Source organism: Prinia subflava, chromosome 13 (assembly GCF_021018805.1).
Source record: "Prinia subflava isolate CZ2003 ecotype Zambia chromosome 13, Cam_Psub_1.2, whole genome shotgun sequence".
In the NCBI taxonomy this organism is placed as follows: domain Eukaryota; kingdom Metazoa; phylum Chordata; class Aves; order Passeriformes; family Cisticolidae; genus Prinia; species Prinia subflava.
In genome coordinates, this window is record NC_086259.1 from 14927919 (window position 1) to 15199715 (window position 271797).

At 52.3% G+C, this 271797-nt stretch overlaps 19 protein-coding genes and 1 long non-coding RNA gene across 57 annotated transcripts; 9 read left to right on the forward strand and 11 right to left on the reverse strand.

Moving 5' to 3' along the window:
• Positions 1-4838: 4838 nt before the first annotated feature.
• Positions 4839-17118, reverse strand: GFOD2 (Gfo/Idh/MocA-like oxidoreductase domain containing 2). Of its 2 annotated transcripts, XM_063410776.1 has the most exons (4): positions 16962-17067; positions 16395-16545; positions 11756-12103; positions 4839-7131 (listed from the first exon to the last, which is right to left on the reverse strand). In XM_063410776.1, exons 3-4 carry the CDS (start codon positions 12006-12008, stop codon positions 6233-6235), a joined length of 1152 nt encoding a protein of 383 aa, XP_063266846.1. In that variant the 5' UTR covers positions 12009-12103; positions 16395-16545; positions 16962-17067; the 3' UTR covers positions 4839-6232. The 2 variants fall into 2 exon arrangements, with proteins under 2 accessions (XP_063266846.1, XP_063266845.1); XM_063410775.1 differs by lacking the exon at positions 16395-16545 and having other exon boundaries at positions 16962-17118.
• Positions 17119-17210: 92 nt separating this feature from the next.
• LOC134557388 (uncharacterized) lies at positions 17211-26162 on the forward strand. 2 transcript variants are annotated; one of them, XM_063410330.1, is made up of 7 exons: positions 17211-19377; positions 20608-20871; positions 21224-21274; positions 21656-21760; positions 22222-22259; positions 22559-22752; positions 22953-26162. In XM_063410330.1, exons 1-6 carry the CDS (start codon positions 19302-19304, stop codon positions 22745-22747), a joined length of 723 nt encoding a protein of 240 aa, XP_063266400.1. In that variant the 5' UTR covers positions 17211-19301; the 3' UTR covers positions 22748-22752; positions 22953-26162. The 2 variants fall into 2 exon arrangements, with proteins under 2 accessions (XP_063266400.1, XP_063266399.1); XM_063410329.1 differs by having other exon boundaries at positions 17214-19377; positions 22559-26162.
• A 136-nt stretch (positions 26163-26298) lies between these two features.
• CIAPIN1 (cytokine induced apoptosis inhibitor 1) lies at positions 26299-33549 on the reverse strand. 2 transcript variants are annotated; one of them, XM_063410326.1, is made up of 9 exons: positions 33412-33549; positions 31107-31292; positions 30671-30823; positions 29730-29806; positions 29312-29480; positions 29031-29104; positions 28589-28704; positions 28017-28086; positions 26299-27528 (listed from the first exon to the last, which is right to left on the reverse strand). In XM_063410326.1, exons 2-9 carry the CDS (start codon positions 31261-31263, stop codon positions 27418-27420), a joined length of 927 nt encoding a protein of 308 aa, XP_063266396.1. In that variant the 5' UTR covers positions 31264-31292; positions 33412-33549; the 3' UTR covers positions 26299-27417. The 2 variants fall into 2 exon arrangements, with proteins under 2 accessions (XP_063266396.1, XP_063266397.1); XM_063410327.1 differs by lacking the exon at positions 33412-33549 and adding an exon at positions 31602-31743.
• COQ9 (coenzyme Q9) lies at positions 33414-40509 on the forward strand. The gene is made up of 9 exons (XM_063410325.1): positions 33414-33552; positions 34288-34459; positions 35037-35172; positions 35533-35675; positions 35926-36010; positions 37183-37287; positions 38459-38614; positions 38991-39044; positions 40399-40509. Exons 1-9 carry the CDS (start codon positions 33495-33497, stop codon positions 40432-40434), a joined length of 945 nt encoding a protein of 314 aa, XP_063266395.1. The 5' UTR covers positions 33414-33494; the 3' UTR covers positions 40435-40509.
• A 32-nt stretch (positions 40510-40541) lies between these two features.
• Positions 40542-45909, forward strand: POLR2C (RNA polymerase II subunit C). Its single transcript, XM_063410328.1, has 9 exons — positions 40542-40697; positions 40897-40946; positions 41143-41211; positions 41378-41430; positions 41537-41665; positions 42287-42338; positions 42809-42977; positions 44675-44749; positions 45398-45909. Exons 1-9 carry the CDS (start codon positions 40612-40614, stop codon positions 45540-45542), a joined length of 828 nt encoding a protein of 275 aa, XP_063266398.1. The 5' UTR covers positions 40542-40611; the 3' UTR covers positions 45543-45909.
• Positions 45910-47186: 1277 nt separating this feature from the next.
• On the reverse strand, positions 47187-52724 carry DOK4 (docking protein 4). Of its 2 annotated transcripts, none has more exons than XM_063410840.1 (9): positions 52630-52724; positions 51421-51628; positions 50440-50547; positions 49902-50016; positions 49687-49806; positions 49405-49594; positions 48975-49113; positions 48764-48887; positions 47187-48620 (listed from the first exon to the last, which is right to left on the reverse strand). In XM_063410840.1, exons 2-9 carry the CDS (start codon positions 51484-51486, stop codon positions 48607-48609), a joined length of 876 nt encoding a protein of 291 aa, XP_063266910.1. In that variant the 5' UTR covers positions 51487-51628; positions 52630-52724; the 3' UTR covers positions 47187-48606. The 2 variants fall into 2 exon arrangements, with proteins under 2 accessions (XP_063266910.1, XP_063266909.1); XM_063410839.1 differs by having other exon boundaries at positions 47187-48672.
• Positions 52725-53436: 712 nt separating this feature from the next.
• On the reverse strand, positions 53437-59611 carry CCDC102A (coiled-coil domain containing 102A). 2 transcript variants are annotated; one of them, XM_063410685.1, is made up of 9 exons: positions 59480-59611; positions 57337-57897; positions 56531-56733; positions 56307-56415; positions 55974-56090; positions 55681-55890; positions 55271-55441; positions 54983-55086; positions 53437-53971 (listed from the first exon to the last, which is right to left on the reverse strand). In XM_063410685.1, the coding sequence occupies exons 2-9, from the start codon at positions 57847-57849 to the stop codon at positions 53845-53847; spliced, it is 1554 nt and encodes a 517-aa protein (XP_063266755.1). In that variant the 5' UTR covers positions 57850-57897; positions 59480-59611; the 3' UTR covers positions 53437-53844. The 2 variants fall into 2 exon arrangements, with proteins under 2 accessions (XP_063266755.1, XP_063266756.1); XM_063410686.1 differs by lacking the exon at positions 59480-59611 and adding an exon at positions 59218-59386.
• Positions 59612-65714: 6103 nt separating this feature from the next.
• On the forward strand, positions 65715-79014 carry LOC134557397 (adhesion G-protein coupled receptor G1-like). Of its 5 annotated transcripts, none has more exons than XM_063410353.1 (14): positions 65715-65739; positions 72118-72205; positions 72701-73126; positions 73588-73711; positions 73791-73938; positions 74022-74150; positions 74371-74487; positions 75050-75095; positions 75413-75513; positions 75597-75712; positions 76697-76971; positions 77587-77698; positions 77918-78186; positions 78351-79014. In XM_063410353.1, the coding sequence occupies exons 2-14, from the start codon at positions 72166-72168 to the stop codon at positions 78455-78457; spliced, it is 2010 nt and encodes a 669-aa protein (XP_063266423.1). In that variant the 5' UTR covers positions 65715-65739; positions 72118-72165; the 3' UTR covers positions 78458-79014. The 5 variants fall into 5 exon arrangements, with proteins under 5 accessions (XP_063266423.1, XP_063266425.1, XP_063266420.1 ...); XM_063410355.1 differs by lacking the exon at positions 65715-65739 and adding an exon at positions 66259-66396; XM_063410350.1 differs by lacking the exon at positions 65715-65739 and adding an exon at positions 66420-66713.
• Positions 79015-79157: 143 nt separating this feature from the next.
• ADGRG3 (adhesion G protein-coupled receptor G3) lies at positions 79158-85301 on the forward strand. 2 transcript variants are annotated; one of them, XM_063410356.1, is made up of 13 exons: positions 79158-79903; positions 80366-80395; positions 80485-80644; positions 80724-80832; positions 81399-81539; positions 81628-81750; positions 81833-81872; positions 81955-82055; positions 82501-82613; positions 82763-83046; positions 83323-83416; positions 83811-84097; positions 84526-85301. In XM_063410356.1, the coding sequence occupies exons 1-13, from the start codon at positions 79726-79728 to the stop codon at positions 84639-84641; spliced, it is 1776 nt and encodes a 591-aa protein (XP_063266426.1). In that variant the 5' UTR covers positions 79158-79725; the 3' UTR covers positions 84642-85301. The 2 variants fall into 2 exon arrangements, with proteins under 2 accessions (XP_063266426.1, XP_063266427.1); XM_063410357.1 differs by having other exon boundaries at positions 82769-83046.
• A 501-nt stretch (positions 85302-85802) lies between these two features.
• LOC134557691 (uromodulin-like) lies at positions 85803-91540 on the reverse strand. The gene is made up of 9 exons (XM_063410889.1): positions 90527-91540; positions 89627-89693; positions 88933-89100; positions 88149-88354; positions 87473-87633; positions 87025-87270; positions 86692-86851; positions 86260-86404; positions 85803-85936 (listed from the first exon to the last, which is right to left on the reverse strand). The coding sequence occupies exons 1-9, from the start codon at positions 90527-90529 to the stop codon at positions 85836-85838; spliced, it is 1257 nt and encodes a 418-aa protein (XP_063266959.1). The 5' UTR covers positions 90530-91540; the 3' UTR covers positions 85803-85835.
• Positions 91541-92023: 483 nt separating this feature from the next.
• On the forward strand, positions 92024-104886 carry DRC7 (dynein regulatory complex subunit 7). Of its 15 annotated transcripts, none has more exons than XM_063410456.1 (16): positions 92024-92102; positions 93005-93143; positions 93555-93729; positions 94571-94696; positions 95178-95372; positions 95698-95838; positions 96149-96367; positions 97075-97185; positions 97972-98047; positions 98540-98668; positions 99516-99644; positions 100094-100320; positions 101194-101409; positions 102477-102587; positions 103693-103794; positions 104494-104886. In XM_063410456.1, exons 2-16 carry the CDS (start codon positions 93016-93018, stop codon positions 104596-104598), a joined length of 2190 nt encoding a protein of 729 aa, XP_063266526.1. In that variant the 5' UTR covers positions 92024-92102; positions 93005-93015; the 3' UTR covers positions 104599-104886. The 15 variants fall into 15 exon arrangements, with proteins under 15 accessions (XP_063266526.1, XP_063266527.1, XP_063266532.1 ...); XM_063410457.1 differs by having other exon boundaries at positions 92050-92102; positions 92960-93143; XM_063410462.1 differs by lacking the exon at positions 92024-92102 and adding an exon at positions 92224-92258.
• A 1335-nt stretch (positions 104887-106221) lies between these two features.
• Positions 106222-124071, forward strand: KATNB1 (katanin regulatory subunit B1). Of its 2 annotated transcripts, none has more exons than XM_063410474.1 (19): positions 106222-106613; positions 109818-109948; positions 111971-112088; positions 113759-113859; positions 114374-114415; positions 115045-115128; positions 116043-116158; positions 116663-116734; positions 116996-117146; positions 117514-117701; positions 117826-117956; positions 118765-118812; positions 118985-119061; positions 119705-119824; positions 120549-120698; positions 120994-121070; positions 121457-121531; positions 122212-122328; positions 122916-124071. In XM_063410474.1, exons 1-19 carry the CDS (start codon positions 106574-106576, stop codon positions 123046-123048), a joined length of 1971 nt encoding a protein of 656 aa, XP_063266544.1. In that variant the 5' UTR covers positions 106222-106573; the 3' UTR covers positions 123049-124071. The 2 variants fall into 2 exon arrangements, with proteins under 2 accessions (XP_063266544.1, XP_063266542.1); XM_063410472.1 differs by having other exon boundaries at positions 106223-106613; positions 117823-117956.
• A 959-nt stretch (positions 124072-125030) lies between these two features.
• Positions 125031-147659, reverse strand: KIFC3 (kinesin family member C3). 9 transcript variants are annotated; one of them, XM_063410578.1, is made up of 21 exons: positions 147408-147659; positions 139906-140020; positions 138117-138262; positions 136836-136965; positions 134482-134678; positions 132289-132354; positions 131697-131840; positions 131372-131611; positions 130988-131161; positions 130715-130862; positions 130498-130628; positions 130296-130407; positions 129990-130171; positions 129809-129913; positions 129460-129590; positions 128758-128881; positions 128177-128306; positions 127844-128073; positions 127073-127207; positions 126618-126726; positions 125031-126139 (listed from the first exon to the last, which is right to left on the reverse strand). In XM_063410578.1, the coding sequence occupies exons 1-21, from the start codon at positions 147642-147644 to the stop codon at positions 126114-126116; spliced, it is 3012 nt and encodes a 1003-aa protein (XP_063266648.1). In that variant the 5' UTR covers positions 147645-147659; the 3' UTR covers positions 125031-126113. The 9 variants fall into 9 exon arrangements, with proteins under 9 accessions (XP_063266648.1, XP_063266647.1, XP_063266646.1 ...); XM_063410577.1 differs by having other exon boundaries at positions 138117-138295; XM_063410576.1 differs by lacking the exon at positions 147408-147659 and adding an exon at positions 140791-141213.
• Positions 147660-151255: 3596 nt separating this feature from the next.
• On the reverse strand, positions 151256-178714 carry CNGB1 (cyclic nucleotide gated channel subunit beta 1). The gene is made up of 31 exons (XM_063411083.1): positions 178625-178714; positions 178118-178209; positions 177873-178005; positions 177599-177641; positions 177372-177438; positions 177214-177295; positions 176793-176829; positions 176312-176447; positions 176123-176208; positions 172009-172174; positions 171164-171248; positions 170029-170180; positions 168687-168810; positions 167066-167297; positions 165709-165820; positions 163219-163314; positions 162671-162828; positions 162333-162512; positions 161505-161713; positions 160669-160719; positions 160469-160555; positions 160064-160128; positions 159526-159648; positions 158314-158455; positions 157926-158085; positions 157262-157359; positions 157089-157172; positions 156636-156754; positions 155891-156037; positions 155277-155472; positions 151256-154021 (listed from the first exon to the last, which is right to left on the reverse strand). Exons 1-31 carry the CDS (start codon positions 178712-178714, stop codon positions 153809-153811), a joined length of 3765 nt encoding a protein of 1254 aa, XP_063267153.1. The 3' UTR covers positions 151256-153808.
• LOC134557524 (uncharacterized) lies at positions 167075-168729 on the reverse strand. Its single transcript, XR_010082058.1, has 3 exons — positions 168687-168729; positions 168306-168348; positions 167075-167335 (listed from the first exon to the last, which is right to left on the reverse strand). It is a non-coding gene; the product is annotated as an uncharacterized LOC134557524 (long non-coding RNA).
• Positions 178715-180809: 2095 nt separating the features above from the next.
• On the reverse strand, positions 180810-189898 carry ZNF319 (zinc finger protein 319). 4 transcript variants are annotated; one of them, XM_063410343.1, is made up of 3 exons: positions 189750-189872; positions 188779-188913; positions 180810-188296 (listed from the first exon to the last, which is right to left on the reverse strand). In XM_063410343.1, the coding sequence occupies exon 3, from the start codon at positions 187923-187925 to the stop codon at positions 186264-186266; it is 1662 nt and encodes a 553-aa protein (XP_063266413.1). In that variant the 5' UTR covers positions 187926-188296; positions 188779-188913; positions 189750-189872; the 3' UTR covers positions 180810-186263. The 4 variants fall into 4 exon arrangements, with proteins under 4 accessions (XP_063266413.1, XP_063266414.1, XP_063266411.1 ...); XM_063410344.1 differs by lacking the exon at positions 188779-188913 and having other exon boundaries at positions 189760-189898; XM_063410341.1 differs by lacking the exon at positions 188779-188913 and having other exon boundaries at positions 189750-189888.
• A 466-nt stretch (positions 189899-190364) lies between these two features.
• On the forward strand, positions 190365-194909 carry USB1 (U6 snRNA biogenesis phosphodiesterase 1). The gene is made up of 7 exons (XM_063410347.1): positions 190365-190601; positions 190705-190856; positions 191004-191187; positions 191675-191728; positions 192763-192868; positions 193513-193596; positions 193881-194909. Exons 1-7 carry the CDS (start codon positions 190498-190500, stop codon positions 193983-193985), a joined length of 789 nt encoding a protein of 262 aa, XP_063266417.1. The 5' UTR covers positions 190365-190497; the 3' UTR covers positions 193986-194909.
• Positions 194910-195537: 628 nt separating this feature from the next.
• On the forward strand, positions 195538-200930 carry MMP15 (matrix metallopeptidase 15). Its single transcript, XM_063410340.1, has 10 exons — positions 195538-196008; positions 197057-197205; positions 197453-197575; positions 197685-197992; positions 198215-198376; positions 198494-198717; positions 198837-198975; positions 199211-199361; positions 199479-199594; positions 199864-200930. Exons 1-10 carry the CDS (start codon positions 195898-195900, stop codon positions 200304-200306), a joined length of 1926 nt encoding a protein of 641 aa, XP_063266410.1. The 5' UTR covers positions 195538-195897; the 3' UTR covers positions 200307-200930.
• A 6293-nt stretch (positions 200931-207223) lies between these two features.
• CFAP20 (cilia and flagella associated protein 20) lies at positions 207224-213721 on the reverse strand. Of its 2 annotated transcripts, XM_063410349.1 has the most exons (6): positions 213510-213718; positions 211312-211391; positions 210129-210240; positions 209603-209791; positions 208422-208532; positions 207224-207524 (listed from the first exon to the last, which is right to left on the reverse strand). In XM_063410349.1, the coding sequence occupies exons 1-6, from the start codon at positions 213591-213593 to the stop codon at positions 207519-207521; spliced, it is 582 nt and encodes a 193-aa protein (XP_063266419.1). In that variant the 5' UTR covers positions 213594-213718; the 3' UTR covers positions 207224-207518. The 2 variants fall into 2 exon arrangements, with proteins under 2 accessions (XP_063266419.1, XP_063266418.1); XM_063410348.1 differs by lacking the exon at positions 207224-207524 and having other exon boundaries at positions 208413-208532; positions 213510-213721.
• Positions 213722-217299: 3578 nt separating this feature from the next.
• CSNK2A2 (casein kinase 2 alpha 2) lies at positions 217300-244096 on the reverse strand. Its single transcript, XM_063410346.1, has 12 exons — positions 243849-244096; positions 243536-243647; positions 232671-232772; positions 231911-231961; positions 225765-225824; positions 223680-223763; positions 222770-222880; positions 222458-222559; positions 222055-222155; positions 221246-221394; positions 220965-221058; positions 217300-217742 (listed from the first exon to the last, which is right to left on the reverse strand). The coding sequence occupies exons 1-11, from the start codon at positions 243950-243952 to the stop codon at positions 220982-220984; spliced, it is 1053 nt and encodes a 350-aa protein (XP_063266416.1). The 5' UTR covers positions 243953-244096; the 3' UTR covers positions 217300-217742; positions 220965-220981.
• Positions 244097-271797: the final 27701 nt, after the last annotated feature.

Sequence of the window (271797 nt, forward strand, 5' to 3'; positions counted from 1 at the left end):
GGGACAAACACTCTACAAAAAGATAAAACATTTCACTCCAGGACCGTGTGGGGCAGATTTCTGGGGAAGAGCCCAGAAGGTTTCTCAGGTCTTAGGGATAACAGAGTTACTTGCTTAGAAGAATGTGTTTTTCATTTCTGAAGTACTTTTCAAAGGAGCATGGATCCACAAGTCCCTGCCCTGTGACCCACACAGGTCCCTGTTGCTTCTTTTCTCTCCATGACAGAAGCACAGACCCTTCCACCAGGAAGGGACAGGAGCAGGCAGCATCAATTCCCCTGTACTGCTCACCAAGGTCTCCTGGCAGCATTTTTACACCTACAACAAGCCCGCTCAGAACACAAGCATGCAGGCTGCCACAGCAGCAGCACAGACTGCTGGTGAGCTCCCAGCAGATGCCACAGGAGCCTCCTCAGAGTCACACCACAATTCTGACAGGCGCCAGGGCAGCTTGGCTGGAGTCACTGCTGTAAGAGCTGGGGCTACAACCTGCACTCCCTGACCCCTGAGGCAGTAATTTAAACATTTCTGAGACAACTCCATGGGAAGAACCCCTTCCAGGATCCTCAGCATGCCAGCACTGACAGGACGCAGCATCTGCAGTTTAATTTATAAACCAATAAACGATCAGTGCAGGGCTGAGTGAGTCTGAGTCATGGCAAATAATGCACTGCAGTCTTCCATGTTAAATCACCCCTGTTGACATGAGAGCCATTAGCAAAACGCTGTTATTCATCTCCTGGACACAACAGCAGAGGCAATGCAGGCAGTGCTGACTGCTGCACACCAGCATGCATGTGCAGCCTGCACCCAGCTGCTCTGGAAAAGCTATTTCTGAAAAGCAGGCACAGACTCTCAGCCAGAGATAAAAGGATGCTGGCTTGGTATTATTTAATCTCCTTGATAATGGATCCAACTAAGCCAGAACAGCCTCTCTTATTCTAGAGGGAAGGGGGAAAAAAAAAAAAAAAAAGCATTCACCATGAGATCACTCCAGAACAGCTACTGGCTTTGAAATGCACAGCTGATCTTGATCTGAACTCAAGTCCCAACCCAGTGATTTACAGGCAAAATGACAGGCTGAAATCAAGACCTGTAACAGAGCAGACAATTATTGCGGGGGATTGAAGGAGGAAAGGCAAGTTGATGGGAGGTGGGGGATGGAAGGCTCGTTTTATACCTTCACATCCCAACTGCACCCTGCCCTGCTGCATGGAATTTGCAAATGACACCCACTCCCTGATTTGCAAGTCACATCACCTCTGGCTTGGGATCTTGCAAGATCAGACAACCTCATTACAACAGGGAGCATCTTGCCTATGTAAGGGACTACGAGGGACACGAGTCCCCAGCAGCAGTGTCCCAGCCCTGGGAAGCAGCTGCCCAGCCTCAGTCACCAGCCACTGGCACAGAGTCCCCAAGCTGCTGCTCTGCTCCTGCTGACCACGGGCCTCTTTGGGGGACAGGAGTGAGAGACCACCATGGCTCACTCTGCAGTCATTCCCACTTGCTTCACTGCTCAGGACAGCTCTGCAGCACCAACACTCCTGTGCTGAGCCAGTTCCACTCGCTGCTGCTGCATCAAACAATGCACTGGGTTTGTCTTCTGCCCATGTAAGCTTTTGTCCAAAAGGAATATGCCTTTTACATCCACAGGGGGATCAGAGCAAGCGCCAGGGAAACACAGCAGGAGCACATACTTATGAACACAGAGGAGAGGGATGAGGGAACAGGGTCGGGCCTCTTGGGCAGCGACCTGACCACTGCCTGCACCCAGGAATGCATCTGCTTTACCACCACATCAGAAACCTAAACATCAACAATGCAGTATCCAACCTGCTGCCACCAGACACACACCATTTATGCTCACTCAAAGGCTGTGAAATGCAGGCACACTCTGCAGAACCAGGCTGAATAAGTCCAGGCAAACAGATATATGTGTGCCACTCCTCTCTGTTTGTCCTCCCTGCCAGCCTGAGGACTCCCGGGGAAGAGTCACAGCTCCCAGCCACCCTGCACAGCTACAGGAGGCACAGAGCAGTTGCTGGAGTAACCCAACAACTTCAACACTGCTCATTCAGCCCAGTGTGCTGCTCCCTTCTCCACCAGAAACATGAATTTATGCTGGCCTAGGAGCCAAGAAATGCAGGCTCCAGTTCTCTCTCCCCCAAAGTGTCTGCAGGTTTAATAACCATTAACTCGACTCTGTGCCCTTTGCTGCAGCTGAGCAAGTGGTAAAAATGCTACTAATCCCCCTGGTAAACTGAGCCCTTGCAGAGCCTGTGAGAACCACAGCTTCCTTTTGTGGCTTGTTTTTCACATCGTAGTTAAGGTAACTGCAAAACATGGGAGCAGGTAAGCCTCAGGCAGGTGAATTCCACAGCCTTGAACCCTGGGCATCTGCCTCTGAAGCATTCCCTCTTCTTCACAGATGACATTTTCACTGTGCCTGGGTCCCTGGCCAGGAAGCTGCTACCACACACAGAGCTGATGCCAGCCCAGCTTCTTGCCTTCATGAGCCAATCTCTGCAAAAAGCATGGGAAAAAACATCCCACGGTTGTGATAAGCTGTGATAAGCAGAGCAAGTCATCTGCAGCAAATCAAAGGGCTAATCTCCGTGCAGCTGGTCTTGCATGTTTGATTCCTTCCTCAACAGTTTTAGCTGAATTGGAAAGTCACATCAGGACAACTTCCATGCCCGAGGGCTGCACCAAAACAGCACCAATGGATCTGTGACCGTTCCTCCTGATGAACTGGAGGTTGGGACCAGAGGTCAATGTGCTGTGAACCTACCCAGTGGTTTTTGTCCCTGCCTAAACCTTCTCCTTGCTGACTACTATGGGAGAAACTATTATTCTCCTTTTAATACTATTCTCCACACGGGTTCCCCCAGGTCTCACCGACCCATTTTTTCCTTTTGTCTCTCTGAAAACAGAGGGACAGGTACAGCCAGGTGCAAGACTGGCATTTGCATTTCTGGGAGCTGCTGTCTACCACCAGATCTAGGAATGAAGCCAGCCTGGACAGCCTGCCCAGGGAGTCAGACGCATTCCCTGCAGCAGCTGGGGCAGGAGCTGAGCGAGGGCCGTGCTCGGCACTGGAGGGTGGGCAGAGGCTGATGTGGCTCCTGCAGAGCTGCAGCCCGGCTCTCCCTCTCCAAGGACAGATGACGACACGGAGGCCCCACCTCGACGCGTGGGATTCCTCTCGCACGCAAGGACGAGCCCCGTGCTGAGGCTGGAGCTCGTGTGGCAGCCCCCGGCGGGGCTGGCACGGGAGATCAACACCAGCCCTGCCTGGGGACACCGGCTGAGACCCGGCACGGCTGAGCGGCAGCGGGCACGGCCGGGGGAGCGGGCACGGCCGGGGGAGCGGGCACGGCCGGGGGAGCGGAGAACCCTGCGGGACCTTCCTGGCCCCCTTAGCCCGGGTTTCGGGAGGCGCTGCCAGCAGCGCAGAGCCGGGGGCCCGCAGCCTCCCCCCGCGGGCTGGGCCCTGCGCGGCCCTTCCCGGCCCGGCTCCCCGCCGTCCCCGGCCTGCGCCGCTCCCCAGCCCCGGCGGGCGGCCCCGGGCCGGGCAGGGCTCTGTGCCCCGAGAGAACTCACCGAGGGAGGCCGCGGAGAAGCGCTCCCGGCCGGGCCGGGCTGCGCCCGCCCGCCCGCCGGAGCCGAGGGCCCGGCCCGGCCCCGCCGCTCCCCGGCAACCGCCGCTTCCGCCGGGATGGGCGGGCCCGGCCCCAGCGCTCCCGGCGCTGCTCCCTCGGCCCGCTGGTTGTGCCCGGGCAGCGCAGGGCACGGGGGACACTGACCCCCGGCCGGCCCCGGTCCCTGATGCGCAACATCTGCGTTAAACACACGGGGATTGCACGGGGGGATCCAGGCTTCGGGGCTGGAACCCGCCTCCTCCAAAGGGGCGCTCCTGCGGTCACCATCCCGCGCTGCCTGTGCAGGGCAGCTTCAGGCCCCTTTCACCTCTCCGCACAGTTCTGCGGTCATGTCTCTCACCCGGAGTCTCGGCACTGTCCTTCCATCACTGGGATCACATGGAGATGTTTTGTGCTTCCTTCTCCTCCTAGAGAAGGAGCTGCACTTTAGATTTTTTTCTGCCCAATATAAACTTAGTGACAAAGGCACAAAGGTAGGTTCTCAGCTCCAGAAGGACAGCTTTGAAACAGACCCCAAACTGGCATGAGAATAGTCAGGGCTCTTCTATCTGAATGCAGGTGGTGACTACCAGATGAGCTCGGGACACATTATCTCATCCATTTCACCTAGCACACAGACTCCACAGACATTATTTGCTCACACCTACGGCAGGATCATTGAGTACAACTCCTCACCCTGCACAGGACAAGAATCCCACCCTGTGCCTCCCAAAGCATTGTCCAAATTCTTGAATTCTGACAAGCTTGGGGTCATGACCATTTCCCTGGGGAGACTATTTCAGTGCCCAGCCACCTTCTGGGTGAAGAACCTTTTCCTAATACCCCATCTAAGCATGCACTTCCTTCACACATCTCACAGCAGAGACAAGATTGTGCAGAGCACAAGAGCAGCCATGTTCCTACCCTTTAAAACAGCACAGCAGACTTGTTTCTGTCAGAGTCTGGAAAGTAAATATCCAAAGGTAAATACCTAATTTACACACCAAGCAAAGAAAGCGGTCCCATCGATACTGCAGGGATTTTGCTTCTTACTTGATGTCTTCTGGCAACATCTACAATAAGTAGGGAAGGACTCACCAGATACTGAGTCCCAGCTCTGAGTCTCCTATTTAGTTTTATTAGGATGGTTTTAGGTTGACCATATCAAACACAAGCACACAGCTGCATAGAGAATTCCCTCAACAAACACAACTTTTTATTTTTGTAGAAAACATGATACTTTTCAGGAAGGTCCAGCTTATGAAACAGCAGCGTGCATGTTAATATACATAAATACACAGGGTTACAATTTAGTGGGAAATACATTTTTAAAAAAAGCTTTCAAGTACACAAAACAAATGTAGTAAAATTAGACTAACCTTTCCACATACCTGCCTCAGAGAGAAACATTTCTCAAAAGGAATGAACTTCCACCCCATTGCCTGCCAACAAATCTCTCCTCTGGACACCAGCTGCAGGAGAGCGTGAAGATGGGCTGGACCAGAGGGTTAATGGCCAGTGTTTGAGATCAAGAGCACATTTACCATGGCAGTTCAGTCCCTGTTCTCTCGACTATCAGGATGTGTGTAGTGTGACAGTTACCCAGCCAGCACGTTAAGAGAGCTGCAAGAGGTAGGAAATACCCCCTTCCTTCCACTTTCAGGTCCCTGAAGGGTTCAGGCTGTACAACTTTGTTACCCATGACACTGTGGCAATCCCGTGAGCCTGGGAGGCATTTATTTATTAACAGTCACAGAAAGGAGAAGGTGGCCCCACAGGCACGGCACCGGTGCTGCCAGGCAGTAAACACAACTGACATAAGCACAGAGCTTATGGAAAAACAGCTGCTGGATGCAGGCAGCCTCTTGAGTAGAAGGAATAATGTCTACAGAAATGGAAGAATAGCTCAATGCATCACAGACTTCCTGAAGATTTTCCTGCCAAGACACCAACAACAGAGAATTATAGTATCATTTAAATAAAACATCAGTCTGAATGAATTTGAAAGACATTCCGCATACAGGAAGCCAAAAGACATTCCGCATACAGGCTGATCCTTATATTACTAACTTTAATTCATTCCTTCTACTTTTTGTCCTATAGGAGTTTAGAGACGTGTTACATCACTAAACTCTTTTCTAAAATTTTACAAACTGAGGATTAAAACATAAATCAGTCTCCAAGAGAGAAGAAAAAGGCATCTGAACAACAGATACTCCCTGATCTTGCTCTACATGCTCTCATGATTAAATCAGCAACCTGTGCAACAGGGGTTGTGTCCCATTTCCAAGCCACACAACGGCAGAGAGCCCACAATTCACTTCAGCTACTGCAAGTGCAAAGGGCAATTCAAGTTTTCCTACCAGTTTCCAAGACAAAAATTAAATGTTTGCAAAAAACAGAAACATTTAAAACTCTTTAAACAATTTAAACCAGAACTGTTCCTCTATCAGAACATATTTTACATGTTTTAAAAAAACGAAGAAACTCAGGCTATTAAATAAGAATCTACATTTCTTAAAAACTGGGGTTTTTTTTTACATTACAGCCAGAAGTGTTAATTGTCCCGTTTTCCAAGGAAGGAATGTTCATAAGTTATTTCTTTGAAGTGCCTCACAGAGGTTTTGGTTGGCATCTGGTTCCTCGGTCATCACCTCCACAGTCTCCCACTCACCCGACCTACTCGATTTCTTGATGGCCTCTACCACACTCTGCATGTACAGACCATCTTCAAAAGAGGCTGCCATGGACACAGGTTTATGATCCCACGTCCGACGGTCGTCCTGGTCTTGGAAAGACTGCCGCAGGGCTTGCACCATGTACACCATTCCCTTCAGGTAAAGCAGCGGGATGTCCTTAAACCCCGTGTCCAGCAGGCCCTTGTTGACAGGCAGAGAGTCTGTGAACAGCAGCTCTTCCTGGAGCGCCGTGTTCTTCTGCCCGTACAGGTCTGTCCCGCGAGCCACGAGGCGCCCGGCAGAGCCCACGATCATGACCTCGTGCGTGAACGACCCGGGCATGTTGAAGTTGAGAGTCACAGTGCAGCAGACACCGTCGCTCATGAGCATCTGGAAGACGCAGAAGTCGTCGCTGGTGACGTGGCGGATGCCGCTGATGGCCGTGTTCTGCTTCACGAAGGTCTTGAGCAAGCCGTGGACCTTCTCTGCCCTCCTGCTGGTGAGGTGAGTGAGGAGGTCGATGATGTAGGTGCCCATGGTGTGCAGCCCGCCCCCTCCCATGAGCTCGTCGCAGATCCAGTTGTACTTGTGGCTCAGCAGGCTGCCCCCGTAGACTCGCACGTCGCAGATGATGACGTTGCCCACGTAGTGCTCCTCGATCAGCTGCTTCATCTTCACGAAGGCGGGCAGGAAACGCAGCACGTTGCCAACGATGCTCATCAGCTTGGGGTAATACCTGGCGGCCGTGACCATCCTGAAGGCATCCACAGAGGTAGCAGCTTTCTCACACAGCACGTTCTTCCCTATGCCTGCAGCACAAATGAAAAAAAAATATACAGGATTTAGCACAAGTGAGCAAAATGTGCTCTGATGCCCCAAAGGTTGTCAGGAAGGGGTGTTTTTAAGAGGTGGGCTTTCCTGCTGCAATTTCTAAGGTAAAGGTCTGGGAACTAAAGCAGGAATGCCAAGTGCAGCAAGAGTCAATGTTGTTTCCAAGATGCTGGTGGCAGAGCTGACAAACTCTCACAGAGGGAGACTCCAAATAAAGAGAGGATTTTTACATGACGAGAGATAAATGTCCAAATGGCATCAAAACAAGACACATAAATATGAGTGCTATAGTTAAAAAATTATTTGAATACCTGTATAGCCAGAGGAGAAAAAAAAAAGCCATATACACTGCAGGGAAGAGGTGGGGGAAGGGGAGATTTGATTTTCACTTTGTGTTTCACCATCACTATATAATTTTATTTTTTTAAATTAATTAATATAAATGGGACATACAATTTACTTTTATGTGTATATATATATATTAAAAGACATACATACAGATTCTGTGTACAGAACACAAGAATTAGAAATATTTTTTTGTTAAGTGGACTGTTTTAAAACAACCCTTTCTAATTAGAAAGCAAATCATTTTGGTCTGCACATACAGCCTGTTTGTACCATCAGACAAAAGGTGACCGAGTTGACAGTCACTCTTGACACAGACAAGAGCTGCACCCCCAAGCTGACCCACTGCACTGTTATTGCTGCTGATGCACTTCACATCATGCTCAGCCTAAATCAATGGGGGCAGTCAATAATCCTCCTTTTTTCCCTAACTTTAAAGCAGAAATAAAATAATTCTAAAGAGCATGACAGTACAAATTTTAACCAATTCCTAAATTTGGAGCTTTTCTGGTATTCTCCTTCTCAAGGCAGGGCTTTACTTGTACTGTTTTTTCCTGGTTTACACCTGTTCTGATCAAATACTTATCTAAACATTTTTCAGAGTAATAACCCTATTATTCCTGGCATGGTTGTTACAGACACTAACTAGGGATGCCAGACCTGAGGGTCAGTCACGGCACACCACAGTTTCTGCCCAGGAGTTGCAGGAATTACTGCACACGGTGGCAGGCACCGCTTGAAAGCTCCTCCTTAGCCAGGAGCAGACTGTGCTCCCTGCTCAGAACAGCTTTTAATCGACTCCCCGTGAGAAGGGACCAGCACAGGCACCTCAGTCCGTCTGTGGCAGGCGAGGGGAAGGCAGAGCCCCCTCTGCGGCTGCCGCTGTCCGTGCTCCCCCTCCCGGCTGCACCCAGCCAGTGCTCAGGAACCCTCCGAGGGGACAGGGGCCAGCGCGCTCCCTGACACAGCTCAGACAGGGGACAGCTACCGGAGACTCAGAACCCCTGCTGCTAACAGACACAAGGGAAATCCAGTCAGAAAATGAGAAGACTACAAGTGAGAAATCCCCTATATTGATACGAGTCTACAGCAGCTTTAATGAACAAAGGGTCAGGTCAAACTCCCAGTGGACACCCTGGCTGTCCATTGGTAACCCGCTTTTTCAGGGACCATTTCTGACTCTCCTGTCCCCAGTCTGCTGCCAAGGCAAAGCACAACACTCAGTTCAATATTCTTCATGGCTACTGAAGCACATGGACAAGCATCTGGAGTAGCTCCAGTACAGATTAATCTGCCTTGTTGAGAAATGGCACTTGTCTCCAGGCAGGTTACAGTGAAGCACCACCAGAGAAAACAACAGGATGCTCACAGGATCCTGAGCAGATCTGCATCCTCAAAGCTTGCAGAAAACCAAAGTGACTCTCCTCCATGTACACGCTGGGTACAGCTCTGCAGCAGTGCTGTGCTGGTGCTGCTCCCCTGCCTGCCCAGCCCCGGGTGCCTGCAGCAGGGACTGGGAGCAGAGAGAGCCTGGGGACAGCCCTGTCACGCTGGGCAGCTCCTGTCACACCGGGCTGTCCCTGCCCTGCTGCCCAGCCTGGCCCTCGCTCAGTGCTGTGCCTGTTGTGGCAGCCAGGCTGAGCCACTGGAGCAGCTAAAAGTGGCTGATGCCTTTTTTTGGGATGGCAGCCGGTGCAGCGCACTGATAGCGCGGCACAGCCCGCTGTGCACTGCCACGATGGAGACCCGGGAACAATCACAGCTCTGGGATAATCCCGCTGCTGCCTCCAGTGGAACATCCCTCCAGCTGTCCCCAGGCTCACAGGGACGGCCATGAAACAAGGACAAGGCCAAGTCAGAGATGGCTACAAGGTCCCTTACCAAGGCAATGGCCATGCCTTTTGTTTTTCAAGGCAGTGCCGCTTACATCCCTGGGATTGTTGCTATTGTTTTGGTAATGAATAAACTAAACTTTGTACCATATTGTTTTCCTAAACCACAGCTGCAAAATTTTCAGTTGAGGCCCTTACCAGCCAGGAGACATGAGAGCATGGATGAGTGCATTTAACTGTGGGACATGAACCACAACACAGACATTTGGTGAAATTTATTTAGTTCCTCTGAGATCAAAAGAAGCACAGATTTAAAGAGAGCTTCTTGCTTTGCCTGTTGTGGAGATAAACCATAAGATTACACTGATTTTAATATGAACTACCCCCTGGGCTTTGATCTGCTCTGTCTGGTTCATGAACTCAAACCAGTGTCACTGCTTTGTCCCCAGGCTTGTTCATGGATGCCTGTCAGCAAGAAACTTAGGCAAGGAAACTGCACCACCTAGAAAAACTGGGCTTTTTCCTCCTCTTTACCAGGAACAAAAATGGAAGCATAATTTTTTATAAAAGTAGAAAAATGTACAAAAATAAGTGATAAAATTGTCACCACTTTAAAACAAACAAATCAAGCCCACACAAGACCATTATTACTGCACCATGCCAGACATTTCCTAAGCCCAGTCTTGGTGACTAAACACCAATCTGTTATAAACAATTCACAGCCAATAATTCTCTGACTATAACCATCACTGTATCACTCTCAACTTCCAAAGAAAATGTTGCCATCTTTGTTGCCTGGTTCTGTGTTCCTTCAGAACATTCAGGCACAGGAAATCACCCAACACTGGCTTTAAATAAGTCACAGTATACTGGGCAGCAGACCTGCAAATACCCCTGCAATGAACGTGGAAAGCTGAAAGGCAAGGTCAGCATCCAGTGCTCTGAAATGTCAGCATCAGTCTGCAGATGGAACATCTCAGGACAGAGGGAGTGATTGTTACCCTTTCCTGTTACATCCACCCATTTCCCCGGCTTTTTCAGCCTTCCACTTCCTAAACTTGCATTCAAGCATACATACAACCTGTATTTCTGCACCAGCTTTACCTCCCTTTCCTCCTCTGGATAATGCCATCTTACGGGTTCGCAGCCTTCAATGAAGCAATCCAAATCCATTTTAGTTAATAATTCACCAGAGAAGCTTCAATCCTCTCCTTTTTAGCCCATTTGATCATCAAGAGCCACAAGACCTAGTGAAATGCACATTACCTAAGAAGTTCTTTAAAGAGCTTTTAGCATATTTGAAGAGGTAAATTCTAACTTACAGTTCAAATATATAAAATCAGGATACCTTAAAATTCAAAGGACAGTTCTCTAAAAAGGTAAACAAACAAATCTAACAATGTAAAAAAGAAAAGGAAAAAAAAACCCTGAAATCTCTTTCTGCATATCTAAGTCTAAATGTTTGTGCAGGGACTTGTTTACTTCCAAAAGAAATTACTGGAGAGAAAAGAGGCACAAGGAACCACCCTGGCTCACATGGTCTGAGATTACCTGTCCTAAAATTAACTCGTGTATCTCCTGTAAACACAGTGAAAATATCACCCTTGTTATTTACAGAATTACACACAAACTGACACCCACGCTGCACTACAGGAGAGGACATTAACACTACAAAGTCACACACTGAGGAATTAAGAAATGTCAGGATGCCTGGGCAGTTGGCTCCCATCTCCCTGCCCAACCAGTCTGGGGTGTCATTGTTCCTCCTCATCTAGCTGGATTCCTCCTGCTGTCCCCAACATCTGCCCTCCTGTGTCAGGCAGAAGGATTCCTCCACCTATGGACATGGATGCCCCAAGAGTGGTCTAAGCAGTGGGCAGGGTCACAGCTAAAACAGCATTTCTTAACTCCTAATTCACAAGATTCTACAAATATTTTTTCAAAGGCTTTCAACTTCCAAGTTTGATTTGCCTGTGGGGAAAGCATAAAGCAGAGCTGAACAACCTTCCCCGCCCAGGCAAATCTCAGTTTCCTAGTACAGAACATGGGAAAACCTAAAATGAATTAAACAATTTGTTTTGTTTGTTTGTTTTCTGTTGCCCTGGGTTTTTTAATGGGCATGAAGCCATTTACCCTCTCATTATTATCTCTAATACAGTTCATTTTTATTACAAACTCCCTACATAACTTCATTCTGAACTGAACAAGATATTTTAGCCCAACCGGTTCAAGAAGAGCTATAAGCAATTATTAACAGTATTTTTACAAAAAAACCCAAGGTAATCTTTCTCCCAACGCCACACAAAACTTTCAGCACTGCATTTGCCCATTGGTGCAACCAGAACTGTGCTGGGCTAACAGCTCCAAATTTCAATCTGCCAACAAGCTATGGGGTTTTGGTCCAACTGCAAGGATAAAAAGGTACCTAGAGCCTTCACAGCAATTTGCCGAGTTAGTGGTGGAGGGATGTTGATGCAAACCAAATCCACGTCCTGATGCAGCAAGACATCGTCAGTCCGACTCGTGTAGAAGGAGATGTTCATCTCCTCTGCCAGCTGCTTGGCTTCCTCTTCAGTCTTCCCCCAAAGGGCTTCAATGGAGAAGCCTTCTGCCCTCAGCAAGGGTACCAGGACCCGGGCAGCACTACCAGTTCCAAACACGCCCACTCCAGGGAGCATTTTTATTCTTCATTCATTCATTCAAGCATCAGGGTCTACACACAGGCCTTCAATAAAATGTTCGGCTCCTCAGCTTGGTGTTCCAGCCACAGTTCCTAAAATGTGAAAAGTTACAAGTCATTATCAGGAAAAGGCAAAGTGTGATATCAAACACACCTATCCTGAATGCCACCTTCTGCCCTTTGTATGGCTTTCGACATTCCAAACATCCTAATGACAAAAAACAAAACCCGCAAAAAGGTGCAATCTATAGAGATACAGAATTAAGGGACAAGTCTAACAAACCTATTGCAGAAGAATGGTAGGAAAGCAGCTTGACAGATCCATCTCCTCAGCTTCAAAACTCAGCACATGGGGACAGAAACACACACAAGAATGCAGGATAAACCAGACACAGAGAGGCACAAACTGGGAGTGACAGGAAGCACCAAGAGGACAGGACATGGAGTCTGTCACATTGGCAGTAAAAGCAGGGCTGCTTTATTTGTGATGATGTAAGTCCCTAAATGAGATAAAGGTTTGTGAGATGAGGGAATATCTTTTATTAGACCAATTGAAATAGCTGGAAATAATAGACATGCTTTGGGACACATAAATCTTTTTTACAAATTAAATACACAAACTGAAAACAACTACTTGGACCTCAACAATTTTATGGGAAATAGATAAGTCAGTCTAGAGAAGATTTAAAAAATATGTCCTGTGGGGAAAGCCTGAATTCAGTGAACTTGTTTTGCCTGGGGAGGAGAAGCCTACAAGGATAGAGAATGCCAGTGTTTAAATACACAGAAATCTGCTTTCTGAAAGGGAAAGGGCGCTCCTCTGTGTCCACTGTGGGTAGTTAAAAGCTTCAATTAGGACAGTTAAAAATATCTCCTTCTGCCAGTGCCACTTAATCTCCAGGAATGCAGGGTTTGCACAGAATTATTTTAGTCCCTACATGCAAACATTTGGTCAAGTCACACTCCTTTTATTCTTCCAAATATTTCCTGGTAAATCAATTCCTTCGATCCCTACCTGCCAGTCTGTCTTAGCACAGCTGCTGTCCGCAACTGGCCAAACTGCCTGTAGCACTTGCTTTAGCACCAACTTCAAGGAGAGATGTCAGAAGTCTCCTCAACCTCTGACACCACAGAGACCTACAATCCAGCTTTTGTTCTGTGCCTTTCTGAATTCTCATCTACTACACCCACTTGAACTTTTTTGAATTTTTTTTTTGAGAGAAAAACATGACGAATTCAGTTTTCAGCTGAATTTCAGTTTTCAAGCTTACAGCTACCAGCACCAGATCAACACCTTTGGAAAAGACACCTACAAGCAGCAGGAATCATGGCTGGTTTCAGAAACAGTGTTACTCATCTCCCCATCCCAAGATATTCACACAGAGCACATGAAAGCAAACCCTGACAGAGCACTGGGCAGTACTAGCACAGAAGTGAAAGTGCTGCCAGTGCAAGTGCTTTGTTTGCAATCAGCATATCATTAATTTGGGGGTGCCTACACTGCCCAGTATTTGTTAGAAAACTGAGCCCTGACTGAATTCCTAGGTATTTTTGTAGTATATACACTAAAGTGGAAAGCAGAAATGCTTGAGAATATTTATCTTGCAAAATGCACAAATATTTACAGATGCTGTGAAACAGCTTATTAAATATTTACTTAATTAATTCAGTATGTTTTTCCTTGTTCTGTGTGATGCAGCATTTGCAGTGATACTGTCACTGTCATTCTTTATAAGGATGAACAAAATTCATTGGCATAAACTCCTTTTTATCCAACATTTAGCAGAACATTCAAATAAGGCTGTGACAAAGATCAAAAGGATCTTGAAAATATTTACCAGTCTACAGAAAAGGGTGGGATCCTGGGATACTGGCAAGGAGGATGGTAGAAGCCAAAGGCTTGCTTTATATAAATCACACAAATAAAAAACCAAACCCTTGCAACTGGATGGACAACAGGCATAAATATTGAAGTCCCCACAAATCTGTTTAGCAGTTTATGGTCTGGAAGAATTAAAAATTCTTACAGCAGAAAGAACATCATGTTTGTTTGAAGGGACACAAAGCGAGGTGGAACAGGGACCAGGTGAGTGTGTGCCTGCTTGCATCAGATTACACAGATGTGTCTAACTTACACAACACCACGACAGTTTAGAAAAGGCTGAATTCATTGAAAATGCTCTAGAACACAACAGTATGTGCAACAGGAGACTCCTGATAGTCAGATAAGCTGACTTCTGTAACAATCGCTCCGTTTAAGTGTTACTCTTTCCTGTTTTCCACCCAACTGCCTCTTAAAAATAATCTGTCAGGTGGAATTAATCTTAAACTCACTTATCCCAAAACACAGCATGCTTCACAGCATGCTTTGATATCACTATTGGCACACACCTACAAAACCTAGTGATTAGCGACCATGCACCAGCTCCTGATGCTACGAGAGCTTCAGGTCACCAGCTCGCCACTGGTTCCACCACAAAGCAACAAGTGGCCAGCCCAGCCTCAGCAACGCCTTCCAGCAGGGCAGCCCTGGCTCTCTGGGTATGGAGACACAGCCTGCACGCTCAAAGGGCCCCACAGAGCTGGAGAGCCCCAAACATTGCAGCCCCCAGGCTCTGCAGAGTGGCCCTGAGCAGAGGACAAGCTTCCCTTCCCTCCCCTGAGGGCCACCTGCAGCCTCCCCTTCCCACACCAGATTTTCACCCACTGGGAGGTCCTGGTTTGGCAGGGAAGGCACAGCAGGATGGATGTGGGTGCTGGAGGGCAGCAAAGAGGCAACGTTAACCCAGGGCAAATCCCAGAGGACATGGAGCACGAGCACAACTGAGCAGATGCTGAAAGACCTGAAACGGGAGCTGTTAAACAGGGGTGCACATGGGTGCTGCAGCCTTCACACACACTGCAGACACAGTCCAGTGCTGCTAGGAGAGGGATTCCAGCCCAGACCACCCTGAGGAACAGCCTGAACCCTCCATGGCAGAAAAAGGCCACTGCTGAGGAGAGGCAGCTGTAATTAACAGTTTAGGAAGAAGGAAAAGAGCTCTCAGCACTGTGCTGCCACAGAAGTCCCCAGAGCACCATCGTCTGGAGCTCTGTGTGCACATCTGGCACTTTTCCTCTAAGCAGGGAGGGAGCAGAACTGGAATTGCTGCAGAGGTGATCAAAAGCACCAAAATCTGCTGAAAAGGAAGACCTAGGCAAGGAAGGACTCCTCCATTGGGAAGTGACATCACAGGTAATAATGTCAAGAGTGGCTTAGGGTGGAAAAACCTGAAATTTTCACTGTCCTTCACCATGTAAGAGCACATCAAATGGAGCTCAGAGAAGGCAGGACCAAAACCATCTGAAGGAGATTGTTCCTTGCAGCAGACTTTTTTAAGTTGACATGCCCTTGCCATGAGACAGTGCAGACATTTGTCATTTACAGGGAGTGAAAAGAGAGACTCTCATCACTGAGCCACTGCGGCTCACTGAACGCATGGAAGTCACATCCAGCACTGAACAAGTCTCAGCAAATTAGTTTCAAAAACTAAAATCCTCGTGCATCAGCCTCTCCAGCAGTCAAACATTGGAATGAACACTTTAATGAGAACCCTCCCCCAGAAAACCCAAAAGGCAGAGCTTATATGGGCAGCTGAAACCAGACTGCAAGAGATATGTTGGATGTCAGGAGACAAGAATCAATCTCCTTTTAACAGAGATGAAATAATAAATCCTGCAATATCATTCTGACTTATATTTTCCAACAGAAGCACTTAAAAGCTCTGCCATTCCTTTTTTTTTTGGTGGCTACAAAACATCTTCATTTTTGCTGAATTTCACAGTGACTTTGAAGTCCCATCTTGGTGACAGAAAGGAGCTTTTTGACTCTCTTTTGTATATATAGCAACAAGAATTGTGACCCAGTGCAATGAAAAACCTGGTGGTTCCTACAGGATCCCATTCAATTCCACACTGAAGCAGTCTGGGAGCTCCAAAGGCAGAAGTCTCAAAGACTAAATAGTACATTCAAGGATCACAGGGCCCAGAAACTGTTGTGGACCATGACAGATGGCCACAGGTAGTGAAAGAATAACAGCCCATGTTCAGAAAGGTTCTGGCCAGGGTAGCACCAGCTCTGCATAAAGACAAGGCTTTTCACACATCTCCAGCTTATCCTAAAAACTTCCATTTGGGTTCCAAGAAAGATGAGGCGCGTGGTGGAGGAACACACCAGCAAGCACTTCTGCCCTCTGGCACGAATATGCTTGGGGCCCTGTATGAAATGGTTCACGTGTTGATGTCAAAGTTGGCATGCTTTCTTTACTAAATGTGCTTTTGATTCAATGCCAGCGGGTTGTGCGATAACCCACGAGTCCACAGCCTCCAGGAACTCCCACCACACCTCGAGACAAGCCCAGCACAGCACTCCGTCCTTCCTGGTCTGGATGTACAGCAGCAAAGGCCCCGTACCAGGCACAACACTTCCCACGGAGCCGCCCGAGGTCGAAGGTGGCAATGAGGACCCTGCCTGAGACAGCGGCAGCTGGAAAATCCTGGAAACCAAACCGGCCTTCATGCAAAGCTCATGGTACGGCCATGGCAGCCTCGGGGATGCCTCTGGCACGGCCCACGATGCTCTGTGCTGCCCGGGGATGCCGGGCTTGGGCAGCTGCTCTTCGTGTGTGGGTTCCTCAAAGGGCTGGACGGGACAGAGCTCACCTGACCTCGCCTCACCTCTGGAACAGGGCAGGCTCACCTCGACTCACCTCACCAGACCTCCCCTCTTCAGGGCTCTGGACGGGACAGGCCCCACCTCACCGCACCGGCCCACTCGGAGTTGGTACCCCCGGCCCCTTCCCAGCCGCTCCCAGCCCCGCGCCCTCTGGCAGGACCGCGCCCCCCTCGCCGCCCAGCGGCCCCGGGACAGCGGAGGAGCCCGAGGGGCTGGAGGGGTCCGAGCCGCCCTCACCTGTGCCCGGCCGGGCCACCGGCGTTCTCCCGCCTGGCGCATCCTCGGGCCGGGCGCGCTCCCGAGGCGGCCGCGCGCTCCCGGGGCGGCGGCCCTGCCCGGCCCGCGCATGCGCCACAGCCCAGCGCCTCACCGCCCCTCCGCCGGGCAGGGCGCCGAACATGGCAGCACCCAGGGAGGCTTCACGAGCCGCGTAAAGTACGGCCAATCCTAGGGCTGGAGATAGGCGGGGAGGCGGGACTTATGGTGATAGACAGAAACAGCACCCAATGGAGAAATCAGTACGGGGCGCGTCATCCCCGCGATGGGCGCTAAGTGAGGCGCTCCGGGCTCCAGGGGTGTGCCCGGATCGGGGTCCAGGGGCGGCCGCCTCTTGACGGCGCTTCGCCTCAGGAGCCCGGGACACTGCCGGTGTCTGCAGCGCCTCTTGCTGCTGTCACCAGGTGCTCGGACCCTGGCTTCTCCGTGCCCAGCTCCGTAAGGGCTCAGGGGGCTCAGATCAATGGCCCGAGCCCCGTCAGCCCCGCAGTGCTGTGAGGTTCGGGCCGAGGGCAGGATCGCTTTTGGCAGAGCACCACGCCGCCCAAGGAAAAGCCTCTGTAAAGCCACCACGGGCCGGCTGAAAACAGCACTTCTCACATCTCATCCTCCCCAGCATCGCACGGGAGGCTTCTCGCCGGCTCCCAGCAGTTGGGAGAGGAAGACCTTGGTGGCACGTTCTGTATTTCCCTCCTCAGTTCAAGGGAGTGGAGACCTCCTGAGGGACTCTGCAGCCTCCCTGTTGCTGTGGACATTGTGTGGTGCCTGGTGTAGCTGCTGCTTACACGGGGCACCCTGTTAGTAGCAGCATTGTCATTTCCTGCTCTCTTTTCTCCTTGGCAGAGAGCACCATGGAATGTGGCTGGGGAGCTGGAAGGGGCTCTGATAGCAGAGCAGTTCTGTGGAGTCAGCAGAAGGCAAGACATTAACCTTTAGTTCCACCAGCACCATAGCTGGGAACACAGGGAAGGCACTTCCTGCTGGAGAGGGTCTTGGTTTCATCAGTGCCAGGAAACGTGAGAACCAGAATAGAAATGAAAAGGAAGGAAGCAAACAAGTACACATCATTATGCAGTTGTGAAATGAGAGAAGATGAAGATTCGAATGCAGAGAGGAACTGAACATCAGAAGGAACATGAGAAGAGATGAAGAGGTCCAGAGGGGAGATCAAGAGGGATACAGAACCTCTCACTTGTCATTCTTGTGGATCTTGTACCCTCTTACCAGCAAATATCATGCTGGTGTTGCTGTTTCCTCATGTGGTTGGTTTGCAGATGAGACCTCAGCTTCAGCCAGGAAGTTCCACTGGCAGGTGGAGCAGAGCTCCAGTGAGCACCCTTTTCTTCTGGAGACACGTCTGGCTGGGCTGTGTGTGCCCAGCGTGGTGTGGAGGGTGGTTACTATGGGTGCTGATAGAAACTAAAGGGGAGGAAATGGCGGATGGGAGGAGGCTTTGCTCTGAGCATGAAGAGGAAGAGGGGAAGCAGTTGGGAGCAGCAGAGATTGCACCCACAGAGGCTGGGGAGACAGAGGGGCCTTCGCCTGCTGATTGCTGGGCACGTTCCTTTGGTGGCAGGGGTGACACAAGCTGTATCTGGCCTGGTGGATGTTCATGTCCTAGTGTCCCTCATGCCAGAGGTGGCAGGGGAATACAGGGGCTGGGCAGGAGCTGGGATCTGGGTACTCATGGCCAGAGTGGGGCAAGGCTCTGCAGGGCAGTGTACGTCCCACAACCAGAACACTCTGATCGAGCCCATCCCCATGTCAAACCACAAGTCCCCGGGGGCTGGCAGGGTGTGTGTGTCCCCACCTGGGCTCAGCAAGCACACCCCGTCACCAGATGGGTGTGGACATCACCCCATCCCCCCACCATGACGGCAGCACCGCTTCCTCCAAGCGGTCCATTCCCTGGTAAAACAAAACAGACTTGAGTGGTGTGGGGAGGTGGTGGTGCTGTAGGAAACTAGGAAAGTGGCAGGGACCTGCTGGGCCAGGCCCTAGAGTGGTGGGAAATGGCCATGAGCAGCTCCTGGGGGCATTACTCGGGTCTCAGGGCTGAGAGTATGTGGTCAGGATGAAACCGGAGGAGGAATCAGAGAAGAGAGGAGATAAGAATTGGGCTGAGGCAAGAGAAGGGGAAGAGAGGGGAAACCTGTGAGCACAGAAGGAACTGCCTGGCCCAGTGGCAAAGGGGTGAGGTCTCAGCAAGGCTTCAGCTCCTCTCGGCTGAGCAGTGACCCTGCACTGCAGGGAGACAGGAAGACTCCTGGCTGATCCCACCAGGCACCCAGCGTGGTCACCATGAGGCTGTTGGGAAGCATGGAGCTCTGGCTGGTCAACACCTTTCTGCTCCTGCTGCTCCTCACCTGGCCAGTTGGTGAGTCCCCCACTGCCCTTGCCTCTGCTCTGAACTCTTCCCTCTTTGCTTATGCCTGCAGAAAGTGTGTAAAGTGCCTGCTGCTGCCTTTATCTCTCCTCTTACATCATTTAGCCCCTCTTCTGCAGCACTACCTTGCCATGTGCCTTGCAGAGGGGCCCCCCTTGCAACTGTGCATGCACAGGCTGTGAGCTCCAGGGGCTTTGAACCAGCTTTGCCTTCAGCAGCAGGGAGAGAAAACAGTTGGGGGGGAAGGAAACAGAAATGCTTATAAGTCTGATTGCTGTGGAGGGGGGTCAGCTTCACATGGCAGATGTGGATATTCCTTAAGACAAAACCAAGTCCTATAGGGTTTTTTTTCCAGCAGGACTTGCTCACCAGATTTCAGCCTTAGTTGATGTGTTGGTAGGGTTAGATCTGATCTTGCAGTGTCTGCCCTAGGCAGGCTTAAGCAGAACTGCGAGGGAGGTGAAGTGGTTTAATATCACCTGAAACAATGGAAAACAGCAAAATGGAGGTGGTGTGGAGAAAAATGATCTGGCCCAAGTCATCTTTGCCAATGTACGCAAAGCAAATGCAGGAACGTACACGTGCAGGGTGGAGAACACAAAGAACACGTCCAAGAGCAGATGTTCTGAACTGAGCAAGGGTGGTAAGGGGCAGAAGTCCACTAACACCCCTCAGAGTGGAAAGAAAGGACTGAAGAGAGGTGAGAGAGGGAGGACTCAGCTGAGAATATATGACGTGACTTCAGCTCAGAGAGTGATTCTGAAGTACCCCAGAGTGAGCATTATGGGGTGGGATGAAGCCAGAGAGGCTGCAGGGAATCTGTTTACTGTGTTTTCTTTGCTTCTGTAGGGCTGACCATTCTCCACTGGGCTGACCAGTCCCTCCTCATGCTCCACGAAATGGTGGAGCCTGAGGACCTTCCTGCTTGGGTGCCTGTGTCACAGGTGTAGGAGGTGCCTTTCCCCTGATCCTCACATTTGCAATCCTTCCTGAGGCACAGAAAAGTTTGTGCACTGCACAGCATCCAGTGGCATGAGTCAACAGGCAACATTTCAGTGTTGAGTGCTGAGCAGTGGTTAGCACCCAGATTTGGAAAAGATCATCAGCTGGTGCAGAAAAGGATGGTCACTTCACCATGCCTTTCATGAGTGACATGTGGGACATGATCCTGCAAGATCATATCTATATTTCAGCTGTCACTTCTGGTTTTGTGTCCTCCAGGAACAGACAGTCACCAGGCAAAGGAAATCACCTCTGTGCAGTTCAATATTAGTTTGGAGAACCTCACGGTGCAACTGAAGTGGTCCAAGCCTGAATGTGTGTCGGGGAAGAATCGAACCAACACTGTGGTTCTGGGAGAAAACCCTATGAATTTCACCAGCTCAAGCCTGTGTGCATTCCGCAAAGGAAACTGTGAGTGTACGGTCGTCATCACAAGACCCAACTCGACGGACACTGGAAACAGCACACAAGCAGCAGATCCCAGTGAGTGACAGTGGGCCTGTTTCCATGGGGGAGATGAGTGGGCAGAGCAGGATGCTACATCCAGCACTCCTCTGGTTCTTCCTTGCATTGTTTCCCCTGAAAGCATCCTGAGAACTGGAGAAGCCAACCCAGCACAGCAGATTCATCCTGCCATGGAGCTGCTGGGCCACTGGTTCCTTCCAGGACCTGCCATATCCTCCAGCTGCAGCACATCAGCCAAATACTGACATGGCTGGGGCTGTGGTGGTAGGAGAGGGACAGCCAGGACTGTGGGGTCAAGGCTCCTGCTCCAAAGCAGAGCAGGATGTTCTCTGCCTCTGGACAGTCTCTCACTCATGTTTCTGCCTTTCAGGTTGTGGCTCTGCAGGACCTCAGACTGATGTCACAGGAAAGATGTGGACAGGTATGTCCCCACAGTCCCCTGGCTGCAAGAGTGGAGGGCAGGAGGAGTCCTCAGGGAAAAAGAGGGAGTAGCAGTAGGCAAGAAAACAGCCAGATATTTTCCCGTGCGTGGGTGGGTTCCAATGCCAAACTGGGATAGGCACCAGTGGATCAGAGGCTGCGATGCTGGGAAGGGGTTCTGATGCTCCAAACTAACCCCTGGATGAGTTTGGAGACCATTCCCCGCAGGATTTTGTCAGCACCCTGAAGCTGTAGATGTTCAGGGTCTGGAAGCCCAGGTCTGTGAGGAAACAGACCCTGCCATGAAGGAAGCAATGGCAGCAAGTGTCCCTGCACAGGGGGATGGTGGCTCATGAGTGCCTCTGTGATGTTGTGTGTGCAGGACTCAACCTCCTCCTGTGCATCTTCCTTGGCTTAGCGGTTGGGACGCTCCTTTACATGCCTGTAATTGGATTCCTGCTGTGGTGGTGTAGAAGAAACAAAACAGGTTGGCATTTCTTCCTCAAGTGCTGGTCTGGACAAAGCCAGTCTTGGGAGATGTCCATCTTTGACATCCTACTGCTCTTGCTCATTCCCTGTTCCTGTCACGAGTCTGTCCTCCTGAACAAGCTGTCCCAGTGTGGTGAGAAGGTTCACCACCCTCCTTTCCTTCTGGCTAGTTGCTGGTGGGAGTCTGGTTATGGCACAACCTGTTGTGTGATTGAAACAGGTCTTGCATATCCAGAAGTGTCCGCCTCAGAGCTCTTCTCCAGCCCCTCCAAGGCCTTTTAAGCTGTTGCCAACCCGTCCAGCCCCTTGGCTGTCTTCAGAATCACAGTCTTATCCTCTACCATGACAAAAGCAGGAGCAATGCAGATGTTTCTTTCATTCTTTCATTATTTTCTTAATTTAAAATAATGATCAATGTCACTATTTTAACTACTATTTAAACTAGGTTTCCTTTTTCAGGAGAGCTCATGAACGGGGAAGTGGCAGAGGGGAATCAGGTCAGTACAATAAGCCAGGGAGGGCTTTGCATGTATCCCTTCCTCCTCCTCCCTGCCAAAAAAAGCATTGTCTGTTGAATACCCACTTAAAGGATTTCATAGTAAAATCAGCTTTGCTTTCTGAAAACATGGTCCTAAACACTTATTAATTCCTGTTAAATAAGGGCTTATGAGTGTTTGTGTAGGTGGCACTTCTGAGCAATCTTGGGCAGCACAAAGAGTTGTGCCAGTGAAGATACATTAGCAGGGGAGACACAGAAAGAAAAGCCAAGGCTCTACTCATTGCTGTCTCCCTGCAGGCAGCCCTGGTGACAGACACTGAGGACCTGACCTATGCCAACCTGAATTTTGAGAAGAAGGAGACAGGATCTGCCTCTTCCAATGTCATTTACACCGAGATCAAGCCATCGCAACAGAAGCAGAGTGGTGGGGATGGCAGTGCTGCCAGCACAGAGGTGGATGTCTCCCCCAAGGAAGAGGGCAAGTGAGGGAGGTGAGCAGCTTGTTGTCCCCCTGTTGGGGTCATCCTCCTCAAAAACTAGGAGTTAGCTCATACAGCAGTGCAGTCTCAGTGACCAAAGACACCTACTACCCCGAGTGGCTGCAGAACCCTGCTTTACGTTCCTCTGGAAGAGGCCGTGTCTCGTGGTGAGGACAGGACTCTTGAGGCTGTTTTCCTCTTGCCTTCTGCAGCTCCAAGCACTGCCAAGCCTCAGCAACTCTTTTCCCTGTCTCCAGTCACTGATAGGCTGCTCTAGCTACTTGCTCGATGTTCAGGAATGACAGTGTACACTGTGTGGCCAGCATGGTGTTCAGGAAGAGGCTGGTCCTGGATGGGCTGGGTGGCACGGCCATGAGGTGCCCTGGAGTGATTTTCTGGATTTTCTCTGGAGCAGACACCTGCTGTGGTGTGGGTTGCCCTTGCTCTTGTTCACTCACTTGAAGCACAAGGGGCAAGGATGGAAAAGCATTGCTTGCTTCACAGAGGTGCTGCTGCAGTGATGCACATGGATCTGCTTTGTAATGGGAGTGGCTAGCTGTTTTTGCTGGTTTGGAGGTGAATACCCTTCTTGTGGGTACAGCACTGTCTTTTGTGCCCTCTTTTATTGATAATGCTGTGTTTATTGTGAGTTTTTCAGTAAAATTGTGATTCCCACTTGTGGTCTTGCCTGGTGTTTCCTCTGCTGGTTGAAGAGGATGGGGGAAGAGAAGCAGCTTTAGTTTTCCCACAGTGTTTGAAACCAGCACATAACTCTAATGATTTAGTGTTACAGCCACAACAGATACTGAGGTTCAAAGATGACCCCAAAAAGATAGTCCAGATCTTCTGGGTTATTCTCAGAGCCTATGATCCAACTTGGACAGATGTCCAATCATTAAACAAACACCAACCAACCAAGTGGTGTTTGCCTGACACAAGTGTATAAAATCCAGGAGTACAACCAAAGAAGGGGAAGAAGCTGCTGGGGGAGGACCGTGGCCAATGGCTGACCCAGAGTGGGATCATAGAACAGAAGCAGAGAGGAACACCTTGAGATGGTGTCAAGATGGACTTTGAGAATCCTGGGAGCGAGTAGAATGAAAAACAAATTGGAGTAAAGTGAGAGAATGTCAGTAAGGGCTGACAGGGCACCCACTGGATTTTTGAGTTAACTTAGCTAAACAAATGAGAGTGTATGGAGGGGACAACCTTGAAAGTTGATCATTAAAATTGATTTAGAATGATTGTAGACAGAAAGGATAAGGAGGACCCTCCCACTTGTAAGTCTGAGTGGACCTTCCTGCTTTTCAAACTTTTCTGGCACCACAGTGCAGCCCAGTCCAATCTTAATCTCAGTCTTGGACAATGCTTTATGCCTAATGAATTATTAATACAAAGTTTATTATTATTTGGAGTAACTACATGGATTAGTAATGTTTCATAGTATATACTCAGGAAGCTCTCAGTGACTTACTTGAGGATCTGTCATAGGTGGATTCTGGGGATATCTATCATATCTACCTTGGATAAGGAAGAGTTCTTTTCATCTCAGGTCGAGAAGCCTCCCAGCTCAAGAGGGAGTCACTGGCATGCAGTCCAGCTGTAATTCAGGGGCAGCTCTAATTGGGCTTTTCCTGGTAATGACAGTGATAGAGTGAAGTAGTGGCCTGCTGGTCAGTAGGACAGACAAGACAGATTTCAGTTTAGTACTGATATCCTGTCTGGTGAGAAGTGTATCTGTCATGGGCCAGGTTCTCACACCCACCCTCTCAGCTTCTCTGCCAGGCATGACATCAGCAGCACCTGCACGACCAAGTTCCATTCAATACCCCATCAACATTCCCACAACCAGTGACATAAACACCTGCACAAGCCTGGCAGTGATGGGGTAACTGCTGGACTCAAACATCATTTTTCTGACCTAAAAGGATCCCATCATTCTCAACAGCCAGGCTGGGTGGCCCTTGGGCTGGACTAGCACAGCCCTTCTCTTGTGTCTGTAAGATGAAATGACTTAGGTTGTTATTTTAAGGAGAAAAGGATTTTAAAAAACCTTCAGCTAAGAGGGATAGACTGCTCATAAATTCAAGAAGAGCTGAGCCAGACACCTGAGACTTGTACTAACAGCCTTGGCAGCTGCTTATTATTTGAGGGAAGGGGAGGAGTTTCAGAGGAGCCAAGTGTAGCTGCAGAATTCTTCAGAATCCCACTAGTCAAAATAGAAACCCATGAGGAAAGCCACAAAGGACATGAGCAGAATGACATGCTCACTAAATTGCAAAGAGGCAAAATTGGAAAGCTGTGGTACAAGTCAAATTAAGACTACCAAGGGCTGCCAGAGGCTCTGCATTTACTTAACTGCCTTAAAAAGAAGTGGAGGGAAAACCATGGCTCATTGTTTCACCAGGGAAGAGTTATTGATCAGTGGAATGGAGAAAGCTGGGACATTCTTGGTGCTGCATTTGCATCCTCCTTTATCCTCAAGGTCAGTGGGGAATCAGATCTGGAATAGCATTTTTAACAGAGAACCAGGCAAGAAATCATGAAGCAGCCTTGGAGCAGTAACACCAGTGAGCAAGAGGCAGGGAAAGGCAGCAGGGCTGCTGGAGGAACTAGCTGAGGCAACTTCTCCAGTGCAGGCAAGAAGGGTGGGGGCAATCTTTGCTCATTGGCTATTTTTAAAAAGGTGAAGCAGCTGCTATGGCCAGAGCTGAGCCTCCAAACTTCACTTCTCAGAAAGATGCTATCACAAGCAGTTAAGCAAGTGTGTGAAGATGAAGCAATAATAAACACAGTGCCTTCCTTGCCCCAAACTCCTCCACATGTAGAGGGCCCCTTGTCCCTGTGTGCACCCAAGGCAGGTGGGTGAAACACCCACAAAGGGTTTTCCTGCCAGGAGCAGAGTGTGTCCTTGCTGCACACCAAGCTCTGCTGGCCATAGGAAAGAAGGCTGACTCATGCAGAGAAACAAAAGTAAAAGTGCTGCTTCTCCCAGTTTGGGCAAGAGGAAAGCGGAGTTCAGGGAAAAGGCTGCCTCTATCAGGGATTTCATGAAGAGATCTGATTTTCTGCTACCAGTGAGGCTGATAAAAGGCAATAAAACCCCCAAAGGTCAGAATTGTGCAGAGGCTTTTGCCCATTTCCTTACACCACGAGCTAGGAGCAACAAGTTGGTTGAACAGGTGGTTTATCACACAAATCCTGTCCCCTTGACAGCTGTTCTTGCTGGTGACAGAGGCAGGGACTGGGGAGGTGTGGAAGAAGGGTCTGGGAAAGCCGTGCTCTGGAAGGAAGGGGCTTCAATCCCACAGTGACAGCTTGGGGCAGTGTAACTGTGATTCCCAGAGCAGTACCTGAGCAGAAAGGAGTTTTCTCAAGTTTTCCTTAACATCTGTTGTTTCCAGATGTTAAGAAAACCCCATATTCAAAACAAATTTTCAGAGGAACAATTTATGGAGAACTCTAAGATGCAACTTAACATTTGAACAGTTTAAGAAATCACTGAGAGGATGAGTAGAAGGAGACTTAGAATACCATTAATGCCAACCTTAAATCAAAGGCTTTCCAATTGGTCACTTTTATTTCAAGAACAGACCAGCCTTTCATCCCAGCCCCCTCCATGAGTTTAGTGACTCAGGTAGCACACAAGAAGAAGTCACATCCTATAGAGCAAGAGCTCCAAACAAAGCAGTCCCCACTGAGACACTGGATGTGGGCTTTCCTCCTCCCCCTCCCTGGGTGAGAAGCAAGCCTGGCACAAAATGTGAACAGCACCCTCATCCCACACCTGCAGGATGCTTCACTAGCAGTAACTACACAAATAAATAGTATCTCATATAGAGGGAGCAAAGGGCCACCCCAGATCATCTAGAAATTAAGTTATTGCTATGTTCTTATGTATTTGACACTGCAGGCAACTCACTTGGGTAACCAGAGGAGAGGTGACACTCTCAGATTGTCCTTGTGTTATCAGTTCATGTTGGACTGAAAGCTGTGGGAAGACAAGGCAGATCTTGTTTCATTGGCTCCCTGCCTTAAAGTCAGGAGTTCTTGGTGGGACTGGATTTTCGTCATTTTGCCGAAATCAGCTGGGGATGGGGGCTCCCAATACACTTGGAAATACATCGTGCCTGCCAGCCTTTCCCATGCACACTGCTAAGAGTACATTCTGCTAAGTGTGCTCCCTGCTCCTGACCTGCCACAGGAGCTGCTGAACCACCTGCACATGATAAGGGGTGGGAGGTTCAAATTTCAAAGACAGCAGAAGCCCAGTCACCCCGGGGGCTGAGCCAGAGCTGCTGATTCACCAAGGAAAATCAGGACTAATTAGAGCTGTAGGACATGAGAATGGGAAATGCCACAGGCACACAAGGACAACCTGACACGTGACTGTACTTCCCTCTGCTGGTGGGACACGCTGTGACAGCCAGCGTCCAGGATCAAGTCAGGTCAGCCAAAACAAGGTGGACCATGAAGTCTAATACGTGACTTGTCACCAGAGGATCAGGTAGCCCAAGGCTGATGACAAGCAGTGAGCTCACAGCAGTGCCAGTGCCCGCAGTGTCCCTCCCCACACGGAGTATTGGCTGGAGAGCATGAGTTTGAGAGGATGAGGACTGCAGGAAGAACCTCAGAGTGATGGAAATGCAGCAGAGTCCTTGGCAGGACATGTCTTTGTTAGGCATCATGCAGCTGGTTCTCTTGCAGGACAATCTTCTCCCCAGGCTTGAAGGCAGGCATCCCCAGGTAAGGGCAGCTGGCACAGCGGAATGCATCCCCCAAGTAGCACTGGCAAAGGAAAGAAAAGCACTGTCTGTGATCAGGTGCCACTACCAGGTCACTTCTCCTGTTGTATGGTTTCTCCAGGTCAAGAGATGTCATGCTCCTCAGCCTCTATGAGCACAGAAACTGTTTCCCTTCTACCCCCTTCTCAACACCTCTGGTTAGAGTGGATGGCAGAGATGTGCAGGCGTTGGGCTCACACAGGAATGAGTCTCCACCCCACCTGGTGTGCCCAGGCTGGGGCAGCTCCCTGAGATCCCAATCCTCCCTGGGCAGATCTCTGGTTAGGCCATGAGCAGAGAGGGAAAGGATCACTGCTCACTCTGATTCCCTCAGGGAGTCAGACAGACAGCATATGCTGGTACAGAGCACACAGGCACAGGGCAAAGGCTGAAGCAGTGATCCAGCTCAGGCAGCAGTGACTAGGGAACACAATTATTACACAGAGATCATATACTGCAAACCATAGTATAAAGACAAAAATCACTAATTACATTTCCACAGGCAGATTTGGGCTGTGAACTCCTCTTCTCCTGTTCCAGTTCTTCAGCCAGGCCACATGTGCTGTGTAAAAACAAATAAGTCACCTGCATCTTTCTGCTTAAAGGTCATGAGTCATCCACACTTGTGCTAGCCCTCCGTCACAAGACACAGCTGAGTCTAGGACTCCTCACTTTGCTCTTCAACACCACGGTTTGTATAACAAGTGTTGAAACACTCCTCAAGTTTAAACTGAGTGGGAAATGACACTACAGCACTTGCTGCATGTGCTGTTTCTCCATGGAATGTGAGAAACCAGGGTTTTAGACAAGCTGCACAAGCTGTGCAGCCACCTCCAAGATAGCTGTTGATAATGTAAACTATCGTGATAATTTGTAACAGTCACAGGTCAATTCTCACTGTATTTGGATTTACATTCCAATAATTAAGATAAGAAAGGACATGAACCAAGAGTTAGGCTCTGAAGAACAGCAAATTGCCTACAATCTTTTTTAAATCCCTCCAACTCTTAAGAGTTTAATGCTGCAATTGAAAGGTTCACTGATCCATGAATTTCAGCACTGACCAGTTCTTGCAGGCTTTCTTTTTGCCCATTTCTTTGCAGGATGGAGCCCTGAGGGATGATGGATCTGGCTTTTTCAAATCCTCTGAATCCAACAGCTCATCAGAATCCAAGAGATCCTGAAACACACCATGGGAGACAAAATTCAGGAAATTGACTTTTGAGTAGGGAATGACACTGCTGAGTTATATTCAAAGAAATGATGCCACCTGTACTGGTATTAAAATGCTGCAGCTCTGCCCTCTTATCCCTGTCTCCTCTTTGCCCTTGCCACCATCACTGAGCTCTCCAGACCCCACAAAGGAGATGAGCTATTTTGCCTTAGGGAGGTTTTTCTACTGCTGAAGTTGTAAAGCTTCCCAAGAGACATGACTGAAAGTATTTAGAAGAGGAAAGAACAAGGAGAGAGAAGGAACAGCAAAGCCTCACAAAGAAAACCACTTACCATGTCTTCATCATTCATATCATTAGCAGACAGAGTCCACAGCTTGGCAGCAGCTGGGTCCACAGAAGGTTTTCCTGGAGCCAAAACAAAGGAAGAACCAGCAGTTAGTCCAGCCTTTGCCCCATCTACTTGAAACAAATAGAGTTCAAGCAACTTTGGAAAGCCCTACTTCATAGGTTTTTACTGTAACACTCCCTACTTGGCAACTGTTTCCCTATTGCAAATGATGCCTGTCACTGAGAGCCACAAAATCCAGATATTCAGCATGCACCACTCCTTACCTGAAGGACCAGGTGTCTTGGCAAAGGAAAGTTTGAGCTGACTTGAGGATCCCACTTCGAAATTGGGCTTCCTGCCTTCTATCTGAATAATGAGAAGGTCATTGCCTTGGTAACCCAGATGTTCTCCAACAGACTGGGCCTCCTCTGGGGTCAGTGCTTCCTTTTGCAGCTGCCAAGTAAGATCTTAGATTAACTCCATGCAGAACACCTTCTTTTAACACCAAGCCCAGCATCCCAGTGAACAGACAGTCAGTATTTTCAATCCCAAAGAAAAACACTATGCTGACAATAACTAAAGTTTGTGCCAGGCAATGGCCATGCACATTTACAGCAAACCAGGGTAGCTAAAACCTCATCACCCTACAAATCCCCAGGAACTGCCTGAGAGCATTTCTGGGAATGGTAGACACATCCCTACCTCCTTCACTTCCACCAAGCCAGACAGAGTCAGAGTTGTGAGGAGCTTGGCTGCTGTCTTGATTTTGCCATTGTTTCCTGCAAGACACAAAAGCAGAGAGTAGGAGGAGGCAAGAAAAAGAATACAGATCACTGAGAAAGCTGAAAGAGCAAGAACTTTAGAGGGAAGTACGTGAGGCAAACTTCTGCATCAAAACTGGGCCCTTTCTAGCTGACAGCAGAACAAACCAGAAAAAGCATCAGCAGGTTGTTCATTAGAATAACAGTGTGGGGGTCACAAAGCCATTCTACTTCCAAATATGTTCTATATATGCCAAAACATCTCTCAATCCAATCAATACACATCAAAAAAAGATTAATAAAATCCCCAAACCCCAAACAAACTCCTTCTCAAACATTTTTACCTACTAAAGTAAACTACTCATGAAGTTTTCAAAACATGGACTCCCAAGTGAACACACTACATTAAGAAATCATCTTGTGTTCACCTTCTCATGGCTCCTCCAGCTGTCCCATAGAAGGTACTCTGGCTTTTCTCCTAAAACTCAGTCCAAACCCTTTTAACCTTTTCTGGATAACTATTTCTCAACTGACTTCTGGGGCAATCTCTTCAGCATCTGTCACCTGTTTTAAAACCACTTTAGAAGCTCCTCAGAAACACATCTGCAAACTACTTAACACTGCACCCTGAGGAGAAAACAGCAGTCACTGAAGCTTTTCAATGCACTTTAGGAACAAGCCTATCCAGCATTTTTGATAGGAAAGTGACTGCAAACATCTCTGATGGACACCAGCTTTAGCACAGGAAAAAAACCTTGTGGTTTGGGTTAGTGTGTCAGGAGAATGAAAATCTCTCAGTGTTGATTTGGGTTCCTGTCCTTTCTATTTCAGCCTAATCTTCATGAGAAATGCTGTGTCGCCACGGAAGCAAGATTCTCTCACCTGATTCTGCAACCACTGGTTCTTTCAGGAGGACACGGCCCCCTGGTTTAAGTATCCGAGCTACTTCTGCCAGGAGCTCCACGCTGTGCTGTGCTGTACTGCCTGGCACCATGCCAGAGAGGATTACATCGAAACTGGACTCCTTGTGGGCCGCTGAGAAGAAGGAGGAAGATGGTAAAATTTTACACATGTAACACACAGCTTAATACACCCATTCCACTTCCCTGATCCCTCCCTCATGCTGGAGTAAACAGCAGTAACTGATTAAAGACACCAATCATAGAAGCACAGGTGCATCACTCCCTGTGCTGCACTGCCCAGGGTAAGAGCAGCAGGTCGATGTCCTGAGTGCTGACTCCCAAAGCAGGAAGGTGTTGGTTCACACAGCAGCAGAACCCTCTCCCTTTTAAAACTGAAAAATTAAGCTCATTCTTACACTGAGGCAGCTGGTTAACATTTTCCACAGAGACATGATTATCAGCTCCCACCAGTGCCTGGACTTTATTCACCAGATCCTTCAGGGCTTCGACCGGCGAGGAGCTGTCCCACACGATGGCCACGCGCTGGCCCGGAGCCACTCCGTACTCGCCCATTTCAGCAGCAGCAGCAAAGCTGGCAGTGGCTGGGGCAGGAACAGGGCAGGGGAGAGAGAGAGAGAGAGAGAGAGAGGAAGGGTCAGTGCCGAGCACAGCACGAACCTCTGTGGACTGGGACTTCATCAGCTGAATTGTTTCATTAAATGGGGATAATTTTCTGGAAATGGGCAACACAAAGTTCCCACAAACTGAGCGTTAGCAGGACATGAAGAAAGAGCTGCACTTCAGGGCATAATTCAGTTTCTCTCCACGCACTAGTTTTGCTGGGAGACTGCAAGCCAGGCTTTAAAGAAACCAAAAAAAAAAAAACAAAACAAAAAACCAAAAAAACTTACCTGCTTTCCTTAAAAATCTGAATAAGACAAACACAGGATTTCTGGATTTCCTAAACGGTGACAGCTATTTGACATTAAACACTGCCTTGTTTCTTCTACTCCAAACACAACCTAGCAGAGTTTCCTTACATGAGAAGAAAAAAGTAACTTTCAGCATTCCCAGCATTCCAGATTGAGGCTCTTCCCACCGTTATGATTGGTGGCATGGTAAGCAAATTACAGGGAGGGAGGAGCAGAACAGAACGTGCAGTGACAGTTTTGAGAAAGCTGTCTCCACGGATATTTTATATGCGATTGTATCCCTTGTATGGCAATAGTATCCCATCATCATCTGTTCTCATAGCACCAGCTACTGAACCTGATGACCTCCCCTCTTTCGTCTATCCAACACAAACTTATTTTTTTCCTAATTTAACACAACCACAGAGAACAGAGAGCACTGTTGACCAGAACAGTTGCCCAGTGTATCTTCAATTAGCTGCAAACGACACACCTATTTCTGGGGAGACAGTTGTAAGCAAGGTCTTTACCAGGAATCACTACATCACATGTCCTGGGTAATGCCTTACTGCCACCACGTTGTCACCACAGCACAGCTCATGGGAATGCTGTACCCAATTTAACTGCAGTGAGGTGGGGAGTGGATTTTGACCCACAGTTCCTCTGGCTCTGTGTGCAGTGGGCTCTCCTTCTCTCCTGGAAACTGCAAACAAGTTCAGACTGGGACAATCTGTGCCTTTTCTGAGCTACTGCAGTAGGAATTCAAACTAAAACAACCACAATGCCACCCCAGTAGGGAATGTACACCTTGGATGTACACTGCAGGTTGTGACATCTCACAGCTGGTTTTGTATGTGTGATACAAGCTAAGCAGCTACAACAGTGACATTTGTAATCACACATATATTATTAAAAAGTCATCTTTCCCAAGAAGGCCGAAAATCTCTAAAGATACCTAAACTGCTAGGCTAAGGTGGGAAAGGTAAGCCCGAAGTCACACCTTCCTCTCTGAACAGCAGATTATGACCTTGCAAGATCAGTCAGAGCCCAAATTGCATCAACAGCAGCACCTCCTCCCTCAGATGCGGGGAGGAGGCCGAGGATGCCCCGTGGGTGGTGTGAGAAGGGGCCCTTATCTCCATGTCACACACATTTAACAGTCCCCGAGGAACAGGGCAAGGAAAGGAGTTAAACAATAGCGCAGGTTCCGCTTCAGTAGATTAGAAAGCTGCTGTGCTGGAATGGTACGATCATGACGGTCCCTTCCAACCCAAACCATCCCAGGGTTCTGTAGCAGATCAGCGCTGTAAACTGCAGCTTCCTGACGCAGCACAGGCAGCTCCCGGCGGCCGGGAACGCCTCAGCTCCCGGGAACGCTCCGGTTCCCACCGGCCGGGAACGCCTCAGCTCCCGGGAACGCTCCGGTTCCCACCGGCCGGGAACGCCTCAGCTCCCGGGAACGCTCCGGTTCCCACCGGCCGGAAACGCCTCAGCTCCCGGGAACGCTCCGGATCCCTAGAAAGCTCCGGATCCCTAGAACGCTCCGGATCCCGGCGGCCGGGACGCGGCACAGGCCTGCGGGCCCTACAGCAGGTGCGCATTTTAAGCACATGGAGAACGGGCCGGGCGGTTCAGATCTAGCAAGGACAGGATAGGTGAGGAAATTTCGTGGAGGAATTACTTAAGTACACACACACAGAGAGTCTGTGTCGTCCCCGTCCCTCCCCCAGCGCTTCAGACGAGGTCTCAGAAGAGATTTTTAGGGGGGGAAAAAAGAGAGAACGCCAGCCCCGCGCCCCTCCCCGCTCACCTCCCGCGGCTCGGCCCGCTCCGCTCGCTTGTCCCGGTCTGACGCCGTCACCGTGACGTCATCGCGCTCTGCCCGCTTCCAAGATGGCGGCGGCGGGCGGGCTGCGGCGCGCGGGCTGGCGGCTGTGGCGGGGCCGCGCGGGTGAGGGGCGGGGGCGCGCGCCCGGGACGCGGGGCGGGCGGGGAAAGCTGGGGGAGCGCGTGCTCGTGCGCGCCCCCGTGCGCGGCCCCGTGCGCGCGCCCCGGCGATCGGGGCAGGGCGGGGCAAGGTGAGGTGAAGGGCGTGAGGGGTGTGAGGGAACCGGGCGGGCGCCGAGTGGTTGGGTTTGAAGGAGGGGTTGTTGGGTGTCTTTAGAAGCGTGGGCCGTGAAACCAAATTTATTACCAAAAAAAAAAAAAAAAACCACCCAAAAAAAACAACCACCAAAACCAAAAAACCCCAAAACCCAAAAAGCAGCAGCTAAATTAAAAGTTCCCCCCGAGTGTCGTTGAGTAATCAGTGATTAGCATGTGGTGTCTGTCAGGGCTCTTCAGCTCCCGAGTCGGACTTGGCTTATATCCGCTGCTCGGAGACCAGCATCTTCCTCCCAACTCCTTAATCAGGGACCAAAATGGGGAGAGGGCATGTTTGGATGCCTGGTTCCCAGTCCAAGATCGGGAAACTACTTGCAATACGTGCCATTTGCACTGTTCTTTCCCTCACAAAACATTTCTGCTTTATTTACATAGACATGAGTTCAGCTGAGAGCGGCACTAATCAGGAGCATAAAAAAAGACACTGTGAATTTTTTTCAGCTGCATTCACAACTCTCTTCACCTTAATTTTCCACGCTTCCTGGTGTTGGAAGGGGATGCTGACTCTTGGTTTCCCTTGCAGTGGTGAGGTGCCAGCACTGCCCACCGCTCCGTGCCCTCCAGGCCTCGGCCGCCCTGAGGAGAGTCTCCGATGAGCACAAGAAGGAGCCACTGGCATCCTCCTCTCAGCAGCACTTTGATTCACCTCCAGCTGGTCCCCAGCCTGAACAGGAACCTCAGGGCCCTCGCCCCAGGTAACTCCTTCTAGCAGCTCCTTCCAGCACTGTCCCGCCGACAGAGGGATCGGAGGGCTTTTGCTTTCCTGAACCTCACATCTGAAACTCGAAGATAACAAGATCCAGAGTTAAGGAGCCCCAGACTGCAGCAGCTGGTTTGCTGTGACAGTGCAAATTCCACCGTGGAAACAGTATGGGACTTGCTTTCAAGAGGGAAACTCTCTTGTCTGCAAAGCGCGAATCTTTGCTTCTGGATTTTTGTGTAAATCTAAAAAAACAGGGACCATGTGTGGTCCATAGTATAAAGCCCATGTTGGAAAAGGTTATAGTTTAGTTTTCTGTAAAGGAGAGGGAATATGGGCTGATTGGTCTCCATGTAGGCACCTCCATTGAGCCCTCCTTCCCTTATTTTTCTCTCACAGCAAAAGTTTGTTAAGAATAATTTTTTTGGACAGGGAAGGATTTTACCAGAGGAGGCCAGATTTATCCTAGGCAGGTCTCAAAATGTGCCTGGTGCCAGCGAGTGAGTGGCAGATCCCAGGGTTCTGATGTTTGGTGCTGACATTCCCCTCACTGTAACAATACCTTCTCATAGTTACACTGGCCAGGGCGGCCAGGAGTCTGAGGACTATGAGAGCGAGGAGCAGCTGCAGCATCGAATCCTCACAGCGGCGCTGGAGTTTGTGCCTGAACTTGGCTGGACTGCAGAGGCCATTGCAGAGGGAGCCAAGGTATGTGGGGAGAGAAGCAACAAACCAGTTGAAAACTGGATGGAGCTGAAGTGCAGAGACAGCCAGGCCTGCATGCTTCCCCCACATACTCTTGGGCGATGCACCCTAGTCAGCAAATGCTACTGGGCAGGAATAAAACTCAGCTGCTACAGGATAACCCCTTCAGAGTTAGACTAAGGCACAGTGTACAGTAGTGAATCCTAAAGAAAGAAAAGCATATTTAGGGAGTGTTTTTTAATGCAGCATTGCTTTGTTTAAATTCACATAATGTCTTTCACAAAATAAATACAACTTTTTTTCTAGCTGGATCCTGCCTAGCAGTGTCTGACCTGGTCTGTGCTTCTCTCTTCTTCCCCACAGACCCTGGGCCTCTCTGTTGCTGCAGCAGGGATGTTTCACAGTGATGGCAGTGAATTGATCTTGCACTTTGTGTCTGAGTGCAACACCAAATTGTCCAAGCTGCTGGAGAAGGAGCAGAAACTAGTGCAGCTGGGGGAAGCAGAGTGAGTACTGGGTGTGAACAAATGTCTTCCGTTGCAGATTTTGGGAGCTGGGTAGACAGAGAGGCCATCTGGAATACAGATACTTCAAGTCTAAAGTATAATTTAACCAAATAAAACTGTCTTCCCAGATACAGACTAGGCATGAAGGATGTATAATACTTTGCTTATCTATTGCTCAGCTGGGTGGAGATTGAGCTTTCAAGATCAGAATTAACTTGGATGTTCTTCCTAATTTTTTTTCCTTACTCAGGAAGAAGCCTCTAGATGAATTCCTGAGAGATGCTGTGGAAGCCAGACTGAGGATGCTGATTCCATATATTGAGAAATGGCCCCAGGTATAAAAGTTATATCAACATTGTCTCTTTTGCGTGTGTGTATTTTAAACACCTTGTGACTTTCAACATAGTCTCTCCACCAGATTAGTTCAAGGTTGTAAATGAAACCCTGGCTGGTTTCAGATGATTAGTAGCCTTCAAGAGGAGTGCAGCCTTGGAAGGAGGCAGTTAAAGGTGACCTTAGAGCAACTATTTCTCGCAGTTCTGGAAAGGCAAAGCTCTCTGTTGTTCCCTCCACCCATCTGGCATCCCCAGGGGATTACCTGTGTCTGCTCAGTCCTGTTTGCAGTGTCACTGCAAGTCAGGCTCTGTGCAGCGCTGTTGTGGCTGCACTGGGATCACCTCAGTTCTGCTTTGCTGCAGGAAACTGTGTGACTTTGCTGCAGGAAACTTCGAGTGTGTGACCAACCTGGCAGCCTGAGGGTAGAGCTGTGAACTGACAGGGCTCCATGCTTCTAAATTCAGATTTGACTCTCAAGCCATTCTTCCCACAATGGGAAGGGAATTGAATTGTGGCTACAGTGACAAGCAAAGAGTTCCTAATCTTGGGCTGCAAAGGTTTCTGTGAGGTCAGCCTCTGTCCAGAACCACTGCTGGCCTCTGGGCAGCTGAATCCTGCACCTCATGCACAGAGAGAGAGTACAGGCTTCATGTTCTTCTTTCAGATTAGCGTAATTTGCCTTGTGAAGGATGTGGGTGGTTTGTGTCTCTCCTGGCAGTGTGTGATTACGTTCAAAGGCTGCAGGATCCCAGCAGGGCCATTATGGCTGGCGCTGTTCTGCCCTTGGTTGCCGCTCTGAGTTCAAAGTCAAATTCAGAGAAATGAGAGATGTGACTCCCTGCCCACAGGGGCACAGTGTGAGTCAGCTCAGCCTCTGATGTTTCCCTGCCAGAGAGGCAGCTCAGGAGAGACAACACGGGGATGTTTGAACTGAGCAGGGATCTTTCGGCTCCAGTACAGGCTGAGGCCTGAACTTAGAAGCTACACGGTGAGTTCCCTGCACATCCTGCTGCTTGTAAAGACTGCAAAGAGCTGGGAGGACTTGTCACTGGCAGCTGGAGGCAAGTCATCAGCAAGAGAGAAAAGATAACAGGGCAGAGCACTGTTGGTCTCCTTTGGTGTTATATCCTTCTCTCTTCGGCTCCCATCTCTGTGTGTGTTTCCTTTGCAGGCCCTGAGTGTCCTGTTGCTCCCACGTAACATCCCTTCCAGCCTCAGCCTCCTCACCAGCATGATCGATGATATCTGGCACTATGCTGGGGACCAGTCCACAGATGTGAGTCCTCATGCTTTGGGGACAAGCTGGGGACCCCTCAGCACTTTGGCAAAATCATGGTTCAAGCAGGAGTGGGGCCGAGTCCCTCTGCAAATGGCCCATTTGTTGAGTGAAGGAGGCATTTTAGAGGCACCCAAGGGTCTTTATAAACTACAGTCTCATTTCTAAAGAGACTTAAGAGCCACTGAGACTAAATGCAAATTACTGCCAATGGGATTAGTGCAAATTAAAAGGACCTACTTTCCTAGGTTCTTAAGTGCTGTTCTTTTTTCTTTTTTGAAGACACAGACAAAGTTGTTGAGATTTTGAGACTGAGAAGTTGGTCCAGTTTTCAGTGAGTGAGCAGTGGGTCTGTCAGACAGCTCTCTTCTGCCAGCAATAGCATTTACAGGCTTGACTTGACAACCTTTAAAGAACCTACCTAAAAATACCAGTAGCTTATTAAAGCTTTCATCTTTCTGGCAGGAAATAAAAGAAAATTATAACTTTAATTACAGCAATTAATAAATTACTTTAATTCTTATAGATGCAGGGAGAGATGGAAAAAGCTAAATGAACCATTTTAACAAACTACTTTAATAAGCTTCTTTTATCTGTGTATAAAAGAGAAGCTACTGCAGTGAAAAATAAATGACGGCAGAAAAATTAAAGGAATAAACTAGAAGACAACTGAAAGAGCACAATTGCTTCAGGAACTGAAAGTCCCTTACACGTTATGCAAGTCAAATCAACGTGTTGGAGCCAGTGTCTGCACTGAGTTGTTCCTAAAGTCTCACTGATGCAGGGATTAGGAGAGGCTCTAAAGTTGGTTTTTTGTTTGCACCTCCTGAGTGGTTACATGAGTTTTCCAGGCAAGCTGTGATGCTGAGCCTGCTCCCTCTTTCCCAGTAATGGGGTTTAAAGTCGCTTGCAGCAGATCCCTCTTCCCAGCACCAGGAGCCAGGCAAAGTATTCTCATGCCTCAGAGATCCCTTCAGGTAGGTTTTTAGGAGCAGGAAGAGAACAGAAAGAGTTTTGTCTCAGGCCCTGATAGATCCAGCTGCAAAGGGCAAATTCCTCTATCTGGGAAGGAGCACGCTGTGGGTGTGGGATTTTCCCTTGCTGTTCTCTGCCAGCTGCACTCTTGCTGTACATTCAGATCACAGCTGTCCCTCTCCCCTGTGCCCTGCAGTTTAACTGGTACACTCGCCGGGCTGTGCTCACTGGCATCTACAACACCACGGAGCTGGTGATGATGCAGGACTCGTCCCCTGGCTTTGAGGACACCTGGCGCTTCCTGGAGAACAGAGTGGCTGATGCCATGGCCATGAGCAACACAGCCAGTCAGGTAACCTTGGGGACAGGTGTGCATGCAGCAAAGCCCTTCTCCCCAGGGATATATGCAGCACACCTGGCTTTTGCACCATGCACATCCCACATCTGCTGAGAGAGCCCCTCGTTGCTGTCAGTTCAAAATCAATAAATGATGATGTGGTTTTTAGTAAACTGACATTTAGGTGCCCTCTTTGGCAGACTGTCCCAGTGATTAGGAGATATCCCAGGAAATCCCTTCCATGTGCCTGTCTGTGGCTGTCACTTGTCTGCAGTGCTGTCAGCACCTTTCTGTAGCAAATACCTGTTTGTTGTGCATTCCCTCTCTGTGTTTGGGGGCCACGAGTGCCACTGCAGGCAGCAAAAGGTCGTGTTCTCCCTGTGTCCCCCAGGTCCAATCCACTGGAGAAGCCGTTGTCCAGGGCCTGATGGGAGCTGCAGTTACTGTAAGTAATGCTGGAAACAGCAGGGCTGTGAGAGCAGGGTCGCTTCTGAATGTCACCATGTGTTTTCCTCCCAAATCTAGAGGACAACATGGAAAAACTATTGTCTTTCATAACTTAGATTTATTTAAGGGTGATTTCCTGGTAGTTTGAGTTAGTTCACTGTTTTGTGGTGAAAGAACTTGAATAGAGCATAAGGAAATTAAGTCTGAAGCTGGAGGGTGAACTTTAGGGTTGAGAGAGAGGTGATCAGAATAAATACAATTGTTCTCCATTCCTTATCACAAGATCTCTCCCTGTGCCAGGCCCTGTGCTGGAAATCTTGACTGAGGGTTCGTGGCCCCATGGATACTTGGGAGGTGGCACCTGTCCCTGAGCCACACAGGGTGACTTCCTCAAGCTTTTCATTTGACCAGAGTGTCCTTCCAAGAATTCACTTCTTGGTAGTGTCCTAGACTGCTTTCTGTCCATGCAGAGGGAACTGCATTTCCTCTGGGGTACAGAATAACCCTTTGTGTACCCAGGAGTGACTTTTGAAGGGCATCAGAGCCTCACTGTGATTCTATTTTTGAACAACCCCCATTGCTTTTAGCAACAAAGTGAATTAATTGTTATCAGAAATTCATTTTCCTTCTGTCAGGATAAGACAAACAGACTGGAACATAAGGTAGACATTATTTTTACTGATGAAGCACTTCTCAAGAATTTCTCCCAGCTCCTTTCCCTTGCAGTTGTGGTGGAATTTAGTGTTTCCCAGCCTCTCTCCTCTCTCATACCTGCATATGCCAAAAGGATCCTCCACTAGAGAAATCCCGGGCTCTGCTTTACATCCACACGACGCTCTGGGGTCCGGGAATCTCCCATTGCCAATGTTTGGTCTGTCCCTGCAGCAGATCCACTGCACAGATAAACGGGAGGAGCTGGATGGTTTCTGAGGAGGGGGGGTTGTAGTCAGGTGTCTTTAGGGCAGAATCATCCCAATACAAAACTGTTAGGGGAGCACATTCCGAACCTCCCACGTCCAGGGTGTCCCGAGCTGTACTCCTTTACAGGAGTGCTGAGTTCCGCAGGTCTCCAGGATGGATGAGCAAGCATAAAGCCCCAAAAGCATAAATTCACAGCCGAGGGCTGTGTGGCTGCAGAAATAAACCCAAGCTGAAGCCTTGGACCGGGAGAGCAGGTTCCTGTCAGAGGGGTGGCCGGAGGTGGCTCCAGTTTGAGTCCTGCCCGGCCCCAGACCACAGCGATGCCTCTCGACCCCGCATCTCTGCTCGTAGCACACGGCCCTCCCCTCGGCACCTGCTCCGGCGGCCGCCCGGGACAGGGGCACTAAACCCCGTTCTCCCTGTGCCCACAGATCAAGAACCTGGCGGGGCTGAACCAGCGCCGGTGAGGCGGCAGCGGCGGCGAGCAGCGGAGCGACCGCGCCCGGCCCTTCCCCGGCACCAATAAAGTCGTACTCAGCCTGGCACGGACTCTTTTTGCGGGCGCACCGGGGCTGAGGGGAGCGGGGCGGGGCCGGAGCGGGCGGCGGGAGCGGGGCCGGGAGCGGGGCCGGGGCGGGGCAGCCATGCCGTACGCCAACCAGCCCACCGTGCGCATCACCGAGCTGACGGACGAGAACGTCAAGTTCATCATAGAGAACACGGACCTGGCGTGAGCACCGCGGCGGGGCGGGGCGGGCGGGCCCGGGAGTGAAGCGGCCCCGGCGGCGGCCCCGTGGGCCTGGCTTCCCCGCCGGTGCGGCCGGGCAGGGTCTCAGGCAAAGCCCCGCAGCAGCAGCCTCGGCCAGGTCTGTGCGGGCCCGCAGCCTCACGCTCCCTCATGCCTAAATACGGGTGTTTCCCTCCCTCAGGGTGGCAAATTCCATTCGAAGAGTGTTCATCGCAGAAGTCCCTATCATAGGTGAGGCCTTACGCTTGCCTGTGGTCGCACACCTCCCCTCTGCTTTTGGCTCTCCTTACCCGTGTTCAGCCAGTTCTGTGCCCTGCAGATGCTGCCTCAGTGTGTCTCTGCAGTCTCTGGAATGTTCTCTGTGCCCTCACAACTGGCTTTTCCCCAGATGAGTGTTTCTCAGTTTGTGACATTCTTTTCTCTGCAGCCATTGACTGGGTCCAGATAGATGCCAACTCCTCCGTGCTCCACGATGAGTTCATTGCACACAGGCTGGGTGAGTGCTGCAGTGGGGAGGAAGACAAGGGTGTGTTGTGGGTGAAATCAGTCCAGAGATGCTGAAGTACCTTTGTCAGGTGCTGTTCCTCCTCCTGTCTTGGCAGGAGGGTTAGGGGTTCTTGCGGTCTCCCTCAGACATTGCTCTGATTTCCTGCTTCTCACAGGTCTCATCCCGCTCACCAGTGATGACATTGTGGATAAGATGCAGTATTCCAGAGTGAGTCAAGCGAAACGCTGTGGGGAGTCATTCTGGGGGTGCTGGGTGTTTGATCTGCTGGGAAGCTCTGGCAGTTTCCTGCATAAGGAACCCATCTGTGTGCCAGGACTGCACGTGTGATGAGTTCTGCCCCGAGTGCTCCGTGGAGTTCACGCTGGACGTTCGCTGCAACGAGGACCAGACTCGGCACGTGACATCCCGCGACCTCATCTCCAACAACCCCCGCGTCATCCCGGTCAGTGCCACCCCCTCTGCATTCCTGCCGAGGCAAACACGTGCAATGCAGACACTCTGAGCGTGTTTCACATCGCCTAAAGCTCCACTTAACCATAATGGAGAGCAAAGCAGGAATATCTGCAGAAGCAGCAGTGCCCCCTCACCTCTGCTGTGTTGGCCTTCCCTTGCTGTGTGATGGGGTGCAAAGCAGTGCGGCCTCATCCTGCACCCCGAGTCCCAAACTCCTTGGCTGCCTGAGGCCTCTGGCTTGCTGGTTCTTGGCTGTCAGCATGGCAGAGTGTGAGGAGCCTGGGCCAGGGCAGTGCTGCCAAACAGCTGCTGTGCAGTCATCTTGGGGAGGGATGGTGGTGCCAAAGTGGGACAGAGGCAAAGGGACTTACAGAGAATGATCTAGTACAGATCCAGATGTCACCACAGCCTGGGCTGCTCCTGTGCCTGGGTAAAGCCCAGCTGGAGCCTGCAGTCTGTTGCTTGCATTTGGCTGAGTGCTCTGAGTGCTGTGTGTCATCTGTGGCAGCTGTGGGAGTGACTTAGGGAACCAAGCAGATGTGCTGTGCTGGAGCACTCATCCAAAGCTGATCTTGTCCCTGATTTTCTTGGTTTTGTTTGGCTGCTGCAGGTGACATCTCGGAGCAGGGACAACGACCCCAATGACTACGTGGAGCAGGATGGTGAGTGGTGGGTCACTGGGAATAAGAGCTGTAGGAGGAAATTAACTGTTCTCTCAGGTTCCTTGAACTCATTCTTCCCTTATTAGCTGGGCAGCTGTAAGACAGTTGTAAATATGACGCTTCTGAGCTGTGGGTGTCACTGCATGAATGGGGGAGCAACTTGTCTTAATGCCATTCAGATTGTCCCAGAATTGAAGTCCTGTATCAGAGGATGCTTCTGTCTCTCCTTGTGAGAGCTCAGAGACAGCAAGGAGGTGAAATGTTGTGTTGTTGGCTGTTCCTTGGTGGCCTGTGCAGCTCCTTCTTACTCAGCTGTTTTGGGGACACAGCTGAGCCCCTCCAAAAATCCAAGCAAACCCTGAATGCTGGTGACACCTTCCCGAGCCCCAAAAATCTGCCTTCACTGCGGTGTGGTCCTGCACACTCATTTCTCCTCTGCAGCCTTCTCAGACAGGCGTGTGCTTTTCCAGACATCCTGATTGTGAAGCTGCGGAAGGGGCAGGAGCTGCGCCTGCGGGCCTATGCCAAGAAGGGCTTTGGCAAGGAGCACGCCAAGTGGAACCCCACGGCCGGCGTGGCCTTCGAGTACGACCCCGACAACGCGCTCAGGCACACGGTGTACCCCAAACCAGAGGAGTGGTATGTGCTGCTGTCTGTCTGCAGGGACTGGGAAGGGTTTTCCAGCAGGCAACAACTTACAATGCAGCCCTGGGGATAATTTGGGTCAGTAGGCGATGGGGAGCATGCCTGCCACATCCCCTTGTGCACACTCTGCTCCTGGGGTTGGCTAGCAAGGCCAGTCACTGGTTTGCAGCTGCACACAAGGTGGACTGGTTTGTGGTCATCTGTTGTCCTCCCTCATGTACCATGACTGCTGGTTTGCCTCACTTTCATGCTGGTTTTCACCACTTATTGCCGATTTTTTTTCCATTCTGTGCAAGTGTTTTGCAGGTCGGAGTGAGGTCTGAGGAAGGAACAGATCCATGTGAGATAGAAGAAGTTGCTAGGAGAGCAAAGGGAGGAAGGTTGGGTTGCAAGTCCCTGAGAGCAGAGACTGGGCAGGGTAGTGAATGTGCTGCTGTAAACACTGATCAGTGGCAGGCTCAGAAACCTGGTGTGGCATACAACAAACAGGGCACCAGGAAATGGTTTTTGAGAAGTGCTAGGCAGAATATATGTCAAAGTTGGAAAAATCCCAAAAGAGAATTAAGATTGGAGCTGCCAGTTCTTGACAATATGTCTGTCTTTTCAAGTTCATCTGACTCCCTGTGAAGACAATACAGAGCCAAAGGCTTTTGCTGTCCAAGGCTAGCTATGATTTTTGGTTTAGTTTTTCATGTTTGTTGCTTTTTGCAGAGCACTGGCATGCAGCTGGACTCTCCAAACAGCTGTCAGGGTCATGGAAACCTCTGCTATGTTTTGGTCATGGGTGGTTCTGCTAGTAACAAGAAATCTCACCTCCATTAACACTTCACCTTTCTCAGTGGTTTGTACAGGCAGAGGGTTTGTTTGAGAAATGCAGTTTTATTTCAGGCAGCTGATTACAGGGTGCTGGTATCAGTGTTTCTGGGCATTGCTGGGGCAGAGGAAGGCCAGCAGGAGACCTTGGTGGGTAGAGGATTTTCTGTGCTGGCTTCTCAGACAGCTCAAGGCTTTGGGTTTTCTTGCATGGCTTAAGTGGTTCCACACAGTCTCTCCAGTGTGGTGCTGTATAACCCAAGGGATGCAGCAGGTAGAAAGATGTGTTTGCCTAAGTGATGCACAAATATTGCAGTGATTTTGGGAGAGGAGTGGAGGTGCAGAACGTTAGGATGGAGCTCCCTGATGCAGCTGATGTCTGTTGTACAGGAAATTTTTTTCCTTCTGGGTCCAAGCCAACTGTGCCTCACAGACTTGAGTGCTGGAGTACTCCAGTGCTTTCCTGGCCCAGTGGGAAGTAAAAAAAAAAAGATAACCCAAGGTCCATTACTCCATGAAAGCATCCAGGTTCCATAAATACAGTCCCTTCAGGAATCAACATCCCTTCACTGTAAGCACCTGCCAGATTGTACCAGTGCAGGTGGATGGAGCCACAGTACAGGGCTTGCTGAGCTTGGGCAGAGCAGGGCTGATCCCCTTCCTGCAGTGCTGCTGGATGACTCTGTGGTGTTACTGAAGAGCCAGAAAGCACAAAGGGGGACTGATCTTATTTCTGTGACTTGATGTTTGATAATCACCCTGGCGTGTGCTGGACGTGAGCCCCAGTGCCCGCTCTCTGGGGCCAAACAGTGCCTGGGCTCTGTGGGGCCAGGCTGGAGCAGGGGCTCTGTGTAACCTCTCCTGCTCTCTGACTGCAGGCCCAAGAGTGAGTACTCAGAGATCGACGACGAGGATGCCCAGGCTCCCTACGACCCCAACGGGAAGCCAGAGAGGTGGGGAGCTGAATGCAGTGCTGCAGCTGGGAGATGGGGTGACTGGCTGGGTGCATCTCATGGGCTGTCATTAGGAGAAGAGTGTCTACACTGTGCTGAAATTGCCAGCCCAATGAGCTGACATTCCCTGAAAAGCAGGGCAGGAGTTGGCATTAAGTAGTGATATACTCAGATGTGGCAGCTTTTCCCCTCTGGGAGATACTAGACAGTTCTCCTGAGCTCATGTTGCCAGGTAGGGTGGTGTACACTCAGTGAGGTGTGAGGCCTGCGAGGGAAATACCCTGGCTTAAGGTGTTTATTCACCTGTGTGTGTCTCATGCTCTGATTGCTGGTGTTATTTGCACTGCAAAAGTGCCTCAGCCAGCCTTAGCCCCTGGCTTGGGGCTGCTGGCTCACAGATCCCAGTGCTGAGCAGAAATCAGTCTCAGAAGTGCTCTTGCAGCCCATGAAGTTGTGAGTGTTGGTGTGGCGGTTGTAGAGGGGCAGCACTGGCTGTTGCCATTTTGGGTGGTAATGATGATGGTGATGGTTTGGATTCCAGGCAGATCTCCCTGCTGTGGGTGTGGATGGGCTGGAATGATGTGCAGTCTGGGTTTGCAGCTCCTTGCAGAGGTGATGGTGACTTAACCCCCTGCCTCGTAACCTCAGGTTTTATTACAACGTGGAGTCCTGCGGTTCTCTGCGCCCTGAGACCATCGTTCTGTCCGCACTGTCCGGCCTCAAGAAGAAACTGAGCGATCTCCAGACACAGCTGAGCCACGAGATCCAGAGCGATGTCCTCACTATCAACTGAGGTGGCCCTTGCCAGAGAGTACTGTGAGCTGTGAGGGATGCCTGGCTGAGACCTGGGGAGAGCCTTTTACCTCCTCATCATCTCCCTCTGCCTTTCCCGGCCCAGCACTTGGTTGGTGACACCTCTTCCCTGATTCTCCTCCCCAGAGAGAGCCATTGTGATGTGTAGGGTAAAGCAGGAGGGGAATCAGTCAGTGAGCATCTTAGCTGAGACAGGCTTTGTCTCCAAGTGATCCTGGAGTTTTGGTTCTGGTGCTGGATTTTGGCCAGGTGGTGTTTGGGATTGGGAAGTGTGTACCTTTGTTACACAACCCTACCTTATTTACATGTCCATTCTTTACTGTGCTGAATAAAGCCTTACTCCCAAATTTTTCTGTCATCCCTGAAAGCTCATCCGAGACTGCTGGAGGAGATGTCACATCATTTACTTCTCTCCAATAGACATTAAGTTAATGAGATCTGCTTTGGAGGGAGCATTGCTGGCTGATGCTGATTGCTGCTTGTGACATTATCTCCTGAGGAGAGCAGCACCCCTCCTGCAGGCAGCCCGTCGTTCATTGATCCAGTGCAGTGTTCAAAGCAGATGTTTTGAGGCTGGGGTGGGCGACGTGCTGCAGAAGGCAGCGCTGCAGGGGAGCCCAGCTGGGGCAGGCAGGCAAAGCTGTACTTACAGAATCCTCTGGAACAGACTGCACCCCTGTGCTGTATAACCCTTTTCTGAGGAGCTGGGGGGCACATGGTCTGTCAGTAATGGCCCTGGCTGATACCTTTCTTTGTGCCCACAGCCTCAGTGTCTGCTGGGCTGGAGTTTGGTACAGGTCCCATGCCCTGACCCCTGTTGCAGTGCTGAAAGCAATGGCCTTTGTCACCCCTCCTCTTCCCCTCCATCACTGCCCAACATGACTTGGGATGAGCTTCTTGGTGACACTTCTCTGGAAAGACCTGCAGCTCTTGTACTGTGGGGGCTGGGAGGGAGGGAGGGGAAGGCCTGTGTGTCCCTGTGCTCATCCTGATGGATGGGGATGGTTCAGGGGGTGGTACTATGGTCACGCTGAGCTGGGGAGAGCAGCCCATGTCAGCATTGTCTTCCCCTCCAGGCAAAAGCTGCTGCAGCCAGGCTGCTGCTTCCATTTCCTCGCCATGGCAGAGCTGGCTGCAGCATGGCTCCCCATGTCTCCATCCCTGGAAGGATCCCTGTGCTGGCTGGCACGGCTTGAGGCTCTTACCTTGAGACCAGTGCTGCCAGGCAGTCATGGCATGGGCAGCTTACCTGGCACAGCTCTGGGAGAGCTGGGAGATTGTGTGCCTTGAAACTCCTTCACCTGGGGCCTTGGAGCCACCACTGGCCTGTCCCATACCTGGAGCAGCTGGAGGTGTGGGTGACAGTGGGGTGCTGGCAATCCTGTTCCACTCAGGGTTGTTTGACAGAGAGTGGCAACTCGCTCCACCCTTCTTTCTCTCCCAGTGGTTTTAGGGCTTCACTTGAAATGTCCTGGCCATAGCTGGAGGCAGAACAAAGCCCTGAGCCAAGCATGCTGCCAGGAACCTCAGGAAATATCCCCCATCAGCATTTTTCTCTCTGGCAGGCACTACTCCCACTTGCGCTTCCCGAGCGCGCTTGGATGGAACAAACAGGAAGGGTGGATGTGGATAAGGGTTGTTTATTCATTGAGCAACTCCTTAAAAAACAGAAAACCCAAACATTTTTGGTAACAAATGTTAAATCTTTTCCAGATGAGGTGTGTAGCCAGGAAAAGAGAGCAAGTTCCACCTCTCACCCCAGGGAGGACACACTGCTGGGCAGTGCTAGGGTCCAGAGCCCCTCCGTGCCCAGCCATGCTGCAAGGAGCAGCCTCTGTCCCCGTGTCCCCTCAGCCACAAGCTACACCACCCTGAAACACAGTATTTACAGACCACAGATTCCCACATCACTACAGTCCCTGTGCCCAACACATGGACCTGGAGCTTTAAAGGGCAGAAATAAAACCACCAAGCATCCAACCCAGACAGAAAGAAGACTCCAAAGAAACACCAAGGTTTGCACGGCAATAAAAAGATAGCCCTTCTAAAGGAGGTCAATAAATAGGAGAACTAGAAAAAATCAATTGCTTTTAAGTTCAGCACATAAAGCCCAGTTCCACCCCCAGTGGGTAAGAAGGGAGTGAGGGCTATGGGAATGCACAGAGGAATGTGGCTCTCTCCCCATCAGCATGGGTTTCTCTGCCCTGGGGCTTCTCATATCCACAAAGCTGCCGCTTGAGAGACAGATGCTACTGGCCAAATCCAGTCCCACGGTTGCCCACTAGCATATAAACCAGGGGCATGGCAGGGGGACACAGCTGTGGGAGGAGTGAGGGGTGTTGGGGTGGGAAAAGCTGGGGAGCTCAGCTCTGTCCAGCTGCTCACCCCAGCCAACCCCCCTGGAAGGAAAACCAGTTTCTCCTGAGACATCTCAATTCTACAGCGAGTGTTCAAATAGATTGAAGAAGTGCAAAAAATCAGCTCAGGGATGGCAGGGTGTCCTCAGGAGCACCCGACTCTTCATGGAGGGGTGGGACCCTGCATCATCAGCCTGGCACAGCTGCATCCTCCAATGCTGCTCCACGGCCGAGTGATGCTCCAGCTTTCCTGCCATGCAGAAAACTCCAAATTTCTTGACCCCCCCATCCTCAAACCTCTCTTCACCTCCCAGATGGATTCCCAAGAGTCAAAAACCTCTGGGCATCTGCCCAAGGGCTCTTCAGCAGCCACAACATTTGCATTCATGTGAGAAGGAAATATCTCTTACAATACGGATATTCAATATATATTTGAAGTCAGTTGAGGCTGAGCCAGCCATCACCTCCACTAACGCCAGACCAGGGCGTGAGCCAGTGCCTGCTTCTGAACGTCCTGGCACCGAGGTGCCCCAGCTCGGTCTGGAGATTCTGAGGGGTGACTGCCTGTGTCCTTGGCACCCCTTGGAGAAGAAAAAGGGGACCCCTGCCACGGTCCCCCCACACCAGCTCACGGGGACGATGTGGGCTCCCTGCTTTCAGGCTTGTCGCTTTTGGAGGACTTTGGCTTCAGCAAGATGAACCTGTTGAGGAGGTCGGTGTCCGAGCTGGCCTGGGCGCCTGCATATGCCTCCCCTGGGGACAAAACAGGGTGGGCTCACCTGGTGGGGAAAGCTCTGGGGGCTGCAGGAGCAGCATCTCCTCGGGGTGGGGTGAGGACACTCACCAGCATAGCTGGAGGATTCAGCCATGTTCTGGGAGCCAGTGATGTGGTGCCAGTAGGCGCTGCGGGGCAGCATGGTCGTGGGCGTGCAGGGGTAGGAGAAGTGCTCAGTGCCCTTGTTCAGCAGCTGCAGTGGATGGGGGGGAGGAGGGTGACACAGGGCCCCCAGAGTCTCCCCCAGCTGTGTCCCCCCTCAGCATGGGCTGGAGCTCACCCTGACGTTCTTCTCCATCTCCAGCAGGACCCTCTTGTGCTGCTCAGCAATGGCCAATGTGGCGCTGTGCACACGCTGGTAGATCTGTTCACCCTCCTGCGTCTGGAAGGTGTAGAGACCTTCTCCTGCATCACACATCCTGTGGGGACAGGCACAGGATGTCACCAAGGTCTTCAAGCCACAGGATGATAAACAAAACCCATCCCAGATGGCAGCTGCCACAGCTTGCCATACTGTTAGAGCTGTGCCTACGTCCCCTTCATTGTGTCGATCTGGGACCAGAACCAGCTTCAAGCCCTGCCTGCCGTGGGCACACTGTACATGCCATGGCCATCACCCCAGCTTCAGGCCTGCCCCGTGGTGATGCCAGCAGTGCCACTGCCTGCAGCACACAGCTGTGACCCCTGTCCTGGCAAGGGTGACATCTCACCGGCCGGCCTCGAAGGTGAAGCGGGTGGCATCACGGCCGTAGCGCCGCAGGGAGCAGAGGGGCCAGGAGACCAGCTTCACCCGCGGGTTGTGCGTGTCCCAGAGGTAGATGTTTTCGTGGGTGATCTGCAGCTTGCACTCGCCATAAACGTCCAGGTTGGGGCAGGGGAGGAGGAACACGTTGAACCGGTCTGGAGAGGGGGAAAAAAAAATAGAAAATAAAATAATCTGCGGGGGGTGCAGCGAGGCGGAGCCCCGGGCGAGCTCCCGCCGCCGCACTCACCCGTCTGCTCGCACTGCACGCCGGGCGCCAGCAGGTCGGGCTCCCCCAGGCTGATGTCGTTCAGGCGGGCGCCCAGGCACTCCACCGACAGCGTCTTGTACCACTCCTCCGCCTCCAGCTCTGCAAGGCACCACGGCAGCCCCTGGGCGACCCTGGCCACGCCGGGGGCCCCACCCAGCACCCCCAGCCCGGCTCCCCTGCGCGCTGCCCCGTACCTGAGTCGCAGGTGAAGGTCCGGGCGGAGTCGTCGGTAAAAACGATGGCCACCGCCTGTCTCTTGGTCTCCTTGGGCAGCCGCGTGATGCATTTGACATTGCTGATCTCGGTGACCTGCAGAGGAGCTGGGGGCTCAACGAGGGCTGCACCCAGACCCCAGCTGCTGCTCCCAGACCCTGTCACCTGCTGCACCGAGACCCTGTTCCCTGCACCCAGACCCTGTTCCCTGCTGCACCCAGACCCTGACACCCCCTGCACCCAGACCCTGACACCCCCTGCACCCAGACCCTGTTCCCTGCTGCTTCCTATCAGTCCCTGTTCCCTGCTGCATCCAGACCCTGACACCCCCTGCATCCAGACCCTGTTCCCTTCTTCCTATCAGTCCCTGACACCTGCAGCACCCAGACCCAGCTGCATCCCCGTCCAGAGCGCATGGGGTGACAGCCACCCAGCGAGTTTAGGCAAGGAAGGACCTGCTGTGGCACGGGTCTGTGGGAGCGGGCAGCACCCCAGCACCCCTCCAGTGCACCCCCTCACCTTGGGGCACCCCCGCAGGCACGCCGACTTCTCATCCGGGTACTTCTCCAGGCGCTGGGGCCCTTTGCTGGAGGATTTGCGGAAGACCAGCCAGCACCGCCGGTAGATCTGCCGGACAGAGAGCGCGGCCGCTGCTCGGTGCAGGTGGCGGTCCCTGTCCCCACCACATCCCCACGTCCCCCCGTCCCCAGCCCCAGGACCCGTGCCTGGTTCTGCTGACCCTGCCGGCCTGGGGACAGGAGATGCTGGGGATAGGGATATGCCGGGGCTGCCATCATCTGCCCCCACCACTCGCCAGTGCTAATTACAGAGCTTAATTAATGAACACAGACAAAGCTCCCAAGGGGACCGCTGTTCTGGCATTTCCCCGTCCCCTCTCCTCCATCCCCTGCCTCTGAGGGTGGTGGGGCCACGGTCCCCAGGCATGTCCCCCCCTCCCCTCGAGCCCGCTCCCTCTTTGTTCTCCCTAATTAGCATGAAATTACCCAGCATGCTCGCTGCTGCCGGCTCCAAGCCATGGAGGTGGGCGACCAAACCCCCTGACCCCCCACCTAGGGATGCTGCACTCCCACACCATCCCAGTTTGCACCCAGCAGCTCCATCCCCTCCCGGTGTGGGGCATGCCCGACGCCAAACTGTGTGCAGGGAAACTGAGGCACGGGGGAAGGGAAGGCTCACAGACATCCCCCAACCCCTGGGTGACCTGGCACAGGTAAAAGGGTGTGACTCGGTGCAGGATTCGGCCGGTGCAGGAGCTGGACCCTTGGGGCCGCTGGCTGATTTGGGCACCAACAAGTGGCATGTCCCTGCCATCCCCCTCTCCTCTGCCACCACAGCCCCCAAAAGCTGCTTATTCCACCCCAAAACAGGGGCACAGATGCCACAAGAGGGATCTGTCCACGTCACCTCACTGGGAAACCAGCACCCCAAACCCATGGATGTCCCCCCCACATCTCCTCATTCCTCAAGATCCCCACTCACCCCCAGCTTCTTGCTCTTCATCCTCACATAGCCCTGCTTGATGATGTCGTTAAAATTCGTCGCCATGGCGATGGCTCGATAGGGTAGGGGAAATTTTGGGAGGGGGGGGGCTGCCTTCACCTTCGCCCCCCCCTCTCCATCCTCTTCCTCGTACCCCTCCTGTCTCACCACCGGCCCAGCTTGGTGCTAGCGGTGTCCCCCATGCTGGCTGGAAAAGAGAAATGACAGATCGACGGGTGACATCTTCCTCGTCCTCCTCCCCCTCCTCCTTGTCGTCCTCCTCCTCCTTCCCCTCCTCCTCCTCCTCCTCCTCTTCCTCCTCCCTTCGTTGCCTGAACCATCCGAGTGGAACAGTCCGGTGTTAACCCCTGCCGGCACGGTAGAGCCAGGGTGGCACAGACAAGTGGCCAGTCCCCTGCCGCCAGCTCCAACATGTGTCCGAGGGGACATCCACACCAGACCTCGCCCACAGGTCTCCACCACCTCTGGCACTCCCCCTCCTTCCTCCCTGGCTGCTCGCTTGGGCAGCAACACGGCCCCGGTGGCACCGGATGGGTTCAGTGGCAGTGGCCAGGCCAGCTGTGGTGCGGGGTGTTTCGGCTGGCACCAGGTGCCAGAGGGACCCCGGCTTCCAACCTGGCACCCCGCGGTGTAACCCAGCCTCCTCCAGCCCACCACGAGCCTGGTCCCTGCTGGTTCCCGCAGCCCCGACCGATGGCACCAGGTTCCTTTCCCAGGTGGAGAAGTCCCAGGTAGAAGGCAGTAACCCAGGAAACAGAATAGGGACATCCCCGGGGATGTTTCCCATGCCAGCGACACCCCGGTCCCCAGCACCCAGGGGAACCCAACTGGGACAGCACCTTGGGGACCGCCCGCTGTCTCCAGAGGGGCCGGGGGCAGCGCTGCCTCTGAGGGGAATATCCCCCCCATTCCCCCACCCTCATCCCCCCACCCCAAGCACATGAACACCCCCAGGGAACTCAGAGATGCTGGGGGGCACCTCCTGCCCTCTACCCCCGACCTGTCACCTGGCGCCCCCCGACCCCTCACCACCCATCACTTCCAGGTCTCCCACCGGGACGTCTCTCCGGGCGTTGTCACCTCCCGGCCCTTTGGCCCCCGACACTTGTCAGCCCAACCTTCGGTCAGGCCCCGTCCTATGTCGCCCCCTCCGCCGGTGCCCGGTCCCCGCCGGTCCCCCCGCCTTACCCGGCCTCCCGGAGCGAGCGGACCCGCCACAGCCTCCGCGTCCTGCGAGCCCCGGAGCCGCTCGGCCCCGCCCCGCCCGGCCCCGCCCCGGTGCCCCCCCGCCACCCCCGGGCTGCCCAACCAGAGCCGCGACCGGCCGCGCTGGAGAGAGGTTTCCACCGTGAGGCTTCCGAGTGAACACCCCGCAGCCACCGACGGGCGGCGGCGGCGGCCTCTTGTCCGTCCCTCGGCTCAGGTGTCACCTCATCCCCGCCCTGCGCCCCACCAAACTGGTTTCCAGGCCTCTCACTAAAACTGCCCCCGGGCAACCCCACCCCCTGGCCTCATTTGTTGGGCCATAAAAATATGAATAATCGCTGGAAATAAAAGGGCATTAAAAAAACCCCATGAGCAGCAAAGAGCTGTGCTTTTAGCCAATCAATTAAAAGGTAGAGCGAGGGGATTAGCTCACCGAAATATTAATTTTTAATAAGGTTGTGTCTGAGCGCTTCCAAAGCCCCCAAGGCCCTGCTCTGGGGGGGCTGGGCTGAAGGGGCTGTGCTGGGGGATCAGCACCCACAGGTGAGCACCTCTGCACCCCTGGGTCAGCACCTCTGCTCCTCCCCAGGGTGAGCACCTCTGGGTGAACAGCTTTCACTGCACAGGCCCAGGGACAGGCTTCACCCCCACACTGGGCTGGTCTCCAGGCATGGGGACAGGGATGCCACAGGGTGACATCCAGGCCCACGCATGGCTGGTGAAGAAATGCCAATTCTTCCCCTCCCACCCTTGCTCCTGTGTGGGGACAGACCAGCAGCTCACACCACCACCAGAGCCTAGGCCCACCTGGGCTCTGTATTTATAATAGAAAATCATATACAAATACATACATATATATAATATATATAAAAAGAAGGTGGGCAGTTTGTGGCTGCCAAGCTTGGTGCCTCTCTCTGCCTGCATCGCCTCCTCCTGGGCTGCTCAGTGATGCTTTGGTGGCCACATCAGTGTTCCAGGAGATGCCAGTGGCAGAAGGGGCACTGTCCAGTACTGTCCAAGAAGCAGTGGGTTTCCAAGTCCAAGGAGCACTCCTGGGCAAATTTCTCCCCACTGCTCCGTGCCTCAGTTTCCGCATCTACACAAGGATCACCACACAGCTGGTTGTCGTGGCGACATGCACGTGAATGCAGAGGACTGATGTGGGACGTCCTGCGGTGGTGGCCCTGCCCCTGGGCTCTAGGGCACCTGTATCTGCAGGTCCTCGTCCTCGTCGGGGTCGCTGGTGCCGTCGCCGGCGTCGTCGGGGCCGAAGCGGGCGCTGCGCATCTTGCCGAAAAGCGGGGCGCTCTGCTGCCGCCGCAGCCTGCAAGGGACGGCTGCTGGGCTGGGGGGGCCAGCACGGCCCTGGGGGGCCCTGAAGCCCAGCCCATTCCCCTGCACCCCTAAAATGACTGCACCCCAGATTCCTTCCTGCAGCCCTCACTACGCGCTGAGCCCCCGCAGCCTGGGGCCAAGACTCCAGCATGGAAGTGGGGAGCTGTGGATGGTGCTCGGCACAAGTGGGGCACCGGCTAAACTCCATGGCTGGACATCACTGTGCTGAGAGCCAGACAGGACTGCAGAGAAGGGAGGTGTCATCCCCTAAATTGAGGAACCCCCAAAAAGCCCAGGAGTACCCATTCCCAGGAACCTGTGGTGGTTTTAGCTTTTTATTTCCCCTTGCGTGAAAATTCATCAAGGAAAATTTATGAATCAGATTTGAAATCCAAAGGCCCAGGATCCAGTGAGATCCAACCAGTCCACTATACTTTACTGGAAAGCATGAATTATTTAGGGTTGAGCGCACAGGGAGTCTGGGGGGGCCATGAATCCTCCATTATGCTTCCATGATTTAATGCAGATGTCCCAATAAAGTAAAGGATGATTATAAACACCCCCCCCCCCAGCGCCTCCTGGAGCCGTGGCATCGATCCCACGGCCATTTCAGCTCTTTACTGCTGGAGAGGCAAAGCAGGGCCGGGGAAGTTTTGAGGGCAAGAAAACTCAGCTCTCACCTCCCCAAACTGGTGTGGGATGCTAGGAGCCTGCCCTGGCCATGGGTACCAGTGGGTGCAACCCTAAGCAGCATAAACCTGGGCTGTGCTGGTCTCTGGGCAGCCCTGTGCTGGTTTAACTGGGAGCTGAATGCCACCCAGCTCAAAGTGGGATGAAGACTGCTCAGAGGATGGCTGTGCCCCTTCTGAGTATGTCGGAGGCACTTTGGCCATGCTTAGCCCGGGGTCCAACCAGGCAGATGCTGGTTGAGGAATGGTGACAAGGAGAACATCATCCCATCCTTGCTGGTCCCTGTGTGGCTCACCCAGCCCCTGCTCACCGTGACTGCAGGTGCTCCAGCTGCACCTGGAAGCTCTCGCTCTGCTCCGTCTGCTCGTCCAGCGACCGCTGCAGCTTCCGCGTCTGGTTGTGGGCCTCATCCAGCTGTGGGGTGGGATGGGATGGGATGGGATGGGATGGGATGGGATGGGATGGGATGGGATGGGATGGGATGGGATGGGATGGGATGGGTTGGGATGGGGTGGGATGGGGTGGGATGGTGCTGTTGGCAGCTGTATAGGGAGCAGAACAGCTCCCTGACCCTCTCTACCAGCAAGAGTTTTCCCACCTCATCCTCAGCTTGGGCCAGCTCCTTCTTCAGCTCCTCCACCCTCAGGCGCAGCTTCTTCACCTCTCCCTCGTGCTGCTCCACGCGGCGATTGGCGTGGGCCAGCTCGGCCATCTTCTCCTGGTACTGCTTCTTCAGCTTGCTGTGGATGTGCTTCAGGTCGGCCAGCTCCTGTGGTGAGCATGGGGAGGGGGCTGAGCATGGGACAGCCACCCCCACCAGGGGTGCCCCTTCCTTCCTCCTCAGGGACCTCTCCCATTGCCCCAGCCCATGACCCAGGAGCTGATGGAGCAAGGATGGGGTCACCACCATCCCTTGAAGGGTGATGGCAAAATTTGGGCTTGAGGGAGTCCTTAGGGAGGCTGAGCCCCACAACAGTCACCCAGGGATGCGGTGGTGGGGGACAGCACCTTGTTCTTCTCGAAGAGCTCAGCCTGGATGGTTTTGAGGTCAGTGTCCAGGGCACTGGCTGTCTGGCGCCGCTTGCGAGCCAGCACCTCCTCCAGGTCCTCGATCTGTGCCCGCAGCTTCTTGTTCTCCCTCTCCAGGTTGAGCTTCTCCGTCTCCAGGCGCTCCCGCCGGCCCCACTCAGCCGCGTTCTCTGCCTGCAGCCGCTCCATCTGGGACAGGGCCGTGAGGTAGCTGGGGGGCAGCAGGAGCCCCTCAACGCTCCCTTTGTCCCCACCCTGGGGTTTGGCCTCACCTCTGCCCGCAGTTCAGCCAGCTTCTTGTCCATGCTGGAGCGAGCACCCAGCTCATCCTCCAGGTCCTCAGAGATGCGCCCCAGCTCATCCTGATGAATCTCCTTCAGGATGTTGAGCTGTGGGGGCACATGGCACCAAAGGGGGCTGTGAACACCCACCTTCCACCTGAACCCTGCCCACAACCATCCACCCAGCCTCTATGCATCAACAGCACTAATGAGGACCCTTAACAAGCAACCTGGAGTAAGGGAAGTGGTTGTAGGCCACCATGTCCATCAGAATGTGCCACCCTCCGAGGGACAGGCAGCTCTGCCCCCAGGCACCTCACTCACCTGCTTCATCACCTCCTGCTTGTTCTTGTTGAGCTCCTCGTACTTGATCTTCCACTGGCTGAGCTCGCCCTCCAGCTTCTCGATGTTCTTGCTGAGTGCCAGCTTGTCCCTGGGGAGAGGCAATGATAGTGACAGACTGCAGGACCCAATGGGACATGCCACCGAAGTGGGGACCAGGCCGGTATCAGCTGGCACCCTGCAAGGATGACGCCCCAAGCACTCACTCCCGCTCCTTGAGCAGCACTTTCTGGGACTCATCCAGCCTCAGCTTCAGGGCGGTGACTTTGGTGGCATCCTCCTCCACGACGCTGACGTCCTCCCAGAGCAGGCGGCTTCGTTCCTGGCGGCTGAAGGAGGCCCGGGGGCCCCGCTGCTCCCAGCCCTCGTCCTGCTTGCTCGTCAAGATGTTTTCCATCAGCTCCAGCTCCTGTGGCACCGTGGGTGGCCCAGCACAGGGTGAGAGGGCTTCCCAGCCCCTACAGCACCCAGCCCTCACCCCATAACCAAGAGCACCTCTCCCTACATTCCCCAGGGGTCCCCTAAGGCTGGTGAAGAAGGACTTGCCCTCCCAGGGGAGCTCCCATACATCACCACACTCTGCTGCTGGCTCCCTGCCATGCTGGAAATTTGGTATCAAAAAATTTAAAACCAATTTATGACACCAATCTCACCCAGGACTGCCACATGGATGACATTCTACCAGGCGCTCTGAGCACACAGTAAATGAGCTGCAGGGGTTTCCAGGGGACAGGGGACCAAGCGTGGAGCCCGTGGGGGATGCTCACATTAGTCTCAGATTTGTCACTTGGCAGCTGTGCTGTCAGGTGAACTGTCACAGCAAGGCACCCTGAGCAGTGACTTCTGTACTGCTCTGAGAGAGGTCTGGCCCTCCCAGTCCTGCCCCATGAGCAATCTCTCCACACTGCTCATCTTTACAGAACAGGAGGTGCACACGGGTAGCAGACAAGAATGAGGATCTCCCCTGTTCCCTCGCCAGCCCTGCTCGCCCGGGGCAGCCCCGCACCCCCACCTTGGCCTTTTGGGGCACCTCAGCCCCCACATCCCGCACAGGCTCCTGCTCGGGGCCGGCGTCCCCCTCTGCTCCGTCCGCGGGCGGGCTGCCGGCGCTGCCTTGCGGCGGCCGCGGGCGCTCGTCCGGCCGGTCGCGGTCGCGGTCGCGGCGCAGGCTGGCCAGCTCCTTGGTGAGGGCCTCCAGGCGGTGCCGCAGCTGCCGCACCTCCTCCCGCGCCCGGTTGCGCTCGGCTCGCACCTTGCTCCACTTCTCCCTCCAGTTGGCCGTGCAGTCCGACCACCACCGCATCGTCTTCTCCATCTGCGCCGCCCGCGCCCGCGCCTCCTCCAGCTCCCGCAGCCGCAGCTCCTCCCGCCCTTCCCAGTCCCCTTCCAGCAGCGCCGGCGGGGGCCCGGGCGAGGGTGTCCCGCTGGGGGGGGACGGGGAGGGCTCGGGGGCCAGCAGGGCCAGGAGAGAGCCCCCCGGCAGCGGCGGGGAGCCGGCCAGGCGCGAGGCCCCGCTTTGGCTCATGGCGGGGCTCCCCTAGGGCATGGCCGTCACCCTCCTGCACCCAGGGACCTGCAGGAGACAGGAGGGGTCAGTGGGGACTGTGGCTGGAGGGAAGGGGTGGCAGGGGCACGGTCCCTGGTTTTGGGGAGCGGCACACTGAGTGACAAGATCCCTGGGATGGACCCTAGGCAGGTCCTCGGTGAGGACTGTGGCAATGTCCCCATCCAGGTCCCCAATACGCAGCCAAGAGATGGCCCGAGCCAAATCCCCAAAGAAGACACCAGCAAGGTCCTCCATGAGGACCACAGCCCACAGCCCAGCCACCGGCATCTGGTCTCGGCTTGGCTCTGCAGGCACCTCTGCCAGCGCGCCACAATGAAGGGAAAATATCTACATGTTACTGGCATGACGTCATCTGCATGAGGTCATCTGATGACATCATCTGTGAGCCGCCAAGCCCATCCCCTGTGCTGGAGCTGGGGTACTCAGCTGCACCCCAGCAGCTCCAGCGAGGTTACAGCCCGGACCCGGCGCCAGCAAAGCAGGAACAGCTCCGGAAGGAGCGCCGGGGCTGCTGGATCGGCGTGGCGTGGCAGCTGGACGTGCTCTCCGATGATGCCACAACAAAGGGCCGGTGCTGAGTGTCCCCATCCCAGCACGGACCTCACATCCAGGCACAGACCTCACATCCCGTCCTGGATCTCACATGCCGGTGCGGCCAGGCAGGCAAACCGCCCCAGGAAACCTCAATGGGAGGCTGCTGTGCGTCCTAATGGGATAAGTACAGGCTCCAGCCGCGGCTGGCCGCAGCCCCGGCAGGTTTTTGGGACGGTGCAGCCCAGACCTGCTACCAAATCCGGCTGGGCTGGGAGAGCCAGTGCTGGAGCAGCGGGAGCAGAAGCCGATGGCAGTTCTGAGATTTGCATGGGGGAAAGAACTAACATTTTCTGGTGATACTTGCTGAAATTGTGAAGTTTTGCTAAAACTCAGCAGCAAGCCCAGGCCCGTGCTCTCTGGGCTGCTCCTGGAGGAATCCCAGGCATCGCAGGACACGGCACAGGCAGCGCCCACGGGAGCACAGATGGTGTACAGGCACCCACGCAAACCCCACGGGAGTACAGAGAACCGGCAACCACACAGCGCCCACGGGGAGCCCGCGTGGATCCAGGGCACCCCTGGAACACCCACGGGGAGCACGTGTGGAGCACGAACATCCACGGGACACCCGCGGGAAGCGCGCGTGGCTCACGGACACCCCCGGAACACGCTCGGGAAGCACGCGTGGGTCACCGGCAAGCGCGGATCGCGCCCCCCACCCGCGGGCTCCCGGCGGGGGCGGCCCCGTCCGCCCCCCGCGCCTCCGCATTGGCGCCGGGCTCTGCCACTCACCCGCCGCGGCCCGGGCGGCGGGAGCCCCGCATTCCTCCGCTCCCGCGGAATTCCTCCCGGTCCGGCCGAGAGGCTCCGCTCGGCCCGGCCCCGCCCGGTTCGCCACGGCCCCGCCCGCCCCGCCGCGGCCCGGCCCGGCCCGGCGCGGCCCCTCCCTCGCCAAAGTTTCTCGCAAGTTTCCCGGTGCCGCCGCCCGCCCGCCCGCCCAGCCCAGCCCAGCCCAGCCCGGCCCGGCCCGGCCCGGCTCGGCCCGGTCCCTCACCCGGCGCTGTCGGCGCGGCGGTGCGGGCGGCCCTCGCGGGCCGGGGCGCTGCGGCCGAGTCTCCTCCTCCTCCTCCTCGCCCTCCTCCTCCTCCCCCCGCGCCGCTCCCGCCCCCCGCCCGCGCCCGGGGGCCGGTCCCGGGCCGCGCTGCGTGTCCTGCCCGGGCGGGGGCCGCCCCGGGGGGCTCCGGTGCCGGGGGCTGCGGCAGCGCTGCCCACGCGTGCCGGGCTGGGGACTCGCGTGTGCCCGGGAGGGGACCGTGCCCGGGCGGGGACCGTGCCCGTGGCTGCTGCCGGGCTGCACACACGTGTCTGCCCCGGGCTGGGTGCCCGGGTGGGACGCGGCGGGGGACACGGCGCCCCGCGGGTGCATCTGCATCCCCACACACACTCGTACTGGCTCCCTCCTGGCCAAGCGGCAAAACCCCAACCACCATTTTGCCCCTCTCTTTCTCTTAGATGGATGCTGTTCAGATTAAAAAAAAAAAAAAAAAATTGGGAAATACTAGCGGCCAAGAGGATTTGTGTTCTGCGGGACGTGGAATCGATGCCATGGGACACCAACACCTTTTTCACCTCCAGGATGGAGCGAAGCAGGGAAAACCAAATGAAATCAAAGCAAAACTGCAAAGCTCTTGCGGGTTCTTTCCAAGATCAGATTTTTTTTTTTTCCTGCTGGAAACAACCCCAAAAAGCTGGAGGCGAGGGATGCTTTGCTCTCCTACGCCCCTATCCCAGTGTCTTGTGCCAGGGGAATCGGCGCCGTCTCCTGCAGCCGGTGAAGCGATTTTGCAGGCGGTTTGGCCAGAGCTGCGGGTGCGTGGTTGTGGCTTTAACCCGCTCCCGGCACTAAAACCGGCTAAGTTTTTTTCCAAGCGTGTCTTTACTGTTTGCTTGGACATACGTGTCTTGGTGACACCAGCAGGCTCGAGGATGCATTGCAGCAGCCTGGGATTTATGGGGTTTACCCTTGCAAAAGTCAAATCTCCTTGGTCTGGGCCACATCACCTAAAGATGTGGCCAGTGACCCATTTCTGTGGTCCAGGCATCACTGTCCTGGTGCCCTTCTCCTCTAGTTCTGGTTTCCAGCCTGGCCATGGCCAGCAGGCCCCCTTAATTCTGTTCCCACTGAACCCTCATTTGGGATAGTTCAGACTGAAGCAGATGGTTGCCCTTCATCATGAGACCTAGAAATAAATGTTGCACAAGTGGCTGCAGGTGCTGGGCAAGCACAGCGTGGCACTGCTGCCCCACAGTGAGCACTGGTGTGGCTGAGCCATCCCTGCTCCCCACACCTCTGCACATGGCCACATCCCTGCAACTGGACCAAGATAAAGCACAAGAAAAAGCCTTTTGGGGCAAACCTAACCATTTTGGGTAAAAAAAAAGACCTTTGTTCCCTCAGCTGGGCCAGCTGGCATTGCTGGGGAGCTGTGCTGTGGTGACTGGGGATGTCATGCTGGCTTCATCCTGGCAATACCACCAAACTGTGGTATCAGAATCAGAATCAGAATCAGACTATCTTGAGTTTGAAGGGACACATAAGAAACATCAAGTCCAACTCCCTGCTCCTTGCAGGACAACCTGAAAGTAAGCCATATGACTAAGAAAATCATCCAGACGCTCCTTAATTCTGGCAGGCTTGATGCCATGACCTCTTCTCTGGGGAACCTGTCCCAGTATCTGACCACCTTCTCAGTGAAAAGCCTTTTCCTAATGTCCAAACTAAACTTCCTGTGAAGCAACCTCACCCCATCTCCTGTGTCCTTTCGCTGGTCACCAGAGAGTGGAGATCAGCAGCCCGTGCACGCCAGGAATCCCTGGCACACCGTGAATCCCAGGCACACAGCCTGCAGACACAGCAAGGATGGCAGGCACAGCGTGCATCCCGGACACCCTGAGCACGCTGGCACTCTGGGCATAGCACTGGGGCTAAAGCTCAATCTCTGGGCAGTGGGAGCTGCTAGGGAGCTGCAGCTCAGGGCTCCTGGGTGCTGAGTCTCCCGGGGTCCGCGGCTGCCCCGCTGCCCGTGGTGTCTCTGTCAGCGACCGGCACTGGCCGCTGCTTGTCTTTAGAAGCGATTTTTGGTTTGCCCCTGTGCGTGTCCTCCACCCCCGGGGGGCTCTGGCCGGGCCCGCCGCTGCTCGGACACCCCGGCGTGCGGCTGGTGCAGTCCCACTAGATGGCACAAGGATCGCAGGAATGGTCCCAGACCGGGGATATGCACGCGCAGGGGCGGCCGGTGGCGATGCGGGACCGCGGCGGTGCCGAATTGTCCCCTGACAAATGGGAGGGGACCTCTGAGCCCCCTTGAGGAGCTACCACTGCGCATCTCACAAGGCGCGGTCAAAAGCGGGAGGGATCCCCCCAATCCACTGGGTGCCGGCACGGCTGCAGGCTGGCAGGAATGGCTCTAAGGCTGTGGCATCCCCAAGCCACCCCGACCCTACGTTTTCATCCACAACCGCACCACACCAGAAGCTTTCCCTCTCGCCCCAAATCCAGTGTAGGAATGGAGGCCACCTGCAGCCCTGGGGCAGTGGGAAAATGGGTGAACAGGGCTTTATCTTGGCATCGGGCAGACGAGTTGGGTGGAGGAGAGGATGGGAAGTGAGTAAGTGAAGTGATACTCGGCTTTCCTCTCGCTCTCACTGAGGAAGGCAGACGCCAAGCAGAGCTCCTCAAGGTGACCAGACATTTTCGGAGTTGAAGCAATCCAGCCTGTGGAAATAAATAGCCAGGACAAATTGCAGGGACTAAATCCATCAGTTGGGGGCAGCGAGTCGGTCCTGAGCCTGTGGAGCATCCGCATAAACCGGACTTCACCCGGAAATGTTCCCCGGGTTTTGCCTCTCCTGATGCCTGAGGTTTTGGAGCTGGACATCCCACTCTGCCTGCTGGAATGCAGACCAGCATCGCAGCATGGCAAATCTGCCTGTGTTGACATCAGGATCTCCACCGCCCCCACGCTTGTACCTGCAGGGTGAGCCAGGGAGGCGCCGTTCGCTGCTGCTGCCCGTCCCTGGCCCGGTGGCACCACCGGACACGCTGCCCATCTCTGCCGAGTGACGTTTCCTTTTCTGGCTCCTTCCCGCTGCTGGACAGCGAAGGGAGCCTCTGGCTGTTGTTCTTTGTTCCGTGCACAAAGGGCAGCGAGCGCCGCCCGTTCCCGTCAGCATCCCGGACAAAGGCGCATCCCGCCGGGGCTCCGTGCCCTCCCCGCAGCCCGCCGGGCCCCGCCGGGCCCCCGGCTCACATCTCGCCGCGCGGGGATGAGCTGTGCATGGCTCACCGCTCCGGCCGTGACTCCAGCTATTCACGGAGAGGCCTGCGGGTTTGGTGACGTGCCAAGTGCCCGACTTTCCCCCATGAGCCCCGTGGGAGAGTCACATCCCAGCACTTTCCGTGCCGCTTCTCCCCATCTCCAGACTTCGGGCTCTGCGGTGTGAGTCACTCCGGCTGCCGATGCCTGCATGCATCCACCTTGTTCCGGTATCCGGTGGCGCTTGGAAAACAATCACTGGGTGGCAGCGGCAACACAGCATCCCTGGGTGGTCCCCAGGGAGCTGAGCCTTTTGGGGACTGGTGGGACATGCTGGTTCCTGGGTAGCTGAGCCCACTGCTGGTGCCCAGGGGTCACCCTTTTCCCACCCTGCCACACCAGGAGCAGGGTGGAAGCACTCCCTGTGGGCCCAGGGGTTGGGATCGAGCCTCCCACCTCCCCAGTGCCACGGCGCCAGGGCCTGCCTCATCCAGTGCCTGGCAGCATGGGCAGGAGGGGGACCAGCCCCTGTAATCTTCTCAAGGAGAAATGGTGTCATTTGCCTTTCTGGGCACCTTACCCTGGCAGGAGGCCAGGGCCAGGCTGCTGGGGGGGTTGTGGCATCCTTTTCTCCCCAGGAGAGGAAGGGTGGTGGCACCACGGTGCCTTCAGGCTTCAGAGCCACCCTTGGCTCCAGGGGCAAAGCTGTGGAATCAATAGCGAATGCTCCAGATTTTGGGGAAACAAGCAGCCAGGAAAGACACTAAATCCACGTGGGAAATGGAAGGTTTGGAGAAGACCTTGGCTCCATTTTGGGATCTGCCTTTGGGATTTGTCTGCTGGTGAGCTGATGAGCCTGGTTAACTGCATCCCGTGGCAGCATCCTCACCTGGTGCTCGTGCAAATACCCGTAGGGACCAATTTTCCTCCAGACTTCCCTGATATCAGGGTTTATTTGCAAAGCCGAGCCTAAACAAATAATCCTGGTTTGTTGCTGAGTCTCCAACAGAGCAGGTTTGGGTTTTACTGCCCTGGCACCTGTTGAATTGCTGTTATTGTTGAGGGAGAAATCCCGACGAGGGGTGGGGTGAAGCCACGTCCCCACCGGATGTTTTTCCAGGAGGAAGGCTGAGGGAGGTGGAGCAGCAGCAATGGGGCAGCACAAGCACCCACAGCCACTCAAAGGCAGCTGAGGCACTCCCCTACGATCACCACCCTCCGGGATTCCCAAGGCTGTCCTGTCATTGCTCACCAGATTTGGATGCGAGATCTAGGGGCATCCCCTCCCACCAGCACCCATCCTCTTCCTCATCTTCATGCTCCTCCATCCACGGGATCTTGGCTGAGCCCTGTTCATGGTGGCATTTTGCTGGGAGCACCCGAGGGGCTTTGAGGGAGTCTGGGCACGCTGGCACCGCTGGGCAGTGGGGCTGGCACAGCCCTCGGCTGCAGACGGTGCCAGGGCTCCCCTGCCCACACTCGTCTCCCTTGTTTGGCAGGAGCCTGGTGGGACGTGCCCTCTCCTGCCAGAGTCTGCCCATCCCATCGCCGCGCCGCCGTGATCTGCTGGCACTCTCCCTCCCTCCCTCCCTCTGCCGGCGCCTTGAGGAGCTTTTAGGAACATGTAGGGCTTTAGAGGATTTTGGAAGTCTTAGGGTTCTTTTGGAGCTCGTAGGGCTTTTAGGAAAATGAAGGGATTTTAAGAACTTTAGGGCTTTTTGGGGTTTTGAGGAACTTTTAAGGGGTTTAGAAACTCTTAGGGCTTTTAGTAATCTTTGGGGCTTTTAGGAACTTCAAGGATATTCAGGAACTTTTAGGACTTTAGGGGTTTTAGGGCATTTAGGATGTTGTAGGGTTTTCTAGATATTCGTGGGCTTTAGGAGGTTTCAGGGCTTTCAGGATCTTTTAGGACTTTCAGCAACTTTAAGCATATTTAGGAGCATTAATGGATTTGGCAGCTCTTAGGACTCTTAAGAAGTTGTAAGGCCTTCTTAGGAATTCCTCACTATGAGCAATAAACCCTTATCAGGCTGAGCCCAAGGGCAAATGTCCCTTGCAAGAGACAACACAAGGATTTCCTCCCTCTTCGTGCTCAGGCAGTGTCTTTGAAGGTCTGTCGACTTACTGATAATCCCGGCAACACCAGCAAGTGCAGGCGTTCACCTAAAAATAACTCCTGATAACGTCAAATGCGGACAAAAGACTCTTTGTTCCACGGACAGCAGCAAAAAGTCCTTCCCTCGCTGGTCCGAGGGGTCTGCACCTAACCCCCTCTCCAGGAGAGCCTAACCCCGGGTTTAGCAGCGTTATTCCCGGGAGGTGGATTTATGGCGTTTCCCGAAGGAGCCGGTCGGGATGACCCGCGGTGGGAGGCTTGGCTCACCGCGATGCTCCCGCGCCTCTGGCTGCTGTGAGCGTGCGTTCAGGGCTGGCCCCGCTCCCCCGGGGCGTGGGGACGGCCGGACTTCAAAGGCGGCTCTGTTAGCCACGGTCCGGCCGCTTTAGCCACGGTCCGGCCGTGTGAGCTGCTTCCCACGGGAGCCTTGTCCCGTGGCAGCCAGGGAAACTGAGGGCTCGGAGCTGGGAATTAAACCAAGCAGTGGGATGATGCAAACGTGCAGGCTGTCCTCTGCTTCAGGGATCCCAAAGCAGCCTTGGCACCTGCGGTGGCACAATCCGTGCGGATCAAGGTCCATCACCTTTCCTGCTGGAGAGGGAAATTGTTTCCACCCTTCCCCCTGCAGAAAGAAAGTCTCATTCAAGCCATTGAAAATATCTGCAAGAGCAACTATTTACCCAGGGCACTTCCCGGAGCCGTCTCCCCCGCCCTGCTCCCTCCGCTCCCTGCGGCTCGGCTTTCTGCAGCCCGGCTGTTTCCCGGGGCACACACAAAGGGCTGGAAGCAGGCGCTGCTTGGCAGCAGCTTTACCCACTCCAACAGCGCTGCCTCAGCTCCCACTGAGGGCCAGTGTGCCCGTCTCCAGCCTTGGGGTGGATGGTAAGAACCCTGTGATCGCATCCAGGTTCTGCAGCCCACATCCCAGCCCACCTGCTCCAGGGGAGCGCTGTGTATCCCCCTCCTGGGATCTGGGCTCCTTGCCCTGCTCCTTTCCTCCCTCCCACCCTGCGGGGAGCGGGACAGGGGTCACCGGGACACTCCGTGCCGGCTGCTTTCCCATTAATTGTTATTTTTTAATCCCGTTGGCAGTCAGGCGTGCAGCCTCCTGGCTCCGGCTCCTCCGGCCCCGGCCCGCCGCTGGATGCCCGCCAGCCCGCAGCTGAAGGGCGACGGGACACGGCACGCCCGGCTGTCCCCAGCCGAGGTCCCCCAGCCCCTCGTGGTGCCGGTGCCGGCCGGGCGGGGACGCAGCCCGGTGCTCCCAGCCCGGTGCTCTCAGCCCGGTGCTCCCAGCCCGGCGCTCCCAGCCCGGCACTCGCATGCTGAGCCGGGCCGAGCCGAACCGGGCAGGTGCCGTGACCGAGGGCAGTGGCCCCGCAGCCCCCGCAGCGCTCTCGGAGGGTCTCGCTGGGGGCCGGAGTGGGGCCGCTGGTCCCGGGATACCGCTCTGAGCCGGGCCTGGCTGCGAGGTGCTAAACCGTGCCGTGCAGTGCCGTGCCGAGCTCAACTGGACCGGGCCGGGCCAAGCCGAATCAGGCAGGTGCCGTGACCGAGCGCGGTGACCCCGCGGCTCCCGCAGAGATCGCGGGGGTCTCGGAGGGGTCGGTGCGGGGCCAACAATGCCGGTCCCGCCCCGCTGAGTCACCGCCCGCCGGGGGGACGGGGCGGGGCACCGCGCTGAGCCAGCCGCGCCGCGAGGTGTGCGAGGTGCTGAGCCGAACCGTGCCGAGCCGTGCCAGCCCAGCCGTGCCGTGCCAGCCCAGCCGTGCCGTGCGGAGCCGGGCCGTGCCGGGAGGAGCCGGGCGGTGCCGGGGGCTGCCGGGCCGTGCCGAGCAGAGCCCGCCCCGAGCCAGGTATGGGAGCAACGAGGAGCGGTCGAGCCGCGGACCAGGGAGGATCGGGGAGCCCGGTGTCCGCCGTGGGGGTCCCAGAGACCGCGCTGAGGGGCGTTTGCCCCGCACCGGGAGCCGAGGAGAGGCTGCGGGCGCGGGCAGAGCGACGGGAGGGCGGTGAACAGGGTGGGCGTCAGCCGGGGCTGGGGCAGCCCAGCGGGGCTGGGGGGCACTGGAGGTCCGCGCGGATGGTGGCACCGGGCAGTGCCCCAGCACTCTCGGGCAGGGGGCAGCCAGGATGGATGGAGCGGAGGGGTCTCTATGGGGAGCACCCCGCTCCGGTGGGTGCGGGTGCTCAGCGGTCGGTCGGGCAGGGCGCGGAGACTCTGTTCGTGGCCATGATGCCGGTTATCTGTGAAACCAACCTTCATCCCTGCTCCATGGCACTCGCACTCTCCTGCCCCGGAGCCAGGCTGGATTCCTGGGCCATGGAGACACAAAACTCCCTGAGCTGGCCAGGATCGACTGTTCCAGCCCGGGCTGCTGCCCGCGGCAGAGCTGAGCTCCACGAAGCCCCGGCCGTCGGCAGGGTTGCGCGGCCGTCGTTTCTTATTTTGTGGGAGCCACCAGCACTCCCCATTCCTTCCTCTCCTCTCCTCTCCTCTCCTCTCCTCTCCTCTCCTCTCCTCTCCTCTCCTCTCCTCTCCTCTCCTCTCCTCTCCTCTCCTCTCCTCTCCTCTCCTCTCCTCTCCTCTCCTCTCCTCTCCTCTCCTCTCCTCTCCTCTCCTCTCCTCTCCTCTCCTCTCCTCTCCTCTCCTCTCCTCTCCTCTCCTCTCCTCTCCTCTCCTCTCCTCTCCTCTCCTCTCCTCTCCTCTCCTCTCCTCTCCTCTCCTCTCCTCTCCTCTCTCCCGGGCAGAGGGTGCAGCATCCCGTGGGAATGCCGGCATGTCTCGACAGGGTGATCTCCCTTCCCTAAAATGCCTTTTGGGGGGTTCCTCCTCAACCTCCCAGTTTGCTGCTGCCGGTCCTGGCAAGTCACTGCGGGATAGGGGATGTAGGATGCTTGGGGTGATCTCTACCCACTGTCTGTGCTGCGTCTCCAGAGAGATCAGCAAAACTCGGTGAGACCAGCTGGAGAATCGAAATGAAGTCTCCTGGAATAACCTCCTGGCAGCAAGTCTGAATGGCTGTTGTGGAGGGAAGGCAGCCAAAGCTCATTTCATGGTCTGAGAGCTGCAATAACCCCCCTCCACCCCACCCTCCCACCCCCCCCCACCCCCCCACCCCCCCCACCAGCAGGGAGCCAGGAGTGTTTCAGAGACGGGGGTGGGGGCAAATCCTTTAAGCCTGGGACTGCAGCCACCGTGGGGTTTGCCATGTCCCTTGCTGGGTTCGCAGCTCCCAAGTGAATTAAGCCAAGGACTGAAAATGCTGCATACTTGGTTGCAGTCCAGCTCTTAATCCTGCGGCCTGGGGGCTGCTATTCACAGAGTAACAGGTTTGCAAGCAACTGTGTGTTGCCTGAACGGGGATCCCTGGGATTGGCCATCCCTGCACCTTGCGGTGGCACCCGTGGGTGCAGGGTCAGAGCTGTGTGGTTTACAGACAGCAGGCTGGGTCCCTCCCAGCGTGCCAATGTCTGCACGGGACCAGCTGGGCACAGCCTGCTGGCGCCTGTTTTTCACCAGCTCCTGGACTCACCAACTCCTTTCCCATCAGTTCCTCTGACAGCTGGGGTTTGGCAGGAATCCAGGAGGCCCACAGTCTCTTACCTGGCTCCTCGGGTGCTGCACTCTTTGCCCTCACTAGGCTCCAGCACCTTGCTTTCTGTGCCAAAGAGCCGGGAGCCTGATTTGGGGTGGTCCTGAGCTCCTTTGCACTGCATCTCCCTTCCCTGGCACAGGCAGGCAATGAGGACCTTGCTCATGTGAAGGGGGATAAGACCTGGGAGTGGACAGGGTGTTTTGGGAGCCATTTGAAACCAAGGGAGTGGTTTGGAAGGGGGATGTGCAGGAGGAGAAATGGGGTTGCTTTCAAAGAAGACTGTGGTGGGGGTGCGTGGCAGGGACAAATATCTGTATCCCCTGTGGCCAGAGGTGTCCTTGCACTATTTTGTCACTGTCACGTCAGCCTCAGTCTAGTGTAGCTGTACCTGGTCCTTTGCAGAGTGCGTGTGGCTGCTGCTGAAGCCACAAGTCTTCGTGTGCCACCAAGCCAGGTGTTGTGTTACCCTGGCACTGGAGGAAGTGCTGGGTTAGTTCACTGTGATATTTCGGTTTGTGGTGTTTTTTAGGAAATGGAAATTTTAAAAGAAGTTTTGAATGTCAAGACCCAGCTCTAAGCAAACGCTCTGTCTCAGGAGCCCCAGGCTCCTGTGCCAGCCTCCCCTTGGTTCTCCCCACGCCTTTGTGGGAAGGAAAGGCTGCCAGTGGCTGGCAAAGAACAGATCTGGCAGGGAGTTGTGCCGCTCCCGTGGGAATCACTGTCAGATCTGGTTTCATCCTCTTGGCAAGACTCATCTTAAAGGTGCTGGGTGTTCTGTGCAGTGCCATAGCCCGGGAAAAGCTGGAGCACCCCGTGGCACAGCTTGGCACCGCCGGGCTGCCAGCACAGTGCAGCTGCCCCTGACTCCTTGGGCATTAGCAATGCACCCATTCAGTCCTGGCCACCCACCGGTGCCGGGAATCACATGCCAATGCCATGAATAACGTGTGGCTGGCCCCTGCAGACACGCTCCACTGGCCAAGGACAAGGGCACTTTGTGAAGCGCTCAGATACTGACGCTGGGGCATCCCTTTGCTGGGGGACCCTGATGGGCTCCTCACATCCTTGGACAGCTCCAGATCCAGGGCACATTGTCTTTGGTTCCTACAATGAGAGGCTGGTTGTGAAAGCTGCTTTGCATCTCCAGGAGCCCGTCCTGGCCTGTGTCTCTATGCCACAGTTTCCTCATCATGTTGCTGAGTCCCTGCCTGAGTAACCCTCTGCGGTGACGAGCTTCAGAGCCATAACACCTCGAAGAACAGTGAGTCACTTTCCTAACCGACCTGGAAGGAAAACTGATAAAAGCCCCTGGATCTCCCTGTTTCCGCTGTTTGTTTGAGTCATCAGAGCATCTTCTCCTTGGGAAAAACGTCATATCCAAAAGCCACGTGCCACCTCCAAATGCTTAAATACCTGCTGCCAAGTCACCCAGAAAGCAGCAAGGTGGTGGTAAACACCAGGCTTTTTGTTTGTGGGGTTTTAAGTAGTTTTTTCCCCACCGTTCACCTAAAGTTTAGAGACCTCAATATAACGCTTTGGCTTTTCTTTCCAAGACCAGTATGTTAATGGTGATGGGAGGATAAGAACTGGTGCCCGGGAATAGGCCTCCTTCTCTGCAGCTAAGGGAGCCTGCTCCAAGCTGTGCAGCCCTGGCAGAGTGTCTGCCACCTCTCTGTACATAACCTGGGTGTTTTTGAGGCTAAACCAGGGATTTTTCCCCACTTCCATCCACATATGGGAAGATGACAAGGCAGGAGTCAGCCCTGACAAGAACTCAGCACATCCGGCTACCTTTGCTGTGCTTGCTGCCAGCGTGGATGGGAGCCGTGGTTTCTCACTGCAAAGCCATTTTCAGGGCATTTTCTCTCGCTATTGTTCGGTTCAGGAAACGGCAATCGGAGTCAGGGCGAGCGGGACCATGCAGGGCTCGGAGGGGAAGTCCCGGCTCCCCCGCCCTCTCTCCCACAGGGATTTCTGGTCCCAGTTGAGTAACGGCTGAAAGGGGCTGATCCTCTCCTCCAACCATCCCAATAAAACCTTAAAGATGTCAGATAGTGGGATGGGCTGAAGCCTCATTAGGGTTCAGCATTTCCCATCCAGAGGCGATGCTTTATTGGCGTGCCAGCTCTGTGCTGCCTCAGCGTGGTTGGCATTCCTGTGAAGCTCCGCTGCTTTTAAGAGATCCAGGTGTTTCCCATCACCACCAGCATTTTGCCACCCCAGGTCCATGGTTTTTGGATATATATGCGTGATTCCTGAGTGTGTGGCAAAGCACTGGGATGCCAGCCCCATCCAAATCCATTTACTCCTGCCAAGCCATGCCTGTGCCACACCCCCCCAGCTCACACTGGGAGACCTCGTTAGTGTCACTTAGTTACAGCCACTGCAGCAGGTTAATTAACAACCCGGAGCCCCCGTCTTCTGATGATAAATTGCCACAAGAAACGGATGGGGAGGGATGGGGAGTGGGCTGTACACCCGTGCAGGATCTGTGCTGGCTAGAGAAACTTCCAGCCAAAGCCTGTGCTGTGGAAGAAACCTGCTAATGAGTTTTTAAGCATCTGATGACCCTTGAGCATCTGGGAGAGCTCGTAAGCCTTTGCAGGGGATGCTGGTTGGTGCCCTGCCACCACTCACAGCAAACAGCACAGGGCTAGACAGCTCGGTGGGTTTTGAGGGGGTGTTTGAGAGCAGTGCAGGGGTGGGGTGCAGCAGTGGCAAACGCTGCTGGCTTCCCTTTGGCCACTGACAAGTGCTGGGCTGGGCCAGCTGCTCTGGCAGCCCCCACCAACGCTATCCCACCCTTGGGGGGCTTCTGCTGGTTGCCAGGCCCTGGTAGGGTGTGTCCCATGTTGAAGTGACAGCAGAGCGAGGAGGAGGTGACACTTGATGCATCCCAGCAGAGCTGGAGATGCAGTCTGTGGCCTGGGGCAGGCAGAGAGCACGATGAGAAAGGCTGTACGTGTGAAGGCTGTGGCTGGGTGAGCAGGGGTGTGGCAGCACTCCAGGGTGCTCAATGTTGGCCTGGGTGTAGGTCACGGAAGCCCTGTCCTCGTGCAAAGATAAAGAAAAGGGTGGTGGAGCAGAGTGCCAGATGAAGGGATGGACAAAGGGGCTCTGCAGGATGGTGCCCAGCTGGCTGTGAGCAGCAGATTTGGGCAGCCATGGGTGCTGTGCTGGCATTGCCAGGTGTGCCTGGGAGAGCCTGTTTCTGCAGGCTGAAAGGACGGAGGGGTATGCAATGTGCCCAGCTCCTCAGCTAATCTGCAGGAGCTGAAATCCTTCAAGAAAATAATTTTAGGGGTGGTGAATTAGGAAACCACAGTTTCCTTCTGTTCCTATCATTTATGATAAGAAGCCAGGGTGTTAGCTGAGATGTGGAGCTGAAAGCGGAAGAGGGGACCCCTCCTATGTGGATTCTTTGCTGATTGGAGCCTGTGCTGGAGTGGTGGGGCACCCTCTCCATGATAAGAGCTATGGGGCTTCCAGTCTCTGCCATCCTTCCAGCCCACAGCCAGCTTGGGTGCCCAGTGGTCCTGGGGCCTCCTGGAGGCAGAGGCAACAGGGAGCTGGCTGTGACACTGGCTGGTGTCTGTCCTGCACAGCCTTTGCTCTCCATACTCAAATACTCATGTGGCCCCTTTCCTTTGTACCCTTTCAGGCTCTGCTGTCTCCTTGAAGGCCAAGCCAAAGTAGAGAGCTGCCTGGGATGAAGGTCCTCTTCCTGCTCCTTCTCTCTCCCCTCCAAGGTAGGCTGTCCTGCCTTGGCATGGTGAGCTGGGTTTGGGCTGCTGGGAGTAACTGGCAGCCCCAAAACATTGGCTGAGGGGCACCGTGAGATGTAAGCAACCAAGGCTTCCACAGAAGTTAAACATCTCACAGGATGATGGGGCTCTGGTGGGTCTCTTGGGCAGAATGTGTCCTTTCCAGAGAAAGGAGATTGTCTCCATCCATCTCTTCTGGGAATGGAAAGGTCCTTTCAGTGTCTGCTGGTGTGGGTGGTGGCACATGGGAGAGGGTGTCCCTGAGAGACAGGAGGTCCCGTTGCCCGAGGGGCCCTGGCAGATCCTTGCGGCGTGGCTGTGACACCGGGGACGTGGCTGGTGTCACACAGCCTGTAGGACAGCGTTGGGATAATGGGGGTGGAGAGCCTGGCATGCCACGTGTGACAGCTGCTGCAGGGCTGCAATGTTTGCACGGCTGGCTGTCCCTCCAGCTGATCCCTGTGTGCTTGTACAACGCAGGGGTGGGAGCCAGGGGCCACAGGGAAGAGGATTTCCGCTTCTGTGGGGACCGAAACCAGACCCAGGAGAGCTCTGTCATCTACGAGCATGGCCCCGCCACCATCTCCATCGAGAACACGGCCCAGGCGCTGATCATAAGAAGGCCCTTCTTGCCAAACTGGAGAAACTCTTACTACAAGTACAGCTTGCCCCCCACCTTGGGCAGGTACCGCTTCTGCGTCTACTGGTTTGAGTCCAACAGGACCCTGCTGCTGGTGTATGGGAAGCAGAGCATCCCCCTGGGGGGGGACACATCCAGCAGCATCCCCTGGGGACAGGAGAGTCAGAAGACTGAAAGAACCAGAGCCTACATCTTCAATGTGTCCTATATCACAAAGGGCGGGAAGAACACCTCCCTGGATGCTAAAGATGAATACTTCTTCCCTGGTAAATGCAATTTAGTGTTATTTTAAGGAAATTTAAAAAAAAAAAAGTTTTATCCTCAGGCTGTTCCCTTGTCATCATCAGAGCACTGGTTGTTTCCCAGTGTATGGTTTAGCCTGGTGATATGAAGATAGCTGAAGGGTGATTGAAGGGGATGTAAGGTTTTCTTGAAGCAGCCCAAAGACAGCCCTGGTACCCAGCATCCCTAAAGGTGGAGATTTTCAAAATGCTTCCTAAAATCCCAGAAAACTGAGGTTATTGCAATGATTTCTCAGTGTCCAGTCTCCACCATGAGGTCCCCATGGCCTCATTGGGAGCTGAGCTCTGGGTGGCAGGAAAGCTCTGTGGGTTGGGGTCACCTTGAAGCCCTCTGCTTTCTGCTCCCACCAGGGCTCTGCCAGTTAGTTTGGGGCATGAGGAAGCCAATTCTGCCCATGCATTTCATGGCATTTCCTTTCCCCCAGCCTCTCCAGAGAGCATGCCTGTCTGGGAGCAGGATGTGGAGGCGCAGCTCTCTGCCTTGGACAGCCTCATTGCCCAGCCCCCGGCGCCCGCCACGGGAGCCTCGGAGCAGCAGAGGCTCCGGCGGTGAGTCCAGCCCGCCCCACTCCTGCTGCTGCCAGTGCCTGCCCACTGCTCCCAGCTCACTGTGCCCCTTCGCCAACAGCAAACTCGGGGAGCTGGAGAAGATGCTGGCCAAGGTGGAGCTCGAAGGACAGAACCAGACCTTTGGGGAGGCCACTGTGCATGCGACTGTCCTGAGGGTCCAGCCCAGTCGGGCTCCTCAGCAGCTGACCTTTGTTTCCCAGAGAGAGGTGGGTCCTGGAAAGCCTGCCCTAGTGCTCTCGGCCCATCATGCTTGCTCTCAACCTCTTTGCTGATGAGTCTTTCTTTGTAGGAGAGTGGAGAGGTCCAGGGATTCACAGTGGACCTGCCAAGCAGCCTGTTCATGATGGTGAAGGAGAACGAGGAGGTGGTGGAGCACAGGGTGCTCCTCATGGACATCAACAGGCAGACCATGTTCCAGGTACTGCCCATGTCGATGGCATGGTGGGGTGTCCCGTGGTACTGGGCTGCAGGGATGCCACCAGACCAGGGTGCTGGTGCTCAGTGGGAGAAGATGCTTCAAAGATGAGCCAAAAGCTTGATGGGTAAAGTCATGGGACCTTCTTCTTGGGCACTCTCCTCTGCTTTACACCTGGCAGCTCTCTCTTCCCACACTGCCACTGCCTTCTCTTCTTTAACAGGATGAAAACAGCAGCCACGTCCTGGGTGACAAGGTAGTCAGCATCTCCCTGGTGGACACAGTGGTGGCCAACCTCTCCGACCCAGTGGTCCTCACTTTCTTCCATGAGCAGCTGCCGGTAGGTGGGGAAGCAGCCTCACAGAACCTGATCCCACCAGGAATGGAGGGGGAAGGAGGGCTCAGGTCTTGCCAGCTTTGGGTGTGGTCACAATCCTGCAGGTCTGTGCCCATGGCCTGCCTGTGCAGGGTCTGCTGTCCCTTCTGGGGCTGTATCACTATAATGGCTTTACTGTGTGCACTGGTGGTGGCACTACCTTCCCCTCTCCAGGACACACCTCATGGCAGATGTGTCACATCTAGCACTGTCACCAGGGCTGGGGTACACTCTGTGTTAGCAGACCCTTGGCTCATTCATGGCTCTGTCGGGTGCCTGCTCAAAGCTGAACCCTTTGTTTGGAAAAGAGGATCTGGAAGGAGGTATCTGCTCCAACAGTTGTTAACAGAGCGGTCTCTGCCTGGGGCCCACTCCTATGAGAGGGGGAATCTGCTTTATCCAAGTCATCATTTGTCTCCTGAGACCATCTTGTCTCGTGCCCCATGTTGTCCCCTATCAGAACTGCTGGGCAGGCAACAATCCCACAGCTGCATCCTGACCAGGGCCTGTGGTTTTGTCATTGCAGAGGAACGTAACCCCACGGTGCGTCTTCTGGCAGGAGGACACCTCTGGTGAGTGCCCTGCCCTTGGGTGTGAAGTCAGGCCCTTCTTCCAAGGTACCACAGCCCCACCAGCAGGGTGAAGGTTGCTCTGCACCTCTCTTCATTGTCATTCCCACAGGGCTGATGTCAGTTTTTTCCCTCAAGAGTTTTCCCCTTCCCTAGGGATGGATTCTTATGCTGAGGGGGATATTTGAGTATGTGTGCTTGGCCTGGGACAAGCTGTGACATCCCACTCTTGTTCTCCCTCTTTCCATGGACACCTTGCCCTGAAGATCCTTTAGCCCATGGCAGATGCTCACCAGATGCTCTCCCTTTCTCTTGCACAGCCAGTTCTGGGAGCTGGGACAGCTATGGGTGTACAACAGTGACAGGGAGCAGCCAGACAGAGTGCAGGTGCAACCACCTCACCTACTTTGCTGTGCTCATGGTGGGTACCACCTTCTCTCAGATCCCTCACATAATCCCCAGTAGTGCTCTTCCTCACCATCTCTCATTCCTCCTCTTCCTCAGGTATCCTCTCCAGAGATCACCTCTGTGCACAGGAATTACCTGAGTGTCATAACCTATGCTGGCTGCCTGATCTCAGCTTTGGCATCCATTTGCACCATTTTCTTCCTCTACTTCAGGTACAGTCTGATGGTTCACCCCATGCTCCCTGTGTGTGTCCTGTCCCTGGCCATGAACATCTGGGTGGGCACAAGCTCTCCAAGCACTTGGTGGCCTGGATACAAGCATCATGAAGGAGCCTTGTTTGAAGAAAGCAGAGTTTGTCTGTCCAGGATCCACCCACTTGGTCAGGTCTCCTGCAGGGTGCTCAGAAACACCAGCTCTTTAAAATGATTTTGGAAAAAATCTTCTTGGTTTTTATGGATGCAGCAAGCAGAAGTCTGAAAAAGATCTTTTCAAAGACCTGGAGGAGAACATGAGTGTCTTCTCCTGAGTCATGTCACTGATCCTAAGTGGAGGATTCAGTCCTGAAATCATAGAATCATAAAAATATAGAATGGTTTAGGTTGGAAGAGACTGAAAAATCATTCATTTCCAACCCCTCTGCCATTGGCAGGGACACCTTCCACTACACCAGATTGCTCAGAGCTCCATCCAACCTGGCCTTGAACAATTCCAGGGATGGGGCATCCACAACTTCTCTTGGTAACCTGTGCCAGGGCCTCATCACCCTCACAGGGAAGAGTTTCTTCTGAATATGTAATCTAAACCTGCCCTCAGATTGAAGCCATTCCCCCTTGTCCTGTCACTCCATGCCCTTGTTCAAAGTCTCTTTCCAGCTCTCTTTAGGCACTGGAAGGTGCTTTAAGGTCTCCCTGGAGCCTTCTCCAGGTGGCACAAATCCAGCTCACTCAGCCTGTCTCCACAGGAGAAGTGCTTCAGCCCCCTGAGCATCTTCAATGCAGGTTCAGCTGCAGTGGGCTGGATTTGCATGTGGGATGGATGGTCCCACCTGTGGGACAGGTCTCTCAGTCCCTGGCTGAGAGTGTCCAAAGAGTGTCCTTGATCTTCTGCTGGGGCAAGCTGCAGGGCTGTGGGGTTTTGTGGGCACCATTGGTACTGGCCGGACATGGTGGTGAGTTCTGCTCCCTTTGATCCTCCAGAAGCAAACAGCGAGACCAGATCACGAGCATGCACATCCACATGAACCTGCTGGTGGCCATCTTCCTCCTGGACGTCACCTTCCTCATCTCCGAGCACTTGGCTGCCAGCAGCAGCGAGGCCCTCTGCAGAGCCGGGGGGTTGTTCCTGCACTTTTCCCTCCTGAGCTGCCTCACCTGGATGGGCATTGAGGGCTACAACCTCTACCGGCTTGTGATCGAAGTCTTCAACGCCTACCACGACCACTTCCTCCTCAAGCTCTGCCTGGTTGGCTGGGGTGAGCATGGGGCAGGCAGAGGCACCCTGAGGGCACGGGGTGCAGGGACTACTCGGGTAGGTCTTTCACTCGGATTTCCCTGGATTCGAGGCCCGGATGGGGATGGAGACAGAGCTGTGGGGGAGCAGCTGTCTGTCAGGAGCCTCCGTGGAGAAGGAGACTTGAAGGCTGAGAGCAGAAACTGGTGCTAAAGCAAGAGTGGGTCATCCTGGGGGATCACTCAGCAATGGAGACTGTGAGAGCCACCACTTGGGATTTTTAAATAGTAATAGGATCCTTTCTTTCTGAAAGAAACATCCAGGACAGCCCAGAGAGATGGGGCTTCTCTGCCATGCTCTGGGCTGGAGGTCATGGCAGGAAGATCTTATGATCTTTTATGGCCTAAAGCTCCACATCTCTGGGAAGATGTCCCCAGCTGGGGTCAGCACAGCACTGCTCCCTCCCAGGCTGGGGATTATGCCAGGTGCCCCTGTGGTGTGTTCCATCCTTGGTTTCCCTGTGGGAGGGAAGATGTTGGCTTGTGCTCTATGCAGGGAGAAAGGGGCAACAAGTCCTTCCAGAAGGTTCAGAGGCCAGGCAGTAGGGCAGCCACTTCACTCTGTTCCTTCCACCCAGGACTGCCCTTCTTGTGTGTGATGATGATCTTCCTGGCCAGCTGGACGTACTACGGCCCCTTCTCTGTTCCCATCTATGAATCCATTGATGGCAGATCCACCAATGCAACCATGTAAGTCATGGAGATGGGTTTCCTGCTCTCTGGCTGTGGGTAAGCTCAGCTGGCTAAACCTTCACCATGGCCTGGGGCTTTTTCTTGTGGGTTTTGTGCCAGGGGGATTGCCCCTCCCTGGGCGCTGGGCTGGCACCACACTTGTGTGCTTCCCCCAGCCCCTCCTCCTGAGCCTGTGGGAGGACACAGTGTAGCCTCTGCCCTTTCTCCTCCCTCCAGATGCTGGATCACGGACCCCCTGATCCATAACAGCGTTAACCTGGCATTCTTCAGCGTGGTGTTCCTCTTTAATTCGGTCATGCTGGGGGCCATGGTACGGGAGATCCTCCGGCAGAACAAAAAAGGGCACAAGCTCAAGCACGTCCTGGCCCTCTTTGGGCTGAGCATCCTGCTGGGCATCCCCTGGGCACTGATCTTCTTCTCCTTCACCTCTGGCATGTTCTGCCTTGTCTCCCTCTACATCTTCACCATCATCAACTCCCTCCAAGGTGAGTCTGTGACTCTGGGCTCCTCTAAAGGGCACCAGGATTTTCACGGGGTGTTGGGGGTGGTGATGGTGTGCAGGAGGAGCTCTGGCGGGCTGGGTGGCTCGCTCTCAACTCCTGTTTGTCCCTCAAGGGGGCTCACTCACTCTTCCTCTCCCCTCTGCCAGGTTTCCTCATCTTCCTCTGGTACTGGACCATGGTGCTGCAGGCGAGGAAGTCCCCAGACTCCCAGAGCAGCTCTGACAGTGCCAAGCTGCAGCCCAGCAGCAGCTGAGCCCCGTGGTGGCTGTGCTGTGCCAGAGCTCCCCACGCCAAGGATGGCCACAAGAAGGACCACACCATCTGCTTTGCTACTGCACTTGCCCCATAGCACCATGAGGAGCCCAGGGATCCACCGTGGGGCTGGCTACCCCCCACCTCTGCTGACCCCCTTCCCAATTTTCCCACCCACTCCATCCTGACTGGCTTGGCACCCTTGGGGCAGGAGGGAAGGAGGGAGGGAGGGATGGAGGGAGGGATGCTTACTTGGGTAGTGGGGGCTGTAAAAAGTGGAAGGGGCAGGGACAGGGTCCCCAGAACCTGTGGATATCCCCTACCACATCCTGAGGCCAGGGATGATGGCTGGAAAAGGCCCTGTTTTCAGCCCTTACTGATGGTCACCATGAGGGCCCTTCCCCAGGGAAGACAGAATGACCCTGCCCCCACCACCTTCAGGCAGCTGAAATAATCTATTTTTGTTATTTTGTTGAATGTCTATTTTTGGGTGATGTAGGATTTCAGTGAGCATACCTGCACACCAGACTCATTCCCATTAAAGTTGTTCCTCTTGGAGTGGCTCGCTGGGGTCTCTGCTTGGTGCATTGATGGGCTCTCTGATGGGATCCATCTCTCATTTGGGTTATCCCAAATTTCTGGGGCAGGACCCAGCATTCCACCCCACAGGATCCTGCTGAGCTGGGACCAATAATGCTGCTCCTGGCAGAGCAGTGGCTGCCTGGTGCCATTGGGGTCATGGAGGGAGACACTATGGCTTGGGAAGTCTCTGGGGACTGTCACTACCCAGCAGAAAGAGAAGCTGGTGCACGACAGGGATCTGAAGAGGGAGACATCAAAGGATGGGAAGCCCCTCAGTGGCTGCGGGGCCAGGCAGAATCTGGCTGTCCTGGCTGTGGCTCTTGCAAACACAGCACCACATTTCCCATCTCACCACTGCCCTTCCAGCTGGCTGTGGATCATCCCCCTCCACCCAGCTTCCAGCACCCAGCTGGGGCAGGGGCACCTTGCCAGGAAGGGGATGTTTCATCCTGGCAGCTTATGGTGATGCCCAGTTTAGGGTGAGAATGCTTTTTTTGTGCTGCTTAGGGCCATCAGCCCCTTGGCAGGAGTGTGGGCAGAAAGGGAAAGCAGAAAGCCCTGAGTCTGTGGTGGGAAGGAGCCACGGGGGAAACGCCGCAGCTCTGGCGGTTGTTGCCGTTGCTGTGATCTGGGAGAGGAGGTCACTTGCCAGCCCACAGGAAGGCATGAGGGGTGCCTAGAAGGGAAATGAGGAACAGCTCTTGCCTCAGAAGCAGCCTCAAGCCCTGGGGGAGCCCAAGGAGGATCAGAGTGGCCGGCACAAAGGGAGCAGAGTGCGGTGGGATGGCCAGGGGCAGCCAGGAGATCCCACAAAGGGGCATGAATTTGTTCCTGAGCACTGTCCTGCTGCTCCTGCTGCTGCCTGGTGAGTGACAGGTGAAGGGGGGACAGGCATCCTTGGCACAGGGGGTGCATGGGCTTTGTGGGAAGGTTTTCCCGTGGGAAGGTTTTCCCATGGGAAGGTGTTCACCAAAAGACCATGTGGGGATTTCATCCTGAAGCGTGGACAGGCCAGAGGGGAGCATCCCCACTGGGATGTGCAGAGGTGAGCAGAGCTGGGGGCTTTGCTGCTGAGGGCTTCTATAAAACCTGGAAGAGCAATCCAGGGTCTCCTTTGTGAGCCCCTCTGGCAGGGTGCACACAGTGGTTTTGCCCTCACCAGCTCCGATTGCTGTCCAGGTGTTTTTGAAGCCCACGTAACTGCAGGACCGTTCCTTTAAAACCTGGCAGCTGCCAGACTCTCCTGCCTTCTCTTCCTCTTTCCCTCTGGACAGAGGGAGGGCTGACCCTAGATTTTGGTGTTTTCTCCCATATCCTCCTCTTCCAGATGTTGCCAAAGGACAGGACAGCTGTTCCAGTGAGTGGTCCCCGCCCATCCCTGCCCTGGCTCCCTGTGCCCACCCAGCGCTGCTGTGCCTGGTGGTCACCTGCTGCCACCCTCCCCAGGCCTGGGCCGGCTTGATGAGCACCGTGAGTGCTGCAATATCACAGTGGAGCAGAAGAACCCAGGCAACAGCACCCGCATCCTGCACTGGTCCCGGCACTGCCCGCAGCTGTGGCGCTCCCAGAGCCGCGCTTGTGCCTGCCTGAGGGAGCACTGGTTCAGGTAGTGGCAGGGGTGGCCATGGCAGGGTTTGTGGGCTCAGTCCCATGTCCACCTGTCCCACAGCCCCCTTGTCCCACAGGCTGCTGCAGCTGGGGCAGCACCAATGGCTGGCTGGGCTCAAGACGCTGCTCCTGAATGTCAGCAGGGCTGTCACCCGTGATGTCCTCATCACCTTCTCCCCCACAGAGGTGAGATGTGCTCCTCCCTCTCCCTTGTTTGGAAGGTCTCACACCTTCCAAGCACCCCTCAGCCCCTGCCCCAGGGCTTGGTGTGCCCTGCTGTGCTCTTCCTCCTCCTTGTGGGGTTGCATCATGGGCCCACATCAACTTCAACGTCCCTTGGCAAGAGGTCACATGGAGTGATGCTTGGGAGGGAAGAGCCCTCCCCAAGGAGCCATCCCAGCAGACCAGGAGGCCAGGGGGAATGTGAGGTAGGAAAGGAGGAGAGATGTGTGTGACCTTGTGCCTCCTGCCCACCTGGAGGCTCTCCCAGGCTCTGGATGTCCCAGGGGACCATGTGTGAGTCATGGTGGGTAGAGAATCTGCTGGGTCCCACTCCCAGCTCTGTCCTAGGTGCTGGATGCTGGGGATGAGGTTCTTCCCTTCTCTCAGTCCCCCCCCTCAGGACTCCTGCTGATGTTGCTGAGCAAACCCACCTGGGCAGGGCTGAATTTGTGCCTGGAGCAAGATTGGTGGGTTCTGAACAGAGATGTGACCCAGCAGCAACAACCTCTCACTGTTCTTTCCTGCTGCAGGGCCCCAGCAGGCTGAACACCACACAGAAAGGGAAGGCAGGTAAAATCCACCTCCCCAGGGAGATATTCCGGTCCCTGAGTAGCCAAACAGTGCGTGTGGTTGTGACAGTCCTCAATATCCAGCAGCTTGGCATGTTCAAGGTACAGGCTGGCATTGCCAGCATCTTTCCTGCTGCCACCAGCACTTGCTACCCACCAGCTCAGCTCTTGCAGTGTTTCCTCTCCTCAGGAAGTCAACCAGACAGCGCAGGTCTTGGACAACACCGTGGTGGGCATCACAGTGGGAGAGAGCAGCATCTCGGGGCTGCACAAGCCTGTGCATCTCACGTTCGCCCACAGAGAGCTGCCCCAGGTGAGGCAGCCCTGCCTGCCCTCCCTGTCCCCCCCAGTCCTCTCCCTGTAGCACCGGCTGATGCTGCTCTCCCCCACTGCAGAATGTCACCCCGCAATGTGTCTTCTGGGATCCCAGCAAAGGTACACCCTGGCCGGGGCAGGTGTGGGGCTGGGCACAGGTGCTGTACCAGCACTCACAGCCCGTTCCCTGTCCCTGTTGCAGGGCTGGCAGGAGGCTGGCGCAGCAGTGGATGTGTCACACAGCCTGGGGACAAGGGGACAGTCTGCTCCTGTGACCATCTCACCTTCTTCACCCTCCTCCTGGTGACAATCCCACTCCCTGCAGCTCCTGCTTGTGTCCTGACAGTGCTGCCTGCCCACTTTTGTGGCCTCTTGGGTGTCATGAGTAGCCACACAGGGACAATTATAGCTGTTCTCAGGCAAGCCAGGGTCTCAAAACCAAGCCTAGCCCCTGTTCAGGAGGGCAGCAGCAGCTGAGCAGGATAGGCTGGAAAAGGCCCCAGCCTTGTGCAGGTTCTGGCACAGCAAGGCTCGAGGTCCCATATTGTGGTAGAGACTCCCAGGAGGGTGCTCATGGTGGCCCACTTCACTCACACCTCACCCCACCTCAGAGCATCTCCTCTGAGCCACCACTCACCTACTTCCCCTCAAGGTCTTCTGGGGGTTGGTATGGGGTCTCTGCAGCAGCCCACTGAGTTTTCTAGGTTGGTCCAGGGCCTATCTAACCAAATACCTGCATGTTTGGCAGACCCAAGCTCTGGATGGCTCCACAGCAAAAGCTTTGATGGCTGTTGCCACCGCTGGCTGTGGGGTAGCCATGGCTTTCTCCATCTTCACCATGGCCTTCTGCATCTTCATAAGGTGGGATGTGCCAGCAGCTCCATGGGGGCTTGTCAGGCTGGGAGAGACGTGAGGAACGCCAGTGCCTCTGCCTAGACCTGCTGTGGTACAGCGGGAGGCCCTGCTCACCTGTGACCCCTGCCTTTCCTGGTCCCTGTGGGGACACCCAGGTGCAGGTTCAGGTTGGAGGAGACCGTTGGCATCAACTTGTGCCTGCACCTGAACCTCGTGGGCAGCCTGTTCCTGCTCAACCTGGCCTTCCTGCTCAACACTGGGCTCTCTGGCAGGACCCACCCACGGACCTGTAGTGTCCTGGGTGGGCTCACCCACTACTGCCTGCTCTGCTGCTTCACCTGGACGGCGCTGGAGGGCTGTCAGCTCTACCTCCTCTTCGTCAAGGTCCTCGGGATCTACATCCCCCACTACTTGGGAAAGCTGTGCCTGGTTGGCTGGGGTGAGCACCAGCAGCCTGGATGAGAGATGGGGGGTGAGAGGGGCAGTGGGAGGTTTGGATTGGATATTGGGGAACAGTTCTTCAATGAAAGGGTGGTTAAGTACTGGAATAGGGTGCCTTGTGCAGGGTGGAGTTACCATCCCTGGAAGTGTTCAAAAGATGTGTAAATGTGGCACCTGGGGACATGTGGCAGTGTTGAGTTAATGGCTGGACTTGACGATCTTAGAGGACTTTTCCAACCTAAATAATTCTGTGATTGTGTCTCCCTTCTTCCAGGCTTCCCTGTTCTCGTGGTGGGAGTGGCAGGAGGTATTGGCAGCTATGGGGAATACAACATCCACACCACGGACCAGCAGATCATAGCCCAGCTGTGCGTGTGCCACTGCCCAAGGGCTCAGGTGGCCCCTTGGCACAGGGAGGGGTAGCTCAGTCCTGCCAAGAGTGCAGTGGTCAGCGATTGCACCCATCTGGTTTGGCTTTGCACCATGCCTCTGCTTCTGCTTTCTTCATTGTGATTGCAACACATCAGCCACCCCCACCTCTCATGCTGAGCTCCTCAGTCACGCCTGCAGCCCTCCAGGTCATGGAGGGATGTCCAAGGTCCACCTGGAGCTTGTCCATGCTCTCTCCCAGCTGAGCAACACAAGGGCACCACTGTCCCCCTGCCTCACCCTGGCCTTGGAAAATCCCCCCAGGGGAAGGCTCCCATGGGTGCTGCTGAGGATTGCAGGGCTGCTGGAGGCACCACAGTTGTCTCTTTTCAGGTGCTGGATCACTTCCAAACATCTTCTGGTCCACTACATCACCAACTGTGGCTACTTTGGCCTCATCTTCCTCTTCAACATGGCTGTCTTTGGGGTGGTGACCCAGAAGAGCTGCAGCTTGCAGGGCACTGGGGCAGTGCAGGGATACCGTAAGCCCTGGAAGGTGGCTCTGGGGGCAGCAGGGCTCTTCTGCCTGCTGGGAGCCACTTGGGCCCTGGCATTCCTCACCTATGGCATCTCCTCTGCACCCGTGCTCTACCTCTTCACCATCCTCAACTCTCTCCAAGGTCAGCACTCACTCTGAGCTGGGTTCCCTGGGCTTGGGTGGGGAAGATGGAGGAGGCAGGAGCTAGCCAGGGTGTGGGTTGACCAGGGATCCCAAGGCACCAGAGTCTTCCCAGCACTGTCATGCCCTTTCTTTTGGCAGGGCACATCAAGCAGCAGGTCCCAACCACCAGCATGGAGCTGCTCATGGCTCCCAATTACAGCCACTCCACCTGTGGTGGTTTTCCTCCAAGAAAGACATTCCTTAGCAGAGGAGGACTGGGGACATTATCCACTCAGGGCATGTCCCAGCCAATGTGAAGGAGGGGGAGAGGCAGGAGTGAGCTGAGGGAATCCCCTGGAAGCAGAAGGAATGTGCCATTAGCATCCTGGCAAGAAGCTTCCCACTGTCTCCTGCTGCTGCTGAGTGCTTGTCTTCCTTTCCCTGCAGGAATCTTCATATTCATCTGGTTGGTCATCCTCTACTACCCAAAGACAAAGGAACCCACTGGTTCCCTCTCCTACATCATCAGACATGACAAAACCACCACAGCCTCCCAGGACTAGCTCCTGGCTGGGCCAGCTCCAGGCTGAACCTCTCTTCCTGCCTGCACCTGCATCCACTGAGAGCAATCTTGGATCCTGGCAGATGCAGCTTCCTCATGGAGGGAGAGATCAGTTAACCACACCTCAGTTTACCCTTCAGTGGGCATGATTTCATTCCTGGTGGGCTGCCCTGGGCAAAGAGCTCCAGAGATGATGCTTCTGCAGAGTCCCTCCAGGCTGCAGTTCCATGGTCTTGAGGTGCCCTGATCTCATTCCCCAAGGAAAAAGGAGGAATCCCACAAAGCACCTGCCTTCAGCCATGATGGAGCCATTCCTCTTTGCTAGAGGTGGCCTTTGGGCTGAACCAACCCAGCAGTGAGTTTCCTGCCACTGGAGGGAGGGGATTGACTTGCTCCAGCCCAGATGTGGGATGTTTGCATCTGGGAATCAGCAAAAAGAAGAGGAAACCCATGAGCTTCTTTGCAAAACATCTCCTTGCTCTCTGGCAGAGATCTGCTGCATGTCCTTCCTGCAAAACAGCCTCTGGGGCCAGCAGCAATTTCCCCATGGACATTATGCTCCAGCCAAAATACACATACAGCTGCCTTGCAGGGCAACTGCTGTCTTCTCCTGATCTGTGTTTTGGTATTAAATCCCTACCAGCTGTGTGAGCACTGTGAATTTAGTCTTTAATACCTACAATATTGTTTGTTATTTGCTTTATATTAGGGATGCATCAATGGGAAAAGCCTTGCTGGCAATTTGCCATGAATGAAAAGTGAAATGTCCTGAATGAAGGGAGAAATCACATCCATCACTATGGATGGGTGCACACACACGTGTGCATGCACAAAGCAGCCCTTCCTCTGCTCACGCTACATTTGTGTGGCACAGAGCTATGCAAAGACCAGCTTTGGTGGGGCAGGTACCTAGAGTGGGGGACTTCCATCTCCCCACATGCCAGGGTGACTCTGTGGGGAAGAGGGAGGCAGGAGGAAGGACTGTCCCACCCCTGGGTACATACTCTGGGTTTAGAGAGTACGGGCCCACAGGGGAGAAAGTCCAAGAGATGCTACTGGGAACATAAACACTGTGATGCACCTCACCCTTCAAGCACTGTTTGCATCCAACCACTACCCCCTTCCCCAAAACACCCATAAGGACACAGCAAGAGCTTCTCTGCTCCTGTCACGTTTATTTGGAAACAGCTGTTTCCTAAGCCATTCGCCGCCCCATGCCGACGGCCGCAGCAGCCACAGTGAGCACAGCGAGCACACACAGAGGAACGAGGGCCCTGGAGAGCCACAGGCTGGGTCCTGCCACAGAGGAGAGACATGGATTGTGTGTCTGGGTCCCCTGAGCCAGCTTTGAGCCCTGGTGAGGCATCTCCTGACTGGGGACAGATACAGGGAGGTCATCTCCTGTCATGGCAGGAGGCTCAGGAGCTGGGGGTACTTTGGGATCCTGAGGGCACTGACAGGACTTGGTCACCTCAAATGGCCTCCACCCACCCCTGCTGCTCACAGCTCAGCATGCATTCCTGATCTGAGCCATGCTGTAGGTGGGCTTGCTCCCAGCCCTGCTCCTGGGATGCTGCTTGGATCGCCTGGGCTGAGCTCAGTGCTCAGGACACACGTACCTGCCGGGGCCTGCTGGTCAGTGCTGGAATGATGGGTCTCTGCTCCTGAGGAAGGAGCAGCCAGCAGGAGGATGGGCCCATAGGAGACAATCCTATTGTAGTCATCTGCCAGAGCCCGCCTGCTCCTCCAGTGCCTGGGGCATTGCTGCAACAGAGCCAAAGGAAGGGTGAGGAGAGGGCAGGGGAGAAGCACCTGGCACCTGGGCCATCCTGTAGATCTCCCCTCCTTTCCCAGGGAAGAGGGAAAGGAGGTCTCTGGTGGGTTCAGGCCCTTGTGCCTTTAGTTCAGGGCACTGGGCTGAGCTCCTGATTCTGGAGGTTTTTATCTTGTGAGGCACTCAAAACCAGAGCAGAGTCCCTTCTCCAGGCAGAGCTAGTGAAGGGAGGTCCCACACCCACCCAGGGCACAGTGCAGACCACAAGGGAGCTCACCTTGGCACAGGGCTCTGGGCCGTCAGGAAGACAGAGCTGGACACGGCAGTGCAGGAACACCTCAGGGTAACCAACAAACCGAAACATCTGGAAGCTGAACTTGGCAGCAGTGCTCTCTCCAATGGCATTCAGATAGGTCACGGTCTCATCATGGGGACACCTGGGACACCAGGGCTGGATCAGTGGGTGGCAAACGAGGTGGAGCATCCCAGCCTGAGATACCACACCCCACAGGGACTGGGTGTGGTATTTGGTATCCAGGCCTATTTCTATCTCAGTCCCTGACACTCCATGGTGCAGGGAGACTGGATGTGCTGGGGACACTCCCCTCACCCCTGCTCAATGAGCTTGTGCTGCGTGTCCTGGTGCGGATCTGTGCTCGGTGTGGCCCAGCAGTCCAGAACACTCAGCAGGAAGTACTTGAGCTGGTGCTGCCCTTCTATCTTCAGCAGGACATAGAGGGTGTCCATGAGGGGGACAGCCATGCCTGGCAGGTGATAAGGCTCCAGGTAGGAGGGGGACTTGTAGAGTCTCATGCTGACATTGAAGTGTCCTTCTCTGACCACAAACTGAACCAGCCTGAGAGGAGAGGAGAGGATGAGAGCTCACAAGCAGAACGAGGAGGTGGGAAGGACACAGCACAGGTGAAGCCACCAGTGTCTGGCATTGTTCTCAGAGCTCTCTAGGGCTCCCCAGGGCCTTTGCAAATTGCCTCACTGAATGTACTTTCCTCCAAGCTCAAAGACACCACATCAGCAGCAAGGTGAGATGGGACACTCACTTGTCAACAGCAGTGAGAGCGAGGGGCAGCCTCACAATCTGCTCATAGGCGTAGATGCAGGAGAAGTGCACCTCCAGCTGAAAACTCCGGGAGATCAGGGCCCTGCGCGCCTCCTGCTCTGACTCGATGACGTTGGAGTACGAGACATGGGAGCTGTTTTGCTGGAAGGACACAGAAACCAAGCCTCCAGACCATGACTAAAGCCATACACAGAGCTGCAAGTTCAGCTACAGCTGCTCCAGGCCTGGATGTCTGCTGGGGTTCCAGCTTGTGTCTGTGGGCTGCTGGCACAGGAGTCAGTATAGTGAGCACAGCTGAGCACAGGGCTCTTCTGTGCAGTGCAGACCTGGAGCACCATTTCATCTGCACCCTTCCTGCTCCATGAAGCAAGTCAGGGACCAAGGGGACAAGGCTGCAGAGTTCAGAGGATGTCTCCAGAAAGGCTGTTACCTGTGCACGATAAGACTTCCAAGCTCTCCTAAATAAAACAAAATGTGCTGCCAGCAGGGGTTTAGTGGAGACAGAAGCACTTTCTGACATCCTCAGGGAAGACTTTCAAGAAGAATGAGAACTATTCAGCACTCAGATATAAAAACAAAAGCCTTTGGGGTTGCCCTTTGCTGCCCCACCTCACTATGTCTGCTCCTCTCCTGGCTTCAGAGCTATGGACCCTCACCTGGATTATTGATCCACAGGCAGTGTGGTTTTCACCTGTGAGAGTGGCTGCAAAAAACAGCTCACCCTCTTCTTCCTTCTCTGAGACCTTGCATGCCTGGTTCCTCAAGTGGACAAGCTCCAGTGGGATTTTCAAGAGTTCAAACACCTCCTTCCTCACCATCATCTTCATGTGCTCTTCCTCGCAGGCCAACTTCAGTACCACATCTGGGGGAAAAAGCCATCTGCAATAGCAATAAGGGAGAGGCCTGAAGGAGCCCCAGGCCAGCTGGAGGGTGGCACAGTTCCACTGAGCTCAGCAGCTTCTCGTCCCAGCCCTGGTGCAGGCTGCTCTAGGGCTCTTCAGACACTGGGCAAAAGACAGCCTGGTCCCTTTTGAGGGCTGTCCACACAACCTCCACAGTCTGTCTAGGGCACCAGAGGGACAGGGACCCTCTCCTTCAGAGGAAGAAGACAGTTTTTGGCCAGTGTCTGGAAGGGACTTCATTGTATCAGTGCCAGGGTGATTGTGCTTGTTCTGAAACATGAGGCAGCTGTGCCCTGCTACACCATGGCACAGCCAAGGAATTAAGGCTTTTGGGGATGATGAAAATGGCTTGTGGCTGGGTCTTGTACCAGCATGTAGCCAGAATATGGTTGTAGTGGTGTGGAATGCACCTGAGGCAGGAGCTGGGATGTGCTGCAGGATGGAGAGCAATGGTAACACCAGTGCACTGTGCCCACCACCCTTCCTGCTGGTGCCCGTGGACTGCGTGGGGAGGGCTCACCAGCATCCCCAGCCCTACCTTGGCAGAATTCCCCCGTGAAGCCTGGCTTGCAGCTGCAAACTGGTCTGTCCACAGTCACCTGGCACTGCCCCTGGTGCTGGCACGGGTTTGGCAGGCAGGCATCTGAGCTCCTCCTGACACGGAGGGCAACCCCTGGCCTCAGGCCATGGGTGCTCACCAGTTCACCTGCAGCAAAGGCAAGAAAAATGAAATGCAGCACAAATACCTCCCTGAGGAGAGTTTTGAGAGCTCACCCTACTGCAGGAAGCTCTGCACAGCTCTCAAGGGCTGAGATCCTTGCCTGGAGCCAGAGCAGACACATCTGAGGAAGAACCTGCTGCCTCAGCTTGTGGGGAGGCTGTGAGACCTCCTCAGCCTGGCTGTAGTCCGGACCAGAGCCATGGGGCCTGTCACTGCCACCAAGGAGCAGGGTGGCACATTGCAGCACCAGTGCTCCTTTCCATGAGGAAAGGAATCCTCCTTTCCACACCCCTCATGGCTGCGGTGAACAGCCTGCAGCAGCTTCTGCCTATTTTGCTGGCTCCTGGACCCCAGTTCCTGCTTCAGTGAGCCCTATGGTATTGTTCCTCCTTAGCAGCCTTCAGCAGCGCCCTGAATGAGGAACTTGAACATGGATCAGGTGAAGGTTTGACCTTTTCTTTCCCTATTACCCATCCATGACCCAGCAGGAACAGAGCACAGGGAGACTCACTCTTGTTGCCTTCACAGCCAGCCAGGCAGAGCACAGAGAGCAGCAGCAAACATCTCACAATCCTTTCCTGGAAAAACAAGCAGGCTCTGGATAACTTTGATTTGTTATCATGCCCACTGGAGGTGTTTGCAGCCATTCAGAATCCTCAGGCACGGGTGCAGTAATTTCTGTACTGTATTTCCTAGGTTCCACAGCCCAATCTCATTTTCCACTCCAAAGGGCCAGATCAGCCTTCCCCCATCAGGTTAATGCAAGGGTCAAACATTATCCTGAATTTAGGTAGCTATTCCAGAAAGGAGGCGGGAGAAACCAGTGCTGGGACCCACAGGGATGTGCTGACAGTGATAAAGCCACATTTCAGTGGCAATTTGAGTAAAACTGCACAGCTGAGACATCAATCTGGGCTCTCCAAAGAGTAAAGGAGTTTCCCTCTTCCCACTACAGTTCTTTTGAAGAGTTAGGATTTGCAAAAGGATCCTCACTGTTCCAGTACCATATCTCTAACAAGGAGACAACAGGATAATAAAACAAACCCAAAGCCTTGAACACAACTAAAATTAGTGTCAAAAAAGACACAGATTAAGTCAATCTCTTCTGTTGGTACAGATAATGCATTGCTTTAGGGAAATCATTGCCACAGTGCTGGATTAGTCCTGGACACCAGACACTCCTTATCAGAGATGTGGATGCAAGTCAGCCAGGACTGGTGGCTGGGCAGTGCTCGGAGAGCAGGGCAAAGCCAGTGCCAAAAGCCCCCTCACACAGCTCACCCATACCCCCTCCACTGACCACCAGCTGTGACCACCAGACTGCTGGACAAGCAGAGTTAATTCCCCGACTGCTCCTTGCTCACTGCAGCAATCCTGGCAGACCCCACCACCTTGTTCTGCTCCCTCTTACCATTGCCAGGCAGCTCTGTGCTCCTCCACCCACCGCTGCCCCGCTTCCTTCCCCTCCAGGGTGGGTCTGCACCGCCGGGGCTGCTCCTGCCTCCTGCCTGTGCTTTATATCGCCTCCGGCAGCGCATCCCTCTCCCCCACGCAAACTCGCTGCCTTTGGGATTGCACAAGAGCCTGCCTAGCATCACTCGGGAGGAAAGGGACTCTCCAAGTCCATCCTCAGGCACGGCCTGTTCCAGTGAGCCGACAGCTCGTGGATGCTGACCCAATTCACAGCCCTGATTGGGTCCCGAACAGGGAGTATCAGCAAACCCCTCCAGAACCCGGGCTCTGCGTGTCCAGCTGGTTTTTGGTACCTGTTTTTGATGCAGCAATAACAACAGATACCACAGCAGCACATGTGAAGGCCATATAACTTTGGGTGCTGAGTACACACAGTTTTGGAAACACAACTTATATTTGCCTTATCTGGTTTTTTATTGACTTCTGGCATTTAGGAACTGCTGAGAAGTACTGGTGAGAGACCCCATTTTTTTTTTCATAGAATATCCAGATATGAAATGCACCCACAAGGACTGAGTCCAATTTCTGGCCCTTGCACAGGAGCACCCCAGCAGACCCACCCTGTGCCCCTCAGAGCATTGTCCAAATGTTCTTTGAGTTCTGGCAAGCTCGGCCCTCCCATGACCATTTCCCTAGGGAGCCTGTTCCAGTGCTCAACCACCCTTTGGGAAGAACCTTTTCCTAATATCCAACCTAAACCCCTGCCCCCTGGCCTCAATACAGGTTCATGCCATTTGGGCAACAGTAACCATCTGCAAACTACATTAATCACTAAAAATGATGCTTCTTGATATATTTTGACTGCAGTCTGTGCATCCTCAGAGCTTTAATTGCTATGATTCCCTTAACAGAGTGCTTAATGTGAACATCTGTCCATCAATTCATATTTTTCTTACCCACAACAACAAACCAGAAAAAACGTGTTTAGCATTTGACCCTGCTTACAGTCTAATGAACTGCCAATGAGAAATAAAAAGGAAAAAAAAAAAGGAAAAAAGGAAAATGAAAATATAAAAAGGAAAAGCAAAAAGGGAAAGAAAAGGAAAAAGGGAAAGGAAAAAGAGAAAGAAAAGGAAAAAGGAAAAAAGAAAAAGGAAAAAGGAAAAAGGAAAAGGAAAAGGAAAAGGAAAAGGAAAAGGAAAAGGAAAAGGAAAAGGAAAAGGAAAAGGAAAAGGAAAAGGAAAAGGAAAAGGAAAAAGGGAAAGAAAAAGGGAAAGAAAAAGAAAAAGAAAAAAAAGAAAAAAAAAGAAAAAGAAAAAGAAAAAGAAAAAGAAAAAGAAAAAGAAAAAGAAAAAGAAAAAGAAAAAGAAAAAGAAAAAGAAAAAGAAAAAGAAAAAGAAAAAGAAAAAGAAAAAGAAAAAGAAAAAGAAAAAGAAAAAGAAAAAGGAAAAAGAAAAAGAAAAAAGAGAAGAAAAGACCAAAGTGTTTTGCCATCCCTCGGTGCCAACTTTCGGGTAAGTGCCTCTGCAACAAAGGATGACTGGGGGTGGCTTTATTTTGAGAGAGCCGGACTCGTGAGTTTCGGGGCAGGTCTCGGAGGGGCTCCCCGCTGTCCCTCCCCGGCTCCCCGCTGTCCCTCCCCGGCTCCCCGCTGTCCCTCCTCGGCTCCCCGCTGTCCCCGTGTCCCCGCGGTCCCGGGTCACGGTGCCGGGTCCGGGGCAGCGCAGGGGGTGCGCGGGGGTCCCGAGGCGCCTCCGGGGCCGGGGGCTGTGGCGGGAGGTGTGGGGGCCCCGGGGGTGTCCCGGCCGGGCTGCGGGCGCGGGGGAGCCGCAGGGCGGTCCCGGGAGCCGCGGCGGCGGCGTTGCCACGGTGAGCGCCGCGGGGCCGCGCTGGGCCCGGAGCGGCCGCGCTGCCCTCGGAGCCGCGGTGAGGGGGCGGCCGGGCGGGGCAGGGCCGGGAGCGGTGCGGGGGCCCCGGGCAAGGTCTGGGCCTCGCTGTGTGCCCCGCTCGGGGTCAGCCCGACCGCAGGGACGGCACGCAAACACAAACACACGATAGGCGGCAGGCGCTGCCCTTGGGGGCTGCCGGCTCCGCAGCGCTCCCGCTCCCTCCAAGGCCCCTGGGCGGCCGCGGGCCGGGGCACGGCCGGTGCCCGGCGGATCGATGGAGCTGCTGCCCCGCCAGCAGCACCGCAGGCAGGAGGGAGGGCACGGGGCACGCAGTCTGAATGTGGGGATGTGCTCTGCCCTATGAGCCAGGCTCTGCCTGCTCTGCCTCGCTTAGGGTGTCCAGGAACATGGAGCCACTTATTTACCAAACCCAGCCCAAACTCGGTGCTCTCCCTTCACTCTCATGGTTCTGGCTGCTTCAGCCATGCTCATGTACCAAAACACTGCGGCCACAGTGTGGGTGTTTCTCTGTTGCTGTGTAGGTGGGTCACAGCCCTGAATTCACCCTGGTGTGTGCATTCCTGTAGTGCCAGGCAGCATGGAGGCCCTGGAGGAGGAGGAAGTGCAAACACCAGAAGATGCAATCTCTTTGACTATCAGTGATTCCCTGGACAACCTGGATATAAGTGAAGCTGAGAAGCAAGCCTTTTTCGAAAGTGATGAATCGTAAGTCTCTGCCCATGGCTGGGATGAGCAGAGATGTTCCCTTTGGGCCACACAGGGTGATTTAACACGTGTGGATGTCACATGTGGTCCCCTTGCACTGTGTTGGGAGTGAGCAAGTTTCCTTTGCCTAGTGAGTGTGTCCAAGAGTGTGCATGTGCAAGTAAAGCCAGGTAACTCATTTGGTTGTGCATCCATTCACCACTGTATAAAGAGCCCCCAAGGCTCAGGGTATATGTCAGTTTGCCAGTGCTCCAGAGGTGTTTGGCTATGTCAAAATCATATCCTTGGATATGGCCCCCATTTTTTACCTGTGAAACAGAGAAGTCCTGCCATGTTTTGGTATCAAGTCATCCTGCTTGTATTGCTCCTGGCTTATTGCTTGTGTCTCTCTGCCTCCTCCTGCCATGTAAGTGATTTTGACTGGAGCTCCATTGACACGTCCCACTTACCATCTTCGTACAAGACAAATTCCTGGCAGGAAGAGAAACTGCTGCAGCTCGCTGACCATTTCTTTCGGCAGTACACTCACCTGTGCCCTGACCGCAAGCCGCTCTTCCTCCACCCGGTCAACGAGTGTGGTGTGCAGGTATGGGCTGGTGTGGGGCTGGGCCACAGCACAGGGAGCACCTGGCTTCCACTGTGCCAAATGCTGTGAAAGAACAGCAGCCCCTGCTGCCCTCCCCCCTGGCTAAAGGGAATGGGAACCTGCTGGCTGAACCCACAGCCCCTCAGCAGGCACAGCGAGCCCTGGGAACACCCTTGCTGTCCAGATCCATGAGCCGTGTAAGTGTTGGTGTTGCCATCTGGGCTGCAGCGTGATGTTTAGGAAATGGGAGAGACCACAGGAACATAATGGGAAGGAAAAGAAACACATGAAATAGATAAGACTCAGGCTCAGCCACAGATAGGAAGTATGGATCTGGGGTTAGGTCTTACTCTGAACTTCACAGAAGTTACAGAGAAGGAGTAAATGTGGAAGTTTGTGGTCTGGTTTTGTTTTCTCTGGGCCAAAGCTGCACAACTGTTGTCTAGTTCTGGACCTGATGCCAGGGCACCTGGAATTGCTACTTTGTACCAGCTTTCCCCCAAATTTATTGTATCAGTGACATGCAAGGCAAAAGTAATGCTGGAGGATGTAGAAAAGGCAGTAGCTATTTGACCTGCTTGAAAATGAAGAGAAGAACTGGCTCACATCTGGAATGTGTCTGAAATGAGCTTGAAGTTTCAGCCACAGGCAAGCAGACAGCCTCCCAACCCCATGAAATTTCCATCCTGGAACTGGAGAGAAGGGATATTGATGCTGTTGATATGCTGTAGAAAGGTCCTGAATTTGGTCTACAACATCCAGGGGTGGTCTGAGGATGGCTTTGGAGAGGAGACTCTGCCAAGGGCCTGTTGCTAACCAAACTCCTCTTGCTGCCCTACAGAAGTTTGTGAGCACGACGGTGAGGCCAACCCTGCTGCCTTACCCAGACATGTACTACTGGTCAGGCTGTGCCAGCTTTGTCTGTGATTACCTCATCATGGAGCCCCTCAAGTGCCCAATCACACCGGTAAGAAAGGGGCTGCAGCCCCCACAGAGACATAACAGAGATGACAGAAGGGCCTTTCAACAGGATACAGTGGGGAAGTCCCAGGGATCACAAAGGTCTTTGACACTTCCAGCTTCCCCTCACTATTTAGGCAAGCCCCTGATTCTCCCAGACCCTGTTCATTCTGTTGGACCCACAGTCCCAATGCATGTTCAGTGTGGTACCTTTTAAGTAATTAAGCACCATTTATTCAAGACCAGATCCGGCTTTCAGCCAGCCCAGATGAACAGCTGGAGCACTGTGAGAGGCAATAGCTGACAAGCTTCCCCTCCAAAAACCAAGATACCTTGGAACAGGGGATCACATAAACCCTAGGGGATGATACCTGACCTCAGTGACCCAATGGGCAACATGGGCAATGCCTCTCTCCCCTGCTCCCTGCCTGGAGCATGTTTCAGGTCCACAGGACAAGCACTGTGAACGTGCATCTCTCTCTTTCAAGCCCAGTTCACTCTATTCCCCAACCACCATCCTGAAATACCAGCGAGGGAACTGCTTTGACTTCGCTGTGCTGCTGTGCTCCCTGCTGATTGGGGCTGGCTACGATGCCTACTGTGTACATGGATATGCCACCCTGGAGATGTGCTCCCTGGACCAGACTCAGGAGCTGTGCCCACGGCTCAGGAAGCCCCCAGAGGTGAGACCTGCAGTGAGTGGGCAGGGAGGAGCCCAGCACACAGGCTTAGCCTGTTCATTTCCAGTGAGCTCCAGAGCTGAGCTAGGGTGACCAACTTTACATCCACACTAGGTTTCAGTCCATACGAGGGATCTCACCAAAGGAATCTTTTAGTGATTTTCTACAGTTCCTTACAAGGCCTTTATGGCATCACTGAATTTCTGCTCACTAGGTGCAATATTGCAAACTGCCAAGTGTTGGGAACTGGGAGGTATCTGCAAGCCATACGTTTACTTTACTTCTCTTGATCTCTGCTGGGTTTCATAGTAATACCCTGCTTTTGCAGGTACCAGAAGAGGAGGATCCCAACAAATATAGAATTAAGTACCCTTTAGAGCCACAGAGTAAGTTTGAGCTTCAACAGAAGGCCAAGGAGAAAGGAACTGAATCTGCTCAAGAGGAGGAAACAGAAGAGGAAGTGGTCATGGTGAGTTAGCAAGGTCCACCTTCCTGTGAGCTCCAGGAAGAAGAGCTGAGGCACAGGTAATGACTGGCCAAAGAGAGGAGCTCACACCCTCCTCTGTGAAGTATGACACGGTCTTGATCATGGCCACAAGCACTTGGCCACCAAGAGCACAGTGTGTGCTGGCACAGGAACATGTGCTGGGTATGTACTGCCTCTTAAAGGGCATTAGGAGCCTGGAGTTCTTTAGAAGTGGGCAGAGGAAAGGATAATATTGCCCTTGGGTTGGGATAAAGTGTCAGTAAAATGGCAAACAGTATCCTCTGTTCTACAGGAGGTGGAAAAGCCCAAGCGAGACCCTTTGCACGGCTTACGGGTGCACGCGTGGGTTCTGGTTCTGTCTGGGAAGAGGAAGGTTCCTGAGACCTTCTTCATCAACCCATTCACGGGGAATCCCCACAGCACCACAGATGAGTGCTTCCTTGGCATTGAGAGCATCTGGAACCACAGGAACTACTGGGTGAACATGCAGGACTGCCGGAGAGGCTGCAAGGTAGGGAGCCCTCAGCAGCCTGGGCACGTGAGGGACAGCTGGGCTAACCTGAGTCCTGGGGAATCCAAGAGCAGAAGTGGTCCAGTTTCCACTTACCCATTCCTTGTGTTGGTTTTGGTCATGTTGCTCTGATTACTGTGGAACTACTCCTGGGCATCCCAGCCTCTGAGCTAGCAAATACAGATCACATCTATTAAATCCCTACAGTGCAAGCATTTCAGCTTTTAAGGCTGGATAGGCACTCCTCTCAAACAACAGCTTTTGAAGCTGAAGGTGTTTTGGGGCTGTCAGGCATTGCTCAAGGCAAGTAAGATCTTGATTAGGCTCTTCCCACACCTCAGCTCCTCCCCAGTGGACACAAAGTCTGAGAGGTGAGGATCTGAGTTAGATCAGCTTTCTCTTGGCGTTATACTTGCCCCAAGGAAGGAGGCAGAGGCATTTCCAGCCCCTTCCTCTCATCTGAGAAAGAGGCACCACAATGAAGGGGTTCTGCAACCTGTACGCACAGGGGCAGTCTTTGGGGTCCCACCAACCAGCCAAGGGTTTGAGGAGCTCAGCTCACTGAAGTCCAGAGCTACAGAGTTCCTAAAGTCTGTGACACCCAGGCAGGTCCAGAGCACCACAGACATATTGATGGAGTGGTCAAGATTAATGTCAGGCCCTTGACAATGCCTTGTAGTTAAAAGAGCTTTTCCTGTATGCCCTAGGATCTCAGCTTTGACTTGAGTGATTCTTTCTGCTGGGAAATTATGTTTTCAGAGAGCAACGAGGCCTCTCAGTTGCCCCCAGAGTCACCAAACAAAGACACAGATCACATGGTGAGTGACCCAAGCAATGCTCTGTATGGAACCAGTGTGTCCATAGGCCTGTGAATATCTGCCTGCTGCAGGGCCTGCTGCCCTCTCCAGGTCAGATCCCTTCTACTCTGGCCAGGTTTAGATTCCTTCTCAATCTGGAAGAGTTCTAGTGCTTTCTGAAGCAGGAATCCAAGTGTCAGGTGTCATAAGTGACTAGGGATCTCTGAAAGCCTCCAGTGCATTGGCCTTTGGGGTGAAATAATTTTAAAACATAAAATCCAGAATGAGATTTTTGTGGACATTGTTTCTGTGCTGGTCACCTTCCCCTCCTGGCTGCAAGGTGGACCTGCCAACCAAATGCAGAAATAACGTGTGTCCTCTAATATACAAAAAATTCTGTGTACTAGAAGCAAAAAATGTTGTCCTATTGGGAGAAGGCAGCATGATAACACAGGCATTGCACCTGCACAGAGCAGGACGGAGGAATGCAAATAACAATTCCCTCCTGCTATCTATTCTTTTCAGCCAGTGCCCATACCTGGGGAGCAAAGGGTCCTCCAGGGTGTACATAGAATAATCTGATCATTTTGGTGATTGCCACATTCATTCCCTGCCAGCATGAGCAGTAGCCAGGAGCACATGATTTCATCAGGCTCGAGCAGGGATGTGCTGTTTTGTGCCGTGGTGCTCCCCAGACCACAGCCTTGCATGAGCTGAGCTCTGATCACTGCGGTTCACCAGGACCAAAACGCCTCCTGGCACAGTAAGAGATGCTGCCAAAACCACAAATCTCTGCTTCTGTTTCAGCAGGAAAAGGAGGAAATAGACATGAGCTTTGAGATGCCCCTATCATGGGTAGCCCGAATTAAGGTATCTTGCAGAGGTAAGTATTCTTCCTTTGCCTTTTGCTTGCCCGTAGCTGACCTTTCAGTGAATTTGGGACATTTGTGTGTCTCACTGAGTTCTCCCTTCAGGGGGGTCAAACAGTAACAGTGAAGCACCAGAGGAAGGCCACAACAGCTATTGGGTCAAGTGGCTGCCCTCAGTGCTGCACTAACATTCTCCACAGACACACACCCCATGTGGTGTTTTCCTGCTAGCTAAGAATTTTGCCTGGGATGGTCTTTCTGTTACTGCTATGCACAAGGAATTGCCCCTGCATTATCAAAAACCTGTTCGGTGAGAGAAAAAAGTTATTATACCATTATAACATTAAAGGACAACAGGCAGGGTGTGAACAACTTTATTGCCAGCAGAACATAATAAATAAATGCATAATGTCCCTAAGACCGTGGTTTTTTTCCTCTTAAATTCTTTTTTTTTGGGCTGAGTAGAGGAGAGACAAATTGTCTGACATCTCTCTTGCCCACTGCAGAATATGAGAATCCCTTTTCCCAGGGGAAGAAGGTGATCCTGTACGATAAAGCCAAACTGGAGAAATGGGCGGCGTATGCGAATGCAGACGGGCTGGTGGAACGCCTCACTGTCTATGCAGACTCAGACTGTAAGAGGGAGGAATGAACACACTCCACACACTGAGCAAACAGCCTGGGGCATGCTGATGGAAATGGGGAGGTGGTCCCCTTTCTGCCAGAGCCTCTCTTGTGCTTTCTTATTCTCCTTTCACCTTTGTGGGGGAATTATTTACCATATCCTCAAACTCTTCATCACACTTAGTCTGTTGAACTCCTGAACTTTCCAGCATTCCTAGGTGTTTTCACAAGAGTTTGAATCTGTTTTATACATCAGTGAAACTGTTCAGTGTCACAGGTTAGCTGCTTGGATTTTCAGTCTTCAGAGAAATGGAAGGCTGGTTCAATTTGATCCAATAGTGGCACTATCCTCATTTCCTCATTGTTGTCAAGAGGGGCCATAGAAAGGAGCAGCTACAGCCTGAGGATATCTCAGGCTGAAAACATTATTTTTTAAAAGCTGGTCCAAGAAACCATGCAGATTCCTAAGTGGACATACAGTGTCCTGCCCTCAGCCTTCTTGGCTAGTGTGATGCTCCAATCTCCTGACACCATCATTAAGTATTTGGGATGGAATTTCCCTTGCCTTTCCATAGCCCTTTCCCATGCCATGTTCTACTCCTGAGCTCATTACTCTAGTTCTGGTTGGTGGAGAGGAATAGACCCTCTTAGGGTATAACTCATCTACTCAAATGTAGATTAGGACTCACATACAAAATTTCCCTGTACACAGGGGCAGTTCCAGTGGCTGTACTATGTCCACTGGTGTTGTATCAGGAGCACAGGGTGCTGGCACAGACACTGAGCTCATCAGAATTTTGCCATCTCCAACCCATCTTAGGGTCACCTAAGGTTGCAAAATGACTTGTCTCTTGCCAGGTACTGAAGAACTGGAGGTGAAGGAATGGTTCAAACACCGAGAAGACCTGTTGTATATGAGAGAAGTGAATAAACAAACACAGCTGATCACAGACCATTTCAGGCCAGGACACCCCCTCCTTCTTAAAGGTATTCCAGCTCATCTGGGCAGCCACTGCAGCTGATGGGATTTCACATGACTCCCTTCTAGCAGTGGCAAAAGCCCAAAGCTGAAAGGCAGGAGGGACAGGATACCTGTGGGATAAATTGCCTAGAAAAAGAAAATGGTCTCCAGTGAAGAGCAGAGAATTGGGTTGGTGGCTTGAAGTCTTGGGCAGTGCTCCCTCTGCTATGTAGTTTTCTATGTATTAGAAAAATGCATAGTTATCATGTATATCAGGGTGATACATTTCTACTTTTACCAGAATTGATAGAAGCTGAAAATTTCTCTTTAGGATGATGTTTTTTCTTTCAGTGTTGTGCAGCTGGGGATAAGTCCTGCATCAGACCAGCTGAAGAAAATGAGACCTCCCCTGTGCATGCTTATGTTCAGTGCATTACAGCTGCTAACTCTGAAAATGTGTGTGATTTGTCCTTAGCTCACTCCTACACGTCACTGGAGCCAGAGACTGGGCACACAGTGGAGTTTTACCACACGGCACGAGTTGATGGCCTCTGGAAACGTTTTGAAAATGCTACTGAGATGACAGAGTACTTTGTGGGGAGGGAAGACTTCCTCCACATGCGGCACACAGAGTTTGGTGAAAGAGAGAAGAAAATGGAAAAGGCTGGCGGCACAGCTGAGGCTAACTCCCGGCCTATAGTGGTATGGCCAAGGCAGGAACAGAAAAATATGTGTCACTGTGATATTTAAACTATGCAAAACACTGCCTGGGGCTTCAGTTCATTTTCAGTGGGTATGGCTGAGGCAAAAGTCCAGATGAGACATCCAAGCACTGTTCAGCTGCTGTGTCTCACAGTTGCTCGCCTGACAGAGAGCTACAGTGTGACCAGTTGTCAAGAAATGCACTGAGCAGCTAGAATTAAACTAGGAAACTAGGGCTTGGAAATTGTGTGTCAGAGGAGAGAAAAAAAAATCTACTGTGATTTTGGAACAAAATTTTCACAAGATTCCAAACTAGGAAAATGATTTTGTGTGCTGAGCCGAAACTAATGTGATTTTAAGTTCCTGATGAATTGTCCCATCGCCCTGATTTGTTACAGGCAGGTAATCTACCTCTTCCTCTTGTCAGGTCTGGTTTGCAGAACAGAAGGAGGAGGAAGTTTGACATCTGGCAGTATGTATGGCTCAGACACTTCACCTGCCAAGACTGAGCCATGCAGTGGCACCAAACATGCTACCTTTTCCTCCCCTGTGTTGGGAAATGTGGGAAACTTCACTTTTCTTCAAAATACCTTGCTTTCTGCAGTTCCCTCAGGCAGGGATGCATCCCAAGCTAACTTGGAGCTTGGAAAGTATACTCTGCTCCACAAATAGAAAACTTCTGTATTGCTCTAAGCAGCTTTGTGATTGGGGTTTTTTTAAGACATAGGCAAGAACACTAGAACCATTGGCCAAGAGATGCAAATGCAGGCAGAAAAGCACATTTTTTACCTTGGGGTTTAACCCAAATCTCTAAATTTGCCAGTTTTGTGTTGTCTCAGTTGCTTCTGTATGTTTTTTTTTCATTTCCATTAGCAAATCAAGGAGTATTTCCACAGAAATCCAGAAAAGCCTGCTGATGAAGATATAGAGGAACGTATCTTTATGGTCATAGATGATATCATCCAGCTGACATATCACCTCGAGCTTGATGACACCATTGCCTCACAGGTGGTTTTCTGCAGAGTAATAGGGAGGGAGAAGAAAGAAGATGAAATCTTCCTGAGCAGAGAAAACACTGTCAAATACCAGGTATGAAGATCACAAGACACAAAGGTGAAATGTCAGTGAAAGAACTAGAAACACAACATTCCATGCTGCCCCTCTGCTCCACCTGCACACCTCCAGGCTGACAACACCAGATGTGCTGCCATGCTGGGAGCGACTGGGAGTGCAGGACATAATGTGAAATGACAGGGCTGCTCTAGCCATGCCTGAGGTCATCTTCTCAGATTTGGTCATCAGGCAGACTCCACATCCCCTGGGATCATACAGAATGCAGGTTCAGCAGCTGTTGGGTTCAGTTCTGTGGATTCATGGCAGGCAAGCTGAAATTTCCTCTGTTTTCCCTCCAAGAAGAGGGAACAAGGGCAGACACTTGGGTTCTGGTTCTGTCATGGACTTCTTGGGTCCTGTCATTCCTTAAATCTCCCTGTGTTTACCCTGCAGATGCAGAGCAAGATGCTAAGGCAGATAGATAGATAGATAGATAGATAGATAGATAGATAGATAGATAGATAGATAGATAGATAGATAGATAGATAACCTTGAATAAAAGATACTTCAAAAGAAGTGGAGTGCTGCCATTAAGCCAAATGATCTCATAAGGGGTGAAGGGTTACCCCACTAACAGCATCAGTACGAGTCTGTAAGCAGAAGCCTGCCAGTAAATTCTGCAGTGATGCTACATAATTACACTTAAGAAAACCAAACACAGATTACAAATAGGGATTTTTAAAATGCTATGACTTTTTAAAATTTCTGTTTCCCACTGGGGACAATACACAGAACACCGCTGCTGGAATCCCATTTTTTTAATCTCTATTTCTATACATTCCTATTCATCTCATTTCATTCCAACTATAAAACAGCAGCATCAGCAAAGTGCAAGATGTGCCATCTGGCTTACATTACTGATGGATTCCAAATCAAAATGAAGTCTGATAAACCCATGCTGACCATGGTTTTGATGTTTCAATGATGGAAATTAGTGTTGCTTTATTGGCTGTAGCAGGATTGTGCCAGTTTCTGCCAGCAGAGTACCTGATCCTGTGCACCCAGAGAGTGCTGCTGTTTTTCACTGACTTATCTGCTTCCAGCCATGGTCCTCAGAGAAACACAAGAACATGCTCCATCTGTACAACTTGCTGTGGCAGCTGAGAGCAGAACAGAAGGACCTGAAGCAACAAGTCCGGGACTCTGAAGCAGAGGTAAGAGGGAGGTGTCCACAGTGTCACAGCTGATCAGGTGTAGAAATAGTTTCAGCTGACTTGTTGCCAAAGCCTCCTCAGCACAAAGTGTGATAAAAGTAAGACAAAGCTGGTCTCCAAGCTGAATTATTATGCCTGCTACAGAGGCATTGTCCAGTGAAGATGCAGCTGTAATATATTTATGGAGAGTCACACACTTTCCTGGTCCTGCTCATAGTCTTCCTTCCCTGTGAGGAAACATCTCAGAGAGCAAGTGACAATAGATGAATTGAGGCATCTGGAAGCCTACCTGCCATTTGCCCAGGAATGAGGCCAAAAAGAAAGGATATTGTATGTAATGCTCTATCTTGGTGCTAGCCATTGCCAGGAAACACTATCCAAAATATTGAAGTGACCTCTTCTGTGAGCAGCTGTAGGGAAATACTTCATAAAACACTTTGCTTGTACTGCTAATCACACTGAGTGGTGTAACAGATCCATGTTCTTTGTAATTACTTCATGATAAATGTAATTATTCTAGCAGATGGAGGCACAGCTATTGGATTTCTTTTAATTTTTTTTTTTTTTGAGGAAGAGAAATCCCTGAAGGAGCTGCAGAGGGAATGCTCAACTATATTAGCCCAGAATATTAGTAATAATTAAGAACAACTTTGCAAAAATCACATTTTTTCCTCAGAAATTTGAAGCTAGTTCACTGTGACCTCATGCACTACCTTGCCAAATTTCTGTCTTGATCTATCAACAGACAAAATATTCCCATTGCTTGTACTGCATATCCTATATAAGACAAAGAATAAGCCAAAGCTGTAAGTGCAGTTTCTAAAGTAGTGCCAAAACTCTAACTCCAGAAAAGCTTTCTTATCAATTAATATCAGTAATTGCATTCAAGAATGCAATTATTGATTCCATGCACATCAGCAATCTAAAATTAAGACTTCTATCAGCTTGCCCTATCAGCAGGACATGGACATATCTGCACAGATCTGTATTTAACCTTATTCTACAATTCTTGTATGCAGCATCTGCTCTGTTAGCAGGTCAAGCTTGTAAAGGTACAGTCATTTTGTGGGAAAACTGAGAGGGTTTTCTTCTGATTTCTTGGAAGATGTTAAATATTTTGATGGTCCGTGAGGATGAAGAAGCCAATATTAAATTGTCAGTTTCAATATACAGTACTGCAAAGAGAGAACAAGAGCATGAAGCCACGGTAGGTAAACCTCATTAATGTCAACATTCAATACATGTACTCAAAGAAATCCAGAGTCAGCTTTTTCTCTATCAGGGATTATCTCTGAAGAGCTTTTAATATCATTAAAATATTTTGGGACAAATCACAGTATGGTATAAGTCAGCAAAGTTTCAATTGCCTTCCCAGGGAAATATAACATGGTCATGCTATGATCATCTTCTGACTTTCTGGAAAAACTTGTATCACCAAGAAAGACTACTGTGTTATTTTGTTTAGTCAATAAAGAAAATAATTAAGAATGATTAGTTGATAATAGGATTATGGAAGAAGTATTTTAAAAGAGCCACAAACATGCCTGTATATATAGATATATGTATTTTTATTTGTAATTATCATGTGAGATAAAGAACAAAATAGCTCCAGGGTGAAATTTAATCCTTATCTCAGTCACAGATGATTTGGTTCTCCAAGGCTTCTTGACTCTAGTGAGGCAAAACATTTGAATTTGCTGCCTCTTCCTGCTCCATTTTTTAATTCCCCTTGTTTTCTTCTTCTCACAAGACCTCATCTCAACTTTTTGCCCCCCTCAAAAATAAATCATCTCCAATTTATTTTCCTTTATCTCAACTCAGTGAATTCTGAGTTGTGCTTTTGTGTGTCTTTGCTCCTCACTTTCCTCTCTATTTCCCTGACTTCTGGTTGCTTTTTCCCTCACAGGTGCCAGAAGAGGAGCAGAAGAGTTCCTTGGAGAAGGAGAGTCAGCACACAGGAGGGGAGGCTGAATCCCTCACCCATGGCACTACAACCACCTCCACGATGTAGAGACTGCAGGCACTGGGAATGGCTGCCTGAGCAGGGGAGGTTTACAAGTCAGCCCCCAGGAACTTGGCACTGAAGCTGCTCTGTAAAATATTTCAGTCCATGTCACACTGCAGGTTCCCTCTGATATCCCCCTTCTTGTTCTAGGGAAAGGCAGTTGGCACAATAGAAAAAAACATTCTCCTGAAGAGATGCTGCTCATCAATCCTCACCCGGCTGGGCACCTTGGCCAAGACTGATTTCCCAATTCCTTTTCTGGAGCTGCCTGCAGTAAATCTTTCACTATCATCAGATTGGCTGAGATTTTAATGAATTTGCACCATTCTGCACCTTTTCCTTTCCCCTATTTTGTTCTAAGGCCCATCTGCAGTTCCACCAATCGTCTCCTCATGAAACTCCATCATGTTTGAGACTTGAGTCTGCATGGGACCTTAGCCCTGAGGTCTGCTTCAGAAGGGGAGACAAACCATGCACAGTCTGTCAGGGCTTTTCCTTTCCAAATCTGCTCCACAGCTGCTGGCAGCAGGAGTGGGATTATTTGGAAATACTGATTCTTTTCCAACATAATATTTCAACAGATGTATAAGTCAGTTTTGTCTAAGCAAATGTTTTGAACTGGTGAGTTCACAAATGTAACATTTCTTTGACCTGATATAGAGCCTATAATGACAAAACAATGCCCCATATAACACTGAGGATATGAACTCATCGGTGCTAATTCAATACTAGAGAAGACACCAGAATAAATTAATTTAAAAATCCTTTTACGGGCATTAGGCACACAGCAGCTGCCAAACCATCAGTAAATACATGACAGAATCAGAACATTACAGGATTGGAATGGGCCCTAAAGATCAGCTAGCCCCAAGCCCCCTGGCCAGGGAATTTCCCTGTAGTCCTTCAAGGCCACTTGTCCTCGTTTCCACTTCCTGAAGGTTTCTTTTTCCTTTCTGAGAATAAAGTCTTTTTACAGTCGTCTTTTTTTTTTTTTTCCTCTGCTGCTCAGCAGCTCCTTATCCATCCACGAAGGCCTCCTGGCATTCTTGTCCGATTTCCCTCTTGTCGGCAGGCATCGCTCCTGAGCTTGAAGGATAGGATCCTTGAAATTCAGCCCGCATTCTTGGGTCATTGCGTCAAATTAATTGGATTTCTCTCTGTTCATGGAGTAATTGGTTTCAAAGAGTGCGAGAAACACGCACAAGCGGCGCGACCGCACTTCTGCCGGGCGGCGAGAGGCTCAGAGGCCTCGCAGGAGTCCCGCTCCCACCGGGGCTGCGCCCGCGACACCCGTGAACCGCCTAATGGGGCACACCGGCCGCAGCCCAGGAGCACGACAGCCTGAGCCATCGGCGGGACGTGAGCTACGAGGCCCGGGAAAGACCCCGGCCGCCCTCACGGAAGCTCCGGAGCTGCTGCAGGACCCGAACCCACGGGAGAGCAGCAGCAGCAGCTCAGCCCCCGCCCCTCAGGGCGGCCCCGCAAAATGGCGGCCCCCATCCAGAGCGCGGCCTCCTCATTGGCCGCGCCTGCGGGGCTCCGCTAAGAAGCCGCTCTGCGAGTGGCGGCCGCGCTGCTGTCGCCATGGCAACCGCCCCGCCCTCGCTTCCTATTGGCCGGGCGGCGCGCGGAGCCCGGGCAACCGCCCGGCGCGGCGCGGGGTTGTTGTGAAGGGCCGGTTGTGGGGCGGCGGCGGCGGGCAGGGGGTCCCGGTCCCGAACCGCCGGGCCCCGCCGCCACCAGCGTCCAGGCGATCGCCCTCGGCCCGACCAGCGCTCCCGTCCCGTGATGCTCATCAGCGGTGAGGCCTCGTCCCCCGCCGCGCCGCCTCTCAGGAGGGTCTCGCCGTGATCGTGTTTGCGTGCCCGCAGGACGGGCGGGGCAGCCCCTCTGCACGGCCTGGCCGTAGGACGCGTTAGCGGAGCGGAGCCTCGCCGGGAGGAGAAAGGCGCTGCCCGCCCGAGAGGCGCCGCGCTGAGCCATGGCCGTGGCCGTCACCACGAAGACGGCATGGAAGCTGCGTGAGTGCCGGGCGTAGGGGCCGCCCCGGCTGGGAGCGGGGAGGGGTAGGAGCCGCCTCATCCCTGCCCTGGATATGGTGTCCCGGCCTTCTTTCTGCGTTGCCGACTGGAATTTTTAACTCCTGGAAGTCCTGTTGGGAAACATAGCGGCACAGTGAATGGCGTGGCCTTGTCAGTGCTATTTTCAAAGAGTCACGGTCTTTATTTTTTGTGGATAGTTGCTGCAGCGCTAGGCTAAGTGCCTGTCTAACCCCATATGACCGTACTGCAGTACAAGAACAACCGAGGCAGTGAAGGATGGGGCACCTGTCAAAGGGCAATCCCTGGAGAGACTGGGGAATGAGAGGCTGGAAAGCAGCCCCACAAAAAGGAATGTGGGATTCCTGGTCGATGTCAAGTTGAAAATGAGTCAGCAGTGTACCCTGGTAGCCCAAAGGGCCAGCTGTGCCCTGGGGTGCTTCAAGGAAGGTGATGGTCTCACTCTGCTCTGGTGCAGCCTCACCTTGAGTCCTGGGGGCAGGTTTGGGCACCACAGTTTAAGAATGATACAAAGCTTTTGGAGAGCATCCAGAGAAAGGCTGTGAATATTGTGAAGGGTCTAGATGGGAAGCCATGCAAAGGAGTGGTTGAGGTCTCTTGGCTTGTTCAGCCTGGAGAAGAGAAAACTGAGGGCAGAGCTTATCATGAGCTGCAGCTTCTTCATGAGTGCATTGGAGGGACAGCTCCAGTCTCTGATGTGACCAGTGAAAGGACCTGAGCGAGCATCTGGAGCTGTGCCAGGGGATGTTTAGGTTTTGTATCAGGAAAAGGTTCTTCACCTTCACAGGAGCAGGCTCCCCAGGGAGGTAGTTCCAGCACCTAGGCTGCGTTTGGACAGCGCTGTCAGGCAAAATGGGCAATTGTCCTGTGTAAGACAAGCAGGAGTAGGAGTTGATGATCCTTGTGGGTCTCTTCCAACTCAGAATATTCTGTCATTCAACAGAAACTGCTCTTGAGAGCCAGGTTATGATGGGGCATCTCCTCAGTACCAGGGAGAAGGCTCCAAACTTAGCCTCTATGGGATTGTCCTTCATTGGTGCTCACTTGTCACAGAAGGTTCACTGAGCTCTCTGCTGCAGCAGGAATGAGGTGGCTTTTGCAGGGCCTGTGTGTCCCACCCTCTTGAAATTGTTTTGCAAGAGACCATAAGAATCTCCTGGTTTCATCTCCATTATTCTTCTCTGAAGGAGCAGTAGACAGTTGCTGACTATCAATATCTAGCTGGTCACTGATGAGTTATTTTGTAGGAGCTGTTGAGGAATGCTTAGAAGCAACAGGATGTGATCAATTGCTTTAATCAGTGAATGGGCTCTGGAAATTGGCTGTCAGAAATAGTGTCCTTGACTGCTAACACATGAAGTCATCTGAGATTACTGATTTAGGAATTTTGTATTTTGAGCAGAAAGCAAATTTGCTGTGTTATCTTCCCATCCCTGAAACTCCAATTGCAGGAAAAGCTGGAAGTCTGTCCATCTCCATTCTCCCTAGGCAGAGGTTCTTGATCTTTATTTTTGCTAGACTCTGCCCCATCTTAGCATCCTCTTTAGAGGGAAAAGCATTCTGAGTGTTAGGGATGTTTCAGCAATGCTAATTAGGAATTGAGTGTTACTGGGCTGGTGGGTGATAGCTGGTGACCAGAACTTCATGAAATAAAAAATTTCTAGGTTTAAGGGACTTGTGAGAGAGCAAACGAACTTCTCTGCCCAAGGCAGACATCAGTTTATCACCTGGCCTTTAGGAACAGAGTGTTGGATGCTTTCACAATGACTTTTAAACTTCCAATATATTATTAAGAAGCAAATCAAGAGGGGAAAAAGTGGAGCTGCTGACACACTTGTTTCAGCAGCAATGCTGAGCATCTGTCCTTGCAATTTTAACTAGTGAGTTGGTCTAGTAATGCTAATTGTACTTTTGGTTACTTTCTAGTCTGTGTATCCATACAGGCTTTGTTTAAGCTTTTCTCTGTGGAAGTTGGGTCTTTCAACACAATGCAGGTTTATTTTCAGATTTGCCCTTCACATGTAATTTGTGGTCCAGTTGCCTTTGTAATTTGAATGGTGTTTCTCCAGCCCAAGTGAAAGTTGCGCAGTTTTGCTTTCAGAAAAACACTCTGGGGAGTTTGAGATCAAAGTACCTGTAATTATTATTGCAGCCATCGAAAGTCCTTTTGGATTAGTGTTGCATGTAAAATTATCAAATTGCTCCTCTCAGCCAAACAGTCTGAATAAAAGCTGAATTGATGCTAACTAGCCTTTTTACACACTCATAACTATTTTTACAGTTTCATAACTATTAGGCGTGCAAATCCTGTGACCTTTCAAAGAAGAGAACAGTAAGATGAAGATATTTGTCCCTGCCAAAGTTTTGAGTGAATTTACAATTCCCTGTGAGATGCCTAAGCAAAGATTGTAATTTGGCTTCTTTTTTGCCCCAAATTGGTTTCTTTATGATGAGGTTTCCATAGAGTTCTGTTGTTACAGTATCAGAGCATCCCCTCAGCTGCCAGTTTTTTAGCATTTAGCATCAGCCAGATTTGTTATTTTCTGCCCATTTGGATGGATATTCACCCTCCTTTGTCTCAGCTGCATGCCCTGCAGTGCTCAGTTTTGCCTGTGTTACCTAGTGGGGATGTAGCAAAGCCTCTGCCAAAGCTCAGGGAAGGGAGCTCCACCTCTCCCCACTGCTGAGTCTGGCTTTTTTTCTGGGTAAGGTAACAAACCGTGCTGCTGCTCCTCTGCCAGTTGCTCTCAGGTTGGACTGTCTGCTGCTGCTCTCTAGAACAGGATTAGAGGGCCTTTCACTAGGTGACTCTGGCTGCTGTGCATTATTGCAGGTAAAGTGCCTTCTGTGATCAGGGTGCTGCACTTGAGCAAATCTTCAAAAGCTCCTGAGCTGCTGCAAGTGAAAGAAGATGCTTTTTGTGAGCCATGTGAGCACTGGCATCTTGAAACTTTAGTCAGCAAATGTTTTAAGTGCAGCAGGCAGATCCAAGAAGGGCTGCTCAAAGAAAGATAATAGTGTGCCTTCTTATCTGGACAATGGGCTGCTGCAGCTTGTCCAGTGGAAACTGGAAAGTGTTTCTGGAGAAAGAATTTTTTTTTTGGAGGGATGGGATGAAATATTTTATAACTGATGTGTGGTAAGTGTTTGCTTTGTTTTGTGCAGAAGAGATCATGGCCCACAGCAGCAATGTATCCTCAGTAGTCCTGGGAAAGGGTTCAGGCCGGATGCTGGCCACTGGAGGAGACGACTGCCGGGTGAACATATGGTCAGTTAGCAAGCCCAACTGCATCATGGTAAGAACAGGCCTGTTTTCAGCTTTTGGGGGATGGGAATATTAATTCTGAGGTTTGGACAGTAGAGAATGAAGGGAAAGATTGTTGGGGTGGAGCCTATGGGAGTTTTGAATAGAGTTTTGAATAGAGCTGTGTAACCAGATTCTTGCTAAAGACAGGGACAGAATTGGGTGCCTGAGACATTGTGGGAATGCTTGAGCAGGACCAGTGCTTACTCAGATAATAAATATTGTGCTTTATTATATTACCAGTCTACAAATAACCAAAGGAAGAGTTTTTTACAAGAACAGCTAGTTTCATAGTGCAGGCTGCAGGGGCCAGTTTTATACCCTGGGGTTTGCAGTCACAGCAGGAGGTTTCCCCAGCAGGATGCATTCCCATCTGTGCCACTGTCCATAACTGTCAGCATAAAGGCTGCCACGATAGTTTGCAGTAGGCTGGGGAGGAGTAACTCTGGTTGCAGCGTGTTACCAAAGGTAGGGTTACCTCAGCAGTGATCACTAAAGAGCACCATAAATATATATTTAATAGATATCCATCCTGCATTGCTTTGAGTGGGTGTTGTATAAAACCAGCTTTAGCACATCCCTTGTCATTTGTTTAATTAACAACACAATAATGTTGTGGTATTGAAGGTGTTTCCCTAGCTAGTGTGAGCCTTGTGAGAAAGAAATCAGGAAAGTCAGGTCAAAAAGGCTACAAGGAGAATTTGTCCACTTTATTTTTCGTTCATTAAGTGTATGAAGGGTCACTTTGGCAGGGCTGTGCTTTTTGCATAGTGTAGTTAAGCAGTATCTTTCCAGGCCCTTGGTGATGGCATGGCTCCAGTTTAAAGCTGGACTATTGCCTTACTAGGGAAGAAGGTTGAAGGACTAACTCTGTACCTTTCTGTGGTAGCAGAGCTGCACCTCTCCTGCGTTCCTGGGAACCACAGACACTGAGAGCTGCTGTTCCTGACTGAAGCTGCTTATGCCAGTCTCCTGTATCAAAAGAATCTTGATTTTTGGGGTTGTCCTCTGAAATTCATTTTTAGTGTTTATATTATTATGATAATGGATATTTGTGTTGGGAAAGAGGGAGAAGAGGAACTTTTCAAGTAACATTGTGCCTTGGTTTAAGTGTGAGCTCTAGTTCTCACTAAGTAATGGTGGTTGCAACTGTGGATTTTGGAGAGGATTTCAATTGCACATGGATTCCTAAGAAAGCTCCATCAGAACAAGCAGCTTCCAACTGGCATTCCCAGCCTCTGTATGTGTGTGGGAGGCACAGAGCTAGTGCAGCTATTTAAAAAGACATTTGAGGATGGACTGAAGCAGAGAATACTGCTTATTTGGCAAGCAGAGAGTCTGCAATGGTGGAATTTGTTTCCTAGAGCTATTTTTAAATATTCTTGTGTTTTACTAAAATGTAGGCCTTTTCAAAATGCTGATGTAATTTGTAAGCTCTGGGGTGCTCAAGGATGAAAGGAACTTCATACATGTGAATTACTGCCTTATGCCTCCAGTCAGTACTTCAGTGTTAGCACCATGCTATCACTGTGACATCCACTGCTGGCAGCAACCTATGGCTCTGTGCTCGTGTGAAGATTTTAAATCAGCCCTGCTTTTGCTCTTGCTTTGATTTTGTAACTGATTCATGACATTTACATGACCCATTTAGAGCGAACATGCTGCCATTGTGCTACCACAGCATAATTTTTATGATGTAAGAATGTGTCAGCCTTGTCTGAGCATCCGCACCTAATGTTTAACTACCTGTGTCTCTGTTGATGCATCCTTTCAAACTTAGTCAGTGTGCCCCAGAAAGTGGGATAATGTGGGAAGCCAGGTGTGCTATGCTGGGTGCAGGGATGGGTTTTTAGAGTGCTCTGCCATCCTGGTGGCTGCTGAGGAAAAAGGGCTGTGACACAGCCAGGTGGGTTCAGCTCACAGCTAAAGAGTTACCCCTCGAGGATGAGCAGTGCCGTGGTTCATCCAGGGCTGTGCAGCAGCTCTTGACTGAGACTAATGGTTTTCTTTGCAGAGCTTGACAGGCCACACATCCCCCATCGAGAGCCTGCAGGTCAACCCAAACGAGAAGCTCATAGTTGCAGGGTCCCGGTCAGGGTCCATTCGAGTTTGGGACCTGGAAGCTGCCAAAGGTATGTGCCCATGAGTTTTTGCTTCTGTTCCTGCACACTTTTTGGGGAATCCTTATGTTTAATGCATATACTGACCCAGAAGGTTCCTGTTTTAAGAAGGAACAGGAGCCTGGCATTGCTTTCATCTTCATCTCTTTTTTTGCCCTTCTACTGAGGCTGTAGAGCTGTAGTCATGCTTGAGCAGAAATTTGGACATGTACTGGGGGCACTGATCTGAGGAACTAGTTTCTGTGGTTTTGACCTGAGTGTGTCAGAATCTATATTCAAGACCAGTTTCATGCATGTATAGATAACTAAGCATATAGAATTTGTATTCAGAGTCTCAACTTAGAATTGTCAACCTTAATAGAAGAATCCCAAACCAGAATGGAAGTTTTAAGTTTATTAGGTTCTGCATAAGTGCAGGAATCCTCTGCTAGTTGACTTCTTAGGTTCTAACTTTTCTATTTTCCTCAAGCAGTTTTTCTGCTTTCCTGCTCTTGTATGGCCACATAAATAGACAAAGACCTAACTTCTAGTAAACTGCAAAAGCTATGAACTCAAAGCTCTGATCCTTTAAAGGCCACTGTTGAGTCATGCTTTATTTATTGCATTTTCCTCAAATCCTAGAATGAGTTTGCAAAGGTATCGTAAATCACTTGAGTGCATTCCAGCAGGAGTACCAGAAAATGACGGAGTATTTCTTATAGGTTTCTACTTGTTCATAGAAGGAATATGTAATGAAAATAGACTTACACTGGCTGAGCTAAGGAGGCAAACCACAGGCAGCATCAACAATGAAAAGCACTTCTGTCATTCAGACAGTTAGAATCAGTTCAGTTATGGAATAGTTCGGCTCTGCCTGTGGGGAGTAGCTGATCTGGCTGCATTTATTAGAAGACTTATGAGCCAGTGTCTGTGCAAATGACCACCCCAACCCTGGCTCAAGAGCTAATTTCTGCCAGGGGAATCATCAGCTTGTTCCAGATGACAGATGAGGGCAAGGGATTGCCCTTGTTATTATCTGAGCAATTTTTCTTAGAGTTGAGTTCTGCATTTGTCACTGCTTGCCAAGATATGATGTACCAGTTCTACTGGTCCTTTCTGGTTTCCAGAATTACAGGAGGTGTTACTTGATGACTTGCTGAAACACTGATTGTTTCTTTGTCTCCTGCCTCCTAAGCATCCATTTCCTGTCTTTATGGTGACTATTGCAAGGGGCAATTGAAGGAATCTGGGTGAATATTGGAACCCAAGAGGTGGTGCCTGGATGGGGTGCAGAGTGCTGGGAAAAGGGTCTGTCCAATAACTGCAAGGTGAATGCTGCAGGCAGTCAAGACTGTTTCACTTCATTTCCTGGCTAAAACAGTTCCTCCTCTGGCCCATTTTGTAACAAATGGAAAGATGCACTGCCTGCCAGCTGCCTCATTCTCAGAATGGAGATCTTTGGAGTTCTATCTGTAGTTTCTGTACCTGAGGACAGGACTTTCATTAAGTTCATTGATCATGGGCTTTCTATTGCTGTTTCTTTGCATAGCCAGGGTAAAGTCAGAGGCATTTCCACAAAATAATGTATATTTCCATAAAATAATGGTGAGGATAGTATGGCTACACTTCCACATGATGTGTGGTGGAAACGAACTATTAAATATTTTTTCTCTATTCCTTCTCTCTGCCTCTCCTTTTCCCAGTTCTTCGTACCCTGCCAGGTCACAAAGCGAATATCTGCAGCCTTCATTTCCATCCTTTTGGAAGCTTTGTGGCATCTGGCTCTTTGGACACCAACATTAAGGTAAAACCCAGCTTCCACTAGAGATTTCCCTCTTTACTTGCAGTGTCTTTGTTTTGAAGAGTGCCAGAACGTGTTTTGTGTCAAGCTGTTGATGGATGCTGCACATCATCATTTCCATGTGTGGGCAGGTGTTTGTGAGTGCTTGTGAAATCTGTGTGTGTATTTTCACAGCCAGCTCATGAGTGTGACTCCTGTGGTGTGGAATGTGGCTCTGAGGAAGGTGCCAGCCAAGACCTGGTGTCAGCAAGCACAGATGCCCTGGTTGGTGGGGATTGTACCTGCTTTCTCAGGCTGGTGTTTGACTGTCAGGACTGAGCTGCTGTAGTAAGAGAAGCCTTCCAGGAGTGATTCTCACTTGGGGAGTTAGAAAATACCCCTAAGGCCTGCAGGGGTTCAGCAGCCTGGTTATTCTGCAGTATCTGTTAGCTTGGTGACACAGAGATCCCTCGTTCTGGCAGGACCCTGAGCTCCCAACTCTCTAAACATATAATTTGTTTGCTTTTCTTCCTTGTAGCTTTGGGATGTAAGAAGAAAAGGCTGTATCTTCACATTCAAGGTAAAATGTTTCATTAGGTTTCAGGCAAAGAGGGGAGAAATACTTCTTTTGAGGACTTTTGAGCAAACCTAAATGTGATTATGTATAATGAGCTTCCTGGTTTTCCAGCATGAAAATAAGATCTGCATGATTTGTGAAGTGGCCTGGCAAACCTCAGCAGGCCTCTGTGAGCTGTATGGGAATATGAAATGGATATTATGGGATGTCCATGGGTATCATGTACTACACTGTGGATGGCTTCAGTGGGGGATGCAGTGAGGGTTTCTTTGTATTGTTAATGGTATTACCACTGCACTGAGATGGTTCTGTTCTTGAGACCTTTTTCTACCTGAAGAACTGCTGTGTATTAGACTGTCACAGCACTTGTGTGTGCCCGTATGTAACTCTGTAATTTAGAACTGATTCTCATTAGCGATGCCAGATCTGTATTTACCATACTTAAACTGATGGCATAAGTGACTAGGTGAGAGATACTACACACATTTAGTGTGGCTGGCTGTAGTGTCTTGAGTACAGTGTTGTGTTCTGCAAGCTGTGAGCTCTATAAAACACTGAATTGGTTTTGGTTTATTATGTTGTATAGGATTGAAAGACAGAAACCAGAATACTGTTTGTTTTCCTCGTTGCAGGGTCACACAGAAGCAGTTCGGTGTCTCCGCTTTAGCCCTGATGGGAAATGGGTGGCCTCTGCTGCTGATGATCACACAGTAAAGGTAATTTATTGTGACATTCTCCTTATGTGCGTGTGGACACATGGGAATGCTGGGATTGTCTTTTTACCAGGCATTACCAGCACTCACTCATGGCAGCTGGCTGAGCCCTGTGGCTTTGCAGACCAGTTTTCTTGTGGGGATCGTGTCTGATGGCCCACAAAACCCATGGAAGAGCTGCCTGGGTTGAAATGCCCTTATCCAGCAGACACATTGGCAGAGACTATGCTCAGAAAAATCAATGTTTTGATGGCAGTAGAGTTATGATACCTGAATGTTGGCTCAGTGAACCTTGTAAAATGAGTTGCATGTTGCTTCACCAGACTAATTCCTGGCTCTGTTTGTGTTGTACACATTACATGTGATTATCAATCTGAAAATTGCTGTCAGGACTGAGCAGAGCAAGAGAAGGAGTTCAGGGAAGTATTGACTGAACAGTGACTTCAGTTGTTTCACGTGGAGTATGGAGGAATGGGAAAGAAGGACTGATTTTATTTTCAGTTTCACATGAAATTAACTGATCAAGTTATTTCACTGCATTTTCAAGTGGAGACAAGCACAGGAAGAAGGAATTGCTAAGGAATTCAGAGCTTTTGATTTTTGTTTGTTCACTTTTGAGATACAGTCTGTGGGGACAGATGGAACTGCTGTATTTTGTCTCAGTCTCTAAATATAAACCAGAAACTTCTAGAGGACAAGTTACATGGAAAATAGAAGATAATGCAATAAAAGCCAAAACAAAGCCTTAAATGGTTTGGATGGTACTTTTTCCCTGGTTATTGCCTTCTTTGACAGACTTGGGTCTGTTCTTGGATGGGGGAAGTGTTAGAAGGTTACCAGTACAAGGAAATCCTAAGTGTATTGGAAATCTCTAACATTAAATCTCTTCAAGAGTCTCTGTTCTTTCCTCCTTTCAGCTGTGGGATCTGACTGCTGGGAAGTTAATGTTTGAGTTTACAGGACACAGCGGCCCAGTAAACGTTGTTGAATTCCACCCCAATGAATACCTTTTGGCTTCTGGCAGCTCTGACAGGTACATAAGGGGAGGGACAGAGAAGGGAAATGTGTATGTCTGTTCCATTTCCTGATACCCTTCCTCTAGGAACATGACAGGAGGAATGTCACACAACTCAAACTTGCCAATGCAAGAGCCAGACATCTAGATAGCATGACATCTGTGATGGGCAGAACACAGAGATCTTCCCTTCTCATCCAAAATTGATGGCACCTTCTGCCACACTAGAAACCAATGTGTAGCCCCAGCCTCCAGCTGACATAGTGTGTGAGCAGCAGGCAGCCCTGCTCAGCTGGCATGGTGTTCTCTTAGCTCTGGGCCAGCTCTAAATGCCTGTCCATGTCTAGGACCTCTCAATATCTCTGTTTGGATTCATGGATCTTAGCTAGACCAGCCTTCTGTGTAGGGTCACTGTATGTGCAGAACAGGAAAAGTCATTCTATTAGTGTTTTGTTTAAAATCTGGATCCTACTGTGATTTCTAGAGCAGTGAGCAGTGAATTTTGTTGTGTTGTGTGTACAGGACTGTTCGGTTCTGGGACTTGGAGAAGTTTCAAGTCGTGAGCTGTATTGAAGAGGAGGCTACTCCTGTCAGGTACATGAAATTCCTACAGAAATGTGCTAGGTAGAGGCTAAAGGTGGGGTGAAGGGAGGTTTCCTCAGAGAGAGCCTTTACTGGGGAGCAGTTTGGGCTGCTGGAGATGTTGCACAGGCCCACCAGGTCGCACAGGTGAACACCACATTGCAAACTTCATTGTTAGAAACAGAACTGAAGGGGTTCAGTGTAGTCAGAGATCCTCAAGGACTGAGCAAGGTGGGAATGCTGTGCCTGATTCTCCTCCTGCCCTCTTCCCAGGTGTGTGCTCTTCAACCCTGATGGCTGCTGCTTGTACAGCGGCTTCCAGGATTCACTGCGCGTCTACGGCTGGGAGCCAGAGCGCTGTTTTGATGTGGTCGTGGTGAACTGGGGAAAAGTAGCTGACTTGTCTATCAGCAACAACCAGCTGGTAAGCCACTGCTCCTGCGGCGGGGAGAGGCAGCTGGGAAACACAAGATAAAATCCTGCTGCCTCCTTGCAGGCCTTCAGACCTGTAAGCTTGTGTCAGGGCTTGCAGCGTGCCCAAAGGCTGTGTGCCTTGTGCTCCACTACTCTGCCTTCTGAAGGAAAGAACTGGAGTATTTAGAAGCCATGCCTGGCAAAATTTTATCCAAGCCTTTCATAAATCACTGGCAAATTCAGGCTGAAAAATCTGCAGCACTGAACTGAGCAGTCCTCAAGCACAATTGCTCAGGGTCACCCATCAGGTCTGTTCTCAAAAGGGCTGGCGTGCATTCCACTCCCTGGTGAATTATCTTGATCTTTTGCCTCTGCAGATAGGAGTTTCCTTTGCACAAAGCACAGTCTCTTCCTTCGTTGTGGATCTCAGCAGAGTCCCAAAGTCAGATTCTGTTCCTCATGGGTTGATCAGGGACGACCAGCCTCTTGTGCCACCTACCCCCATAGGGTCCTCCCTTCGCCGCATCTATGACAGGCCCTCAACGAGCTGCAGCAAGCCACAGAGGTGAGGGAGTCTGCTGGCTTGTTGAGTTTCAAGATTTTAAGGAAATGTCCCAGGCACTCAGTGCTCTCTCTCTCTCTCTCTCACAGTATGGTTTCCTCTGAAAAAATCTCTTTTTCCACAGCAGAGTGAAGCACAACTCGGAGAGTGAGAGGCACAGTCCTAGCAGTGAAGATGACCGGGATGAGAAGGAATCAAAGGCTGAGATCCAGAATCAGGAGGATTACAAAGAGATCTTCCAGCCCAAGAATGCAATCTGTGAGTACCAGGGTTTATACTGCTTTTGAGTGGTGTTTGGGTTTGAGATCAGGGCGCTAAACTGATTTGGTAGAACTGACCTTTGGCTTACTGTAACAGAGACTTCACCTGTGACTGGAGAGTTTAAAAGCTTTTCTTTAATAGTCTGTGCTTGGGCACTGACACACAGATCATTTTGGTGAGTGGCTTAAAGGTGGCACCTTTACTAGGGTACAGTGATGTCTGTTTGGAGCCTGGCCCAGAATCCAGAGTTTCATTGTAAATGTTCTGCCTTCCTATTCTGATTAGAGTTTTAAGGGAATTTTATTATCATAGAATTTTGATATGTATAGGATCAGTAGTCTTCATTAAAGAAGGAAAGGCAAAATGTTTAGTTAAAGCAAGGACTGTTGTTTAGGAGGGATTGTGCAATGTCTGTATCTCATTTTTATGCAAGTGATAAAAATTAGATACTCTGTCTGAGGAATTCATAGCAATTATTTTTATTTACTTCTATAAATCAATAACAGGAGGTGGATTTTTCCTAATACCATTTGTTATGACAGTGCCTTGTGTCACTCTTCACACCTCTACAGCAGCAGTGAACCACAGGGGTCAGTTTTGTCCCTCCTATCCATGAAGGCTGAAAGCTTTAAGCTAAACTCAGCAATAGTGTCAAGGTCCAAAGGAGATAATTCTGCTTCTTGTATCACTGATTACCCTCTTCTGTGGAGTTGTTGGAAATTTCTCTGCTCCAAGGTTGACTTACTACTTATCTGTAGCCTTGGATGCTCCTTCATTTGTTTATTATTTAAATCTTTTTCTGTAGGCCGAACTCCTCCTCGAAATGAGCCCTTTCCCGCCCCTCCTGAGGATGGTGAGTGTGGAAATGACCCCTCGGTAGGGATGGGGGTTAATGGCCCTCAAAAGAGGGAGAGCTGCCTGAAGGCAGAAATTACTCCTTGCAGTGTAGCTAAACAGAACCTCTGCTCTCAACTCTTGAAAGTAACAATCAGTTTCTGCTTTCCCACTTCTCTCCCTCTTGGTAGAGCCTGGAACTGCAAAGGAAGCAGTGAAGCCCAGCCAGGCTGTGGATGTCCAGACCTCGTTGCCAAAGCAAGAGCTCGTATGTACTGTGTGACCTGTGAATCACTGTTCCTGCTCCCTCTGTGAGCCATGTGCAGAGCTGGAGAATTTGTGATTTCTGCTCAGGCTGATTCCTTCACTGAAGGGCAGTAAAAGTACAGCTCCAGGCTTTGTGCTGCCAAGTGTCTTGCCTTAGCAGTAGAACCAAGGGCAAGCCTCCGACAGGCTCTGTTTTAGCTTGCTGCTTGTGCTTCTCCTTGCATCTCAGAACTGGGGCACTCCAGAGAGCCAAGTGCCAGGTTTCTACAAGTGCTTGAACAGAGGCTGTTTTGTTGCCAAAAGGGCAAGCAGCTGATGGGACAGTATTCATTTTACTGGCTTCCTTAGAATTCTCTCTTGCCTTCAGGCTGGCCACAGCCCATTGCCCTAATTTCAGATAACAATAACAGCACTTGGCACTTCTGCTGCAGCATCTCCATGTTCTTTATAAACTTTAATTACATCGTAGTGTGTACCTGAAAGACGCTTTATTGCCTCTTAAATTGTGCTAGCAAACTGGAGACTGCTTGTGTCTGCTCCTGTGTTAGGACCCTGTGGTGAGAAGAAAGCAGGTCAGAAATAAAGGTCATCAGACTAGGGCTAGACTGTTCCTGCTAGAGCTTTTATTCCAATTTCTCCTGCAGCCTGATCCAGTCCAGAGGCCACCAATTGCCTCCTCAACTTCTTTGACCAGAACAGAACCATCAGTGATTCCTGCAGCCAGGAATGAGCCCATTGGCCTGAAGGCCTCTGACTTTCTCCCAGTAAGTGTCTCAGAACAATGTTTTCCAGCCAATGTCTGTGTTGGGTGGCATCAGAAAGGGGGTGCTCCATTGTGATAGGTATGAATAAAGCAGAATTGAGGCCTGCTCATGAAGAACCTGTTACCAAAGCAGAGAGCAAGGGGTGAGACAGTCACTGAATTATTCCATCTACCAGACAGTGGTTCATTTTAAAAATTGAACTGCCATTACATGTACATAATAATTCCACAGGAATCTCTGCTTCTTGCATCTTGGAGGCTTCTTGGTCTTTTAGGGGAGGGTATTCCCTTGTCCTAAAAAGGGGGAAAGACCAGAGCATCCTGATGATCCTAAACTCTAAATGTGAGCAAAGGAAGTAGTGGTTCTAGCATGGCCTCAATTTGCCTGAAGCAATTTGAGAGTCTAATGAATTATGTAAGATTTATGCTTTGTAATAAAACTTGCAGTTCCCAGACAAGTGTTTCATTAAAACATACTGGTTTTGAAAACTTACTTTAAATTCACCTTATTTGAGAATTTTCCAAAGCTTTAAACGTGTTTGTGATTGATGTAGTAGAAAAAGCAGGAAATAAGCAACTGAAATCAGAACAAATTGAACATTTCCATTTCAAAAGGAAGTCAGTATTCACTGACATTCTCCACACGAAAATTGGCTTTCACCTAGGCCAGAGAATGTTCCCAGCCCTCTGTGCCATCCTGCTGTTAATGGTGTCTGTACTTCCAGGCTGTGAAAAACCAAAGCCAGACGGAGCTGGTGGATGAGGAAGCCATGTCCCAGATCAGGAAAGGCCACGAGACCATGTGTGTGGTGCTCACCAGCCGCCACAAGAACCTGGACGCCGTGCGGGCTGTGTGGAGCACCAGTGACATCAAGGCAAGCATGTGCAGATACCTGAGGGATATCTGAGGGGAGCAGCTGGGCAGCTTCTTTGCTTCTGCCATACAAAACACAAGGTCTCACAGCTTTTGTCCACAGGGGTGCACCACAGAGTGCTGCAGATGAATGGTCACAAAGAAACATGCAGAAAACTTTGCCATGAGAGCGTTCTCTTCCTTAGCCAACTCATGTTTCCTCTACCTTGTTTTGGAAAAGCAGCACTAGATATTAATTTGAATTAGCCTAACCAGTTTGACCTCTGAAATAGATGCCTTTCCTTCTTCTCTCTCAGAACTCTCTGGACTCTGCAGTGGCAATCAACGATCTGTCTGTTGTCGTGGATCTCTTGAATATTGTCAACCAAAAACCGTGAGTCCTGGATGGGGTCAGCCCCTGGGATGCACAAGAACTGCCTGGCTGGGAGTTGGGAGCTCTGCCTTGTACCTGCCCCGTGTCCAGTGGGCTATGGCAGCATGAATTTCATGTGCTTGTAGTCACATCTTGAAGCCTGTAGTGACAGTAACTGCTGGAGTTATTTGGGGCCAAGGGAAATCAAAGTCTTGGGGTTTCATAAAGTGATTGTGCTGAGAGTCAAAGAAATATGTCCGAACCTGCCATTTTCTCTCACGAGGGGGAGTCAGTGAACTTGCTCTGTGAACTTGAGTGTCTCTGTCAGGGCATTTGCCAGGAAGTCTTATTTGTGTCAGCTCAGCTTTGTAAAGCCTCAGTCTCAGGATATGTCCTTTTCTTTTCAGGTCTCTCTGGAAGCTGGATTTGTGTACTATAGTCCTGCCACAGATAGAAAAACTACTCCAAAGTAAATATGAAAGGTGAGGCCTCAAGAACATGGTGTGCTTGAGGGACAGGGTGTAAGTTGTGATAGGGGAGCTGTGCTGGGTATTTTGTACCTGAAGGAAAATCCTGAGAAATCACTGCAGATACATTATCATGTTGATAGGAAACCTGAAAAAGAATGAAGGAGTTGCCAGTTGTGTGTGGGGAAGAAATACAGAAAGTATGCATGGGCAGGAAGAGCAGGATAGTGGGATTTGTCATAGGTGTGTTGGATTGAAGACAGCCCTGGCAGGAGGGGTCACGTAAAACAAATGGGCTTTGCACACAGCTGGGAGTGAAGCTGTCAGCTTGGGACAAGAGGAGTGAAGTCCAAGGGAGTAACAGCCCTGAGGACTCATCTTTAGGGGGAAAAGTTCCAGCCTCTCTTAAGATGAAGTTTCTGCTCTTCCTTTCTTCTGGGAGAGAGGTTCCTGCCAGGTTCCTTTGGCAGGACATCCCTGCCCTTGAGCACAGAGGTCCCACTTGGGTGGGGTATGTGCCAGGAGCTTTGGAACAGGCTTGCTTTGTGCAAGCTTTGGAACTTGGATGTGCTGCTGGTCCTTGGCTGTTGCTCTCCTTCCCTGGTTACAGGTGGTGGAGCAGAGTTATTTGAGGGCTGTGTGCTGGGAGGGGACAGGAATGAAAACCAAGTGGGTCCCATTTCTCTGTTTTTCAGTTATGTGCAGACTGGCTGCACATCCCTGAAACTCATTCTCCAGAGATTCCTGCCACTCATCACAGACATCCTCGCTGCACCACCTTCTGTTGGAGTGGACATCAGCAGAGAGGAAAGGTGAGGCACACACTTCCAATTGCTCCCTCCTGGGACCAGCCTTTCTCTTGGGTGAGCTTTGTCCTTGCCATCAGGGCTCTGATACCAGACTAGATATGCCTTCCCTTAGTCTGCAAACACCAATCCCTCCTGCTCAGAGGAAAAGGCCAAGACTGTTTTTCCCTTTGCTTCTGTGCATTGAGTCATACCTAAACAAAGTATCGTGAGTAAAACCACTCTGTGACTTTTCCCTCTGCCTCACAAGAAACATGATTTGGTAGCCAGACCCTGGATTTTGAGCTCATTCACAGGACAGCTCCTCTCTGGGAATTGGCTTTTGAAAAACAGCACCTCCTTTTTCCTTGGACTGTACTGCCAAAAGGGGAAGAGGGTTGAAAGAGCCCTTATGTGGATGCTGTTCTCCTGTCCCATCAGGACGGGGGCTGAACGCCTGGTGGTTTTGCAGAGCTGTGCTCATATTTCAGCCTCTTCCAGGCCATTTCCAGGGCTTTTCTCTCCTGCTTGAGTTGCCTCTCTGGCACTGCAGGAACAGCCACACCTCAAGGCAACTAAGGATTCATGCTGTGTCTGCTGTCGTTTTTTTCCAGGCTTCACAAATGCAAGTTGTGCTACAAGCAGCTGAAAAACATCAGCAACGTTGTCAAGAACAAGTCTGGGCTCAGCGGCCGCCATGGTAGTGCCTTTCGGGAACTGCTTCTCCTCATGGCTGTCCTGGACTAACAGCCACCACCTCCTCATGTACAAATACAGGTGGCCAAGCTTCCCCTGCTCGTGGTCTGGCTGGATTTCAGATCTCTCCGTGTGTCCGTCCTTTCCCCCTGCCCCTCTCCAGCATGGCAGGGAAGTGGAATCTTCCTGGCTGGTCGCCCACCCAGCCCTGGTGCCTTACGGGCTGGATGGAGGACCCAAGTGGAGAGACGTGTGTGCTGTGTGAGAGGCCCTGGCGGGTGGAGGGCCCCACAAAGCCCTGTAGGGAAGCTGCTTGTTTCAGCTCTTCATCTCAGCATCCATCTCTGGGCTGCTCTGTGTGCTGGCTGTCCCTGCAGGAGGGCTCTGAGCCTGCTGTCACCCCTCCTTCCCGCTTGTGCTGTCGGTTTTGTCGCTTGGCCCTGTGGGCCAGGGCCCCGCTCTCGCTGTGCAGCTGCTGAGGACTGCAGCCACCGCCCCACAAACGCCTGCTGTGGGGTGGATGCCCTTTCCATACTGAAGGGACTTCAGCTGCCATGGGGGACCAGCCCCTTTGGCTTCATCTGACATGGGCAAGGACGCTGTGCCACTGTGCTGGTGCATCTCAAGGACCTGAACCAAGAGACCTTCTCTTGACTTCTCAGACATCCCTGCTGGCACCCAGGGCTGCAAAAGATCAGTGTCTTCAGACTGTCCTTGGATATGAGGTCTACCTGGACCTGTTAAAATATGTGACTTAAACAGGACTCGTCGTATGTGCTTGCCTTTGGGGGTGAGGATTTGGAAGGGTGGAGGAACAGAGGGACATGGACTGAGTTATGTCTTTCTACATCCACTGGACCATTCTTAGAGGTTTGGTTTTGGTTTTTTTCCCCCCAATAAATGTCTGTCAGAACCTTTCTGTCCCTCTTTCTTCTTTCCTCTGGGGAAAGAGGTTCCTGTTGGTGCTTTCCCTGCTCTTCCCAGCCTGTCTCCCATTTTATACACTGGAGCCTGTTCTCCAGGAATCTGTAACTTAAAATGAATTTTATTAAAATATTTGTAATTTTTTTTAAAGTTGTGTTAAATGCCTGAATCTCTCGAAGTGCTCTTCACCTTGGCATGGCTCCTGGCTGGGAGTGCCCAGGAAAAGCAGGGCTCTGTTCCCTGCCTGTCCCAGAGGAAGCTGGCCATTCTCACCCTTCCTGCTGGGAGGCCGTGGTGAACAACAGGAGAGCCAGCACTTGCCAGGTGGCTTGTGGAAATCCCGGGGGCGGTTTCACTCTGCTGGGTCGTTCCCAGCCCAAGGAGCAGTGTCATCATTTAGGGCTCATCCTTACAGATCTCCCTCCCCCAGCTCTCCAGCGGATCTGGGCAGAGTGACACTGCTGCCTCTGAGCTCCCGAGCCAGGGAGCGCCTTTGGAAGGCTGTTCTGGGGAGGTGGAGTGAGGCCATCAGGAAAGCTAAAAGCCAGTCCCCACATTGCTGATGCTTCATCCAAACAGTCAAGTTTTGGGAACAAAGGGGAGTGCCTGTCCTGCTCCATGGCTCTGGAGAAGGTGGCTCTGAAGGTGACTTGTACAGCAAGAGGCCCTCGCACTGAGCCACTGCAGGACTGATGGGGAGTGCTGCCTGCTTCGAGCACCAGGAGACTCCCAGGGTGTGTGTCCTGCTCTGCAGCTGGTTCCTGCTTTATCTGGTGATAATCCCATGCCTGGACCCCCATGAGGCGTGAAGAGGCTCTGCCACCACCAGCCTCACCTGCCTGAGGCCGGGCAGGACAAGGTGGAGCAGGACATGGGCGCATTGGGACTCACTGTGGATTTATTTAACCACTGCTCTCCTGCTAATTGCAGGAGCCTGATAGCTGCAAACCAGGGTGGGGACTGTGCTGCCAGGCTGGCCCTGGGGACAGCTGCAAGAGGAAGGATATGATGGGCTTTTCCAGCCCTATGGGAGATGCTGGGAGGAGGGAAGAAGCACCCACCCCACCTCAAGCAGGGTTCAAGAACTGCGCAGCGCAGGAGGACTGGCTTTAAGAGTTTATTTAAAATAAGTTTTGTTACAAAACAGGATATTTTTTAATTATTAAAATACATAGAAACATCTAATCTTACAAAAGGCTAAATTTATTTTTCCCTTTTTTGTTTTTAAATAGAATACGCTGTGGAAGCGTGAGAGGAGAGGGCTGTGGTGGAAAAAGCCATCAGTGCATCCAGCAGGGGGTTGCAGCAGGAGGAAATGTACCCACAGGTGGGTGTTGAGAGGTCCAAGGGCAGTGCCATCCCCTCCCATGCCCCTGCCAACCACCATCCCCATACATAAGCCAAGAGGCTTTTGGGCTGGCAGTTTGGGGTCTCTTTGTTTTCCATTAGTTTTCCATTCCAAGACCATGTAAACAGGTATAAATATTTCAAACACTTTCATCTCGACCACACTGTGATCCCTCTTGACAAGACAACTGGTAAATAACTTTACAATAGCTTCATTTGAGACTGCTCCATCCCCCCTGGTGCCAGTATGGGGCCCTGGCAGCACCAGCACCACGAGGAAGGGCAGCTCGGCTCATGCACAGCACCAGGGGCCTTCATGCAACAACAGGGCTTGAGAAACTGAGGAAAGGAGCTGCTGGGGTTTTTTGTGGATTAAAGTGGAGGAAGCACTGCTCTGAAAGACATTGGGCAGCTGCCCAGACGCAGTCTTGCAGGAGCTGTGGCCAGGCTGGCCCTATGGCAGCAGCAGAGGCAGGGCCAGGGGCTGGTTGGACTCTGTGCACCCCTTCCAGCCAGATCTCATTGTAAAAGCTGGAGAGATGGAAGGAGCATGCAGCAGCTCCCTGCTCTGACTAAAAACATCTGTCCAGCAAAAATAAACTCAGAGCTGAGCATCTGAGGGGGCAGATCTCTGCCCAGCACCACTGTCCCCTATCCTGAGAGGCGGAGGCTGGCTGCTGGGAGACGCTGACCTCATGTTGCTCATGGTGAGAGGTGCATCACCTTCTGGTCATGGGTTCTGGTGGCCAAGGGAGTGGCACCAAAGCCTTCATGTCTTCCAGCAGCCGTCTGTCACTGTGAAGGGCTGGGTCCTGCAGCGGGTTTGCTGCCGTGGCTGGCACTCATCACAGGGGGACTGCCCTCAGCTTCCCTGAGGGGAGACATGCATGGGTTACAGCAGGCAGGAGCACAGCCACTGATGCCCCAGCCCTGTCTGGTGCCATTGTAGCAGGAGCTGGTACCACAAGCATTCCCAGGAGCACCCCTGCACAGTCCAGCAGCCCTGCCCTGCCTGGGAAGCGGGGGGAAGCAGAGCCCTCCACCAGCACCGGCCGCAGGCACTCACCTGGCAGCCACAGCTGCCCCTAAGTCAGGCTGAAATCGAAGGGGAAAGAGGTTCAGCCTGGTAGCATTGCCCTCCCCTTGTCCCCCAAACCATCAGCAGTGCCTTCAAACCAGGGCACTCTTGAGGAAGTGCTAACCATGGCTAATTAGCCATTAGCTAATGAGCTGACTACAGAGCTGCTCACTCCCTGCTACAGGCTTTGCCATGGGCTGCTGGCTGGAGCCTCCTGGGACAGAGGGACCCTGTCTGGGCTCTCAAGCTGTCAAGGTGTCCCACCACCCACCTGAGGTCTGGAGCTTCCTGCGGATGGAGGCAGAGCGACTGGAGAGCTGCCCCGGGCTGGGGGATGCGTGGCCCCGGCCAGGGGGTGCTGCAGAGCCCGGCGAGTCACCCTGGGAGGAGAGGGGACACAGCCCCAGGGTCAGCCCAGGCCAGGCCCCAGAGGGAAGGAATGGGAATGGGCTCACAGACAGATAGTGCGAGCCTGGGTAGTGGTGCCCAGATGTTCTCAGGGGCTACCATGGGGCTGCTGCAAAACAGGGCTTGGAACAGCCAAGGTGGCAGAATTGGCTGGACACTGCAGTTTGGGGACAACCTGCATCCCACCAGGTGATTGTCCCCAATGGAGATGGCTATAGGGGAACATCCACCAGCTCTGGGGACCACATGCTGGGGCAAAACAGGGGGGATCCCTGGGGTGAGGGTGAAGAGGAAGGGCACCAGCAGTGTCTAGAGTACCTCCAGGTGCTCCTGGCTGGGCCAGGAGCCCAGCTCAGCCTTGCGGGAGACAGGACCCAGCTCCACGGAGCGAACCCTCTCGGCAAACTTCAGGGAGCACAGCGTCTCGCTGGTGTTCTTCTCGGCAGGGGAGACCTGCAGCCAGGGAGGAGCAGGCACAAAGTCACCCTGGCAGCTGCCTGTGCACCCCAGGGGCTCCCCCCTGGAAAAACTGCTGCTGCTGGCTGGTGAAATGCTATTATTAACCTGCCCCTCCCAGGCTAGCCCCGTCCATCCATGCCTGGGCCAGCTGGATTCCCTGTCACCAGCTGCCCCAGTGCGAGGAGAGGCTGGGAATAGCCGTGGCAGGTGTGGGCCTCGAGCAGCCCCCTCCGGGACTCAGTGTGGGCTCCAGCAGCTGGGAGTGGGGGTTGCAGGGCAGGGGTGGAAACACTGCCAGAGCTTAAAATCCTCCAAGAAAAAGAGAAAATGGGGAGATGACAATATACAAAGAGATTGTGCCCATAGGGATAGCATCCATGTGTAGACAGGGAGGGCAGGATTGTGGACCTGAGTTGATTCCCATTCCTTGGCCTCATCTAGGGTGCAGAGACAGGGAGAGAGCTGCTGCTGGCACCATGATTGGGGTGATGTCCCATGGGCAAATCCCATCCCTTGATTCCAGCCCAGCTCCTGCCTCCAGCCTCCCTCCCACCTGCCTCAGTGCTGGGGCGAGCAGGGACTCAGAAATGACATGGACTGGCTGTGGGGATACAGGGTGCCCAGCCCTACCTGCACCATCATGAGGGTCTTGCTGTCGCCGCTGAGCGAGTCCTGCAGCAGGTAGGTCAGCTTGGAGTTGCGGAAGGGCACGTGGCCCTGGCGGGAGCGCAGGGCGTAGATGACATCTCCCAGAGCCGACAGGGATTTGTTGATGTGCTGCGCCTCGCGGAGCCGGCTGCCCTCTGCGCCCGAGCGCCCGACGCGCTCCGAGCCCGCCAGGTCCACCAGGTTCAGCTTCCCTGAGGACACACAGCCAAACCCCACCATCAGTGCCCGGCCCTGCACGCCCCTGGGATGCCACAGCCCAGGGGCACCGGTGAGGGTTTGCTGTGTGCCACCCACCTGTGGTGCGGAGCCCTGTGCTGCGGTCGAGGCCGCGGACGGTGACGATGAGGAGGGCGTGGGAGCGAGAGCTGTGCTCGTTCAGGTTGGTGCACTCTGTCACCCGCTTGATGTGGCCAAACTCGAAGACCTGGGGGAGCCCGGGGAGTTGAAGGGGTGAGGCAAACCTGCCCCAGTCCCACCACAAATCCCCTGTGACCCAGGGATGGCCAGGGATGTAACCTGAGCATCAGCCCCCCACGGGGTGCCTGGAGCATCAGGGTAATGACGGCTGTCAGGTCTCAGCCTGGGTGATGCACCAAGGACAGGGGGTGACAGGCAGGGCACTGCGGTGACAGCCGCATCCCACTAATCCCTCAGGAACTCTCTGGGCCCCACGCTTTTATTTTTAACCCCCTGTGGCCCATCCCGTGGGACAGTGACCGTCACATCACACCCAGGGACCTATTTTGGTCTCTGTTGCTCCCTGTGGCTTCACAAATGCTCCCAAATCCAAGAGTCACACACACCAAAGACCCCTCCCCAGTTCACTGCACCCCTGCTGCCACCCTCCTGTGCCCACTGCCCCCATGTCCCCACACCTTGTTGATGTCCTCCACGCTCTGCACCCTGAACTCGGTGAGCCCGGGCACGTAGAGCTGCCCGCTGCCATCAGGGCACAGCTTGATCTCCAGCTTCTCCTGCGGCTCCTTCCCCAGCAAGTCCCTGGGCAAAGGGGCACCCGTTATCATTCCCATCCCAGTGGGGTGCTGGCATCCATTCCACGGCTCAGGGCTGTGTGCCAACACTGCCAGGGCAGCCATCTCTTCCCAGGAAAGCTGCACATCCTATGTATAGACCTTAACTCTCTTGGCTCCCATGTGCTTCCTCTCACCCAACTCAGACCACACTCCCATCCCTGTTCCTGGTTTTTCTCATGGATGTCCTCCCAGGCTCCTCCCCTCACGTGGCTGGACTAGGAAGGAAAATATTTGTCATGCTTTCAGCTCCCAGTTACAAATTCCTAAATATAGTGTCCAGGGACAGGGGAGGGGGGGAGAAGGGGATGCCCCTGCCACTGCAGGGCCAGAGAGTGGGAGTGATGGCACAGCTGGGAGCCTGTGTAAGCAATGCAGCTCACAGGAAGGGCAGTGTGCACCAACTAAATTAAAAATAAATCCTTGAAGGGCCAAATGCAGCGCTCGGGGCCCTGGGACAAGCTGTGAGGCCTAGACAGGGGTGGAGGGATGTGGGGGAGAGCAGCATGGGCTGGTGTCCAAAAAAGCTTCTTCCCCTGCCTGTACCTGAGGGCCTCGTTGTAGATCTCGGCGGCGCTGACAGTGATGGTGTAGTCCCAGTCGGCCGCTTTGCCCCGCACCTCGGAGAAGAGGAGCTGCAGGGCCCGCTGGTTGATCCCTGGGTTTGCTGCCGTCCCCTGAAGGATTGAGGTGACAAATGGGGAAAAAACACTCTTTGGCATTTTATTCCATATTTTTTCTGAGCAGAAGCAAAGCCTGGGGGATGCTGTGGAGCAGCAGTGACCAGCACTGGTGCACACCAGGTCTGAGCTGGCCACCAGCCTGGGTGAAAAAACTGGGCACTGCAGGGTGTGAAGCTGAGGAAGATGATGGAAACGAAGCCAAGCAAACTCACCTCCATTGTGTAGGTTTTTCCTGCCCCTGTCTGCCCATAGGCAAAAATGCAGACATTGTAGCCATCAATGCAGGAAGTGACCAGTGCTTGAACCTCCTGGAACACCTGGGGGAGACAGGGGAGAGTGAGAAGAAGGTGGCTGCCTTCCCCTCACACCAGCAGTGTGGATGGTAGCACTCACCTCCTCCTGAGACGCTTGTGGGGGGAAGACCTTATCCAGTTCAAAGGACACCTGCTTCCCCTTGTGCAGGAGGTACAGGACAGCGTCATCGTCAGCATCGAAGGTCACAGCATTGGCTGCCTCAGGGCCGTCCCCATCCTCTTTTGTGATGGGGCGGACTCGCCCAAAAACACGGATGTTTCCTTGGAGGAGAGGAGCAGGGAGTCAGCCAGGTGGGCTGAAACATCATGCAGCCAACCCAACCACCTCATGGGGACAGTCCCGTGTCCCTCCTGTCCCACCTCAGGGACACCACAGCCTGCACACCTTTGAGCCGCACCAGCTCGTTGTGACATTTCTTGCGGAGCTGCAGCTCCCGCCGGTACTTGCGCAGCAGCTCCCGGTTGGTGCTGTGCACCTCCTCGATGGCCTGGCTGATCTGGGGACAGTGGAGACCAGAGGCTCAGTGACACCCCAGCACCTCCAGCCTGCATGGAGGGGTGCAGGGTGGTGTTCCTGGGGGACTCACCTCGGCCCTGGCGCTGCGCAGGGTCTCCTGGAGCAGCAGGGGGAAGTCGCGGACCTGGCGCTTCAGGTTGTTGTAGTCATGGGTGAGGGTGCGCAGCGCCGGCTGCAGCGTCAGCAGGTTGGTCCGGACACCTGCAGGCACCAGGCAGGGTGAGGGGCAGATGAGGACACCCCAACACCAGTCAGGCAACCCTGTGAGCCCCCTGCACCCTCCTCACCTGCCAGGTTCTCATGCACTGCCTTCATCTCCACCTGGGCGCGGGAAAATGCCTCTTCAATGGCGTGGTTCTTCTCCTCCTCCATTGCCTGCATCTCCTCCAGCATCTGCCCATGGGCTCGCTCCAGCTCAGCCTCGTACATTGTGATCTGGGAGAGGAGCAAGTGGGAGATGACACTGAGTGCCCATCTGCTGCCACACCGTGTCACCTGGCAGGCAACAGGCAGGCAGAGAATGTGGGGGGAGTTCTGATTGGCACCTATCGCACTCAGACCTGAGCTCGGAGCTGAGCCTCTGTCTTCTGGGACCTCTGCAGCTGCTGCTCCATCTCCTTCAGCACCTGCTTTTGCATCCCCACCTGCTCCTGCAGGTACTGGTTTCGGGACTGGGTCTCGCACAGGGCTTGTTTTGCCTTGGCTGACTCCACCTCCACCGTCTTGATGATGTACTGCAGGGGAAAGCACCCACACATGGGGTGTACTGGGGAAACAGCACCTGAAGGGCCTGGGATGGAGCTGTTGCTGGCCCAGGGGGAGATAATTTAGGAAATCCTGGTGCTATGCTGATGTGCTCAGAGCAGAGAGACAGGCAGCACTTGCAGGGCACCTACTGGGCACTGTAAGGCACCCAGCCCGACCAGGAAAAATGCAGAGCTCACCTTTATCTGCTGGGGCTGGGACTTGAGGCTGGCGATGGTCTCCTGGCTGTCTCGCAGCCGCCGGCTGAGCCGCTCCTCCTCCTCTGCCCTCTCAGCCAGGGAGTCCTTGAGCCGCAGCTCCACCTCAGCCAAGCGGTTCGTCTTCTGCTGCACCTCCAGGTCCAGCTCCACCAGCTTGGCCCGCGTCTCCTCTGCCTCCCGCTGCAGCTGGGACAGCTGCTCCTGCAGCCCGGCGTTCTCCTGGCAAAGGACAGGACAGCCAAGGCCATGTCACCCACAGGTGGCCGCCACCCTGCCACCACCACTGCCACCACCGCCGGCTCACCTGCAGGTGGGGGCAGTCCCGGCACGGTGCCTGCTGCTGCCGCTGCAGCTCCCGCAGCTCCGCCTCGCACGCCTTCATCTCCTGCCGCAGGCGCTCGTTCTCGGCCGCCAGCAGGTCCCGGTGCTTCTCCGCATCGGTGCCGCCCTGCGCCGGGAGCGGATGGGAGAGCACATGGAATCTCCACAGACCCCCAGGGAGCCCCAGCCTGCTGTCCTCATGGATCCCCCAGCCCACGGCGTGGAGCAGCCCTCAGTGTGCCGTTCCCAGGGAGTCCCTGCCTGCCCCATTGGGAATCACTCAGCTTGCTGCTTTGAGAGCCTCCTGCTGCCCCAGGGGAGCCCCAGCCCACAGAGGGGCTTCACTTCCCACCACAGGGTGACAGCCCCAGGGTCACCAGCATGACATTGCATTGGACAGAAAATCCCACACTTTTCTTCCTCAGTGTCCCTTGGCCTGCATGGTCCAAACTGTGACCCTGGGGAGGTTCAATCCATCTCCACCCACCCCGTGTTCCCTCTTCCTCCTCAGTGACCCAGAGCTCCAGCGTCCCTCAGGGCGAGGGTGGCTCAGTCCCACCCCAGTGGCAGCTCACCAGCTCGGAGCGCAGCCGGCTGATCTCCTGTGCCTGCTCCAGGAGCTTTGCCTTCAGAGTTTCCACCTGTGAACACAGCCTGGGTTAACCAGGAGGCACCTCCACAGATTTCCCTGCAGTGCTGCCCCAGCCACCAACATCCAGGCTGGCTCACACTTTTGTTATGCTTTAATTTTCCACCTGGCTCTGAGCACCTGATTCACACGATCTGATTACAATGAGCATTAATGAAAGCTTTGCTTTGACCTTGTTCAACCATGGGTATAATTTGTCCATGTTGAGCACTAGCAGAAACCATTATTAAAAAAATAAAAAGGCATCATCTTTGGAGAAGGGAAAAAACAAACCTATCCATAACTGTGTTTGAAGAGCAGAAGTGCCTTGTCCTGCCCTGACAACCAGCTTTGCTTTACCTTCTCTATTTTACTTTCTAGGAAAATTATCTTGGTACAAAGAGGGAGCAAGAGCCCTTCAAGAAGGCCACTTGTCTGAGTCGCATGGGATGATACTCTCCATCAACCCCCTCTGGGCATCTGCCAATCTCATGGGACCAGGCTACCCTCCCTGCAAAACCATGTGGATTTCAACAATCCTCAACCTTTTTTTGTGCAGAGACCAGTGAGGCTCTCCCCAAATCTGCAGTTATTGGAATAAACAGCAGCAGTGGGTGCTTGGTGAGGCCAGCAGTCTCATGGGCTGTGTTGTAGGGGGGTTTGCCCACCTGCTCTGTCCCTTGCTTGACCACCATTCCCCAGGTCCCAGCCCAGCTCCCAGTTTCCCCACTCCAGAAAGCTGCCAAACCCCACTCTGGGACGTGCCTGGATATTGCCCCATCCCAATAACCCGCAAGCAACTGGCCCTCCGTGGACCATAATTTAGGAACTGCTGATTAATAACCAATGCAGATGTGCTGACATGGGGCTGTAATTAATCTGGTAAATTATTCAGCCACGCCCTTGCAGAGATGGCAGCAGGGTGGGCAGCCCCTCTGTGTGCCCTGTGCTGGGCACAGCTGGAGCTCCCCAGCTCCAGGTGGGGAAAGGCGGCTGCTCCCAGCCAGGATCAGGATCCCCCTCCTTCCACAGCAAATCTCCCTGGCTCTGGCTGGGGGCCAAGTGAGCACCGAGCATTCAAGTGGGAACACCCCATTTCCATATCCACTGAGAAAGATTATTAAGTTATTTTTATAAGGATTTTTAAGGGAGGGGAGGTACTGACAAGGAAAGAGTCGCGGCTTGTTCCGGGAAAGCCGCCAGCCCAATCAGTCAGCGCACACGCCGGAGCCTGCCCACCGTTCCCTGTGCCGTGGCGCCCAGAAACGTCAATGCTCCTCCATCCCCTACCTGCTCGGGCATCTCCAGCTGCATCCTGCTCTCTGGACATGACAGGGACTCCTTGGCAGCTGGATCTGGCTCAAGCCGTGGCCCGGCCATCCCAAAGCTTTGGAAGTTTGGGCCAGCTCTTCACCCTGGCTGGCGTCGGCTGCGCTCGCTGCTGAACTGGCCAGCGCAGGGCCAGGTCCCGCTGCGCTCACGCTTGTGTCATGCAGAGCATGCCAACCAAATGCAGGACAATTACCTCCTCCTTTCTGACACCCGTGGAACAAGCAGAACCTGACTGTAACAGCTTCCACAACAGCCACATGCAAATCTCTTTATGAGCAGCCAAAACTTCCATGTCCCTGGAACAACCCAGGACTCGTGCTGAGGATGTGCCTGCATCAGTGCAGGAGATGGTTTTGAGGGAGAGTGTCACAGTGGCCAAAACCTGTCCCTTCATCAGGCAATTCTGTGCCTTCACATTCACTTTTCACCTGCTGAAAGTCACTAAAATGAAACTGCCAGGTCAGTCTAACAAGCTGACCCTGAGGCAGCCGTGCTGTATGAGTGGATGGATGACTGGTGCAGAGCTGCATCCTGATGACCAAAGCCCTCCTGGCCATGTCATGACCACAGAGCCACACACCCTTGTCAGCTCTATTGCGGTGTCACTGGGGACTGCAGGCATCCCAAAGGAGGCACAGCCAAAGCTGGTGCACAGTAACACACAGTGAAGAAAGTGCTCAGTGATGGAGGTCCTACACTCCTTCCAAGTGCAGCCATCACTAACTGCATGCCACAGTGCTCCAGCCAAGCCACAGCCTGAGGCTGAAGACCCTGACAGACCCCTTGTGTCACCCTGTCCCCACCATACCTGGCCTTGCAGCTGGAGAGAGAGGGAGAGCTCATTGTTCTCCTGGGCAGCGAGCTTCTCCTGCAGCTCCAGCAGCTCCTCCTGCAGCCGCAGCTTCTCCTTCTGCAGATGTGCCATGGAGGCCATCACCTCCTGGATGACGGGGAAGGGCCGGGCCGCGGGCAGGCTGGCGCGTTTCCCACCGCAGAGCCTCCCTCCTGCAGCGTGAGCAAAGGTGCAGCTGCTCAGGACACGGCCACCTCGCCGGGGAGCAGAGTGCCAGCCATGGCGAGGCCCCAGGGGCTGGCCTGGAGATGGCAATGCAGGAAACTGGACCTGCACTAGTCCCAGAGAGTTCAGTGATGTGTCAGAGGTGCATCCTGAGTGCCAAGGTGCTTAGCAGAGCAGGCCTGGCTAACAGTGGGGTCCAGCTGGGTGGGAGACAAAGGGATCTGCCAATGCCAGCAGAGCATCCCAATGGGATCTGCTCGCAACACAGAGCACCTGCCCACACCACTGCACCATGACCCAGCCCCATCACACGCCAAAATGCTGCTGCCTCTCTCAGATAACAACCGCCCTCAGCACGACGCTGATTCACCCCGGCATCCTTTCTTCCGAATGAGCAGGTGCCGGTGGAAAAGCAGTGTGTGATCATGTCATTAAAGTCTGCGTCATTACACACAAACATAATGGAAGCAGAATTAAAATTATACAGGTCCCCTGAATGGCCATATTGCCTAATCCTTGTGTGTTTGGCTTTCTAACCTTCCTAGCATTATTTTAAACATCACTTTCTGCATGTTAATAGAGCCACCAGTGCTGACAGAAGCCAACCTGGCCGTAGATCAGAGCCTACCAAATGACCTGGTAGTTCCCAAGAAGCAATGAGCTGGCGTGACTCATTCCCAGTGTGGGGATGAGGCAGTGCAGTGGCAGAACTGATGGTCAGGATCCCGGCTGCCCGGCGCCCTGCCCTGCCTGCCCTGGAGTTCATCTGCTGCCACCAGAAACCTGAGGTTTCCCAGGAATGGAGCTGGTGCTGGGAATCATCGCGCTGCCTGCGGGGAGATGCTGCCTGCTTCATGGGAAACGTCCTGAATGCAAAAAAGAGGGACTTTTTTGTCTGTGAGTCAGATTTTCTACCCCTAAATGGAGTTAAGGAGGCAGTGTAACACGCAAAAAGATGAAATGCTGGGGCCAAACCACAACTCTGCTGCTGACTGTACGCCATGGGACTTATCCAGCGGTGCTTGCAGAAGTGATCACCAGGTTTTGTCTTCCTGCCATGGGCTGGATACCCCAAAAGAGCACTGTCAGGTGCTGGCTTTTCTTTCTTTCCATGCTGAAAGCTCAGCCCAGCTCAGGCAGGGGACTGTGGTCTTCTCTTTAAAATCAACATTCAACAAACGCAAACAAAAAACAAAAAACCCCACCCCGAAATCTCCAAAGTTTACAGAAACTCCAGCTTTCACTCCCTGGGCAGTGATAAGACAAAATTACAGGAAGGACCAGGCTCCTGTGGACACACCACATGTCTGCACACATCCTTCACTTGGGGCTGGCACCAAGGCAGAGCCAGGTTGAGAGCCACAACACTCAGCTGCAAGTCAAACTGCCAGGCAGGAAAATCCCCCATGGATCATGCCTTTTTCCACACTCCAGCACCTTCTTCCTGTGACAGCATCCATGGGAGAGGAGATGCTGGCCAGCTCTGTGTTACATCTCCCCCTGGGCAGGTGTGCTGGTGGTCATGCATGGTCTGAGTGTGGCAGGCAGGGCACAGTGACCCTCCTGCTTTCCAAAATGCACAAATTTGCAAAATTCAGAAAGCCATTTGGAGAGATCCCTGTTCCTCAACTCTGCTCTGTTACCACTGCCAATCAGACCCCTTTTCTCCTGCATCCCTGCCCCTTCCCAGCCACTACCCCACCTCAGGAGCTGCTCTGGGATGCAGCTGGAGACCAGACCAGGAACAGTTTTGGAGATATGCCCTGACAAGCTCACACAATTCAATCCTGATGGAGAAAGACGGGAAACCATGGGATTCCCCCACCCTGGCACAGCCACCCATGCTGCAAGCGTTTCCACAGACATTACATTTTCCTTAAGAAGGAGGAAACAGCAGTGAGTTCCTGGGAGCTCACCTGCTCTGTTCATCCAGCTCAATAATTCATCAGCCCCTGTCACCAGCCAGCAGCTGGCCGGTGTTGGATTTCTGCTGTGACCCGCTCCCACAGCGAGCGCAGCCACACATCTCTGCACACCCCAAAGGAGGAGAGGTTTCCTCGACGCCCACTGGCAGATCCCAAGCCCTGATTCCATCCCATCCCTCCTCCTGAGCACCCAACGCTGCACCCCTGCTCTCCCCTTACCTGCTTTCTCCAGGTTCATGGTGGAGGCAGCCGCAGCCTCTCGGGGGGCTGCAGGCGGCTCCTCCGTGGCCGCTGCCGGGGCCCGGGGCCGCGGCTCCTGCCGCCGCTTGCACGTCGTGTCCCGCAGCGCCTGGGAGCACAAACAGGTCAGGGAGCTGAGCCAGTGACTGCCCACACTGTGCTGGACACGGTGCCAGGAGCTGGCACTTCACGGGCTGGCCAGGAGGAGCGGGCAGGGCGGGAAGTGCAGAAGACAGAACAGTGGGGTTTGGGGAAACCCTCCCTCCAAGGGGGTTCTGTGTTGGGAAGCTGCCACAATGAACTTGTGTTTTTAGTTCTTCACATAAAAAGCTTTGCTCAGCTTGGCCACACAGTTATACTGAATATTTCCTCTATTTCCTCTATTCTATACTGAATTTTTCTCTCTATGGCCTTAAAAATAAAGACCCTGACTTGCATAGCTCATGCCCTGTGGGATGGAACCCAGCTGCAAAAGAATCAGAGGAAATCTGAAAGGAGCTTTCATAAAGCTGCTATAAAAGGGGATGATCAGCCAAGCTCACCCTGCTCAATAATGCTTTTTCTTTCCTGAATCTTATCTCAGAGCTTGTGGCATCACCCCACAGGCCAGTGATGCCAGGGAAACCTCACTGCAGCAGAGGGACAAATGCTCGGTACATGCCAGTAATTTGGGAGTGATTTGGGAGGAGGAGGCAGCATCCTCCTGGAGAAGCCGCGTGTCTGCGGTGCCTCTACATCTGAGACTCCAGAAGGGTTTTGCCCAAGGGAATTCATTGAGGCTGGTGTGTGATAAGAAGATGTTTCTTTTCAAAGAAGGGGAATTTGAATGATTTGCCTGAAGCCTGGAATGAACTAGTGGCAGCTACACCATGGTGTCCCGACACTGTCCCTGGCTGCGGCACCCTTCTACCTTCTTCTCCTCCATCCCACCACCTCATGGCACTGCATTTTCTTATCACACTCCTGCCTTGAGCTCTCCTCCCAATATCACCCATAAGTGACCCAGAAAATGCTATTCTGTTATGAGCACTGTTCCCCATTTTTATGCCTGTCCTCTCCCCAGAGATGCTTTTCCCTCCCCACCCAGGCAGCAGCTCTGCTCGAGGCACACACTGCTGGGGTTCAGACACAAACTGGTTGTGGTGAGGGAGGGAACGAGCTGGCTCCCACCTGGACAGCCCAGCTGGGTGCAGGACATCCTCCCCATCACCCTAAAACTGCCCTCCCCATACATGCCACAGCTGGCTCAACATTCCTCACCTGGAGAGCCCGGCAGAGCCCACGGGGGTTTGCAGTGTCCGGCCAGTTCACGCTGAGGATTTTATGGTGAAGCAGTGCTGGCAGCAGAGGAACCCGGGGAGAGGCGCCTGCTCCGCTGCCAGTGCCGAGCCTGTCCTGCCCACAGCCTGAGATGGAGCAAAGAGCACCACTGGATCCACCTGGGAGCCCAGCACAGACAGCCTTTGGCCAGCTCAGCAAACCCCCCTGCTCCTCCTCCCTGCTGCCGCCACCACACCAGTGTGGCAGAGACAGTGCACGACTTTTATTAAAAATGTTAATTATGTTAATTAGAAAAACTAGCCCTCCGGGGGGCGGAGACTGGTTGCCAATGACTAGTAATGAGAATTCAGGGTGTAGCTCCCTTCTGGCCTCTGCAGGACCAGATCTGTCCCCCTCACCAGGGATATCCCAGCTCTGCCCCTTGCCAAGCAGCTCCACTTCCTGCGATGCTATCTCGGAAAAGCTGCCAAAGCCAGCTTGCATCACCAAAACCAGACAGACAGACCCTGACGGCGTCACCTCCCTCCACTGCCCCCAAATATTTCCTTCATTTGTCAAGCAGCCAAACCCAAAAGCAGCCAGGGCAGCACTTCCCTGTCCTGCTGAGCCACACAGAAGGAAACAGCAACTCAAGGAGCCTTCTCCCACGGCTGTGTCCTCCTCTGCTACAGGAAAAGCAGCTGGCGAGGGCTACACCCCACTGCTTGGGGACCCTGTGCCCTCTCCCCACCTGTCTGCCACAAATGCTGCCACCATCACGGGTGGCCAAATCTCTTCTCCAGCTGGCAGCAAAAAGATCAATAGCTCACAAAAGACACCTCAATAATGCAATTTTTTCCCCTAAAACCACCCGGAGGAAGTTGGGCCGGAGGTGGAAGCAATGTCTGGAGGGAGATGTGCCCTTCTGAAGTGAGTGCATCACTCTGGACTTCTTCCCAGCCTCTAATTATCCGTAACATTTTGCGCGCGCCATGAAAATTGAGCGTTTCCCAAGCGCTGGCGAATGCCCGGATAACAGGAGATGAGTTCCCCATCCCGCCACGGGCAGCAGCAGCCGTTGGGCAGAGAAAGTGCTGAGAAAACCTGGTTCTGGAGGCTTTGATGCCAACCAGCATTTGGCTGGACTGGCTGGAGTGCCAGAGAAGAAGCTGTGCCCAGAGAAGCGGCTGCCAGCACAGAGGGATGGCAAATGCTGAAGACAAGAGCAAAAATAGCCCAAATGGGGGGGGGGTTCAGCCTCCCCCTTTGACAAAACCCATTCAGCACCACTGGTGAGAGAGGTGGGAAGGGCTGTTTCCCAACAAGAGGCTGCAGGTTGGGGCAAGCAGCTGCCCGCCTGCTGCAAAGCAGCTCAGCCTCCACAGAGGAACACTCCGACTAAACTCACCCATGGAGTCCATGCGCCAGGGAGGGATAAGGAGCCCTTCCAAGGAGCCAAGGCGGGAAGAGGCAAAGGCCCTGCATTTGCCCTGCCATGCAGATCATTCTGTTTTCTATCTTACATGTTCAATTTTAACCTTTCTCGCTAAGTTTCCCGCTCAGAAGGGCCAGGAGGGAGACAGAGGCAGCCCTGTCTTCTCACCAGAAGCTGCCCAGAGCTTTGTGCCTCCTTCTGAATTCCCGTTTCTCAAATCTTGACCTTCATCCGGAAAGAAATGTGAAAAATGCAGGCTGGCCTGTTCCCAGCCTCTCCTTCCCCAGTGAGCAGGGCGTGAGAGCGGCAGGCTGAGCCCCAAGGGGCAAGGACAAGCCACCGTGCTGTACTCACCGTCCGGGGCAAGGTCCTTGCTCTTCCAGGCGGCTCCGGCGGAGGGCCCGGATCCCAGATCCCAGGCAGGGCGGGATGTGATCATGGCACGGGGGTCCCGAGCACAGCAGCACCTCTGCGGAGAAGCGCAAGCACAGACATCTCAGCCGGTGTCAGTGTCCAGCTGTAAATCCCAGTGGGACGTTCTGGAGCAAAACACGCCGGTAACACCGGCTCCGACTCCCGAAACCCGCAGGAAGTTGCATCAATCCCGTTTTTTGCGCCCGAAAAGAGGACAGCCCCGGGCTCCCTCCGTGCTCCCGGCGGATGTGACATAAACGGTGTCTGTAATTAATTTACTCATTCCTGAAGCCTCTCCAGGCCCCTCCTAACCTCGGGCTGGGGCTGACTTGAGGGAGTTAGGAACTCCGGGATCACGGGCAGCCCCGCACCCTGGCGGCACCGCACCCACTGCATCGGAGCGCACACAATGCACCGCACTGCACCGCCCGCCCCGCTCCGCGCACAGCGCTCCGCCCGCCCCGCTCCGCTCCGCTCCGCCGCGCCTCACCGGGGCCGCTCCGGCGGGGAACACGACACGGAGCCGCCCGGCCCACCGCGGGGTCCCTTGTTCTCCCGACCGGCGCTCCGGGCGGGCGGGACCCGCAGCGGGGCGGTCCCGGTGCCGGTGCCCGTGAGCAGGAGGCGCAGCCCCGGTGCCGCTCCCGGTGCCGGTGGCACCGCCCGCCGCTTTCTAACGGGGAGCCGCGCTCTCGCCGCGCCCCGGGCGCTCCGTGCCAGCGCTCCCAGCCCGCAGACAAAGGGAGCCCCGGTCCAGGGGGAGCCCCGGTCCAGCCCGGCTCCCCGGTGCCGGCGGTGCCGCTGCCGCCCCGCGGGGCCACTCACCGGGCACGGGGCGGCGGCAGCCGCGGAGCACCCGGCACCGGCCCCGGCCCGTCCCCGCCTTCCCGGGCACTTCGGTAACGGAAACGCCGAGCTCCGCCCCGCACTCGTTGCCACGGAAACCCGTGAAAGCCCCGACGGGCGGCGGAGGCGGGGCTCCCCTTCCGCACCGGGCAGCGGCGGCGGCTTCGGGGGCGCGGGGCTCCGGAGGGGCGGCCCGGCCCGGCCCGTCTCGGCTGCGGAGAGCTCTCGGTATGTCCCCGTGGCCCCTCTTGCCAGAGCCCTGGAAGCGCAGGGGAGCCCCGGTGTTCCCCGTGCCCTTCCCAGGGCGGCCCGCCCCCACCGTGCTGCCCTGACCCTCCCCTGGGGGCTCCCGGTGTGTCCCGGGTACTCCCAGTGTGTCTCTGCCATTCCCACCCCAAGCCCGCTGCTCTTCAGGGAGTCCCAGAGTGACTGCATCCCACCCGTGCACCCCTCCTGGCATCGCTCACAGCCGTGACCCTGGGGGACCACGGGGACAGTGGTGACCTGCACACCAAGGACCTGCCTGCCCAAACGATGCCCTCCTCACACTCTGCCACATCCTCATTGCTCCCAAAATCCACTGGCAGCAATGCCAGCTGGCTCAACAGACATCACATGAAAACCAACATTTTCTAACCCGCAGGCATGGAGAAAACAGCCTGACAGGCCAAGACCTCTACAAAGGCCTGGTGTCAGAAAGGCAGCAGAAAATCCTGCTTTAAATATAATATATACGCATTTTTAGGGTGTGATTTGTATCTGCCTCCCTGTATTGCACACACAGCCCTCACAGTAATGGCTGGTTTGGGTGACACAAGTCACTCATGACTTGTTCATGGTAATGAACTGGCAGTGCCGGATATTTCCCATAACAAAGCTGAACTTGGCATCCACGGTGGTGACAGCGGCTGCCCTGTGCTGATGGCTCACATCCTGATGGCAGGCTGACCTGTGTCCCACAGAGGTTTGGGGGTGCAGGAGAGGCTGTCCCTTGGGAAAGGAGGGTTTGATGCCAGCCCTGTGCTGTGCTCCCCTCAGACCATGTGTCCCCCGCCTCCAATCTCACCACACTCAGTCCCAGCCTTTTGCTCACTCCTGGCTGGGTTTGGAGCAGGATTCAACCCTGGCCAGTCCCTCTTGGATATCCTCAGAGACCCGCCATGAGACACAGCTCCACTCCCTGTCATGAGCCAGCCACATGGGTGAGGGAGTCACTGATGTGGGAGGGACAAGCTGCTCTAGCCACTCACCCCAGGGAAAGGGGCAGTGAAAGGTCACCTCCATGTCCCCATGCCCCTGGCACAGAAACTTGCCCCTGAGAAGCCAATGCTATCCTGGGCTGGCAGCTGCCTGCAGCTCTGCACTACATTTGCCATTCCCCTGTAGCCAGTGAAAACCTCCCAGGCTCCCCTTCCCTTCATGGGAGGTTTATTGGCATTCCCAGCATGGATCCTGGCATGGATGGATATAGATATGTGTGCCTGTAGACACACACCCATATGTACACACATTTACCCATAGAGGCCCTAAGCAGTGTCTAATTTGCATGAGTACCCCATTATCTGTGCAGCTCCTGAGGCTGGTTTGGGGATAATATTGACACACAGAAAGTTGCTTTCCCCTTTGCGATAGCAACTGTAAAGCCATATCATCACTGACTTCATTTATGAGCTGTAAAGAGTAAAATAAATGTTTATGTAAATTACTTTAACTGGTAAGTAATTTCCTGGCTTTTGAATGCTTCAGGTTTATAATGGTATTGCAATTATGCAAAGCACATAAGTTGTATCAATTACATCAAGTAAGTCTACATTAAGCAGGCACATGTGTGAATTCCCCAGTTTAGAAGAATAACTCAATGAATAAGCATGGAGCAAAATCTGAGATGCATGAAGGGTTCTGTGCCAACAGCCCTATTCAAATAGTCACCTGTGAGCATTACAAAACCCACTCCTCCCAGCTGCTGGGCTGCTTTTGGCAAGGACAGCTCTGTGGCTCTGTGGCAGCCCCAGCACAGCAGGAGCAGGCTCTCCAGGGACCAGGAGTGGGGCTCCTCTGGGTGCACGCTGCTGGCCGGTACCAGCTCCCTTTCCCTGCACTGCAATGCTGTTTGGCTCAAGGGAGCACCGTGGATCCCAGCTTGCTGCTGGACAGTCTGGGGGGCTGCAGGCACACACGGGAGCCTGTGCAGGCAGCAGGTACCCTGCTGGTGCTCCCCTCTCTGCCGGGATTCTCCTCCTCTGGCTGGGATGATCTCAGCCTGGTCCCCCAGCGGTGCTCCCATCCTCCTTTTCTTGGCTGTCACGTCTCCGTGACCTGAGCGAGCACCGGCTGACGACATCGCTGGAGGTATTTTTAGAAATGCCGCTTTGCAGGCAGGCAGGGGAACGGCAGCGAGGAGCAGGGCTGGCCGCCAGCAGCTCCTCCTGCCAGCCCCCAGCAGGTTGCAGGAAGGCTCGATACATCCATGACCATCAGTGCTAAAGCAGCTGCCCTGCGCGGACAGCACCAGCCCGCCACGGGGCACATTGCCCGGGGCTAGTGACCCTGGCTCGGGTTTAGCTCTGCTTTTAGCCCAGCCCGTGCTGGAGCTGAAAAGCATCGCTGCTGTGGAGCAGTGAAGTCAGGCAGGTTAATTTGCCTTTTACTTGGATGAAGGGAAGCTCCAGCGATCGAAACACATCACCGAGTGGGGCCCTTTGTATTGGGTATTTGTTCTGCCCTGAGCAAATATTTAACCTACATCTTCAAAACAGCTAAAAAATCTCCCAAATGCCAGAAAAAATGTAACTCCTCCTACTCTCCCTTCGAGCAACCTGATAACCTGCTCTAGGAATGCAGGCGGTAGCACACCTGATACCTGATACCTGAAACCTATTGTATGTTGGGGTGCTCCCTGTAGAAAATTCCCACCAGAAGCATCAGACAGCGTGAGAACATGTCCCCAGAGCACAATTAATTATAAACCAGCTCATTATTCTAATTTTGCTCCTCCTTGATGAGGTGAGGGGATTTCTCGCCTTTGCTGAGGTATGGTTTGCCAAGCCGACATGAAATCTTTGCAGAGCAGGAGCGAACCCCCTGCATTCCTACATTCCTACATTCCTACATTGCCATTTCACACAATGACAGGAGTTTTAATTAAGTCTTAGCATGCTCCTGAGAAGTTTAATACTGCTTTTAAAGTTCCCTAGTTGCATTAATTCAACCCCGAGGCTCTGATCCTTGCGATAGGGGTGTGTGGAATTGGGTGGAGAGCAGGAGCTGGGTAGGGGTGTTTCAAGGATCGCTGCCAAAATCCAACGCACTGGGGTGCTGCTTCGGCTGCTGGTGATGTCTCTGCAGCTCAGCACCTTGACAAGTCCCTCGAGCCAGTTAGGCTGGGTTTGGGCAGCCCAGGGCAGCCCAGAGCCTGTCCACATCCAAGGATTTGGCCACTCCGGCTGGGAGCTGCTGCATGCCTGGCTCAGCTCTGCCTGTGTCCCCCATGCAAATCTCCTCTATATCAGGCAAATGGCAAAAGCAACACCTTTTTCAGCCTGCTGCAAGCAGGCAGACAAAACCTCTGCTGTGCCAGGGCAGTGCCATGTGAGATGTAGCAGCTGTTGGGTGGGTAACTCCTCCACCCTTCCAAATTTCTTATCTCGGACTTCAGTGCACACCATCTAACCAAACCTCAGCCTCCTTCTCCCTCTTACCTACCTTTTACCTTTGTCATATTTTTCAGCTGGCTTCAGGTACAACTTGTGTTTGGCTTTAATGCCTGTGCCTCGCCCAAGCAAAACAGTGCTGGGCTCATCCTGTGCCTCTCTGGCTGCTGGGGAGTGGGGAGCTGCTCTGTGGGAGGACTGCAGCTCACCTCCTAAGTCATTAATGTTTCATGGCATTAATCAACACAGGCTCCTCCTGCTTATAAAGCACTTCTTAGAAACAAGGCTAAGAATAAGCACGAGGTGTCCTTGCTGAGGCTAAACCCTCTCTGCTGGCTGGGGGATGCCCATCCTGCTTGGAGCAGGCTCGGAGAGGGGGCAGCTTGACACCAGGTGAATTCCATCCAGGCCATTTCATCCAGCAAATAAAAATTCTGGCTGTTCTGGAGAGATGGCTGCTTGACAGGAGGAGATCCTGGTCCTCCTGGTGTGGAAGGAGCCCACCAGCACTCCCCCAGCCAGTGCTTACAGGGCATCCTTGGGACCCTCTGCTTGGGAACTTGGGTCTGAAGATAGAAGCTGCAGGTGGGCAATTGGGATCTTTGAAGAATTTTACTACTTCTGGTGCTCGTATTCTCCTTGAAGCCAAGCCCCCACAATGCCACTGAGCCTGTTACCCTGGCTGGGTGACACTGGTGACACGGTGTGCAAAGACAAGATTGCCTCTGCACAGGCAGAAAGGAGGGGAGCCATCTCTTTAAGAAATAGATTGAGTTCTCAGCAAACCCATTTATTTTTAGTGCCCTCCAAAGTGTGCTTGTCTTTGGAGAAGAAATGAAGCAAAAGCAGCAATTCTGAATAATTTAGGGAATAGAAATTTGGGGCTGTAGTAAATGGCAATGCTGTGCTGGGGCAGGGGCTGAAGGAATGCAGAGCTCACAAATAACATCCAGCTGATTTAGGCATGGGCAGAGGTAAATCAGTGAGAGCCTGTGCAGGGAAGAGGGAAATATCCCTGTGGTCATAAAGGGATGCACCCATGCAAAGGAAAATGTTGTGATGAGTGATGGGCTGAGCTGATCCTGGCTGCATCGGGAGAGCTGCGCCCGACAAAGGGATGAATATGCAAACGAGGTGGGATATTTACCCATGGAATTAAACCGCTTTCCTGCTAACCGGCTTTGCCTGCTCCATATCCAGCTGCCTGCAAGGTCCCACGGAGAGCCCATCCCGGCACGGGCACAGCGCGGTCCCTCAGGTCCTTGGCTCAGTCCGTGTCACCTCTCTGTGCCCCAGGAATGCTCAGCAGGCGCGGTGCAGCCGCTCCAGCTCCCAGGGCTGCTGTGTGCGGGATGCTGCAGCAGCGCAGCTCGGCAGCTTTGGCACCAGGGGATGGAACAGGATCCTCCCGTGGATCCCTGAGAGCCGCCAGGGATAATGGATATCCCGGCGCTCACACTGCACTGCTCGGAGCCCCGCGGCTGCGGGACATCAGCAGAAATCCTTCCCCACAGCCCTGCCCTGCCCCGGTGCCCATTTGCATCCATCCCCATTTCCCCGGCACTGTGGGGATGCTCCCACTGCCTCCATTCACTGCTGTGTGATCTCTTCCCCATTTTTATCTACCCTGAGAGATATCTATGGAGAATTCCAGCCCACCCCACGCTATCACAGCTTCCCACTCACCACGGAAAAAGGCTAAGGTCTTTCTAGTTTAACTTACCGGAGCATATTTCATGGTGATTTATTTATTATGGACCTAACTTGGACCAGATTCTCCTTTTTTTTTTTTTTTTTTTTTTTTTTTTTTTTTTTTTTTTTTTTTTTTTTAATTCTAAGGTGCAATTGAGATGGTGAAGAAAACTGCACTCAGTTAAGAGTGAGTCACCAAAGAGATCCATGAATCTACCTGCCAAAATTTTGGAGGAAAAATTGTGTTTTCTTGTTAACACGAAAATAGATGCATAACTACCACAGAAACTCAAACAAAAGCAAAATTTCTTGTTCTTGTGTTGGTGTTTCAAAGATTCTTTCTCAGCAGACTATAGAATTGAAAACTGCAAACACGGTGCCAGGATCTGTCCTCAAAGCAGGCTTTACACCCAGTGAGGGTCTTCTGCTTCCTGGCTGAGCCAGAGGAAATTGGGGAAGACAAGCAAAGGAAACATTGAATTCCAGCCTCCTGCTGAGGTCTGGGGAAAAAGGAGGAGCACAGAGCTGTGCAAGACTATTTTAGAACAGGAAAGTTTTACATCTACGCCCAATGAATATTAAACAGCCGCACGCTTCAGCTCTGCTGCCTGCGCCCGGTGCTGCGTGAGCTGATTTAATTTCTCCTTATGGAGAGGAGCAGACCCACACCCAGATTTTCATGCAGGTGCCTTAGAGGTGAACGGGATGTGAAGGGTGAACCCGAGTCTTCTCTGTCAGGAGATCCCTTCAGCAATCACTCACAACTGGAAAAACAAGGAGGCATTAAGGAGAAGCTGGCAGAGCAGGCAGGGTTTATGCAGACTGACATGGAATCGCTGCCAGCTTGCTGGGAACTTCATGTAAACCTTCCTGGGCTTTCACATCTATTTGCAGATCCAGGAAAGGTGTCAGGTGAAACAATAAGGATGAGATGGAGAAGGAAATGGTGCACAAGATGGGAGCAAGGCATGGCCAGGGCACTCAGTATCCCAACTGAAATGGGACCGGGGCTCTCTGGGGCTCAGGCACCTCTATTCAATTATCTTCACCTCCAGCCCACCAGGCAAAACGTGCAGCTGAATTAACCCCCTTGGAAGCAACAGCAACATAAACATAGAGCCTGTGAGCAAACATCCAGGGATGTTTCCTGAAAACAACTCCAATCCAAAGGCATTGTGCTGATTTGCATCTCCAGCCTTTGATTTTGACACAGACTATGCCCTGCTTGCCCCCAGCCCCTGCCACTGCTCTCACCTGTGGAGCCATCCAGGCCAACCCTGGTCCTGGGGACCTTTTCTGGAAGCATCCTCCTCCACAGGCGAGTCTCCTCATGGTGCCCACGGGTCTGCAGAAATAGCCCTCGAGGCTGCAGCGCTCACACTCCTCACCGTGGGCAGGACTGCTATCCACAGCCTGCATCCTGCTCCTCCTGCTGCTCCCCCAGCTCCAGCCCTGCACCGACAGTCCTGCCAGCACCCACAGGGCGTGCATGGCTCAGCCCAGCCGGGGAGGGGTGCTGAGCTCTGGATGTGATCCGTGGGAGCCCCTCCTTGAGCCCCTCTCAGGCAGCAGGGGCGAGCTGGGCTGGGCGATGCTGGCAGCAGCTCTCTGGGGTGGGATCCTTCACCGAGCTTTTCACCACAGGGCTGGCACACCAGCATTGAAAAATCATTGTCTTTTCGTCGGGGGCTTGGTTGGCTCTGTCCCAGCCTCAGGGGTCTCTGCGTGGAGCCCCCCTGCAATTCACCTCTTCCCTCATTATGGACCAGTAAATGCTGTGGTAAAGAGGATCCCTACCAGTGCCTGGTCCCAGAAGGGTCCCAGTGCTGCACAGACAGGGTGGTGGGACCCCCCAGGGATGCTCCAGCCTCCCCAGCAAGCCAAGGCAGAGGATGGATTCCTGCATCCAGTGTTGCCTTCACCACTGAATTTCTCAGCCCATCTCCTGTGGCTCTATCCCATCCATGGCCAGGGACGGAGACAGCACTGTCCCCTCTGCTCCCATCTGCCAGTGCATTAAGAAAATGAGAGCTGATTAAAGTCCATCCCCTCCTGAGCACCATTGGTCCCCAGCAAATTGCTGACAGCACCGATTTAGGGGCACTGGCAGACAGGTGGACTTCCCTCTGTCCCAGACATCCAGCTTTGGATGGGTTTGGGCTTGCTTGGGTCTGAGCATTTCCTATGGTCACAAGAAATTCATTAACTGCAGAAAATGAATGTGCTAATTTGATTTTCTTTTTATTATTGCCTGTTAAAAGGTTGGTTCAGGCAGTGCCTCTCCGTGCAGCCCTGCTCCTCCATTGCACACTATGCAAGGATGGCAAAATGGGATGGGAAGGAACTTCTGTGTGCCCACAGCACCCCATTAACCCAAAGCAACTGGAAGGCCCCTGTAGCACCAAAAAGTCTCCTGTTTCTCAAGGCAGGCCAGCTGGAAAGCCCCATTTCCCTCCCATTAATCTCCACCTGCCAGCACTTTCTAGAAGGCAGTTAAGAATATTGAAACTGGGGAGATTTGCAAAATAAACAGCGATCAAACGCAAAGCCCTGGGTTCCTGCTCCGAGGGTGTCTGCCAAGACACACAGATCGTATCAGGCTAATTTACAAAAGGAAAACCGCCCTAATTAGTGTTCAGGAAAGCACTTTAATGAGAAGAGCATTAGTGCAAAAAGCAAGAGTGCCAAGAGGTCAAGCTGTTCCTAATGCCAGAAAAACAGGAAATGGGGCATAGCTGATCTCTGCCCACCCAAGCCGCAGCACCATTTTCTCATTTTTTAAGTAATATCTCAGGCTATTAGTGAGGAATTCAGAAAACCCAGATCGTAAAGCCCAGCGGCAGGGCAGAGCCTCCGAGAGCAGCAAGCTGTGATCACCGCGATGCCTCTTTTTGGGGCTGAGTGCAGGTTTTATAGGGTTCCCTCCTCTTTTTGGGGCAGAGCGCAGGTTTTATAGGGTTCCCTCCTCTTTATGGGGCAGAGCACAGGTTTTATAGGATTCCCTCCTCTTTTTGGGGCAGGGTTTTCTAGGATTCCCTCTTCTTTTTGGGGCTGAGTGCAGGTTTTATAGGGTTCCCTCCTCTTTATGGGGCTGAGTGCAGGTTTTATAGGGTTCCCTCCTCTTTTTGGGGCTGAGTGCAGGTTTTATAGGGTTCCCTCCTCTTTTTGGGGCAGAGTGCAGGTTTTATAGGGTTCCCTCCTCTTTTTGGGGCTGAGTGCAGGTTTTATAGGGTTCCCTCCTCTTTTGGGGGCTGAGTGCAGGTTTTCTAGGGTTCCCTCCTCTTTTTGGGGCTGAGTGCAGGTTTTCTAGGGTTCCCTCCTCTTTTTGGGGCAGAGCGCAGGTTTTATAGGATTCCCTCCTCTTTTTGGGGCAGGGTTTTCTAGGATTCCCTCTTCTTTTTGGGGCTGAGTGCAGGTTTTATAGGGTTCCCTCCTCTTTTTGGGGCTGAGTGCAGGTTTTATAGGGTTCCCTCCTCTTTTTGGGGCTGAGTGCAGGCTTTATAGGGTTCCCTCCTCTTTTTGGGGCAGAGTTCAGGTTTTATAGGGTTCCCTCTTCTTTTTGGGGCAGAGTTCAGGTTTTATAGGGTTCCCTCCTCTTTTTGGGGCAGGGTTTTCTAGGGTTCCCCCTGTGAAGATCAGAGCCCTGTCAGTGCCACAGGCGCGTCTCGCCGGCGGCTCTGTCGGTGGCCAGTAACCATGGCAGCGCAGGGATTCGCACGTGATATCGGCATTTCTGCAGCACAAAAGAGCCTCTTATCTGCACTCAGTAGCTGGTCTGGCCGGTCTTCATTCCTCTGGTTCTCGCTAAGGCAGAGAATCATGGGGCAGTTCATGTGATGCTCACCGTGGGGCACATTCGGGCCGTCTGCGTGATGCTGGGACACGTCCGGAGCATCCGCGGGCAGTGACACGGGAGGCTCCGGGATCCCGGGATACTCACCCAGCCCTTCGCCACCAGACAAAGCTGGGGAGGGAGCAGGGATCGTCCCGGTGAGCTCAGGTTTGCAAAAGGAGCAGCTGGGGCCACCCTGGTTGTCCCCAGGGTGTCACAGCCCAGAGCTGGCAGGGCTCTTCCCTGGCATCCCCACAAACCTGAATTATCTGACTTCTCCAGTTGTTTACATTTCTTCTCAAATTTCTTCCAGTTTATCTGAGAAAACAGTTTTGAGACTTCAACTGTTCGACTTTCAGCTCTTCTCATGCATCAAGTGATTTCTAGAAGCAGAGAAAGCTGCACGAAAGAGAATTGGTTTCTAGGCTTCAATTCTGCAGATGATCAAACCCAGCTCACTGACACTGCACAGATCAGATATTCACCCTAAGGCATGCACCAAAGTGGGCAGGTTTCACCCCAAAACCAGAACAGGTAAAGAGGAAAGAATGAGAAAGGAAAAGGTCATTGAGCCTGAGCTCAGCCTAAGCTGCTGCTAACAAGCTCTGTCATGGGCACCCACAGGTTTGTGAAGCTCTGTGTGGCCCCTTCCACAGGGGTGGTGGAAAGGTGGTCTGGTGTTTTTTTCAGGGTGTTAATTCCAGTGGGACCTTTACTGCAGTTAAAAGGAGCTGTGAGCTCAGAGCAGAGAAAACCAGACTCGTATTAGCTCCATTTTAGGGGAAGGTAAAAGGGATTTAGACAGATTTACATGCAAGTGTCACTCAAAACAGAGCTGCACAAAGGAAAAATATATATATAGACAGAAAAAGTGGGTTACAGACTGTTCCCAGAACTAGGAGTGTGTTCTTCTGGTTGAGGTCTGCAGGTTTCAAGGTTGAAGTGCTTAATTTTATTTCAAGCTTTCTAATTAAACACCATTTAACTGGGCTTTCCATTTATCCTGCAATTTCTTTCTGGACCTGAGTCTAATCCCCAAACCTGCTTATTTGCTTTTACTTTCGTTACAACCTTATCAGTGATTAACCTGCTATTGCACTTAATCTTTTTAAAAGATTTATCTGGCTATAAATACAGAGAAGCTACCTGCCCTGTTTCTGTCCAGAGGAAAATAACTTCCTCCATTGTCAGATGCCTGTGGTGGGTTATAATATTCCTTCTGTCAGTTAATTTTTCTAATGGGAGACATTTGTCTTCTCTAACTTCCTACAGAACATTGAATCAGCATCAGTTCTCTGAAAGACACAGGCCATGAGGGATATGAATACACCCCCAGTATATTAAAAAAATATATAAACAGTATATATAAATCCTCCAGTAAAGATGCTGGTGGTGACAGTGAGGCAAAGCCTGCCACATTCCTACAGCTCCAAAGACAAGCTCTTCTTCTTCCTCTGGCACTTCTCTATTCTACTTATTTAAGTAAAAAGCAGCAACAGCTAAAAATCACTGCAAGAAGACCTGGTTTCTATGGCAATGAGCAGCTGCCTGTCAAGATTCCCCACGTACTGCATTAATATTATGAGAGAATCTCATATCAGATTGACCCAAGGCTTAAGGACATCAAGAGGAATGAGCAAAAGCTAATAGGAAATGCAGTAAAGGTACATGGAGTGTTACCAAATCCATCAGGAGTGTTCCAAGGGCAGTGGAAGGATCACCAAGTGAGGAGTGTCCTCTGCAAGATATTTATTGGAACCAATGCAAAGGAAGCTCATTGCAAATACAGCAAAACTGGTAAAGGAATGGAATTTAAAAGTTCAACAGAAGAAAGCCAATCCATGGCAACCCCCAAAACAAGAGGCACTGAAGTCTCTGTCCTCTGTCATCTCTAAATAACCCTGCAGAGCAAACAGACCTGAGCTCAACTCCCCAGCCCAGCCTGCAAGTCTAGCCCTACCTTGACCTTAATTATTACCCAGAGAATAATCTCTCCAAAGAATTAAAACCATAAACAGATCACAGAGAAGGATAATTTCAGATCTCCCCATGGTTCCAGAATTACCAGTTGTGTATCCATCACCATCTCATGCTTGTGTGTTGAAAACTAAGATCTTCAAGCAATCTTTGCTATTTAAAAAAGCTTTTCTTCACCTCCTCTTGGTGATTAAAGGCAAATTACAATTCTACTGCCAGTATTATGTGACCTCTGAGCCTCTCAATTATTTATTGGGAAATCTGAACTGCATGTGAGGATTTTCTGTGTCTGTCAGTGCATGAGTGAGCAAGAAGTTGGAAAACAGCTGGAATGTTGAAATAAATCCACAGCAAGTGAATGGTAATCTACGTGGTGTTTATTGTAGATATAGTGAATTACGAGAGCAATTACAGCCCACTATTTATTTAAATGCTTTTTCCAAAGAATATTAAATCATAGCAGCAAATCAGAGCCCCAGTTTGATTTTTGCATGTTTCCTGGTTTGATTATATAAATATTTAGGGAGTGCAAAAAAAAAAAAAAAAAACAAACCCAACTTTGCACTCCCCCTCAAAATCTTCCACCTGGCAGGAAACCACTTGCAAATGACTGAGGATGAGAAATATTCAGGAAGGTTTGGGTGAGTGCAGACTCTACCCTGCAATGTGATGGCTTCAGACCCTCCTGCAGTATAGTGGAGGTCATTAAATTTATTTAAAAGAAAGCAAGACTTTGTTAACTAATGCTAACATCTATCCTGTTGGGTTTTGTTGTTGTTGTGTGGTTTTGTTGTTGTGGCTTCTCTCCCCCTGGGAAATGTGGCCAGTCTGAAGTGACTGATAGGCTGGAAATTTCCTGCTGGAATTGTGGATGGCACTGAGGTCCAGCAATGAGTGCAGGGGAGCACCTGCATGCTCGTGCACTTGTTGGCACGTTACAGGCTCTGAGCTGACTCTGAAACACTGTCTGAGAGAGGAGAGCACTTACTGCACTTCTCTTTCCCTTCCCAGCTGAGAATCAACTCAGCTTCTCCCTGCTGCTCTCTGTTTACCCCTCCCAGCAGTGGCAGCACAGAAAAATCCCAAGGCTGGAAAAGAACTCCAGGAACAGCTCATCCAGGATTGCCCTTCTCTATCCTTGAAAGATGCTCACCAAATCTCTGCATAAGAACCCCCAGTAATGGAGAGTCCACCACCTTCCCAAGGTGGACAGCTGGCAAGAATTCTTCCAGTGGCAAAACCAAGGTGGTCTTGGCACCACGTAGGGACCCTCAAGCATCTTGAGATCTGCACACTTGGGGACAGAGCTTGGCATTCTCAGGGCAGCTTGATTTGCTCCATGCTTGGCCTGTGAGCATAGTCCACATCCTTTTCAGATGAATCACTCCCCACTGCTGCTGTCAGCCTTGAGCCCAACAGAGAAACCTTGTTGTTTTTCTTCCCTTGGTTGTTTCTAGCCAAGCAGTGACTCAGCTGTCAGAGGTGAATAACTCTTCATGCTTTGTCTGAACACTCATTAACCATCCAGAGCCATAAAAAGCAATTTTTCCATAGCTCTCCCTCCACAAGGCTGGATTTCAAAGCAAGAGGGCTGACCGAGATTTAGTGGGAAATTCATAAAGGTGCTCAAGGGATCTGCAGAGCATAGAAACCTTTTATGGTTCTGGGTCAAATGGCAGAGGGTTTTATTAGCAGTGATTGAGGGTCTGGACAGAAGAGAGAGGCAGATCCTACCCACAGCACATAGCAAAACCTACAGGCACTGCATGGAAATCATTAACAACAAAAATCTGCTGGCCCAGGCATTTGCCTGACTCCTACGCCTGCCCCGGGACCTGCTGCTGTTTCATTTCTCTTCTTTTTTTTCATCTTTCTCTGAAATCTCAGCAGCAAGGATTTCCTCATCTTCTTTTGCTGTGGGAATCACACGAATGGTGACTGAATGATCAGAAGATTCTGAGGATATTTCTTCTCCCAGGCGGGTTTGTGCTTTGTGGGATGTGACAGGTGATCTCTGGTGCACTGGTGATTTTGGTGGGGTTGGGCTGACACTGGAACCCTGCAATAAAAAGTAAAAAAAGAGGCAAAAGCAACCTTAGCAGATCCTTGCCCACCACCCCTAACATGGCAAAGCTGGACATGTGTTCTGTGTTCCATCTCGGGGTCTCTGCATTGGGGTGTCAGCTTGGTGTCAGAGATGCTCCCTGCAGGAGGAGCTGCTGGGTTATGTCCTGCATGTCCTGAGAAACACAGAGAGAGGAGCACAACAGAGCTTTCTCACATCTGAACCAAATCTTGTTTTGCTCCTGAAGCTTCTGGAGGGGCTGGTCTTGGCCAAACACAGCACCAGTGCTGCTGTGAGGGAGCAGCCCCAGACTGCCCTGTCCTCCTTAGGAGAGGAGCCTTAGAAGCCCCATGGATGTGGGATGTTAGCAGGGTGCTGCTCACCCCTTAGTGGGGTTAGTTCCCAATACAGGCACCCTTCAGCAACTGGGCTTGTTTTCACTCACTCAGAGCCCTCAGTGCCACTGTTCACTGCTGCTGTTAACTGGTTATGGATTAATGTTAAACACCACATTGTTTGGAGCCTCTGTGCCTCTGAAGGACTGCAGAAATGCAGCTATGCTTGGCATCAGCCTGGTGTTTACTCAGCCTCAAGGCCACCACATTCCCTATCAGCTCCTCTCTCCCCTCCCTCCACACATCCAGATGTGATAAGTGTGCCTGGTTCCATGCTGAGATTAGTAACAAGGTCTGCACAGAGACAAAATTTTCCTTACAAGTTTAGTTGAGACAGAAAAAAAAAAAAAAAGGACAGGGCCATTTTCCTTTCCAGCTGCTCATGACAAAAAGCAAGGGGTTCATGCAGAGGTGGCAGGATGGCACTGCCTTCTGCAGAGACCTCTGCCCCAGCCACCTGGGGAAAGCTTTGACACATCAGCTGGGCTGTGGGTGCTGGGTGCCCCTGCCAGTACATTGTTTATATTACATTTACATAGTACATTGATTAATTACGAGGGGCTCTGCCTCTGCAGGACAGAAGAGACATTTGTTTGTCTGTGGCTGTAGCCTAGCTAGAAATTAGACTCAGGCTTAGCACAGGTAGCCAAAAATTCAATGTATTTCCCTTTTGTATAGCAAAACAAACCCTTGTGGGACACTGGCATTCCCCCAAAGGTCTGTGCAAGATGTTGCCTCGCCCCTTGATGCCTGCAACATCCTTTAAGGCACTTTAACCCCTCTATAGGTGGTGGGGAGAGCACGCTTGGCATGTAAGGAAGCAAGACCAGATTTGCCATGGTCCCCGTGCTGACCTGCGCCTCCTGCATCGCCTTCAGCTCCCTCAGCCGCCAGCGGAGCCGCCCCAGCGCCCCTCTGTCCCCCATCCTGCCCGTGGCAGCCAGGGCAGCCTGGAACAGCTTCGGGGTGTCGGCTTTCGGGGGGATGATCAGCGGCTCTCGGGGCCCTCCCTTCTCGTCTTTGGGTTTGCTGTTGCTTTTCAGCATTTTCCTGCAGCACGGGAAGGGAGAGGTGATGTCAGCCCGGGAACACGTTCTGTGAGCTGGGTTTTGTAATGCACAGAAACCCGGCGTTAAAAGGACGAGGATCTTTACGTGCCTTAGGGAGGACAGAATAACAAATCTAAGCGACGCTAAGAACTAAAACGGATCTTTTCATAGATTTTTTTTTCTAAACGAAGGCACTTTGGCCATGCTCCACCCATTTGAGAGGCGAATTTTGGCAGCGGGGCCCGGGTGCCCTCTGCCGAGGGAGCGCAGCCCCAGTCGGAGCGGAGCCGCCTCCGGAGCGGGAACTGCGGGAGCTTTCCGGGGCTTCACACACACAGAAAACTCCCCTGAGACCGCGAAGCCCAGGCCATGCTGTTTTTAAACCCCCTCAGGTTAGAAAGCAGCAGCCCAGCACGCACTTGGCCTTCTTACGCAGCAGCTTCTGAGACTCCGGGTAATGGACCAAAATCTCGTTCAAGTCCTTCTTCTCCAGAATGAAAAGGTTGGCGAAGCCGTGGGCCACGACGTTTGCTGTGCGGCGATTTCCCCCTCCTGCTGCCAGCAAGCTGGGAGAGACAATGCAAGCCATCAACACCTCTGTTCGCAGGCTCAGAACATCAAATCTCCTTTACACACCCCCACCTCTCTCTTTCAGGGGACTCAGAGTTTAATTTTCACTCCTGATGGAATTTATCATGCACAATTTTAAAAAAATGATAAAGGGACACCTCGCATGGAATACTATATAAAAATTATTTGTGGGTTTGAAGGGTTAAATATTGCGTTTTACACCAGTCTGGTGTGTTCTGGGCTGTGGGGAGGCAGCAGTATTGTTGTGTTACCAACTGGTACAGGGCTTTTCATTCCCATAAAAGGGGTGGATCAATGACTGGGAGACTGCATTTGTGAAACACCTTTTCTGATCAATTCACCCATTCCTCCATCCATATTCCTCTGATTACTGTCACCAGCTCCCCAGGCAGAAGACAACACGATGACAAGAGCAGCAGGAGAGCTGTAATTTGTGTCTCAGCCGCTGCCCAGTGTTCACAGCTCCCAGTCACAAAGATTAATTGGGATGCTGCTGATCCTTCCAGGTCCCACCCTCCTCACCCAAAGCCCACTGGCTGTATCTCCCCAGCTCCCTAAAAATGCTTCACTCACCTGATTTCCCCAAAGACAGACCCAGCTTTGAGAGTCACCAGCACGGATTTGCCGTCGGGTCCCCCCAGCACCTGCACTTGGCCCGCCTGGATGATGTACATCTCCCGGCCTATTTCTCCCTGCAGGGGAGAGGGCAGCTGGGTGGGATGCCCAGGAACAGGGATGCCTCGTGGATGCCCTAAGCAGCATCTTGCTGGAAATCCCCATGACCGTGCTGCCCTTTCCCAGCTCCCAAAATGTCTTGATGGTCACACTGCTGAGCATTCTCATCTCAGCATCCCAAAGACTCCAACAAGCTTCCCCTTGCTCTCCTGCTGCACAGAAGAGGTCAGACTTTGTACAAGACCAGCTGCAACCGAGGGTGGTTTTGCTCCAAATTCCCTCCCTGTGAGGTGTCCTGGCTTCCCCTAGTGCCCTGCACAGCCTGGCCATGACTTCCAAACATCTCATTACCTTCTTGCACACAAAGTCGTTGGGCAGGTAGACCACTGATCTGAGCCGCTTCAGCATGTCGAAGATCATCTGTCTGTCACAACCCTGAGCCCAAACAGAGCCAAAACAGGCCAGCATCAGTCTGTGCTGGTGTGGCAGGCAGTGCCAGCCAGGGCCTGTTCTGCAGAGGGTACCTGGAAAAGAGCCACTTTGCTCACGATGTTGTAGTTCACGTCGATGGCGATGTCCAGCCTCATCTTGTCTGGCAGCTGCACCAGCAGCTCGGACTCGTCTGTGAGACAGAGCAGAAAAGTGGCTGCTTCCAACACTTGATCCAAGAGCATGTGGCAGTGGGAAAGCAGCTCACGTTCTGGGGGCAGAGGGCAGGAGCCAGCTCACACAGAAAGGTCTCCTCCAGCCTCTTACCACCCAGCAACCTGCAGGTCTAAATCTGAAGTGTGATGGAAAATCACCCTTTGCATTATCCCTGCCCTGGTGGCTCTCAGAAACAGACCATAGAGCCCAGGTCAGCATTTTTCTCGTCCATGAGGGTGGGTACAGAGGTTCTGCTCCTGCCTGATGACACACTGGTGGGGTGAGCTGGTGGCTTTGCTGCTGGACATACTCTGGCCAGTGGTTGGCAGTCACTGTCCTCTCTCCAGGGCATGTGGGACACTGGACTCAGAGTGCTGTGACCCAGTTGCTGTCTGTAAACTCTGTAGGTGGGCAAACAAGCCCCTATACTGAAGAGTAAAGTAAGCCACCCTCCACCCCCAGACTGTAGTGCTATTTGACAGTAACACTTCAGCTCTGCAGAGCAACCACAGCAAAACATGAGATTCTAGTGTTCACCCTCACCTAGCATGCCTTGAGAGTGCCACGTGTACTCGTACCATGTCTTCACCCTGTTCTGGACAGTTCTGGGGATCTTGTAGAAGTTCATGTATTTGATGGTGCTGTCCATGCAGCTCCGATAATAAGTTTGCCCTGCAGTAGCAGCACCAACCACGTCTCTCATCTAAATGGAAGAGGTGGAGGAGAACTTTAAGTTGCTGTCACTTATCTATCAGCAGGTTAAGCATGTAAGCCAAGCCCTAGCAGCATCTGCCAAATCATTTTTGTCTTGCACCAATCCTGAGCAGGTCTTCCCATGGGGCAAACAAACCCAGAGAAGCAAACCTGTGGATCAAACCTACCAAAAGCACCCCCAGCTGAGGCTGTAAATCCCCCCTGTCTCCCAACTCACCTGCCCTATCATGACAGAGAAAGCAAAGACGCCTGTGAAGTAGTTGAGCAGCTGGAAGACAATCTCAAACAGTGTCTTGGGGTCTGGCAGGCCCCCGATGGTGATCAGGGTCTTCACTGCCCAGTAGTAACAGCGGATGTAGCTGGGAGGAGAAGAGGAGAGGAGGAGAAGAGGAGAGGAGGAGAAAGGAGGCAGCTCTGAAGGCAATTCTGTTTCACCCCCAGCACTGAGCTCATGGCCTCTGGCCATGGCAAGCCAGAGCCTGCTGAGAGTAATTATGGATGGGAAAAGAAACAAAGGGAAAAACTGAAGGGCTTCAGGCTCCCCTCCACACCTGCAGGTGCTTCTGGAGGTGCTACAGGAGCAGGGGAACCAATGGTCCCTCCAGGAACCTCCACTTGAGAGCCTCAGCTGCTCTGGTTACTCCTGTTTTCTGCTCCTCACAGCTTTCCCATAAACCAGCAACATCTTTTTAGCAACATTTACACTTTTAGAAATCATCAGGAGAAAAAATGTGTTTGTGAGCAAATTGTTGGCATGGGATTTAGGCGAAGCCAAGTGAATTCCTGATTCCCTGGTCTTAAGCATGCCCTTGGGTGTTTTGTTTCTGCCTGAAGATGGCCACAGATCTGTATATCATACAAAATAACTCTCTAGCAGCAACATTAGCACAGGTGTGGGCATTCAGCTTGTGAGCCAAGGACTCTGCCTGTAGCATCAATCACTGACAGCACAGGGGATGTTTAGCACAGAAATAGCCATGGTGAGGAGAAGGGCTGGCCACTGTCCCCATCTCACACCCCGGCTGGTCTGGGGGACCTGACACAGGGCACAAGGACCCACGGTGTCACTCCTCCATCCCAACCTGGCAGCAGTCAACACAGGCAGGAACAGGATTCATACTTCAGCCCTGGTTGGCCAGGGAGCATTCCTTTGCTTCCCAGCACCAGGATCCCACTTCTTCAGCCACTTCCACCTGCCACTGCTTTCCACCTCTGCCCAGCTGCAGCCTCCTCTTGCAGCATTGTGTGTTACTGCACATCCCACCCCTCCCATCCTTGTCACTCTCCCTGGCTCCACATCTTCTCTTGGCACTCCCAGCCCTTTGCTTCAGGAGTTTTTATGGATCCAGCTGCATCCCAACACCTCCCTTATTGCTCCAGCTCATCGCAGCAGGCTGTGCTACGTGAGACCCCCAGCCCTGGCTTGTACCTGTTTCCTTCCCCATCGTAGACCCAGGTGGTGGAGCCCAGTCCCTCATAGGCTGAGGCCCAGTAGTAGAGGCAGGAGTTCACGTGCAGGCTGTACAGTAAGTAGGCAGTGGTCCGAATCACCCTGCAGAAAAACCCAGGAGAGAGCAGGAGGGGAGTTGATGTCTGTTGGAGAAAGACGCCAGGCTCCCCCCTGGGATCAGTGGTGACCATGCAGGTCCTGCCAGTGCAGGAATCACAGAGCAGCCCAACCCTGCTGCTCCTGCAGCTCCAGAAGGGCCAGGAAAAGCAGTTTATCTGCTGATGGCTCTCCTTCCCTGCCAGCACCCCTGTCTGTCCCCGTGGGTTGGAGAGAGGTGATCCTACCCGTGCAGGCTTTGGGACCCTGATGTCCCACATCAGCCAAAGTCCATGTCAGCCAGCCCAGGCACAGCAGGGAAATAAATGAGGGACCCAGAACAAGTGCAGAATGAAGTGAACCTCCCTCCCCCGTGGCAAACTGCAATTCCATGTTCCCTCCTTCCCCCCATGCCCCTCACCTGTAGATGTATGCCTTGGTCAGGATGGCCTCCAGGCGGTTGTTGAACTCAAAGAAGGCCAGGTACTGTGGGGAGAAGGAGAGCTGCATGTTCCAGCTTCTCTGGTGGGAGAATCACCTCCCCATAAAACCCCTCTGCCCCTCATTTCCCTCCTGCAGCCCCTCTGCAGCACGGACTGCCACAGAGAGATTTATCTCCATCCATAAGTGCCCTTCTGGTCAAACGTGAGTAGGATTGAAATGAAGGGTTTGACCAACAGCCCTGCAAAGCCTTTGGGACAGAACTTCCCTCCATTTTATCATCCTCCTGTCACCATTGATGAGTCTGACAAGCCTCAACCAGCACAGGCCCCCTGCAGGTCCTCTGCAGCTGCTGTTCTGCCTGCCTTTGTAAGCTCTCACTCACCTTCAGGCAGCGAGGGAAGCGCAGGAGCGGGTTCACACCCACTTTGAAGTAGAAGAAATCCAGGGGCAGGAGGCACAGCACATCCATCTGAAATCCACACAGGGAGAAACCTCTGTGGGGACCTGCAGGAGCACTGGGGTGGGGCTGCAGCCCACAGGGCAGATTAAATATTCAGAAGAATAAAGAGCATTTTGACAAACCTTGAAGCGTTGTGATCGCAGGTAATTCTCTTTCATGGCCTTCTTGTCAGTCTGGTGGGGAACAGGAAGGAGAGAGAGAGAGGAATATTGATTATTGCTTAGAGAAAGGACAAACAGGGTCAAGCTTGGCTTTCCTCCTCTGCACCACAACAGGGAAGATGCTCCCTTTGTCCCTGGAAAGAGGAGAAGAGCAAACAGAGAGGTCTTGGGACATCCAACATCATGTGTTGATTTTGCATCCCAGGAAAAGCACATCACAGTGCCAGCACCACAAAAATCAGCATTTGCAGGGGGAACTGCCTGTCTGAGCATCTGCATGGCCATGGGAAGGCTGTGCCCTCAAGGTGTGATTTTTCACGGTTTGTTTAATTGAATATGGAAATGAAATCAAGGGCTTCCCTTATCTCAGGCATGTGATCTGTGTTCAGATTGCAATTGCTAATGCAGCCTGCCTGGCGTGCTCCTGAAAATTAACCCCAGAGTTTGTTACGCCCATGCCCAAGGTTGGCACCACACGGCTGTGCCAGGGCCAGTCAGTGAGCACCTCACCCTGCAGGCATCCCTACCCAGGAACCACAGACCACACAGTTTCTGGATAGGATGGAACTGATTTTACAGGAAAAAATGGTGTGTTTGGCAGACAAAAAGACTGCCAGTTTATCCACCCCGTGTCAGGAGAGATGCTTGTGGTCTCTGAGAGCCCTGATGGCCATGGCCATGGTGAGAGAGCTTGGAGAGCTCAGTTCAGAGCCCAGCAGCCCCCGTGTCACTCAGGGTGATGGGGATGGGAGGTCCCCAAGCTGCACCCCAGGGTGGGATCAGTGCTCTGCACTCACGATGATGTCCCCCCCCTGCACGAACTGCAGCCGGGTCTGGAAGAGGAGGATGTCCAGCAGATAAATGAGGTCACACAGGTAGTCCACCAGCAGCCAGTAGTGGATGTTTGCTGGAGTCTGGTAGGGGAAAGCCCAGCGGACAGGGATCAACCAGCAATTCCAGTTCCAGGCCATGACAACGAAGAACAGCCACAGCACGTACATCAGATCTGCACACAGGGAACAGCAGCACAGTCAGCTGGGCAGACATCCCTCCTCTGTGTGAATCCACCCCGACCTGCCCTCAGCACAACAGGAAAGCCTGCAGGAAGTCTCTTGGTGACAGTGTTTAGTGGCAGCTGGGCTCTGGCAGAGAGGAAACACCCCTGGTCACAGAACACACCACGCTTTATCAGAAAGCTTCTTCTAACTTTGCTCATTCAGCTCTATCTACTTTCACTCTGCTCCAACAACTCCAACTTCCCTGTTTTTCCCCTCCAGCCATGCTGAACTGGTGGCTGGCTGCCTGAGCACAGAGGCTTGAGGAATATGACAGACTAAGGAAAGAGCTGGGCTTCTGTGGGGTGCTACAAGGCAGTGGAATCTTCTTTTGTGATTTTCATTTTCTCTGGGGGTATCCACACCACAGGGAAAGCAGAATGCCCAGTCATGCTCCTGACACCCACAGCTGGAAGTATTTAGGAAAGCCTTGCAAAGGAATTTAAAATTCTGTGCTTTAGCAAAAACTAAGTTGCTTCTTGCTTAGTTCTCCTCCCCTCCTCACCCTCTCTCCCCCAGTCCCACCAGCTTGTCCCCAGCCCAGGCACGAGGCTGTGCTCCATCACTCACTGGTGAGGGGGTCGATGCTGCTGGGGAACTGGCAGCTTTTCAGGTGGTCCAGCCAGGGCCTGCGCTTGAACGTGCAGCACAGCATCTCACAGTAATGGTCATCCCCTGAGGGTTTGTCCCCTTCCAGCTCCCCCCCTGGGGCAGGCACCGGTGCTGCTGCAGGTGCTGGCTTGATGGGAGCTGGGAGAGGCCACACAGTTATTTCAAAGGGCAGAAAAATGTTCCTACTGCAGGTTTTTTTAAGGTCTTTAAGCTGTTAATATAATAGCTGCCTCACAGAAAACACAGAGTGTTTGGGGGCTCACCAGGGAAACACCCCCAGCCCCACCTGAACTCACATGCCACAGGGCTCTCTTCGTCTGAGGTGACATCGGGGTCAATCAGCTTCTCCTTCACCTTCTCAGTCCTCTCCTTGAAGAGCCTCACCAGCTCCTGGAGCCGGGTGTTGATGACGGCGCTGCTCAGGCTGGTGGCGGAGCCGATGCGCTCGGGCAGGCTGTGGGAACATTCCAGTGGCCATTCCAGGGGGTGGGAAAGGCCCAGGGCAGGCTCACAGCATCATACAAACCTCGAGTGGTTTGGGTTAGAAGGGACCCTAAAGCTTCTCCCGTTCCAACCTCTCTGCCATGGGCAGGGACACCTTCCACTAGACTAGGTTGTTCCAAGCCCCATCCCAACCTGGCCTTCAACCTTGAGCCATTCTTTAACCTACAGCGTCTGAATTAGTATTTACCTGTGTTTAGGTGGGTATTGTGGTGAGAAGAACACAGTGGCATGGTTCCCTCTCCCTTTGGTATCCCAGCATTTCTGGGGTCTTTGCTGTTTCCACCCAAGGCCCAGGATGTGAGCCCCTGGCTGCCCTGGAGCCCCTGGGCCCATTACTCACCTTTCCCTCTGCTCCTCGTCCCAGCCCAGCTCTTGGCTGGGGGATTGGCTCACCAGCCCCTTGTCCAGACCATCCTGTGGGAGCAGCTGCTTCCTCCTGCAGACACAAACACAGCAAACAAGGATCAGCTTGGCTCCTCTGCCTCCCCTCCCTCCCAGGAGTGACCCGTTTTCCATTCCCCCTTCTCCTACTAGGCTCAGTTTCCCCTAATTTTTGACATGTCCTGGGGTAGATGGGACTGAACCCCATCTCCTTTCCTGCTGTAGCCCCGTTTCTCCCTGAGCACCAACAAGCCCTTGGCTCCATGGACATGCAGCCACCTGGCCCATTTTGCCACTCAGTTTGGGTACCTGGCACCATCCTGTGCTTGCCCCCAGTGCCACAGCTTCACATCACTGCACTTCAAGAGGCAGCCAAGGAAAGTGCAACGCCAGCAACACCTACAAGTTGTGTCCTAACACAGCTGGGGGTTCCCTTTGGCACAGATGGGTTTCTCAGATGACTTCCTTACATGTGGGCAAGAGAGGTGTCAGAAGGGAAGCTGAATATGAAGATAGCAATCCCAGCAAAAATCTAGACTGGTTTGCAAACCTGCAGCCAAGTCCAGAACTTTAGCTGTGATGAAGAAATTGCCTCCTGCCACAACAACTGCTGATCCCCCTGGCCATGGCACAAACTGTCCCAGTGCTGTGTGTGGAGCAGGGGAAAGCAGGATGCTGAGGGAGCTCATCCTGCCATCACAGATGTCCCAAAGAAAGCCAAATGCTGTGCACCACCACCTTCAGTCTCGCTGGCTCTCAGGTGTGTCCTGCTGGGGGGTGGAGCAGGTGAACAAGACTGGTGAATCTTCATTTCCCAAGTGCCCAGTGCAGGGGTGGAGGAAAACCACAAACCCCTCTGTTAAAGTACTCTCAAATGTGGATGGAGGGGTTCCCAAAACATCAGTTTGGAGGAACAGTCGTGCCAAGCTCTGTATTGTTGTTAGGACAATCTCCATTGCCCCTTTCCAGCTGCCCTTCCCTGGCCTCTGTCCCCTCAGGGCACCACACTGGCCTGTCATCACCCCTGAGCAAGCCCAGATAACATCACATCAGGCTGTCAGATCACACACCCCCTCCAGTGAGCAGCCAGCTGGGATGAAGGTCCTGCCACAGCCTAAACCTTGCTGTTGTTTTGGAGCCCTTGGAATGCTGCAGCCAGAGGCCAGGGGCACTAGAACATGTGGCACGCACAGGGTCCCTGCCCATATGGCATCAGCCAGAGCACCCTGGCATTGCCTGCAGGAGCTTCCTTCCAGGCTCCAGTTAGGTGTGGGTCATTTGCAATGAGACTTTTGTGACTCTGTCTAAACAACATTCCCTCCAATCCTTCACAGAGCCATGTAGGAAATAAGACTGAGGCAGGTAAAAGGGATTTAGAGATAACTAGGTGACTGCTCAATGCAGAATTATGTCTTCTTCCTCTGGAAACACCAGCAGGACATGAGCATTTTCCTTCTGGTCCACAATAATTAATTTTAATTTTTTGTAATGTAGGAGAACAGGAGTTCCTTGCTTTTAAAAATACCCATTGTTGTTTTGAGACACTCCCTGGAGAGCCAGCAGAAGGGTTTATGTGCTCACATGTGTAACTACAAATATGTTTAATGCTGTCAGTATTTTCACTGCAGGTATTCTACATGAAGCCTGCTGTCCCAGTTTAAATAGCTGGGATTTTGGACATTTTTTGCCATTTTATTTGCTCCTCTTGGAGTCTGTTTACTAAAAGAGCCAGACTATCAAGTGAGAATGACTACAGCACCTGGTTTTCAGCACAGAAAAAAAATCCAGTTTAGCTTTCATTTTGAATCCTCTGCAAGAACGAGCCTCAAAAAAACCAAATGCCACAACAGAAAAAAATCCATCAGCTTCCTCCAGCCCAAATTTTAAAGCCCAGTTTTAATCCTCCCTCTCTCTAAGCACAGAATCCCTGAATGATCTGGGTTGGAAGGGACCTTAAAAGACCATTTAGTCTGTAGGCAGGGACACCTTCCAATAGACCAGGTAGCTCCAAGCCCCATCCAACCTGGCCTTGAACACTTTGAGGGATGGGGCTTCCACCACTCCTCTGAAAGCAGAAACCCAGGAGGGACATGCTGCAAACCCTTGTAGCAAAAATACAAAAAGAAAATTGTTTCTTTTTAAAACGGAGGCTCATATCCAGCACATAGACCCTGTGTGTTCTGAATCTGGGAACAGAGACAGGTGGACGAGTGACAAATGGGATTTGAGGACCAAGCCGATCTCCAGGAGGACACACAGACAGGGCTGTCCCTGGCCACAAAAGCTTTAAACAAAATATAACCATTTAATTTAAAAAAGCAAACAAGAGGCAAGGCTTTGACCATCTCCCCTGCTGCACACACATCCCTGTCCAGATCTGCTGGAATGAGCATCTCCGGGGGGTTGTAGGGCTGTTCCTGTCCTGGGGGAGGCAGGGGCAGGGCCGTACCTGGGGGATGCTGCTCCGGGCACCGCCAGCAGGGCGGGAGCTGCGGGCTGGTGGATCCGCAGAGCACGGCCCGGGCTGTCCGCGTCCCTCCTCGGCACGGCGGGGCAGGGACCTGCTCCGTGGGAAGGACAATGATGGCAGGTGAGGGGGGCACAGGACCCCCCTGCAGCCAGGACTGCTCCCCACAGACTCTCCTTCTCCCTCTGTTCCCTTCTTGCCTGGCCTTCCTTTCTCCTAAGCATTTGGAGCAGTTCTTTATATATATATATATATATATATTTTTCCCCAGTTTTTAACATTCTAAGAACTGCCATCTGCTCCCCTTCTGCTTGTCCAGCTTGCAGTGATTGCAGCTACTCCGAGTGTCGGGTTCCCGTGGTTTGGAAAACAATGGAGATTAGGATTCCCAGCTGCAGGTGCTGTGCAGGAACCCAGGGTTTGCAGGGTGTAGAGATTCTCCCGGTTCTTCTGAATGCAAACGTATGGATTGTGACAGCTCTGAAGCACACGGTGTTTGCTTTTCATGCAGAATAAGGCACTATTTAAATGAGCATTTTTGGCTTCTTTCTTCCGCTGAGGTAATAACTGCTCCCTGCCACAGGCAAGGTTAGAAGCAGTGAGGTTGGATGTTTATAGTGGCTAAAGAAAGATGCCAGTTGAACAAAGGAGAAATGGCACTGAGGGCTACCTTGGCAAGACCCCACAGACACTTTTCTTGGCTATTTAACAAAATACAATCAATTCCTGCAGGGTTTCTTCTGAAAGGTTTTCACACATCTGAAAGACCTCATGTACCTCCTTCTGCTTCACGCCGATGTGAAGGCAATGGATCAGAGTGTGACTTGATTAACTGCCTGAGAAAAGGCCTGTTTGGGTTGCAAAAAGTTAAAATCCTGTTGCATGTAAGGAAAAGCAGCAGAATTTGGCTTGCTGGTTAAAAACAAAGCAAAGCAAAGCTGCAGAAAAGGCAGAAAGCCATGAACAGCCAACCTCCAGCTTCCTCTCCTCTTAGTACGAGCAGGTTGTGCAAATGCTGGAGAGAAGACTGTGTGTGGTGATATTGCACCCTCTGCCTGCAGATCCTCCAGGAGAGCTCTCCTGAGCAGCTCCAAACACACAGCATTTGCAAACACTCTCTAGGCTTAGCTAAAAAGGCACATAGTGATGAGGCAGAAGCAGACAAACACATGGACTTTGTTCCCCAGCCTCTGTGCTGCAACATGAAGCGTGCTTTTATTTTTTTTTTTAATTCTCCCCCCCTCCAGAAAGCAACAAAACAAAGCAGCTGCTCCAGAAGCCACCCCCCTGCGCCGCTCTAACCACGCGAGGCCGTCGTCAAAGCCAACACCTCTAATACCTAGCGGGGGCTGCTCCTCAGTGCAAAAATTGGGGTTGGCCACTCCAGCCTGTGGCTCGCTGGTGGCAGGGACGGGGGTGGCAGCGGCGCCTCGATAGCTGGGGACATTGGGGAGCTGCTCTAGAGCCCCGCCGGGGCCGGGAGGGGAGCGGGCCCCGCCTGCCAGCGGCGCGGCGCGCACCAGCCGCTCTAGCTCGATGTCCCAGGCCCGCCTGGCCATGCTGCTAGGAGCCTGCTAGGAGCTTCAAGCAAAGGACAAGGCATCTGAAGCTGCAACAGAACACAGAGGGGTTGTTTGAGGTGGTGTGGTTGTGGCGCGGCAGAAACGCGCGGCTGGCAGGGGTTGGTGGCACATGGCTGCAGTTGTGGGCACCCCACCACGTGTTTTCCATGCAATCATGGAAGGTTAAGGGTTGGAAGGGACCTTAAAGAGCATGTCACATGGGCAAGGATATCTCCCACTACTCCAGGTTGCTCAAAGGCTAATCCAACCTGGCCTTGAACACTGCCAGGGTTGGGGCATCCACAATCTCCCAGGGCAGTATGTTCCAGTATCTCACCACCCTCACTGTGAAGAATTTCTAATAATCCAACCTAAATTCCCCCTCTTTCAATCTGTATCCATTACACCTTGTCCTGTCACTACAGTTCCTACAAATCAGCATTTTCTAGCCTCATTGCCCCTCTGCAAGGGCTGCATGCAGAGAATCTCAGGGGTGAGGGCGAGTCATTCCCTGTGAGCTTCCTGAGGTCAGTGGAGTTCTGCCAGGATGTGCCTCTGCTCAGTCAGGCTGCAATGGGAACTCACCTCCTAATCTTCATTACCAACCATTGCTTCCTAAAACATTACATTAAAATGTGTTTTATGCCACTGGTTGTTTCCCAAATGGAGAGAAGTGGTAGAGAAAATACTTTTTATCCCTGTGCATTCTCCAGCTGAAGGAGAAACTCTTATTTCACATCAGGGATTGCTCTATCATCTAAGCAATGGACATTCACTAAGCATTGTACATTGAGACCCAGCTCCAAACAATGCCAATATTGCCTTTGTGCTGTTCCCACAGGATGTTTTACCCCAGTGAAGAGCCCTGACTGCCCCTGCAGGCCCACGCTGCAGAGAAATCAGCTGCCTGCTCCCTGCCAGCAGGAAAGGAGAAGCTCCCTCCATTCTCCCCCACCAGGCACTGCATCCCCTGCTTCGCTTCACCCCAGTTTGCCACCATTCTGCTACAGGTTGTACCTTCAGCATCCATTTCAGCAGCTTCAGCTGTCTCCACTTCCACCTTCAAAATGAAAAAAAAACCATTTTAAGGAGAAAAAGCCTGTTCTTCTGTCAGTAAAAGAACAGGCTTTGAAGCTTGACTGGATGCCCCATATCCCTGCTACCCCCCCGGCTCTCAGCTTGTTGTTCAGTGCCCACTTTGTAGGGTGAAAGGAGCCCTCCCTCCACCCACAGCTACTTCTGCTGCCCCAGTTTTGGGGATGGGGGCATCTTGGTGGGAATCATGTCCAGTGCCCAGCCCAGGGCACTGCACGCCCCTGGAGAAGCTCTGAGCCCCAGCTCTGGCAGGGCAGCAGGAGCTCTTTGCAAGCGGAGCCCAAGCAGGGATTGATGCCAAACCTGCACGAGAGCACCTTCCAGATCCCTTATCTCAGCTTCTCCCAGCTGCTCAGCCCTGAGGGCCTCCTCGGCAGGGCAGGCTTCACCCACATCAGCAGGGACACAAGGTGGCTGCAGCAGGGGTCTGGAAGGGAGAGGAAAAAATACTGAGTGTGAGACCAGGTGAGAGGCACATAAATAGAGCAGGGCATTGCATGTGCATGTATATAAACAAAAATTGCAGAGGCAGAAAGATCCAGGCAGAATGTTTCTCCTCCTGTGCATAATCATTTCTCACATAATTAAAATGGGCCAAATAAAAAGCTGAAGCCAAATTTCCAGGCAAGGCTTTCCCACAGGCATTATTCAAATCCCACGTTTGCCTGTGCAAGATGCCACCAGGACACATAATTTTTTCCTTCAGCAGCAAGCATAGACCTCAGCTCCCCCATTCTGACAAAAGGGCTCTCAAGATTGATTTTATTGCTTTAATATTATTTCGTAACTGAAATAAAAGCACCTCAAATGTTGCTCTGTGTATTTATCTCTTGATTTGCTCTTTCCTGGCAAGAAATGCAAAGCGGGGATTTGGGATAATGAGAAGAATTTAAGATAGCTGAATGCATTAAAATATTTGGTTTGTTATTTTTAACAATTTCTCCCCTTAATATTTAAAATTATGTTCCTTTCAAATGTGATCACAAATCTTTCTATCCTAAACTAGAAAACTTGTTGGTCTCTCTCTTTTCCCAGTAAACAAACATGTTGAGGGATGGAGTAGCATCTCATTCACCCCACAACTGAAGCTCAAGTTTCTATAGTGAAGCTCCAGGAACAGATTTTGATGAAATACAAACATATGGGTTTGACACTGAGTAATCATGTGTTTTCAGCTTCTTCCTGAAAATCTAGCTACTTTAGAGGAATTACCACAGAATAATATTGTAGTGCTATGTAATAAATCCCTAAACGTTTATCTCATGTGAAATCAGAGCAAACTACTAATCTGAGCAGAGAGATGTCCCCCAATACCATCTAGACCAAAGCCACCACCTTCCACAGCTGACAAGAACTCGGCTATTTTCTACAACAGGAAAAAAATGTAAAATTGTACCTACTTGTACGAAGCAGCATTTGCAGACACAACACATAATCCTGTCTTTACATTCAGCTCTGTATCACTCAAAACAATCCCGGGTGCCCTGAATTAATGGATATGGTTTAAATAGCACGGCCCATCTCCCGAAGGTGGGGGCTCCACTCTCCATGGAGGCGCAAAGGGGCCGCGGAGGAGATGGAGCCCGTGTCACCGGAGACATCGCCTGTCGCCAGGAGACATCGCCTGTCGCCAGGAGACACTCGCCTGTCGCCAGGTGCCGCGTCAGCAGCGAGCCCCGGGCTGAGCCGCTTTTCCCGAGCATCCTCCCGCACCCCCCGCTCCCGGCACAGCCGCGCTTCCCCAGCCCCTGCCGGGCTCGGAGCTCCGCTCTGCCGCGGCTGTTTCGGCCTCTCCGGCTGGAGAACGCAGTTGAAACAAAAGCTGCAATCACGCTCCTTTCCAGCAAAGCTATAAAGGCAACGGGAGCCACTCACTCTGCACTCTCCTCCTGCTGCTCCTGTTTCTTCTCTTCCTCTTTCTTATTTTCCTCTTTCTTCTTCTCCTTTTCTTTTTTCCTCTCCTTCTCTTTCTTCTTCTTCTCTTCCTTCTTCCTCTTCTCCTCCTTCTTCCTTGCCTCTTTCTTCCTCTCCTCTTCCTCTTTCTTCCTCTCCTCCTCTTTCGTCCTCTCCTCTTCCTCCTCTTTTTTCCTGCCCTCTTCCTCTTTTTTACTCTCCTCCTCCTCTTTTTTTCTCAACTCTTCCTCCTTTTTTCTGTCCTCCTCCTCTTTCTTCCTTTCCTCTTCCTCCTCCTTTTTCCTCTCCTCTTCCTCCTCTTTTTTCCCACCCTCTTCCTCTTTTTTACTGTCTTCCTCCTCCTCTTTCTTCCTCTTCTCTTCCTCCTTTTTCCTATCCTCCTCCTCTTTCTTCCTCTTATCTTCCTCCTCTTTTTTCCTGGCCTCCTCCTCCTTCCTGTCCTCCTCCTCTTTCTTCCTCTCCTCTTCCTCATTTTTCCCCTTCTCCTCCTCCTTTTCCCTCTCCTCTTCCTCCTTTTTCCTGTCCTCCTCCATCCTGTCCTCCTCCTCTTTCCTGTCCTCCTTCTCTATCTTCCTCTCCCCTTCCTCATTTTCCCCGTTCTCCTCCTCTACCTTCCTCTCCTCTTCCTCTTTTTTCCTGTCCTCCTCCTCTTGCTTCATCTCCTTGTCCTCTTTCTTCCTCTCCTCCTCCTTCCTATCCTCCTCCTCTACTTTCCTTTCCTCTTCCTCCTTTTTCCTATCTTCCTCCTCTTGCTTCATCTCCTCCTCCTCTTTTTTCCTCTCCTTCTCTTTCTTCCTCTTCTCTTCCTTCTTCCTCTCCTCCTCCTCTTTATTCCTGCCCTCCTCTTTCTTCCTCTCCTCCTCCTCCTCCTCCTCTTTCTTCTTCTTCTCCTCCTTATCCTCCTCTTTTTCCTCTTCCCTCTTGGCAGTATTTGGGGAGCACAGACCTAATCTGGAAAGGAGAAACTCATGAGGTGAAATCCCCCCAGTCGGTGTGAGCCCCACTCGAGGAGCTCTGCGTGTCCCGTGTTTTCTGGCTGAGCAGCAGAGAGCTCTGCTGAGCCTGTGTGGCTCAGGGCACCCCCTGTGCTGAGCAAAGCTGAGCACTGCCCGTGTGGGAGGGGGAGCTGCTGTGCTCACCCAGCTGTGCTGGGCTCAGGGAGCATTTTGGGGAGCTCAGGAACCCTCTGTGAGCACAGGCATGCATGCATGGGCCCCTCTCATTGCCCTGCTGCAACACAGCTCACCCCTGGCTCTGAACACGCTGCCCAGCCCTTGGGAAAGCCTCAGCAGGGGTTTATTTTGGCAGAAGTAAGGGTGAATTGTACAGAGACAATTTCCACTCCTGAATGTCATTACAGCTGCAGGCACCACTGCTGGGATTGAGGTCCAAGGCCTCTTGCCTCGGGGCCAAAACCTACTTACAGGAGCCTAAGCAGAGCCTCCCTCACCTGTCCTGTGCAGGGCACTGTAAGCATTGCTCTCATGGCTCTGCCACTGCCTGCCCTAGCCTCAGTCGAGACATCAGAAGAAAAAGACATTTGATCAAGCACCTTTTTGACCCTATTGGGAGATGCCCCCTTTTTGGAAAGAGGCACCTTGGCCTCACAAGGGAGGATACCCAGGGACAGGCTTGTCCCCTCCCATGGCAGCCACACTGGTGACTGGAGAACACACAGAGCTGCCCATCAACAGCATCTCCCTTCCCCTACCTGTTTTCTTCTTCCTGAGGTTCCTCCTGTATGGTGTGAAGGGGATGAGCATCTGCCTCCAGCTCAGCCTTGTGAGCCCAGGCCATCATCTCCTCATCAATCTGGTCATCACTGATCTCTTTCAGGACGAGATGGGTTTCCTCCTGTTCCCCAGGGGCTACATGAACTGAAACAGGAACGGGGAAAGGGAGGTGATGAAGTGACAGAAGCCTCTCAAGAGGCCAGGGGTAGGGCCAGGGCAGATCCCAGGTTTCCTCTGCTCGATGGGGCAGTGCTGAAGCAGCTCTCAGCCTGCACAGAGCCGGGCAGCCCTGCTGCCCCTGAGCTGTGCTGCCCCTGATGCCTTGGGCCCCATTGCCAGAAGGAAGAGGAAAATTCACCATTTTGCTCCAAGCACAGCCAAAACCCCATGAAAACCTTGAGCAACCTGCTCTAGTGGAAAATGTCCCTGCCCATAGCAGAGGGGTTGGAACTGGTTTTGCTTTAAGGACCCTTCCAACCCAAACCATTGTGTGATTCTGTGAAAGCTATAATCCTCTGCACACAGATGAGGGCTGGCTTCCCAGCACATGGACCCTGCTCCACCAGCAGTGACCTCCATCTCCAGGCCACATTTTGTATCTCCTTGCAATCTGGAAGAGCCCAAAGCCTTTTCCCCTGTGAATTGCTGTCCTAGTACAGCCCAAGGGCTCTGGTTCTGCAAGATCCCACCCAGAGCCCACATCACAACACTCGAGCACCGTGTCCTGTCCTCTCTGAGCACTCTCCCAGGAAAGGAACCCTCCACAGCCCTTGTCACTTCCCAGCATCACTGGAAAACCCATGGCAGGTTACTGGGGGCTTTAGGGCAGCTGCAGAGTGGGGAGTCTGACCCATTATGAGCCCTCTCTGTGTCCCAGGGGTCCCCATCCTACCACGTCAGGCTCACACCAGAGAAACAGCAGGAGGAAGCACATCCGCTTACTGCAAAACCAGTTTATTTTGAGGCCTGCCTGACAGCAACACTTACATGTCCACAGCAAAGCTAATAGGAAATGTGCAAACTGAGCTACAGAAAGGCAGGAAGCCCATGCAGAGCCGTGTCTGTGGCTTATTTACCCAACCCAAGGTGTCATCAATGCCTTTAGCCCATTCCCTCTGGATCTCCATGAATTAAAACATGGGACAGCAATCAGGGAAATGGCTTTTAAAGCACACCATGACTTTTGGATACATTATATGAAAATGAGGTAAATACTAAAACTGTGTCCTGGTACATGCAAGATTCATTACAAACACAGGAGATGGATCTCAGGGTGATCTCTTGGCTCACAACTCATTGTTAAAGTTGCCTGGATGGTCCTAAAGGGATGCAACACTGGGAGATCTTAACCTGGCCTGTCAATACATCAGGGGCCTTAACCAAAATATGGAAAAAGACTTTTTACCAAGGTCTGTAGGGACAAGGGGCAACAGTTTTAAACTGAAAGAGTTTCACATGGGACATTAGGAAGGAATAGTGTACAGTGGTTGCCCCATCCCTGGAAGTGTTCAAGGCCAGGTTGGACGGAGCCTAACCTTGTCTAATGGATGGTGCCCCTGCCCAGAATGGGGAAGTTGGACCAGATCATCTTCAAAGGTCCCTCACAACCCAAACCAGTCTCCTATTCCCAGCTCTGTATCCAAAACTTGGGGTGTAGGGGCTCCCACCCCACTGGCCATGCCTGCCTGCAACCTCTGGGCTGGAGACAGCCCTGAAATCCCCTCCCTGCTGGGATATTCCTGCTGCTGCAGTTAATGCTGCATCCATGGAGCTGTAAGCTTTGGGAGGGAGCAACCAGAGCTGGGGATAAGGAGAGTTTGGGGTAAGGTCTTTTAGAAGAAGAGCCTGGGCAAATATGTTTAACCATTAGCTCCTACCTATTCACCCAGAGATTAACCTGATTTTCTGCTGCAAATCAGAGCCCTTTCCACTTGCTGGGAAGATCCAGTCAGTCATGGAAGAAAAGCAACAAGGAGCTGGCAAGAGCTTCAGGAGGTTTATAACATTACACCTCAGAGCCAGAAGTTGACTCAAAGAAGCCTGGAGATTTCAGCTGAGGGTCTCAGGGTGAATATTCAGATGTTGTGGGGGCATTGAGAGGGCCGGGAATGCTGGGACACTGCAGCAAGAGGCTTTCTGCCTCCGAGGTGTCCTGAGTGATGCTTTTCTACCACCCTGTAAATCACAGCTCCCATCTCACAGACCTCATCCTGCAAAACCAGTAGCTCCAGTTCCCAGAGCAAGGAGGGAGCCAAGTGGGACAGCCCTGGGACTGGGTCCCTGTGCCAGCCTTGGGTCCCCACTGCCCCAGCTGGGAAGGAGCTAGAGACCATTTGCAGATTCCCCTTTGCTTTTCCTCCCCAGCTGTGCTTTCTCCTCAGGCTGGTCTCACTGGGGTGTGGGAAGGGCGGCTTTGCCTCGGTCTTCGTTTTCCGTTTGTTTCAGAGGCGTTAAGCCCCTTTGCCCCCTGAAACAAAAGGAGAAGGAAAACATTAATGAGCGTGCTGGCACTTTGGTGCTAGGGCAGGTCACTTGCCTGACTCAAGCATTCCCTTCCTTGGGCAGGTTAAGTGACCTGGAGATGCCTCAAGGCACCAAAGCCAGCGGGCACCAAGGCTGTGCTCACCCAGCATCCCTGCTTTGCCTCTTTCCGAGGTCCATAGCAGCACACATGCCTCCAGTTTGTACAAACACGTGGAGAAATGCCTTCCCCCAGAGTTTCCCTCTCTCAGGTTCTGCCAAGGGGCTGTTGGCCAGCTGGAGCAACTTCCCAGCATATCCCTGGGGGTGTGCATTTTCCGTGTTCCTCAATGGGTCCCTGCTCCCATCAGAGCTCCCAGAGTCCAACCAGCCACTCTTTTCAAGGGACAGCACTTGCACAGGGGTGTGTAACCTGCCCAGACCATCCACAGAGGCAGCTGTGCCTCTGCATTTTGCCCAGCATCCCTCAAAGTGGCTGCAGTGGGGAGCCAAGCCCCCCTGCCTGCAGAGCTGGTACTTGATGCCCTCCACAGGAACACAGCAGTGTGAACCCTGCAGGTTTTCCCACAGCCATGCAGATTCCATTCTAAGACATCAAATCCCAGCATTTCATTTTCCTGGGGTACCTTCCTAGACATCTCACACCAGGCTTGGCAAACATCAAAGGAGGGAAAGGAAGCAGCAGGTTTGAATTCCCTTGTACTTCTTTGATCAAATCCCTCCAGCTCCAACACAGCTCAGGACAGACCTTGATACCAGCACTAACCCAGGGCCAGAGGATGTGGGATGCTACACTTGGAAACTCCCTCAGCCTGAGTTTTACCAAGCCCATGCCACAGCTCCACAGCAGCTCCCTCTTCTCAAGCGTCAACAACATCCCATGGCTGCCCTGGGGGATTCCAGGGGCTCCCAAGCTGGCACCAGGGCAGACCAGGGCATAAAAGGTGCCCGTGACCCCTCTCCCCAGTAACCCAAGCCTATAACGAGCTTGGCAATCAAACCATCATGAAGAAATGGAGCCATCACTTACTTTGTTCCACGGGACTTGAGGTTGCTGTGGCCACTCCCTGGCAAGAGGAGAAGGGAACCATGAGACATTGCTTATTTTCAGTAACCCTTAATTTTTACCCTCAACACCCCATTTTCAGTAAAGGTGGCCCTTTTACCCTAAATACCCCATTTTTGTGGCAAGTTGGATGCCTTGGCTATGGGCACAATCATCCCCACCCAATGGTACAGGGCAGGAGCACGTAAGTGAATTTGCCTGGGGGCCAGGGAAGGAAAGGAGAGCTGTGTAAAGCTGCTGCTCGTTCTCCTTAGAGCTGAGACCACATCTGCATGAGAGGCCAGAGCCTGGACACCAGCCAGTGCTGCACAGAAAGGCAAGGAAACAGTAAAGAAAGCACATGCTATGGGATCTCTTGCTGCTTAGAAGCCAAACGTTGGCTTTCATCAGCTAACCAGGTCATGGGGACTTGTTCTTTTGACAGAACTTGGTGACAGCCCAAACCACAGCAGGTCCCAGCACTGTTCTAGGGGCATCTGCATGGCAGGGGATGCCCTGCTTGTCAGGGATGCGGTGTTCCCGTGCTCTCTCCCTGTCCATCAGACAGGTATGCACCTGTGTGTCCTGCTTCTCCCTGGTCACCGGCTGTGGCATCACCTTCTCCAGTCCCTGGACAAACCAGCTGAACATCCTGGAGACAAGAAACCCCTGTTAGAACGGGCAGCAGAGCCTTTGCTCCCGCATCAGCCACCCCTCTGGCCAGCAGAGCCGGCAGAAGGCGCCTCTGGGGTTACCTGGCGCCGTCCACAGCCACGAGCTGCGGGCTCAGGGCGGTCCCCTGGGCTGCTGCTGCCTCCTGTGCCGCTGGGGTGCTCTGCGGGGCTGAAGAGCTGGACTTGGACTTGGCCTGGGTTTTAGTCCCTTTAGTGCCTGCTCAGGTTTATTCGGAAGAAGAAGGAGGAGAGGCAATGGGGCAGTCATAAATGGTTGGGAAGTGGAGCAAGCCAGGGAGGGTGATGTCGAACAGAGGGACAGGCCTCGGGGCTTCCCTGGCAGCCTGCCTGGACGAGGACATGGGCAGCTGGGGACAGGAGCTGTGTGGGGGCAGTGCTGGGATGGTGGGACCTGTGTCCCCACCCCTGGGCCTGTGTCCCCACCCCTGGGACCTGTGTCCCCACCCCTGGGCCCTGTGTCCCGTCCCTCCCAGCACAGTGGGGATCCTGGGCACGGAGACAGGGCAGTGCCAGCACCGCGGGGCGGGGATGGGTCGCTCACCTTCCACCGCGCCTTCGCTCTTCTCCTTCGGCTCCGTCTGCAGAGGGACAGAGGGACGGACGGAGGTGGCAGAGCACTGCCTGCGGCCTCCGGCCTCCCCAGGTGGACATTACCCCACCCCAAGAGGACCCACATGCTCAGCCCTGCACACCACCCACTGTGGTTTCAGCCTCACTGCCGTGACAGCAGCCATTCAACCCAGACACCAGCAGGTCAGTCCCAAATGAAGGGTCCTCCCTGCATCAGGGTTGAGGAACACGGGGACAGCACCCAGAGGTCTCTTTCTGCTCTGCTGAATTCCCTTGGGGTTTTCCTCCCCACAGTCCCAGCTGGGGTGTGCAGGAGGATGAATGCAAGGAGCTCGCCCCACTCTCATCTCTACCCCACAGTCCCCAGTCTTCCCGAGCTGGGCAGCGCTCACCTCCGGCTTTTTCATCCCCTCTGGCTGTGGTAAAATCCTCTCGAAGCCGTGTGACAGCCAGCTGAGCACCCGGTTTCCTGCCCTGTTGGGAGAGGCTCGGGAGCTCATCCTGCGCCCTCCTGCCCCCCCGCAGCCCCCAAGCCCCCCTGGGCACCCACCACTCCTGCGGGGCGGCCTCCGGTTCACCCTCGGAGTCATCGTCCTCAGCATCGAAGGGAGTGATCTCTGCAAGGACAGCACTGCTGTGGGCATGGGGAATCAGCATTGCTGGGAGCTGCAGGTCCCCCCAGCAGCCAGTGCAAGGGGACAATAGTGCTGGCACCAGCAGTCGGGGAGGTGGGGTGTGGGAGGATGCTGCAAACTACAAACTCGCAGCTCTCCTTACCCAGACCATCGTCGTCCTCATCCCCAAGGACCTGGACCTCTGTCTGAAAAGCCAAACAGATTGTCTGAAAAGCTGACAGCCCAGAGGGATCATCCCACTGAGTGGGGAGGGACACCTGCCCTTTCCCCAGGGATGATGAAGGTAGGAACCCATGCAGGGCAGGTTTAGTGCTCCCAGTTAGCACAGGGAGAATGATAAGAAGGAAAAAAGACAAAAGGGTAAAAACAGGTAGAAGGTCAAATACACCAAAGCATTTCCCAGATCTGTCTCCTACCTCATCAGCAATGTCGATGCTTGTCTCGAAGCTCTTCCCGAGTGTCTGCAGCCCTGGAGTTGGGGCTGGGGCTGGCTGGGGAATCACCTTCTCCAGCCCATAGGAGAGCCAGGAGAGCACACTACTCCCCACACTGCCAGGGAAGGGTGTGAGTCAAGCTGGGAATGCCATCCAAGGCATCCAGCCCCCAACAAAAAGCCAAATCCCAAGCAAATCATGTTGCACAAAGGGTGCAGGAGCTGTACCTGTCAAACACAGAACTTGAGTCCTCAGAGACCACAAAAGTCACTTTCTTGTCCGTTTCTTCCATGGCAGCAGGGGAAAATAAGGCAAGATCCTGTCACCACTCTGGCAGCCCCCAGGAGGCCAGGCAGGAGTGGGCCAGGTGGGTAAAGGGACACTGATGTGCAGCCTGAGCCACGGTGGGCCTTACCCTCAGTGCGTGCCCGCTCAGCAGCATCTGTGGGGCCACCAGCCTTTCCCGTGTGTGCCTTCAGGGCAAAAGGCAGAAGGTGTCAGAGAGTGAGGCACAGGGGACCCTGTTCAAAGGTGGCTGCGAATCCCAGGGACTCCCCGTCCTCCCGCTGCTTCCCAGCAGCTCAGAGTAGGAATGCATCCTGTCCCCCTCCCTCCTGCGGATGCTGTGGAGCATCCCTGGGTGCCGCAGTGCTGGGGATGGATGCAGAGGCACCAGGCACCTCTCATCATGCCCATGGTGCCCCCATCACCCCCCAAGCTGGCTCCCTGCTGACCTTAGCTGTCTCCAGCTCCTTCACAGGGGTCTCCTCTGTCACATGGGGCACTGGGGGCTGGGGGACCATCCGGTCAATCCAGCCCATCATCCCGCTGGCTGCGGGCAGTGCCCAGGGCTCTCCAGCTGGCAAGAGCCCAGCAGCAGGGATGCACACTGCCCAGGGAACAGCAGCTGCACCAGCTCTTCACGCTGTCTCCTGAGCAGCCCAAAAAGGTCCTTGGTGTCCTTCCGTTTGCACGTCCTGCTTAGGAAACGTGGCACTGCAGCACTGCCAGAGCAAACCCGGCTCAGCTCCTCATCCCTCACTGCTGTTGTGAGCAAACAAAACGCTTTATTTTATTCTCATCATCTCAGTTGAACTTGCTTTTCCTAAAGGTAGCTCCTCATTCAGATGTTTTATTTCCACAACATGTCCTGACTAGGAAGCCACTGCAGATAGATCACAGAAGTTGTGATGCTCTGCTCGGGGTCCTCTACTCTCCCCATCATTTTTCATTTGAGGGAAATTGAACAGTAATTTGAACAGATTTTTTTTAATTAGGAAGTTCATGTCCCAACACATGCCTTCAAAGGATTTGCCTCCAATGACATGAAAGAGTTGGCAGTCTTATGCACCCTGCTGCATTGCAGGCACCCAGCGGTGCCACCACCTGTTGTGGCAGTTTCTTTTGCCAGCCAGAAAAGGGCCTTAGTCTCATCTCTAAGAGCAAGAAGGGCACAGACCCACGGCCTCACTTGGAGAAGGGAGCACTGTGGCCTTTCCTTCCCCCCCAGCAGCTGATCAAACCTCCACATTACCCATCCCTCGCAGCCTCACTCTCCATGGACTGGCACAGCTCATCCTCCAACTCTGTTTCGGATCACCAAACCCCCCTGTGAAGTGCAGAGGTGTCCCTGCAAACATCCCAGCCGCGTCCCTCACCTCCATTGCTGCCACTTACCCCTGCAGGCTCAGCACTGCCTCCCTGGAAGCCACCCTGGGATGCGTGGGCTCCCTTGGCCACTGCAGCTAGCCACTGACCCCCCCAAACCCACCTCAATCCGCTCAGGGCTCTGCGAGGATTAGCCCTGTGCTGCCTGCAAATGGGATTACTGGCACCCAGCTGTCCTGAGTGCCCAGGCTCCCAGCAGCCAGCCTGGCTTTGGTGCAGGGTGCTGCAAAAACCCCTCCAAATCAAGCAGGTTCGAGCACCCTCAGAATCCCTGGAGCCACCCAAGCTACCCCAGGCACTCACCGGCAGCGCTGTGGGGAAGGCAGTCTCTCATCCATGCACAGGTGAGGGCAGGGATGTGCAGAGGAGCAGCAATGGAGCTGCTGAAACCCCGTGGGGTGACACAAGGTGATGTACCAAGGGTGCTCCACCCACAGCTCTGCCCCAGCTCCAGAGCAACGAGAGCAAATCTGAGCTGGGTTGAGCTAAGCCTCCCCTTGCTGAGCCTGCCAATTGCTGCTTGATCCGTTTACCTCCAGCCCTGCACGACTGCCAGCCTTTCCCACTGCCCCTAATCTTGGCCACAGTGACACGCTGGAATCCAGGTACAGCACGGCTTCTGTGCTCCATGTCCAGCCTGTTTCTGTGTGTCCAGAGCTCCCCGGAGCAGCGTTGGAGCTCCCTGACCCGGTTCCTCCTTCCCTGGCTCCATGAGTCCTGTCTCCATCCTGGTAGACAAGTACCCATCCTGCCTGGCCCCAGCACCTGTAGCAGGCTCATCTCTTGCTATCACAGGATGGGGGATGCAAAACCAACCCTCAGGAAAAGCATGAAGAGTTGTATGTGGAGCTGGGATCCCCAGAGCAAAATATGCAGCAGCTTCTGCCCCCTGAACAGCAGCTTCTTTCCGGCAGGAAGAGACTCCTGCCTGCTCCTGCCCAGGGAGGAGTTTTGCCCTGGGCTGGGATCATTTCAATTCTAGCAAGGGGCAAAACCACACAGCATACTCTGCTTGTTTTTGCTTTTGCTCCTGGAAGCTTGCTCATACCCTCCATCTTCTGGTCATCAGGAAGCCTGGAAGATGAATCATCAATTCCACTTCAAAAAAGTTCAGGGGAAAGAAAGAAAACGTGGGAAAAAGAAAAACCAAACCCAAAACCAAGCAGAGCCAGACAGAGCACAGAGACAGATGAGGAGGCAGTGCTTGGCACATGGCCTCCACTCCAGAAATCTTACACACCCACAGGAAGGTATAAATAACTATAAATTTATTAGTAAAGCAAAACCATTTGACACTCACACAGAAGAGCGGGATGTGTTATTACAATATATATACACACATACATGGAGTATCATAGAAACACATGGAGAGCAGTGTTAAAGGCACTGCAAGCCACACAAACCTCAGCAACCCTGGCTGCGACTTCCGACAGCCCTGGGAACTCTACCGGAGTCATGACCACAGGCTGGGAGGCAGCCAAGAATCTCACTGCCCATGAAGATCCACGCTTGGAGGCACTCAGAAACGAGCCCACGGTCCAGCTCCCGCCTGTGGTCCTGCTCTCCCCACTGAGCATCCCAGACACGCTGCGGGAGCAGCATCTTCACATCCAGGAAGTGTCAGAGGCAGGAGGGGCTGCAGAGGAAGCCGGGCAGCTGGGGAGAAGCTGGGTGCTCACTGGGCCTGGGGGGAGCTGCCAGCCCCAGACATCACTGCCCTGCCCTTACTGAATCTCAGCATTTCACCTGCATGCACAGGAATGTTCCCACAGGTGAACTCACCACCCAATGGAGAAAGAGTCAAACTCTGAAGTATAACAAGAGGGTTTTGCCTATTTTTTAATGGCCAGGCTCCTGCTGCAGCCTGAACTTGATGGTAAATACCCAAAGGAAGTGCAAAAAGTGTTCTCCTCCCTCCTTTTCTTCCTGCAAGGGCAGGCTTGAGTGCCCAGAGATGGTCCCAAAACTCTGCCAGAGGATGCTTTCCCCCTTTGTCCCCCAGTCCAGCACATGGGCCCCAAGACCAGAGCACATCTTCCCACCCGGATTGCAGAGGTGGCATCTGCTCACCGTGGAGCTGGCACAGCCACCTGAGCATCCCCATGGTCCCAGGGTGTCCGTGCCAGAGCTAACCCAGCCTGCTTGATGCTCACAGCTGCTCCACAGCTCTCCCAGGGAACCAGCTGTGCTGTCTGAGCTCAGCCCAGTGCCGTGACATCTCCCCAGGAACGTCTGACAGTCCTTCACTGACTTCATCCCCAGCTTTGGAGATGGACATGGCTGCTCCCACCCCACTCCCCATTTCCTACAGCTCTGTTCTGGCTCTTGGTCCTGGCTTGGATTCACTTGAACATGGGCAGGATCTGGCCCCAGGAAAATGGATGGCCTGCTGTGGGGAAGGAGCAGCAGCACCCACTGGATTCCAGCAAGATTCAGCTCCTAAACACCTGATCTCAGCATCAGTGGTTTGGTATCACCTGGATCCAGCCTCACCCTGGGAAAGGAATTTGGGGCTGGGAGGAGCAGAGGGAGGTGGAAACAAAGGAAGAGACTTCACAGTCAATATGGAAGAAGGAATAAAAAACAAACCACTGCTTACAAATAAAGAACAGAACAAAGAGAAAAGAAGCTGAAAATGTCTTTTTTTAAAAAGTATAAGCTGTGGAAGGGAAGGGGCTGAGACAGCTAAAGGCATCCTGTTGGTAGGGTCAGGAGAAGTGAAGATGAGTAAAAGCCCAGGTCACAGACTACCTTTACCTGGGCCCAGGAAGCCAGAGGAACAGCAGCCCTAGAGAGCAGGACTTGTCCTGGACAACACCCACACAACCTCTGCCCACCCTAACCCTCCTCTCCACCTACTCAGCAGCATCTCATGCTCAGACTGCCTGCCAAGGAGAACCACCTTTGGGAGGGACCACTACCAGCCCCACACAGCATCCTCAGCTGGTCTGGCTACCAGAACTTGCTCAAGCACTTGCCACGGGGCTTATGGCACACCAGCTCCAGCACAGCAACTCTTTCAGGTGCTGCAGGGCAGTGAGAAATACAAGAGGCCAAGCAGAGGCAGGAGCCTGAAAGTTGCTTGAAATAAACACCAGAAGTGAAGTGCAACGGGTACAGAGTAGAGACCTGGTTTACTCCCCAAAGGGCTTTGGCCCCAGCTGCTCTTTGGTTTGAAAAGGAAACACCAGCAGTCAGCAGAGAGCCCTGCAGTGTGATGCCCCAGCTCCCAGGCCAGCCCCTCTCCCCATGCAGCACAGCATTCCTGACACTCCTGTGCCTCCTCCTACTTCCACCACCTCCCACCTCACTGGACAAAACACGACCTAAAGGCACAGCAACAAAGATGGATCTGCTTCCCCTACTCCTGTAGGCAACACTGCTGCTTCCAACTAGAAAATGCTCCTATAAAAATATACCCAAAGCTCTCTGTGGCCACTCAGTGCTCGTCCTGCACAGGTCCTCTACCCACAAGCTCCAGCTGCATGTTCTCCATAGGCTTCTGCTGGATTTGGGCTGTTGCAGGGCAGCAAATGAAACAAGAGACTGAGTCACCATGGACTCACAGCCAGTCCTAATAATGATGTCCTTCCTAATCCTGCACCATGACATTTTTGAACCTGGAGGCACCTATTCCCCAGCTGATGACCTGGACCTGGGCTCATCCCTGCCATGCTCCCCACTGCAGCCCCTCTCAGGGCTGCACACAGCCCTGATGAGTCTCTCTGCCCAGGGCACTGCTTGGCTATTGTCACATCCTAGGCAGAGCCATAGCTCCTCACTAGGGCATCCAGGGCTTTCCCAGCTGCTCAGCAGAACAGAAACGTCCCCCAACAGTCCCCATGTCCAGCTGTACCAAGGGGACAGGACCTGGCAGCTCCATGGCCCCTCACAGTGTGGAGCTGTGCCTGGAGCTCACCACCACCCTCCTCTGCTCCAAGGACCAGGGAGCTCCCCCGGGCTCCTGGGAGGGAAGAGAGCAGGGCACAGCCTGCTGATGATTTCTCCAAATCCTCCTCTAGCCAGCAGCTGCCCCAGAAAGAAACAACACAGCCACAAAAGCCCATGGAGGCTGCAGCTGACTGTCTCACACCCTCCTCCCAGTGAAGACGAGCCTCTCTGCAAGCTCTGAGCCCTGGGCACTGATCCTGGCTGCCAGTGCTGTGCCCAAGGGCTCAGGGTGCCCACTGAACCCCTGGCAGCTGTGCTGGGCAAGAGCAGAGGAACCATGGCCCAAGGCAGGAACAGAGCAAGTTCAGGTGGGTGACACAGTCCTCATCTGGTCCCACACTCGCAGCCTCCATCACCACCAAGCCCTTCTGTAAAGACAGGATTAGCCTTCCTTTGTTTGGACTCTCTTTTACTCCTACAGTAAAGCATACATTGAACTTACTACATATTAAACAGCAAAAACCAGCTACCTAGAACTAAAAAGCTCTTTAAAAATCCAAGTTACCACATCTCTTTTTTTTTTTTAAAGATCCAGTATGACATCAAGTTAAACTATACAGTATTTTTAATGAATTTTAACAAACTGCTTAAAAAAAAAGGTAAAACAACAAAAGAGGAAAAAGAAACACAGATGGAAAACTTGGTAGGAAGTTCTACATCTTTGAGGCAGCACAAAGTAAGATAACCATCATGGGTCCCTCTTTCTTGGGCAGCAGAGAGCAGAGTCTGTTTTAATCTCCTTGAAGTTACACATGAAGATTCAGCCCCAGGGTCTACCCTGTCACTGCACTGTCCCAGCCCCTGACAATGCACCCTGTTCCCCCTCACCATGATGGAAATGAAAGACTACAGCCTTTCTCCACCTTTCAGACAAGTGTCCCCCAACAGAGATGCAGGCCCAGTCCAACCCTCTGCAAGGTTAATGTGTCTACACTTGCCATGGACAACAGTTATTAACCTTGTCCTAATCACTTGTGCAGCACATGGGCAACTTACTGGCTGCTGTTGACTACAACCTCACAAGAACACCAGCCAACACCACAGAAGGCTGGCAGGGACCTCTGAAGCCCATCAGGTCCAACTCCTTGCTTGCACAGGGTCAGCTACAGCAGATTGTCCAGGACCACATCCAGTCAGGGACTGACCATCTCCATAGATGGATACTTAACATCTTAATATCTCCAAAGATGGAGAGGGGAAGGCTGGGGGACAATCTAGCAGGCACATCTTCAACCTTCAAGGCATCTATCTGACATATAATGGATCTCTTGGACATGAGAAGCCAGCAAACTCCTGCAGAGGAAAACACCTGAGGCTGCATCAACCTTGCTAGGGGAGATTTATTTTTAAGTGATGTTTACAAGAAGTGTGCAAAACCTGAAAAATACAGACGAGGTAAGGAAAGGGCAAAGGGGTAAAACAGGACTACTGCAAGAGGGGAAAAAATAGACTTCTCCTTTACCCACTGCTAACTTTGCCCTCCCCATGGAGCCCAGCCTGCAGTCCAGAAAGGATTCTCCTGGCTTTCTCTGGTTCCTCCAGCACATCAGACATCAAGCCTGTTGCACGTGCCATGGGTTACTGCTGGCCATGGCAACACCTCTGCAGTTTTAATTACTGTAGTGCTCATCTCACCCGTTAGTGTTGGAGCTGTGACAGCCCTTTGCCTGACCCTGCTGGAGGTACAACTATCAGCCCAAGGGGTGCTCAGGGGCTGGAGCAAGGCTGGGCAGGAGGGCAGGGTCCCTTGGGAAGCAGCTCTTGAATGCCAGGCTTTTGGTCGGGAGCAGGGTATGAATGCTGTAACAGAATCATGGAACTGTTAGGGTTGGAGGGACCTTTGGAGATCACCTAGTCCAACCCCCTGCTAGGTTAGGGTCACCTAAAGCAGGTTACACAGAAATACGTCCAGGTGGGTTTTGAATGTCTCCAGAGAGGGAGAATCCATGACCTCCTCCCAGGCAGACTGTCCCAGTGCTCCCTGCCATGCTTTCTGGGAGCAGCACTGTGCTTCCTACAGTTCCCTGTGCAGCTGCAGGGATGGGGGCAGGCAGGGTCACTCAGAACCCTTGCAGAGTGTGACAGCCAGCGACTGCAAAAGCAGCAATGCCAAAGTGCTTTTCGGAGCTGTGAAGCCCCATGGCTTTTCCCTTTCAACACTCTAGGAGGAGGGAGAGCAGGGGAGGTTGGGGCACCCAATCAACACTAATGATCTGAAATGGTGCCCTCAACTGAGCCTGGACCAAGCTGGGAGACCCCAGCAGCAGAAACTTGCTATCTCTGTGCCAAGCAGCAGCACGCCCTGGGAGAAGGGAGGGCTGTCTCTGCCTTGCTCCTGAACCTCTCCAGGAGGAGAGTCACCCAACCCTCCCCACCAACCCTGCCAGGCAGGGCAGGGGAAAAAGGCTGCACACAAAGACCTGGTGCCTGCAACAGACAGCTGAGCTCCCAGGACTGGAACTGCAGGTACAGCATGAACTACAGTCCAGGGAACACCAGGCATCTACAGGCATAGTTTCCTCTCTCCACCTCCCTCCTTTCCTTTCCACCCCTTGAGATGTTCACGTCGTCTGTTGCTACTTCGATACAGGTGGCATATCAACCACCGAGGCCAGAGGAGAGTTCACCTGCCCACACACCGTACCCCCTTTCCCCCACACTCCCTGGAGGTTGCCAACGACTGACGAGAGGGAAGGGAAGGCTGAGGCTCGGGAGCATCCCACGCGAGCTGACAGGCGCCGCGGGGCAGGAGGCTCACGGCAAGCAGGCAGCCACCTGGTAGGCACCCTCGGCCGTGTGCTGCACGCTGTGCTCCTGCAGCAGCCCCAAGTCCAGGAACCGCTCCCCGCACCACATGCACTTGTACTGCTGCTCGCGGGCGTGCACGCTGTGGTGCTTGTTGAGGTGCTCGCGCTGCTTGAAGGCCTTCTCGCAGGAGGAGCACTTGTAGGGCTTCTCGCCCGTGTGCACGCGCCGGTGGCGCTGCAGGTCCGAGGCGTACTTGAACCGCTTTTCACAGTCGGGGCACTTGAGGGGCTTCTCGCGGGCCGGGTCGCAGCGGTGCTGCACGAACTCCGAGGAGGAGAAGAAACGTCTCTCGCACAGCGTGCACTTGAGCGGCTTCTCGGCGCAGTGGGCCAGCTGGTGCTTCTGCAGAGCCGAGGCCCGCTTGTAGGACTTGTTGCACACCGCGCACTTGAAGGGCCGCTCCGCGTTCTGCACGCACTTGTGCCGCAGCAGTTCCGAGGACTGGTTGAAGCCTTTCTGGCACACGTTGCACTTGAAGAGGTTCTCTATGCCGTGCACGTGCTGGTGGTACACCAGGTGCGAGGGCTGCACGAAGCCCTTCTCGCACAGGTTGCACTTGAAGCGCTCCTCGGCCTTGTGCGTGCGGCGGTGGCGCATGAGCGCGTACTGCTGCTTGAAGCTCATCTGGCACAGGTCACACTTGAAGGGGCGCTCCTCGCTGTGCGTGCGCTCGTGCTGCCGCAGGTCCGACGGACGCTTGAAGGCCTTCTGGCACTCCCCGCAGCGGAAGGGCCGCTCCCCGCTGGGCGTGCAGGGGTGCTGCAGCAGCTCCGAGGACTCCTTGAAGTGCAGCTCGCAGACGTTGCACTTGAAGAGGTGCTCCCCCGAGTGCGCGTACATGTGGCGCACCAGGTGGGAGCGGTGCTTGAAGGTCTTCTCGCACACCGTGCACTTGTAGGGCCGCTCCGAGCTGTGCGTGCGTTTGTGGTGCACCAGGTGGGAGGACTGGCTGAAGCTCTTGTCGCACAGCGTGCACTTGTACGGCTTCTCGCCCGTGTGGATGCGCTCATGCCGGGACAGCTCCGAGAGGTGCTTGAAGGTTTTCTGACAGATGGAGCAGCTATAGGGCTTCTCCGAGGGGTCGAGAGGCTGCGAATGCTCTACCTCGGGAGACTTGTAGGTCTTCTCACAGATAGAGCACTTCATAGCGTTGCCGTTGTGGACATTGTGGTGCTGCGCCAGCGAGGTCAGGAGGGAGAAGCCCATCTTGCAAACCCCACACACAAAGGGCTTCTGCTCCACCTGGATACACTGGTGTTCGAGGAGGTCGGTGGCCTGGTGGAAGATCTTCAGGCACTGGGTACACTGGAAAGAGCGGTCATGGCCTGGCAAGCACTGGTGCTCGTGGGGGTTGGAGAGGTGAGCGAGGTCATGGCCGCACACACCGCATTTGTGGGATGGCTCTCCAGCCTGGATGGGGGCGTGCTGGTGGTGCTGCAGCCCGGGGTCCGGCTGGAGCAGGATGCCGTACACGGCACAGCCCAAGGGGTTGTCAGCAGTGCTGGGAGGGATGGAGTGCTCGGGGAGGGCGGCTGCCCCGGCGTGGTGCTGCTGCGGTGGCGGCGGCTGCTGTGGTTGCTGCTGTTGCTGCTGCCAGCTTTCTGACATGCTTGGGAAAAAAAATGGGATTTTAGCAGTGATAGCTTCAGCTTCCTGGCTGAAAGGGTTCAAGTGAAAGCAAAACCAAAAGATTCTGAGATCCTGATTCCCTCAAACTGATCCCCTGAAGCTGAGACCAGAAAATCCAGCCCACAGCCAGGATCCTGGGAAGAAGAAAGGTGAAGAGACTCCAGAGCCTCCTCCTTAGACCAGCACAAGTTCTTTACGGACTGATTTAGTCTGGCTTTTCCTTCTCTTGGACAGAAGAACAGGAGGCAGAGGCAAGTGCCTTGAAGACAAGAGGAGGCCCTTCTCCGTGCTGGCTGCGATGTGCTCACACTTGGGAAGGGCGCAGGAAGCAACCCAGGTATCAGCTCCCTCTGCAAGAAAGAACACAGCTCATGTCAGGTCTTAGAAGAAATGTGGGCAATTCTCTACCAACTTTCTCCCATGGCTCTCTTTGAAAACTCTCTTGCAGCCCTGAGCAGCTACCAGGAGGCCAGTGTGGAACTGGAGCCCCACCTGCTCCTGTGCAAAGGGCCTGGGACTAGGAGTTCTCACCCTGGAGAGGGCTGGGCTCTGCCCAGACACTGCTAGGCACATGTTTGGGTGTCGTGCTCTCATGAGAGGCAGCACAACTGCCCAGGGCCTGCTCAGCTCAGCCTTGAGTGGGTCACTGGATCTCCAGCACTGTCCCAGAATACTGGTTTCTCTGCACACGCTGTTCCCCAAACACGGTGCAATCAAGAAGCCACTGGGTTAGATTTTACAGGTGTCAATGCAGATCCTAACATGATCCCACCCCAGCTGAAACAGCTCTCAGGTTCTGCTCCTCGTGCAGCCTGGATATCGAGCCCATTACCCAAGAGATGTATGCAAAGCATTTCCCCCTCTCTGGGCAGCACTTGTAGACTGGAAGAGCCAGAGAACTCAGGAGAAGATTTGCCCTCAGTGTTACTCTATCCTCAGACAGAACACAGAACCCACAGGGATCACTCTGTGAAGATAAAAGAAGAGTTAAAGCAGTAGCTTAGCTGAACCTCCTACCAAAGCATGGAATAAAAGTACACTGAAGGCAAACAACCTATGCCAGGGCTGCAGCCTGCCCTTGTTACAGAGCATCATCAGGCTTGTGCTCACTGAAAAGTTCCAATCTTTCTAGAGAAGTCAAATAAAACGTGGCACCAACTTAGAGAAGAATAAGACCCACCAGAGAGAAGCAGACAGCAGCAGTCTGCTTCACATCTCAAGAGATGAGAAGGTGCAAGCCCTGGTGAGCAGCAGCCACCAACATTCCTGGGCCTCAAGCCCTCAGCCCCATAAGAGCACTGTCGTGTCTGTCTCAAACTACCTGCCCCCAGGGTAAGGAAATCCTTGGTCTACCACGAGAATTTTTTTAATGTCTAAATCTAACCAATAAAGAGCACCAGAGAATCTCACTTAACAGCATCCCCACCTGCACCGGCACTCAGTTGAGACTGGATTGAGCCCCACAGCTGAGGCAGACCCACCTCTGACTGTCGAGACACTTCATTATTTTGTGCTCCAGCACAGTTTCGGGCAGTAAAGCCCCCAAAGGCCCCATCAGAGCCCTGCCGGCATGCAGGATGCCCTCCTCCTCCTAGAGAGCTCACCTTGACGAAGCAGCGAGGGCTGGCAGTGATGGTACCTGCACCCGAGCTCGGCGGGACACCAAACTTAGCCCGGCCCTGGCGCCACCTTCCCCCGCATACACCGCGAACCCACCGGTTCGCAGGATGAACCCACCGGCGACGCATCCCGGCCTAACGGGGAGGGAAGACCGTGCCCCTGGCAGGGAAGAGCGATACCAACCTTGGCTTACCGAGGGCTCTGCGCGGGGACCCGCATCGGCGCCAGCTCCAGCCTAACTCATCCCTCCGTGGGAGGTGGGAAGCGACAACCATTTAGGGAGCGCGGTCGGGAGCGCAGAGGTACTTTCAAACTGGCGAGGCGGCCTGCTCGGCATGGCCCGGCCCGCTGCCGCCGGGCCCGGGCCGCCTCAGGGCCGCGGGGCGCGGGGCCGGCCGGGGAGCTCGCAGGCCACCAGCAGCCGCCGCCGCCGCAGCCCGCGGCCAGGCCCGGCCCGCCGCTCGCCGCTCCCCATCGGGCGGCCCCGCTGGCAGCGCGGGGACGGCGCCCGGAGGCCTTCACCGCCGCCGCGCCGGGAAGCCCCGCGGTGGGCTCGGGTGTCGGGGGTCGCTGCCCGCCCGGGGCCGCCCCCGCCCCGGCGAGGCGCACACAAAGGGCGGCGGCGGCGGCCGGGCCGCTCACCTGCGGCGGGAGGAGGCCTCGCCGGCGGCAGGGCCGCGGCCTGCGCGCTGCGCCCGAGCCCCGCGCTGGCGTGGAGGCGGGAGCCGGGAAGAAGGGAGGGAGGGAGGGAAGGGAGCGAGCGGCGGGCGGGAGCGCAGCGGAGGCAGCGGAGCGGGCCGGGCCGGGGCGGCCGCGGCGGCGGCGGAGGAGGCGGGGCGGGCGCGGCGGGTGCTGCCCCCTGCCGGGCCGCGCCGGCAACTGCGCGGCCGCCGCCACCGGGGAGCGGGCCGGCCCGGCGGGGGCCGCGGCCATGAGCGCCGCGCTGGTGGGGTACAGCAGCTCCGAGGAGGAGCAGGAGCGGGAGGAGGAACGGGGGAGCCGGGGCGGCGGCGCGCAGGGGTCTCCCGGGGCCAGGTGGGTGCGCTGGGGTGGTGGCGGCGGGAGCGCGCGGGAGGCGGCGGGAGCGCGCGGCCTTCCTCCTCCTCTTCCTCGTTCTCACCGCGCTCCGGTCCCGCAGCTCCGGCCGTCCCCGCCTGCCCGTGCCCGCCGGCCTGCCGGGAGACCCGGACCCGGAGGAGGCGGTGAGCGATGACAGCTCCCGGCACGGCGGCCGCGTGCGCGGCTTCCCCCACGAGCGGGGCAACTGGGCCACGCACGTCTACCTGCCCTGTAGGTACCGGGCCGCGATCGGGACGGGACCGGCACCGGGAGGGATGCGGGGTATGGCCGGACGGAACTCAGCCGCTGCGCCTCAGGGTCCCGGCGGGGACCCGCGGCCGGCGCTCCTCTGGCGGCCCTGACGGCGCTGCCCCGCAGACATGGCCCAGGAGGAATTCCTGGAGCTGCTGGAGCTGCTGGTGTCCCGTGCCCGCACCTACGTGCCGTCGCTGGCTCCCATGGAGGAGTTCCACCTGAGCCTGTCGCAGTGCGTGGTGCTGCGCTACCACTGGATAGAGCCCTTCGTTCGCTCCCTCAGGGAGCGCCTGGCCGCCTTCCACAGGTGGGTTTGGCGGCGCCCGTCGAGCGCTCCTCACACCCCTGCTCTGCCCTCGGGATCCGTGTTTTGCCAGCATCCACGCCCTAAGGGTGTCCCTGGCAGCTGGTGCTGGCAGAACATTAAAGCCCTGGGGTTTTTTCCTCACTGCCTCAGATCTGGCACCAGACACATCAGGTTTTGGCTTTCCAGGATCAGGCCAGAGCTGTGCCATCCCCTAAACCATGGATAGCTTTGTTGCTTACATCTGGCTCAGACACCAGCTGAGCATCAGCTGCCTCAGGGGTTCTGTCACTCTCCAGGCTTTGGAGAGCTGGAAATGGGAGGGGAATTAATTAATTTAAGCCCCCAAAGGGTCTGGCTGCACCAATTCGGTCTGATTGCAGCATACATTTTCCTGTATACATTTGCTTGGTAACAATCCTGGCCCCTCCTCATCTTCCCCCTTTTTTTTTTTATTCCTGCAGCTGAAATAGGATCTTTCTTATTTCAGATTCTTCTGCGTGGCTGACCAAGTGAAGGTTTACACCAACCAGAACAAAACCAGGTGAGTGCACAGTGGAGCAGCCTGCCTGCCCCAGGAGAAGTCTGAGCAAGGTGCTAGGTGGATGGGAAGCGTCACCCTGCCTGTCCCACAGTTGGGCTGTGTGACAACACAGTATGTGATCACCTCCAGATCATCTCCAGACATTTCACACCTTTCCCCAGCCATCTGTACAAAGTTTTAGCTTTGGCGCTGATTCTCTGCAAGCCTTTGGTGTCATTAGCCAGCGAGCACAGCCTGGGGGAGCTGAGTGGAACCACCTCTTTTGGCAGCAGTGCCAGTAGTGAAATTTTAGTGCAGGTCTTCCAAGAGCTGGAGAGAAATAGCTGAGATGGTGCTAATTCTCCTGGGCGTCAGCTCAGAAGCCTGATTCCAACGGAATGCAATTAAGGTTTTTTGAATGTCAAAGCAAAGGTGATTAAAATTGCAAAAAGTTACTGAATCTGGCGGGAAAGGCAGCCCAAGATAGTCGTGGGTAGGAAAAAGTGGATATGGAACCTTGCGTGACACTTGAGTCTTCTGCTTTCCTCCTGGAGGGGAAGAAATGATGACTCCAAATGACTCTAGAAGGTGTCACCCCAACAGTCCTGGAGGAGGTGCTGACTTCTGTGTCACATCTCTCCAGCTTGGTACTTTCCATTCCCTGCTTCCTCTTACACTGTAAAACTTCTCCAGCAGCTTCCACTTTTTTAATGCATCTCTTGCATGAGCATGGCACTCTGCTGAAATTCCCATCCAGTGCATCCTTTGCCTGGAAAATTAATTTTCATGTCCCAAAAGGTACTGGGTTAATCTAATAAATCTACATGGTTTATCATCCAGTCCTGCTTCTTCCTGCTACCACATCTTCGTTCTTCTTCAGAATACAATCATCATCCCTGGATGCTTAAACTTGGCATTCCTCAGATATTCTTGTGTTAGGGAGTAGGGAACTTGCCCAGTAGGAATGCAGGGCTAAGTATTCTTACAGCTGTGCTTTTTGCAGCATGAAAGGGTGCTTGCTGTCTCTCCTTGTGTCTCTCCTTGCCTTTCTTTAGGACCTTTATTGGCTTGGAGGTCTCAGCTGGGCATTTCCAGCTGCTGGAGCTGGTCTCGGAGGTGGACAGAGTTCTACAGGAATTTGACCTTCCCACATTCTACAAGGTGAGGCGTTTCCTGCTTACTTCCCTGCCAGTCTAGACATGCTGGCTGGTTCCCTGTGAGATGTTCACTCAAATAAACAGGAGCCAGTTGCAGTGGCTGCCCTGCTGTGTATGGAAGCAGGGTTGTCCTAGGATAGAACGGGCACTGTGGGAATGAGGACAATCCTTGTGTCTTTGCCTTGAGGCAGCTTTCTTGCACATTAGTCCAGCCTTTTTGCTTAGCACTAGCTTTGGGAACAGGTTTGGGATTTTGAAGGGCCAGCCCCCAGTTTGTCTGCCTCCAGAGCCGAGCAGGGAGCTCATGTGGGTTATTCAGAAGTGACCCATGTACCTGCTCCAGGACCAGTGCTGAGAGATTCTCCACAGCTGCAGAGTTGAGCACAGGCAGGCTGGGAACCAGGCAGCCTTGCCCACTGGTGTCCAAAAGGGCTGGGCTGGGGAGCCCAGGACTCCTCTTGCCTCCAGCACTGTCCATATCAGCTCTGCAGGTGTTGAGTTGGCAGAGGGGACTCCCAGCTTTGGGATCTTCCAGCCTCTGTGATCCCAGACAGGGCAGCAGCATCATGCCAGATCTCCCACTGTGGCTGTGTGCATCGAGCAAAGCCTCCTTTAGCCCTCTCATTCCTATCCCTGTTCTGTCTTCAGGACCCTTCGTTCCACATCAGCTTGGCCTGGTGCGTCGGGGACCTGTCTGGCAGGCTGGAAGGGCAGTGTCTGCGGGAGCTCCAGGTGTGTCCCTGGGTGGTGTGGAGAGCAGGGGGACGGCAGAGCTGGAGCCCAGCCACATCTCCCTGCCAGGGGTGGAGAGTGGGAAATTCTCTTCACCCAGCAGGACAGACCTCACTGGGCTGAGGAGCTTTTGGGGGAACATGAGTTAAATCACCCTCCCAAGGGAAGTCAGAGGCTTCCAGCTGCAAATAGCTTCATCTGTGACTTGCTTCAGAGAGGGAGCTGCCGATTCCATCCTCTGGCAGATCCCCCTCCTGGTACTGACTCCTGCCTCTGTTTTTTAGGACATTGTGGACGGGTTTGAGGAGTCAGCATTCCTGCTGCGTATCCAGTGGGAGCAAATCCGCTGCAAATCAGGGAACAAGTACTTCTCCTTTCCCTTGAGGTAGAGGCGAGTGGGGCTGTGCATTTTGGAGCCTCGAGGAGCCTGATGCTGGACTAAGGATTCTTGTGTAGCACAGCTCTGGGTACGTGGGCTGTCACGCACCTCCACGCCCTTCTTGCCTGCTCAGCGTCTCTGCGGTGTTTGTGGCCTCAAGTTGAGCCACTTCCAGAGCTGCTGGCTGAAGAAAACTGTGTTTGTAGCAGATTTCATCCTCGCTGCTGGATGTGCTGCAGTCAGCACCGGCGATTCCAGACATCCCACGGTCTCTAGTTCTGCTGATTTAAAAAAAAAAAAGAAAAAAAAAATCTTCAAAAGCCATAGATGCCTTATGGGAAGGAGGAAGAAGGTAGCGTGGGAAGCTGCTACTAAAAGGGAGAATGTCTCACACAGTGGGAAGTAGCACTACCAGATTGTTGGGAGGCTCTGGGCATGTTTTGAGTCGCACGAGGCAAGGACATGGAGCTGGATCCTCTTCCCTGAGTGTTTTCCTACTGTAAGCCAGCTCGGACAGATCCTGAGTCATGGTGTGTCCCTCTCACACTGCTGCTGCCTGTGTAGAGACATTTCAGTGTCTGATCCTTTTGCCAAACAACAAGTGCTTGCTGCCAGGTGTGGGTGAGCCCTGGAACAGACACTGTCAGTGTTTGCCTGAGCTGGGAGGGCAGTGCCCACTGGTGAGTCAAGGGGTGGTGGCTCCTGCCCAGGCTGCACACTTTTTCCCTGTGGGATCAGCACCCCAGGTGGATGATGGCCCAGGGATTGCAGGCTGGCCATTGTCCCTTGGGAGAAGCTCCTTTTTAATCCTTTTCCTCCTGCGAGTTGGTCTCAGGTAGTTGGAACAGGATGCTGATGTGATGCCCTGAGTCTTTTATTCCATGTCTGTCCAGGACTTCTGAGCAGTAAAAATCTGTCTCCCCATGTCATAAAATTGTGTCTGTGGTGTATTTCAGCTGTTTCCTTTTAGACACGCACAGCTCCTGCAGGCTTCACGTGAGGCCAACGTCTGTAAGTGCTCCTGTGAGCTCTGTGCTGCCTGTCCTGGCACACGAGAACGCCTTTGTCTGTGGGAGCATCTCCATACAGTTGGGATTTGTGTCCCTGGGAGCATCACAGCCAGTTGCTGCTGCCAGCAGCCTTTTGAAGTCCTTAACAAAAAATCCGATAAATCTTTAGCCAGTTAGTTTCCGGGATGGGGATCTGCAAGATAAGTTTCTTTTGGGGGAAGGAAAAACAAACAAAGGTAGAGATATATTTAGCCCCTGGGGACTTCAGTGAAACCGGTTTCTCTCAGGTTAATGCTCAACCACCAGCCCCGGCCGGGCCTGGCACGGCACCCAGTTGTGTAACGCCGGGTGTCAGAGACCCCCGGGGCAGGGAACAATGGCTGTGGGGGTAAAGTCGGGGGACGTGGGGGCTGCCGGCGGGGCCCGGAGCGGAGCGGCCCGGGGCGGGGGGCTTTGCCCGCGGCCGCACCGCGCACACACGTGCGGGGGGGCGGCCCCGCCCCTGCGGCCCCGCCCCTGCCCGGCCGAGGCCCCGCCCGTGCCCGGCCCCGGCCCGCCCCGCCCGCTCCCACCGCTCCCGCCGCCGCCGCCGCCGCCGCCGCGCCCGCCTTCCGCCAGCCGCTCCGGTGCTCCCGGCAGCGGGCAGAGCGCGGCAGGGCAGCCGAGCGCAGCCGGGCCCCGCCGCGCCGCGCCGGCCGCCCATGTGCCCCGCGCCGCCGTCCTGACCTCACGCACAAAAGGCGGGCCGGGAGGCGAAGGGCCGCGCCTGGCAGCGCCGCCCATGCACCGTGCGCAGCCCCCCGCGGCCGCTCGGCCCCGGGCCATGAGCGCGGCGTAGCTCCGACACCGCCGCGCTCGGCCCGGCCCGGCCCGGCGCGGCCGGGGGCAGCCGCGACCCGGCGGCGGCGCGGAATGGCAGGAGGGGGCGGTGCCCCCTGGCGGGCGGGCGGGCGCCTGCAGCCGCTGCTGCTGGTGCTGCTGGCGCTGCTGGCGGCGGCGGCGGGCGAGGAGATCAACGCCGAGGTGAGCCTGGGCGCGGGGCTCGGGCAGCCCCCGCCGCACCGGCACCTGCGGGCCCGGCGCACCGCTGCAGGTGCAGGCGGGGCGGGGAGCGGGGGGGGTCCGGGTCGCCCCCGGGGGGTGGCGGGCAGCGGGCGCGGGGCGTGGGGAGGAAGCGCTTTGTGTCCGGCGGGGGAGGGGGTGAAAGGGCTTTTGATAAAGGATCTGTTCCACCGCCCCGCCGGGGGAGGGGGAGTGGGGTTAGGAGAATAGATTTAATGTTGTTAGAAATTATTGTTAAGCCATTTTTGAAAAAAAAAAATGGGGAAAGAATTGGGATAGGAGAACCTGGAGAAGAAGACTTGGAAAAGGAAAAAGTCTTGGAAGAGGAATAAGATTTGGAAAAAAAAGACTTGGAAGAGGAATAAGACTTGGAAAAGGAAAAAGAATTGGAAAGAATTTAGAAGAAAAGTTTTAAAGATTAAAAGGAAACCCCCCTTAATTTGGAAAATAAAAAAGAAGAATAAGAGGAAAAAAGAAAGTTACAAAAGAGTAATAATTAAGATAAAAATAAAATGCAATTAAAGCAGACAAGAGGGGGCGGAGGCTGGGGTAGGAAGGAAGAGCCCCGGCGCGCCCCAGCACCCTCCTGCCCCCGCCCTGGGGCTGCAGCCCCGCAGGACAGAAGCCCCTTTGTGGCTGCAGGCTGGGGTGGGGGTCCCAGGCTTCACATCCCTCAGCAGCTCCCAGGGGACGCCTCTGGAGGAGGATGGGGACAGGCAGCCTGGCCCCCTGCCAGCTGCCTTGTCCCTGGAGTCAGGGCATCCGGCAGCAGCCCCCCGAGATCACCGGGTCCCCACTGGGCAGGGCAGGGCCCCTGTGCCCTGCTGCTGCACCACTGCCTGCTCGGGGATGGCATCTGCCACTGGCAGCTGGCACTGACCCCTGTGAAGGGACACAGGGCTGGGGTACAGTCAGGCAGGGGGACAGATCCTTGCCCCCGGGGTGTTGGGGAGCTCCAGGTGCCGCCGTGGGTACTCCCTGCGGGGCTGACGCGGCTCTCCCGGCGCAGGCATGGCTGCGGCTCTATGGGTACCTGCCGCAGCCCAGCCGCCGGATGTCCACCATGCGCTCCGCTCAGACCTTCTCCGCCGCGCTCGCTGAGATGCAGAAGTTCTATGGCATCACCGTCACCGGCGTCCTGGATGAGGAGACCAAGGCGTGAGTTTCTCCATTGTCCCCGTGCTCAGGCAGATGGCAGCTCCACTCCCAGGCTCTGTGGTTTTATGACAGCCCCAGGGCTCTGCCAGCACCTGGAAAAGTGGGTCGCCCTTGGGAGCTGCTTCTCCCCTTTTGGCAGCTGCACCTCTGCAGCCAGGATATCATCCCTGCTGTCTGTGGGTGCTGTTAACCCCTCAGGGACCTTGGATGTGGTGAGCTGAGCCCTGGCTTGGTGTCCTCCTGGCAGGTGGATGAAGCGTCCCCGCTGTGGGGTCCCGGATCAGTTTGGAGCACGGACGAAGTCCAACATGCGTCGGAAGCGGTACGCGCTGACAGGGCGGCGTTGGAGCCAGAGCCAGCTCACCTTCAGGTACCCAGCACTGCCAGGGATTCCCACCCCGCAGCCCGTGTAGAGCCCTGGATCCCCTCAGGGAACGAGTGCTGCTCCAGGCCTTCCCTAGTGAATTCTGTATCCCCAGCATCCAGAACTACACGGAGAAGCTGGGTCGGTACCACTCGTACGAGGCTGTCCGACGAGCTTTCCGGGTGTGGGAGCAAGCCACGCCGCTGGTTTTCCGGGAGGTGGCCTACGAGGACATCCGGCAGAAGAGGAAGAAGGAGGCTGACATCATGGTGCTCTTTGCCTCTGGATTCCATGGAGACAGCTCTCCCTTTGATGGCCTTGGGGGATTTTTGGCTCATGCCTATTTTCCTGGCCCTGGCATGGGGGGAGACACGCATTTCGATTCGGATGAGCCCTGGACACTGGAGAATGCAGATGTGTCTGGTGAGTTGAGGTGGTAAAGGTGACCAGAGGAGTCTGGTGGCCTTTTGGGCTGGAGGTGGGGGGCTGTGCTGGTGTGGACAGGAGTGGCAGGGAGAACAGGTCCACCATGGGTGAGGCAGGCCGATCCCACTGGAGCACCCCTGTTGCAGGGTGCTGGGTCCAGAGTCCACATCCTGTGTCATGTCCTCCACCTCCTCTTGCTGATGGTGCCTCTCCATGCAGGGAACAACCTTTTCCTGGTGGCTGTGCATGAGCTGGGGCACTCGCTGGGCTTGGAGCACTCCAGCAACCCCAGCGCTATCATGGCCCCCTTCTACCAGTGGATGGACACGGAGAACTTCCAGCTGCCTGAGGATGATCTCAAGGGCATCCAGCAGCTCTACGGTGAGGAGCTGGTTGGGGGGTCATCCCAGAGGATTCTGGGCATTTGTGTGGGGAAACTGAGGTACAGGTGCCACTGGTCTGCATCACCACATCCCTTCTCTCACCTGCCCCATCCAGGTACCGCAGATGGGCACCCTCAGCCCACCAAGCCTTTGCCCACCGTGACACCCCGGAGACCTGGCAGGCCAGACCAGAGGCCCCCCAAACCTCCCCCTCCGGGGAAACCAGAGCGACCACCCAAACCTGGCAGCCCAGACCGACCTGACCAGTACGGCCCTGACATCTGCGACGGGGACTTCGACACGGTGGCGGTGCTGCGTGGGGAGATGTTTGTGTTCAAGGTACCTGCCAGGACCCTGTCCTGCCCCTTCCTTGGGTCTGCAGGTGGGAGGATCTCTCAGCAAGGTGACTGTGTCCCTGTGTCCTGCCAGTGCTCTGCCAACATCCTGTTTCTTTCCAGGGCAAGTGGTTCTGGAGGGTCCGGCACAACCGAGTGCTGGACAACTACCCCATGCCCATCGGGCACTTCTGGCGGGGCCTCCCTGGGGACATCGATGCTGCCTATGAGAGGCATGACGGGAAATTCGTCTTCTTTAAAGGTGAGCAGGGAAGCTGGATGGGAGGGCTGAGGTGGAAGTGAGACCCCAGTGCACCCCACAGAGCTGCTGAGAGCTTCATCCCATCCTGACCCACCTCCCCAGCCAGAGCTTCTGTGTGATCCCAATGGCGCAGGGTGGCCACAGGCATCTACCACTATCCCTGTCCATTTGTGCACCTGCCACAGCAGCTGAGCAGGACCTTCTCATCCCCCTTCTCCAACTCTTTCCCCTCCAGGTGACCGGTACTGGCTCTTCCGAGAAGCCAACCTGGAGCCTGGGTACCCACAGCCCCTGGTCACCTATGGGCAGGGCATCCCCTACGACAGCATTGACACGGCTGTCTGGTGGGAGCCCACGGGACACACCTTCTTCTTCCGTGGGGACAGGTGAGTGTCTGTGGGGTTCTGCTGCCTGCTCTGCTGCCTCCTGGCCCCTGTCAGGGGGACAGTGTTGGGCAGTGGGGACCCCTGTGCTCCTCACCTGCTCCCCACCTCTCTCCCCAGATACTGGCGCTTTAACGAGGACACACGCTCGGTGGACCCTGGGTACCCAAAGCCCATCTCTGTCTGGGTGGGCATCCCTCCCTCACCCAAGGGAGCCTTCCTCAGCCCGGATGCCTGTAAGTAGAGGAGGAGAGGGATGGGGTGGTGGTGGTGGGGGTGGATCTTGGGGATGAGATTATCCTTCTGATAGCCTGGCCACATATGGGATGGACTTGGAGAGAGTGTCTGGGAGTGAATCTGAGAGTGTCAGCAGTGAATCCCTTTCTGAAGGGTTTCACCAGTCCTGGAGCAAAACCTGCTGTCTTGAACATCTGCAGGGATGCCCAGGTTCTGCAGTGTCCTGTGCCCACCAACTTATCCCTTGTCTTCATCTTCTTTCCCCCAGCCTCCACCTACTTCTACAGAGGCACTAAGTACTGGAAGTTCGACAATGAGCGTCTCAAGACGGAGCCAGGCTATCCCAAATCCATCCTACGGGACTTCATGGGCTGTCACACGGAGCTGGTCCCAGACCCCAATCCCCGCTGGCCCGATGTGGACCGACCCCCCTTCAACCCTGATGGTGATGGGGGGACTGAAGGTGAGGAGGAGGAGGAGGAAGAGGAAGATGAGGATTACAACGAGGGAGACGGCCAGCCAGGCAGGGACGTGGACGTGGTGGTGCAGATTGATGAGTACACACGCACCATGAGCGTGGTCATGGTTCTGGTGCTGCTGGTGCTGCTGCTCTGCATCCTGGGCCTCATCTACGTCATCGTCCAGATGCAGAGGAAGGGCGCACCCCGAATGCTCATGTACTGCAAGCGCTCCTTGCAGGAGTGGGTCTGACCCTGGCTCCCTCCCCCAAATGCCCCTGCCACCATGGTGCTAAGATGAACCTGACACCCCCTCCCCCTGACACTACAGCCTCAGCCCCTCTACCCCATTGTTGCTTGATGGCTCCAGCCTCAGAAAAGGGCGGATGCCCAACCCCCCCAGCCCGTCCAGAGCAGCCGGGCTGGGACCGGGGATGGTCATGGGGGGGCTGGAGGGCATCCATGCCCCGCCTGCTGTCTAGTGCCTCTGCGTCCCCCTAGCCACCCCTCAGGCTGCCACCCATCACGTGCCTGCATCTGCCATGGGTCCCTGCAGGGTCCTTTCCTCCTGTGTGAGCTCGCTGCAGCTTGGCTGGTGAGTGGGGGCTGTTCACAAGTGCTGCGGGCTGGCAGGTCTCAGCCGCTGGCACCTGCAGTGGTGGGGAAGGGAGGGCTGAGCTCATGGCTATGTTTCATGGCTATTATCCTGTTGAACCACGGGGATACAGGGATGTGGTGCCTAAGAGTTGGGAGATGCCATTTCTGCAACCCTGCTGCTGCTGCCACTGTGGGACGAAGCCCTGGCACACAGGGCCCTGTGGGCAGGGCAGCGGGCACGGCCGCCTTGTATGTCCATTAAACGGGTCGGGTGTGTGGAGAGCTGTGGTGCCATCGTCCTTCCTGCTGCGGGGCTGCCCTGGGAGGGACCGGGCAAATTTCATGGTAATGGGGCTCGTCCTGCATGGCACCCCCAGGGGACAGGGTGCCATGCTAGGGGATGCAGGGAAGGGGCCAGCGTGGCCAGTGATGTCCCTGCAGCAGTCCCTGCCCTGGGGCTGCCACTTTAGGGGGGTCAGCTAAAGCAGCCCGCCCACCCCCACCAGTGGACAGAGCGGCCTTTCAGCGGCTCCCATGGCAGTGACAAGGGCCTGGCTGGGAACACAGGGTGCCTTGTTCTCCCCCAGCCAGCACCACTCTTCAGCCCCGGGCGGCCGCCTCCCTTCCCTGTGCAGGGGCCGGCAGCAGCTGGGGGACCCTCCTGGAACCACTGCTTCAGCTCCCTGTCCCCACGCAGGCCTGTTGGGCTTCCTGGGGGGAAGGGGTGGCCATATCCTGTCTCACCACTGCTGTCTCAGGAGAGGATGGCAAGAGGAGTCACTGCTGCAGAGATCAGGGAAATAATCATGGGAGTGGGAAAAATTAGACTTCAGGGTTAGGAAACTGGCTTTATCTGGGGAAAAATGTTGGTCAGCCATTAATGGGAAGAAAAATCAAACTACAGAGGTGGTGATGGAGGTAGTGTGTCCCTTCCTCTGCTGGTGATGTGATGATCAGAGGGGTGGCAGCCAGAGCTGGGTAGCTCTGCATCTGCAGGTGCAGCCTTGGGGTGGGCAGCAGGGGCTTGGCATAGTTGCTGCACTGGTGAGGAGGCTGGTTAGGCTGTGCTGGGCAAGGGGGTTGTGTAAACCTGACCCATCCCTGTGGAGATGACCCTCTGGAATTGGGGAGCATCCCCATTTGGGAATTGACTCCAGTCAGCATGCTTGCTTCCTCCAGCCTCCCCTGCAGCAGGACCAGGGCCAGCACTGTGCCAACACCTGTGCCCTGCCTCTCCCCCAGGCACCTCTGTCTTGGTGCACCCCTGACCTGCTCCCCTTGTCCTGGTGCTGCAGCTGCTCCTTTGCCCTCATCCCCTCCCTCCAGCCCTGGCTGGTGGGTGGGAGGGTTCCCCCACTTCATGGATGAGGATGTGAAGCCTTTGTGCTTCCCCCATCCTTCCCCCTCCCCAGGGCCCAGAGCTGCTGGCTCAGTTCCCAACTGCTACAACCACTTCCCAGCACTGAATTACCCTGAGCTGCCCAGCCACTCATCAGACACTAATTACTGTAAAAGGGAAGGACTGATGCTGGCTCTCGCCCTGCTTTCCTGGTGCTGGGGGGGAACCCTGTGGCCTGAGTCACCCATCATCCCTGCCCCAGCCTCCATCCCTGCGCACACTGGGCAGCGATTTCCAGCCATGAGCCGATTCCCTGGAAAACGCGTTTGGCTCAGACTCAGCACATCACTGCAGCCAAGCGAGAAGTCAGAATCAGGAACAGAAAACCCCTGAGGAATTGGGGGGAGTGGGTGGAAAAAGGCCTCCAAGTGGCTCAGGGCTGTTGTATTCCATCAGCCAGGCCTTGCTGGGTCACATTCCTTGGCTTTTAACTTCCCTCAGTTCGGTTTTGACTGTTTTGTTCCGTTTTGTGCTTGTGTGGGTCTTCCCCAGAGCTGAGGGAGGACCCACAGCTCTGCTGAGTCGGGAGCCCTGCCATGGGGCAGCCCCACACTCCAGCCTGTCCTGAACCAGGGCCAGACAGGCACCAGGAGCTGCCAAAATCCATGAACCTGGCCAAAAGGCGAGGCAGGAGGAAAGCATGGCCGGGCTTCACTCTCCCCACCCCCACAGAGACTTACTCCAGAGCCCAGTGCAGATGCATTTCCCACGGCAGATGCATTTCCCACACTGGATGCACTTCCCATGGCAGATGCATTTCCGACAACAGATGTATTTCCCACGGCAGCAGTGTTTCCCTTCTCTCATGGGCGTACAGAGGGCTTGATGGGGTGCAGGGCTGGGATTCTAAAGCCTGATACCTAGAAAGACGCCTGGCTCGCAGGAAAAACCAGAGCTGGACAAGGATGCCCAGAGCCAGCTGCTCATGGTATCCCTTCCATGGCAGGGGAGGGGCCTCCTTGCTGATTCAGGGTAGGACAGGAGCTGGGAACAATTCCTGGGCGGCAATTAAGGAGCAGAGGGCCAGGCCGCCACTCTTGATGAGCTGGGGCACCACTTCCCACCCCTTCCCGCTCTTCCCCAGATGCTGCAGCAGAGCTGGTGCCAGGAGCCCAGGGCCATCTGGAAACGCTCATGGACAGCAGTGAGGGACCCGCTGGAGACAAAGCCCAGCGTTTCAGCAGCACCCAGGCTCTGCCAGAGGCTCCTGCACTGCCCTGCGCCCACAGTGGGGTCTGCTCCCCTCTGGGAACCCATGGGTGGGTGTGGGAGCCAGGGACAGGCAGGCACCTGCCCTAAGGGACAGGGCTGTTGGGGCAGTGTGAGTCTGGCTGAGCCCAGCCTGCCAGGCTCCACTCCTGCCAGGCCGGCTTCCCAAAAATAGGTTGGAGAAGCCTGATCTGGAAGGGACCCTGGGAGCTCAGCGTCCTCCAGGCCCTGCTGTGCTGGGGTTGCTGCTGGGGTGTGCATGAGGGGGTGACCAGGGCTGGCAGGGGCTTTCTGCTGATTAGCAGCATCTCAGGAGAATCCTCCTCTTCCTCTGCAAGCCAGGGCACGATCCCCTGTTCAGCACTGAGGAAAGGACCCGGAAAACACAGAGGAAGCCAGGCTCAGTGCAGAGGAAGAACTGGGGCTGGGATACAGCAAGCAGCGACCGGCCAGCTCAAGGTCGGAGGAAACAATGCCGGGGATGGAGGCAAGGGCCGCGGGGCCCTGGGAGGGGCTGAACCTGCTGCGGGCTCGCTGCGGGCAGGGCGGAGGCTCCGGGGGCTGCCCGGGGAGGGGTTGGTGCCAGTACAGCCCCACTGCAGTGGGATGGACCCGCCAATTGCACTGAGCTCGGCCATGTCTGTGTGTGGCTCATGCCCCTCTCCTCCCCTCACACCCCCCGGGCAGCTCCCAGCCTGCTCCCGGGGGGGCTGGGACCCCTCATCTCGCAGAATGTCATTTCTGAGGCTGCAGGAGGAACACCTGAAGTGATGGTGAGGCAGATGGGCAGCAGGTCTGCTTCAGCACAACTTGGCAGCCATCACCTTCTCACCTCCAGTACCTCTGAGGCTTTCCCACTGCATTCCAGGTTAGCTCTCAGGGTGCACAACTGCTCCCTTATCCAAAGAAATTGTGTTTGGGTGATCCCGTTTTGCAGCCTGCCAGGGGAAGCTCTCACCCCTCTCCTGCAGGCGCCAGCAGGGCAGGAACATCAGCTCTCTCTGCATGCAAAGTGGCCAAAGTCCCCAGTACCGTCACTTGGTTTTCCTGGGCAGTGGCCAGTGGTAAAACTCAAAATAAATATTTCCCTTGCTTCCAGCACTGCCTGCCCCACATTAGACAACAGCTGCAAAGGATTAACGTCGCCCTGGAGGTGTAATCCCTCTATAAAGATGACAACATTTGGCCCAAGACATCCAGGGAGATGCAGAATGGACAAGAAGCAGAGTTAGGCACAGATTTTTCTGATTCCTGCTTACGCCTCTGTGATCACAGCTCTGTGCTTCTTTGTCAGGACCCACTTGATAGGAAGGTGGCAAAGTGCAAGGGGACAAACACAGAAGCTTGTACCAGTGTCCTGCCACTCTGCTGGGCTGGACACTCACAGGATTCTTGTGCCCTGGCAGCAGAGCAAACGGAGAAAGCTTTCCAGGAAAACCCTGTTGCCTGCTTGCCCTGCCTGCAGCTGCCACCTGCCCAGGCAGAGCCACTGGAGCCTTGGGATGTCCCAGCCTTGGCCAGTGACTGCCAGCTGCTCCAGCCCAAGCCTGCTGCTGCTGGCCCAGCCCAGGGGAGGTCCCTTGCTGCGAGGAGCTGCAGCCTGTGCACTCACTGTATTTCAGCACCCAAGCTTTCAAAGGGAAGCTTTGCCTTTCATGTAGAAAGTAGCTTCCAGCACTGAGGTCCTGATTAAAGTGCAAGTGCAGAACCTTGCCCCAGCCAGTGGAAGACAAAAGTGAAAACTGGAAAACTGATCTTTGGGTAGGCCCTGCTCTGCCCCGGGTTGAAACCAGGGCTCCCCACAAAGATTCTTTTCTCTCCCACTAGATGTGATCTGTAACAAGGACTTGTGCAGGAAGGAAGGAGCAGGCCATCCATAGAAAGGTGGATGAGGAGATATTTAAGATCTTTTCTCCAAAGCTGCCTGCACTGAACTGGGACTGCCCTCTGCCCACCCCTCATGCCCAGCTGGGGCTGCCCTGGGAGCAGGCAGGCAGCAGCCATCCATGACTCCCATCCCTGCTGCCACCTCCTTCCTTCACTCTTTCCATGTTAGGAGGATGTTACATCCCAGCCATGTCAAAAGCCATAACCAAAGGAGTAAGAAGCTTGGTGCACATTTTGGAAAGGGCTGCTGATGGGATGCCTCTGACATCCTGGCCCATCTACCAGCAGCATCCTCTTCTCCCACAGCAAGAGCATCCAACATCACCCACCTTCAGCGAGATGGTTAAAGTTTTGATGGGAGAGAGGGATTAGAAGAGAAAGATTTTGGAAGAACACTGCAAATCACCAAGCATCTGGCCCTAAAGGAAAGAGCCAGTATCCGATGATGCTCCACTTTGTGCAACAAGTAAACAGGAAGAGTCAGTATTTTGTTTTGTATTTAAAAATACACAGAAGGTCCATATGGATGTAAGGGTTTGTGGCTGGGAGTTTATTCCAGCAAATCCGCTGGCACAGCTCCTAGAGGTCGGGCAGGAACTGGCAGCAGGGCCCATCTGATCTCTGCAGAGGCAGCCAGCTCGGGGCCCAGGGGAGCCCAGCCCCTCTTAATGCATTAGGGCCGGTCACTGAGGGTGAGCTCAACTCCTCAAATACAAGCACAGGCCCCAGCAGGGCAGGGAAAGGCAGCAGCAGCTCCTGCTGAGTTTTCAGCTGCCAGAGACTGCCAAAAACACATGGTGTTGAGCAAGGGCTTGCGGGAAAGGATGCACATTTTACCCTGCTGGGGTCTGATGGATCCACTCAGCAGCTCCCCCAGCTCTGGCAGGCTTTGTAAACATGGAGAAAGCCTCCTTCATTAAGGCCAACCCTTGGCACATGATCCAGTGCGATTCCACTTAACAGATTGAGTCCAGCCAAGCCTTGACATATGTCAATGCAAGATGGATGGTGCTTTCTCATGTGTGCTTCCTTGGTGGGCTCCTTAGAGTTGCCAATCTGTTCAGCTGCCAGAAGAACTGCAAAGGTCTTCTCCAGAAAGCCTTCTGCAGGTGCAATCCAACCCCGCATGGCAGCACAGTTCAAAGCCTGGCAGCAATAAAGGTGCAGGTGAGCCAGCTCCGTTACAGGCGTCCTGAGAGCTCTGCCACAGAGGTGCAGAGAGGGTGCACAGACATGCCAAACCTTTCAACCAGGTGGGGTTTCAGTGGCCAGGATTAAACCCAGAATCTAAGGCAGATGTCCCCCAGCAGGCTCTCCCTCTCTTGGCAGAGAGCAGCTTTGTTCTACAGAGCAATAACAGAAGTGAAGTCCTCCCCATTCACTGCACAGCCCAGGGAAGGATCAGTCCCAGCCTTTGGTACCCGCCCTCCAGAGTATTGATGGGGGGCTTGGCCCCAGGCAGGAAAGGCATCATCTACTCCCAGACACACCCCATTACTGATGGAGTCTCTGGCCTCCCCTCCACAAGCCTTTCTACAACAAAGGCAGATTGGTCTGAGGCAGGGAAGGGCAGCTTCAGCACAGGAAAAGACTTCCTCTCCTGTTATGCTGCTTTGCTGAACCTCCCCTTTGATCCCTGGGGAAAGGGATAATTTGGCAGCTGGAAGGCTATTGTGTGCCTCGTGCTGCTAAAGGCTTGCTTGAGAGCTGGAGTGAGTTGGTAACTACACAGCCAACACAACTGCCCTAACAGGCAGGTAAGCCTAATTTGTCACTGCTGGGGAAAATGGCTTCAAGGAAAAAGGGAATGAAAAACCCATTTTCATGAACAGCGTGAGTTTTTTGTCATAGTACCACAAACTTCATGAATTGATTCTCTGTGGAAACCTCACTAATTTCCCTCTCACCAGACTGCTGCTGTTCGCATCTGTCCTATCCTTTAAACAGTGAGGGTGCTGATCAAAGTCAAGTTCAGAGGCAAATTCTAGCATCTGAGTTCTCAAAGAAATTTTCTAGCACTTTCCAAAGCACTAAAATGTGCAAGTTAAGGATCCATCAAAGGAGGATGAAGACAGGAGCAGATTTACAGAGCCAAATGTTTAATAACTTTTCAAGAACAAGTATTACATCCATATTTAGAGCATATATAAGAGATGGAAAACAAGGAAATAAAAAAAATTGCTAACTTCAAGAGGATACACTTAACTCCACAATTCCTGCTGAATCCCTTCTTTGGAGGCACAGCGGCCACTTTGAGCAAGACAAGACTGGGTACCAGGCCACCTGCACAGTTTAGGCTCAGCACTTAAGGAACAGCCAGGAAAACTCTGACTCGGTACAATTTGCACGCCAACGTCTCTTCCCAACGTGGTGTTATTGCTGGACAGAGCAGGGAGAAGAAAGGAGACACTTAAAAGGCTTGGCAGCACAAGACAACAGTACTGGGAGGGTTCCAAGCACTCCCCAAACACCTCTGTGAGGCTGCTACAGCCCAGAAGGCAGTGACAGGTTCCCCAGAGCTGTTACCTACAGTTAACACTGCCTTCTACCTCCCACTACGATCAGCCCCCAACATTCTCCCTCAGCAGCTTGAAACTTTGCCCAGGAATCTTCTTTTCTAAAAGAAGTGTTTGCATTGGGACAGGCTGGCCCTGGCAAAGAAGGTGCTTCCTCACAAGCCTCAAAATTGGTGCATGTTGCTCAAGATCTCTCAATATGCCAGCATGTTCACTCCTCTCCCATCACTGCAGGAGCAGAGCTTGGCATCTCCTCCTGAGGGCAGCCATGGTGGCTCCTTCCCCCCTCATGGCACCACTTTCTGCACTGGGTGGGGAAAAGATCAGAGGCTCATTTTGGGCTAGAGGGACACAAACAGCATCTCTCCTGGAAGACAAATGTGGAGCTGCAGCTGCTCTGAAGAGCAAAGTTGCTGAGCTGAGTCATGGATGAAAGCTCTGGAGAGATGCCGGGAGGCTGCGACTGCCCAGAGTCCTTCAGCACGACCAGGGAGGACATGGGGAGCAGCTGAACAGCTCACCCTGCTCCTAGATGGGAATGACAATTTCCGTGTGTTTTGGCAGGAAAGCTACACAACAAGGCACCCAGACAGACTGCTCACCCTGGCAACAGAGAGGGTGCTGCTCCCTGGCTGGTGGCCAAAGCTGGCAAGAGCTCTGCTGCCAGAAGAAACTCCGGGTTGAAAAGGCAGCAGGAGGAGGCAGAGGAATGGTAGTCTGGCTCACTGTTCTCCCACCCTCCTTCCCGCATCTAGCTCACCTTGGCCTTGTTCTGGACAGGCAGATACAGCTTGAACTCAGCTGGGAGCTCATCCTCTGAGTACAGCCGGTCAGAGAAATACACCCGTCGGATGCGACAGTTGGCGTGGATCTGAGAGTCAAAACAAAGAGTCAGTCCACTCTGCACATGCTCTTTCCACATCCAGCTTTGGTGTCATGCTGCAACATGGATTCTTTGGCTCAGCAGCTGGAAATCCACCTCACTGTTTTGCTTTTTTGAATCTCACAGGGCATCAGAGAAATGTTGGTCTGTGCCCTCTGTTTTGCATTAGATGCTCTCTCCAGGAATGAAGACTTGCTCAAAAGATTTGGCCAAGCTCTGGCATCTCTGCCAACTGAGATCTGTCTTAGTTGCTAATGGGGATTCTCTGCTGCTACCTGACCTCTGCTTTGCTGGTATCAGCATTTGCCAGAACACCCACAGCCTCAGCTTGCTGCATTTTTAACACGCCCACTTCAGGGCCTCCCTGAGGTCAGGAATGAGCCTGTCCAGTCTGTGCTGCCTCCACTATCAGCTGGCAGCAAAGGGGTTGCTCTGGTCCCCCTCACGAGTATGTGAGAAGGCAGACAACTCTCAGCTTACTGCCTGCACCTCAGGGCAATCCTGCAAGGAACTGCAGCACTCCCCTCATACTAAGGAACCAGCACGCTCCACACAGACATTCCTCAAAATAACACATATCACTGGACACTGTGAACATGATTCCCTAGCATATGGAACAAGCTCCATGTCCTCAGCAGGAACAAACACGGCATCAGCTCTGTTACAAGGGACTCAGTGAAAGCAGGGTCACTCCACTGCCACTAAGCTTGACCAGGGGTATGAATGGTCTGCACACCATGGCTCCTATTCATTCAGTCTGGATAGTAAGGCCACACACAGATAATTCCCAAGAGAGCTCCACCTTCATGGCATGCCACAGGGAACTGCAGGTCTCACCCTAACCAACAGCCAGCCAGAGAAACAAGAAGCAAATGGGCTCCCTCAACCCAGTCTAGTCAAGTAAAGTGAGGCCTCAGTCAGGCCTTTGCTCCTGTTCCACAGTGCTCTGCAAAGGGCAGGGCTGGCAAAGGAACCCCACAGATTCCCATGCTGCTGTCCCAGCCAGAGGAACACCAGCAGGCGCTGGTCTCCCGGGGCAGGGCACGGCTGCTTCTCACCTGCACTCTCAGGGTCTCGATGTAGTTGGTGCCGTAGGCGCGGCGCGTGAAGTCGGACAGGTTGAACTGGATCTGGTTCCAGCCGTCGTCCAGCCGCATGGGCATGGTGCAGATGAAGGGCTTCACCCGTGTCGTGCTCTGGTAGTTGCTCGCCCGGAAACGCCGACGGACGTTCTTATCATCCAGCACCTGGGCAGGGAAGGCAGGCTGCTCACACAGTGCCAGGCCCCCGGCTCCCCAGGACAGCGCTACCCGGCTCCAAGAGGGCTCTCTACTCCCATCCCTCCATTCCACAGCAGAAGGAATTTTGACACAGGAAACAGACCCATTTTAGGAATAGCAACAATCTGTTTGTCAGCTGACTGATGCCCCCATACCAGAAGACCTGACACACCACATGGCCAAGAAAGCAAAACTGTTTTGGGGATCACTCACTGCCTGGGACAAGTTCCAACACAAGACTGCAGGCTCTCTGGCGCCTTCCTCAGTGGTCCCTGGAGGGGCCTCCCCACTGCACACTCCTCACCTGCACTTCAAAAGTGAAGTATTTTTTCAGGTTCTTGATGATCATCACTAGGAAAGGTAGTTTGATGCCCAGGGTCTTCTTTGGGTCAGCAGGGCACGTGATGTACGTGGTACTGAGAGGTGAGAGAAAAACAATTCAGGATCTCACACAGCACAAAGTGCACAGCCTGAGGTAACCCAAGTCTCTCCTTTGGCCTAATGCAGCCTTGGAGGATAGGCAGAAATGGATAACTGTGATCATAAGATCTCAGCAACAACCAGGGCTTCCTGTAACAGGAGGAAGAGTTTCAGAGGTAGCTGCAGGCAGAAAAAGATAAAAGGCAAAAAGAATGCATCTCAAATTGCACTTTTCTCACCCAGGGCATGAAACACCTTCCTGGACAGCTTCACCTCCCCAATTTCAAGGCCATGTCAGCGCTGTTCCTTAACACTACCTCCTCCTACCCTTGACTGAACAGGTAGAGCCCTCCAGATCATGGCAAGAGGCCCTGTGTGCTCTGCATGGCTGGGAAAACAGAGGTCATGAGCCCTAGGAGTACACGTCACACCTGGCAAGTTCTGTATCAACACTTGGAGGAAGAGAAGCATTGGCTCAGTCTGCCTGCAGGAGAGGAGTCTCCACTGCCCTTATAAGGAGCGCCCTGCTCTGAATCACCCCTGGAGAAGCCTTGGAGACTCAGCCCGCTCATGGAGCTGGCGTCTGTCTCCCAGGGTGATGGAGACGAGGTTGCTAAGAGAAGCTCCATAAGCAACTCCCCTCATAAATCTCCCTTTGATCTTCCTGCTGTAGGGAGAGCAGCCACCACGTTAGGAGAACAGGGCCAAGACAACAGAAGAGACAGCAGACAGTGCTGCTTTTTCAGTAACTGGCAGTGCTGACTGAGGCTGGGTGTTAAATACCGCTTTTCTTCCCTTCAAGTGATGGAAAAATAATGGGATTTTATTTTTTATCCCTTAGCCCCACTGAGGATGAGAGTGAGAGTTCTACAGGCACATCCAGGGAAAGGCACAGCACACTGCCACAGAGGAGTATCAGTGATATGACCCAGATTCTTCAATTTATTGACAAAGACATTGCCATCACATTGCTGTAGTTTGAAGATGATGTCTGCTGGGCATTGACATCTATCACTCTGCTTCAGGGCAGAGTCCTGTTCCCCCAGAACAGAAGAGGCTTCTCCTACCTGACATTTGTTCCTTCAATCTCCAGCACCAGTGACTGAATGTCATTGTCCGTGATTCGCTTGATGTGGCCATTGCGCACCTGGAACAAAAGTGGGGCAGACGGCACAGACGTTACTTGAGAGGGAAAAAGATGCACATGCAGCACTATTAAGAGAAGGAATAAGACCCCAGGAGGACCCATTCTACATTCACTTGGCTCCTACTCTCCTGAACCTCGCTGTTTCCAAGACTTTGCTCCCCAGAGTGCCAGCAAGAGTTTATGGCCCAGCATGCTGCACGTACACAGAATGCAAGACTTGCATCTATCAAAATATGCTGCAGTGAACACAAGGGACTCAAGCCTCACGTCAGAGGCCCAAATAAACAAACATAAAAGAGTCAAACTTGAGTGCAATATGGGGTAAAAACAAGGACAAGCAATACAGGGGAGCCACCAGCCAGCCACTGGTCACCAAGGGCACTTGGTCTGTAGTGCTGGGCCTGGCTGACTGCCTCTGGGGAAGGGCTGGACACTCACACACACTCTTGCACACTCACACACACACACTCTATCCACCAGCACAAGCAGTGCACATCCTACTAAGACCAAAAAATATATATGGATTTTCCCCATGTTACAAAAGCTTGATATATTCCCTAAGACCTAAAAAGAAGTAGAAATCACAGCCTGCTGGTTCTTTTTGCAGAGATATGAAGGTCTACATTAGGACAGCTAATGGACCCAGTAATCTCAGGCATGCACCTAGGACACAGGAGAATGTCAAATACTGTTTCCAGTTCTCACCAAAATGAGAGGGGCATTTCATGCACTGCTGAAGACAGCAGGGCAATCCTTACAACAATCATACCCAAGCTGACCATGCTTCATGCAAGAGAGACTATTGCAAGTGAGAGGATCATTACTGACATTCACCCTGCAAGCAGATCTCCTGGTGGCCACTCATGGGCCACACAATCATAACAGTATCACCCTGCACAGGACAATTCACATGGGAAGGTGCCTCCAGAGGTCTCCAGTTCCACCTCCAAGCAGGGTCAGCCCAGCCTGCTTATAGCTTATCCAGTCTGGCAGCACACTACATCCCTTTGTCTAAGAGTCTTTAATGCGTCCCGTCTTTGCACCACCATCCAAATAAGCTGTTGATCCTTTTTTAAAGTCACCAATATTTGTGCAAAACACAGACACACACACACACACACACGGGCAGTGTGAGGCATCCCAGTTCTTCACAGAGCTATGTGAGTACCCCACTCATGGGAAACAGGATGGGTCTGTGCTTCCTGTCCCCACCTCACAACTTGGAAATGCTCACACAAGCCCACTCAGGTCAAACATCACTGCTGTCTGAAATGCCTTGAAGGCTTTCCCTCCTGCTGAAACTACAGAAAATTCAGCTAAGGCTCATGCACAAGCAACCAAATACAGGTTGTGGCCTTGATCTCAGAGGTTGGAACAAGTATTTTGCAGAACCACTAAACCATGGATGGTTTGTGATGGGGGGAAGCAGCACAGTTCAACATCTCTAAACATCCTGAGGAGGGCTCCTTGATGCAAGACAGCCCAGAGAAGGCACGGGGCCCTGAGCAGAACCACTCTAAAAACTGACAGGAGGGACAGACTAAGTGATGAGACGTTCACAACTTCTTCTACACCCTACAAGCCGGCACACAGCTCACTTTTGCATGCCTTTGGCAGGCCTGTTTGAAAGGTGCGTCACGCACCAGAGGAGACCCCACCTCAGCGCCCACGGGGCCCTGGGCATCCCGCTGCCTGCGGCCACAGCTCGACACTTCTGCGGCTTGCCCACAGCGATGCCGGGCGGGCTCTCCTACCAGCAAACGCGGAAAATACTCATAATTACGCATTCCCCTCAGAAACACCCCGAGGGGCCCGCTACTACCGGTAGTCAGAACCGGAGAGATGCGGGTACCCACGGGTCCCGGTAACGCGGCCGCTGCAGCTCCGGCCCCGGCCGGAGTGGGGCCCCACAGGTGTCCGGAGTGGGGCCCCACAGGTGTCCGGAGAGCGGCCCCACAGGTGTCCGGAGTGGGGCCCCACAGGTGTCCGGAGTGGGGCCCCATAGATGTCCGGAGCGCTCTGGGGGCTGCCCGCGGCCCCGGGCCTGCCCCAGCAGGCTGAGCCGAGCGGCCGCGCCGGCTCCCCGGGCCGCTTCGCTGCCCGAGCCCGCCGCCTCACCTTCTTGTCCCAGATCTGGAGCGGTTTGCTGCCGATGCTGTAGAGCACCGAGAGGAAGCCGCTCTGGAAGGTGTTCTTGAACATGCCGGGGCCGGGCGGGCCGGGCCGGGCCGCGGCCGCCGCTCTGCCAGTTCACGGCGGATCCCTCCGCGCCGCGCCGCCGCCGTCACCGAGGAACTGCTCGGGGCGCCCCGGATGCACTTCCCCGTGTTGTGGGAGCGCTGCCACGGCAACTGCGGCCTCTGCCCTGCCTCTCTGCGCGGAGCTGCTGGAGCCCAGCCCGCCCGAAGCCGTGCCCGGCCCCCCGTGGTTGGTATCGCGTTCCCTGGGCGCCTGGGCTGTAGGCAGGGACGCCTCTAACACATCTCAGTTCTCCCGCTGCAATTCACGACCCTCATTCCAAAGCGGACGCCGGGGTTTGCTTTTCCCAAGGATGCTTTTTGCCCGTGGAGTGTTCTTCAGCCTGGGCTCTGCTCGTTCCCCCGATGGGCTCTCTGTGCTGGTGTTACAAGACTGGAGCACTCGAATGGTGTTTGCTCCACTTCGTTGCTCCCTTTAGCTCCACTCATTCCTGGGTGCCCTAGGAACCTCCTGTGTCTTCTTGCTGCTCTGATCCAGGCAGGGATAACAGACAGAACCCTGGCAATACTGGGGGTTTGATGTACGGCTTTATGGGTGTGAGAATGTCTTTGAGTAGAGACAAGGCCTTGGCACAGCTGAAGAGGTTTAACGGGAACAGCTTGGGCTAGAAATTACATTTCTAAACTGACGTACATTTCTTCCAGCTGTAATAACACCTGTTTACATCATCTATTTTCAATGTACAGACACTAAACAGCATAAAAATTACTATTCCACCAAGCACTAGCTTTATGGTTCCTCAGGTTAACCCCAGGCCTCTGTTGCTAATGCCCCATCCAAATCCTAACAATGCTGTCTGCTAGGTGTGCTTGTCTCTCCCATCAGCTACAAATGCTCCCTCACAGCACCTGAGTTAGCAGCACTTTCTATTTCCTTCACAACTCCTTGCACAAACAAGTAGAGCACACAAAAAGAAAGGCATTAGTTAGAAATGATCAGCTATATTTAGTCAGTGGGTTAGAGTACACTTTATATGGCATGATGAAATAACTTGTTCCCTTAATCAGATGGTAGGAGACAACTGGGACAAATATTCAGCTGCCATTCCTGAACAGCCGGCTCATTCACACGCTCTCCACTTACCACTTTAATGTCATGTTTTGCTGCACACAGAAATAGGTTGTGGTTTCAAATTGTCCCTATTTCTCAATTAATTTTTAACAAAATGTAGTACCTGTTGCTCCTCCTCCTTCCCTGGGCATGTGTGGGCTAAAGGAGAGGGCAGAGACAGCCCTGTAAATCATTAACCCACATTAATAATTGAGGCCAGCATTTGGGAAGAGGTGTGTGAGAGATATATTTCAGAGACTCAGAGACTGATGCTACCTGGAAGATCGATAGGAAGATGTTGGCATGTTATCTCCCCCCTGCTTCCATTTCCCAGGGTGTACAGGGATTGAATTTGGTGGAGCAGATGGAGGAAAAGGCCCATCCTAAGAAAATAATCTGGCCCAAGAAGTGAGCAGAGAGTGCCTGCTCCAGAAATAACTGCCCACTAAAGCATTTCCTTCCCTTCAGAATTCCCAGCAATCCGATGCCTTCAGAGGAATGAGATTTTCAGGAAGCTTCTGAAATGTTGCTCCTCTGAAGTGTCACATTGCTGGGTGCAGTTGGGAGACCAAAATGTAGCAGGTCTCTCCAGTATCATCAGGTCTGTGCTTGCCTTGGATCACATGGCCCAGGTTTATGGCCTGGGAAATCCTAACCCAGGCCATTGCCCTCTTGACTGAGGCTGGAGAGCAGATGTCCAGGGCTGGGCCAGCTCCAAGGACAGCACCTGGACCAATAAAACCAGCACCAGATTCAGTCAGTTCCTTTGTGAGCAAAAAGCCTTCACTACATGGCAAAACCAAGAACAAAGTCATGACTCCTGCAAGGAGTGTGAGATCCTGGGATTTGTCCAGATGACTCCAGCTGACTCTTCCAGCCTGGATTTTCCCATAGGAGCAGCACCGGATGAAGGGCAGCTGTAATGGGAAAACCAAAAGACAATTGGGCAGGAGATCCATAACCACCACATGCAAGGGGAGGCAAGGCCCAAAAGTGGCTTTGGGTGCTGAGGCAACCTGAAGGCTTTGGACCTCACACTGGCTGAACTCTGAGCAGTGCAGAAGGAGGAAGAGAAGGAAGCTGGGCTGATGCTGAGCAAGGGATCAGAAGAGAACAAGGCTGTAAACATCAGTGGGTGCAGAAGGAGGCAGTGCCAGTGTGTACTGGAGCAAGTTGGCTGAGAAAATCAAGGAAGGAGGACACACTGCCTCTGAGGGACACCTGTGCAATGGATGGAGCAAGGGACCAGAATGAGCAAAACCTTTCTGACTCCAGATGAAGTGAAGACAAAGAAGGATAAGCAGAGAAGAGTTTATTTATGACAAACAACAGTTAAAATGGTCACTGAGAGCATTCTCTGGAGACAAGCTGTGGACTTGGAGAGGATATGGCAGCAGGTGGCAATGGGGAACGTGATTCAACAGCATCAGATGTGCTTGGATGTGCCACTGTGCTGCAGGGAGCTCAGCTCAGCATATGCTCACAGTGCTGCTTCTGCCCAGTGTGGGCCTCAGGTGGGCTCTGCCATGGGCTCTCACCTGCTCTCACCGCCAGCCAGAGCTACACCCACCACAAACAGTCTAGATAAATGTGGATGCCAGAGATCAGCACAGTCCTGGGTACAACAGAGCTCCCATTGAACTGTTCCTTGGCAATGGACCCTGCCTTACAGCACCAGTAGGTTAAACTTACCTGATGCCCATGTCCACATCTGGGCCCACAGCAAATCTCCACGTGTGACATGCCAGGACAGTGTGTTCCCACACCTGTACCATTACAGGCCTTGTGCAAGGACTCAGTCCTGCAGTTCCACTTTGGCCAGTGCCCAGGGCTGGGTGAGAGCAGTGCTGAGTGGTTCTGTGCTGGCAGGAGCCCACGGCTGAGCTCCCCTCCCTGGGAACCAGCAACAGGTCCCTCTTTCCCAGGCAAGAGCCTTGTCTCAGAGGTACCCTTTCCCCTGGGCAGCTTCAGAACAGGGGAAAACTGTATAGGGAAAAACATATGGGCAATGAAGGAATGGGACAACACAAGAGAAATGACCGTGTATGTACAGAGTCCTGCTGAGGGCTTTTAGACAGAATGAAGTGGTTCATTAATACCTAAGACCAGAGCCCAGCTTGGCCAACAACCATGATTACAGCCAGACTCTCCTGAGCACTGCCAGTGAAGGACCACATCTGAGAGGAGCTCCTGCAGTGCAGAGGCCCTTGGGCAGGACCTCCAGGCTCACAGCTTTGCAGTCCTGGTGCCGGGGAGGAGGAGGAGAGCCTGAGCCCAAGAAAGAGGAAGAGATGGGAGCTCCAGTGGTTCAGAGACAGAGCCATGCCCAAGCCCTCCCAAGGCTGGAAAAAGCAGCATTAGCACTCAGGCCACCACCCAGAGAGGCACCTTCAGAAGAGTGTGGGGGCCTAAGGAGGGAGAGGAGAAATACCTCCAAAGGTGGAAAGTGGCTCCTTTGCCTCTGTCCACACTGATTTTTTTTGTAAAATTTTCTCTTGCTCTCCTCACTCAGCCTGCTGTCCTAGCCAGGGCACAGGGAACAGCTCACTCAGACAGCACTCTTCAGCTCCCTCCCCACTGAATACTCCTCCTTGCATGCTTCTTTTAAAACTTTTATTCAACAATATAGAATTCTTTTAATTATAGTATAGAACTGTCCATCACGCTACTACGTCCCCTGCAACCCCCATGTCCTGGTAGAGACAGGCACAAGCTGGCTAACCATGGTCCATCAGAGGCTGGGGGGGAACAGCTGGAACAGAGGAAGGAACGACTAACCAACAACTGCTTTGCACACCCTTCACATTTCCACGCTTTCTGGGTCTGGAAGAGCTCAACAAGGAAACAGAGGCAGAAGAACCTTTAACACTCGGAGGGGAGGGCCGCGGTCATAGCGAGGCGAGTGCCGTCCAGCCAGGCGTGTGCCCGCTCTGAGCCCTGCCCGCGCCGCGCAGTCCGCCCGCCGTCGCTCTACCGCGCCGATGGGACGTTTGATTTGGTTCTCATTCTGCTTATGGAAAATTGGGAGCAACAGCATCGGACCTGAGGAGAGACGGGAGGAGGGAAGTGAGCGTCGCGGGGCACTGCCGGCTCAACGCGGAGCTCCTCCAGCGCCGTGAGGAGGCGATGGCTGGGCACGCTGCCCCGTATGTGCAACCCCACCCCAGCCAGGCCCAGGCTCACCCTCCATGGCCCTCTGGATGTGGGGACAGCAGGGGAACCTCAGCTTGCTTTGGAAGGGGCAAGAAAGGAAGGCAGGCCTGAGCAATGCAAGAGAGAGATGCAGTCCAGCAAAGCAGAACTGTCACAAACAGCCAGACACAAGCTTGGACTCTTTTTTTCCATGACCTACTGTTTTGAGTTTCCCTCCACTACCACAAACACCTCCCCTAATTCCACTGGAAGCTCCCATCATGCCCAGCACACTTGTAACAGACAAGCTGGCAAAGCTGCTTACTGCATCCGTTTCCTACTGCATCCCTCAGTGGCTGCTGGGGCTCAGTTTTGAGCTTTTCTTCTTACAAGCACTCAGCCAAATTCATGCTCTACCTCTGCTAGAAAGCTGGAGCCAGGCCAGCTTAAAGGGCAGGAACATGCACTAGGACTCTAATTAAACTTCCTCCAGGAGAAAGCAGATGAAGATGCATGTTCCCCAGCCCTCTTAACTTCCTAGGGACAAAGCACTCTTCCCCAGCTCCTGGCTATCCCTACAGCCAGGAGAATGCTTTGCTAAGGTCAGGAGAGAAGGATTTCCCGCTCAGAGTGCTGGAAGAGCCACTGGCTGCAGAGATGAACTGGCACAAGCTGCAGTCAAATGACTCCATTGCCCTGGGATCAGGAGACTCCACACCCTGCTCACTCCTAGACTACTCTTCCTCAGCTGCTGTTTCCCTCCAAGACAAATCTGTCACTGCTCATCCTACCCTAGAGCTGGGGTAGGGATGTGGGGAGATAAGGGGCAGGTTGTTCCAGCCTCTCTGCTTACCGCAACCAGGGAAAGCCATTTCAATGTCTGGAAGAGCAACTCTCTTCCTCTGCTTGATGGTACCAGGAAAGAATTCCTGACTCAGGTTTACAGAACAGATACTTCCCCAAGCACCACCTTGAAATTTTCACCATCAGGTTCAGACACTGTCAAGCATTTATATGCAGAACACTCATACACCGTGGTCAATAGTGTCCGCCTATCAAAGTTCCCCCACTCAATCCATTTTTCTTCTCCCCACCTCTTCTGCCTTGCCCCTCCAGAAGCCGGGAATGCCAACACACAAGAGCTGGAAAATAGACAAGCTTCTCCCATAGCAACCTGGACAGGCCATGAGAAACATGCACTTCTCAATGGAGCAATTCAGTAGATATTTAAAATCAGTTCAAAACTCGATATTAAAACCCCAAACCAATCCTGCTGGTACTGGCACAGAGTAGGAGCACAAGAGACTCCCCTGCCCCTCAGGCCAGGCAGCCAGGACAGTCCCCATGTGCAAGGAGACAGCTACTCCCTACTCAGCACATCTTTAGACAAAGCCATCCCCCCAGGCTGAAAGCAGATGAGCATGGGGGTACACAGGTGGAGAGCCCAAATTTCCAGCAGTCTGTCCCTCGGGCAGTGCCTGTGTGAGGCCAGTGGAGCACGAGAGCTGCGCCCCACGCTGTGCCCAAACCCTCGCACCTCCTCTGTGGCCCTGTGCCAGCGGAGACAGCAGGAAGAACTGCTACCAAAGACTGAGTGAGAGATCCCAAAAAACCACGGACAAGAGGGGCTGAAAGAGCCGACCTGCCCTCCTGGAGGAGACAAGGCCTCCAGGCCTTCTGGCTATCCCATAGATTTGAGACGGCAGACGTTCAGACGTATAGATATTTATTGGTTTCAGTGAATTATACAAATGGATTGACCTGCTGTCGATGCCAATAGAACTTTATTGGAATATGGAATGTAAACAGATGTTTCAAATAGAAACATTGCAACCTTATAAAAAATTAACTATTTCAACAATGCCGCAGAAGGAAATTCTGTGTTTAGGTGCTGGTGGGAAAACACTATCTCCAGCGTCTAGGTTTGAGTGTCACCAGAACCACTTGATGAAGTTACACACAGAAAAAGTAGAGGAGGCAACTGTGAATTGTGGGGCTATAAAGCCATCGAGGGATCTGATGAAAGAACCCATAAGACGAACCCCCCACCCCCCAACAGGATCGGCACCCCAGAATTCAACAAATGGCTGCCTTTGTTAAAACACTGTGTGGGATCCCAAGGCCTGGATCAGTAGCTGCACAGCCCCTGCCCTGACGCCGCTGTTTGTCGATCCTCCCCCCTCCCTGTGCTCTCCTCCCCGGCCTCCTCTCCACTCCTCCATCCTGCGGTGCTGGATTGAACCGCTCCAGAGCTGTGCTCTGGCACAAGTCTGCGTCTGGCACGAATTCTCATGGGAGCCACGTCATGAGGTACGTGGTTGCACACCTATCACAAGAAATCTTGCAACACTGACTTTCCTGAGCTCGGTGGGAAAGTCTGGATAGTCCCTCCCCTCTCCTGCCACAAGAGCAGCCCTCACATTCACAAGTTTCCAAAGCAGGTCTATTGAGTTTCTTCTCAGAGCGAGCCTTTGTCAAACACACTGGAGGGGGGATCTCCTCTCCCCAGCAACTCGGATCAGTGCCTTCGTTTTAATGCTCCAAACCAATCCCGAGATGCTGCTGGGTTTCTGGGTTGTTTTTTGTCGAACTCCCCCTCCCTCCCCCCCAACCACCCCGGCATTCACAATTGAAACTGGAATTCAAGGGCCAAATTCAAGCCCAGAGTGAGCAGTAAAGACTTGGACCTCAAAACAGAGTTGCACCTGCTGACCCCCAGCCTGAATTTGGTTCATTCAGAGTCTACAAGTCAGAAAGGCAAGTTCAGAAAGAGGCATGCTAAGGGCTGATGGTGGAACGACCAATTTGTCCCCACCAGCGTGGTGGGGAAGGCTGGACTGAGAAGGAAGAGAAGGATCCAGAGATGTGAACCAGAATCAGTTGTGTGGAGCCCTGGGGATATCACTACATATTTAGCTCTTGCAAGACCATTTGCCCAGGGCTTTGGTACCACAGGGTTAGAGTTACATTAACCACAACCACCAGAGAGGAACTGAGGTTTAAGACCCCCCCCCAAGGTTAGATTTCTGCCGAGTATAAAGGGGAGGGGAAGGGGGGGGGGGGGTCCTTGGTTCTTTTCCCTTCACTGTGTGACCGAAGGTTTTGCTTTTATTTGTAAACATCTTGAATTACCCGTCGTTTTCCAGTCCTCATCGTGCTGTTGTCATGCCACTGGAGAGCACAGCGTTTTCTGAGCTGGGCTGGGACTGCTCCTTCACCACTGGATCTGCAGGAGACAGACCAGGCAGGAAAAGGAAACAGTATTTAATAAAGCGGAAGCTCCACCCAGGCAAATCCTTCCAGAGAAACTGCCCTGAAAACCCACAGAGCTGCTAAGGCACTTGCAGAGTGGGGAGCCAAAATTTGCCTCCACAGCTCCACCCCTGCTGGCCCCAGCTACTCCACAGACTCACAGAAATAGGGGTGCTCCATGGCCTCCTTGGCAGTCAGCCTTTGTTGATGGTCGTATCGCAGCAGCTTGTCCAGGAGGTCAAGGACTTCAGGACTGACCAGGTGTCTGTTCTCACTGTGGATGAAGTTCTCCCAGCGCTTCCGGGAATGCCTGCAAAGGGACCAGCTCTCACTGCACTGCACTACCCCGATGTCCCAAGGGAATCACCTGCCACCAGCCACTTCTGAGTATAGCCCACAGCTCTTCCTTGCACAAACTGCCACCCAGCAAACACCTGCCAAAGGTGGAAAATCCTCCTCTTTATGTACACAATTGTATGGAACTCCTGTGCCAGGAAAGGCACAACATTGCACATTCCCTTCTGTCTACAGGGACTAGACAACAGCATGTGGCAGGCAGGGTGACAGCCTTGGGACCAGAACTGCTCTGGCTTGCCAGCCAGCCTTACAGAATCTGTCCTCACTATTCCATCCATTCCACTTGTCCTTTTCAGATCTCTTAACTGGAAGACTGAGCCACTCAGCCCACACTTAACTGCAGTGTCTACACCCTCCGCTTTAAGGATGTGAACAAGCAGGAGAGAGAAGAAATAGGGATGGCTCATGAATCATGGGAGAGACAAAAGGAAAGAGCCTGCATTTCAGTGACTTTCTGAGATGACATGAGCAGCTAGATGTGAAGCCTGCAAGCAGCATTGTTATCCAGAGCGAACAGGCCTTTGCTGAGAGTGCCTCAAGGGTACAGACATCAGTTTATCTCCCTCTCTGTGCTTATAATGAAAAAAAGGCAGCATTTCATTTCTCCACTTACTGGCCCAGGATGTCGTTGAAGTGCGGGTCCAGTTCTATGTGGTACTTCTTGAGATACCCATACAGCTCATCTGTGCCCAGGACCTTTGCAATGCGAACCAGCTGGAACAAAAGGCATGTTCAGAGAGCAGAAGGGCAGCCCACCACTCTTTTGCAAGGCAGAGCTGCCCAAATCTAAGAGCCCTCCTTCTGGAAACATTCCAGACAGAAGGAGTTTCTCCCTTGAAACTTGCTTTTGCAACATGTGCAGAAAACAAGTTTCCTACACATGGCAGCAAAATCAGAGATGACTTAACCCAATATGTAGCAACCTTCTCCCAGCTCCCAGAGTCTCCCCACTACACACACAGAGATGAACTCGGGACAAACTTTTCACAAAGTAAGCCAGGTAGCAATGTCTTTACTTGGTCATAATTGTCCTGGCCGTGGAAGAAGGGCTCCTTTCGGAAGATCATGCTTGCCAGCATACAGCCTAAACTCCACATGTCTAAGCTGTAGTCATACATCTGAGGGAGAAAAGGAGAAGCTGTCAGAAAAAGCACACTCACCACAGCCTGGTTCCCCACCAGCACAGGCAGCCTCAGCCTTTGCACTTCACAGCCAGTCTCTCTCCAACCCAGGCAATGCCCTGACAGGCAAAACCAGACAACCCAAAGGTGGCTAAAGTGCAGCCACAAGTGTCATCACTGGATAGCAAGGAGGAGACAGACTCTTACTTGGTAGTCCACAAGGAGCTCTGGTCCTTTGAAGTACCTAGAGGCCACACGGACATTGTATTCCTGAGCTGGATGGTAGAACTCGGCCAGACCCCAGTCTATGAGCCGCAGCTGAACATGCAATAGAGACACAGAGTCACCAGCCAGGCAGATGAAGCCACACTGGCCAGACCTCAATCCCTTGATGCAAGTGTGGAGCCCGTGGTGGAGGGAGGCCCTCTGTGGACAGCAGATGCTCTCAGCAGTTCTCTGAGCAGTTTTTTTCCTTTCCCCTAACATCAGCTGGTGGGGAAAGCCCAGCTTAGACACCTCCACTGCCTTCTGAATTCAAGCACACTGTTACTGCTGGGCAGCTGGTTCCTTACCAGCACCACCTTGTGTACTACGGAACAGGCAAAAGTCTTATCCCACTGCTTAGAAAGGCTGGGCTGAAGGTAGTGTTGATTTTACCTGGGGACTGAGAGCAGAAAATGGGGTAGGAGGGGCTCAGCACATCCTGCAAGGCACACCATCTCCATAGCTGCAGGGATGGACAACCTGCTTACTAGTGAAGGACTCCAGTAAGAGTTTCCCTTCCTTATACACCTTGCCTTGCCTGTACAGCCACTGCTGATTGACAGAGAGAGGGACCTGTGGACCAGCCACCAGCTCCTTGACAGAAATTGCAGGTCCCTGGGGCAGGCACACAATTGGATACAAATGCCATGATGGGGTGGGGTAGGCCCCTGTGCTGCCCATTTCCTGTGGTCTAACCAGCCCAGCCCAGCAGTGAGGAAGCCACGGACTCCCACTGAGGTGCTCCCCTGTGGGATTTTGATCATCTCCTGGTGCTGGCACAGGTGGAGGGGAGCCAGTAAAGTTTCAAGTTTCCCTGGAAAACCCCTGCTTGTTAGCCCTGGTGTCACAGTACCTTTTTCTGTTGGTGGTCTATCATGACGTTGTGGGGTTTGACATCCCTGTGCATGATTCCCATGCTGTGACAGTAATCCAGGGCCTGGCAGACACACACACACACACATTAGACATGGCTGTAACCATGGGCACAGCATTATCAATGTAACAGACAGTTCTCAGCCAGAAGCAAGAGCTCACAAGAAGTGCCATAACCCTGGCACATGAAATGAGCAGTTTGCAGCTCTTATGCTGCACATGATAAAGTGACAAGCTGGCAACAAGACTGTATGGACCTTGTGCCCTACTGCAGTCACAGGTCCTGGAACTGTGCTCCCTGCACAGTTGTTGAATACAATGCAGAAAGGTGTTCCACCTGGTGACAAGCCCAGTGCTCCAACCTCAGTAGCCCTGTGCTTCCTAGGTCAGGCTCTCCTCCCGAGAAAGGGAATGATTCCTACATGCATGCAGTTTTATGGCCTTCCAGTGATGCTTTCCACTTGGGTCCCAAAACACACTCAAGCTAGAAAGTCACCTCTGCCCTGCTGATTTAAGTCAAACTGCACTTAAAAAGAGAAGTGATAGCACATGAGGGAGAGCAAAGCTGCTTCAAGCTTGTAGGCAGAAGCACATATAAGCTCCCCAGCTCCATGACCTTGCACCACATGCCCCCCAACGCAGCTGTTCCCTTAAGGAAGGGGGTGAGAATGTTGTGTTCTAATCTCCAAAGGGAGGGAGATCCATCCATCAACATCTATCAGATGCTATGGCATCTCCAGCAGCACGGAAAGAGGGTACAGCCTGTAGTCATTCAATATCCAAGACATCAGTGCCAGGGAAGCAATGTTGTCCTTGGGCCCGTGCCACAGTGGGAAGCAAGGAGGCAACAGCTTCCATCACAGCAAGGCCTCAGAGAACAGCCCCCTGCAGTGGCACGTGGCCTCACAGCCCACAGGACTCACAGCAAACAGTGGTCCTGGATCTCCAGTCCAGGAGATCTGTAACAGGTTACACAAACTGCTTCCAGGCATGAAGCTCTTCCAGTGTCTTGTGCTGCCAGGGCTCAAGGATCATCTAAACTTCATCACCCCTGCCATCCTAATCCCAGGCTGCCTCAGGCTCACTCCCAGCATCCAGCAGGAAGGTCCTTCCCTTGCAGACAGGGGGGCAAGCGTGGGGTGCAGAGAAGAAAGCCTCCCTTGAGCCCACTGGATCTGTTTCAGGAAGTCTCCTTCTGTCATCATGTCCTGAAGCACAAAGGGCTTTCCTAGCCTGTCCCACTCATTTCCACAAGCATGGGAGCTGCAAAGTGCCAGCCCAGAACTGCCAAGTGCTAGGACCTGACACAGCCAAGCTGCTGCTCCAGCAGGTCAGCACAGAACAGCCCTGGGGTCACTCAAACCTGTCAGCTCTCCTTTGTGCCCTGCTGCCTCCCCTGTCCTGCAGCTGGAGACCCCCAAGAGCCAGTGCAGCACATGCCACAGACCTGCCATGGCTCCTTGAGGGAATTTCCATGGGGAAGTGCAAGCTAGGCTAGTTAAGGTATTTAGGACACTCCTCACCTTTCATCAGAGGGGCAAGGAAAGCTTTGGCTGGGAGGTGTCAAAGGAAGATACCGATGTTACCTGTAACTAATGGGCAGAATTCACCTTCTGGGGCTACATTTGAATACTGCAGCAGAGGAAAGCCTGGAGCTGCCAATCCCTCTCCTCCACTATCCCTAGCACCACAGGTCCCCAGCCCTGCCTCAAGGGCCTTGTCCTGGCTCTGGCTGTTTTTCTGGTAGTTGATTTTCCTCACAGCAGCCTAATGGTGTAAAAGACACACGAAGACCAAGCACAGCTCTGCCTGATGACACAGTCACAAACACTTCAGACCTCAGAGAATCACAGACTCTTTAGAGGTGACCAAAGGCCCCCAGTTTGGCTCACAGCAACAAGCCAGGTAACATGAGCTCTTCCCAAACCTTCCCAGGTTATGAGACTTGGTTTCTGCACTAAATACAAGAGAAGTAACCTCTTAGTAACAGTGCCCCATGAGCCCCACTACGGCCACTCTCATTCCAGGTCTCCCCATGCAGACTGTCATGTGCAATGCCACTCACCTTAAGCAGCTCATACATATAAAACCGAATATCAAAGTCTGTCAGGATCTGGTACAGTTGCTGAAACAGATTTGGGGAGGGAGGGAAAAAAAACAGAGAAAAAGATAAATATTCCAGATTTGGATTTGTTTGATTTTGTGCACCCCACCTGCCTCCAATCATTAACCCCATTCCAGATTCCCTACAAATGCTACCATTTCTGAGGGCTTTCCTGGTCTCAGATCTGCCAGGAAATTATAAAGGATTCAAGAGCTCCTATGAAATGCTACTGACATCATTCAGACTTGTCACAACTTTCCAGCAGGAGATGGGCCAGCTGTCTGTCCAAGGGGGACAGAGCAAAAGCTCTGGAAGAGGCACAGACAATCGTGACTTTCTTTCTGTTTTTAAGTCACTGTGGTGACTTTGTATGTCAGCACTGACAGCAGCATTCAGAGCAGGCAGGCTGGGAACACACGGGAAGGTGTCCAAGTGTTCAGGGTGCAACAGGCAGAGGAAAACATCAATCTAAAGGAACATGGGGTCGGGAAGCACAAAGAGGAGAGCCAGCCTTAGAGCCACAGAGGCTCTCCTCTATCCCAGGGAAAGCAACTGAAGAGCACAGGAATGCTTGTGGGACCAAGGAGAGCACAACTCAAGTTGTGGGGAAGTGTTCACTGCCGCCACTCTCCTCTCCTGTGTCCTTCTGCAGCTGCTCATGTGGAAGTGACAGAGCTCCAGGGGGCACTTTAACCTGCCCTGTGCCAGCAGCACCATCACAGGAAAACTCATCATCCTGCTGCTCCCACAACAGCCAGCCCCAAATTTGCTTTCTGTTCTGTATCTGTCACAGGCTGTGGAGTCAGGCCAACCTTGTTGAGCTATTCTTTCTTACAGGGAAAGCAAGGCAAAATGCCAGGACAGGGCAGGGAAGAACACTCACAGGGCACCAATGGGACCAGACCTCTCTGCCCTTTCTTACAAGCAAGGATCATCTCATAGCTCAGACAAATCACCAATTGCATCAGCACTGGAGCCCGCTGTCCATCACAGGCACCGCTTGGCAGCTTCAGGAGAAATCCCAGAGCAAGGGATTCAAATTCACATTCCAAAAAGCAGCTCTGGCCCTGGATCCCCTCCAGGCCCACGCTGAGATCCTCAGGTTCCTGCCTTACTGAGGGCCATCTCCAAACAGCCCTCGCCCAGCTCCAAAATCAGAAATCATTTGACAACATACAAGTGTCACTTACACACACAGAGCTTTAACAGCCTCCAGGACACAACTGCATTGTATTCTCGTGAGCTGGGATGATCCTAACGCTTTGGAGCAACCCAGTGAAGCAGACAAGTGAGCAGGGAGCAAAAAAGATATAGCCACAAGCTACAGAGCCATAGCAGGGATGGATTTCCTGACTTGTGCACAACTGATGCAGGACGCAGGGCCAGCAGAGGACAGCTGAGTCCTTCCAGAAGTCTGTTTAAACAGCTTCCTAGGTTACAAACACCATGAGAAATGTGTAAAACATGTCTTCCTGGCATTCACTGCCCTGTTTAACTTCACCTGGCAACATCAATACACCTGGGGAAGGGGGAGGGCAGGAAAGGCAGTGGCATTATAAGACTAGATCTCATTTTTCCTATTCCCTGGCTCTCTGCCTCTTGCTGCCTGGAAGTGGGAAAGGGATGGAAGAGAGGTCACCGGTGTCTTTCTTCTCAGACCTGCAATGCTGTTGCTTCTCTGGCTCATGGCCTTCAGCACTGGGCCATGATAAGCCCAAACATTATTGGGCAAACAGCATTCACCAGATTTCCCTAGAAGAGCTGCCTGTGAAACCCAGCCCCTCTGAACTCTGTCAGTGCCCAGGCCAGCAGTGTGGCTAGCAGGGCCCAGCTCTGCTCACCACAGGGAACAGCCCCTGCAGGAGCCTGCTCAGCCCTGCAGGCAGCCAGTGAATGCAGACAGCTTTGAAGGAAGAGCCAAGGTTCCACTGCAAGTGGGTCCTGCACAGCAGCTGCCTCCAGCAGGCTTTGACAGTGGGCTCAAAATCCCCTTTGCCCAGCCCAGCAGGGCAGGACAGACAGCTCTTCTGCAGACATGCCCCATGCTCTGCTCTTACAGCTGTCTCTGTGGAGAAGGATTATCAGAAACATCACTGTGGGGATCACTCAGACCCAGCTCAAACATTTGCTCAGCACTCAGAATCCCACGAGGCCTCAGAGACCTGGTCTCCTTTCTCCATAGAGAACAGCAGGAAAGGCCAAACCCACCCACAGGCAACCACTACCCCTCTGCAGCTTTTGGTGATATTTTGGCACACATCACATAACCAATCATAAACAAATGCTGTTAGTGCCTGAGGAGGCAGAGACACGCTTCGCCCACCATGGGGTGACAGGAGTTAAATGCTCACTGCTCTCCCTTGAGTGAGCAACACAGCTGGCTACGTGCAGGAAGCAGCATCTGCAGAGCAACAGGGTGGCTGCGAGGAGAGAAACTGCTCTGGGGTGCAGGGCAGCAGCAGCAACAGAAAAAAAAAAAAAAAGGAAAACAGTTCCCAAAGCATGAAGTCTTGGCAGCCACTCAAGGCAGGAGAATCTTTTATACTTCTGCAGGGCAACAAGCATTTTTTTAAACAAACCCTGGATGTACAAGGATAAAACCCATGCACACATTTCCCTCACAGCAACTGGGCCTGAAAACTCACAAAAGTGCAGGTGAAGTGGAAGACTTGACTCAAAAGCCCACTGTACCCACAACTCCAGCAGGCAGAACATCTTGAAGCAACCCTCCATTGCTCACCCTTCTAGCCCATCTCATCTTCAGCTCCAAACCTGCTAGAGCAACCCAACCCAGAACTGCTCCTTGTGAGCTGTCTCTGTCCCCTTCTTTCCTAAGGGATTTGCCTCTTTGCAGCAGTGAAAGGCACAGTACCAGGTACGCTTACAAAATACAGGACAGCTGACAGTGGCTGAAGTGCAGGCGTCTCATTTCTAGTTTGAAACCAATTAACAAAAGACATTTAATTTCGCTGATGGTTCCTCAGTTGTGTGTGGCTCTCCAGTGCAGCTTTCATTTAAGGCAAATTACTGTGGGGAGCTTGAATGCTCTCAGATGACAAGTAATGCAGCAGGTCTGAAGAGAAACACTAACCCTGTACATAAGCTGCTGTCCTCACACAGCAGAATACATCTCCAGTCTGGCTCCAGCTCATCCTCCCGCCAAGTACAGTGCTGTCACTTCCAGAAGGGACCCAGACAGGTAATTTAGAAAATGAAATCAGCTCTGGGGAGGTATCACCTAAGTCTCCTGTTTATACCATCATTTAAGAATAGTGAAATAAAAGCTTGTGCTTCTGATCTGGGATCATTCACAGCCACAGGTTAGATCCCACAGAACTGCAGCTTCTGCCCAGGCACAGAGAGCTGAGAAAACCCAGCAGCCACTTCCATGGGTGCACTGACATGAACAGTGTTCTGCCATTTGAACAGGCAAAGGGGTCAAAGTATTAGCATCAAAGTAAAAAATAATAATGCTGGAGGAAAGGAACTTCCAGAAAGGAGACAACTGAGCAGACAATCCAAGCAACTACTTGGATGCAAGCAGTAGTTGCTTTGTGAACAAATACTGCCAACAGGACAGAGAAAAATGAAATCCTGTGAAGTGGTCAGCAACCACCTGCTGCCTGCAAAACGTGTCACCAGGAGCTAAGGCCTCACAGGAGGAAGGGCAGCCAGGACTGCCAACACTGTAGGCCAGGAGTCACAGCCCTCAGCCACAGAAGCTGCCCTGGGAACGCCTCACACACCCCGAACCACCGAGATGCTGGTTCTCATCAGTGCTGCTGAATCCAATGTCAACGCAGAGAGGGGCACACCAGCAGCAGCCACATCCAAACAAAGAGAAGAGAATCCTGACACCTGGATTAGCTCATGTGGCACTTAACTCCAGCAGAACTTGGCTGCCCAGGGAAGTAAGGACAGTGGAGCAGAGGGGACAATGACTGGGTGCTCTCCAGCTGCTTCACGTGTAGAGGTACAGAGCAAGCTGAGATCTTCAACACAAGCGGTCTCACGTACTCTGTACTCTCTGCTTGGCACTTCAGAGCAAGCAAGAGACATCTTGGGAGTTTCTATAGAGAAGACACCCACAGGCACCCTCAGTAGAAGCAGCTCTATAATCTGCAATTAGTTGCAGCCCCAAGAACTTACTCAAACAGGCAGACAGCTCATGGGAGTGGAGCATCAAACAACCCACACACCCCATACACAGCTAGGGAAATTCAGGTTACAAATAAGCTCTGAACACAAGAAGCCACACTGCATGCCCTGGGGACACACTTGCATTCCCAAGACAAGTTATTCCTGCCTTGTACCAATCAGCATCAAAAGCATCAATACTTTCTGTCTTGGACTTGTACAGCAGTGAATTTGGACTTCCCCAAGGAGCCAGGCTTTCTCCCAAGAGCCTACAAAAGTCTGCTGCAAGCTCATGTAGTTGTTTCTAATGCAGCAGCCTGAGCTGAGCACTGTCACTCCTGCAGTGGCCAGTCCAATGCTCCCCCCACCAGCAGTGCCTAGCCTGGCTCTCCATGTGGCCAGGATGGCCAAAGGACCATGGACTCCAAGCCCAGCATTTTTCAAGTTGAGAGTCCCTGCTGGCCACCAGCCTCTAGGTACTGCTGAGCACGCTCCTTCATAGACACATCTCAGTTTCTGGGGGATAGCCTTGAGGATAACTTTCTCCAAAAAGGACACGACGGAGTGGTGTAATCACATTTTGACTTGGGACATACACAAAGCAATCCTCACCGATGTGTACCACTGCTTGAGCAATGTAGCTTATCTCAAGCCATATATTAAAAATAAAAATCAATAATATAATTTAAAAAGTCTCTAAACAGAAAGTTAAAAACTTCTAGAACCGGCTGTACAAGGAGGCTGTGGGTCACAGGAGAAGCACAGGGGCACATTCCCAACACAGGAGGCACTGGCACAGGCCAGCTGATGTCAACAAAGCCCAGGCAAACCAAACTTGCTTTAATTAACCCTGAAAGGTCACCACAGAGCACTCCTCTCATGGCTGTTTACTTGATGGCGGCAACACTCCTCTCCCCACCCAGAGCTGTCAGGGCAGCTGCTGCTGCAAGCTGCTGTTATTGTGGCTCCTGCAGTGTAGCTCTACACGAGATTAAACAGCACTCAGACCTCCACTGCAGCATGGCTGCACACGTCCCACCCAGCAGCATCCAGCTCAGCAGGCCCACCCCTTTATAACCAACACCAGCCAAAGATGCTTCTCTGGGTGTTTGGTACATCTGCTTCCTACAAAATCTGTATCTACATAATGATCCAGGACAAAGAGGAAGTGAAAAACACCATCCCATAGCATGGAATGAAAGAGATCCCTGGATGGTGCAGGAGGGATGACTGCTGGTTTTCTAATGGCAACTGCTCAATTAATTCTCCACCACTGACTTAGTGACTTAGGGTAAAGGCTCACATGGGGGAAGCCAAGATACCATTAAAATAGGTGTGGCTGCTAATTATAGATCTCTTTTATCTAAAGCATTTTGGAAGCAAAGGCAGTTGTAACAGCAGTCAGACAGAAGGATCCTCATTTTGGAAATAGTAATATCCCTTGGAGCCCCCAGACATCAAAAGACCCAACGAATACGCTGCAGCCTCAGACAAGAAAAAAAATCTCTTAAAATGTATTCAAGAATGTTCAATCCCCCACTACCAGGCCCACTGGCAGAGGGAGATGAACTCTCCAGCCTCTGCCACCCCAGAGTCCCCAAGTCTGAAGGACTGCAGAGTAAGTCAGTGTCACCAGCTCCATCAACTGCACTGCTGTAAACAGAGCACTACAGCTCAGGGATTAACTTGGGCTGAATATATAGCACAGCAGTGATTACTAAATTGAGACAGGAGTAAGAATATCTAACCTGTTGACCTTACTCCTCAGAGTTGGGAGTTCAGTACAGAAACCTTTAATGCCTTTTCACCTAGAGCCCAATAACAGGTTTCTGATTCACATGGAGAAAGAAAAGTGAAGCTGACAATTGTGAAAACTCTAAACTCCCTCCACAGCTCTTTAGGATTATCTGAAAATCACAGCACTTTACAGAAAGGGAAAGCCTCCCTCCTCCACACTCAGGCAAACTCACCTTAAAATCTGTGTTATTGATGTACTCAAACACCAGAGCAGGGGTCTTTGACTGCAAGACAGAGAAAATCATGGTTTAAAATATGCACTTGACCTTTCTTTGGCTCCAAGAGACCTGAGAAAGCCTTTGCTTTCTACCCAGCCCTCATTAGGGAGAGCAAGGTGGGAGCAGGACATGGGAAGTGCAGCCCTGCTTATACCCCACACACTGAGCACCAACTCAGCATTTCGACCAGCGCTGCTCCCCGCAGCCATGGAACAAAGACAGGGCACTGGGTGAGGCAAAACCAGGAGCTAAGGCCTCCCAGGAGGAAGGGCAGCCAGGACTGCCAGCACTGCAGCAGCATTTCCTCTCCAGGGCTGCCAGCAGGCCGGGAGTCACAGCCCTCAGCCAGCTGCCAGTCAGAGAAAACTCCCCAGGAATGGGGTAATTGTGGCAGTGCAGATCATGACATGACCTCTGGTCACTGGGCAGGACAGCAACCACAAGGGTTGAAGTGCTTAATAACCACCTTCCCTGGCTGGTACTTAGGTTCCAGATGCCAGAGAGAAGCTAGAAGGCTACAGGCTCTGCTTTCTTACAGAAATTTTGTAGGACTTCAAAACTTTCCCCCATCAGCTGTGGCAACTCACGGAGGGCACAGAAGGGGTTGAAGAGTCTGGGGAACATGGAAAGGAAGAGGAGCCCATTCAAACCAACCAGCCCGTGCTTTCAGCTGGTGGGAAGGCAATCCCAGCACCCCCCCAACACAGGCACCTACCACTGGATCCTTGACAGTGTCAATCAGGTTAATGATGTTGGTGCCACCACGGAGATTCTCCAGAATCTTAACCTCGCGTTTTATCTTCTTTTTCTTCACTGGCTTAAATAGACAAAAGAAATTAGAAGTGAGAGTCCTTTCAGAAATTAACACTGATTTCTGCCACTGATTTTGACTGGAACACATCATCTCTCCCCTTGTCTCTCTGCTCCCATCCTCATGTGGGAACATTTCTAGCACCAAAGAGGAGACGGACACTTTGCATGAATTAGGATTTCCCTCTCATCCATGAAACCTTCCCATGCATCAGGGGGACAATCAAACCCCTCCAGACAAATGTAACTGTGGCTCCAGTAACCGTGGTTAAAAGCACCTTGGACTGCCATGTGGTAACCTCAGCAAACTGATTTACATTGTGCACTCAGAGCCACAGGACAAGCATGGTGGACCTACCTGTGCTTTTCTTTACCAGCACTAACCAGTCTTTCACTTTTCAACCTGTTTCCCAACGAGTAGTTTAATCCTATGTAACAATAACCTGAGAGTCTCCAACATCAAGATTACTTGTAAGCTCACACACTGCTGTGCCTCACTTGCAACCATCTCAAATGCACACAGCATGTCACTGCATCCATAACCATGATTATTTTTAAAGCCTAAAGACATTTTAAACAGTTTTGACTCCTCCTCTAATCTGCTCAGTCTCAGGAGCCCTCTTTGCAAAGTAAGCTTTTCTCTGGACATCACCCTGTGGAGAGTGACAAAGAACATCTGCTCCCAAGGCAGAGGCTCAGAGCTTGGGCTAGCTTTTACACTCTGCTGATCCAGTGGTTCACTTCAATGCAAATGACTGTTTCTGTAACTCATCCACTCCCAGGACAACCCTAACTCTGTGCCTGCTGGAAAGGAAAGGCAGTTTAGAGCAGATAAGAGATGAGACTTTTTTAATGAGCCTTGGCTATTAACCAGTGTGGGTGGCACCAGCTGCAAGCCACCAAGTCTAGCAGTCCTTCATTCCACAGCTGGAACATCCCCTCCTGCCCCACCAGCACCACTAAAAAGAACTGCACAGACATCTTGCAGGGACTGGTAAAGCCCTTGGCTGGTAAAGCCCTATCTCTGAGGCTGCTGATGAAAACACTCCTCTCTAGACTTTTAGCTTTCTAAAACATTCATCATCTGGCACTGAGTCTGATGTGTGTGGAGGGGTGTGATGAGGAATGGCAAAGGTATGAGGCACCTTCCCAAAGTAACACACATTAGCAGATGTCTGCGTGAAGGACAAGGAGCCACAGGAGCTCAACAGCTCGTGCTCACCTCTGCCACAGCCTCCCACTTCTATGATGGCCACAGAGAGCTGATGGGACAACTCATATTCCCCTTACAGGAAAATCCAAAGCAATCCCTGTTTTCAGACCCCTGGCAGAAATGTATGAGCAGACAGGAGAAGGAACAGAAGGTTTTATATAGTGGGAAAATATGGCATTTATGTAAGTGATAAAATATGCTGTCTTTCCAGGCTCTTCAGGTGGCTGAAACCTTCAGATTCGAATCCTGCTCTTCTCCTCTTTCAAGTTAAAAGGCATGAGCTAGACTTTAAAGCCAAAAGATGAGAATCTCAGCCTGAAGCTAAGTGCCAAAAATAACACCAATGCCAGCACAAGGAGCGTCAGCACCTCATAAAGCCACTGTGGAAAATGGCAGCAAGGCCAGCTGTCAGAGCTGGAGCGATGCGGGGCAGGGCTTGCTGGGGAGTGGGCAACCAACAGCCCCAGGGCAGCACCCAGAGAGTCCTGGAGCTCCTGGGAGCTTGGACAGAAAGGGAGGAGCAGCCAGAGCAGGGGCCTGTACACCAGCAAGAGTGAGGGCTACATTTTGGAACCTGAGAGGAGGATGCTTCATTAGGAACTAATTTAATTTATGTCAGCATGGAGACGGACACCGCCCTTGTGTCATCCACATGCACAGAACTTACCAGAAGGCCAAGATGGAATTAGAGGATGTAATTTGGTTACTCTGCTTGTCCAGGGAGGCAGATGCACACACAGGCTGTTTTCCAAGGAACTTTGAGGCACTGACATCCTGAAGGTGCTCCCTGAATGGCCTGGCTATGACAGACATGCTTTACAGCCTCTCTGCTGCAACATCTTCATCTGATTGGGAGCTGAAATAGCCCCTGAATACAGCCAAGAGAACCCAATGCCCTCTCTGAAACACTTTTTTGTTTGTGCTGTAGTTATTTCAGGGGCATTTTGCATCAGCTAGGTAGGGCAGGATATCCCTCAGTCTCTCCAAGACTTCCTTTTCTCCTTTCATAGCAACCACTGCTCCCGCTGGGGGGAGAAGTTGTCTTCCAGTCACTTCCACATGTTTCTTTCATGTAGGATGGGAAAATGATGCTCCAGATTACCTCCATCAGAAATCTATCCTTACCCACCACACATGAAAACACTAGAGCAGACAAAATCAGTGACTTAGATAAAAGAAGAGAAGAAAGTTGGTCTTTTTTTAAATGAAATGCCTGCAGATAATCACCACCAGCAGCATCTCTGACATCACCAAGGGAAGACACTCGGGCGAACACTGTGTCAGCAAGAGGGAGAGTTAAAAGCCACTTGCTGTTTGCACTTTTTCCTGCTAAGCTGCAGGATTGCAGAGCTCTGGCCAGGCTGGTCACACCATCCCCACATCAGCTGTGAGCTAGGATGAGGGCCCACGGCAGGGCTGGGGTTGGGAACCCTGCTCAGTGCAGGGCTGTCAGCAGCGCATCCTCAGGCGCTCTCCCTGCACGCAGCCAGCGCTCAGAGTAGGGTTTCCACCACTAGGTAAACAAGGATGAAGCAGAAGAAATGCCATGGGCTGAAGTGATTTTAGAGGAAAAGCTATTGCCTAGGAGCGTCCTCAGGGAGAGCAATGTGGGGAAACAGTTTCCCCATTTCAGTGGTGACTGCTGGCCTACACCCCATCCTGCACAGTTTTCACCTATCCAGCCTCACGCCACCTCCCACCCCACAGCTCCAGCCACAGCTGCAAACTCTGTGTGCTATCCTAGGGCACATCACTGGGGCTCCATTTTAGCCCAGTAACCAATCCCAAGCCTCTTGCATCTGGCAAATCAAACACTGGAGTGGTGCAAACCACTCCAGCACATGGGCAGCACTGCGCTGGGGACAACTGTTCAAACAGAAACTCTGCTGACTTCCCTCATGTCCCAGAGACCAGCACTGCTGAAACCACAGGCCAGCAGCAGCGTATCAGCCACACACTGGGATTAAGTCTGGGTTGCTACAACTGTCTCTCAGAGTCACCCGATCTGTCTCTCCAAGGATGTTGACTCCAAACACACATGGATTAAATGTGAACTGAAGCTATTATGGCCTCCAACCATCTGCCTCTCCCAGCAGGGATAGCTTCTAAAACACCACTCCTTGCAACCAGAGTATTTTTAACAATTCTCATTTAAGGCTATTTTATCAAACCAGGCTATGAACAGCAGCATTTCATGTGCTTCCTACACAGGCCAATTCTCCTGCACTGGGAAGGGGATTTCCAGCAGAGGAAAAGAGCAGGCACCTCGACAAAATTAACTGCTCCTGAGTTTGATCTGCCTGTGTTTGCAAGGCAATGTTTCACACAGGTACAGCCTCCAACTCCATCTGTTCCCACGCCAGAGGCATTTCAAAGCTTTCCTCCATGCTGGGATTCTCCAGTGACCAGTATGGGTCAAAGCTTTTCCCTCTGAAAGGGGCTCCAACACAGTCCCTCTGCTCTGTGCAAAAACCCACTTCCATGAAATCTGTACAAACTTGACAGCTTGGAGACTTCTGTCGCATTTGGTTGAAATTGGCCAACCAGTGCAAAAACTACTGGGGGGAGGAGGGGGAAAAAGGCTGACAGACAGCAGGATTGCATAAGACTTGTTTCCATAGGAAACCAGGCTAAAAGACATGTCTCAGTTTAACCGTGTCTACACGGGAGGGGTTTAATTACTTCAACTGCATCAGTACCCTTAGAACAACATTACTGTCTAGCACAAGCCAGTTTTCCAGTTTCCCAGAAAACTGCCTCCTTCCTCAGGGAAACTGGAAGTGAGGTGGTTGCAGATTGTGGACACAAAACACGCAGCTCACAGAGCAGAGGGACAGGATGACCTCCAGCCACAGGAGGATGGTCTGTGCTGGACCCAGCAGCTCTCACTTGACTATTCCCAGCCACCTATCCTTTGGTAGCTGCAGGTTTCCCACCCTACCAGCCAAATGGATAAGGATGCTTCAATCCACTTGCAAGTTGGGCAGAAGAGGCAGTGACAGTGGCCAGAGCTATCCCAACTCTCTTTTCCCAAAGACTGGGGAGTATCATGCAAAGCTACCCTTCTGCAGAGGTGAAAAATGTCACGCAATAAGCTTGGCAGTCAGGTAGGTCCAGAAGAAAACACCTCTTTGTGACAAAGAGAGCAGATCCTGGGTCATTTTCCACAGGATCATGTAAACTTGTAAGCAGGGAAGGAGTCCAGCTGCAGCAAACACCAGCTGGGAGAATTAACATTGTTTGCTAAAATAAACCTTTAAATAAAAGACTGCAACCATCACTTCCTGTCTTGAACAAATAAATGGCTGCCTGGTTAAACATCTTTTTTGCTTGGTTTCTAAAGCAAAGGGAGTACACTCTTCTGTCAGATGCTACAGTTCCAGCCTTCCCCAACAACCTGGGAACCATTGCTTGAATTCAAGCAAAGAGAGAAATTAGATTTATTACCCAAAGTTCTCTCCATATTTTCACACTGTGAAAGAAAAGCAGTGACCAGGAAGGCATGTGAAATACGAGTTAAGTCCAGAGCATAAAAATCATTTTACATTAGCCCAGAGCAGGCAGCCTGGCAGCACACACACGCTGCCAGCTGAGGAGCACACGTGCTGCTCTGAAGGAATCCCAGAAGGTGCTGGGTTTTGCCCAGCAGGTGCTCTGAAACAAAACTGGGGTTAGCACAGCAGGAAAAAAAGGTTTAGCAGTCAAAAGATACAAATCCATGAAAAACTAAAGTAATGTATTCCACCACCCCATTAAAAAAAAAAATCAATTCTTTGCTCACCAAGCCTGAATAGCCTGGAAATACAACGATGCTTCCAATGAACAAGCAGGGAGATCTGAACACACAACCAGGACCAGCAAAAGGCTCGAGCAGCATCCCTATCACAGGCTTTAAACATTTAAAAGCTGGCACTAGAAGCTCATTTGTCTCTAGCAAGTATTATCAAAAGGATCACAATAATCGGCCTATAAAGCCCGACGCCAATTGCTCAATAGGAAAATTGGCTTCAGAGCAGCTCTGCTTATTTTGCCAGACATCAGCTAGGAAACCAAATAATCGTATTCCAAAGAGCTACAAAATCAAGGAGCCCACTTATGCTAACTTTCTGTTGGTTGTTTGCATTTTACCACTTCCATTGTGGGAATTTTGTGAGCTGCTCTTGAATTTTAGAAAAGAGGGCGGAAAAACATACCTTGAAACTGCAAAAGTACTATTTTTTTTTAGTTAAATAAAATATACTTAAGTTTGGTAGAATATTCTAGCATGTGTTCTGAAGGCAGTTTCTTTCTTTCCTTCAGAATCATTTTTGTTCCAGTACTCCAAAACAAACCTCCTGGGGCTTCAGAACTGCCCATGATACATCAAGAATTCTGCAGTCAACTAAAAGGGAGATACATGAGGACCAAGCCCTGATCCCCACCACCACCATTCCATGGGATGGGAATCATTCCTTCAGGCCCCTGCAAACAGACACAATGCTGCATCTCACCCTTCTCCACGTGGGAGCTGCAGCTTTGCAGCCCATCAGTTCCTTGGTGTTTGTATTTTTGTATTTTTACACGACCACCACAAGAGTCACCAGCTGCATCTCCAGGCCTCTGTGAGACACCCAGTACTGTCCCAGTTGGTCTCAGCTCACACAAGGCTGGACTCCGGCAGCCAGCTCTGCCAAGCTCTTTTTGGGCAACTGGTGTTTGAAAGAGAAGAGCTGTGTACCCATCTCTCTTGCAAAAGGGCTCATTTCAAGACTGCCAGAGGAGGAAGTGGGCCAGGGGGAGCTGATTCGGGGCATGCAAACGCAGGAGGAGCGTGAGACAGAGTTACCAGGAGCAGGCATTGAACGCTTTGGTGGAAGGTCACCGATGCAGTCAAAAGCTCCAGCCTGAGGGACCAACAGCATCCAATCCCATTTCCCTGTGCAATCCCTTCTGCACATCAGCACGAGAGTCATTTCAGCCCCCTCTAGAACAAGCTGCTGTATGTGGGCTCTAAGGCTTGTGGCGACAGAAGAAAACTTACCAGAGCCACCATCCCAACTTGGTTCTCTAGTTACTAGAGTGATAACTGGAGTTCAACACTGGCAGGACCTTCCAGGAGTGCCTGGTATGAGCAGCAGCTCTGGAGGGTTCAGGCAGCCCAAATGGGGGAACAGGGGAAAAACAAAGCCAAACAAACAAGAATGCACTTGTGAAACCATGTACATGGTTGAAATTTCTAGTGCATGGACTCAGCATAGAGGGACAAAAGCCACCAAAGGAGAAAAAGGCTATTTCATCACTGCTGCAGGACCTCCATCTCACCGGTCCTCGCATCTGCATTCTTTCCCTACCTCCACCCATGTTGTGCCTATGCAGAATAACCACACAAGGACACAACACAGCCTCTTTCTGATGAGTTCAATGCTTTGCAGGCAGGTAGAGCATACATGGACACTCAGGTGCACCAGGAAAGCAGACGACTCCTGATTCCTGTAGAGACTTGCTAACATGGATGCTGTAATCTCCACCCCAGTGCACACTGGGATGGAGGCAGTACAGCAGACTGGGAGGTGAAGGACGCAGTGGTACAGCCAACACTCAGCACCAGCACTAACAGCAGCTGACTGCTTATAACAGCATCATTCTCACTACAACGTATCACCTGTAGCAGTTACAAGCAGTGTGGAAAGTTAGCCTTTGGCTTTTACAGTGGCAACTTGCAACACTGTTCACTTCCTGCAGGAACACTGTTACCCCAGAACTGAGGATGCACTTTAAAGGCATGCTGGGAGACATTTTGGAGCTGCATTAGCAGAAAAACAAAATGAGAAGTTCATCAAAAAGACAGCACAGACTGACCTCACTGGTCCACCAAAACCCTCTGTGTGGTAAGATATGGAAGAGCAGAGCTGTGCTTTAGATACCTGCACTGGATGTAGACAACAGACAACTCCCTGGCAACAAGGATGTCTTAAACCTGCTTTGTACTTGCTGAGGAATGCCAGGCTTCATCCTGGGAGTCAAACCTTAGCATCAGATTTAAGCATGACATGAAAGCACCTACAGAACACTTTCACACACTCTCCTTTCCTGGCTGGGCTGCCCTGAGACAGGCAGGAAGCAGGGCCACAGCCGTACCCAGGTCAGCCAGATCAAAAAGCCCACAGGAACCTCCAATGCCAGCAAGGGCCTGCAGGAACAGGCTGCTGGCTGACTCCATGCCCTGGGTCCCCTAAGGGGAGGGTAGGAAGGTCAGTACAGTGCAGAGTCCCCACACGTCAGACCCTTCTCACTCTTTGCTCCCTGAATATACTGAAAAGCAGGGGGGGAGTTGTCCTCTGCTTCACTTCTCATGATAAAAGCTTCTGGAGGATATTGGGCAGGGGATGTCTGTGTGGCAATTCAGGCTCTGCCCCACTGCTTTGCACACACTATCCTACACACTGCATCCTGATGTCCTGCTGCAGTGGAGTGAGAAGCAACTTGTTTGCTTCGTTTGCCTTCTTTAAAAAAAGCTGCAGAATTTTCCCAGGAAAAGTGACATTAAGGGCATCATATTTGTAAGGCACTCGACCCAGGAAATGGTAATGTCATAGTCATTTGCATGATCTTAATTCTCTTCTTTTGCTGATACATGTTATGACCACAACTAGCAACATCCCATTTTCCTGCAGGATGACGCCTGGTCCTGCACTTGGGATAGCAGAACTGAAAGGAAATGCTGGGTCCTGGCCAGGGAAACAGGACACCTTGCTTTAGGCAAGCCCAAAAGGCTGAGGGCACTGTGATACCAACCAGAGTCCTCAACTTCCTGGCCTTGTCCAAAGCCAAAGTCTTCACTTACAAACCAGGAGAGTGGCTGACCAAAGAGGAAAAACAGTTATCTCTCTCATGCAGCACTAAACCAGGACCTGTGCTCTAGTCTCAGCTTTGCTGAGGCTGAGGGACTTGCCCAAAGGCACACAGGAAATCTCTGTGGCTCAGTTCTGCACCAGAGGGTGATAAAATTTCCTGACCTCTGTGGAGGATGGTACAAAATATTCAGGCAGCACAACACCAAAGCAGGGGAAGTACTTGCTATGTGCTAGCTTGAGCTCAGTAAGGACAAGCTGCTTCAAAGAGCAAAGGCTAGGAAGACACCAGTGACTTCCATTGAAGCTGAGATATTAAAACAGTGACTCTTGCTAAACTCACTCTAACACCTAACATAAACTGTACTCTCAAAAATGTTCAAGAGAAAGAAGCAACTGTGCTAAAAAGCTAAACAGCATCCATTGCCCAACCACGGTACTTCCCTTTGACCCATCCTTGCATGATACAAAAACCTGAAGACTTTTGGTCGCATTTCTCATCTCACAGAATCCGAATTTTTCCCCAGTTAGGAGGAACAGAGACACCCAGCCCCTTTGCTAAGGCTCCGCTGTAGATACATGCAATTACATCTGCAATGAAGTTTTGAGTCCACTTACAGGAAACCAGAGGCACTTTCCACAGATCAGAGTGATGTTATTGCCACACTTCACAGGTTTTCATAATATACACAACATGGTGCTCTGAAACTCCCTTTTCACTGACCCACTTTCCACTGAGGAGAAAGTTCATCTTTATTTATCTGGACCTTCTGCTTTTCCTTGCTCACTCACAAGAATGCTGTCTGCATGTTAATGCAAGTGGGGAGAGCCAGGGGAACCAGTGGCAACACCATCCGCTTCAAATCTGGGACAATCCAGCCTCCTGCTTGCAGGGCATTAAGGCAACACATTCAGGCCCCAAGGAGAAGGAGCACCCAGCTGCCCTCAGATGACTCTTGCCAGCTGACTCACCGTCCAAGGCTAAGAGGCTCCCTAGACGTGACAGAGTTCAGCTGCCACAGGGAGAGCAGCACTGCTCCAGGGGAGGCTCTTTGGATTGGGAAGAGGCAAGGAGCAGGGTTTCTGATGACTTTCCCTGCAGCCTCCTCTCAGCCTTGTGGTGCCTTTCTATGTGGGGCAGGACCTAGGATCTCAATAAATCACAGCAGTCCTGAAGAGGCCATCAAGGGCTCCAGAGCAGCATGCACAAGTGCAGTTTCCCCAGGCCAGCCACAAGGCATCTTGCTGTAAAATCCAGCTCTGTACTTACCACTTGTGACAACTGTCTCAGAGCAAAAACTCCTGCCTGCATCTCTTTTAAAAAAGACAAAACCCCAAACCACAAAAAGCACCCAAAGGATGGGGAGGGCCAAACAGCATGCCACAGGAACCAGGCTTGGCAAGGAAACGTGAACCTCACCACTCTGCCCTGACGTCAGGCTCAGCCACAGATGCTCTCCCAAGCTCACCTGGCTGCCTCCTTGACCACAGCCAAAGCTGGGGTTTGTGTGTCTCCTCCCAGAGACAGATGGAAGATCATACCTTTCACAGGAGTGCTGGCTGGACAAACCATGACAAGTTCTTTGGGAAGCTAAGGCAGATCCCAAGGAAGCAGGCACAGTGAGAGAGTGAGAATGTCAGCAGAGAGAGCCTGACATGCTATCTGAGTGGATCTAGTGAATGCCTTAAGGCTACAGCCCCGCAGAGATGCATGGCCTGGAAAGCTGCTCTTCTCAGTGGCTGCAGGGGCACATTAAGCTCAGACCCCCCTGCACACTGTGGATGAATGTGTGCTCAAATTCTTAGAACACCCATGGTCAGACACTGGCTCCCACGTGCTCTTGGGGAACAAGTGACAAGTGTTGCTAGTCCAACAAGTGACAGCCACAAGTGTCAGCCAAGCCAGAACCAAACATACTGCAAGTCTAACCTTTCATCTCTGTCTTAACTCCCCTGCCTGCCCAGAGATCACCAAGAGTGCTGCTAGGACAGTTAGCACAGCTCGCTGTGAGCTGTTGCTTCAGTGTCAAACATGGTAAGACATGCCCTGCAGTGTATAACTCGTGCACAGCCATCCCAAACTACAGCCTCCCACTGCTGCACAAAGGTCCCCACAGCCCAACCCCACCAGGGTCAACACACCAGCACACAGGTCACCAACACTGCCAAACTTTGGTAGGTCTCCTTAAGCCCCCTCAAGTTTCCATGGTATTTATAGTCTAACTGTGATGAAGTTCTTTTCCACAACAGATTCTCTAAAGGACAGAATATAAAATATTGATGCTTTTCTAACCGCCGAGCATCCCACAGCCTAGCTCTGAAAAGGCCACATGCCGGCTGTCTAGAGGTTAACAGAAGGATTCCCCCCTCCAGGCTTCACATTCTCGTTGAAATGGCAGTCCCTGGGCTGTTTCAGACAGGCATTGCCAGATACGATTTGCCAAACAGGCAGAACACGCAAGGCTGTTCAAATGTCAGGACTCACAGCTCTCCCCCTCCAGAGGAACTCTCAGCCCTGAGCTATGCTGGACAAGGAGGGGTGGAGACATCAAAACACCGCTACAGCACGCAAGACAGCAAATCCATTTCCAAACACACCATCCCAATGACCTTAACCAGAAAACAGGAGTTTGGGGGTGAAAAGAGATCCAACAGTTCTCTGGCCCAGCTCCTCTCTCTTTTGCTCCCAGCTGCCACAAGCCCCTACACCATCAACGGGATACTCACCTTGAGGATCTTCACGACGACCCTCTCGTTGTTGGTGATGTTGATGGCCTCAAAGACCTCGCTGTACTTCCCTCGGCCGAGTTTTCGAACCAGCTGGTAGTCGTCCTGATTGCTGCGGGCACCAAGAGGAGAGAGGCGGTGGTGGGGGAAGAGTGGATAACTAACAGGGCAGCAGGCCGGGGAGGGGGGAGTCCTCTCCCCCTCCGCAGCCCCCCGGGGACACCCCAGCACGGGAGCGGGGCATCACGAAACCCTCCCCACGGGCTGAGGCCCTCCCGCGGGAGGGAGGGCGGGTCCCCGCACGGCGCTTTACCCCCAGCTCGGGACGTGCGACTCGTAGTCCCAGTACTCGCGGCTCCTCAGGCTGTTCACCTCCGCGTACACCCGCGCCCGGCTGCCGGCGGCCGGGCCGGGCATGGCGGCGCCGGGCGGCGGCTGCAGCAGGAGGAGGAGGAGGGCGCGGGGCCGGCGCGGGAGGCCGGCGAGGCGGGGCGCGGCGCGCAGGAGGGCGGCGGCGGCGGGCGGCAGGGCCAGGCCGGAGCGGGGCCGGGGCGGGGCGGGGCCGGCCCGGGGGCGGCGGGCGCGGGGCCCGCGGAGCTGCCGAGGCCCGGGCCCGGTGCCGGCGGCTGCAGGCGGGGCCGCCCCGAGCGCCGCGCAGCCAACCCGGAAACGGCGCCGCCGCCGCCGCGCCCGCCCAGCGCCGCGCAGCGCCCCCCGGCGGCGCGGAGGTCCGGCCCCCCGGCTGCTCCCGCCCCTCAGGAGCCGGATGCCGCCACGCCGACCTCCCCGTCGCTTGTCACCTTTCCCGTGTCACCGCCCCGGCACACCCTGACACCCCTCTGCAGCCGTGTCACCCGCCCAGCCTCCTCCTGCCTGCACCATCGCAGCCTGTCACACGCCCGCCACACCCTGACACCCTCGCCACCCCCTCACGCCGCTGCAGACGCTGTCACCTCCGCCACCCTCACGACCCCACCTCAGCCTGCTCACACCCCTGTTACACTGTCAGCCCATTGCCACCTCCAGTCACACTCCTCGTTATTCCTGTCACCCCATGACCTCTTTCCAGCCCCAAGGTGGGACCTGGGGTAAACAAAAGTCTCCATGTTCCTCTGGAGGAGCTCACAGAGCCACGGCTGGCTGAGGTGAGGCACCTCTGGAGCTCACCTGGTCCAAGCCCTGCTCCAGCAGGGTCACCCAGGGCCGGCTGTCCAGGGTCGTGTCCAGACAGCTGCTGGACACCTCTAAGCATGGATCCTGCACAACGTCCCCGGCCGGCTGTGCCAGTGCTTGGTCATACAATGAAAAAGTGTTTCCTGAAGTTCAGAGGGACCCTCCTGTGTTCCAGCGTGTGCCCATCGTCTCTGGTGCTGGCACAGGGCACCACTGGGAAGAGCTTGGCTCCCACTGCTTTTCACCCTCTCTCCACTCCCTCATTCACCTTCATATCCCTTCACTGGCCCATTATGTCCCTTTCTCGCTGGGACTGAGAAGCCCAGCACTGGACACAAGGCTCTAGGGGTGACCACCATGGCTGAGCACAGGGGAAGTGTCTTCTCTCTTCACCTCCTGGCAATGTTTTGACTAAAGCAACCCAGGACACCCCTAGTCTTCTGTGTGGCTTATGTTCAGTTTGGGACCCCCAGATCCTTTTTAGAAAAGCTACTTCCCAACAGAACTGGATGTGGTTTTGACTCCTGGGATGGCCTCCAGCTAGAGTTTGTGCTGCTAATCACCACATTCTGGGCCAGTTTTCAATCCACCTCACCTTCCCAAGTCCCAGGGGAGCTGCCAACCCCACCTCTTCCTCAAACCCATGTGGGGTGGGTGCAGCCAGACCTCAGCAGCAGCCACCAGCCTTAGGTGATGGAGCAGAGCTTGGGACATGGGTTGCTTAGTTGTCCTCTGGGGCTGCTCATGGCTGGCCTCAAAACATCAGCTTAGGCTCAGGGGGAAATCAGCCATGAGTCCAAAGTATCCCTGGAAAGGTAAGCATGTGGATTGGACCAGACACTGCAGAACCCAGTGAGCTTTCTATATGCTTGAGACTGAATAATGAAAAAATCCAAGAGGACTTTATAATTTCATGCTTTGAATTCTGACTGAATGCAGTCCAGGCAAGACTTTCACAGGATCTTTGGAAAACAAGGAGGATGTGCTCATGGTGCTTGCTCTTCCAGGACACTGAGCCCTGGAGAGAAAAGGCAGATGTGACACCCAGTCCTGATAAACCTGTCTTAACAAAGCAAGAGAAAGATCAGCTGTCCTCTGGGAAGGCTGCCCCTTCCAGAGCCCAGGTGACTGGCCCTTCCTACCAGGACTGCAGAGTGAAGATGAACATCATCTCCTAGGACCTGGAAGAGATGTAGAAATGCATAAGCAAAGCAGTCAGGCTCTGCTTAAACTGGAGTTCATGACAGATATGCAAAGGCCAACACCTGAGTCACCGGTTAAAGTGACACCGTGATGCCGGGAGCTGCAGGTGGCTGTTTTGCAGAGTGAGGTGGCTGGAGCTGCCCTGCTACACAGCTGAGATGTTCATCTCTCACAGCAAATTCTGCATGGGACCACAGCAAAATCCCGTGTTAAAAAGGAATTTGCCTTCCACAGGGTGCTACTATTTGGGCAGAAATGCTCAGGCATAGGGTTGGCAATTTTTTTTTCTGATGAATAATTTTCCTGGTAGAGTACACTGGGTAATCAGGAATTTCATCACTGGTGACATCGTCCTTGATGTTTTCCAGTGGGACACAGGCAGGCTATTGAGCTGGCTTGCCAGCCTGATTCCTGGCAGGAAAGTTGGCCGGTGTGCTGCCAGCTCTTCCAGCTGGCACCTGGCTGCCCAGCTCAGGGCACCACGGCTGCCTGCTGCCTTCTAATGCTGCCTGGCACTGCCCACAGCAAAAAGCCCTGGATGCAGTTACAGGAAGTTTGCCAACTTTACCTACTTTCACTGATATGCTAGAGAGCTGTTTGTACTACTATTATAATTAGTATTATTAGTATTATTAGTATTTTCAAATCCAGACATAAAAACCCAACTGTTGCCCTGAGCAAAGTCACGGAAAATATTTGTTCAGCCATTAAAACATCACCTTGTCTGAAGACAAGATCTCTGGGGTCTGGTGTTTAGCAAGGGATAAATCTACTGGCAGAGATGTGCTGGGTCTCCTGCTGACCTTTGAAAAGATTTGCGTGGTTGGACAGAGCTAATAAACTTCTTAAAAACCTGCACCCCACATTCCTGCATCTGCAAAACCTCTTGGCTGTCCAGTGATGCCATCCTCTGCATCCCATCTGCTGGGTCACTCAGCTGCCTCTCCTCAACCTACTGAAACATGGCCTGTCTCAGGTTGAAGCATCACAGCCATGGGCTGGTGCAGAGACCTGGTGTTAGAGTTATCTTTGCAGTCTTAGTCAGCCAACACGCACAAGCACTGCTTTGAAAACAGCTTTTAATTCATGTTCCCATATTCAGCTTTTTCATGGGATCCCCCCCACCCCCCATCCCACCTTGCATGCAAAGAACTCCAGGCTGTGCCTCATGCATGCTGTTCCCTCCTCTTCATCCCAAAACACTCAGTTTCTGGTATCAACTTCTGTAGGTGATAAAGATCCCACAATGAAGGATGTTCACCCTTGCACCCAACAAGGAAGCAAGATTCTTCCCATGAATGGGATGTGGTTATGACTCAAGATACATTTTGAAGATGAGTTTTGACATGTTCTAGCCAGAAATAGGACTGGCTTGCCAGGGCATTGATTTTTGTCACATATGTATCATTATATTGTATCCCTCATCCCAAAAAAGCTATGGTGAAGCACACTGGCCACATCATCAACTTTTGGGGGAGACATACACATTTAAACAGACCTGTCACTCACTGCCATTGGCCCTGAGTATCCAGCACAGAGAAGTCTGAGCACATTGCTGTGCCATGGTCTGGATCCAGCAACAGGGAGACTTACAAATGATTCTCCACCCCTCACAAAGCTCCTAAAACTAGGCATGCCTGTGGGGACAGGTGCCTTCAGGACTGTGCTACTGTTCCCCCAGGGTTACAGCCAGATTGTGACAAAGCAGAGTCTGTAAGAGGAAGATTGCAGTGTCCTGGACAGAGAAACCCCCACTGTGGTGCAGATGCACCTCAGATGCGAGCAAGGAGCCAGTGTCTGCCTGCACCCCTCTGGAGTCTCTGCCACGCCGCTGTTGGACTGAGTCCTGTCTGGCACGGCTGGTGATGAGGAGCCCGGAGGCAGTGCCTACTCAGGAGCTTGTGGGAGCTGCTGCTGCAGGAGTGGGAGCCATGTGCACCCCAGGAGACCCCTGGGAGGGCTGTCCCTTTGCCATCACACCCCTGTCACTGCAGCCAGTCCTCCACAGATGCATTTGTACAGCATCTGATCAGTTTTCAGTTCTGTATATGCACCTCTACTAGAGCAGTTCACCTTGGAGATCAGGTGCTGGTGGAACCATGGCCAGCCCATGTCCTTGACCCACGGGCCATGGGTTCCCCCAGCTTTGCAGCTCTCTGAGGAGGTCAGCACTGCCAAAGAAGCATGACCCCCATGGCAGCTCTCACAGGCAGCATGGGATTCCTTTCTGAGACCAGCACAAACCTCTTCCTTTGTCCGAAGGCCTGGCTGCCTCCTTGCCAATGCTGCTGGGAGACAGGCACTCCTCACAAGGAGCTGTAGCCTCCCAGCAGCCTGGCCATAACCTTGGAAATAATGAGTTTTCGGCTCCGTGGAGAACCAAGCCAGCCTGACTCTGCATGGAGACAAAGCCTGAAGCCTGCTGCCAGTTCTGCCCACAGCAAGATGAACACGGCCCTTCTGTGAGCTCACACAAAGCCTCCCTTGTGCAGGAAGGGATCCAGCCAAACAAATGATCTCCTTGACTGCATGTCTCCTGGTGCTCCATCATTTTTACTATTTGCTGGATTGTTCCCACAACCAAGGAAAATTTAACAAGTAAAAGCATCTGATAAAAATCTATCAACCACAGTAAAGCACCAACCCAGCCAAACCAGTCTGTACAGCACAACCCTTACAGCCTTCAGGACATCCATTCAATTTACCACCCAGAAAAACAAATGCTGTGTGCTACGTCATCATTGTGGAGTCTTTGAGTACAGCTTGTGTTACCAAAGCTCACTGAGGTGTTTGAAGGCTGCTTCCTTCCCCAAGCCTGGTTCCCTGTTGTGCAAAGACAAGTTCTTATGTCATTTCCTTGGCATTTTGTGCTTCTCCTCCTATGTTTCCACACCATGCTTCTCCCCTTGCTGCTGGCCTTAGCATGAGGTCCTGACTCCCAGTGACAGCCCTCCTGGCCAGGTGCCTGGCAGGAATGATGCACCTTGTCTTTGCTGAGGAACTCTGCAAAAAAACAGCTTTTGGCCACTGGTGCCTTCAAGTCTCACAGTATTACTCACAGATGGTTCAAATCTTGACTTGGAGACAAATCTCAAGGCAAGTTTTTACTCCAAGACAAAATTTGAACCACCTGTGAGTAATCCTGGAAGACTTCCAGTGCTGTGATGGATGATGTTGGTTCTGGAGGCAGCAGCTGGAACAGGGACTGCCATGGTGAAGGCACGGCCTGGATGGGTCAGGTACCAGCAGAGCAAGGCCACCAGCATGTTTGTCTTGGTTGAATTCCTTTCAGCAGATGTTGAGCATGCATGAGCAAGCCCATCTACCACCCAGAGGTGTTGGTGTTTGCCATCCTCAGCAAAGGTGGCCTGGAACTGTGCAGCCAGCAGAGTGATTGCACATGAGATCTGCTGTACAGCTCACTTAGCCAGCTCCTGGAATACACCTCTGGATGGGAACCTTACTTTTTATCAAAGCACACATGGAGGCTCTTGAGGGTGCTGCCTGCAGCAGCTGTGGCAGGGTGCTGTTCCCTGCTGTGGCCCACGGTGCTCCAGTGCATGGCCTGTGGCAGCTCAGTGGAGTCTTTTGTCTGGAGTTTGCATGGAGCATCCTGGTCATGGAGAAGGCACCAAGAGACATTTTGTGAAGTGACTCAATACCTTTAGCGGGACTCTGGAATCAGTGTGCCATTAAAATTCCTTTTAGTCCAGTGCTACATGAAATCCTTCCTTCCCAATAAAAAGAGGATATCAAATCAAAAGAGAGAAGGTATTAAGAAAGCCAAGGCAGAAAAGGAAGTGTCTGAGGAGGCCTTTGTCCACTGTCATAACAATGGTACAAAGAGCTTATCCAGGACAAACACATTTTCACTAAGGACAGACAACAACCTGAAATTCTTCATTTTTCTCTCTAAGCCAGATAGAAGTTTTACAGCCTCTGTAGATTTTCCCATAAGGAGAAAAGTATTTCAAACCTGGGGTTGTATTGCTATGTTTTGCTTAGAAAAGAAGGCAGAAAGTAGAGGCCAATTAAGTTCTGGGCAGGACAAACAATCTCCAAGCTAAGTCTTTCTAGCAGTGGATGATGCAGTAGCCCTGGAAGTAGATCAGCACAATTAGAGGGGGCCCAGGACCAGGCTGATCATTAGTGTAGCTGAACATTGCTGTAGCAGCCATGAATAAGCTATTTCCATAGGCAAGACAGTAGGATCTGTCAGGAAAAGCAAACAGTGGTTACAAGCAGAAGTCTGGTCAGTTGGTAAAACCATTCTGTGAGGGATGTGCATGCCCTTAACTGGAGGACAGATCCATACTGAATTAGCTTTTCTATTATAAGGATGATGACTCAATTTATTTCTACAGGGTGCCCTTGCCAAAGGGCTTTGTGTCTGTGTAGTTCATAATAAAACAATTAAAAACCCCATTAATGCTAAAATCTTACCAGGCTAGCACAGAAAGGGTCTTTCCCTTCCCACAGAGCCAAGAGCTGCCAGACTTACAAATCTCATGGGAATGGAAAGAGTATGGAATTATTTTGAAAGGCTGGAAGAGGCTACATGGGAAGGATTACAGGAGGTCACAGGTTTGGCACTCAGAAGTCATCGCTGTTTGACAGATTGTTACAGTGAGGAAATTTGTGTGATCATGTCTTGTATTGGCTCTGTACAATAGCAGGTGAGGTGTAGTTGAGGAAGCATGAAGGATCCAATATTAGTGGGAATTAATTGACTTCATTTTGGAGGGAAACAAGTTAAAATTAATCTGGAAAAGGTAAAGAAAGCCTTGACATTCACAGCTTCTGCCAGGCCACCAGTCTATGGCACTGTTCTCACTAACTGAGTTGGCCAACCAGGACACCTGTCCCAAGTAAAAATTTTCCAGCTTTGTCCATCTGTTTTTCTGATGGTCCCATCACTTTAGTCTAAGCTGTGAGAATCAGGAGTATACAAAGAGAAGTCTCCTTAACACTATATTCCTGCCTTGGATTCCCCAGGCTTCCCCAGAGTAATATCTGGAAGTCACAAAGCAATGTTCTTGGTATAAGTGACAGTATAATCTGTGCTACAAATTCTTCTGTCACAGAAGCAGGAGATGCCATGCACACCAATGGCTCATCCAGTTTCTGCCTTTATTCCTGCCTACATCCAGCTATCCCAACTCATCAGTGTGAGGATATGAAAGTTCCCTACATATTCTTGTGTGACCTATCCCTAATCCCTGTGGAATTTGGCTGTTCTAACATCCACAAAGCCGTATGATGCCCGAAGACACGAGGGACTGATGGAGCACCCAATGATTGATGAAGTGGTTTGCACAGCAGAACAGGGTCAGACTTAATGGTCTGTGACAGAAAGCTGTCAGGGCCAAAATGCAAGGGACAGACACTTTTATGCCCATCTCTGCCTTTGGGTACTGGATCCTTTGCACTGGGAGGCAGAGCCTGGCACAGCCACATTTGCTAAATTGCCACAGTGCCACTTTCCTCCAGGCGTACTTACCTTTAACTGACTCTTTTCCAGCCATTGTATCCTAGGTCCTGGGAAACAATATTTTCTTCAAAGGGCAGCTGAAAGTCTTACCTTTAACCACTGAAACTTCTAGCTTAACCCAAAATTTACTCTGAGCCCAAGGTAGCAGATTGTCAGCATAGGTGAAAGATCAGGAGCTGCAAGCAATCAAGCTACTCAGGCACTGGGGACCTGGCCACTCAGCAGTGCCAGTACAAACATGCTGGAGTGTAATCTCATCCGTCTGTGAAGTTTGAGTGTTAACTTGCAGTGTGATTCCTCTCACGAGAATTCACATCAGTATTTAAAATGAATTGCTAGCTCATTCACCAGCTGTTTGTTTGGCTGGGTGTCTTGCCCACCCCCAAACCTTATTCCTTTGATCTAGATATGGTTGCAGCTCAAGGCAAGTTTGGGGTCTGCAGACAACTAAAGCCAAGCACACAGTCTGACCCTGCTGCACATAAAACTGGGATTTCCATGCATGAGAGGCTGTGGCTGTGACCAGGATGGCTGTTCCTGTGACCTGCTTTGCAGAAACACACAGGGAATAGGGATGCAGCCAGCCAGGGCTGCCACTTGCCATAACCATGGTGTGGGAAGGTCTTGTAGATGTGTTTGTTTACAGAGCACAGAAAAAATTTGATAGACACTATTAGTCACTAATATCAGGGTTAATCACACACAGCAGGATAATGTGGTTTGTATGAGTCAGCCCCAAAATGCCAAGGAGCTGCTGGAGGAGCTGCTCCAGGTGCACATACACCTGAGTGAGGGGAGCATCTCACAAACAGCTAAGGGTTCTGCTGGAAATGTGGTTGGTTTCCAAGACCTCAGCGTTGAGTGATGGATCTGGGTAGGAGGCTGCCCTGAGATACTGAAACAAAGTCTGCCCAGCCCCCTGTGCTTTGATACAGGATCTGTTTTAACCCCTCCTTGGCATCTTTTACTGTGCACACATCAAAAATCTAGTGACATAGGAGGAGGAGAACTTAAAAAATGAATTTAAATTAGGCTCTCTGTCTATACTGAGTGTTGAGAACTACATTTGGTCCAGGTAGCTCAGTTTGCAAATTGTAGATTGAGATGCAGATTGAGCTCAGGGTAGGGGCCCGAGACAAGAGGCCATGAATTGCCAAGTGACACCAGCCAGATGAATGGACATTGAGGGACACATCAGGAGCTGGGAATTGCCAGGCTTTTGGAGATGAAGAGGGGTGATGCCAGCGAGGTGGATGCCCACAGAGCCAGGGACTCAGGAGGAACAGCAAGACTTGCGTGTTGGGAGAGTGTGAGGTTATAAAAGCTCAGGGATTCCTTTGTTGCAGGTCCTCCTTGGAGGAATAAATGGCTTTAGAGAACCAGACATGAGACTCTGAGATGGGTTAAACTGGGAAAGAAACCTGGTCTGGCTGCCTGTGTAGGGAGTCCAGTGGGACACCCTTCAGCTCACTGGATCTGCCTGCTGTGAAGGGGCTTCTGTCCCAGCAGTGGAGTCAGGTGCTGGGAGTGTGACTTCCAGAGAGTCTCGTGAATGGGCAGACTGGGAAGTTTCCTTAACACTGAGGGCACTGAAAACACGCACCTTGCATCTGGTTTTCTCGAGTGTTCAGTACTTATTGGATGCCATGAACATATCTGAGGACCTTTATTTGTCTTCTGATTTATTGGCCTCGGGAGCTTGACTTCAGGAATTACTTTTTGAAACTAGGCTAAAGCTCTTATCACCAAGAGATTGACACAAGGGTGCTCCACAAAATGCTTGTGACTTTGTAGGGGCTGAGTCACCACCACAGATGCTGCCAGTCCTGACCTCTTCACTGAAAAGTCTCGGTATTTACACTCCTGCCTTTTCAGCACTCTTCAAGCAGTAAAATGGCAGCAATCCTGACTTGTGAACCCACTCCTTAGCTGGCACTGGGTGACAGGTGACTGAGTCTCTCTGCTGGAAGCTTTTGGGCTAAAACACACCACCATTTTTTACTTTTCTGTATCTGCATGTGGTGATGAACAGACTCACAGAGGCCCTGATGGAAAGAAAAATATTTTAGCTATTTATTGATGTAAAAAAGTTGGTTTCCAGGTGAAGTACTAAGCAGTGATTTGGATTCTGCTCCCTTCCTAGGCAACTCCTGGAGATTCCCACAGTCTGGGCTTCCTGGACCTTCCCAAGATTTTGAGGTGAAGGAGCAAAGATGGTGATGTAAGATATATTCCCTGATGGGGAATGCTAACTCTGGCTCTCAGTTTCTTGCAGTTGGACTCCCCTCTTTGATCCCTCCTTAGAGAAGGGCTGGGTTTTAGATTGCTGGGGCTACAGTGCTATTTCTGAAGAGCTTGTTGCCAAAAGTATGAACCACGTGCTTACAGGAACTTTGACACTTTTAAATTAACATATTTCATGTTTATCAGCACCCTGCTGTTGCTTTGAGATTATGCTAAAATGTAGACTGCTTCTTAATTACTTCAAATGCCAAGGTTTAATTACAATGCCTCTGAGCTGAATTTCAAGCCAGCCAAACTTTCAGAGCCATGTGGGAGACAGACACACATACCCGTAGCAAGTGCATCCTTCAAAAAAGATGAAGATGGTTAATGTTGCTGATTTCCCATCACCAGTATTTCCTCTTTCAAACACAGAACATGATAGCTGGAGCATTCAGTGCCTGTCTAACCATCTCTGGGCTGGGGTATTCCATCTGGACCACAGCTGCAAGAGTGAGTCTGCATTCCTGCAAGAGGAAGAGTTAAACTAGGCTTCATTACACAGCTCCAGAGAAAACACACACCCATCCTACTGAATGGGCATCCTTCCCCATGGGCGAGGTAAAGGTTCATTAAGAAACAAATTGCATGTGGGCTGGTTTTTACAGCACAGCTGAAACCTTCCTGTGAGCAGCTGGATTCCTGGCCACCCTTGAATCCAGAAATGCAGGCAACAGTTGCTGTTTGCTGTGAGCCATTCTACATTTCGATAGCAGTATCCCTTTTTATTTTCCAGATGTAGAGTTTAGAGACCATGACCTCGAACACAACAGATGCAGTTTGTGTGTTAAATCAACTAACCTAAGGGTGATAAATATTTTTGCCTTTGACAGACAAGAAGGTGTATCAGGCTTATTTCCAAAAACATGTCTGAAGTCATGGGCACCAAGAGAAAACCTCCAAAAACATCAGCTTTAGATTTTGGCAAGATCAGGTGCTGGAAAATATTCTGGAAATTATCTGCCAGCTGTAGGTGTTTCCCAGGAGGAGAAAAGGAAACACCTCTCTGCAGCCTCCACACCTGGCTGATGCACACCTGAGCTGTGACGCACATCCAGCGCTGCTGCTGTGGAGCTGAAGGTGTCTGAGCCTGTAATTCCAACAGCTCCAGTGCCAGCTTCCCTTTTAAAGCTGTGGCAGTCAGGAGAACTGGAATGACTGGTCAAACATCTGCTAGATGAGAGGTACCAGCACTTGCTGCCTTGTCTCTGACTCTGCCAGAATAGTGAAGTTTCATCTTTGATTCAATGCTTTCAGCAGTGGATGAGGATGAAGCATCCTCTTTCAAAGAAAGCATCTTTTGATTATACTCCAGGGACTGTAATCTTGTAGTTCTCTTAGATGCTGTGTCTGTGTCAGAAACTTACAGTTAATTTATACTGTCTTAAATCAATCTGGATTTAAAAGACTGTGGGATGTTTTCCTACTGCAATATTTACTGATTTTTCTCAGAGCCCAAGGTCTGAAGGCACATTTCATCAGAGGGAAAAAAATTTAGTACTTTTTAAAAACTTGAAAACCCTTAATAATTAGACATCCTCATAAGAATAATATTAAAAAACAAAACTCAGACCTGCTGATAAAACCCCAAACCTATGACTTCTAAGACAGCTTCATGACTTTTAGGGACCATGGCATTATTTTCTAAACTATATTGTTGTCAAAGCTGTGATTTAGCTCATAAAAATCTTTGTTGCTTAGGGATAATAACACATCCTGGGGTTAATGGATTCTGTAACCTCGTGGGTTTTGGTTGTTTCTAAGGAGCAGGCCCTGGCAGCTGGCTGGAGAGCACTTTATTAGCCAGCATCCCCGGAGAGCAGACACTCCGACACTTGATATCTTTGTGGCTTAGAGGATACGGCAAGGACACAAAGCTCCTCACAGCACCTTGGAAAATGAGAGAACAGCAATGACACAGCTGAAAACGTGCTGTGCATCCCACTGACCAGGGCTGCCTTGGGAGAGGGATTCTGCCACCCCTGCCTGCCCTGTCCCACTGCCACCACAGCTGGGGAGCAGGGCAGGTCTGACCTGCACCCTGCCCTGATGTAGCAAGTGTAAATAATTTCTGGTTTTAATATAAAATAATACGACAATATCTACATTAAGCATTAACAAATTTGAATGCATTTTACACATTTTTAAAAATCTAATGATGTTTGAAAACAAAGGGCTGTATTCTTGAGAGATCATAGTCAACTTTTTCAACACCAGACCTTAAATTCTCTCTCTCTCTCCCATTCTCTCTATCAGATCAAACCCCATTCATTTAAGGCATTGCAGATCCTGTTTCCCTTCTTGGTAAATACATGTTGCTATTCTCTTTGGAAACCCACATTTGAACCTCTGGGCATTCAACATTTAACTTTTTAATATTTTTTTCAAGAGACTAATTGTGATATATATAGTAAATAGATATCTAATGAAAATATAAATACATAATGCATGGATACACATATATAGATAATTAGTATTAACAGATATTAAGAGGATTTTACTGGCTAAAATATATAAGTATAATGAATTCATCTACCCCGAAAGAAGACACAAAGTCTTTATTAGAAAATTAAATATTTCAAAATCAAACAGACAGAATGAATTTCTGATAAAGCCTCATCTCACTTAAAAAAAAATTCTATTGATCAGAAGTGTTCAGTCTCAATGGGAAGTACAGCAGCTTCTGAAAGACTTCAGCTCTAGTCAAGGAATCTGTAGTTGGACATGCACATTTTTGTTTAGCTGCTGACTCCTTGTCATCTGTTAGTGATATCAAGATGTCTTCCATAATATCAATGACAATCCTGAATGTGAGATACACCAGGGCTTTGAGGTTTTGTTGTCTATTTTAATTTTTTTGTGGAAGTCTTATCTTGCTTTTGTCAAACGTATTAAGCACTGAGCCCAACTTGTTAAATTCTGCCATGCCAGAGATCTGTCAAATTAGACCTGTGCCAGTGTTCTAGTTTGATTTACAGCTCTTAACAAACCCAAATCATGTTGTCTGACAGTCTGATTTCAAATGAAGCAGCAGCACACTTTTTGCAAGAGGTGAAAGACACCTTACCTGAAAGACATTGGTCTCAGTAAAATTGCCAGTCTCCAACTCACAGTAACTCTGCAATCAAAGCAGGAGGGAAAATGCCAATAAAAAAACGAGCCAGATGAAATGATGTGTCATTTACAGGAGAAACAGGCAATAAAAATCATTTTTCCCGCTTGGTTCAGTTCCATTCCTTCAGCACAGTTTGAATATAATCTAATATAAATGTACCCTTTCCACAGCAACTGTTCTTATAGAGATTTACCTCATCTTGGTTTTAAGTATCCATTTGCAGGTCAAGCAGCCTGAGAAGCTTTAAAATATGACATTAAAAAGACAACAAATAAAAAGGTTTCAGATATAAATAAGTTCACAGACCATAGGAGGGCAAGGTACTAAGAGTATACTGCAAAGCTATATGGGTCTATGCTGTGTAATGAGATAATTTTGGAATAGAGAGCATGAAAAACAGCCCTTAAGGAAACAAGGCTGAGACATCTTTGGTCTGCACTTGTATTCCTCAGCCTCCTTCTCCAGGCATGGATGAAGGGGATGCCCTGTGGTGATGTCAAACGTGTGCAATTTGTTATTTTAAAAAGAAAAACCTTCATTAAAAGACCAGAGTGACAGCAAACACATCTACTCAGGACTTCTGGTTCACAAATCCTTGTTTATTAAGCACAATGTTACCTTCCAGCAGTGTTACCAACCTGAACCTTGCCTGCACACAGCATCTGTAACCTGTTAATTATCATGAACTACATCAAGGTTGCTCTCCAAGCAAGAGGGCTCTTACACAAGACTAAAGATACTACTTGTAGCTCAGTATTGTGATAAAAGCAGAGGAACATGAGAAATAGTACAAACCTCATTTTATAAATAGTTTCACAGAAACAGAAAATGGATGTGTCGGACCCCTAGGCTTTAAATGCAGGCTTTCAAGGAATTCACATTCTTCTGACACAACTCTGGATTGGACAGGAGTTGCCCAGGCAATTTTGGAAATCTTCTTTTGAGAGCCTGCCCATGCTCAGGCAGTGACTTGAGCTTGTACACAGGCCACCTTCTGCCTGGGAGTCACGGAGCCAGGGAAGAGTGGCAATGAATCATGGAATAATTTGGAGGTCACTGGGCTGGATGTCCTACCCAAAGCAGGGTAAATTTTGAAGGTGACTTTATCCTGAGCTCAGCTTTGTGTAATTCAGGATTAGCTGGGACTGGTGCTTGTCTGGAGGCCTCGGGCATGGCTGGGGCAGGTGTGGCATTGTCTGCACCTCACTGTGTTGATATCGCTGTTATCTCCTGTGGGTTCTCACTGAAAGCTTTCACAATTTTCTCCTCCTGGGCTAAATAAGGAATGATCTTGGCTTTGGAGCTGAAAAAAAAAAGGCTGAGGAACAGCAAAGGCAATTCTAACACAGGGTACCTGTTCTAAGGTGGAAGAGTCTGATCTATGAATGCCGTGTTAAACTAATGTGGAAAATTACTTTAGCAGCCATTCATCCTGGAACAAACAAACAAACAAAGTAAAAGATGCAATTAACAGATTAAACACTAAGGAACTGCAAGGAAGCAAACAAGGAGAGATACTGAAAACTTGGCATGATTAGAAGAGTGATAAACACCAGCTAGTTTTCCTAGCAGAAACATGGGCACAGGAAAATCTTTCAGACAAAGGGAAAATGATGCTGAAATCAGACTGCAACACTTGGAAGGGTGTTGCACTTTGTGGGGCTGGGCAGGGTCCTCTGCTGAGTGTCTCCTGCAGAGTAAAGGAAGACACTGAGCTACAGCTAAGGAAAAAGTCAAGTAAATTGCAGACAGAAAATATCCACCATACCCTCATTGTAAGGCTGATAGTTCAAGAAAGCAACAAATGGAAAAACTGCTCCTTGCAGCCCTCAGAAAAGAGAGATTTAGACATCTTTCCTATCACAATTTACTCCATAGTGTGCTGAGGCTTTGTGTCGGGGCAAGGAAAATAACACACATGCATGTAAGGCCAAGATGCACTTTGTACTGTTGAAGTAAACATGTGCTCAGGGAGATGCTGTGAGAGAAACACTGATGTCAAACAAGGTCCTCTCATGTCTTGTGTGACACTCTGAAGGACTGCACATCGCTGGAGACAGCAGCCAGCAGCACCTGCTCAGCTGTCCTACGTGGAAGGTCTGGAGTTTGTTGGCATTATCATTCCCTGGATGTGCCTCCCTTTCAGGGAGCAGCAAAGGGAGTCAGATGAATCCAAGCTGGGAAAACATAGGTATAATGAGAATCTCAGCTTTGAATCCTGTCTGCACATTAGTGCACAGAAACACAAATCAATCCTCATGTCTTAACAGCGGTAGGACAAAGTAGAGGGCAAAAACACATCAGCCAAACTGGAAGCTGCATCCCCAAGATTAACAAGACTTATTAATTGAAAATCTACAGCTGTCCACTTTCAGTGGACAAAACTTTCAGTTCAGTGCAAACTTTCAGTGCTAGTTATTTGTCTCTTCACATCTAGGTGTAAATGGTGGAAGAGTCAGGGCAAACATGCAAGGGTTTTATCCAGGCCACCTCTAAATTAGTCCTCCCAGTGATTAGTGTTTTGTGTTGCAGTGGGACAGCAGGTGTGATGAAGGCTTATCCAGGGAGACTGCCACATTAAAAGTGAATTCCTGAATTTTTCAAGACCAGGCTGGATGGGCCTCTGAGCAACCTGGTCTAGAGGAAGGTGTCCCTGTCCATAGCAGGGCAATAAAACATCTTTAAGGTCCCTTCCAAAAAAACCATTCCAAGATTTTATGAGTCTCTGAAGTTGGTGTCTGGCAGCCCCACAGACCATGCAGTCTGAATGCCATCCTAGAAGCCTTCAAAGCTAGTCCCTGAGCAGAATCCTAGCTATTAATACTCTTCCTCAAATATCACGGAATTTAACAACCTGAAGGGTGTGCAAAGAGCACTGTGCAACAAGTGGAGACAGCAGAGCTGTGTTCAGTCCCTGTGCACTTTAAATAGGATGGAAAAGGTTCAGATACAGAAAGGAGCAATGAATGAATCACAAGACAGAATTCCCACTAAAGTCAGCATGAATGTTGCAAGCCCATTAATTTCAGCAGGAGGTTCAGGGATTAAATTGGTTGTTGAGTCTGGGCCCAAGTCCACTTAAAATAATACAAATTATTGAGAGGGCAATAACTCACTCTAAAGGTCACCAGGGCTCTGAGGTGCAGCAGCAAAAGCCCCCCTGCTCCTCCTGAGCAGCAGCTTTGCTCATAAATTCCCATGCAGTGGTTGCAGACCCCCTGAGTGGGTCAGGGCCAGTGGAAGGGGAACTGGGGAGATGGTTTTCCCAGGAATATGACGTGACTGAAGTGGGAAAAATGAAACCAGGGGAGAAAAGCCACACATGGTTCCCTCAGATATAGGTTGGTTCTTCCTGCACAAGTGTTTGGAAAAGGGACGTGACTGCTGAATAGTGCTGGGATTTTCACTCCAGCTCTAAAATGTCTGTTTCTTGTTCTCAGCCCAGCCTGTGTTCCTCTCCTCCTGGCTGTGTCACCAAGTCACTGCATGAAGCTGGCTGTGAAAGCAGAGCGTGTGCTCCAGCCAGCACAGGCTGCCATTGCCCAGCTCACACACAGCCATTCACAGCCTCCTTCCTTAGGATCATGCATGAAATGCTGCTAAATCAGATCCCACACTTTGATCCCCAAACCACCAAAGAGTTACACAACAGCCCAAAATCAAGCCAGGAAAGAGCTGGAAATGAAATACTCTCCAGGTAGCGGATTAAGTTCCAGGCAGGTTTAAAAAAAATACTGCAAAATACTCTTCTCCAAAAAAGCTTTTCTACTGCAAAGTACAGATACTTCTTCAAGCCTCATAAAAACTGATGAAAGAGCCTACACAAAATAATCATTTCCACAAGAGATGCTACACAGATACTCCAGGAAATCTACTGGTTTTGATATTTGATATTTTGTGTGAAGGTGTTTCAGTAGCACCACCATGAAGGGCAATGAATGGAATTTGACAGCATTTAGAAGGGAACAGTATTCACGTGCTTGCATTCCCTGACCTCCTTTGTTCTACAGTGCAAGGTGAACTCTGTAACAAACACATCAGAGCAGCTGTTCAACAAAAACCTTGCAGACTGACCTGACTGCTAATTTCAGATGTATTCTGTAAGAAAGAAACACTTTATCTCCAGAAAGAAACAAATAAAGCAGACTAGAACATCACCTCTAGCAATGACATGAAGTAGAGTATGCTTAAAGAAAATAAACTGGCACTATTTGCTTACATCTATTAGCTTTGCTGATTCATGTGTATTTGGTAAAATGCACTGAAAGGAAAAACAGAGAGAAATTAAGGTACATAGAGTTTTGATTGGAAGGCCCTGCAAACTGACTCATTATTTTGTGTCTGCTCTGGTGAGAAAACACAGCTGCAGCCTCTGGTGTGTGTAAGTCCATACAGACTGGCAAAGTCCATGCTGGCACTGACAAGGAGAGGATGAGGATGGCTGTAAAGCCTTCACCACTGAGGCCCTCCTGTGCAGGCAGGACAGGCCAAGGGCAGCAGGACAAAGTCTTCCAATCTTCTCTGTCTGAGATGGAAAGGCACAAAAAATTCTGTTGGGATGGCTTAACAGCCAAAAGCATACACAGCAAATCCCCCAGAGTGAGCAGCTTGCAGGGGAAGCTATTTTGAGTGCTTCAATACAGCAATGGCTTTATTACAACCATAGCATACTTATACTGCCATAAAAAATACACTTTATGGCCCTCACTAATTTTTGAAAAAATATTCTTTTACTATTTTCAGCTGCCCACACTGTTGGCAGAAAAAGGGTTCTGGAGAAATTCTGCCAGAGATCCTGTACAAAGCCAGTGACAGCTTCTGGGAGAGTGCCACAGGAAGCATGGGAAAGAATTATTTGTATTAATGCAGCTACAAAGCTTTTTTTTCTGTGGATCCCAAAGCACCTTAAAAAGTTACAGTCTTTCACAGAGAAGAGAAAACATCCGGAGATCATCTAATAGGCCATAAAATGAGACAGGCAGCACCCCTGATCCCAGTGTCCTCCCTTTGCTTTCTCTGCACTGAGCAGGCACTGGAATCATCATCTGTGGGGCAGCCTCTGTGTTTAGGGAGATGAGGACAGGTACAGTCATGATAAAATGGGCAAGACCTGCAGGACACCAGCATTGGGATGTTCTAGAGGTTTGAAGTGATGCAGGTCAGCCATAACTTTCCTCTAATGTCAGAGGTCAGGAACTACATCCAGCAGCTCTTATTATATGTGACAATGGATCCATGGGTTTTAACATTAAACAAAAAACCCCAGCACCTGTAAAAAAAAAACAAACAAAACAAAAAACAAAAAAAACCCCAACACAACAACAAAACAACAAGCCAGCATGAGATCAAAGAGAAATACCTGCAAAGAAAACAAGACTTCAAAGCCCTTCATTGATTCTGTCACACTAAAGTCATCATGTCCTGAGGCATCTCTGTCTATTTTATGTTTAGATACCACAACCACCACAGTGTCTTCAAGTGTAATTAACTGACACTGAAATTGCTTATGCTGCTTGCCTTCCCATGAAGGTCTCAGAGGCTGGCACACATCCCAGCACATTACTCACTCGAACACAAGATGTCAACATCTCAGAGCAAGGACTGCTCTCACTGTCAGAGTTTCAGAGCTCTCACCATGCATGTTGCCTGCACTGGCAGTGGACCATGCTCAGTCTTGCCTGTGATGAGCTGCTAGACCAGAGGGCTTAATCTGGGCTGCTTCACTGGCAGGAGGTGAAAGCCCCACATGCTTCATATTGAGTCTGTGAAATCATTGGATCCTACAAGAGCCCTTTAAAAGGTTAATCCTTGACATGCAAATAGTAACTTTCATTCAAATGAAAGTCTTGAAAAAGGGGAGAGGGATTAGAAAAGGATGAGTAAAATCGCCATGAGTAGCAAAATACCACTGTGTAATGTCTGAAATTGTCATCATTTCACAGCAAAATTGCATCATTATTGGACATAAGGAGAGGAGTGCCAGACAGCCCTGGTGATGGCTGCACTGTTTCTAGCAGTGCATATACAGTCTGTAGGACGTGTGTTTACTCCTTCAGGGCCCAGCAGAGTTAAGAAAATAGTTCTTCAGTCTCAGAAATAGCTCCCCTCTTTTTGCCAAACAGCAGAAGAGAAATGCCTGTGCAACAGGGCAGTGTTTGACACACAGTTGTAATGTCAGTATCGCAGGGAGCATTTCTCAACTTTGGTATGGATCTCTTGGCTCAACACAAGAACTGTTACCATCCAAGGAGAGTCTCTGAAGTGGACAGAGATAAGTGCAGTCTCATTTTCTCACTACTTCCAGAAGCCTTTTAATGATACAGCTGTGTTTGCCCTGTGAATTTCTTGGAAAATTCAAGTAGCAGCGAAGTGTGGGGTCTAGCAGTAAGTAGTATGAATCAGGGAAGAAAGAAGAGAAATACTACTTTTTTTTAAATGAAAGATCTAGTGTAAAACTATTCTGCTCTGACATTCAGCTTCTTCTGTGGAGCCCTGGGTGCTGTATCAGTGCATATCTGGTCATGGTTTCATTAATTGTAGCTGGGAAATGGATGGGAGTCACCATGCTGTTGAAACTCATGTAAATATACAAATCCTAAGCAGAGCCTTGGGCTTTTGAAGACGATTCCCAGCCCTGAGAATGGGGCATTTGCCTGCACAGAACTGAGACCAGCACATCACTGAATGCCTACCATAAGCTAACCTCAAATAAAAAGAAGAATAGGGACTTTAAGCTTTCCTTCAGGACTGATAATGTGGCAGTAAACAGAATGGTGCCAAGCTCAGGACTGCAGCGTTGATGGGATAACACTGAATGACACAGAGAAATTATCTACACTGTTGCAGAGGGTGATTGCTGGTTTGTTGGGGTCACTGAGAATATTCTTCATATTAAAAGATGGGGCAGTGAAAGATTTGTTCTCCATTTTTGCACATCCTAAATGACAAAGAGCTCGTCAGACTTATAACCTTGATCTAAGGACAAAGGTGAAAGAGCCTCCTAAGGCCCAGTTGCAGCTCATGGTGGATCAAATCCACAAATCCATTCATCCCTTGGACTGAGGGTTGCCCTGCCACTGTCAGCACAGAGCTCCTGCACCCTGCAGGGTACAGCACCCAGGGCCTTGTGTTGAAAACTGATATGGGGTTTGTTCAGAGAAACTGAGCAGGCACAGAGCTCCACTCTCATGAACGAGAGGAGCCATCAAAGAGAGCTTCTAAGGTAAATACATCCTCCTAGCAGGGCCTTATCTGTGCCCAGCAGATCAAAGAGCACTCCTGCACTGCTGCACTGCATGCAGGCCCTATCACCAGTGCTCTGCAGGGCACGCTGCCTGGCTGATGACTTGCAGGCCTGTGAGACACGCATCACACGTGGAACTCGTGATGATGAGTTTGGGGGTTTTCAATAAACACATATCTAATGTTAGACTGCCATTTGGGAACCTGAGCTAACACCCTGACCTTCAGAACACAGGAAGCTTCACAGCACCCAGGGGAGTCCAAGTGAAGGGACTTTTCAAAGATGCAAATTAATTTTATCAGCCACCAAAAAGGGATAATTCAAAAATGTGTTTGAAAATGTTCTCAGGACCTGCATGTGCCCTTAAATACTCACTAGCCACCAACACTTGTGATTTTCTAAAAATGCTTTCCATTTGAACTTTTATTCTCTGTCTCCATTGCCTGGTGAAAGACACATACACACAAAACAGACCAGGCAGGAGGAGGTGGCAGAACTTCTTCTACCCAAAGTGCTGTCAAATATACAACACCAAGCGTGAAGTTGGCAATCTTAGGTCACTTCTAAAACCAGTAATTTCCAGCAAAGGTTAGATGTTGAAGGAATAATGTCACATCTAAGAGATTATGCAAGGGATAGTTATTCCTTTGGTGAAAGAAGAAGCTACCCACTTGCTGGCCTATCTCAGGAAGTTGGGGTAGGATTTGTTAAAAAATCCTACTGTGCTGACAGAGAAGAGGGTAACCACTGGAAAAGGATGGTTAGTTACCTTTCCCTTTCAGGTTCACTGGGTATGTGATCTGCTCTGATTGCCCTCTTTCATCCTTCCTGGGGCAACGGCTGGAATGTTCTGCTGCCAACAAAATGCATAAAAGGGATCAAATGAATCTGAGGCCACAAATGAGTTACGTAACCAGGAATGGCTGATCCTGCACTGCCCAGATTCTCATGACGTCGAGGTGATGGCATCAGCAGGAACATTGCACCCCCTTCTGCTTTTGCTTTCACACCTGGGCAGTTTCCAGCAAACTGGGTTAGGGATCCCTCTCCTGTGTCTTCTGGGATTCATTGAGCCCTTCCACCACCCCAGACCCAGAGCACCCACAGTCTCTAACTGGTGTCCTGCTTACCCCACACTGCTGCCCCAAGGTACAAATGGGGCACAGTGAACATCCAGACCACTGCAAAAATTATTCATTGTGCCTCTTTGTGTTTTGGCACTTGACTATGAGCTCCTCCACTTGAGCATCACTTCCTCTTGTCTCTAAGGTTTCAGCTGGGAGCTGAAATGGTACAAATGACTTCTTCATTGCCACACACAGACAACATGGGAAGCCTGAATCCAGGGCTGCCATTCTTGGTCTAATTTCAAAGGAGGCCCTGTAAATGAAAAATCTCCACTTTGAGGTTATGTGCCCCACAAAATACCAGTAGCATTACCAGCAAACATTGGATACTGCACTAAAAAGATTCATATATTCTAAGAAGAGGGGAGCAGAGAAGTTAAAAAGCAGAATAAATAAGACTTTGACTAGAAAGAAGCATGCAGTATAGTATTCAAAACAAACCCCTAGCATCAGCATAACGCTGCTTTTGAATTTGTCAAAGGCAGAGAAGAACTGAAATAATTGCAGCCATTATTCCCCATACATTCATGGCAAAAAAGGCATGCTTTACACTGAATTAGTTAAAAGACTGAGTCAGGCACATTGTACACAGTCTTTACTTGTATGATCCCATGCCTGTCTTCCACAGAGGCTCTGCTTCATTCAGTCCACGAGACAGAGATGCAGAGGAACTTTCTCTGACTCACCAGATCAGCTGAACCCCATTAGCTTCAAATCAAGAGCACAGAATGAATCAAATTGCCTTTTTCAAGCAGAAGAGCCTTGCTAGAAAGAACAGTGGGAACAAAGAACAGGAGAAAGCTGAGCCTGAAAACCGAGCAGGAATATTATTAAGTGAATAAGAAAAGACAACAGAGAAGGTTGAGGAAGACAGGGGAACGAATTTATGGATCAGCTTGCCCTGACACTGTGGGGTTTGCCCACTTGTAGGCACTTGGATCACAGTTCTCCTCCCTTCAAAAACAATAACAAAACCTTCCTTTATGCACTGGTGCAGTGTCTGGCCCTGCATGGCAATTTATGACTTCAAATGTACAGATCAATTACTCCTTCCAGTCTTGGTGCGGCAAGAGATATCTCCATGGCTCAAAGATGCTCTCTCAGTGGAAACTGAGAGATCTGACTTTCCCCAAGTCACAAAGTACATCCTTGGCAGAGCTGGGAGAAGTTCAGGAAATTGCAGGGTGCAGAAATCCCAGTTCTGAGCTCAGCCCATGCATAAACAGGTTGCAGTTTTTAATGGCTGCTGCCAACCACGCTGACAAAGGGTTCTGGGATCAGCTGCCTTTGTGCCCTGGCAGTTCCTCTTACAGGCTCTGTGCATTGGTTCACCTGTTCTGGGGAACAGTTTCAGGGCAATGATGAGAAACACAAACAATTCAGCTGCTCTCCAACTACGAGAAAGGAGAGTAAAACAACTACAGTGAAGCAGGAGCTCACACACCAAGTGAGCACAGCTTCCCGAGGTCAGACAGTGCAAGAAACTCCCCTATGCTTGCTAATCTGACTGCAGAGATCTCTGTTCATGCAGTCTGCCAGATGCACTCAAAACAGACAGCTAAAATCATTCTCTTGACTAAAACAAGATACAGTGGCACTCAGCTGTGCAGGTATGATTTTATTTTAGACATATTTGCAACTAAACTCAGCCCAGCTGTTTGTGGACACACTCAGAGCTTCTGCTGTGAACCGAAGGGAGCAGCCAGCCTCATCCTGGTTGGAATTTGTTCACAGTGAGGTACAGGGACCCTAATGAGAAACAAGCCCTGCACTGGAAAGGACAACCAGGACAAGCTGTCAGTGAGGACATCAGAAACACCAGTGGAAAGCAATCATTTGGCAACACGTGAGCCCAGCAGTGCCAGAAGAGCTGTCATCTGCCACAGTATTTAGAGTAGGAAGTGACTGTCAGAGGGTTTGTTTGTATTTTTAATAGCAGCCAGTATAGATGGTTAAAACCAGAGAACACAACAGAAAAACCTGCTACCCTCACTCTAATACCCTTCTCTCTTCCCAGATATCACTGCACCATTTAGATGGCACCATTAAATCCCTATTTGCACACAGCAACCCTACACAACAGCCCATATAAAAACAGGAACACTGAGAGAGTGGCTTCACCCACTATCATTTATTATTCCACTTGACTGGATATCAGCCACGTGCCTGTCAGGCCCACTGCTCCATAGGGACACACAGAGAAGCTACAGGGTGTTCTGAGTCCATTCTGAAATTGCACACCCCAGACAGAAACACAGAGGGGATGAATAGCACAGACCCCAGAAGAAAAAAAATATCCCATTTGCTGCAACTTTCTGAAACTCCCAGTGATTTAGTTGTTTCAGCAGATGGAGCCATTGCAGTATTCACCATGGATTGCAAACTAGGCCAGTTTAGCCTGTTCAAAGGGAAAAAACCTTCTGCCTGCTCTGAGGACATTTTCAAAAGAATCCTCGGCTGTATCCAGGCAAGTGTGTGTCCCTTAGGCAACTGCACGCTCTTTAAACAAATGGACTGGCTTGCCCTGGATGTCCTAGGACTGATTTTTAGATCTATAGGATCCTTAGTAATTATACATTAGTATCACAACTGAAGTTTATGGTTTTAATGTGCATTTCAAAGCTGGTAGGTCTCCAAATCAAGCCCTCAGTAATTCTGGTATAAAACCCCCAGCTTTTGCTGTGAGAAGCACCATGAGAGTTTCCCCTTACTGGTGCTAAAATTCATTTTTTTAAAGGTGTGATGTCACTGCCATGGCAATGGCATCTAGCTGTAATTGCTGAATTTTTGTGTTGCAGGATAGCCCTGGCTGATGGAGTGGGGCTTTCAGAATATCTCCCCACACACATATTGAGAAAAGTAATGCAAATAAGAACACAGCAATTCAAGTTTCCAGAAATACATTCACTTACGAGTATGACTCCTTAAAGGTTGTAAGAAGATAACTATGATCATAAATTTGGGCATGAAACAGCAAGCAATTCATGGTACAATTAGAATTTGAGATAAATGGATTAATAATCTCTTGCTCCAGCATCTAATTAAGAAGAAGCTGAATTCATCAAAGGCTGCTGTTGACATTATACATTACTGGAGGGGAATTGGGATTTAATATCCCCTTGGTATGAAAACTCATTACCATTTTCCCTGATGGAGGCTACACATATACAAGGGGCAAAGATTATGACACTTAATATAGAAAGACAAAATGACAGCACTGACCCCAGCTTTGCATCCTGCATAAGACCTGCTCATAAGCTACACAATGACTTAGTGAGCCTTCCCCACATTCTTTTAAATGCTTTGTCCTTTTCAGGGTTGCAGAGAACACAGAAGCTCTTCTACAGTGACAACCACAGCAGCTCTGGGACGTGCTGCCATTGTATTGCCCTGGTAAAGCAGGGTGACACTTCTAGCCCAAACCAAATCTCTCACCTGGGGCTGTGGCTTTCACCCCACAGCAGGGAATGTCTCACTGAAAGCAAGTTCAGAGGCTGCAACAGCAAACCCATGCTTTCAGTACCACAAACCTAAGAAAGACATGAATGCTTTGTTGTATCAACCAGGGACACCTGGGCTTTACGGGTAACCTGCCATAAATCAAGGGGAATTTGGTGAAATTGAGAACTAACTGAAGGGTTGGACAGAAAGCAAAGTCAGACATCCAAGGAATTTCTGCCATGAATTTCCACTGAAGGCTGGAGGTCCAGCTTCTAATCTACCATTCCTTCCCAGACTCCAAATCAAAGACTTCTGATTGCACTAACTCCTGTGGTAGTTTTTGGATATAAACAGCTGTTGAAATTGATGCCACAAATCCCTTCTCATTTGGGAATAAATCTAAATTTAGACCCTAGTCTTCAAATGAATGCATGAAGCTGATCTACCTTACTGCATTACTAATGTTCTTTACAAATATGATGTCCTAAAGGCATTTTGTTTGCCTTTGTGTATATGTTGCGAAGAATTGGATTAAAAGGATGGATTCTGCTAGAAATATCCATCATTATACAGAACAAACACAATTAATAATGAACCAGTTTACCCACTTTTAAAAAATATCTTTCTATAAAAACTGCAGGAAGCACAAGCAGATTGAAAGATGAAAAGAAGGAAATAATAAAAATTACGAAATAACTGTACTCTCCACTGGTGTGAAGACATGGCTGATGTGTGTGCCCACAGGCTGGGCTGGGCTGAACCTGTTGGCAACAATGGCAAACTGCAAATTCTTTGTGGATCACCCATCAGGCTGCTGCAAGTCAGGAGTTGCATTTATGGAGCTGAAGCTTCTGAGCCTGTGGGCTCAACAGAGATTGTCTGGAATGGACATAGGGAAAAGATGAGACTGAAAATAAGACAAAGCATATTTCTGGCCAGCTGCTCAGCCTCCCCTGGGGGAATCAGACCACCCTTGTGAGGAACCTTCTGTGGATGAGGCACCTTGCAATGGCATCAGTGAAAAAGCTGGGCAGAGACTCTGTATAAATCAAGTTTTAAACAGCTCCTTTCCAAACTGTGTGGTCCAGTCTCTTCCAACCTTTTTCAGCCGTACAAATCGGCTGAATTGGGGAAGGAAATCAGTATCAGTCTCTGACAACTCAGGAAGCTGGGTTTCCATGAGACATTCTCTCTGAAAACTAAATGCTAGTTTAGTTAAATTCAGTGTTTTGAAGGATGCCACTCCTAATCGGCTTTGCAGAAATAGCCAGCTGTTTCTGGTGTGGGCAGTCAGAGAGAATTAGGATGATGTCATTACATCGACAACTAATTATTTGGAAGGAAATTGAATGTGAGGGGAAATGTAAAAGTAGGTGAAAATGTAAAAGCAGAGGAACATTCTGCAATAACAATGTAACCTCATGCAGGAAAACAAGATGAGCGATGTTTATTAGGAACAGGAGCTGAGTGTGTGTTTTCCAGTGCTTCTGATGGGTTGACCTCAACCAGCAGCCAAACCCCCATCCAGCCTTTTGCTCACTCCATTCTGTGGGGAGAAAGGGGGGAAGGTGAAAAGACTCATGGATCAAGTTCAACAGAGAAAGCAAAAGCAAAAAGAATTCATTCACTACTTCCCATCAGCAGGCAGATGTCCAGTCACTGCCTGGGAAGAAGGGTCTCAGCATGTGCAACCATTGCTTAAGAACACAAACACCACGACACAAACATCCCCCTCCTCCACCTCCTTTCCCTGAGCTTTTATTGCTGAGTCTACATCATAATGAATGGAATATCCCTTTGGTCGTGTCCCTTCCCCATCTCTCACCTTGCCCCCAGCCCACTGACCAGAGGAGGGAGCAGAAGGAGCCCTGCCTCTGTGCAAGCACTGCTCAGCAGCAGCCAAAACTCTGTGGCAGCAGCAGCCAAAACTCTGGGCAGCAGCAGCCAAAACTCTGGGCAGCAGCAGCTCTGCTTTAGGCACAAATGCAGAGCAGGGCACCACACAGGCGGCTGTGAGGAAAGTTAACTCCAGCCCTGACAGATCCAGCGCACTGCTCTGTCACAGAATTATTCCTGATGCTTAAAGCCAAAGCAGGCTTGAACGCAAAGGATGCTGTAAACAACCTGCTGCAATTTTAAGCAGTTGCGTAAGACCTTCATCTTCAACGTCTGACTCACACATTTCACTGTCGAAAAGCTGGGACTTGGTTTGTGGAACGAGCTCATTAGGAACCACAAACTCTATCCTGTTTCACTTGAAGTGAAAAACAGCTACCATCCAGTCTGACATCTCTACTAGAAAGCTGTAGAATTGTGGGCATTTAGAACTGGAGCACAGAAACAACTCTGCCCTGCGTACAAGCCTCAGAAGGGACATAAGGGAAAGGCAAAAATGTCTATGACACAACACTTAATGCACTCTGAGGCTCCAGGATGGAGCCTATTAGTCAGAAGAGAACAAAACGAAAGGATTTGCATTGAAGCACCCATCAAAGAAGGTGCTAATATCTTTAAGGACTGCTAATTGTAATATTGAATCATCAACAGATACATGTTGATACACGTTGATATTATCAACAAAATAACAAAATCATCTTCAGTGATTTTGATGAAAGCTTCTGAAGTGGATTTACATCTATTTATACCACTGAGATATTTTGTCCATAAGTCTGTGAGGAGATAGATTTTTGAGCTCCTTTTTTTGAAAACAAGATCTAAACCCATCAGTCATCTCAATGAGATTACTCTGGGCTTACCAAACCTTCCCCACTTAATGTATTTTTCTGTTATTTTACTAGCTCTGCTTGTAAATACAGGATTATAAGAAAAATGAGAAAACCAAAAGATATGCAGCTTCTCCTAGGAGAGGTTAAAACCCTGTCAAAAATCCTCATCTGTGTTTGTGTGATAAAGGCAGCCACTGAGCACAAGACACAAAGTCCAGAGAAAATGTGTTTTCTTTTAACACATCTCATGGGGTTTTGTTGCTTTTGAATATAACATTCCTGGATATTTAGCTGCTGGCAATGAGATAGATTGCTGGGCATGTACAGGGATGTTTGATGAAAACCAAGATAAACTTTACAGGATCACAGAGCAGTCCCTGCCTGGCAGAGCAAAGCTGTCAGATCTGAGGATACACCGAGACAGGATGTTCTCAGAACTACAGAGCCACTCAGCTGTCAG

Bases quoted from the DNA above. Each gene is read 5' to 3' on its own strand.
- GFOD2 (XM_063410775.1), bottom strand. From the start codon at position 12,008: ATGCTCCCTGGAGTGGGCGTGTTTGGAACTGGTAGTGCTGCCCGGGTC. The intron at 7,132-11,755 runs GTACCTTTTTAT...TTTGTGCTGCAG, and splicing joins AATTGCTGTGAAGGCTCTAG to GCATAGGGAAGAACGTGCTG.
- LOC134557388 (XM_063410330.1), top strand. From the start codon at position 19,302: ATGAGGCTGTTGGGAAGCATGGAGCTCTGGCTGGTCAACACCTTTCTG. The intron at 21,275-21,655 runs GTATGTCCCCAC...TTGTGTGTGCAG, and splicing joins CACAGGAAAGATGTGGACAG to GACTCAACCTCCTCCTGTGC. The intron at 21,761-22,221 runs GTTGGCATTTCT...TTCCTTTTTCAG, and splicing joins GTGTAGAAGAAACAAAACAG to GAGAGCTCATGAACGGGGAA.
- CIAPIN1 (XM_063410326.1), bottom strand. From the start codon at position 31,263: ATGGGCGAGTACGGAGTGGCTCCGGGCCAGCGCGTGGCCATCGTGTGG. The intron at 29,105-29,311 runs GTAAGGAGTGGT...TTTTGGCTCCAG, and splicing joins CAAGACACCTGGTCCTTCAG to GAAAACCTTCTGTGGACCCA. The intron at 28,087-28,588 runs GTCAGTGCTGAA...GTTTTTACACAG, and splicing joins AAGAAAGCCTGCAAGAACTG to CACATGTGGCCTGGCTGAAG.
- COQ9 (XM_063410325.1), top strand. From the start codon at position 33,495: ATGGCGGCGGCGGGCGGGCTGCGGCGCGCGGGCTGGCGGCTGTGGCGG. The intron at 34,460-35,036 runs GTAACTCCTTCT...ACCTTCTCATAG, and splicing joins CCTCAGGGCCCTCGCCCCAG to TTACACTGGCCAGGGCGGCC. The intron at 36,011-37,182 runs GTATAAAAGTTA...TTTCCTTTGCAG, and splicing joins ATATTGAGAAATGGCCCCAG to GCCCTGAGTGTCCTGTTGCT.
- POLR2C (XM_063410328.1), top strand. From the start codon at position 40,612: ATGCCGTACGCCAACCAGCCCACCGTGCGCATCACCGAGCTGACGGAC. The intron at 40,698-40,896 runs GTGAGCACCGCG...TCCCTCCCTCAG, and splicing joins ATAGAGAACACGGACCTGGC to GGTGGCAAATTCCATTCGAA. The intron at 42,978-44,674 runs GTATGTGCTGCT...CTCTGACTGCAG, and splicing joins TACCCCAAACCAGAGGAGTG to GCCCAAGAGTGAGTACTCAG.
- DOK4 (XM_063410839.1), bottom strand. From the start codon at position 51,486: ATGGCGACGAATTTTAACGACATCATCAAGCAGGGCTATGTGAGGATG. The intron at 49,595-49,686 runs GTGAGTGCGGCG...CCCCCTCTCCAG, and splicing joins CGTGCAGTGCGAGCAGACGG to ACCGGTTCAACGTGTTCCTC. The intron at 49,114-49,404 runs GTGAGATGTCAC...CTGTCCCCACAG, and splicing joins TTCACCTTCGAGGCCGGCCG to GATGTGTGATGCAGGAGAAG.
- CCDC102A (XM_063410685.1), bottom strand. From the start codon at position 57,849: ATGAGCCAAAGCGGGGCCTCGCGCCTGGCCGGCTCCCCGCCGCTGCCG. The intron at 56,734-57,336 runs GTGGGGGTGCGG...ACGGTGCCACAG, and splicing joins AGGTGCCCCAAAAGGCCAAG to GAGCTGGAGCTGATGGAAAA. The intron at 55,087-55,270 runs GTGGGAAAACTC...CCCACCCCACAG, and splicing joins TGGCCCAAGCTGAGGATGAG to CTGGATGAGGCCCACAACCA.
- LOC134557397 (XM_063410353.1), top strand. From the start codon at position 72,166: ATGAAGGTCCTCTTCCTGCTCCTTCTCTCTCCCCTCCAAG. The intron at 75,096-75,412 runs GTGAGTGCCCTG...TCTCTTGCACAG, and splicing joins CTGGCAGGAGGACACCTCTG to CCAGTTCTGGGAGCTGGGAC. The intron at 75,514-75,596 runs GTGGGTACCACC...CCTCTTCCTCAG, and splicing joins CCTACTTTGCTGTGCTCATG to GTATCCTCTCCAGAGATCAC.
- ADGRG3 (XM_063410356.1), top strand. From the start codon at position 79,726: ATGAGGAACAGCTCTTGCCTCAGAAGCAGCCTCAAGCCCTGGGGGAGC. The intron at 80,396-80,484 runs GTGAGTGGTCCC...CACCCTCCCCAG, and splicing joins AGGACAGGACAGCTGTTCCA to GCCTGGGCCGGCTTGATGAG. The intron at 82,056-82,500 runs GTGACAATCCCA...CATGTTTGGCAG, and splicing joins CCTTCTTCACCCTCCTCCTG to ACCCAAGCTCTGGATGGCTC.
- LOC134557691 (XM_063410889.1), bottom strand. The intron at 88,355-88,932 runs GTAGGGCTGGGG...TTTTTCCCCCAG, and splicing joins CACGGGGGAATTCTGCCAAG to ATGTGGTACTGAAGTTGGCC. The intron at 85,937-86,259 runs GTACGTGTGTCC...CCTCTGTGGCAG, and splicing joins TGACCAGCAGGCCCCGGCAG to GACCCAGCCTGTGGCTCTCC.
- DRC7 (XM_063410456.1), top strand. From the start codon at position 93,016: ATGGAGGCCCTGGAGGAGGAGGAAGTGCAAACACCAGAAGATGCAATC. The intron at 94,697-95,177 runs GTAAGAAAGGGG...CTCTCTTTCAAG, and splicing joins TCAAGTGCCCAATCACACCG to CCCAGTTCACTCTATTCCCC. The intron at 100,321-101,193 runs GTATGGCCAAGG...CATTTCCATTAG, and splicing joins CTAACTCCCGGCCTATAGTG to CAAATCAAGGAGTATTTCCA.
- KATNB1 (XM_063410472.1), top strand. From the start codon at position 106,574: ATGGCCGTGGCCGTCACCACGAAGACGGCATGGAAGCTGC. The intron at 116,735-116,995 runs GTACATGAAATT...CCCTCTTCCCAG, and splicing joins GAGGAGGCTACTCCTGTCAG to GTGTGTGCTCTTCAACCCTG. The intron at 117,147-117,513 runs GTAAGCCACTGC...TTGCCTCTGCAG, and splicing joins CTATCAGCAACAACCAGCTG to ATAGGAGTTTCCTTTGCACA.
- KIFC3 (XM_063410575.1), bottom strand. From the start codon at position 141,198: ATGGCAGAGACACACTGGGAGTACCCGGGACACACCGGGAGCCCCCAG. The intron at 140,021-140,790 runs GTGAGTGGCCCC...GCTTCTCCGCAG, and splicing joins CTGCCGCCGCCCCGTGCCCG to AGGTGCTGCTGTGCTCGGGA. The intron at 130,408-130,497 runs GTGAGTCCCCCA...CACTGTCCCCAG, and splicing joins TGCGCAGCGCCAGGGCCGAG to ATCAGCCAGGCCATCGAGGA.
- CNGB1 (XM_063411083.1), bottom strand. From the start codon at position 178,714: ATGATGGGCTGGATTGACCGGATGGTCCCCCAGCCCCCAGTGCCCCAT. The intron at 161,714-162,332 runs GTGAGTGATGGA...CCCTGTGTGCAG, and splicing joins CAGCATCGACCCCCTCACCA to ATCTGATGTACGTGCTGTGG. The intron at 154,022-155,276 runs GTCAGCACGGGG...TTTTTATTGCAG, and splicing joins AGGCGATGCAGGAGGCGCAG to GGTTCCAGTGTCAGCCCAAC.
- ZNF319 (XM_063410344.1), bottom strand. From the start codon at position 187,925: ATGTCAGAAAGCTGGCAGCAGCAACAGCAGCAACCACAGCAGCCGCCG.
- USB1 (XM_063410347.1), top strand. From the start codon at position 190,498: ATGAGCGCCGCGCTGGTGGGGTACAGCAGCTCCGAGGAGGAGCAGGAG. The intron at 190,602-190,704 runs GTGGGTGCGCTG...CCGGTCCCGCAG, and splicing joins CAGGGGTCTCCCGGGGCCAG to CTCCGGCCGTCCCCGCCTGC. The intron at 191,729-192,762 runs GTGAGTGCACAG...GCCTTTCTTTAG, and splicing joins ACCAACCAGAACAAAACCAG to GACCTTTATTGGCTTGGAGG.
- MMP15 (XM_063410340.1), top strand. From the start codon at position 195,898: ATGGCAGGAGGGGGCGGTGCCCCCTGGCGGGCGGGCGGGCGCCTGCAG. The intron at 197,993-198,214 runs GTGAGTTGAGGT...CTCTCCATGCAG, and splicing joins GGAGAATGCAGATGTGTCTG to GGAACAACCTTTTCCTGGTG. The intron at 198,377-198,493 runs GTGAGGAGCTGG...TGCCCCATCCAG, and splicing joins GGGCATCCAGCAGCTCTACG to GTACCGCAGATGGGCACCCT.
- CFAP20 (XM_063410348.1), bottom strand. From the start codon at position 213,593: ATGTTCAAGAACACCTTCCAGAGCGGCTTCCTCTCGGTGCTCTACAGC. The intron at 211,392-213,509 runs GTGAGGCGGCGG...CTTTTGTTCCAG, and splicing joins TCCAGATCTGGGACAAGAAG to GTGCGCAATGGCCACATCAA. The intron at 208,533-209,602 runs GTGAGAAGCAGC...TTTGACTCTCAG, and splicing joins TCGAGACCCTGAGAGTGCAG to ATCCACGCCAACTGTCGCAT.
- CSNK2A2 (XM_063410346.1), bottom strand. From the start codon at position 243,952: ATGCCCGGCCCGGCCGCCGGCAGCCGGGCGCGGGTGTACGCGGAGGTG. The intron at 223,764-225,764 runs GTGAGTGGCATT...TGTGTCTGCCAG, and splicing joins ATATGTATGAGCTGCTTAAG to GCCCTGGATTACTGTCACAG. The intron at 221,395-222,054 runs GTAAGTGGAGAA...GTCCCTTTGCAG, and splicing joins TTCAACGACATCCTGGGCCA to GCATTCCCGGAAGCGCTGGG.